Raw genomic sequence first — 218,277 nt, forward strand, 5'->3', positions numbered from 1 at the left:
CCCCAGCGCCAACTAGCGTTTTGGCGCACACCAACGAATGCTCGCTACGGCGTAGAGTGATGCAGAAGTGAAAATCAGGGCTACGGCATAGGCTACAGCTACAGTTCAGTGCTTAACACAACAATCCATACAGTTCTGATCAAAAAGCTCCAAAATCTAGGTTTCTGTACCTCCTTCTACAACTGGATCCTCGCATTCTTCACTGGAGGACCACAGTCTGTGCAGGTTGGAAAAAAGACTTCTACCTCACTGACAATCAACACGGGTGCACCTCAAGGTTGCGTGCTTAGCCCACTGTTCTAATCTCTCTACGCCCATGACTGTGGGGCTAGGCGCAGCTCAAATAGCATCTATAAATTTGCTGACGACACAACTATTGTTGGTAGAATTTCAGATGGTGACGAGAAGGCGTACAGGAGCGAGGTAGATCAGCTGGTAGAATGGTGTCACAGCAACAACCTTGCAGTCAGCATCGTTAAGACCAAGGAATTGATTGTGGAAATCAGGAAGGATAAGATGAATGAAAACACAACAGTCCTCTTCAAGGGATAAAAAGCAGAAAGAGAAAGCAATTTCAAGTTCGTGGGTGTCAACATCACTGAGGATCTGTCCTGGACCCAACATATTAATACAGTTACAAAGAAGGTATAACAGCAGCTATAACTGATAGGATTTGGTATGTGTAATGTATGCATCTATTTCTTTTAGAGCAGTGACCCCCCCCCCCCCCCCAGCACTACATACTGATCTGTTGTCTACACGTGTGCATTGTTTTCTCTCTCTCTCTCGCTGCAATGTGAATACACCAGTTTAAGCCATTACCTGCATGCATGCTTTTATTTAATATATATGTAGTTGGGTACAGGCACAACAAATTGGCACCGAGTACGAACCTGAATGTCAGAAAAATTCACCAACTGCACCAACAGTTTTGGGACAAAACTGCGAGAGTTAAACAGCATGAGAAGGCCTTCAGAGGTGCTAATAAATGCATATATACATGCATAGTAACAGTGAAAGACACACTGAAAATAAAATGGCAACGGCTTCAGTCAGGAAAGTTGTCAAATTTGATAGCACTATTGAAGGTGGGGAGTCATATATCAAGAGGGTTGAATAGTATTGTAACGCATATATCTTAGAGGAGCAAAAGAAAGCCCCTACACTTCTTAGCTTAATGGATGCAAGGACATTCTGGTACACAAGTTACACATTCTGGTAACCCCTGAAAAGCCAGCAAGCAAGACGTTCGACAAAGTTGTTACAATTTTAGAAAATCAGTTGAGCTCTAAACTGCTGGCAATAACAGAGATTTAGATTTTACAAAAAGAACCAGTCAAAAGATGAAAGCATTTCTGAATACATTGCAGAACTACGCAATCTTTCCTAGTACTGTGACTTTGGAGATGGATTTCCTGATGCATTAATGGATAGTCTTGAATGTAGCATGCGTTGTCAAAGCACTCAAAAGAGGCTATTATCAAAAAGAGACCTAACCTTAGAATGGGCATTGACTAGTGCAATATCATTGAGACTGCAGCAAAGGATGCAACAGAACTACAGAAAATGAGGTTAGAATGTAAAATGGACAATATGTCCCTGAATGGTGCATAAAGCATGTTATCGATGTGGCAAATCCTCCCATGATGCAAATGACTGTTCTTTCTTTTTAAATATTTCTATTAATTTTCAAATACATAAGCATAATAACAATAGTAGCAGAGAGATTGGGATTACATTGTTGGTAAACAGTATATACGAGTAAAAGCTATCGATAACACAAATGTACTAAGTCTCCCAAACTCTTAATGTAATTAAACATGGTAGAAAAAAAGAAAACATAGAAACATAGAAAATAGGTGCAGGAGTTGGCCATTTGGCCCTTCGAGCCTGCACCACCATTCAGTATGATCATGGCTGATCATCCAACTCAGAACCCTGTACCTGCTTTCTCTCCATACCCCCGATCCCTTTAGCCACAAGGGCCATATCTAACTCCCTCTTAAATATAGCCAATGAACTGGACTCAACTGTTTCCTGTGGCAGAGAATTCCACAGATTCACCACTTTCTGTGTGAAGAAGTTTTTCCTCATCTCGGTCCTAAAAGACTTCCCCTTTATCCTTAAAACTGTGATACCTCGTTCAGGACTTCCCCAACATCGGAAAAAATCTTCCTGCATCTAGCCTGTCCAATCCCTTTAGAATTTTATACGTTTCAATAAGATCCCCTCTCAATCTTCTAAATTCCAGCAAGTATAAGCCTAGTCGATCCAGTCTTTCTTCATATGAAAGTCCTGCCATCCCAGGAATCAATCTGGTGAACCTTCTTTGTACTCCCTCTATGGCAAGAATGTCTTTCCTCAGATTAGGGGACCAAAACTGCACACAATACTCCAGGTGTGGTCTCACAAAGGCCTTGTACAACTGCAGTAGAACCTCCCTGCTCCTATACTCGAATCCTTTTGCTATGAATGCCAACATACCATTTGCCTTTTTCACCACCTGCTGTACCTGCATGCCCACTTTCAATGACTGGTGTACAATGACACCCAGGTCTCGTTGCACCTCCCCTTTTCCTAATCGGCCACCGTTTAGATAATAATCTGTTTTCCTGTTCTTGCAACCAAAGTGGATAACCTCACATTTATCCACATTAAATTGCATCTGCCATGAATTTGCCCACTCACCTAACCTATCCAAGTCACCCTGCATCCTCTTAGCATCCTCCTCACAGCTAACCCCGCCGCCCAGCTTCGTGTCATCCCCAAACTTGGAGCTGCTGCATTTAATTCCCTCGTCTAAATCATTAATATATATTGTAAACAACTGGGGTCCCAACACTGAGCCTTGCGGTACCCCACTAGTCACTGCCTGCCATTCTGAAAAGGTCCTGTTTATTCCCACTCTTTACTTCCTGTTTGCCAACCAATTCTCTATCCACATCAATACCATACCCTCAATACTGTGTGCTTTAAGTTTGCACACTAATCTCCTGTGTGGGACCTTGTCAAAAGCCTTTTGAAAATCCAAATATACCACATCCACTGGCTCTCCCCTATCCATTCTACTAGTTACATCTTCAAAAATTCTATAAGATTGGTCAGACACGATTTTCCTTTCACAAATCCATGTTGACTTTGTCCGATGATTTCACCGCTTTCCTAATGTGCTGTTATCACATCTTTGATAACCGACTCTAGCATTTTCCCCACCACCGATGTCAGGCTAACCGGTCTATAATTCCCCGGTTTCTCTCTCCCTCCTTTTTTAAAAAGTGGGGTTACATTAGCCACCCTCCAATCCTCAGGAACTAATCCAGAATCTAAGGAGTTTTGAAAAATTATCACTAATGCATCCACTATTTCTTGGGCTACTTCCTTAAACACTCTGGGTTGCAGACCATCTGGTCCTGGGGATTTATCTGCCTTTAATCCCTTCAATTTACCTAACCCATTTCCCTACTAACATGTATTTCCCTCAGTTCCTCCATCTCACTAGACCCTCGGTCCCCTACTATTTCCGGAAGATTATTTATGTCCCCCTTAGTGAAGATAGAACCAAAGTAGTTATTCAATTGGTCTGCCATGTCCTTGTTCCCCATGATCAATTCACCTGTTTCTGACTGTAAGGGACCTACATTTGTCTTAACCAATCTTTTTCTTTTCACATATCTATAAAAGCTTTTACAGTCAGTTTTTATGTTCCCTGCCAGCTTTCTCTCATAATCTTTTTTCCCTTTCCTAATTAAGCCCTTTGTCCTCCTTTGCTGGACTCTGAATTTCTCCCAGTCCTCAGGTGTGCCGCTTTTTCTGGCTAATTTATATGTTTCTTATTTGGAATTGATACTATCCCTAATTTCCCTTGTCAGCCATGGGTGCACTACCTTCCCTGGTTTATTCTTTTGCCAAACTGGGTTGAACAATTGTTGTAGTTCATCCATGCAATCTTTAAATGCTTGGCATTTCATATCCACCGTCAACCCTTTAAGTATCATTTGCCAGTCTATCTTAGCTAATTCACGTCTCATACCTTCTTTAAGTTCAGAACCTTTGTTTCTGAATTAACTGTCACTCTCCATCTCAATGAAGAATTCCACCATATTATGGTCACTCTTACCCAAGAGGCCTCACACGACAAGATTGCTAACTAACCCTTCCTCATTGCTCAATACCCAATCTAGAATGGCCTGCTCTCTAGTTGGTTCCTCGATATGTTGGTTTAGAAAACCATCCTGCATACATTCCAAGAAATCCTTTTCCTCAGCACCCTTACCAATTTGGTTCACCCAATCTATATGTAGATTGAAATCACCCATTATAACTACCGTTCCTTTATTGCACACATTTCTAATTTCCTGTTTAATGCCATCCCCAACCTCACTACTACTGTTAGGTGGCCTGTACACAACTGCCACCAGCATTTTCTGCCCCTTAGTGTTATGCAGCTCTACCCATATCGATTCCACATCCTCCAGGCTAATGTCCTTCCTTTCCATTGCGTTAATCTCCTCTCTAACCAGCAATGCTACCCCACCTCCTTTTCTTTCCTGTCTATCCCTCCTGAATATTGAATATCCCTGGACGTTGAGCTCCCATCCTTGGTCACCTTGGAGCCATGTCTCTGTGATCCCAACTATATCATATTCATTAATAACTATCTGCACATTCAATTCATCCACCTTGTTATGAATGCTCCTCGCATTGACACACAAAGCCTTCAGGCTTGATTTTACAATACTCTTAGCCCTTATAAAAGTATGTTGAAAAGTGGCCCTTTTTGATTTTTGCCCTGGATTTGCCTGCCTGCAACTTTTACTTTTCACCTTACTACTTTTTGCTTCTACCCTCATTTTACACCCCTCTGTCTCTCTGCATTTGTTCCCATCCCCCTGCCACATTAGTTTAAATCCTCCTGAACAGCAGTAGCAAACGCTCCCCCTAGGACATTGGTTCCAGTCCAGCCCAGGTGCAGACCAACCTGTTTGTACCGTTCCCACCTCCCCCAGAACTGGTTCCAATGCCCCAGAAATTTGAATCCTCCCCCTTGCACCATTTTTCAAGCCACGTATTCATCTGAAATATCCTCCTATTTCTACTCTGACTAGCACATGGCACTGGTAGTAATCCAGAGATTATTACCTTTGTGGTCCTACTTTTTAGTTTATCTCCTAACTTCCTAAATTCACCTTGTAGGACCTCATCCCATTTTTTACCTACCGGTATATCGTTGGTACCTATGTGCACCACGACTACTGGCTGTTCACCCTCCCATTCCAGAATGTCCTGCAGCCGCTCAGAGATATCCTTGACCCTTGGAGGCAACATACCATCCTGGAGTCTCATTTGTGGCCGCAGAACCGCCTATATATTCCCTTTACAATCAAATCCCCTATCACTCTAGCTCTCCCACTCCTTTTCCTTCCCTCCTGTGCCGCAGAACCACCCATGGTGCCATGAACTCGGCTGCTGCTTCCTTCCCCTGATGAGACATCTCCCCCAACAGTACCCAAAACAGTATATCTGTTTAGGAGATATATCTGTTATATCTGTTTAAAACATGTCAAAAAAAAAACCCAAATTAGAAAACAAAAAAAAACTAAACTAAACAAAGCTGGGCTATTACATTACATCAGATACAATCAATAATGTCAATAACTCCACTCCTCTATCCATATATTTAAGGTTAATAAAAAGGATTCAGAAAAGGTCAAGTTACATCATATGAAAGTGTTGAATAAATGGTCTCCAAGTTTCTTCGAATTTAACCGAAGGGTCAAAAGTGACACTTCTGATTTTTTCTAGATTTAAACAAGATATAGTTTGGGAAAGCTATTGGAATGTAGTAGGAGGAGTAATCTCTTTCCAATTCAATAAAATGGATCTTCTAGCCACTAATATAACAACTGCAATCATCCGACAAGCTGAAGAGAATAAATAACTATGTTCCACTATTGGTAAGCCAAAAATTGCAGTAATAGGATGAGGATGTAGTCAATACACAAAACTGTTGAAATAATATCCAAAATGACTTTCCAATATTTCTCCAAAAGAGGGCAAGACCAGAACATATGAGTCAAAGAAGCTACCTCAGAATGACATCTATCACAGACAGGATTTATATGGGAGTAAAAACAAACTAGCTTGTCTTTAGACATGTGGGCCCCATGCACCAACTTAAATTGTGTCAATGCATGTTTAGCACATATAGAGGAGGAGTTAACTAATTTGAGAATTTTCTCCCATTTCTCTATAGGTGAAGAAAGTTGAATTTCCCTTTCCCATTCATTCTTAATTTTATCTAATATACCTGGCTGTATTTTCATAATCATATCATAAATAGTTGCTATTAAACCCTTCTGATAAGGGTTTAAACCTAAAATCTTTTCTGTGATATCAGTTGGATATTAATTCGGAAAAGTATGCAACATATTATTCAAAAAGTTTCTAATTTGTAAGTATCTAAAAAAATGGGACCTGGGCAGATTATATTTTTTAGACAACTGTTCAAATGACATGAAAAAGTTATCCAAGAATAAGTCACGAAAACATGTTATACCCTTCGTTTTCCATATCAGAAAGGCGTGATCCATAACAGAGGGTTGAAAAAAGAAATTAGATATAATAGGGCTTGATAGAATAAATTTGTTCAAGCCAAAAAATTTATGAAATGGAAACCATATTCATAGTGTATATTTAATTATTGGATTAACCATTTGTTTATTCAATTTAAAAAGAACAAAGGGAAGTGAGGTCCCTAAAATAGAAACCAATGAAAACCCTTGTATGGATTTACATTCAAGGTTTACCCATTGTGGACTTTGAATTACATCCAAATCCTGTGTCCAATATATTAAATATCGGATATTAATTGCCCGGTAATAAAATCTTAAATTCAGCAATGCCAAACCACCATCCTTTTTAGACTTCTGTAAATATTTTTACTTAACCTAGGATTTTTATTCTGTCGTATGTATGAAGAAATTTTAGAGTCAATGATATCAAAAAAGGATTTAGAAATAAAAATTGGTAGCGCTTGAAATAAATATAAAAATTTAGGTAAGATAATCATCTTAATAGCACTGATTCGATGATGCAAATGACTGTTGGCTCAAAGAAAAAGCCTGCAGAGAGTGTAACAGACAAGGTCACATAGAGAGAGCATGCAACACAGACAAAAAGCACAGCCGGGTAGTAAGTCTCAAACACAAAACTAAGCAAATGCATAATGTTACTGAATGTAAAACATAATCAGAAAACATAGAGTCTGACAAAGGTGAACTGTCATGCCTAGAAATGCATAGTATAGCTGAAACAGATCACAAAATCATCTGGATCACAACAGATGTGTGCAGTGTAAAACTGAAAATGGAGCTGGATGCAGGGTCAACTTTGTCCATAATTCCAGAGGCTGACTACAGCAGACTGCTTTCTAAGATACCATTAGAGAAGACCTCAGTAATGCTAAACACTTACACAGGTGAAAAGTGTCTTTCAAAGGCAAACTGAAAGTAAATGCAATGAATGGAGGCCAAGCACAACAGATAGAGCTTGAAAAGTGAAGGGCCAGTACTTTTCAGATGTGAGGGTTGAGAAAAATCCAACTAGACTCACACTCAATCAAAGCTCTCAGTGTGACATCAACAGGCAACAGCAGCCCAAATGATAGCACTAACCTTAGACTGGCATAACTGCTTAATCCTAGTGAGAAGGTGTTTGAAAAGGAGGTTGGTAAACTCAAAGACGTGAAGGTCAGAATTGAACTGGATTTAACAGCAACATCAAGACTCCATAAAGCAGTTACACACTATGTCCTAAAGTGGATGCTGAACTGCAGAGCTTGGAAGTGCCTGGAATTCTCTCCAAGACTAAGTGGAGCGATTGGGACATGCCCATGATCCCAGTGATCAAGAAAGGGAAGACCAAAGCCAATCGTATATGTGTGGATTTCAAGGTGAGCGTCAGCCCAGTGCTGTGTATTGTGTAGTATCTCCTGTCACAAATTGAGGTTTACAAAGATTGACTTGTCACAAGCCTATCTGTAAATGGGGATTGAGGAGTCAAGTAGGAAGTTCCTCACAATCAACACTCACAAGAGATTGTTCCAGTATAATTGTCTCATCTTTAATGTCAGCAATTTGGCACAGTGCAATGGACCAAGAGCTCCAAGATATCGCAGGAACACAACGTTACCTTGATGACATCATCGTGACTGACAAAAATGATGAAGAGCACCTCCAGATCCTTGGAAAAGTGCTTACCAGGCTGAGTGACTATGCTCTGCCATGCCAAGCGAGAAATATGAGTTTTTCAAGAATCAAATGGACAAGCATTGCTTACATAAGTCACAAGAGAAGACTAAACAGTATTACAGACACCTAAACTCGAAAATTTGTCACAGCTCAGGTCATACTTTGGCCTTATAAAATACTACCACCAGTTTTTCCCAAACATTGCTACAGTGCTGCATCCATTGAATGTACTGTTACAGACAGGAGGAAAATGGGAATGGTCAGAAAGATGTGAAAAGAAGGAAACATAAAAACATAGAAAATAGGTGCAGGAGTAGGCTATTCGGCCCTTTGAGCCTGCACCGCCATTCAGTATGATCTTGGCTGATCATCCAACTCAGAACCCTGTACCTGCTTTCTCTTCCACACCCCCTGATCCCTTTAGCCACAAGGGCCATATCTAACTTCCTTTTAAATATAGCCAATGAACCGGCCTCAACTGTTTCCTGTGGCAGAGAATTCCACAGATTCACTGATTCAAAGAGACTAATAATATCTGATGAAATGCTCACCAATTTTGAACCACCCCTGCCCATCAGGCTGGAGTGCAATGCATCCCCTTAAGACATTGGAGCCATTTTGTCACACACTATGAAAGATGGATCTGAAAATCCGATTGCATTTGCTTCAAGATCACTGATGAGCATAGAATGCAACTACAAACAGATCGACCAAGAGGCCCTTAGTCTACTATGGGGAATAAAGAAGTTCCACCACTACATCTACGGACAAAAGTTTACACTTGTGACAGGAAAACAAGAAATACAAAGAGAAAGCAAAGAAAAAAAGATACAGCTAGTGCCAGAAAAGGCCGAAGCTAGCAAAGACAAGGAGGAGAAAGATATGGCCATGATACTAGGTGAGTTGAAAGAGCTGAGAAAAGAAAATCAAGAGTCATTTTCAGACACCAAGGCATCCCTATCTAGACTGGAGACCTCGGTGATAGATCTGAAGGAATGACTGGACCTACTTGAGCAGAAATTTACTGAGTCGGAGTCCAGAATTAGTGCTAACGAGGACGCATGTTTCCGGCATAAGAGAGCATTTAAATACCTGTTGAAGCGAGAAGCCACTCTTACCACGGCTTGCGATGATCTCCAGAACTGCTTACGAAGAAACAACTTGAGAATCTATCAGATACCAGAGGGTAGTGAGAAAGGAGACATGGTGGGGTTTGTCAAACAGTGAATTAAAATGACGCTTTGGCTGCCAGAGGACTTAAATATATACAAGGTACATTGAGGGAGCCCACCGATCCCTGATCACAGAACTGGTGTCCTCTGCACCACCACGCTCAGTCATTGTGCGCTTCTTGGATTATACAGTAAAAGAGGCGGTACTGCGTCAAGCATGGGCTCAGAAACAAGTTACAAGGCAGAGTCATCTATTTTGAGCAGGACTACTCTCCTGAGGTCCAGAAAAGAAGAGCAAAAATCCGCGCCGTGATCAAACAGCTAAAGGAAAAAGGTGTGCAAGCAAGTTGTCACTTCCCGGCGCAGCTGAGAATAAACTTAGATGCTGGAGTGAAGGCCTTTCCTTCCTTGATTGAAGCTTTACCTACACTGAACAACCCGGGCATCTCCGTCCCAGTGAGTGGGAGGGAGAAGCTGGAGCAGCGGCTCATCAGCGAGGTATGGCAGGTGGAATGGAGGGGGAGAGGAGGAGGGAGTACTGCACTGTCGGAGGCAGACATGAGAGCTTTCCTGACATAAGAAGAGGATGGTTACAATTTTTCTTTCAAAGAAGGAGGTATTATGAATGGTGTCTTCTTTGGACTGATTAATAATTTCTGGGTGTGAGTAATATTTAACTGTCTTTGTCAACATGTACAGCTATTTACCAGTGTAACTGACGTACTTTGATATACAATGCAGTTTTGTGGGGGAGGGCAAGTTAAATTTTGTTAAACAGACAGAAAAGGAAAAGGAATCGCCAAGGGAGGGCAACAACTCAACCAGGGAGTATGTTTTCTCTTTTGTTTGTAGCTATGACAGTACTGTGTGCATGCTCCCCAGAGAGAAGCAGGTGTCATTACTCTCTGCCTAATTATTATCAGGGGCTGGACTTGATAAGAGAAAAAGCAGTTATAATAATTTGTTTTATCAGGAATTTTAAAAGACCAACTGGGTTTCTGGAAGTCTTGTTTGGTTTTGTTGTGTTTTGTGGGTTATATTCTTTTGTAAATAGCTCTCTAGGCATTGGCAGGTCATCACAAGTTATTCAGTTATTATACTATAAATTGCCAGGTTTGGTTGAAGGTGGGAGGGGGTGGTGATGTAGTGAGAGATATTGTATCATGGCCACTTTGAGCATAATTAGTTATAATATTAATGGAATCAATCACCCCATTAAAAGGAAAAAAGTATTGGCTCAGTTGAAAAAACTTAATTGCTCTATAGCTCTATTACAAGAGACACATTTTGGAGACATGGAACACAAAAAATTAAAAAGAGAATGGGTAGATCAAGTCTATTATTCATATTGTCCTAATAGTAGAAAGAGAGGAGTTGCAATATTAATTGACAGATCAATTTATTTTGTGGTGGGAAAAGTGGTTAAAGACAAGTAGGGTAGATATGTGTCAGCTTTGGGCTCGATGGGAGGTGAAGAGTTTACTAACATGAGCATCGATGCACCGAATGAAGATAACCCCACCTTTTTCAAATAAGTAGTTTTATTACTTGCCAGGGAAGCTAGAGGTACTGTTATAGTTGGAAGAGAATTTAATTATATTCTTAATAGGAGTTTGGGTAAATCACCTGGGAATGGGGAACCCCTGAGCAAGAAGTCTAAAGCAATAAAAAATTATGTTGGATGAGCTTGGGCTAGTTGATGGCTGGAGAGCATTGAATCCAGATGCCAGGGATTTTAGTCATATATCAAGAGCCCATGGCTCATATTCATGAATTGACCTTATTTGCATCCCAAAGAAGAATTTACATCAGGTGAAGGAATGTGTTATTGAACCCATTCCATTGTCAGATCGTGCTCCTGTTAGACTTGTACTGAAAGGAGGCTCTGAGCGGTACTTCAAATATTGGAGGCTCAATGTTTCCACGTTGATGGACCTCTCCTCCTATAATCAACTAGAACAATGCATTGACGAATATTTTGTGACAAATGACAATGGGGAGGTTTCCCGCTGCATACTGTGGGAAGGTGCAAAAGCTGTGATTGGGGAAAATGTATTGATTTGGCTGTTCAAATGAAAAAATACCAAAACGAAAAATATAATCAGTTACAAAGTGAAATAAAAAGATTAGAACAAAGGCACAAATTAACACTGAACAAGGATGATTGGAAAAACCTACAAAAGTGTAGGGATCCCTTGAATGAGTTGCTCACATGTAGAGCGGAAGGAGCACTTAGATACACAAATCAAAAATGTTATGAGATGGGGAACTGGGCCAACCGTCTGTTACCATTTCAGTTGAGAAAGGCACAATCTAACAGAGTTGTATCAAAACTTAGACATCCTTTAACTTTCTCCAAGGTATCGAACCCAAACGATGTAGCAGACGCATTTAGGGCCTTCTATAAAGATCTGTATGATTCTTCGGATCCACCACAAAATAAAGGCAAGCTGGACGAAATTTTCAGAGACATCTGTATAAACAAACTTTCAGAAAGTGAGATTGTTTCATTGACACAACCAATCTCAGAACTAGAAATAAAAGATGTTATTAAAACATTAAAAAATAATAAATCTCCAGGTACAGATGGATTTCCGGGTGAGTTCTATAAGATATTTACAACAGAACTTACTCCAGTTTTATGTAAAGTTTTTAATTATGCTCTGAATGAACATGCCCCCCCCCCCCCGGAGAGCTGGTCAGAGGCAATCATATCAGCAATCCACAAGGATGGAAAGGACCCTATAGCATGTAGTTCATATAGACCTATCAGCCTGCTTGGTACTGATGTGGAGATTCTTTGTTCTATTTTAGCAAAGGGACTGCAGAAATATATAGGAAAATTGATTAACCTAGATCAAACTGGATTTATTCCAGGCCGCCAGGGAACAAATAATAGATAGATAGATAGATAGATACTTTATTCATCCCCATGGGGAAATTCAACTTTTTTTCCAATGTCCCATACACTTGTTGTAGCAAACTAATTACATACAATACTTAATTCAGTAAAAAATATGATATGCATCTAAATCACTATCTCAAAAAGCATTAATAATAGCTTTTAAAAAGTTCTTAAGTCCTGGCGGTAGAATTGTAAAGCCTAATGGCATTGGGGAGTATTGACCTCTTCATCCTGTCTGAGGAGCATTGTATCGATAGTAACCTGTCGCTGAAACTGCTTCTCTGTCTCTGGATGGTGCTATGTAGAGGATGTTCAGAGTTATCCATAATTGACCGTAGCCTACTCAGCGCCCTTCGCTCAGCTACCAATGTTAAACTCTCCAGTACAAGAGCTTTAAATATCCAGTCTTTAGCACGGAGATCCATCCACCCTTCAATGTTTCTTAGCTTAGATGCCGAGAAGACATTTGATAAGGTGGATTGGATATACTTAGACTGTACCTTAGAAAAAGTGGGTTTTAATGCAACACTTCGAAGTTGGATGAAGACACTGAATAAAGATCCAATTTCCAGGGTTAGAGTAAATGGATACCGTTCCAATTTCTTCAGGCTCGAAAGGGGAACCAGACAAGGGAGTCCCCTATCCCTGATATTATTTGCCTTAAGCATTGAACCACTGGCTGAGTTAATAAGACAAAATGAACAAATTGAGGGCATAACAGATAAAGGAGGTATAACCCATAAGATAGCTTTATTTGCAGATGACATCCTTCTCTTTATAAAGAATCCTCTTTCATCAGTTCCCCCACTTATGCAATGTTTGAGAAGCTATGGAAAGGTCTCTGGATACAAAGTTAATGAAGCAAAATCTGAAGCTATGTTGATTACAGGGACCTGGCCAAGCCAGCTGGATGATGAAGTGACTTTTTGTTGGCCAAAACAGGGCTTTAGATATTTGGGGGTTAGTTTACCTCATAGTTCCTCCCAGGTCTTTGCAGCTAATTATGTTAAACTTATTAATCAAGTGAGGAGAGATCTTGAACATTGGGAGATGCTTTCTTTATCACTGATGGATAGAGTAGAAGTGATCAGGATGAATATTTTGCCCAGGTTCTTTTTCTTTTCAGTGCTCTACCCATAATAGTTCCTATACCTACATTTAAAATGTTGGATAAATGCATCAGTAGATTTATATGGCAGAAAAAGAGGCCCAGGTTGAGACTAAAAGTGTTATACTCAAATAAAAAAACAGGGAGGTTTAGCTTTACCTCATTTAAAGACCTATTATTGGGCTGCCCAATTAACAGCAATTGTGTCATGGATCAGAGAAGACGTGGATTCAAGATGGGTTCACATAGAGCAAAATTCAATTGGTGAGTTACCTTTAGCAGCTCTTCCCTTTTTAAATCCAAACATGCGGAAGAATGTTGAGACTCAGAATGAATGGGTTAACTATACATTGAAAGTATGGGATAGAATTAGGAAAAAAATTAGATCTTCCAAGGACTATATCAAGGGCAACCAGAATTGCATCCATTTCAGATTTAATTTCAGCAAGACTGGATTCTGGTTTTAACAGGTGGACGCAAAGAGGCCTGGTTCTTGTGGACCAAATGTTTGACGGTGAGGCACTCAAATCTTTCTCCCAACTCCAAACTGAATTTGACCTTGTATCAAATGACTTTTATAGATTCCTCCAAATTAGACATTATCTTACATCACACAAAGAATGGAACATCTTAAATTACAGTCAAATAACTTGGAAAAATTTTGGATAGAGATCATCATGGGTAGGACGCAATCCCAGAAAATTGTATCTTGTATATATAAAAAAATACACCAGGATACAATGGATAACACGTTAGATATTAAACATAAGTGGGAATTGAAAGTAAATACCACAGTAGAAGAGTAAGAGTGGGAGAGGTCTTGGGAGTCATGGCATAAATGCTTGAATAGTCCCAATTGGAGGGAATTTGCTTGGAAAATAAGGATGAGGTACTTTAAACCCCCATTAATAATATCATTATACGCAGAAAAAAACAGCAGACTTTGCCGGAGAGGCTGTGACCAAGTGGGAGATTTTACACATATGTTCTGGGACTGTCCCAAATTAAGGGGATTTTGGTACAAGGTCACTGAAGAAATAAGAAGGATTTTAGATATAAGTATACCCTTTGAACCTAGTCATTTAATTTTAGGCAACCTCCTGCAATCTGCATTAGAGAAGAATAAACTATACATGTTAAGAGTCTTGATTCTGATTGCTCATAAAATGATAACTGTCAACTGGCTTTAATCTCACCCACCCACTTTGGAACAATGGATACAGAGATTGATAGAAGTGAACTGTATGAAAAATATCAGTGCAAGTTTACAACAAAAAATGGACTCTTACTTGGAAAGATGGAACTCCGTTGTAGTGTACCTGGCACAGTGAAAGGCCCATACAGGGGCCTGGTAAAATGTAGGACTTGAGTTGATTTACTGAGGACTGTGATTTTATTTCAATTAGATGTATATCTACATTGAGGGGTGATGTAAAGTATGTCGATCATGTGTATGTTTGTGTTTGTATGTAATTGTATGTATGTGCTCTTTGTTTCTTCTTTCTCTTGCTCCTACTTTCTTCTACCCCTGGTATTGTTAATATAGGTATTTACCGTTGTGCAGTGAACTGTGGACTGATAGCCAATGCTTGTTTGTAGATATGTGTTTGTTCAATAAAGTTCAATATATATATATATATATATATATATATATATATATATATATATATTGACTTTGGTGGGCCATTCATGGACTCCATTTTTCTGAATGCTGTGGATGCTCATTCGAAGTGACCAGAGGTTATATCAATGAAGTCAACCACTTCAACAAAGCCTATCTCTGCTCTAAGGACTATCTTTGCCGGAAATGGCTTACCAGAACAAATTGTGAGTGCCAACGTACCACAATACACGTCAAAAGAATTCCGACTGTTCATGAAGAAAAATGGCATCAGACATTTCAAGTCAGCTCCTCACCACCCAGCAATGAATGGTTAGCTGAAAGGTCTATTCAAACATTCAGGAAATCCACTAAAGAGATGGACAAGGGGGACATTTCTCTACAGCACAAGGTGGACATCTTCCTTTTTGTGTATCTGAACTCCATTCATGCGATGACAAACTAAATACCTGCAATGCAGGGATCTGAGATCTCACAAAGACCTCCCGAAACGAGATATATGGAGAGAAGTGCAGAATAAACAGTTCAGCCAGTTGCCAAGTGAAACAGCAAGGAACTTCAAGATTGGACAGGAAATCCTAGTGCATGATTACCAAGAAGACAAGTGGACACCCGGGAGGATAGCTACAGGAATGGGACCACTGATGTACACAGTGGATGTTGGAGATTAGAAATGGAGACATCGTATGGACCAGATATTGGATGCTCAACTGAAGAACACACCTAAGTCAACTACATTCAACAAGACAGACATATTACAGTCACCGGACTTAGTGATGATGTCACTGACAGCAATGTGACACTGGAAAATGAGAACGTTGTCTTAGACAAGACATTTACCAAAACTGATGCCACTCCACAGGTCCAGAAGCGTGACAAGAACATTATCGTTGACAAGACATCCATCAAATCCGATGCCACTTGACAGGTCCAGAGGCGCTATCCTGAAAGAAACACAGTGCTGCCCAAAAGACTAAATCTTTGGAACTTTGAAGTTAGTTATGGACTGTTATTGTGAAAACATATTTATTTGGAACTTGGGTTCATGAAAGGGAAATTCAATGTTTTGTACATATACAGCTTTATGCTGCATTAATCTAAAGGGGGAGTTTAATGTATGGATCTATTTCTTTTAGAGCAATGACCCTCTAGCACTACATATTGATCTGTTGTCTATGCATGCACATTGTTTTCTCTCTCTCTTTCCTGCTGCAATGTGAATACACCAGTTGAACCCATCTCCCTTGTGCATGCTTTTATTTAATATATATGTAGTTGTGCACAGACACAACAGTATGTCACCAAGGACACTTGCAAATTCATACAGATGTACTGTGGAGAATATTCTAACTGGCTGCATTACCGTCTGGTGTTGAGGTCACCATAGCAAAGGTTCAAAATAAGCAGCAGAAAGTTATAAACTCAGTCAGCTCCATCATGGGCATCCAGGACACCTTCAAGGAGCGATGCCTCAGAAAGGTGGCATACATCATTAAGGAACCCAGTCACCCAGGACATGCCCTCTTCTCATTGCTACCATCAGTTTTTATTATTATGTATTGCAATCTATGCTGCCACATAACAACAAACTTCATGACATATGCCGGTGATATTAAGCCCAATTCAAAAAAAGAAAAGAAAAAGTTAAAGAAAAAGATAAAGAAAAAAAATGAAAAACAATAACAACCCTTCTTTGAAGTCTAAATATTATTTATCCCTCGAGGGAGAGCACCATTAATAACTTCCAGAGATAAGTCTTTTATCTCTAGACTTTTTCCTGTAGATTTTAATATAATTTTGTTTTATTCTGTCCTACTTTTAGTTTTTATGTACAGTTTACCACATCCATCATGAAAGTAACAAATTTTAGTTTATTAATAACCAATGAATCCTTTGTTATAAAATATGCACATTACACATTGACATCAATCTATCTGTATTTTGGATATTAATAGATCCCTTTGAAACTGCCTTCTGTAATTTCTGAAGAGCCTCTGCATATGAAATGTCAATTTCTACCCAAACACCCTGCACTTCTTTATATATATATATAGGACACCCTGCATAAGCAGAGCCATGTTCTCCGCAACAAATGCTAAATTTTGTCCTAATACCTTCTCCACAGTTACCATAATCATGTTCTCCACCACACCTACTATACCACTTTTTACCCTTATACACAGCTGCTACGTGACCAATCTTCTGGCACTGAAAATATCTCAGAGGGGCAACACATAGAATCAAACTGTGTAACTCATATAGCCTAAGTTAACCCCATCAGGCAACTTTTTTCCATCAAATTCAATCAACACCGATAAGCTACCTGTTCTTACTCCATCACAAAACTCTTTTAAACATTCAGTGTCTGCAGCTCTTCCCCCAACCAAATTATTTTTAACTTGGTCCATTGATGAATCTAGAGGCACTCCCATAATCCTAAAGCCTCTCATTCTTGCTCCTGTAAAGTGAAGCTCACTAGCAATGATACCTGCTGTTTTATGTCCCATGGTTATTCATAGAAGTTAACCAGATTTTTAAAAATCTCAGTTAAAGTAGGAGTTAATAACTTCTGACATTCCAGAGGAAACAATCCAATTTTGTCCAACCTCTGATCCAAGCAGTATCCTAGTAAAGCTCGCTGGAACCATCTCCAAAGCTTCCTCATCTTTCCTTACAATGGGATAAGTAGGACTCCATGCATTCTCCAAGTGCAGTTGACACAGTTTTATACAACTGTAACCTGACTTTCTGACCCGTACTCTATGCCTGTAGCAAGGAAGCATGGCTTCTTTACTGCTCTGTCCGCTTGTGCTGCCATTTTCAGGAAGGTTATAGACTTGGACATCAAGATCCCTATGTACATCAAAGAAGGTATTAACTGAATACTTTTCCCTTACTTTGACCTCCTGAACTGCAACACCCCACATGTGCCTGGATTCAACTCCATCTACTACTGCTTTGCCTGTAAATGTAACTGATCTATATCCTGGTGCATCTTTTGATTACCTTCGTCACTGTCCACAACTCCACCAATTTTTAGTGTTGTCTGCAAACTTACTAACTAATTCATCTGCATATTTGTCCAAGTCGTTATTATATATTACAAAGAATAGAGGTCCAAGCACCATTCTCTGTGGAACATCTCTGGTCACAGACCTTCAGCCTGAATAACACTTTTCCATCACTACCCTCAACCTCCTATGGGAAAGACAATCTGAATCCAAGCTACAAATTCACCATTTATCTTAATCTTCATGGTCAACTTACCATGAGAGACATTGTCAAATGCCTTATTGGAGTCCAACACTCACTGCCCTAGTCTCATCAAAAAAGGCAACAAAGTTTGTAAAATATGACCTGCCCCATACAAAGCCATGTTGACCATCCCTGATTAACCTATGTTCTTCCAAACCTGAGTTAATCCCATCCAGAAGAATTATCTCCACTGATATGAGCTTCACTTGCCTATAATTTCCTGAATATCCCTATTTACCTTCTTTGGTTACTTTTCAGTCCTCTGTGACTTCACCTGTGATTTTAGAGGATACAAATATTTTCATCAAAGCCCCTGCAATCTCCTGTCTAGCCTTTTTCAATAACCTGGAATAGATCCATTTAATCCCCAAAGATTTATCCATCTAAATGTTCTTCAAGAGATAAAATCCCGTCTCATTCTTGAGTGGTTTCAAGAGGTGGTTGAATGATAATCTAAATGGTACTCACAATTTTCTTGAAAGTGTAACTGTAAGATGAGGGAAAGACCGTTTGAGGAAAGTCCCATGTAGCTGAAGGCATAAATGCCAATGGTGGAGCAAAGGAAAAGTGGGAAATCTAAAACACTACAACTGGAAGATTGTAGAGAAATTGAAGGGTTGTGAATTTCTTGATATGTATGAAACCATGAACATTTAACGATTCTTGAGGTATCATTTGGAAAACTTTAGTAGCGGTCAATCCTAAGAAAAGAGTAACATAGTAGTTAATCATTTTATTTTGTCACCAAGAGACAGTGGACAGTATTTTAAAATTTGGATTTTTCCCCCTCATAGTCCATGGTCTTCAGTAATGTCATTGAACAAATGTCAAATAGTAGGCTGTATTTTAAAAATACATTTTAAAATATTTTAAAAATACAGCCTACTATTTGACATTTGTTCAATGACATTACTGAAGACCATGGACTAATATTTTTAAAATACAGCCTACTATTTGACATTTGTTCAATGACATTACTGAAGACCATGGACTATGAGGGGGAAAAAAATCCAAATTCTAAATTACTGTCCACTGACTCCTGGTGACAAAAGGGATGCATGCACAGAGATCCAATACTTAAGATATCAGGTTTGCTTGTGATGGATCCATAGATTTTTTAAAAAAGCTGCTGAGACGTTATCAGATTTGCTCCGGAAGGATGGCCACTTATGTGAAGCCAGATAGACTCACAGGACTTTTGCACTGCAACTACTTTTTCTATGTGTATGTAGGGTTAAATTAACCTTAGAGTAGGTTAAGAGGTTGGCACAACATTGTGGACCAAAGGGCTGTACTGTGCTGTAATATTCTATGTTCTATAGATTGATTGGAAGCTCTGTCACCTTTATAGACTATAAGTGTCATTCCGAACAGCCATACAACATTGAAGGTTTGGCAATGCCAACTAATATTTGTGGGGGCGACAGACACTAAATCATTAGCTGCAGTATGTCCTGAGATGAGATGACCAGCTTTGGCAAATGCAATTTTGCCTTTGTACTTTATTCATTGACAAGTCGTGAAAGGGTATTTTCTAATAAATTAGTCTGGTGCCAGGTTCAAGTACTCTTCCACAGTTTCTGCAGAACATTTATTTTCTAAATGGTAAGAAATTAGAATTGGTGAAGAGTAGAACAATTTAGGAATCAGGGCTCAGAAAGTAAACACCAGGATAGAAAGAAAAAATTAATTTCAAAGAGAAATAGACACAGATAGCAGAGCTACACGTACAAAATGCTGGAGGAACTCAGCAGGTCGGGCAGCATCCGTGGAAACGAGCAGTCAGCGTTTCGGGCCGAGACCCAAAAAATAGCAGAGACAGCAGAGCTGCTGTCTCATTGCTCCAATGACCTGGGTTCAGGTTCAATTCTGAACTCCTACGCTTTCATGCACATTCTTCTGTGACTGTGGATTTCCTTTGGGTGTTACATTTTCATCACACATCTCAAAAATATGCAAGTTGGTCTGCTAATTAGCCACTGTAATTTTCCTCTAGTGAGAAGGTAAATGGTAAGATCTGTGGGGAACTAATGAGAATGTGGAAAGAATAAAAAATGGGATTAGTATAGGACTCTAGCATATGTGTAAATTTCCTGCAGTGCACATGTGTAGGATCTGGGTAGGCGGAGAAAGTTGATAGGAATATGGGAAGAATAAAATGGGATAGGGTAGGATTAATATAAGAATGAATGTTTGATGGTTGTTTTGGATTTGATAGGCTGAAGGGCCTGTTTTCATGATGTATCTCTTCATGACTTGAAAAGAGCACTGGATTCTTTCACATTGAGATTAACTAACAGGTTTATTGCCTTGCCTTGAGAGCTTTTTAATATCTTCACTTGTATCCACTTCAGCAATATCATAAAGCTTTCTATCACAGAAGCTTTCTGTAGACGTGTGGCCTGAAGATTCCCCAGTATACAATCAGTCAGATGGAAGGGTGGAGCTCACATTGTGTGAGGATTTGAAAAAACCCTTTACATTTTGAAATGATCTGGAAATTACAGTGATGTTATATATTTAAGAAGGTAGGATAAGAAGAACCTCATAGGAAAAAATGCACATGGCTGTTCTGCAGCACTTTGTTCTTTCACAGTTCCCACTTTCTTAGTACAATAATGTGAGAGGTGGCAGGGAAGCATCACTCTCTTTGTAGATCTCAATTTTCTACAGAAGGCATTGCAAAGCACTATAGAAATGCTACAAGGTTATCTGCACAAAACCCTCCAAATCCACCATAAGGACAAACAAGGCAAGTTCAGCATCCTTTCCGGAATATCATCCCCAGCATTACTGTGTTTGCTACACTGAATCGCAAATAAGTCATCCTCAATTTCAAGGGAGTGCCTAAGGAGAAGAAAAGGGAGTCTAACAACATGATCTGCGTTTGTAGTTAGAACACAGTGTTCAGCTATGTATGACTTATTTTAGATCAAATTTACAATTTATGCTGTCATCAGAATTGGCTCCTTAGTTATTTTAAGCTGTGTTTTTAAAGAATGTCGGAAACTTTTATCACGATAAATGTTTAGCTATTGTATAAAATTTAATCGTTCATTTAAATTTGTTTTCATCAAAGGTTAAGCAGAGAACAGTGTTATGTTCTGTAACTCCAGAAACTAATCAAAACAAAAACATAGGCACTGGGAATACTCATGTACTTAGTTTTCTTTCAGTGAGACACATATGACATGGTGGCATAATGATGTATGCAATTCACATTATCTTACAGATAACCCATAATGAATAATGTAATAAACAAAGGATGTGTAATAAAACAATATATTTACAATATTACTCAAATATTTATGAAATATTAAATACACTACCAAGAGAAGTCAATAATTTGCATTTGTTCATGGTGCCTTTTATCATGCCTAGATATCTTAAAGCCCAAACTCAGCATTTATGTCATGCACAGAAAGATCAAAAAATTGCGACAATACATTGAAATGAAACGAAAACCTTTCTGATCGTAATGATATGATAAATATTGACCAGCACTCTGGGAACAAAACTGCCTTTCTCCTTTCGTAAAGGCAGTGTGACCCATTACACCCAAATGAGAGGGGAGCTGTAGCTGAAGCTCCATCCAACAGACAGCTGCTCAAGAAGTGCCTTTCCCAAAGATCTCTCATATATTGTAAATCAACAGACTGATAGAGTGTTCCTATACCTTTTGGGAAACCACAAAATCCCTTACCAACAACTTCCTGTTCTTTGCATGTAACAAGCACAAAATTTACACTTAGTTCTATTCAGGTAGCTCCTCCATATTCCTCCTGATCCTTTGCCCAGCAAGCCAAACTTTCCCCAAGTCACCCCCCACCCTTGTGCACATCTGCTGAGCCAGGAACTCACATCTTTGTTTCATATTTCACCCGCCTGCATTCAAATATTTTTATCCTGCCCATAAGATCAACTTCCAACTATCCTTATATGACTCTCACTAAACTATCAAGCACTTATCATCTCTTCCTGATCACTATGCAACTAATGTTATAAAATTTCCCTCCCATTGGACAGTAACCCTCTTTGTTATCAAATGTGCCTTCATCATCTCCTCTTCAAAAAAGCTTGTCTTGAATCGTCCCAGCAGCCTCCCCCCACCACTAGCCAAACTCTTTGAACATGTTGAAAACTAAGAATCTAGATGTTGGAAATCTAAAAGGAAAACAGAAAATGGTGGAACCATTCAGCAGATAGGGCAGCATTTGTGGAAGGAAAAACAGTTAACAGTTTCAGATCAAAGATCTATCAGCAAAATTGGAAATGGTTTGAAAAATTTGTTGGTTCCCAAACCAGTAATTAGGTTCCTTGCAGCTTTCCATCAGTCTGTCTAGTTAGGATTCCACCATTCCAAACTGCCGTGTATGGCATTATCACTCTGCAATCTCCAGCAATGTTATGCCCATCCTTTCTAAAATCATTGGGATTAGCCTCAATTAGGCTAAAAGAAAACTCAATTTCCAACCTAATGCAGGATTGGTCTGTATTTTTTTTAAACTTCATTTAATTTCCCATGACACTGAAACCAAATGTGCCTGTCACTTTAAGTATGTTGACTGGGTGGAAGATAATTCAGCAAGTGTCTGCAGATCTAAATTAAGTCATTGTTTCAGTGAAAGAAACAAGAAGAAACATAACAATAGGAAGTAGGCTTTATGGTCAAATAAATATAGCTTCAAGTGAACAGCCACTAAATGATAGCTATTCTAAAAATACTTATGCTAGTGTGCAATTTTGTTCCTAGTTTCCAAATAGCATGATTTAAATTGCTTGCAGGTGTCAAAGAAGATGCCTGAACTGTATAATATAATTTTTCTTGGATATCTAATCCCACCTAACCCCAGAGATCAGTGTAGTCCCTGAACCCTCACCTATGTTCTCCCACCTAATTCTGTAATTTTTCATCTTCCATTTCCCCTAGGCCTTTATCACCTAAGGGTCCATGCACCCTAACCTTGGATGCAGCAGATAGCTTCCCAAAAGCTGACGCATTATCTAACTCCAATAAACTAGGCTGACCTAATGCCCCCTGCCACCCCTCACAAGGACCCAACCCTGTCTCCCATAACATAAGACATTTGGGTGACACTGACATACACCCTCCCCAGCCCTTGATCTAGCCTCTGACAACTAGACCTGTTATGTTTTGTAACTCCAGAAACTAATCAAAAGAAAAACTCAGGAGCCAGCATATTTGTCTACTTAGCTTTTCTGTTTTTTAGTGAGGCGCTCATATACGACGTGGTGGCATAATGAATTATGCCATTCACGTACTTCTTACATATAACCCATAATTAATTATGTAAACAAACAAAGAATGCTTAATCAAACAATATAATTACAATATTACTCAAACATTACTGACATATTAAATACACTGCACTCCTCCCTGCTTAGCTATAAACATCAATCCAATATGGAATTCATCTCAAATCAAATCAAATATGTAATGTATTGCTCTGAGATGGTTGTAACAACCAACCAGCTGACTTTTTTATAAAACTGCATAATGATGTAGCTGAGATTTGATGCAGTTTAAAGGCAAAGGACAGTCACACCAAATATGGGTTTGATGGATTTGATTTAATTTTTTACTGTTTCCCACATCAGTTGCTCCAACAGCTGCCAGTTTATGCGCCCTCACTGTCAACTAGAATCGGACTGTATATATACATATGTATATACATACATATACACACACACACAATACTATATAATACAATTACTATACAGACATCCACATCATAATAAATTTTAAATTGCCCCTTCAGGCCTAAAGATTTAGTCGCTGTGCTGGATTTCCTACTCCTGTTGGTTAACATCATTTCTGACAAGGGATTCACTCTGCTTGGTAGGTGCGATTTGTGGGGATAAAACAATCTGGGCAACACCCACAAAATTCTGGGGGAACTCAGCAGGTCAGGCAGCATCTATCGAAATGAATAAAGAGTCGATGTTTTGAGTCGACACCCTTCTTTAGTTCTGGGGCCTCCTCCATGGTGGTTGTAGGAGTTGACGCTGGGACTGCAGGAAGTGGTTCTGACAGCTCTGGACACCTTTCTTCTCCAACAATTGACTCTGCTCTCCTCAACTGATCAATGTGTCAACTCCGGATGTCCACAGACAGAATTTCCACTGTTCAGGAGAGTGAATCTTTGCAAGTACCCTCTTTTGATCACTGCCGTCCAGGAGTGAAACCTCAAACATCCTGGTTTGAGGATCCCTCGATTTGACTCAGCTACTTGTCCTGCATACTCCTCCTGAAGAGGTTCAAACATGAGCGCAAGGGACAACTCAGGAACAGTTTAGCTTGAGATTTGTGGATTGTGGAGTGTGCCACATTGTAATATGCAAAGAAGAAATTAGTGAACTGATTCAGTGTAGAGTCTTCTGCTGGCAGTGCTTTCTTTAGACTCTGGACAAAAGCTATTTGTAGATGGGTTGTATGGTGCAGATGTAATATGTCTTATTCCATTCTTTTCCAAGACAGAAACTGTTCCACAACAAACTGTGGTTCATTGTCACTGACCAAGTGTTCTGGAACACCAGTCCTTGAGAAGAGGCTTCTCCACACATCAGAGTTTGCAAGACTGTAGTGGAAGCTATTGGGAACATTTCTAGCCACTTTGTAGCTGCATCTATTGCTACCAAGAAATTTGTGCTCATGAATGGTCTGGCAAAATCCACATGAATCCTCTGCCAGGGCAATCCAGGCCATTCACAAGGATGGAGAAGCACTGCTCTTGGCATCTTCTGTACGTGTTGGCATCCCAAACAGTGCATGGTAACCTGTTTCATCTGCTGATCTACTCCAGGCCACCAGATGAAGTCTCAGCACAACACTTTCACTTTAACCACACCTCGGTGACCAGTGTGTAGCTTCTCCAACACTTGGATGGTACAACTCTCAATCCCCACATAAGGCAACACCCCCCTTCCCAACTGTCAAGGGAAAGTTCATCACAGCACTGGTAAAAATGGGGGCACTGGAATTTCTGCTGCACATTCCAGCCATTTTGGGTTGCCATGTAGACCTGAGCCAGGGTGAGGTCTTTTCTGGTTTCCCAATGGATCATCTCTGCTGTAACAGGGAGATTTTCAATTTGCATTAGGAAGAATATGTCAAGAAGAGTGCCCCCTTTTGTAAATTTTTCAGATATTTCCTGTTCCAAAGGTAAATGGGACAACATCAGCATGATTAGTTGTCCGCTTGAATTTGATCTTTTAATTGTGTCCTCCAAAAGACAGAGTCCATCCCTGCATTCACACTGCTGCTGTTAGTGGAACACCCTTCCACGGATTGAAAATGGACACTGGAGGCTGATGATCAGTAATGAGTTTAAACTCTCTCCCATACAGGTACTGATTGAAATGTTTTGCACCTCAACCAGACTCAAGGCCTCTCTGTCAATTTATGCATAATTTTATTCTGCATTTTATTCAGTAAGGGAACTTGATACAAAGGCTATGGGTGTTACGAGACATTCCCAACCGCACCAGCTTCCGGGATTATGATGCTCTAACTCTCCAGAGTACAAATAGCTGATGTGGCCCCTTTAAGGGTTCAGGATGGTCCTGCTAATTGGCAATCATGTCTTGGACGCCAAGAACCGAGAATTTAAAGAGCACCTGAACTGAAGTTCGGGGCTTGATCGTAAGCCGAACTAGAGATATCGTCCAGCGTCTTGATTTTGATCAGTTTCCGGTCTAGCTTTATACCTTGCCTTGATTCCAGTCTTGGATACTCCAGCACTTGGGTCTAAATCATTCTCATCAAGGTCTCTCATCACAATAGGACATTCATTTTCATTATTCATAGTATGTAATATGACTGCAGCTGTAGCATAAGGCAAGGAGTCATAGGCAAGCTTCACTGGATGATATGGATCATAATGTCTGAGTACAGTGTCTGACATCACCATTTCCTTTGCCTCTTGGAAAGCCACCTCACACTGCTTTGTTCATTGCCAATCTATAGTAATGAGTTCAAGGGGTGGAGCATAGTAGCCAGATTTGGCAGGAACCTGTTTTAGCAATTTACAGATCCTAAGAAGGACCATAACTGTGATACATCCTTTGGCCTTGGGGCATCCACCACGGCTTGAATTTTCTTAGCACACATGTGTAATTCTTCAATGTTAATAGTCTGACCAGAGTAAGTGATAATTGGTTTAAAGAATTCACAACTATCAACTCATGCTTTGAGCCCGTAATCTTCTAATCTTTTTAACACTGTCTTAAGATTTTGGTAATGTTCCATGTCATTCTCACTGGTAAAAATGATGTCATCCAGGTAACACTGAGCACCTGGGCAGCCTTGTAACACATAATCCATAGCTTTCTGCCTGTGTGCAGGTGCAGATGCTACTCCAACAATAAGCCTATCATAATGATAAAACCTTTTGTGAGTGTTTATGGAAAGAAACACTTTGAACTCATCTTCCATCTCTATCTGTAGGTAGGCATTAACTCAGTCCACTTTGCTGATGTGTTCTCGTCCAGAAAGGTTTGCAATGATATCCTCTATCCTGGGCAGAGAGTACTGATGTACTTTCAGCACTGGGTTCATAGTGATCTTAAAATCATCACAAATCCTGACAGACCCATCCTTATTTGCTAATGAGACCAATGGCATTGACCATGGGCTCCACTCAACCTGCATGCAATCTAGCTCACTAGCTACTTTATCATGAATGGTACTGGATGAGCTTTGTAAAACCAGGTGTGCCATTTCATTTAACACTACTTGATATCGTTATGTTTTCCAATTCCATCCTTGTATACTGCTGTGGGATTATCCATTACCTGTCTTAATTTGCTTTCAGTTGATTCTATTGCAGGAGATGTGGCATCCAAGTGGTCCATGGATCTCCAATCAAGATGTAGTTGTCTCAGCCAATCATGGCCCCACAATGCTGGCCCTCCTGTTTTCACCACATTCAATGTGGCTTGTTGGTTGTATATTTCACTGTTATAACTGCCATTCCCACAGGAGTTATCGTTTCTCCAGTATAAGTTCTTAGTTGGACATCTGCAGGCTTCAGTTCGGTGTATTTGAAATGCCATTCAAAATAATTTTTGAAAGACTGAAACAATCAAGCAATTGTCCAATTAATTAATTTGCCATTCAGTTCTGTTGTAAGCCATGTTGCTTGTCTCTTGTTAGTTTTCACAATGTAACTCTCAAGGCTACACAGTCCTGTATCACTCTTATCATTATCAGACTATTCATCAACAGCGTGCAGATTAGTGCTCTTTTTGAAAATGCAACTTGACTTTTTATCTTTTTCTCTTCCCTGTGCAATCCATTTATTTTTGTTTGCCTGACATGCTCTTTGTATATGTCCTACTTTGTTCTATTTTCTGCAAGTTTCACCTTTAAATGTACATTGGCCTGGTGAATGTGAACCCCTGTCACAACGGTAACACAATTTATTCAGCCGGGTAGGTTTCTAGTTAGACGTTGAAATTTTTTTGTTCACGCTCACTTTCATTCCTGATTATTGTTTCCGTTGATTCAGCGACTTCAACAATGATTTTCACTGAGTTGTGCTTCAGTTAAGAGACAGTTTTGAATGCTTTCTTGTAAGATTCCACAAACTAAATGATATCTCGGTGCATCATTAAGCCCATCACTGAACTGACAACGCTCAGATAATTTCTTCTATTCACCAACATAGCTGAAATAGATGTCCCATTCCTTTTGATTCACTTATGCAACCTAAGGCGTTCAATGATTAACAATGATTTTGGTTCTAAATGTTCCTGCATTGCGTTCACGATATCAGTAAAGCTCATTTCAGCCGGCTTGGTTGGAGCAGTAAACTTCTAAGAAAACTGTATGCTTTTTCATGCATTGAACTCTCTAACACTGGCACTCATTTTCCATCAGCTATTTCATTTGCTTCAAAATGCTGCACAATTTGTTCATAAACATTATCCAGTTATCTGTTGTCCAATCAGAAGTGTCTATCTTTCCAATGTAACCAGTAATTTTTACTTTTTTATTTTATTATTATTATCACCTGGAACTCAATGGCCATACTCGTTGCTTTTAATTTCATCCATTTTCTGCCTTTTTTTAAACTCAAACATCTCTCTGCCCTTCTGAAGAAAAGCATGTTGTGCTGCAACAGGTAGGCAGTTGTCTCAGGTTCATTTTAAAACTTCCTCATCACCACTGTTATGTTTTGTAATTCCAAACACTCAGGAGCTGGGATATTGGTTTATTTCATTTGTCTTTTTTATTAGCTCACTTATAACTTTGTGGCATAATGACATATGCCGTTTATGTACTTCTTACATATAACCTGTAATGAATTATGTAAATAAACAAAGAATGCTTAATCAAATATCTAGAATATTAGTTAAGTATTACTGAAAAATTAAATACATTCCAGGCTGCTCTTCCCCAAAGATCTGGACTCAGTCCCAGGTATCAAGTTTCCAATCATAAGAATGTTCAATCACAACTGATGTTTGCATAGTGGGTCCACAATTGAATCAGTTCTCAGCTATTCTAAGGAGTAAAATTGTAAGAACATAAAACACTCAAGCAGGAATGGGCTGATTGATTTCTAAAGCCTACTTTGACATTCAACAAGATCATTGTTGATCTGCTACTTCAACACCAGTTCACTGCACAATCCCCAAATCTCTAGAATACCTCTAATACCTAGAAAACTATTCATCTCTATTTTAAATGAAATCAATGACTGAGCCCTCTGGTGGAAAATCACTGAGATTTTGAACTCTTTGTTGAAGAAATTTATCCTCATTTCAGTCCCAAATGGCCTATCTTTTTTTTTATTTTGTGGCTATCTCTGTTTGTTCCAGACTTCCAGCATCCAGTCTATCAATCTCTCTAACTATTAAATCTCAGTGAGGTCACCTCTCCTCTCTTTCTCACCACTAGAAGTTACAGCCCTAGCTTTCCCTATTTCTGCTTGAAGCTGTTGTTTAACCAGTTTGGTGACTTTTTGCTGCATTCTCTCCTTCTTTTGATAAGGGATCAAAATTTTGAACAATTCTCACCAAATTGCACCAAGCTCTATTTACTGTAAGTATAGTAAGACAGCTTTACTCTTATACTTAAAATCTTTAGCAATAAGGGCAAACATACCTGACTGTCTGCTGTATCCAAGCTTTCTTGCCTCTCTACGTCACTGAAGACCCTCATCCCAGTAGTACCACACTGCACACTGGCAAATTTCAGCAATTTCCCCAAAGCCTTAACATCCTTCTTTCAGGATATTACATGAAATTTATAATAAGTTATCAAGGAACTGACTTTTCATTAAGACTAACCAGTGGATGTGATTCTCTGTGTAAGTGATTACCCTGCACTTTGGGTGAACAAAGAAAACAAAATGAACAGAGGCTCAGGATCCCTACATAATTTCAGAAAGCGGAATTATGTCTTGACTTGATGACAAGAAGTTGTTAATGATCTCTCCTGCACAACCAGCAACTCGAAACATTTTCCTAGCAGAGTAATTGAATTTCTGACACTTCCATTTGTCTATGTCTCGTTGCTGCTGTGCTTGCACAAACACAGGTCATCTCCCAGCACAAAAGGCATATCTTAATTTTGTTCTATGTTTTCATCATAATTGTTAAACAAAAATCCTGATGTGCTTAAGGGCTCCAAGATGCAAATATTGCACAGTCACACTTCAATAAATTTCCAGACTGTGAACTTCCATTGTAACAAGTCACATATTGTTCTTTAGAATTATTTTCCCTCTCTGTCCTGATTGCATACACACAGACACATGTGCATGCTAGCGTGCACACAAAACATTCAATATAATTTAGTCTTGTAATCAAATAAAATTGACATATGTTAAATATATTGCACATTCATGTTTCTCAATTCAAAATATTGGTTATAATATGAGTTGCTTTAGCATATTATTTTCTTACGTGTTCTCAATAGCAAATCTGTAAACAGGCTATGCCTCTGCTGATTTTATTATTGTATCATCTTTTCAGCCTTTACTTGCAGATAATGTCACTGCTAGGATTACTTTTTCTGCTATGTAGAAATCTGTACACATGAAACAATATGATAGATAGATAGATAGATAGATAGATAGATAGATAGATAGATAGATAGATAGATAGATAGATAGATAGATAGATAGATAGATAGATAGATAGATACTTTATTCATCCCCATGGGGAAATTCAACTTTTTTTCCAATGTCCCATACACTTGTTGTAGCAAAACTAATTACATACAATACTTAACTCAGTAAAAAATATGATATACATCTAAATCACTATCTCAAAAAGCATTAATAATAGCTTTTAAAAAGTTCTTAAGTCCTGGCGGTAGAATTGTAAAGCCTAATGGCATTGGGGAGTATTGACCTCTTCATCCTGTCTGAGGAGCATTGCATCGATAGTAACCTGTCGCTGAAACTGCTTCTCTGTCTCTGGATGGTGCTATGTAGAGGATGTTCAGAGTTATCCATAATTGACCGTAGCCTACTCAGCGCCCTTCGCTCAGCTACCGATGTTAAACTCTCCAGTACTTTGCCCACGACAGAGCCCGCCTTCCTTACCAGCTTATTAAGATGTGAGGCGTCCCTCTTCTTAATGCTTCCTCCCCAACACGCCACCACAAAGAAGAGGGCGCTCTCCACAACTGACCTATAGAACATCTTCAGCATCTCACTACAGACATTGAATACTCAATGGTGACTGTTGAAACCTATGAACAAATTATTAAATAGAAGTAAATGAAGTGTGAGCAGCTTTTAGATGAAGTGTTAAACTAAGACTGGGAACACTCGGCAGATCAGGCAGCATCTGTGAAAAAGAGAAACATAATATTCTGATAGAAGGTCCCAAATGTGCAACACAGACCCTGTTTCTCTTTCCACGGATGCTGCTGACTTTCTGAGTATTTCCAGCATTTTTAAAGATGATATTTCTAACCTCCAGCATCTACAGTTGTTTGATTTATTTATCTATTGTTAAACCATGATATGCCTGCCTTCATGGCCCTATCTGCAATGTCCAAGTTATTGAAAGAATCTTTATGCTTAACCTTTACACTGATTGCTATAACTTACAATTTGGATTATTCCAAAATTTTGGCCTTCAAACTGCACATTTCGCCCTAGAACTCTGCAAGTTATAGAAACATAGAAAACCTACAGCACAATATAGGCCCTTCGGCCCACAAAGTTGTGCCGAACATGTCCCTACCTTAGAAATTATTAGGCTTACCTATAGCCCTCTATTTTACTAACCTCCATGTACCTATCCAAATGCCTCTTAAAAGATACTATTGTATCCGCCTCCACCACCGTTGCTGGCAGCACATTCCACACATTCACCACTCTCTGAGTAAAAACTTACCCCTGACATCTCCACTGTACTTACTCCCCAGCACCTTAAACCTGTGTCCTCTTGTGGCAACCATTTCAGCCCTGTGAAAAAGCCTCTGATTATCCACATGATCAATACCTCTCATCATCTTGTACACCTCTATCAGGTCACCTCTCATCCTCCATCGCTCCAAGGAGAAAAGGCCGAGTTCACTCAACCTGTTCTCATAAGGCATGCTCCCCAATCCAGGCAAATCCTTGTAAATCTCCTCTGCACCCTTTCTATGGTTTCCACGTCCTTCCTGTAGTGAGGCGACCAGAACTGAGCATAGTACTCCAAGTGAGGTCTGACCAGGGTCCTATATAGCTGAAATATTACCTCTCAGCTCCTAAACTCAATCCCACGATTGATGAAGACCAATACACCATACACCTTAAGCACAGAGTCAACTTGCGCAGCTGCTTTGAGCGTCCTATGGACTCAGACCTCAAGCAGTTTGTGACACACTGCTAAGAGTCTTACCATTAATACTATATTCTGCCATCATACTTCACCTACCAAAATGAACCACTTCACACTTACCTGGGTTGAAATCTACCTGCCACTTCTCAGACCAGTTTTTCATCCTATCAATGTCGCGCTGTAACCTCTGACAGCCCTCCACACTATCCACAACACCCCCAACCTTTGTGTCATCAGCAAATTTACTAACCCATCCTTTCACTTCCTCATCCAGGTCATTTATAAAAATCACTAAGAGTAGGGGTTCCAGAACAGATCCCTGAGGCACTCCGCTGGTCACCGACCTCCATGCAGAATATGCCCTGTCTACAACCACTCTTTGCCTTCTGTGGGCAAGCCAGTTCTTGATCCACAAAGCAATGTCCCCTTGGATCCCATCCCTCCTTACTTTCTCAGTAAGCCTTGCATGGGTAACTTATCAAATACCTTGCTGAAATCTACTGCTCATCCTTCATCAATATGTTTAGTCACATCCTCAAAAAGTTCAATTAGGCTCATAAGGCACGATCTGCCCTTTACAAAGCCATGCTGACTACTCCTGATCATATTATACCTCTCCAAATGATCATAAATCCTGTCTCTCGGGATCTTCTCCATCAACTTACCAACCACTGAGGTAAAACTCACTGGTCTAAAATTTCCTGGGCTATCTCTACTCCCTTTCTTGAATAAAGAAACAACATCCGCAATTCTCCAATCCTCCGGAACCTCTCCCGTCTCCATTGATGATGCAAAGATCATTGCCAGAGGCTCAGCAATCTCCTCCCTCACCTCTCACAGTAGCCTGGGGTACATTTCATCCGGTCCTGACGACTTATCTAATTTGATGCTTTCCAAAAGCTCCAGCACATCCTCTTTCTTAATATCTACATGCTCAAGCTTATCAGTCTGCTGCAAGTCATCACTACAATCACTAAGATCCTTTTCCATAGGTGAATACTGAAGTAAAGTATTCATTAAGCACCTCTGTTATTTCCTCTGGTTCCATACACACTTTTCCACTGTCACACTTGATAGGTCCTATTCTTTCACGTCTTATCCTCTTGCTCTTCACATACTTGTAGAATGCCTTGGGGTTTTCCTTAATCCTGTCAACAAGGCCTTCACAAGGCCCCTTCTGGCTGTCCTAATTTCCTTCTTAAGCTCCTTCCTAGTAGCCTTATAATCTTCTAGATCTCTAATATTACCTAGCTCTCTGAACCTTTTGTAAGATTTTCTTTTCTTCTTGACCAGATTTATTACAGCCTTTGTACACCACAGTTCCTGTACCCTTTCATAACTTCCCTGTCTCAATGGAACGTATCTATACAGAACGCTACACAAATATCCCCTGAATATTTGCCACATTTCTTCTGTAGTTTTCCCTGAGAACATCTGTTTCCAATTTAAGCCTACAATTTCCTGCCTGATAGCCTCATAATTCCTTTACTCCAATTAAATGCTTTTCTAACTTGTCTGTTCCTATCTCTCTCCAATGCTATTGTAAAGGAGATAGAATTATGGTCACTATTTCCAAAATGCTCTCCCACTGAGAGATCTGACACCTGACCAGGTTAATTTTCCAATACCAAATCAAGTACAACCTCTCCTCTTGTAGGCTTAACTACATATTGTGCCAAGAAACCTTCCTGAACACACCTAACAAACTCCACCCCATCTAAACCCCTCGCTCTAGGGGGATGCCAATCGATATTTGGGAAATTAAAATCTCCCATCACGACAACACTGTTATTATTACACCTTTCCAGGATCTGTTTCCCTATCTGCTCCTCAATATCCCTGTTACTATTGAGCAGCCTATAAAAAAAACCAGTAAAGTTATTGACCCCTTGATGTTCCTAACCTCCACCCACAGAGATTCCATAGACAATCCCTCCATGGCATCCACCTTTCCTGCAGCTGTGACACTATCTGTGATCAACAGTGCCACGCCCCCATCTCTTTTGCCTCCCTCCCTGTCCTTTCTGAAACATCTAAAACCCGGCACTTGAAGTAACCATTCCTGACCCTGAGCCATCCAAGTCTCTGTAATGGCCACCACATCATATCTCCAAGTACTGATCCATGCTCTAAGCTCATCCGCCTTGTTCACATTTGTCTGCATTCCATTTCTGAATCCTGCACATAAATCAATTTAATCACTCTACTGTAGACATCTCGCTGTCAAGATACCAATCTTTCTTATGTCTTTTCTATTACTTTTAAGATAGCCCTTAAAATATACCTCTTTTACCTTGAATTACCCGATAAATAAAAAGTCATTGAGAGTAGACGGTGTCCTTTATATTCTACAACTTTGTGAAAAGCGACATCGGCTTCAAATTGACATCCTTGAAGCCCACCAGAGGAGGGCATGCCAGGGGACCTCAGAGTTGCCTTTATAATAACTATTTTCAAGAAAGTTCAGAACATACTGTAACCACTCATTGTGATCATAGCTGATCTTCTGCCTCAGCGCCTCTTTTCAGTGCTAACCCCATACCACTTGATTTCCTTAATATCTAAAAAACTATCAGCAGAACTTCCACATTTTTCTTGTGTAGAGAATTCAAAAGATTCACACCCCAAGGTGAAGAAATTTCTTCTCATTTCTATCTTAAATGACTGACCTCTTATTTTGAGACGGTAACAACTGATTCATAAAACCCTAAGAAATAAGAGCAGGAGTCGGCCATCTGGCCCGTCGAGCCTGCTCCATCATTCAATAAGGTCATGGTTGATCTGGCCATGGACTTGTCTCCACCTACATGTCTTTTTTCCATAACCTTTGATTCCCCTACTATGCAAAAATCTATCCACCCTTGTCTTAAATATATTTACTGAAGTAGCCTCCACTGTTTCATTGGGTGGAGAATTCCACAGATTCACCACTCTCTGGGAAAAACAGTTCCTCCTCATCTCCGTCCTAAATCTACTCCCCCAGGATCTTGAGGCTATGTCCCCTCGTTCTAGTCTCACCTATTAGTGGAAACAACCTTCCTGCCTCTATCTTATCTATCCCTCTCATAATTTTATATGTTTCTATAAGGCTTCTCATTCTTCTGAATTCCAGCGAGTACAGTCCCAGGTGACTCAGTCTCTCCTCATAGTCTAACCCCCTCATCTCTGGAATCAACCTGGTGAACTTCCTCTGCACTGCCTCCAAAACCAGTATATTCTTCCTCAAGTAAGGAGACCAGAACTGCACGTAGTACTCCAGGTGCAGCCTCACTAGTACCCTATCCATTTGCAGCATAACCTCCCTGCTCTTAAATTCAATCCCTCTAGCAATTAAGGCCAACATCCCATTTGCCTTCTTAATAGCTTGCTGCACCTGCAAACCAGCCGTTTGTGATTCATGCACAAGCACTCCCAAGTTCCTCTGCACAGCAGCATGCTGCAATTTTTTTACTATTTAAATAATAATCTGCTCTACCATTTTTCCTTCCAAAGTGGATGACCTCGCATTTACCAACATTGTACTCCATCTCCCAGACTCTTGCCCACTCACTTAACCTATCTCTACCTTTCAGCAGACTCTCTATATCTTCTGCAGAATTTACTTTTCTACTCAATTTAGTATCATCAGCAAACTTAAATACATACATTATCTTAGATATAAACTTGATTCTGGACACTTCATCTAAGAGAAATGTCAACTCTTCATTTATACTATCAAGACACATACAAACTTTATTCATTTCAATGACATTGCCTATGTTTCTGCTAAATTCATAAGTTTAGAATGGGGCTATTCTGCTTAACATGACAAATCCACCACCCAAGGAATCAGATGACTGAACCTTCTCTACACTCCCTCAATCACATGCATTCTTCCTCAGATAAGGGAGATCAGGCCTGATAGTACAATAGTACAGATGTGGTCTCACTCCATAATATATCTCTACTTGTAATGCCCTAATTAAGATTTCTGCTGCTATGCTGTATGGTATTTTATTTTAGCAGTTTTTTGAAAAGCAGGGTGTCCTACTGGTAAGTATGTTTTGGCTTCGGCTAAAGATAAGGAGCCATGTTGTGTCAGCCAATCAGGAGTGGGATGGCATAGAACACTCTCGAGAACTTGGCAGGAAAAGTTTTCTGAGGGACAGTAGTCTAGTTTAGGGTCTTTTTGGTGGGAGGTGCGGAGAGAAGAGCACCAGGGAAGACACCTGGAGGATCCCATCCGAAGGGGAGACCCGATTGCAAGGAGGACTTCGCGAAGCAGAGGATTCCAAGAACGGAAGTTCTACCTGTGGTTGGTGAGGAAAATTCCATGCCATGAGTAAAGCTACTCCCAGCTACTACAGAAATGGGCTCCAATGTTTATGTGCACATTTAAACTGGTCTAACTGTAATGGGTTCTTTTATCTTTATTTTTCTCATTCTGTTAACTTTTTGATAAAGTTGAAAATTGGTAAACATACTTCCTTTATAATTTTATGCTAGTGTACGATCTGACATTTCTGGACTACTGATAACTGTGTATGGGCGGTATTCACACAGCTTTTGCTCAAATCGAGGTTCCTTTAATTGGAAAATCCCAGCATTCCTGTTTGGTTGAACCCCAAATCATACCGACCCTAGATGTGTATTGCTTATGAAAAGCTGGCCTTCTCACCATAGAGTTATGTGGTTGTTGGCAGAGTCAGCTAATGAGCCAAGTTGGTGTATGAGCCGTGGCGAGAGGGTTGCATACTCTTTTACTTTACTCAAATTCTCCTGAAATAAATGCAGTATCCTCTTTATTTTTCAAATTGCTTGCTGAACCTTGTTAACTTTTACTAATTTGTGTACAAGGATACCAAGTCCCTTTGAACACCTTTCAATCTCTCACTATTTAAAAAATACTCTGCCTTTCCAATTCTTCTACTAAAGTGGGCGATGCCACATTTTTTTTCACATTATACTGCATCCAGCACAGTCTATTTTATGTTGTAGGTGCCACAACCAAGAAAGCACACCTGTACTTCTGCTTTCTCAGGAAGATAAAGAAATTCTGCATGTTTCTGTTGACCCTAATGAACCACAGAAAGTTTCTTTCCGGAGGCCTCACAGCTTGTTATGGGGACTGCTCTGCCCCAGACCACAAGAAAGTGCAGAGAGTTATAGACTGAGCTCAACATATCATGAAAATCAGTCTCCTACCCTCCAGGGATTCTGTCTACACTTTTTGTTGCCTTGATAAAACAGCCAACACAATCAAAGACACCTCCCACCCCAGACATTCTATTTTCTCACCTGTCCCATCAGGCAGAAGATACAAAACCATGAAAGTACGTTACACCAGGCTCAGGGATAACTTTGATTCCGCAGTTATAATATCAATGAACGTCCCCTAGTACAATAAAATAGACCCTTGACCTCACGATTACCTTGTCTTGCACCTTACCATTTGCCTGTATTGCACTTCTCTGTATCTGTAACACTTCATGCTGCATTTGGTTATTGATTTTCTACCTCAATGTACTAATATGATGAAATGTTCTGTGTGGATGGGATGCAAAGCAAAGCTTTTCACTGTATCTCCATACATGTAACAATAATCAGACATTTACCCAAAACTGCAGTGATTTATGACAAAGTTTTCACTGTAGCTTGGTACATGTGACAACCCTAATAAACCAATTTACAATTTACTAAGACTGAAGTCTTCCTCTTTTATTCTTACAGCCAAAATTGCCACTCAGATTTGTAACTTTAGCAAACTTGAATATTTGATCCTCAATCATTTGTGGCACCCCCCAGGTCAAAGGTTCCCAGCTTAAAAATTATCCTTGCTGTTTATTGTTCATTGACTAATTCTCAATCCAGGCCAATCCAAGGCGTACAGGAGTGAGATATGTCAACTAGTGGAATAATGCCGCAGCAACAACCTGGCACTCAACATCAGTAAGACGAAAGAGCTGATTGTGGACTTCAGGAAGGGTAAGACGAAGGAACACATGTATACCAATCTTCATAGAGAGATCAGAAGTGGAGAGAGTAAGCAACTTCGAGTTCCTGGGTGTCAAGATCTCTGAGGATCTAACCTGGTCCCAACATATCAATATAGTTATAAAGAAAGCAAGACAGCAACTATACTTTATTAAGAGTTTGAAGAGATTTGGCAGGTCAACAAATACACTCAAAAACTTCTATAGTTGTACCATGGAGAGCATTCTGACAGGCTGCATCACTGTCTGGTATGGAGGGGCTACTGCACAGGACCGAAAGAAGCTACAGAAGGTTGTAAATCTAGTCAGTTCTATCTTGGGCACTAGCCTACAAAGTACCCGGGACATCTTTAGGGAGTGTTGTCTCAGAAAGGTAGTGTCCATTATTAAGCACCTCCAGCACCCAGGGCATGCCCTTTTCTCACTGTTACCATCAGGTAGGAGGTACAGAAGCCTGAAGGCACCCACTCAGCAATTCAGGAACAGCTTCTTCCCCTCTGCCATCTGATTCCTAAATGGATGTTGAAGCTTTGGATACTACCTCACTTTTTTAAAAATATACAGTATTTCTGTTTTTGCACTTAAAAAAAAATCTATTCAATATATTAATTTATTATTTAGTTTTATTTTACTTATTGTTTTTTTCTCTCTGCTAGATTATGTATTGCATTGAACTGCTGCTGCTAAGTTAACAAATTTCAAGTCACGTGCCGGTGTTAATAAACCTGATTCTGATTCTATTGTTTAATAATCCTGTGTGACATATAATTAAAGATCTTCTAAACATCTAAATACACCTCATCAATTCATTTGCTCTTGTCCTGGATAAAAAGAGATATTGTAAATTGAGTCAAAAGGGAAAAAGAAGCATATGCAAGGCCTCAGAAGTTGAAATCAAACAAAGCCCTTGAGAAATATAAAATAAATAGAAGTCAAACAAGGAATCAGAAGGGTTAAAAGTGGCCATGAAACATTATAGGTACAAGGTAGATTCAATCAAGGATGGAGGAAGGTACAATGCCTATAAAAAGTATTTATCCCCACCCCCCATTAGTTTTCATGTTTTATTGTTTTACAATAGTGAATCACAGTGGAGTTAATTTGGCTTTTTTTTACACTGATCAACAGAAAAAGAATCTTTTATGTCAATGTAAAAACAGATCTCTACAAAGTGATCTAAATTAATTACAAATATAAAACTCAAACTAATTGATTGCATAAGTATTCACCCTCTTCAAGTCGGTATTTAGTAAGTGCACCTTTGTCAGCAATTACAGCCTTGAGTCTGTGTGGATAGGTCTCTAACAGCTTTGCACGCCTGGACACTGCAATTTTTCCCCATTCTTCTTTACAAATCTGCTCAAGCTCCATCAGATTGCATGGGGATCGCGAGTGAACAGCCTTTTTCAAGTCCAGCCACAAATTCTTAATTGGGTTGAGGTCTGGACTCTGACATGGCCACTCCAGGACATTAACTTTGTTGTTTTTAAGCCATTCTTATGTAGCTTTAGCATTATGCTCAGGGACATTGTCTTGCTGGAAAACAAATCTTCGCCCAAGCTGCAGTTCCCTTGCACACTGCATCAGGTTTTCCTCCAGGATTTCCCAGTATTTTGCTGCATTCATTTTACCCTCTATCTTCACAAGCCTTCCAGGGCCTGTTACAGTGAAACATCCCCACAGCATGATGCAGCCACCAGCATACTTCACGGTAGGGATGGTGTGTCTTTGATGATAATCTTCATTGTTTCAAGCGCAGCTTCATTTTCTGTCTTACAAAGTGTGGAGTTCCACATTCATGAAAATAATTAGGAGTTCTAGGGAGAAGCGTGATTGATAATATTGACAGACAGAAAGCTGTGTTACATAAAGAGAGAGATAGATAGATAGATAGATAGATAGATAGATACTTTATTCATCCCCATGGGGAAATTCAACATTTTTTCCAATGTCCCATACACTTGTTGTAGCAAAAACTCATTACATACAATACTTAACTCAGTAATAATATGATATGCATCTAAATCACTAACTCAAAAAGCATTAATAATAGCTTTAAAAAAAGTTCTTAAGTCCTGGCAGTTGAATTGTAAAGCCTAATGGCATTGGGGAGTATTGACCGCTTCATCCTGTCTGAGGAGCATTGCAGCGACAGTAACCTGTCGCTGAAACTGCTTCTCTGTCTCTGGATGGTGCTATGTAGAGGATGTTCAGGGTTTTCCATAATTGACCGTAGCCTACTCAGCGCCCTTCGCTCAGCTACCGATGTTAAACTCTCCAGTACTTTGCCCACGACAGAGCCCGCCTTCCTTATCAGCTTATTAAGACGTGAGGCGTCCTTCTTCTTAATGCTTCCTCCCCAACACGCCACCACAAAGAAGAGGGCGCTCTCAACAACTGACCTATAGAACATCTTCAGCATCTCACTGCAGACATTGAATGACGCCAACCTTCTAAGGAAGTACAGTCGACTCTGTGCCTTCCTGCACAAGGCATCTGTGTTGGCAGTCCAGTCTAGCTTCTCGTCCAACTGTACTCCCAGATACTTGTAGGTCTTAACCTGCTCCACACATTCTCCATTAATGATCACTGGCTCCATATGAGGCCTAGATCTCCTAAAGTCCACCACCATCTCCTTGGTCTTGGTGACATTGAGACGCAGGTAGTTTGAGTTGCACCATATCACAAAGTCCTGTATCAGTTTCCTATACTCCTCCTCCTGTCCATTCCTGACACACCCCACTATGGCCGTGTCATCAGCGAACTTCTGCACATGGCAGGACTCCGAGTTATATTGGAAGTCAGATGTGTACAGGGTGAACAGGACCGGAGAGAGTACGGTTCCCTGTGGCGCTCCTGTGCTGCTGACCACTGTGTCAGACCTACAGTCTCCCAACCGCACATACTGAGGTCTATCTGTCAAGTAGTCCACTATCCAATCCACCATGTGAGAGTCTACTCCCATCTCCGTTAGTTTGTGCTTTAAGATCTTGGGCTGGATGGTGTTAAAGGCACTAGAGAAGTCACTAGAGGGGAATCCTGTTATGATCGATTCAGATAAGGGACAACTGTAATATTTAAAAGTGACTAAAGGGGCTGAGAAAGTTTTGCTGCTTCCAATGGTGTATTGAATGTGCTAAGAGTTCAGTGCTGCTTAGCTCTCACACGCACCCAAAGGAGTTGAATTAATAGTACTCAGTTCTAACTTTCTGATACACCATTCAGAAACATAGTGCATTTAGTATCTTCTTAAGGCATTGGAGACCACTCAGTTCATTGAGTCTATGCTACAGTTCAGAACAATTCAATCAATTAGATACCCGCATTTTTTTCTCTCACATTTCCCCATTCTCTAGATTACCTCATCTATTTTCTCTCACATCCCCATCAACGGCACACCAATTCTTCAACCAAACATCTGCAGCACAGGTAATTTACAAAAGTTAATTTATCTACTGATCAGCTCATCTTTGAGAGGTGAAAGAACTCTAGAGTATTTGGAGGAAACCATGCAGTTACAGAAAGAACGTGCACACTCCAAATAGATAGCAGCACAGACTTAGGATGCTGAAGCGATGAGGCAGCTGCACTGTCCATGGCAACATAGTGTACCTACCTTTTAAAAGATTCAATGCACATTTATTATCAAAGTATGTATATAGTATACAACCCTGCAGCCACGAAACAAAGAAACCCATAGAACCCATTCAAAGAAAAACATCAAACCCCACCCCATGCGCAAAAAAAGAACAAATTGTGCAAACAGCAAAAAAAGACCGAAAACACAGAATATAAAATATCAAAACACCAAGTCATCAAAACAGTCCAGAAATATTCAGTTTCAGCACAGTTCAATCCAGCGCTGTGTCGTTCATTGACTGCAGGCTGCAGAGCCAGTCCACTCCAATCAAAATCACACAAAATAGCAACCGAAAAAGGAGCAACCAGAAACACATCATCATATGAACTACAGAGTCCAATCCACAAACTGCTTCGATTAAACCTTGCCCGCGACCCAAGTCTCTGGCACCATCCTCTCACAGCAATGAGCAAGAGGGAGGGAGAGACCGATCAAACGCAGACACCTTCCTCGAGGAGCAGTCTGAGAGAGAGACTGGCCACTTACAGGCAGATGGTGCTGAACACCTGCCTGCCTTCCGTTCTCGCCTTCATTGAGTTAAATCTCCCTCAACACTTTAATCAGCAAGATGGATTAGAAATGGAGTTGATCATAGGCTTGCACCCCGACTTCAGGCTTCTTGGCCTCCTAGCTGCACAATTCACTCAAAACCTCACCCAACTCCCTTGGACAAAGCAAAGTGCTAGAATGGTCAATTGGCCTGAAAAGAATGCCAACAAAATGTAGATCACAGGTTTCAATAATAGCAGAATCATATTTGAAAGAAGTAAAGGAAGTAAAAGAATTGTTTTGTGATCTGTCTGAAGGACATCAGCTTTGGTCACCTTGTTCGCTGGCACCAAAAGGCTATCTTATTGTTTTCCAGACAAAACTAGAAATGTGAGTAAGAGACCACTTAGAATATTTTGCTGTTGCAGCCGTGACTACATTATTTGTAGTGTGGACCATGTTGTCCCAAATTGCATATGACACAACCGAGACAATTCTTTGATGATAGAAACTGTCAATAAGGTAACTATAACGTACAGAAGGTCAGAATCAGAATCAGGTTTATCATCACCAGCATGTGTCATGAAATTTATTAACTTAGCAGCAGCAGTTCATATGCAAGAAGAAGAAAAGTGAAATAAAATAATAATAAATAAATAAATAAATAGATTTACAGTATACATATATTGAATAGATTAAAATTGTGCAAAAAACTGAAATAATTATATATTAGAAAGAGGTAGTGTTCATGGGTTCAATGTCCATTTAGGAAACAGATGGCAGAGGGAAGAAGCTGTTCCTGAATTGCTGAGTGTGTGCCTTCAGGCTTCTGTACCTCCTACCTGATGGTAACAGTGAGAAAAGGGCTTGCCCTGAGTGCTGGAGGTACTTAATAATGGACGTTGCCTTTCTGAAACAACGCTCCTTGAAGATGTCCTGGGTACATTGTAGGTTAGTACCCAAGATAGAGCCAACTAAATTTATAACCCTCTGCAGCTTCTTTCAGTCCTGTGCAGTAGCAACCAGACAGAGACAGAGACTAGTCTGTCAGAATGCTCTCCACAGTACATCTATAGAAGTTTTTGAGTGTATTTGTTGACATACCAAATCTCTTCAAACTCCGAATGAAGTGTTTTGCCTTCTTTATAACTACATTTATATATTGGGACCAGGTTAGATCCTCAGAGATCTTGATACCCAAGAACTTGAAACTGCTCACTCTCTCCGCTTCTGAACTCTCTATGAGGATTGGTATGTGTTCCTTTGTCTTACTCTTCCTAAAAGCCACAATCACCTCTTTCATCTTACTGACTTTGAGTGCAAGTTTGTTACTGCGACACCACTCCACTAGTTGGCATATCTCACTCCTGTATGCCTTCTTGTCTCCATCTGAGATTCTACCAACAGTGGTTGTATCATCAGCAAATTTATAGATGGTATTTGAGCTATGCCTAGCCATAGAGTCATAGGTATAAAGAGAGTAGAGCAGTGGGCTAAGCACACACCCCTGAGGTGCACCAGTATTGAACGTCAGCAAGGAGGTGATATTATCACCAATCCTCACAGATTATGGGCTTCCAATTGCAGAGGGAGGTACAGAGGTTCTGTAACTTCTCAATCAGGATTGTGGGAATGATGGTGTTAAATACAGAGCTATAGTCGATGAATAGCATCCTGACGTAGGTGTTTGTATTTTCCAGGTGGTCTAAGGCTGTGTGATGAGCCATTGAGATTGCATCTGCTGGTGACCTATTGTAGTGATAGGCAAATTGCAATGGGTCCAGGTCCTTGCTGAGGCAGGAGTTCAATCTAGTCATGACCAACCTCTCAAAGTACTTCATCACTGTAGATGTGAGTGCTTCATAAGAACATAAGAAATAGGAGCAGGAGTAGGCCACCCAGCCCATTGAGCCTGCCCTGCCATTCAATAAGAAAATGGCTGATATGTTTGTAAACTCAGCTCCATCTACCTGCCTTTTCCCCATAACCCTAAATTCCCTTACTATGAAATAACCTATCTAATTGTACCTTAAATATATTTAGTGAGGCAGCCTCAACTGCTTCCCTGGGCAGAGAATTCCATAGATTCACCACTCTCTGGAAAAAACAGTTTCTCCTCATCTCTGTCCTTAATATTCTCCCCTGAATCTTGAGGCAATGTCACCTAGTTTTAGTCTCACCTACTAATGGAAACAACTTTCCTACTTCTATCTTATCCATCTCTTTCAAAATTTTGTATGTTTCTATAAGACCCCCTCACATTCTTCTGAACTCAAGAGAGTATAGTCCCCCGGTGATTCAATCTCTCCTCATAGATTAACCCCTTCATCTCTGGAATCAACCTGGTGAACCTCCTCTGCACTTGCTCCAAAGCCAGTTTTTCCTTCCTCAAGTATGGAGACCAGAACTGCACGCAGTACTCCAGGTGTGTCCTCACCAGTACCCTGTATAGTTGCAGCATGACCTCCTTGCTCTTGAATTCAATCCCTCTAGCAATGAAGGCCAACATTCCATTTGCCTTTTTTTAATTCAAATTTTTATTATTATTTATTCAAAGCAGCACAGCATATCATAGAGCAGATACAGTACAACATATTTACACAGCCATCCCATGACAGGAAAACAAATAAGACTTAGAAACAGAAAAAAGTTCTAATTTAAGTTTAAATTAACACACAACCAAAATTGATCCCACGCGTCTTGCACTTTTCCCTCACTGTTAATTCTTCCCAACATGTGTTCATATGATGAAATCTTAATCATTTCCTCAGTCCGTTCCTTCACAGTGGGACATCTGTTTTTTTTCCCAGTTTTGCAATATAATTCTTGCAACTGTGGTGAGACCCACCTTTAAAATAGTAAATTTATCATTGTTCACATTAGGTATCATTGTCCTATTACCCAAGAGACAAAGCCATAGGCACAAGGGCAGTGTGGAACACGACCTTCTTAATAACCTGTTGTACCTAGAAGCCAACTTTTTGCTACGGGGCAATAGTCATTAAAGCAGCTCACATCATTCTTCTTTGGCACTGGTGTAATTGTTGCCTTTTTGAAGCAAGTGGGAACTTCTGCCCATAGTAGTGAGAGGCTGAAAATGTCCTTGAATACTCCCACCAGTTGGTTGGCGTAAGTTTTCAGAGCCTTACCAGGTACTCCATTGGCACCTTCTGCCTTACCAGGGTTCACCCTCTTTAAAGACAGCCTAACATCCGCCTCTGAGACAGGTCTCTGATCATCCAGAATTTTTAGGACTTTTTTTCTGCGGGACTACCAGATAATTTGGACCTCTGGACCCTATTCCTATTTCTCCAACACATATTTCAACATACCAAAATGCTGGAGGAAGTCAGCAGCTCAGGCAGCATCTATGGAGAGGAGTATTCCAGATACTGCCTTACCTGCTGAGTTCCTCCAGCATTTTGTATGTTTTGCTCCGGATTTCCAGCATCTCTTGTGTTTCATTTGTTACATGTTACATAATAGCATCATACATTCTCCTGGGGATCCAGTGAGTTTAAGTGGAGCCGGAAATCAAACTTGATGAGTTTCCAGCTTGCAAGTCTCAGTTTGCACTTTGAACAGCTGCACACTAGCTGACACACACAGCTCATTCACCAGTCCTGCTGGTACAGGGATCTGCGGAGAGCCAGAACTTAATGTACTGATGAGTGAGCCAGACACTGAACAGCTGGGATTTCTGAACAATCAGGTGCTGGACAGTCAGTACATTTTATGATAAATGACCATCATAGCTATTTTGCAGGTTTTGGACAGCAGGTTTAAATTTTTGTAAGGGGTGTTCTACTCTTATCCGTTGCTATTTTTACTTGGGAGATAGGAGGGTACCAAAGTGATAAACTGTCAACTTGATGAGTTTTGAATCACACAAATGTTTCATCATTAGCATAATTTACTTCCATCTTTCTTAATTTACATTTTTTGCTGAACCTTCAATTGTACCTCTGGTACCTCTAGACCTTCTCCTTTATGAATTTCTAAATATTTTTAACAAATACTTATAAGCTGCAACTTATATTCAGAAGTCTATGTTTAACACATTGAGCATGGATTCATCCTTGATGCTGCAGGATCATACTGAGAGAGTGCTACAATAAATTTTGAGTGACACAGTAAATAAGCCACCTTCTATCCTTTCAAATGGAGATAAAAGTTTCTGTGGCAATATTTCGAGGATGTATAGGGAATATTTCTTGACTTTCTGGCCAACATTTGTCTCTCATTCACCATCAGTCCATAGCAACATTGCTTTTTTTAATGCCAGACTATATGTGATGCAGTTGCAACATTTTTAATATTATTATTCTGACTATGCAAGTGACAATTCAAAAATCATTATATTATCTTGGAATGCCCAGAGTTTCTGATAGGACATATAATCTCATAGTTTAGAACTCATAGTTGAGACTTCCTTTCAAAACTTCTATTTGATCCTTAAAAAAACTGCATTAAGAGCAGTAACATGTTCCTGTAAGCACAGGAACAGCCTTTCAGCACAAGCTTATGCCGAATTGAACTCATCCATTTCGCCTACACATGATCCATATCCTTCCATTCCCTGCATACCAATCTAAAAGCCTCCTGAATGTCACTATCATATCTATTTCTACTATCAACCCTGACACCAAATAAATCATTTCCCTCGCAAAGCTGAATACACTTTTATTCCTGTCATTTTTCTCACTCTGCAAGCATCATACTCCAATTCCCTTGCTGCTTAATACTTAACTACTCTTCCTTTAAAACTCTCATAACTTTTAAAACTGCATTTAAGTATTATATTACTATATTGAATGTTTGGTATTCTGAATCCAATGGACATGTGGCCATTCAGTGCAAAGAACTTTTTTATTTATATATGTTTCACATGTTACTTTACCTTCATACACAGATCCTCCCCTGATTCAGACAGTGTTCTGTTCCTAAGAAATGCCTGTAACCAGGACAATTCATAAGTTAGAAATAAAGTTCCTTAGCAATATAGTGAAATAAAATCATAGACTAGCCAACAGCGATGTGTGGTTAAACCAGGGCATTTAACTCAACCATTCCAATTTCTCTGCAAGATATTGTTGCAGGAAAACTATTATCCAAACTTTTTTTCTTGCACATTGCTTGCTTGTCAGTCTGTGTGTAATTTTTCATTGACTTTGTTGTATTTATTTGTTCTACTGTGAATGCCTGTGAGAAAATGAATTTCAGGGTAGTATATGGTGACATATACCGTACATAGAGTACTTTGATGATAAGTTTACTTTGAACCTTGGAACTGTACTCTGCATGAAATAAAGGACTGGTTTGTTTCATTCATGCCAGAAGCTTCCTGCAGCCCCACAGCAACCAACATATCTATCCCATTGGCTTCCAAAATGCTCGTTGACATGTACAAACTGTACACAGGTCAGGCACTTGTTACCTGTGGTGTGCACAAAATGGAATGTATCATTACACAATCATGCATTGCTTTGTAAATCTAGGTTGTGAATCTCATCTTAAGTGACTCAAGTCTCTTCTTCTGTCTGATTTATTACCCATGCTGTGCACTCTTCAGTTAGCAGTTAAAACACAGTTGAGAATGTCTCCAAATGTACAATTACAAAGAAAAAAAGCAGCAGGGGAATAATATCCAACCCTTTGAGGCTGTTCCACCTTCAATATCATCTAAATTTAATACCCTGTTTTGACTCTTCATCTCTTTAGCCCTAGATTCTTTTGAATAGATTTAATGTTTTAGCTTCAACTGTTCTGTGTAGTGCACCAGACATTCACCTTTTTCCTGATTTCAATATTAAATGGCTTACTCTTACCCTTACTCTTAGTTCTGGGCCCTCTTGCTCATGGGAACATCCTTACTGTTTCTATGTTACGCAGTATTGCTAGAATTTCGTAGGTTTCTATGCGATTGGAGTACAAATACTATATCAATAAGATTGTATGTTTATACATTTCATTTCTTGCATACTGAGCATGCTGATAAAAAGTTTAATATGTTAGACCTATATTGATAAAAAAGGTGTGCATCCTATTGCACCAAATAATCAATCGTTGAATTCAGAATATCAATTATTGGACTAATCACAATGGAGGTGGTGAAAGCTGTAGTAGTAAACAAGAGCATAAATGTTAGAGAGGATAGGTAATAGCCATGGACTAACAGAGCATAAGAGACACTGCTTACAAATGACTAAACACCACAGACTTTAATAAAATTTCACTGCTTGAAAGGTACAAGAAACTGCTGAACATGCACAACCAGATGTCTCTAAACTACTGTACCAATTTACAGCTAAACTGTGATACTGCAATTCATGTGACCACATTGCTTCTCGATTTATGTTAACAATTGTTCTTCAGACTGTAAGAAATTATTTTTCAGCTAAGAGTACAGACCAGCACATAATTTAAATCTCATCTCTTGCAAAGATTCCTTCAGCAGCTCAGACCTGAATTCATATCAAAATTAGTGGCTCAGGGCTGACACAAATCCCAAGGGATTGAGGGAAACTAAAAATTGCATCCACACACTTTGTAAAACTTGTAAACATAAATTAACTGCTCGTGAAAGATAGTTCAGAAGGATAGACGATAGAGATACAATGATATAGTGATTAATAAATTCCCGTAACTTTCATTTGCATCTGCTTCAAACTAAAATACAAGATTAATATACTCAGTCTCCGGCTGACAAATGAATCCAAGTCTTTTAGCATTGGGTCTTCAGCACAAAACTAGCATTAACCCACAAAAGACAATATCCCAAAAATGTTTTGTGTGAGAAATAAATGTTACTGCTCTTAATGCAGCTTTTCTAAGGATCAAATGGAAGTTTTGAGAGGAAGTCTCAGCTATGAGTTTCAATATACAGTAATTAGCTTGCTCTGTTAACTTGAGCAGTCTGAAAACAAAGTACAAAGCTGTTTACAACTGAATAGAACTGTAGACTGTAAATCAAGGAAAAAAATCAATTTAGCCCAGTGATCAACACTGATCCTTATGCTCAATGTTCAGTTCAGTTCAGTTCAGTTTCAGTTTATTGTCATTTAGAAACCACAAATGCAATGTAGTTAAAAATGAGACAACGTTCTCCAGAATGATATCACAAAAGCACATGACTAAACAGAATACAGCAGAAAATCCACATAATGTTTGGTAATCCCCAAGTCCAGAGTCTGGAAGGCTGCTGTGTATTAATATCGCGCTACCATCTTAGCGCGCTCCCCGGAAAGGAGCTCCAAATCCACGAGACAAAACAAGACTACCCAGACACACCAAGTCAAGAGACCAACTCTACCGCCCAACAAACCAAAAACTAAAGCTACAAGACCTACACAAAACCACATAGTTATAGTTAACATATAGTTACAACAGCGCAGATAATACCATAATTGATAAAAAAAACAGACCATGGGCGCAGGAAAAATAATTAAAAGATGTTAAAAGACTATAAGTTCGAAAGAAACCACCACACAGTTTCCACAAGTCCTCAGGGTCCGGATAGACTCATCATTCCGCACAGGCAGCAGAAGGGAATACCCCCACTATGGACTTCAATGGCGCCGGACTCAGCCTCGCAGACGCAGCACGAACCTCCGAGCCTCTGACCACCTCCTCCGGCACAGCCTCTCCGAGCACCATCCTCTGCTGAGCGCACTACAACGCCCCCCGCCGACCACCGGCGATGTGACCCCAAGGACTGGGGTCTGTTCTTCCCACCAGAGACCCAGATCTCACAACAGCAGCAACAATGAAGAAGGCCTTCCTGGGATTTCCAGATGTTCCTCCGTGCTCCCACATCTGTTTTTCATCAGATTAGGATTGTGCATGGCACCCTGCTTAACAAATAACAGATATCAGCTCCAGAATGGCCGCTGCAAACTGCGTTGCGCCGCCATCTTGGACCACTTTACACCACAATGTGACAAACCTCATCCTTAATTTAGTTATAGTCATAGAGCACTGCAGCACAGGCCCATCTAGTCTGTGCTAAACTATTATTTTACTTAGTTCCATTGGCTCACACCTGGACCATAGCTCTCCATACCCCTCCCATCGATATACTTATACAAACTTCTCTTAAACATTGCAAATAAAGCTGCATCCACCACTTCCACTAGCAGCTCATTCCACACTTCCACCATCCTGAGTGAAGAAGTTGTCCCTGGGGCTCTCCTTAAATATTTCAACTTTCACACTTAACCATAAACCTCTAGTTCACCCAACTTCTGTGGAAAAAGCCAGCTTGCTTTTAAACAATCTATACCCCTCATGATTTTGTACACCTCTATTAAATCTCCCCTCATTCTCCTGTGTTCCAGGGAATAAAGTCCTAACCTTGTCAACCTTAGGTCCTCAAGTCCCAGCAACATCCTTCCAAATGTTCTTTATACTTTTTCAATCCTATTGATATCTGTCCTGTAGGTAGGTGACCAGAAATGTACACAATACAACAAATCCGGCCTCACCAATGTCTTATACAACTTCAACATCCTAATTCCTGTACTCAAAATTTAATACCACAACAATGGGATCATAAAGAGAGCTTTTGGCAATTGGCCTTCATTAATCAAAATACTGAATACTACCAAATATTAACTGAAAGCCTGACCAATTCCAAGTGATACTTTAACTCTTTGTGAGTTCACAGCATCTAAGTTGTCTGTAAAAGTTCAACAGTGTAGGCTTGTTAAATGCTCATTAATAGTGGATATATTCTTACACTATAGATTTGTTAAATGTTTGCTAATAGCCTCTGGATTCTTTTTAGCCTCAGGCACTCATGGCATGAGAACAAAGGTCTGAAGAATTTATCTGTCTCTGTGTGTCTCTCAATGCTTGTAGATTGATCCCTTATTTATTGAGGCACCTTTCGCTCAGTTCTTGAGACTTTGCCTAGACCATATATGTCAAACTCAAGGCCCGCGGGCCAAATCCGGCCCACGGTGGAATTATCTTTGGCCCGCGAGATAATATCTACCGTAATTACTATTAAAGCTGGCCCCAGTAATCGAAGCGCCTATGGCGTATGATATGGCTAATGCTGAGTTTATTCAGGTACCAGGTTTTCAGGGTTTTTAGTGTTTATTCGGCAGTCTTCTTCATAAGAAACGGAATTTGTAAAGTGAAACACTATGTAGTTATAGCAGAGACTGAGACACACGAGAGCAGGCTGAAAAAACGGAGGCAACGAAAGCTGCGTTCGCACGCGTCCGACTGATCCGGCCCGCATGAAGCTGCATTTTGCTCAATCCGGCCCGTGACCTAAAATGAGTTTGACACCCCTGGCCTAGACCAACGATCCCTATTGATAGGTGCCTAGGACAGACCCAGAATGATTTCCCAAGTCAGAATTCAGAGTTCCCCACGACAAAGGTGACAATCAAGTGGCAGCTGAGAATCATGAGCTCGGAAATCTTTGTAACTTACTACATAGCATTTAGAGTGGTTTATTTGTGCTTTCTGTTTTATGATAATAAATTAAGCCTTAAGATATTTTGTTGTGCTTGTATGCTTATTACCACATTTCCTGGACACTTGATTTGGTTTGGGTCTGATCAACCAAGCTCATTACATCAATTTACCTCTGATGCCACTTTCAAGGAATTATGGATCTGTTTTTCTTTGTTCTACTGCACTTCTCAGTGTCTTACCATTCACTTTCTATGTCCTACCCTGGCTTGTCCTCCCAAAGCATACCTCACATTTATCCGCCTTAAATTCCATCTGCCATTTTTCAGCATATTTTTCCAGCTGGTCACAGTCCACTATGCCCCCAATCCTGGTGGTGTTGTTCTGTAAATTTGCTAATCCAGTTTACCATATTATCATCCAAATCATTAATATACTGTAGAATATAAACTGTAGTACTGTAGTACTGGTCCTTGTGACACACTTCTAGACATAGGTCTTCATTCAGAGAGGCAACCATCTATTACCACTCCCTGGCTTCTCACACTAAACCAATGTTGAATCCGATTGACTACTTCATCCTGAATGCCAAGCAACTGAACCTTCTGGAGCACCCTCCCTTGTCAAAATTCCTTGTCAAAAGCCTTGCTAAAGTCCATGAAGACAACATCCAAGATATTTCAGCCAAGTTCATTGATAGCACATGATTTTATGAATATTGATTACAGCATGGCTTAAAACCCTTACTGAAGTGCCATTGCCCAGGGGCACTCAGTACTAGTTTCATGAAAGGTCACAGGGCCATGACATTCAGTCATACACAAGGATCAAGTAGTCACATGCAGTAAAATGGGCATGGCACAAGGAAACTTGTACTAAATCTTTTCCACGGTGATTTCCTGTCATTATCAATTCTAGAGGAAGTGAGTATGAAGGCAGACTGGGGATAGAAGTTTTAACTGGTGGGATTTGGTGGGAAAGGTGACTGAGTGAACAGACCAGTGGGATGAGGGAGAGAATTGTGGCAGTTGGAGGCAGGGTAAGATTATGAGTATTGTTGTATGAGGAAGGTATTTGAAATGGGAGACAACCACAGGGTGGAGCTTGAGGACTCTGCTGTGGAGATAATTAGGGCGATAATCAATAATAGGCATCCGTTAGTCTCGTGAGACCATGGATTTGCGCATTGGAAGGTTTCCAGGGCGCAGGTCTGGGCAGGGTTGTATGGGAGACCGGCAGTTGCTCAAGCTGCAAGCCTTCCCCTCTCCACGCCACCAATGTTGTCTAGGGAAGGGCACTAGGACCCAAGCAGCTTGGCACCAGTGTCGTCGCAGAGCAATGTGTTGTTAAATGCCTTGCTCAAGGACACAATGTGTTTGCCTCAGCTGAGGCTCAAACCAGTGACCTTCAGATCACTAGACCAATGCCTTATCCACTAGGCCACGCGCCAACACTTGATGCGATGATCAGTGAGGTCCTAAGAACATGAATAGCAAGAACTGGGAGTTTTGGATTGATCATTAGCAAAGAAAACTTAAATAAGAACATCCAGAAGATGGATGTCTTAGGCTCCCAGCAATGGCCCAAGTAGGGCTAGGAAGTAAACCTCAAATTTCCAGTTCTACAGGCAGGGGTGTATCTCCGGAAAATAGCGCTTATGGCAAGCACTGAAATTGCGCCCCTGTCCAAACATCCGACACCCACCTTTTAGATAACTTTATCATAATATCAGCTCAAAAATACAAGTCAACCTTGTTAATCTTTAAATTAACAATTATGGCACTACATGAAATTTATAACTGCACCTTCCTTGCTTTCATTGATGCAAATTGGTCTATGATGTCATTTTTTTCAGTTTCTTCTCTTTCTACATTCAGCAGAGCAAGATCACAGAGTCTGCCTTGACCCATGGAGGCTCTCAAATACAAAAGTATTAGTTTTAACTTGCTAATGATCTCTCACAGCTGGCAATGGAAACTGCGATGGTTAGCACTATTTGAATAGCAATGCGAAGATTGGGGAAGATGCTCTCATCTCCATACTGAACAATAAATTCAAGAAGCTCTTCAGGTCTTAATATTTTCATGTTGACCCGCAATCTGCAATCCAAAATTTCTTCATATAGCTGCTGTCCATCAACATCAGAGCTGTACAATTCGCCCAAATTTTCACACTTCTTTTTTAGGTCGTTACTGTTGGCACTGTAACATAGTCCCTCAACATCGAGAAAGAACCTAAACTTGGCGTCAGTGTCATGCAAACGAGCGAACCTTCCATCCATTTCTCTGTGAAGACAGTCGAGTGTTCCCTTCATGACTCTTTCCATTTCCTCCCTAGCTGTTAACCCAGAGTCTCCCGGGTTCTCATTAGACTTTCATTTCTTTCGTTTCTGGCGTCTTTCAACTTCAATATGCCATTCTTGACAGAGACCAACTCCTTCTTCGAGTGACTCTCTGACCAACACTTCTCTTTCATCATAAAAATGATCTCGGAGGGCTTTCAAATCCAGGGCAGCATCATGGAAGTTCATGCTAGGATCCTGTAGCCTCTTTTGAATACGGTCAATGCGAATTAATACTTTGTTCCAAAATCCTAGCAAAATCAGTAAATCATAACTCAACATGCGTTGTACAGCTGCCTTGCATCACTTCTTGTTTCACTGGTCTCATTTTCATTGTCTATCATGTCCTGAAGAACTTGAAGTATCTCCTCAAGGTACTTGTTGACAGGCTTCACTGCTTCTGTCCTTGCACTTCACCTGGTTTTGAACTCTGACTTAACAACCACAGGAACGGCGTTTTTGAGTTTTTTCCAGTGCTGTGTTGAACGAGAAAAAACCTTCTATTGTCAGTCGTCAGGTTCAATCTCATTAAAAGAACCCTGAAAGGAAAAAATAAAGATATTAAAGATGGAAGTAGAGCTGTTTCCAAAGATACTACCAAAGGAGTTGCCATTTAGTGCTATCTTAACTCCACCTCCATTTCCAATAATATGCCTATTAGCCTATCGTATCCTGGATTTAAACTTTTTAAAAAAAATTACAACTGCCTGCCAACCCTCTGCAAAGTTCCCTTTTAAAATGATTTTTTTAATTAATATATAACATATTGAACAGAAAACAGTTACAACCACCCAAAAGTGTACACTGTACTCAACACACACAAAATGCTGGAGGAACTCTGCAGACCAGGCAGCATCATACGTCCATCCATGGCCTCCTCCACTGTCATGATAAGGCCACACTTAGGCTGGAGGAACAACACCTTATATTCCGTTTGGTTATCCACTAAAATGATGGCACGAACATCAATTTCTCAAACTTCCAGTAATGCCTCCCCCCCCATGACCCTCACCATTTCCAAATTTCTCATCCCCTTTTACCTCTCTTATGTTATCTCCTTGCCCACCCATCGCCTCCCTCTGGTGCTCCTCCCCACCCCTTTTTCTTTTTTCCATAGCCTTCTGTCTCTTTCACCAAGCAAATTCCTAGCTCTTTGCTTCATCCCTCTCCCTCCAAGTTTCACCTTTCGTTTGGTGTTTCTCTCTCCCCTCCCCCCATCTTTCAAATCTACTCCTTAGCTTTTTTTCTCAAGTCCTGCCGAGGGATCTCGGCCCAAAACATTGACTGTACTCTTTTCCATAGATGCTGCTTGACCTGCTGAGTTCCTCCAGCATTTTGTGTGTGTTGCTCAGATTTCCAGCATCTGCAGATTTTCTCTTGTTTATCACACTGTGTCTCAATGTGTGTTTTAAGTGTCAGCTGTGGGAGCTATCGTCCTGCTCACAAGATAGGACTCATGAGTTCAAGCATTATTTCATAGGTTCGGCATAAAATATAAACTGACATGGAATTGCTGAAATAAAACAGAAAATGCTGGGAAAAACAGCATGTTCATTGTAAGAGAAACAGATTTATATATGATGACCTTTCATAATAACTATAGTGCTCTTGCTTTAACAGGGCATTAAACTGAAAACTCACCTGCCCTTTTAGGAGGATGTAAAGGCGTGCATAACACTATTTGAAGGGCACAGTGTTCAGCCCATTGTAACTTTTCTTTTTACCTTTGTGATTTACTTACCTCAAGGGGAACGGTGAGGCCAGAATTACTGACCTTGAAGTAAAAGTCTTACTTGGGCATTTCAAAGGGTTATTTAAAAAATCCACCACATTGTTCTAGGACACATACTAGGTCTGTTTAGAATTAGTCCCGACACTGAACCTAACGGGGTTTTATCACAATTCAGAAAAGTTGCTGTCACCTTAAACTTGTCCTTAGTGTTAACTATAATATTTAATATCAATTGAAATTTCTGAAATTATAGAGACACAAAAAGCTGCAAAAGCTGAAATCTGGAGCAACACATTATATTTCCAATCCTAGAATCCAAATAGTTTATATAAATGTTGAAGCACATGGATCATTGTACTGAACAACAGACAATATGCGAGAGGAACTCAGCAGGTCAAGCAACATCTGTTGGGGGAGTGGGAAGTAAAGGAATTATTGATATTTTGGATAAAAATGCTGCATCATGACTGAAAGTGGAGAGGGGAAATGGTCAGCAAAGAGGGATGGGTGGGAAACCTGGTGAAAGAGGAGTCAAAGATGATTAGTAACTGAGAAAGAGTGGAAGATGACGGATGGAAAGGGAAGGGCAGTTTGCAACAATTGCAGAGGGATGATAGATGGCTTCTTGCACTGATGATGGCTTTTGATTGGAGCCGAAAAATCTGCAAACATTTTTCCAAGCTCGGCAATCAACCAAACTTCTAAATAGCCAACTCGAGCGAACAATATTCCGTAATAATTCACAGCTCACAATCATCATCTGCCTGAAGTGACTGGTTTTAAGGTGTCAATAACAGGTCCTTTGTGCCTTCTCTGTCAGTAGAAATGGTTCTGCCGGGCTTAATAGGTAGTGGGATATTATTCCCATTGCCTCCCACCACTCTAACAACCTTAAGAAATCAACAGTACTGAAATCTGATAAGTAAAAGGAAGTGATATTGGAGGGAGGTAAATGGCAGATGGAACCAGAACCAGATAGGAGAGAAAAGAGGTGGGGTGGGGTGGTGAAATGCCTGTGGGTGCACTGTATGTGTAGTCAGTGGATGGAACCAGAAAGGATAGGGGATGAAGATGAGTGATGGGGGAGGGATAGCAGGCAGGAGGGTTTGTGGAAAATGGACAACATTTGAAGGGCTGGATTTGGATCCAAAGCAGAGAGGGTGTGGGAAGAAAGGATAAAACAACCAGGGGGGAGGGTTACTGAAGCTGGAAAACTTTATAATCATTATACCGCTACTTCTCCCTTTTCATATTCTCCCGTTTACTAACTTCAGCAGCTTTTTATTCCAGATTTAATTTTAGTTAATTGAATTTCAGCCCTTGCTTATTAGTACTGCTCTCCAGATTAATAGTTTTCAAAACAACCACAATGCTGCTCTACTCCTCATTTAACACAGTGAAGTATTTTTGTAAAGTTTAAAATCTCACCCACATGAAATCTGACGAGGTCTTCTAGGCGTCCTCTGGATTCATGTTGCAAAACCTCAAAGCTGCTACTAATTTAAAAGAATCCTACATACAATTTGTTAAGCTTACTGCAAAACATCCTGATTGCAGTAAGAGCTCCCAGATTAGTTATCACATATGTGTTGGTATCAATGCTGCCCTTAGTTTGGCAGTATTCTTCTAAAAGTCTACAGAGTACAAATATTTTTCTTAAATTATCCAGAACTGTCCAGCTAATAACAGATAATAAACCTTTTAAGTATATTTAAAATGTCTCCGGTTTAGAAGATGGAAAGAGTAAGTTGTAAAACAAAACTCATTTTATGATGAACCCCTGAATTTCATCCAGCTTCTTCTTACATCACAAGAACCATGCTGGCAGGTTCATTAGCTACTGTATATTACATCGTAGTGTAGGCTAATAACAAAAGGAATCGAAAGGAACTTCATACACATATGTGAAAGAATAGGTTGTAGTCATGCAGAGTAAATAGGAGAGGGAATGAGACTACGTAATGAAATTGCTCCTTGGGAAGTAGCATGGACATGATGGTTAAATGGCTTCCTACTGTGCTATTGCTGGTGTAAAACAAATTTGAATGCAATCCAGATGTGATCCAAATAGCTATTTTTATTATATTTAGGTTTAATAAATAATATAATCTACAGTCAATTGTTTAGGAAATGGTACAAGATCAGTTGTACTGGAATGCACTTTCTGGAAACAGAGTTAATAGTAACTTTCCACAAAGAGAAATGGGCACACTCTTGAAAATAAGAAAAATCTCTAGTGAAAATGAATTGATCCTATAGCTTCACGAAGGACCCAAAAACATGATGGAGAAACTGGCCTCCTTCTATACTGCAATTTTCTATGAAATTTCAATCTGAAAGCAATTCAGCTGATTTCAAAAACAGTCATACATATTTCAGGAGAGTAAAGAAAGAACCTAGTGACGACATTCCCTTTGCCAGACATTAGTACCACATCACATTTCTTTCTAACTTAGCTTTTAACAAAGTCTTAAGAAAAAGTAGTAAGCCCATGGATCACAAAATGAAAAGCATATTAACACCAGAGGATCAAAACATTGATATTGAAAAGAAAAACAAAACACAAGAGCAGGCTAGTGAAAATGTGAATAAAGGCTGTGAGAATTTCTAAAGATATACAGTATACGTATGATTGACAAAGGTTAATATGAGTTTGCCTTGACTTTGACAAAAGAAATGTTATTGAGGAATAAAAAAATAACATAGGCATAAACATATATTTCGTTTCTGGCTTCAGGGAAGAAGATGGAAATACTGAAGAACAATTCTTTTATAGTAAATAAAAAGCTCAAAGAAAGTAGCATACATAAAAATTAGCATTTTATGAACATTATTAAACTGAAATTTGATAAATTCCCTACAACCAACATTTTGAAAAGTGTGTCCATGGAAAGTTTGAATATACTGGTTGTCATCTTTCAAAATTCTAGTAAAAATTCCCACAAAGATAGCAAATTTCATCCCATCATGTAAGAGAGGAGGCAGAGAGAAAAAGGAAATTAGAGTTTGTCTATATCAGAAATAAGTAAAATGCTGTAATAATAGATTATTGTAAATACTATAATAATAATAATAATAATAATAATAATAATAATAATAATAATAATAATAATAAATGGTGATAAGGCACTTGGATTGGACAGAATCATTAAAGGCTTATAAAGATAAAATAATGCTTGAAAAAAATTGCTGACATTTTTTTGAAGTTGTAACTTACGAAAGAGAAAATAGCAAACCAATTAATGTAGTATATTTGGAATTTCAGAGGCCTTTGATAAGATGCCACACAAAATTGTTAAACAAAATTGAAGTGTATGGTATTGGACGTAATTCACCAGTATGTACAGAGGATTAATTAAAACAAAGAGTAGGAATGAATGCGTCATTTTCTGGTTGGAAAGTTATGAATAGTGGGATACCACATACCGTGCTGGTGGCCTAGCTGCTCATCAATTGATCTACATCAATTATTTCAATGTAAGGACGATTGTAATATATCCATTTTTTGAGGATGTTGAGCTGGGTTGTGAACAGATGTAGAGGTGCTCTGGGCTAAGTGATTAGCAAGGACAATTCAGAATAAATAAAAATGCCAGATCATCTACTTTGGTGGTAAAAATGGGAAACTAATACACACAAAATGCTGGAGGAACTCATCAGGTCAGGCAGCATCTATGGAAATGAATAAACAGTTAACGTTTCAGACCAAGACCCTTCTTCGGGACTGGAAAGGAGGAGGATGCCAGAATAAAAAAGTGGTGGGGAGGGGAAGGAGGATGGCTGGAAGGTGATAGGTGAAGCCAGGTGGTAGGAAAAGTAAAGGGCTAGATTGGCAGGAATCTGATAGGAAAATGGACCATAGGGAAAAGGAAAGGAGGAGGGGACCCACGTGGAGGTGATAGGCAGGTGAGAAGAGGTAAGGAGCCAGAGTGAGGAACAGAAGAAGAAGGGAGGGCATATTTTTTACTGGAAGGAGACATTGATATTCATGCCTTTAGGTTGAAGTCTACCCAAATGGAATAGAAGGTGTTGCTCCTCCACCCTGAGGGTGCCTTCATCATGGCACAAGAAGAGGCCATGGACCGACATCTCAGAATGGGAATGGGAATTGGAACTAAAATGTTTGGCCACCAGGAAGTTCTACTTTTGGTGGATGGAGCAGAGGTACTCAACGAAGCAGTCTCCCAATTTACGATGGGTCTCACCAATGCAGTGAAGTGTTAACTCACCTAGAAGGACTGTTTGGGGCTCTCAATGGAGGTGAGGGCAGAGTGATCCCTGTGGAAAGCAGAGAGGGGGTAAAGATATACTTGGTGGTAGGATCCCTTTGGAGATGGAGGAAGCTGCAAAGAATGTTGGGTGCAGAGACTGATGGGGTGGAAGGTAAGGACAAAAGGGTTAGTGCAGATGTTCGGGAAATGGAAGAGATGCAGGTGAGGGCAATGGTAGAGGAAGGGAACCCCCATTCTTTGAAGAAGGTGGACAATTGTGATGTTTTGAAAAGGAAAGCCACATCTTGGGAACAGATGTGGCGGAGATGAAGGAACTGAGAAAAGAGAACAGCATTTTTACAGGAGACAGAGTGGGAAGAGGTATAGTCAAGATTACTGTATAAATTGGTAGGTTTATAATAGTCAGTTGACAGCTTGTCTCCAGAGATGGAGACAGAGATAGAGAAAAGGGAAGGAAGTGACGGAAATAAAACGGTGTGAATGCCTACATTCCAAAATGGCTGACAATTATGAGTCTGCTAGTAATCCACTCATCAGTAAACAAATTGGATACAACATCCTGTCCAGGTTTATACCATAATGAAGTCAGTGGACAGTATTGTTTGGGGAAAAGATTAATGGAAGAAGGTGAATGATTGCTAAAACCAGTGTTCCACCTGATCCTTTTAACTATGTCAATTTTTAGTGTGTTGGGGTGAAGCGGGGTAGGGTATGGGTCAAGCATTTATTGCCCAAATCTATTTGGCTCCATGACAGTGGTCATGAGCCACCTCCTTGAACTTCTGCATTTCTTCTGGTGAATAATGGAGTTGAATGGTTGGTGGGATTCCAGGAATTAGACATAGAAACAATGATAAATTTGGGTGGTATGTAATTTGATGATATAACGTGCAGGTAATGGTGTTCCTATGTTCTTGTGGCTCCTGTCCTAGGTCAAGAGATCATATAAAGTTTGTTTATTGTCATAGATATACATGCCTGAGGTATAAATGTCATTAAGATTTGCTTAATGCAGCAGCAGCATAGTTCATTACAAACTGTGACAAATATAAGTTAACATTAACTTAAACTAAGCTATACAAACCTCACATGACAAAATAAACAAATTAAACATAAAGCATTAGTGCAAGTTGAGAGAATAGAAAGAAAGGAAATACAGTCTTAAGTAATGTTTGAGTTTCTTAGGTTGTTTTCAGAGCCTGCTGGCAGCAGAGATGAAGCTGGTGTTGAACATTGAGGTGTTTGGCTTCAGGCTGCTATACCTCCCGTTTTGAGAAGATGACATGGCCAAAATTGTGTGGATCCTTAATGATGGATGTCACTTCCTGAAACATTGCCTCCTCAATGGTGGAGAGATCTGTACCTGCTATTTAATAGGCTGTGTCCACTAGAACTGAGTCATTGAAGTTGGTTACCTCAATATTTGATCATATGTTTAAATGTATATGTTCTATCTTTAGGAGATGCTGTCACAGGATTCCAGATGAGTAATTGCTGTGCAATTTGTTGATAGTGGGCACTGTAGGGACAGTACATTGACGGTGGGGGGAATGAATATTAAAAGTGGTGAACTGATGGACTGCTGTTGAAGTGTTATTATGAGTTGCACTCAGAGAATGTGAAGAACATTTCATCACATTTCTGACCAGTGTCCTATAAAAGATGGACAAGCTTTGGGTGTGCCATAAGTCATATATTGCAGGTTATGCAGCTTCTAATCTGTGTGTGTAGCTACAATATTTATGTGCCTGTTCCATTCAATTTACTTGGTTTAAGGTGATGCCTGGATTTTGATAGTGCATGATTCTGGCAATAGAAATGCCATTAAATATCAACAGTGGTGATTACTTTTCTTGATATTACTTTTTGGAGATGATTATTGCCCAACAGTTTGCAGCTTCAATGGTTACTTTCCACATCAACCCATTGCTGAGCACTGACCAGGACTTGCTGGATGCAGGCACCATTTGTTCAGAAATTGTAACCGGAATGAATGCTATGCAATCATGATTGAACATCCCATCTGAAGGTTAGCGATAGAACTGGAGACAATATTTAGGCCTTTGTTGTCCTGAGGAATTCCCACAGTGCCGTCCTGAAGCAGGCTTGACTGACATCCGATAATAGCAACCACCATCCTTTGGGAAACTTGAGTGCTTTTCCCTTTCTGCCCATTAATTTCTATTTTAGCAGGACTCTGATGGTGCATTCAGTTCAAAATTTGAAGTAAAATTTTATCAAAGTGCAAAGTCCTGAGATTCATTTTCTTGCAGGCATTCACAGGACAAAGAAATACAATAGTATCAATGAAAAACTACACACGTAGGAAGATTGACAAACATCCAAACAAGATTCAGCATTCAGTTAAATGTTGCCTTAATGACAAAAGGAATCATCTCACTTCTGAAATTCAGCCTTTTGGTCCATACCTCTGATGCGGTCTAAAGCAGAGGGGTTTTGGCAAAACCTAGATTATCGGAGGATTAAGTGCTGTTTGATTGCACTATCAACCAAACCTTCTATCACTTTCATAAGATATTCTGCAGATACTGTAAATCCAGAGTAACACACAAAATGCTGGAGGAACTCAGCAGGTCTGGCAGTATCTATGGAAAGAAATAAACAGTGGATGTTTTAGGCCGACGCCCTTCATCAGGACACAAGCTATCACTTTGCTTTTGTTTGAGAGGAGACTGAGTTGCAGCTGGCAGGAATAGTTTTGTTCTGCTTTCTGTGGATAGACTATATCCTGGGAAATTTCCACACTGTTGAAAAGCTGCCAGTATTCTGACTGTAGTGGAGCCGTTTAGTTTGAGACATAGCTAGTTCTAGAGCCAAGACTTCAGCCAGGAAGAATTTTGGTTCCATATCGCCCCATCCAATACCAATGAGAAATGATAGTGTTTTACTTCTTCAGTTTTCCATTTCTGCTTTTCCTACTCTTTCAATTTAAGTTCACCTAACTTATAGAATCTCAACATTAGTTTTGGTTCTGTCCTGTTACCTACAGTAGAACACGTCTTTACCATTTATTTATTTTCTTCAGCATTCCACTTAAACATTTCTTGTCAAAGAATATAGTCTCCCATTTCACTGACATGATCATATTTGCCTGCAAGCACCAGTCATTCCAAAGGCCTGTATAAATAAAAATTTGGGAATCACCAATGCTACAAAGCATTCTTGTTTATGCCTCCCATTTGAATGAAGCTAAAGAACAAGATAGTGGGAAAAAAGGCAATTTTTTGTTGATGTGATATTAAATTGATATAGTTTGATTTTAAATTTTAATGCAGTTAACGGGGTCTGACACTTACAGTAACTCCAGCTGACTCCATTTCAGTTCAGACACATACTTCAAGGATATAAGTTTTTAAAACAAGACCTGCATTTATTTAGTCTATGGGATTACATCAGCATCTCCAGAGCACATTACAGCTAACAAAGAACTTCTAAAGTATCATGACTATTGTAAGATGAAGCAAATATGTAAATCTGTGCACAACAGGCTCCCAGATATAGCATTACAATAGCATCTTAATTTTTTTTTGTTATTTTAAAATAGTTTTGAGGCATTGCTTGAGAGGTAAATACCAATGACAACATCAAAGAGCAGTGCCAAAAAGTAGGAATAGATATTTCTTAGATTTGACTGATGGGACCCTTGTTCTCATTATATGCATCAATATTTTGAGCTTGGAATCAGAAGTAACCAAATTTATAAGACTTCATGAAATTGTCAAGTTTAATTAATAAAACATAAGAAGTTTGGGGATCAGAAGGGTAAGTTTTCACACAGAGGGTGGTAGGTATGTGGAACGATCTGCCAGACAAAGTTGCTGAAGCAGGTACAGTTACAGCATTTAAGGCAAATAGCTACCCAATGATCCACGATCCACGTCCAAGATACTTAGGAGTCACACTAGATCAAACTCCCTCATACAAGATCCACCTTCAAAATGTTGCAAAGAAACTAAAATCCAGAACAGCCATGACCAGGAAGATAGCAGGAACCAAGTATGGTGCTAATCAGATAGTCCTGTGAACGTCTAGCCTAGCACCAAGTTTCTCAGTTGCTAAATATTACACACCCACCTGGGAGAGAAGCACTCACACAAATATCTTCAATACACAGCTCCCTACTTCTGTGAGAATAATCTCAGGATCCCTAAAATCCACACTGTCCAATGGCTCCCAACAATGATCACAATAGCACTCCCTGAGATCCGTAAGACAGCAGCCTCAGCAAAATCCTATAAGCATATCCAAAATACGCCCAACAACATTCCAGTTCATCAACTCATTGAAAATGCACCCCAACTTCCCAACTCAAATCCTGAAAACCTTTCTACAACTTGAAAAGCCTTGACTCCTATGACAAGCACAATGAATGGTGCTAATACTGGCACACCAAACCACACTCCCCCCCCCCCCCCGTGTCAATCCAATTGATGACCCACCTTGCTCCTCCTGGGCTTTACTACAGCTACCAGAAAAAGCTGGACAGCAAATAGACTAAGAAGTTGACATGCCAAAACAGCATAAACAGTACACTGACAGGAAGCCTGACAAACCTCAGTTTGCCCCTCTGGTGCCCCAACTCAGGACATCCTCCACTTGGTCCAAACATGCCCTGTCACCAAGATTCAAGACGGCTTTGCCGTGATGCATTGATGCGGCAATGAACTGGAAGAGTGGCTTGACAAAAACCAATTAGAAATGTGAAGAGAGAAACACCTGCCATACGATACAGCAAAGCACTTGTACATGTATGAGGATAGTTAAGGTTTAATTTTTAAAGATCTATTTAGTGATACAGCACAGAACACCCCAGCATCCCCTGACAAACCTGACTAATCCTAATCTAATCATGGACAATTTAAAATGTAAAATTGTAAATTAACCAATTAACCTAAGAAGTACAGCTTTGGACTGTGGGAGGGAACCAAAGGACCCGGAGGAAACCCATGCATTCCACAGAGTGTGCCTACAGAGACTCCTTACAGGACAGCGCTGGAATTTAACTCCAAAAACCCAAATTCCTGAGCTGTAATAGCATTGCACAAACTGCAATGCCATTGTGGTGCCCGAATGGAACTAACTTATTGGGCACTTTATGTATGGACACATTTGCCCAAAAAACCTATTTAGTATTGTACAATTATGACTCTAAAAGACAACAAAGTAACAACTTCAATAAGCTTGAGGAAAAAATGTGTATTGCCTACGATAATTTCAATACCTAAACTATGAGGATGTACGTACATTCTGCTAGGAATACTGTAAATAGGTCAACTGTTGTTTTGACAGTTTGAATGGAATGCCTAAAGAATTTAGGATTAGAATTGTACTATCATGATATGGCAACAATGAATATAGAATTGAGACAGGTTTTTTTATAAACAAATAAACATTTATTTAAACTCTGCTCAATAAAAATGAAAAGTAAACAAACGACTAACTTAACCGGAAGTTAACTGCTATACGGCAACTTGAACAGTCCTTATCCCTGCAAGAGTAAGTGCTACACCTGTCCCTACACCTCCTCTCTTACCACCATTCAGGGCCCCAAACAGTCCTTCCAGGTGAGGCAATACTTCACTTGTGAGTCTGTGGGGGTAATCTATTTCATCTGGTGCTCCCGGTGCGGCCTCCTCTACATCGGCAAGACCCGACGCAGATTGGGGGACCGCTTCATCGAGCACCTCCGCTCCGTCCGCCACAATAGACAGTTGCCACCTACTTCAACTCTGCTTCACATTCTCATTCGGATATGTCCATACATGGCCTCCTCTACTGACATGATGAGGCCATACTCAGGTTGGAGGAGCAACACCTCATATACTGTCTGGGTAGTCTCCAGCCCCTTGGTATGAACATTGAATTCTCCAGCTTCCAATAATTCCCTCTCCCTCCCTTCCCCCATCTCACTTTCACTCTGCCTCCCCTTCCAGCTGCCTATCACCTGTCTCATGATTCTGTCTTCTGTCTTCTTCTACTACCCATAGTGCTTTCCCCTTACATTCCTTCTTCACCTTTCCTGCCTATCCCCTCCCCCACCCTTTGATCTTTCCTCTGATTGGTTTTTTACCATCCTTCTCCTTCCCACCCTCCCCCCACCTTCTTTATGGGGCCCCTGCCCCCTGCTTCTTCAGTCCTGATGAAGGGTCTCGGCCCGAAACATTGACTGCTCTTTTCAACAGATGCTGCCCGACCTGCTGAGTTCCTCCAGCTTGTTTGTACGACTTAAAGCGATAAATGCGAACACAGTTCTTAAAGTGATAAATGCGAAAGTCCAAATGATTTATAGTCAATTAGGAGAGACTTTACTGAAGTAATGAATTCCTCGACAACGTGACGTTATTGCTGATCCCAGCCGAAATATGCCTTGCCCAAAGGATTCACAATGAAGGAAATAAAAACGGCTTGAAGGAACTGACCTTTTCCTTGGTGAATAACACTGCACCCAACCCTTTCTGCTCTTACAATGCAGGGGCTATCTCGGATGCAGGTTACTATTTCCGGAAGGAAGATCCAATAAGGTCGACCCTATATTACCACCAACAACACCAACTTTACTCGATCCTTCGGGTTTCCGTACTTCGGTAAATCTTCACTGTCCAATACTTAAGACTTTAAAATTAAATTGAAGATACATCAAACATAACTGGCAGTGATTTTCAAAACTGCCAGCACAATGACAATGTACCTTACAGTAAGAATTAAAACTCCACTTTAAAACAAAACTGTGTCATGAAACCAAATACGCAGCATAACGGAGTAATGTACAACTTAAACAGCGTCCCAACAAAACTCCTGCGTCACAGCAGGCTTTCCCCATTTTATACCTGTTGAAAACAGGCCATCACATGACCTCACACTGGCGGGAAAATTACATCATGTGACCTCATACTGGCAGTAAAATACATCACCCCACCATCACAAGGCCATTACATCATGCTCACCAGATACTCAATTACATCATGGTCATGAGACAGTCACAAGATACCCACAGGGTATGTAACAATACAAATAACATTAGCTAATGTTAAAGTGTGTAAAGGCTAATTACAAGACTGGCCTTAGATTATAAATGACTAAGATTCAGTTCTAGTCAAAAAGTACTAGAAAGTAGGTAAGTTACATCAAACTTATAAAGGATATAGATTCCAAGTGAATTGCTCTGATCAACATATTATGTAAGCACTGGAGTTGCTGAAAAGAAAAGCTTCATAAAGCAAATACAAAATTTAATAGATTGCAGGCTAAGATATTATGAGGGTTGTGTTCCTAGAAAATGATCTGTTTTGCGATTTTCCATAACATAAAGCAGGCATCAAGGAATGTGATATGAAAAAAATGTGCTTACTTATTTGCTTTTTCTCATATAAACTACCTAACAGTGAATTTAATTTCATATAACAAGGTATTGTATAGTGATTTATGAGCACTCAAAGGACAAATTTCCATTACCCGAATGGCTGAAACACAGGGATAACCTGTTTTGCCATCAAAAAGTTTGCGTAATGTGGTACTGTTTATCTCCAGGTGAAATGGCTAATAAAATCATCAGATTTAGTTTTAAGTACGGGAGTGGAAAAGAAGCTTCCATTGCCAGAGACCAAATCTGGAAGCTCTAAGTCTCGCAAACAATTCAGGGCAATTTTTCAAAGCATGGTTGGAAGTAAGAACTCAGTAAATGGAATAGCTTGTGACAAATGGCATGGATTCACTTCAGGAGAAGCTGGATATACTTAAGAAATAAAGGTACAGAACAGTATGCTAAGAGTTCAAAGTAAATTTATTATCAAAGTACATATGTCACCATATATAACTGAGATTCATTTTCTTGCAAGCATTCACAGTAAATAGATATATAATAATAATAAAAAATAAGCAATTAGGAGTCTCTTTGTCCTGCCATGGAATGTGAGGGTTTTCTCCAGGTGCTCTGGTTTCCACGCACAGTGCAAAGACATACCGGTTAGCAGGCTGATATGTCATTGTAAATTGTCCTCTGATTAGGCTGGGGTTAATCAAGGGTTGCTGGGCGGCACAACTTGAAGGGCCTGTTCAGTGTTGTATTTCAATCAATCAGTAAATAAATGCATATTGAGAACATGAGATGAAGAGGCATTGAACGTGAGTCCATAGGTTCTGGGAACAGTTCAGTGTTGTGGTGAGTGAAGTTATCCCCTCTGGTTTAAGAGTCTGATGATTGAGGGATAATATCTGTTCCTGAACCTGGTGCTGTGGGCCATGAGGCTCCAACTTCTTTCCTGATGGCCGTAGCAAGAAGAGAGAATGTCCTGGATGGTGGAAGTCTTTTATGACGGATGCTGCTTTCCTGCAAAATTGCTCCATGTAGATGTGCTCAAAGGTGGGGAGGACTTCATCCATGAAAGAATCGGCTTATCTACTACCGTAGATTCCGGACTACAGAGCGCACCTGATTAAAAGCCGCTGGCTCTAATTTTAGAAATAAAACCAATTTTTTAATTGTAAAGGCCGCATCGGATTTTAGGCCGCACCGGATTTTCGGCCGCAGGTGTCCCACGTTGTAATATGAGATATTTACACAGAAAGATATTACACGTGAGGATTTTTTTAACTTTTAATTAAATCCATATGGTAACAAAAACAAATACATATTGCAAATGCTTTTTTTCGAACCGTGCCCGTACGCGGCTACTTTTAAATATACGTTGCGTATACTTCTTTACTGAACAACATTCCAATATCTCCTAACGACTGGTAAAAAAATATATATATTGCAGCCTACCAGGAAAAGTTATTGATCACCTTTAACTTAAAAGCAGCGTTCACTCAGATCCAAAGCCGCTCGCGTAATGCGCTCCCCCCTCCTTTCCGTTTATCGCAAACCGGCATTTTCCCACAAGACACCGCGAAACCGGGTGTGATGTCATAGCATCCCGCGATGTAGTACAGAAAACAAATATAGTTAAAACTCTTCTAACTTTAACTAGAAAATGAATTACTAAGCGAAAATATTATAAACTAAGTAGGCAGCACAATGCTTCGAGTGTTTTCCATGTTGATGAGGGTGAGTACAAATGACTGATTTACAATAATTTAATTGTGAAAGTGCGCTTGATTTATCGTACAATTTCATTGGACCTCTGTGAACTACTCATCAATTTTATTGGTCTACTGTTATGAGGCAAAATGTTTACGAGGCGGCATGAAAAAAAACCATGCATTAGCCGCTTCGGATTATAGGCCGCAAAGTTCAAAGCTGTTCAAAATGTGGGAAAAAAGTAGCGGCTTAAAATCCGGAATCTACGGTACTTTTTTTGGCCAGAGAAGACTCATATGGACATTTTTTTTGTACTATAGTCTTAAAATAACTCCCCTTATTCCAATGAATTGCATCATGAACATCTACATCTGCCTGAAAGGGTACACAGGACAAATGGAATAAATTTGCACCATAATTTGCAGAACTGTAGAGATAAAGATCCCAGGTCCCTCTCTGCCTCTCTCCCCTTTCAACTTTCTGCTTCTTTATCTCTACAGTTCTTTCATGCTTATCCCCTCCCCCCTTTATCTTTCCTCTGATTGGTTTTCCACCTGGCGCCTCTTGGCCCTACCCCCTCCCCTATCTCTATTACTGGGCTTCGGCCCTCTCTTCCCCCCCATTCCTGATGAAGGGTCTCGGCCTGAAACGTTGGCTACTCTTTTCTCACGGATGCTGCCTGACCTGCTGAGTTCTTCCAGCGTTGTGTACGTATTCTTTGATCCACAGCATCTGCAGTTGTATTTTTGTGTTTTTTACTTCATACTGTTCCAAGGTGAGTAAAACACACTTATAACTATGATTATTTTGGATATGTGTAATTTATGTTAATTTAAAAGTATCTTAACTTATTCTTGTCCTCATCTGGTAATGTACTGTGCTGCTGTCTATATAGGCCTATAACAACAACAAACCTGAACTTGAACCTGCAGTCACCTCCGGCTCAAAGAAATATTTGCAATAATTGTGTTCAGAAATTGAAGTTTTCAACACAGAACATCCCTCGTAAAGTAAAAAAGCAAACAGTCTATAACCAACTGTATTTTCAAACATATCCACACTTCAAATGAAACTAAATTGCATAACCCTGGATTAGACTTTGCAGAGATACCAAACTGTTTTTATAGATATTGGTAACAAATATTTTCCTACATATGTATCATGCTGGGGATTATGCTTCTGAGCACTGTTATTCCATCATTTTTTTCAGCGATCCAATACCTTTCTTAACAAGTAAAAGTGCAATCCACAAGAGTTAACTTACGATTCATTCCTACATATACTATCCTTGCCTATTCATAAAAAAGGCAACTATTACAGATGAAGTCCTACAGAAATGAATACTGGGCACTCAACTAATTATGTAGTATTGAAAGAGATTAAAATAAGACTGTTATGGATCCAAATTTCCTTATAATACTAAACTAGGGGGGGAAAGAAGACTTTAACAATGCAGAAATTCTGTGCAAGGATTAAGTGAAATAGGCAAGAAGGCGGAGTATAATATGAGAACATGTGGTTATACATTTTAATAGAGATTAGAGGATACTTTTAAAATTGTGGTAAACTAGTAAATGGTTATCTACAAGGGGATCTTAATAAGGTCATGAGATGTGCACAGTAAATGTACGGCAAGTTATTAAATCTGTGTTGATATGTTGGTCTTTATTGCAAGGGGGTTAGAGTACAAAATTGAGAAAAGTAAGAGGTAAAATTATACAGGGCTTCAATAGGAAATCATTTGGATTACCTTGTACAATCTAGACACTTTACCTTAAGGAGTATGCCTTATTTGAGTTACTGCAATTCACATAATCAATTCTGGGAATGAGTCCAATAAAATGTTAAGATTGGGTTATTGTTCAGGGAGGAAGCACTGACACATTGTAATAGAATGTAATCACATGATTGGACAACGAACGTAGAAAAAGACATGTATTTCTTTATATTGTTATTTCCAATAACATTTTTAAACTAGACTTTAGTCACTGAAGTTTAGTAGAATGAAAGCTGATCTTGCCAAAAAATACAAGAATCTTTTTCCAACTTATGATCCCTTCAACTGCCAGAGCCACTAACTGAGATCTACCAAATATGTTGAACACGCCACTATCCCATCTGGAAACAAACCCAATCCATTTTAACTGCTGCTCAGAAGCACCCGTCAGGGAAGAGACTCGTGCATGTGCCTTCTTCTGGCTGATAAATGCAGAAGAATGAGATGAGAGATATTATGATATACAAACTCCTTAAAAACAACACAAAAAATGTTACAGGACCTAACGAGGTTAACCAACACCAATGGAGGGAAATGGCAGTCAGTGATTCATGTTGCAACTCTGGACTGGACTGAAAGACAGACAGGAGATAGCCAATATAAAAAGATGGATAATATGCTATATCTTTCAGTCCAGATGAAGGGATTTATAACCATCAACTGTCTATTTCCTCAATAGATGCTGCCTGGCCTGCTTTTCCTTCTGCCTTTTGTCTGTTGGTCCAAATTTCAAGCATATGCCTTCTTTGGTCTCCAGACTCCTTAAAAAGATTGAGTAGATAGTAACAGACTTTGCTCCTCAGCCTGAGATATTTAAAATAGTTAATAGACGGAGACACAAGAGACTACAGACATTGTGATCTGAAGCAAAAGCAATTTGCTGGAGGAACTCAGTGGTCAGGAAACATATATGGAGGCAAAGCACTGTTGGACACCAATTTGATCACTCAATAATAGCTTCAGATTCCGAAGCCAAGACGGAAGCGACAAATATTTTATTTTATCGAATGGAGTTGTATCTAGTGGAGTTCTCTACCTGTCAGAACTATGGATGGTGAGTATACACAAGGCTCAGAATGAGAGTTCTTTTAGCTACTGCAACAATCAGATGGTAGGGATCAGATGGAAAATTGAACATGCTATGATGATTGCTATGTTTTGACTTAACGGCAGACACAGCCAGAGGAGCTGCATGAATCAATCCTGATGTCAATTCTTCTAACTCATAAACATGAGAAGATCTGCAGATGCTGGAAATTCAAGCCACACACACAAAATGCTGGTGGAACGCAGCAGGCCAGGCAGCATCTATAGGAAGAAGTACAGTCAACATTTCCGGTCAAGGCCCTTCGTTAGGACTAACGGAAAAAGGAGATAGTAAGAGATTTTAAAGTGGGAGAGGGAGGGATAAAGCTAAGAGCTGGAAAGTTGATTGGCAAGGCTGGAGAGGGGGGAGATTCATGGGATGGAAGGCCTTGCAAGATAGAAAGGGGGAGGGGAGCACCAGAGGAAGACGGAGAACAGGCTTTTTTTTCTCTTTCCCTCTCACAATAACTTCTTGCCTGTTCTTTATCTTCTTCTGGTGCTCCCCCTTCTCCAGCCTTGTATCCCTTTTGTCAATCAACTTTCCAGCTCTTAACCATCCCTCCCCCTCCTGTCTTCTCCCATCATTTCGGGTCTCCCCTTCCCTCTCCCACTTTCAAATTTTTTTATTATCTCTTTTTTCCATTAGTCCTGACGAAGGGTCTCGGCCCGAAACATCGACAGCGCTTCTCCCTATAGATGCTGCCTGGCCCGCTGCGTTCCACCAGCATTTTGTGTGTGTTGCTTATAACTCATAATCATTTCACTCACGTTAGTTCTTTTGGATTAACATTATCTCAGTGAAGCTAGATTAAAGCCAACCTTTGCCACTGATCTCAGCGTTATAGAGAATTAAAGGCACCACACCTCAAAACAAAAAAAATACAAGGGTCGCGCATGCGCGACATGATGGCGGAACAGCACGCGGACAGAGAAGCATACGCATGTGCGGCATCTAGGCGGTTTCCCTCAGGCTGGGAGCGCGTTCTCGATTGCAAAGGTTACTCCCGCGAACAGTAAAAAAATACAAAAATCTTTTTCCAACTTAAGATCCCTTCAACTGCAACAGCCGCTAACTGAAACCTACCAAATACGTAAAAAAAAAACACGCCACTGTCTCTCGCCCAAGAACCAAACCCAGTCCACCTCAACCGCCGCTCAGAAGCCCCCCGCCAGGGGGAAAAGAGGCCAGTGCGCGTGACTGTGCCTTCGGCCGGCCGGGATGCGCAGGCGCGAGGCCGCAGGCGCAGTGGGTTCGTCCCCGCCCGCTCTCGACGGGCCGTTAGTTCCGCGGGCGGCCGTGCGCGCGCGCGCGAGAGGGCCGGGATCCGTGCGCTGGAGCGGCTGCGAGCCAGTGGCTGGTTCGTTCAGTCAGTGAGGGAGAGAGTGACGCGGTGGAGGTGTAAGGGACTGACGCGGTGTTTACGTCTCGGTGTGAGTGTCCAGTGGCAGCAGAGAGAGCCGGGCACTGAGGGAAATAAAGCCGGTAAGACACAGAGTGAGACAAACGAGGGCCCCGCAGGGTTGGAGGTAGCCGATAGAGCCTGGCCGGCTGCGAGGGAGGGTAGGTGTGGTGTGGATGAGTAACAGCAGTTTTCTCCTGGAACCGAACAATGGCGGCTGCGAGTGAACAAGGCTCCCAGACGAGTCTGGAGAGGGGGGAGAAAGGCTCTCTCAGTTTCTGCGGCAGTCTCTTGCAGTACTTACATTGAAAAGGAATTCCCCCCGCCCCCAACCTTTACAGGGATAAAAAAAACCGCCAAAAGTCCTAACCTAACCACCAGCCATTTTCTCACTTGCGATTTTTAGTTTAGCGTGAAATAGTTTTTTTAAAATATAAATGCAGCTAGCAAAAAACATTTCCCCGTCTTAAACTACTTTTTATAAGTGTTAAAGATACGGGTGCCAGGCCCTAACTTAACATACTGCGAGACCACGAGTGCAGATTTCCTGTGCTCCTGGTGTCCTAACTACAAAAAATCCTTTGTACAATTTTTTATTTCTTAAGGATTGAAAGTAGGATTTTGTTGTACATGTGCTCTCAGTTCAAAAGTACAGAAATACAAATTAAGTTACATGTAATTGCGTAGAATAAATTTTCTCGTATAGGAAACACGTTCATCGAGACCAATTTTTAATATAAGTTAAAAAAAATGCAGCTAAATTACTGTTTCTGATTCGTCATACTGTTCATGGGAGTTGTAGAGAATGTTAACTACACACAAAGTACAACTTCACCTGAGTGGGACATGAGGGTCCTTGGATTTGACAGTGTAAATGCTCAACGTGTTCAAAAAGTCTTCATCCGGTGATCATGGCATCAAACATAAGGGACAAGCCATTTAGGATTAAAGGAGCAATTTCTTCACGCAGAAAGGGTGGTGAATCTGGAATTCTGCATGCCAGAGTGCTGTGAGGGTTCAGTCATTTTTTTGGTATTTACAACAGATCAATAAATTTCTGGATGTTAGACAAAACAAGGGCTATGGCAGGGAAATAGTGTTGAAATGACAACCATGAGCTTGTCGAATGATGGAAGTAGGCTTATGGAACAGAATAGGCTGCTCATTCTCTGATTTCTTGTGTTCCTGATTATGTATTTAATAATGAGGAATTATGATGGCACACAGCCTAGCTTTTCTATGTTGAGGGTAATGTTACATATTTGCTGTTAACTATTTAAGTTGGATATCTCCAGATCTTCAAAAATAACATTTTTGTACTGGCAAATTGTCTTGCAGCATCCAGTACATTAAGCCATCCTGATAAAATGGCTGTTGAAATCAACGTGTCTGACTAGGAGGCCCTTTGTCTTTGGAAACTGTTATTCACATAAAATGTTTGATATATTTTTGTTTTAATGAAATATTGTTTCTATAATATGTCATTGTGCCTGTTTACTTAGTTGGATGTGAATATATTGGAGGCCTATTTATAGTTATTTCAGTTGCAAACTGGTTTAGAAGCCATTCACACTTTCATGATATCTGAAGAAAAGGAGCTGGAGTAAATTGCTATGAGTCAATTAACTGTAATTTTCTTAAATATAGACTTGGGAGTTTGCCTGGTCTTACTCACCTAGTGGCTGGAATCTGTTCTTCATCTGATTTAGCTGTCACCAGATCTAGTTGGATCAGAGCAAAACCTACTGAACCCCTCTGTCTGACATTTGTGTATCCACACAGGGGTTATTTTGATACTCCATCTATTAAATTTCCATCTGAGTTTCATTGGTACCATCACCTTGGATCCTATAACCCTGGCAATATGAGTGGTCATAGAGAAGTACAGCACAGAAACAGGCCCTTTGGCCCATCTAGTCCATGCCAAAACCATTTATTCCCATTGACCTGCATCAGGATCATAGCCCTTAATGCCCCTACTATCCATGTACCTATCCAAACTTCTCTTAAACATTGAAATCATACTTGCATGCAACACTTGTGCTGGCAGTTCATTCCACACTCTCATGACCCTCTGAGTGGAGAAGTTTTTCATTATGTTCCCCTTAAACTTCTCATCTTTCACCCTTAACCCATGACCTTTGGTTGTAGTCCCACCCAACCTCAGTGGGAAAAGCCTACTTGCATTTGCCCTATCTATACCCCTCATAATTTTGTATACCTTTATCAAATCTCATCTCAGTCTTTATGTTCTAAAGAATACAGTCCTAGCTTATTAAATCTTCTTTAGCTCAAGACCTCCAGCCCCAGCAACATCCTTGGAAATTTTTTCTGTTCTCTTTCAACCTTGTTTACATTTTTCCTGTAGGCAGGTGACCCAAAACTGCACACAATGCTCCGAATTAGGCCTCACCAACATCTTACACGCCTTTAACAAAACATCCCACCACCTGTAGTCAATACATTGATTTATGAAGGCTATTGTGCCAAAAGTTTTCGTTATGACATTGCCTACCTGTGACACCACTTTCAACAAATTATGGACCTGTATTCCCAGATCCTTTTGTTCTACCACACCCCTCAGTGTCTTAACGTTCACTGTGTAAGACCTACCTTGGTTGATCCTACCATCTGCCATATTTCAGCCCATTTTCCCAGTGATGCAGATCTTTCTGCAATCCATGTTAGCCTTTCTCGCTGTCCATTATACCCCCAATCTTGGTGTCATCTGCAAATCTGCTGGTCAAGTCAGCCACATTATCATCCAGACAATTGACACAGATGACAAACAACAAAGGACCCAGCACCGATCCCTGTGGCATACCACTAGTTACAGGCCTCCAATCAGAGAGGCAACCCTCTCCTACCACTCTTTGGCTTCTCCCACAAAGCTAATGGCTAATCCAATTTACTACTTCGTTTTGAATGCTGAGTGACTGAATTTTCTTGACCAACCTCCCATGCAGGACCTTATCAAGTACCTTACTAAAGTCCATGTAAACAACATTCAGTGCTTTGTCTCATCCACTTTCTTGGTAAATACTTAAATATCCAGTCCATTAGAATACTTTCCAATAACTTACAACAACTGATGTCAGACTCACCAGCCTATACTTTCTTGGTTTTTCGCTTAGAGCCTTTTTAAACAGCAGACCAATTTTTGCTATCCTCTGGTACCTTTTCTGTCACTAAGGATGATTTAAATACCTCTGCTAGGGCCCCAGCAATTTCTGCCCTTGCCTCTATAGGGTCTGAGGGAACACCTTGTCAGGCCATGGGGATTTATCCACCCTGATTTGCCTCAGAGTAGTAAACACCACCTCCTCTGTAATCTGTACAAGGTCCATGAAGTTGATGCCACTTTGCCTCACTTCTATAGACCTTGTGTTCGTCTCCTGATTAAATATACAGGTATTCCCCGCTTTTCGAAAGTTCGCTTTACGCCACTTCGCTTTTACGAAAGACCTACATTAGTAGCTGTTTTTGCTAACCGAAAGAAATCCAAAGAGGATTTTTGCTTTTATGAAAAAAGGCGAAAAGCGAAAATAGAGTTCAGCGTTTGCTTTGCAGTGAGCTGTTACAGAGGCAGCGCGCACCCTGAGCAGCGGGAGTGGCACTGCCAAGCTCCTTCCCTGGGAACTACCCTCAGCATCAAGCCGCCATAGCTTTGAACTGTGTCTGTGAGCATCTGTGCTTTATCTTGATTTATTTTGTGCATCCATTTGCAAGATGTGTCCTAAGGTATCAGAAAAGCCTAAGAGAGCTTGTAAGGGTGTTATGCTTAGCGTAAAACTGTACGTAATTAAGCGTTTCGATTGTGGTGAGCAAAATAAAGACATGGTGCGTGTGTTGAACTTGCCTGTGTCCACCATTCGTACTATTTACACGTAGAGAGAAAGAATCTTGAAAGCTGCGTATATTACTATTGGTTCTGCTAGTAGCAAAGTGGTCTGTTTTAGTTGGCATCCAGTAATGGATAAAATGGAAAGTCTATTGCTTGATTGGATTGATGGGTGTACAAAACAAAACCGTTAAGTTATCTCATACTTAAGGAGAAATCAGTCAAGCTGAAACAGAAAGCACTGGACGATGGTGATGAAAGTGTTGTGAAGTGAAACTACGCTGTAATACATTATTTCTCCTTTATATAGGCTGTGTATTTATCATATCATTCCTGCTTTTACTCTGTGTTAGTGTTATTTTATGTTTTATATGTTATTTGGTATGATTTGGTAGGTTATTTTTTGGGCCTGGGAACGCTCAAAAATTTTTCCCATATAAATTAATGGTAATTGCTTTTTTGCTTTACGCCATTTCGGCTTATGAAAGGTTTCATAGGAATGGTCTACTTTCAGATAGCGGGGGAAACCTGTAGATACAAACAATCCATTTAAGATCTCCCCTATCTGTTTTGGCTCCACACATGGATTGCTATTCTGGTCTTCCAGAGAACCAATTTTATCCCTTGCAATTCTTTTGCTGTTAACATACTTGTAGAATTCCTTAGGATTCTCCTTTGTCTTGTCTGCTAGAGCAACTTCATGCCTTCTTTTAGCCTTTCTGATTTATTTCTTGTGTTCTCTTGCATTTTTTTTAACTCCGTAAGCCCCTCATTTGCAATAAGCCCCTCCTTTTTTCTCTTAACTAGTGCCTCAATGTCTCTTGAAAACCAAGGCTCCCTGCACTTTACTGTTTATTCTGACAGGCACACATAAGGCCTCCCACTTATCAAGTACACCTTTGCCAGAAAACAGCCTGTCCCAATCCACATTTGCCAGATCATTTCTGAAAGCATCAAAATTGGCCTTTCTCCAATTTAGAATCTCAAACTGCCGATCGGATCAATCTTTATGCATATTTACTTTGAAACTAATGGCATGGCCACTGGATGGAAAATGTTCCCCTACATAAACTTCTGTCGCCTGCCCTGTCTAATTCCCTAATCACACACACTCTTCTTGGGACTTCTACGTACTGATGGAGGAAACTTCCCTGAACTTTTGTGAGAAACTCTGACCTATCTAGTGGTTTTACAGTGTGGGATTCCCAGTCAATATGTGGAACGTTTAAAATCATCTACTTTAACAACCTTCTGTTTCTTGCAACAGTCTATGATCTTTTTTTCAAATTTGTTACTCTGAATCCCTAGAACTATTGGCTAGTCTGTATTATAGCCCCATCAACATGGTCATACCTTTCTTATTTCTCAGTTTCACACATAATGCCTCACTAGTCGAGTTCTCCAGTCTGTCCTGACAGAGCACTGCTATGATATTTTCTGCTGTCCAGATTCTTTGAGTAAAGTATCACCTCCATTTGGTCTTCCAAAACCAAAACCATAATCTCAGGATTACTGCCTGTGCCATGTAAGAATGAGTATAGGAATAGAATGAGGTGGAGGATAAATGCGTGAGGGTTTGGAGCAGGGGGCAGGGATTCAGATTTCTGGATCATTGGGACCTCTTCTGGGGCAGGTGGGACTTGTACAAAAAGGACAGGTTGCACTTGAATCCGAGGGGGACCAATATCCTGGTGGGGAGGTTTGCTAAGGCTATTGGGGAGAGTTTAAACTAGAATGACTGGGGGTTGGGAACCAAACTGAAGTGATGGAGGAAAGGGAGGTTGGCTCACAAATAGAGAAAGCTTGGAGACAGTGCGAATGGGAGGATAGGCAGGTGATAGAGAAAGGACGCGCTCAGTCCGATGGTTTGAGATGTGTCTATTTTAATGTGAGGAGTATCATGAATAAAGCGGATGAGCTTAGAGCGTGGATCAGCACTATGGCTACTTCAAGTGCCAGGCTTTAGATGTTTCAGAAAGGATTGGGAGGAAAGCAAAAGAGGTGGGTGTGTGGCACTGTTGATCAGAGATAGTGTCACTGTTGCAGAAAAAGAGGAAGTCATGGAGGGGTTGTCTGCGGAGTCTGTGGGTGGAAGTGTGGAATAGGAAGGGGTCAATAACTCTACTGGGTGTTTTTTTTAAATATAGGCGACCCAATAGTAACAGGGACATTGAGGAGCAGATAGGGAGACAAATTCTGGAAAGGAGTAATAATAACAGGGTTGTTGTGGTGGGAGATTTTAATTTCTCAAATATTGATTGGCATCTCCCTAGAGTGAGGGGTTTAGATGGGGTGGAGTTTGTTAGGTGTGTTCAAGAAGGTTTCTTGACACAATATGTAGATAAGCCTACAAGAGAAGAGGCTGTACTTGATCTGGTATTGGGAAGTGAACCTGTTCAGGTGTCAGGTTTCTCAGTGGGAGAGCATTTTGGAGATAGTGATCACAATTTTATCTCCTTTACAATAGCATTGGAGAGGGATAGGAACAGACAAGTTAGGGAAATGTTTAATTGGAGTAAGGGGAAATATGAGGCTATCAGGCAGGAACTTGGAAGCATCAATTGGAAACATGTTCTCAGGGAAACGTACGGAAGAAATGTGGGAAATGTTCAGGGGATATTTGCATGGGGTTCTGAGTAGGTACGTTCCAATGAGACATGGAAAGGGTGGTAGGGTACAAGATCCATGGTGTACAAAGGCTGCTGTAAATCTAGTCAAGAAGAAAAGAGGAGTTTACAAAAGGTTCACAAAAACTAGGTAATGATAGGAATTGTGGAAGATTGTAAGGCTAGCAAGAAGCAGCTTAAGAATGAAATTAGGAGAGACAGAAGGGGCCATGAGAAGGCATTGGTGGACAGGATTAAGGGAAACCCCAAGGCATACTGCAACTATGTAAAGAGCAAAAGGATAAGACGGAGGTACTTAATGAACACTTTGCTTCAGTATTTACTACGGAAAAGGATCTTGTGATTGTAGGGATGACTTGCAGTGAACTGAAAAGCTTGGGAATGTAGATATTAAGGAAGAGGATGTGCTGGAGCTTTTGGAAAGTATCAAGTTGGATAAGTCACCGGGACCGGATGGGATGTACCCCAGGCTACTGTGGAAAGTGAGGAAGGAGATTGCTGAGCCTCTGGCAATGATCTTTGCATCATCAATGAGGACAGGAGAGGTTCCTGGGGATTGGAGGGTTGTGGATGTTGTTCCTTTATTCAAAAAAGGGAGTAGGGATAGCCCAGGAAATTATAGACCGGTGAGTCTTACTTCAGTGATTGGTAAGTTGATGGAGAAGATCCTGAGATGCAGGATTTATGAACATTTGTAGAGGTACAATATGATTAGGAATAGTCAGCATGACTTTGTTAAAGGCAGGTCATGCCTTACGAGCCTGATTGAATTTTTTGAGGATGTGATTAAACACATTGATGAAGGTAGAGCTGTAGATGTAGTGTATATGGATTTCAGCAAGGCATTTGATAAGTTACCCCATGCAAGACTTGTTGAGAAAGTAAGGAGGCATGGGATCCAAGGGGACATTGCTTTGTGGATCAATAACTGGCTTGCCCACAGAAGGCAAAGAGTGTTTGTAGATGGGTCATATTCTGCATGGAAGTTGGTCACCAGTGGAGTGACTCAGGGATCTGTTCTGGGACCCTTACTCTTAGTGATTTTTATAAATGACTTGGATGAGGAAGTGGAGGAATGGGTTAGTAAGTTCGCTGATGACACAAAGATTGGAGTTGTTGTGAATAGTGTGGAAAGCTGTCAGAGGATACAGTGGGACATTGATAGGATGCAAAACTGGGCTGAGAAGTGGCAGATGGAGTTCAACCCAGATAAGTGTGAAGTGGTTCATTTTGGTAGGTCAAATATGATGGCAGAATATAGCATTAATGGTAAGACTCCTAGCAGTGTGGAAGATCAGAGGGATCTTGGGGTCCGAGTCCATAGGACACTCAAAGCTGCTGCGCAGGTTGACTCTGAGGTTAAGAAGGCATATGGTGCATTGGCCTTCTTCAATCGTGGGATTGAGCTTAAGAGCCAAGAGGTAATGTTGCAGCTATATAGGGCCCTGGTCAGAGGAGTACTGTGCTCAATTCTGGTCGCCTTACTACAGGAAGAACGTGGAAACCATAGAAAGGGTGCAGAGCAGATTTACAAGGATGTTGCCTGGATTGGGGAGCATGCCTTATAAGAATAGGTTCCGTGAACTCAGCCTTTTCTCCTTGGAGCGACAGAGAATGAGAGGTGACCTGATAGAGCTGTACAAGAGGCATTGATCGTGTGGATAGTCAGAGGCTTTTCCCCAGGGCTGAAATGGCTAGCACGAGAGGGCTTAGTTTTAAGGTGCTTGGAAGTAGGTACAGAGGAGATGTCGGGTAAGTTTTTTACACAGAGAGTGGTGAGTGCATGGAATGGGCTGCCAGCGGTGGTGGTGGAGGCAGAAATGATAGGGTCTTATAAGAGTCTCTTGGATGGCTGCATGGAGCTTAGGAAAATAGAGGGCTATGGGTAAAGCCTAGGGAGTTCTAAGATGAGGACATGTTCGGCACAGCTTTGTGGGCCGAAGGACCTATATTGTGCTGTATGTTTTCTATGTTTCTATCTTTCTAAATGTCACTGGCCATATCATTCTTCTGTATCAATACTCCTTAATTTTGTTCTCTTTTATCAGATTGGAATGTGGATCACTTTCAGTTGGGAATACTATTATATTTGGTATTTGTATTGTGTGTTGCCTGTTCCTTTTTTTAATATGTCTGCAAGCGTTATGCCCCCCCCCCCACACAAATCTATTTTAATCTCTATTGAATAAAACCAGTCGAATCATTCTGTCACCAGCCTGTGGTCAAGTTCAAGTTTATTGTCATCTGACTGTACATATATACAACCTGCGGTTCACAGTGCACCTCTAAAACATCACATATAGAACATAAAATATGACCACAAATAAGTTGATAAAATATATAATTCAAAGTGCATGTAGCGCACCACTCTGGTAAACAGTAAACAGCTCACTATCCTAGTGATGAGACTCGGTGGTAGGGCATTCATTAGTCTCATAGCCTGAGGGAAGAAACTGTTACCCAGTCAGGCAGTCCTAGTCCTAATGCTGTTGTATCTCCTTCCCCACAGAGTTGGGACTTCTACCTGATTTATTAAATGGATAATTCATAATTTCTTTCAGTTAAGCATTGCTTCTGTGGAAACCCTAATAAACTTTTTCCTTTTCTCCATTTTCAGTCATTGTGTTTGCTTAAACCTGATTGCAGCTTCAGTAGCAACACGAGTGAATCTGCAGATGCTGGAAATAAATAAAAACACAAAATGTTGGCAGAACTCAGCAGGCCAGACAGCATCTATGGGAGGAGGTAGTGATGACGTTTTGGGCCGAAACCCTGGGTTTCAGCCCGAAACGTCGTCACTACCTCCTCCCATAGATGCTGTCTGGCCTGCTGAGTTCTGCCAGCATTTTGTGTTTTTATTTGCAGCTTCAATACTTTGTTTGACTTCAAAGTTCAGTGTGCAGTTGCATAGCTTACTTCCACTCCCAAAAGTACCTACCTCCATCACTTCCCATTCTTTGAAATGTGTAAAATTCTTCAGAGGCTTGACTACGAAAGCTTCCCATAGGCGAGTTATTTAGAATAAGGGGTCAGTTGGAGAGGAAGATAAATTTGAACACTCAAGTGCTGAAATCTCTGTCCAGGAGTGCTGTGGAGGATCCCTTGCTGAGATATCGTAGTCAATAATTGATTGATTTTCTTAACATCTAAAAAAACTATTAAAGTATTGCATGAAACTGGTGTTATGGAAAAGGTCGATCACAATCTTATTGAATGGTGAAGCAGTCATGGGATTTCAGTAGCGAGTTATTGCTTATAAAATGGCATTCGGCTTGGTTGTCATTTCTAGGATCAATCCTTTCAATGTTTTTGTGGTTGACTTTCCAATGTTGGGCATAAACCTGTGCTTTTTTTCTATATCTTTCTTAAGATCATCATTCTAGATACAGGATTCCCCCCGCTATCTGAAAGTAGAGCGTTCCTATGAAACCTTTCGTAAGCCAAAATGACGTAAAGTGAAGAAGCAATTACCATTAATTTATATGAGAAAAGTTTTTGAGCGTTCCCAGACCCAAAAAAACCTACCAAATCATACCAAATAGCACATAAAACCTAAAATAACACTAATATATAATAAAAGTAGGAATGATATGATAAATACACAGCCTATATAAAGTAGAAATAATGTATGTCCAGTGTAGTTTCACTTACCAGAGTCGGGAAGATGTAGGCAAAACCAATTTGTAAAAATCATCGGCATGTACACGCATGCGCATACACACCTGCCCGCACAAGTCTTCATGGTCATGGTAGTCTTTCTTGGGGTAAACACAAGTTTAAAGCGGGCGCCTTTTTTCAAAGTGAAAATCCTCTTCGGATTTCTTTTGGTTAGCGAAAACAAGTACTAATGTAAGTCTTTTGTAAAAGTGAAGTGGCATAAAGTGAACTTTTGTAAAGCGGGAGACACCTGTACTTTCTTTTCCTTGTGTGCATGTTTCTTTCTGTCTAAAGCTCACTAGGATGTTTACCTGTTTGGAGGAGGGTCATGCTAAATGCATCATGACGTATTGATGTTAATGAGAAATGGTTATCAAATAACAGTATTTCAGGAAATCAGGTTTGTGAATAGGAAGGCTTTTTTTGGTAGATGCCACCATCAGAAAAGTATATAATTAATTTGAACTACATTTACTTCTACTTATAAGTACGGTATGTTTGTAATTTTTGCTATGTCCTGAAATTTCCGGTTCCTTAAATGTTGTTTGTGAATTCAGTTATGATTAATACCAGTAGAAAATATTCTTTTCTAAAGATGCAAGTTATTTAAAAATATATATATAATGGTTCATCACAATTTTTGCATGTACAGGCAGTCCCCGGGTTACGTATGAGTTCCGTTCCTGAGTCCGTCTTTAAGTCGGATTTGTACGGAAGTCAGAACAAGTAAATCCGGTATTATTTAGCGTCAGTTAGTCAAATATTTGTCTTAGTATATAGTATATATTTTACCTTTCTATGCATATAAAACACTTAAGAAACGTATGTATTCCAATAATTAAACCACTGCATTGCTTAGTAATAATTGTAGCTTTAATCAGGGCAGCACCTTTCACATGCTCCATTATTCTCACTTTATCCGTTATCCTTTAAAATTGTTCTGATCGTTGACCGACTGTAACCTAACGCTTTTCCAATGACTGTGTTTCAGCTTTTTCCAAACGCTTTATTATTTCTATTTTCAATCGCGATCGCTTCCCATCAATGGAACAGAAACACTGCGGGCGGCGGCTCCGGAGTTTTACTGGCTCCCGAGGTCCACTGGGTCCTAAGGACCACCGCATTGAGACAGGCCAAATGGGACAAGTGGGGGCTGTGCTGGGTTTGGGTATTTGATCATCCACAATATTCCGTGTGGGAATTTAAACTGGAGGTGGCAGTGCTTTTTTTTATGAGGTCGAGTTGCGAGCTCGATGTCAACTTGGTACGGGAACAGTCTATCACTGGATCGAACTTGGGGGAAACTGCGTTCTCCAGCCTGGCGCTGATCTCACTGTGCCACCAGCCAACTGGAACGGGGGGGGGGGGGGGGGAGGCAGGGTCAGGGTGAATCTTACTAAGAAAAATTTAAACCAAATACAAAGTTAAACACTCAACACAGAGTCAACGGCAACGACTTAAAATGGCGGACGGCGTCGCGATCCGACTTAAAATGGCGGACGGCGTTCTCCTTCCTCGGTTCGTAAGTACGATTTGTCCATAAGTAACTCAGGGACTACCTGTACAGTGCATTTCAGTTAATTGTGACACATTGGGACCAATACATTTTCGCCTAATTAAGTGGCTGCCCCAATTAGCCGAAATTACATGGAAATGGTTTAAAAGACATAAAAAAAGACTGACTACCATTTGACTGAATAAGAAATTATATAGTTAAATGAAATACAGGAAAAAAATTGGAACACTAGCAATACTAATATACTATTGTACATTATAGCATCAGGGTTAGTGCGGGCTGTTGGAGTTCAGTCCCAGCATCATCTGTAAGGAATATGTATGTCCTCTCTGTGGATTGTGTGGGTTTTCCCTGATTGCTCTGGTTTCTTCCTACAGTCAAATGACGTATTGGGTAGGTTAATTGGTTATTGTAATTTGTCCTTTGATTGGGTTAGGTTTAAATTGGGGTTGTCGGGGGCTTTAAGAGCTGGAAGGGCCTATTTCACGCTTTAACTCCAAATAAATAAAGAATACATAAAACTGTATTAGTTCCTAATAGCTATCGATGAAAGAATTCATTCAGTGTATGCTGCCATGTTCTTTTGATTGAATATAAATTAACAAAGTTTGTGCAGACCTCTAGTGCAAATAATTGGTCTATTATGCGATTTATTGCTTTCTTTGAACCTGATGGTGTTGCGTGTTTGTAGCCAAGGGAACCATTTGGAGTAGCATGATAAAATAAAGGCTCGTTTCATCAACTTTGTAAATATCTGCACAGAATTTTTGAAACATTTCAGGGAGTTTTGTAAATTTCCATGTTTCTGCACCTTCAGCATTGCCTTTATCGCAGTGTACTTTCTTGAATTTAAGGCGATGCCAACATATCCATCAAGACAACAACCATCCAGGCTTTAAAATCTTTGTGACTGGCTTTGCAGCTAGGTCCCCGACTTGTTTATTATAACATTAGTCCACCAGCATGCACACCTCACCTAGTTCCAATGGAAAACCATTGACTGAGGTCCTCTAACAAATGGTTCCTTACCTTCACAATTTTGCTTTTGGGATGTTCCATGTTGACTCTTGTGTAATGCTCATTCTTCTTGGAACTTATCTTGCAGTTGTTTCAAATGTGCATTTGTAGATTTTGGTACTCTAGTTATCTCTGTCAGCTGATGATGAATGGTGTTAGGCAGATGGCTTTTAATTTGGTCCAGTAGGGTAATTTTTTTGTCTTGTGTCATATCTTTTTGTGGCATCTTGGCAAGGATCTGAACATTTTTTAAGTCAAAATAAAAACCACAAAGATCAAAAATCACTACTTTTTGAATCAGTATCCATTGGCCCAAATGGATAATGTAATACAAGCACACACAACTGATGCTCTTTAAAAACTGTTCGCCCTAAGTATGGTGTGGTGTCTAATGTACACACGACTGATGCTAGTTAGAAACGGTTCAGCAAGTTTCCTGTCCCAATTAAGTGGCTTGGTGTTCCAAATAAATTAAGGGAATCCCGGCTATTTTCTAGATTAGTTTTTGTTCTTTAAGAGTTTTCCCAAATAAGTAGCTGTCCCGATTAACCGATGGCCCAGTTAACTGGAATCCACTGTTTTTATTTTGGGAATCATTATACAAAGTATATAGATTTTTATGACATTTTGAGAGGAGGTGCAGCAAAAAGGATTACTTTTATGTGATGCCTTTTAATCTCCAAATGACAAACCAGCATAAAACAAACTTACAGTATCATTTTAGACACACAACCTTCTGGCACAGCTGACTCCTTGACTGATTTCCAATGTTGAATGAGCAGAAATTCCTTTGGATTAAATCTTTGGAAGGTCACTGATATTGTCTTTGACATTGTCACAAACTCCAGTTTTCCTTGCTTCCATCTACTATCCAATACCTCATACTGTCTCTGATCTGTCCATTCATTCTTTTTCAGCAAGTCTTGATCAGGACTACGACCTTGAATCTGGTCGTTCAAAACTCTCCCCATGTATAAAATGATACATTCATTTTACTTGCCCAAACAGACTCCCGTTTAACTTTAAATTTCCTTGTTTTCAGATCCCTGCACATTCCTTCCTGTCTCAGTAATCTCCAATTTAAGAATCTTCTGAGATATCAACACTTCTTGAATTCAAATTTTTTGATCATTCATAATTTTAATTTCCTTCAACCCTTCTGTTTTTCTTCCCCAGTTTCCACTTTTAAAATATGAAACCCTTCTCTTTCATCAAACTTTTTTGGTTGTCTCATAGAATCATACATATATAGCACTGAAGCAGCCCAAGTTGTCTATGCCGAAAAAGAACTATCTAACTCTAATGGTTTTATTTGCGTATGTTTGGCGCATATTCTAAATCTGTCCAAATTGATTTGAATGTTGTAATTTTACCCACCTCTACCATTTCCTCTATCAGATTATCCATATTTCCTCAAGTCTCTTAAGAAAAGATGACCCTCAGTCCCTTTTAAACCTTTCCCCTCACACTTTCAATCTATGTTCTCTAATTCAGGACTCCTCTTCCTTAGAAAAAGACTGTGGCTATTCACCTCATCTATACCCTTCATGATTTTATAAAACCTCCTCTAGTGTATGCACTGGTGTGTTCTATCTCTCTTTTAACTCAAGCCTTCCAGTCCTGATAATGTCCTCAAATTTTTTTTCATCCTTTTGTGTTTACTGACATCCTTCCTATAACAATGCAACCATAACTGTGCAGAATACTCAAGTTATGGTCCAATCAACATCTTTTACAACTATAAAATAACAACCTACTTCCTGTGCTCGTTATTTTGATCAATGTAAGCAATCATGTTAAATGTTGTCTTCACCACTGTCTGCCAGTGTCACCACTTTCAAGGAACTGTATATTTTCATCCCAAAATCTCTCTATTCTACAACACTCCTCAAGACCTGGACATAACACGTCACATTCGGAATAGGGTGGACAAACTCATGCAATTCGAGATTGGTCGGTGTGACGTTGTTGTCATCACTAAGTCATGACTGAAAGAAGGTCGTAGTTGGGCATTTAGCATCAAAGGATATACTTTATATTAGTGGTTGCCAACCCGTCAATCACGATCGACTGGTCAATCTTTGAGACTTTCCCAGTAGATCCCGAAAAAAAAAAGAAGAAGAATAAATACACAAATAGTGTTGAGAGATTGTTTCCGGGTTGCGGGGTTTTAGTTCTGTTCTTCCTGCCCAGTGCGCTTGCGCATAGCTCCCCCGCACTACACAATGTACTTCAGTGGTCCCCAACCACTGGGCCGCGAGGAAATAATATGAGTCAGTTGCACCTTTCCTCATTCCCTGTCATGCCCACTGTTGAACTTGAACGCACGCGAAGTCATCAGTCTCCTAAACGCAGTGATACCCTCGCGCGGCTGGCGGGAAGTGCTGTTGGTACTGGCCTGGAGCGCGGACAGATGGGCACCGCCTCTGAACCTGTTTAGCACACAGAATGTTCGTGGGGAACCTGGTGCTATTCGCAGACAACCTACTTTGGGCTCAAGATTTTGTAAGTATCAGAGCAGCTACCTTGCTGCGATCTTCTGAAACAAACTTTTGTCGGCCGATAGATCCTACTGGGGTGGGGGGTGGGGGGGCGGGCGTCCTGTCATTCTCTCTCTGGACTGCGACCGCCGTGGCCCTGGTACGGGGACCTTCGGCCTTGACCTTGTCCTTTCACCCCACCCACGACCAGCCGCACCTGGCCAGGGCAGCTGGCGGCGGGCGGGCAGAGGTTGGAGTTCGAGCCAGGAGGCTGTCTAATGAGACAATGAAGCCCTCAAAACTGCTTCAGCACCCTGAGTCCAAGCACCCTGCACTTAAAGACAAACACGTTGAGTTTTTTCAGCGGAAAGAATGTGAGCAGCACGGGACAGAAGCTAAGTGCCGAGAGCCGCAAAAACTAAATTGCGGAATAGACTGGACATAAGGAACCTGCTTCGAGTATCGCTGTATTCCGGTCGTGTTTAACACCCCCCCCCCCCCCCCCCCCCCCCCCGGTCAGCCGGTCCACAAGAATATTGTCAATATTAAATCGGTCCACGGTGCAAAAAAGGGTGAGCACCCCTAGTGTTTATGCATTATTTCTACTTCCGGGTTGCGGGGTTCTACTTTCGGTCTTTTCTGCCCCAGTGTGCATGCGTGTAACTAATCGATCTGGGGTCGATCTCGCCTTTCAGTAAGGCCGAGGTAGGGGATCTTGGGCTTAAAAAGGTTGGTGACCACTACTTTATATCAAAAGAACAGGCAGTAAAGCATAGGTGGTGGTGTGCCTCTTGGTAAGAGATGCAATTACACCTTTAGAAGGAGGTGACATGGGTCAGAGAATGTTGAATCTTTGTGGCTGGAGTTAAACTGCAAGAGTAAAAAAGTCATATAGGAATCATATATAGACCTCCAAGTAGTAGCCAGATGTAGGGTTGAAATCACAAAGGGAGCTGGAAAGGGCATATAATAAAAGTAATGTCACAATTGTAATGGGGGACTTCAGTATGCAAGGGGATTGAGAAAATCAGGTTTGTGTCGGATCACAAGTGAGGGTATTTGTTTAATGCCTATGAGATGGCTTTTTGGAGCAACTTGTGCCCGAGCCTACTCAGAGAAAGGCTATCTTAGATTGGGTATTATGCAATAACCCAGATTTTATTAGCTTAACATAAAGGAACCCTTAGGAAGCAGTTATAATATGATTGAATTCTTACTGCAATTTGAGAGGGAGAAGCGTAAGTCACACTTATCAGTATCGCAATGGAATAAAGGGAATTACAGAGGCATGAGAGAGGAACTTATCCAGGTGGATTGGAGGGGAATACTGGTGGGGATGATGGCAGAGCAGAGATGGCTGAAGGTCCTGGGAATAGTTCACAAGGCATAGGATAGATAAGTTCCACAGAAGAAGTTGTTCTCAAATGGCAGGGCTACACCACAGTTGCTGACAAGAGAAGTTAAGAACTGTATAAAAGCAAAGGAAAGGGCATATGAGGTAGCAAAAGTGAGTGTGAAGTTGAATGATTGGGAAGATTTTAAAATCAAATGAAAGGCAACTAAAAAAGCTGTAAAAAGGGAAAAGATGAAATATGAGGGCAAACTAGCTGATAATATAAAATCAGATGCTAAAAGTTTTTTCAGTTATATAAAGAATAAAAGGGAGGTGAGAGTTGATATTGGGTCAATGGAAAATGCTGCTGGTGAGGTAGCAATAGGGAACAAAGAAATGGTAGACGAACATAATTAAGTACTTCGCTTCAGTCTTTACTGTGGAAGACTCTAGCTGTATGCCAGAGGTCTGTGAGTATCAGGGAGCAGGAATGAGTGCCATTGCAATTAGAAAGGAAGAAATGTTAGGCAAACTGAAAGGTCTTCAGGTGGATAAGTCACCTTGACCGGGTGATGGACTACATCCCAGAGTCCTGAAAGAGACCGTTGAAGAGATAACTTTTCACACTTTTCACACATTTGTTGAACCCAAATGAATTGAAGAGACAAGTACAGTTTCACTGGAGTTGCCAGACAGCATTGAACTGAATGTAGGACTGCCTTAGGGACTTCAGCTCTGGATTTACTCCCGAAACCTTCCCCATGAGTGGGTATAGCCACAAGGCAGCAGAGATTTAAGATCAGAGTTTTCCTCCTTCTAGTTGAGCTGTCATCCACAGTTAGTGAGCCCTATCTGCCTGAAGCAACTGGTTTTAAGGCACCAATAACCTGTCTTTACCTCTTCTCCTGTCAATAGAAACAGTTCTGCCGGGCTTAGTAGCTAAGTCACATGTGGCCAGGAACTAATTGAGGTGCATGCCATTGAGAGCATTTAATAGGTAGTGGGAGCTTGTCCCCATTACAACCCCTGGCTATAACAACCTTAAGGAACCGACAATAAAAGGCTTGTTCTCATCAGTCAGGTGCTCATCATGAAAAGAAATGTTGTGATTAAAATAATAAAGGATGTATTGCATAGGGTAAGCTAATGTCATACATGTATTTTTTATAATTTATTTCACATCTAGATTCATATCAATATGCTCCCAAAGAGTGAATCAATGTTCTTCTGAAAGTAAATAAGTCAGGTAATTTATGAAATGTCCCGTAGGTAGACATAAAATGATCAGCTGGTCATTTGGTGGCTGTGATTGTTCTGGCTCTAAATTTTCTGGAGTTGACTTTAATATAAACCACAAATCAGCTGGATTTCAGCAGGGTGGCATTTTGACAAACTAGGAAGATCTAATAGTTTTAAAGTGCTTTTTTTGTTATTTCGGCATACATAGATTGTTACTTCAAAAAGAAAGCTTGCTCATAAGACATTAAGCAAAAGGTATCAATGTAAGCTTTCTTGAATGACGTGTAGACTGTCACAACATAACTTTATCTGGAATTCTTCAAATACTAGAGTTAAAACCGAGAAGTATGTTGGCAAATCTTTGATTATGGCTTGAGCCTGCACTTGCTCATGTGTTATATCCATCTTGTGTTGCAGAAATGATTTATGGAATTGATGAACGGAATCCCCATGTGTGTTTTTCCCAGTAAAATTTTCCTTGTTCTCTAAACCCTTAACTTCCAGCAGGCTTCAGGTACTCAGCACAGACCTCAGAGTGAATCTGGCAGTTTCCTAGTATGTATGACTCTTCTATAGTAGGTAATGGATTTCACTTCTACTGGACAAGGACTCTCCACCCCACAGCGATGACCCCTTCTCCTGCTTGTTCCTGCTCCACTGAACTCATATCTGCATACCTCGACTCTACATCTGTGACACTTCACATGCTTGGGATCTTTTCAATGATTTCAAGTTCCTTGGCCCCCATCATCTTATTTTTACTATGGATGGCCAGTCCTTATACACATCCATACCCACCAGGAAGGCCTCAAATCCGTCTGTTTCTTTCTGGACACCAGACCCAACCAGTTCCCCTCCACCGCCACTGTCATCAGACTAGCGGAACTTGTCCTCACTCTTAATAATTTTCTCCTTTGGCTCCACACACCACCTTCAAAGAAAAGTTGTAGCCACAGGCAGCCGCATTGGTCCCAGGTATGCCTGCCTTTTAGTCGGTAATGTGGAACAGTCTATGCTCAAGCTTACTTTGGTGGCTGTCCACTACTTTTCCTACATTACGTCAACAACTGCATTGGTGCTGCTTCCTGCACCCACGAGGAACTCGTTGATTTCATCCATTTTGCCTCCAACTTCCATCCTGCCTTCAAATTTACCTGGACCATTTCCGACACCTCCCCCTTCCCTCTCGATCTCCCCGTCTCTATCTCTGGAGACAGGTAATCTACTGATGTCTGTTATAAACTCACGGACTCTCAGAGCTACCTGGACTATACCTCTTATCATCCTGTTACTTTAAAAACCCTTCTCTCAATTCCTTCATCTCTGCTGTATCTGCTCTCAGGATGAAGCCTTTCATTCCAGATCAAAAGAGGTGTCCTCCTTTTTCAAAGAAAGAGGCTTCCCTTTTTCCATCATCAACAATGCCCGCAACTGCATCTCTTCCCTTTCACACATGTCTGCTCTCACCCCATCCTCTTGCCACTCTACCAGGGATAGAGTCCCTTTTTTCCTCACCTACCACCCCACCAGTCTCCATGTCCAGCACAGAATTTTCCACAACTTCTGCCATCTCCAATGAGATCGCACCACGGAACACGTCTTTCTCTTTCACCCACTTTCTGCTTTCTGCAGGGATCACTTCCAGTGCTACTGTCTTGTAAATTTGTCCCTCCCCACTGATCTCCCCTGGCACTTATGCTTGCAAGTGGAACAAGTGCTACACCTGCCCCTGTATCTCCTCCCTCACTACCAACATAGATTGGGAGACCGCTTCATCGAGTACTTACGCTCTATCCACCAGAAAAACAGGATTTCCCAGTGGCCACCCATTTTAATTCCACTTCCCATTCCCATTCCTATTCCGATATGTCTATCCATGCCCTCCTCTGCTGTTGTGATGAGACCACACTCAGAATGGAGGAACAACACCTTATATTCTGTCTGGGTTGATTCCACCCTGCTGTTGCTAAATACTGGTTTGTGTTGATTAGAATCAAAATTAGACAAGTATAATAGTAAGTGAGCATAGGTATATAATAGAAACATGCCATTTTGCACATTCAGTACATGTCCATTTCATTGCACTTCCTACTTTCTTCTGGTAGATCTGTCTTCCTGCTGCATGTATTTGTGTAATTTCCCCTAATATACATCTGTACTAATCAGTACATTCACTCCCTGTGGTATGAAGTTCCACATTTTTGACACTGTTTTGAACTGCCTAATTGGATTTTTTTGGGTGGCTTTTCTGAAATGGATAGCAAGTAGTCTTTTCTATTTTTCCTCGTAGATGGATATAATCCATCTGATACCATTCTATCTAAATATTTCATAATTACAAAGACTTGGTACATCACCAGTCATCCTTTCTCAACTTTGTTAATTTCCTAATTGGTTTATCCTGCTATCAAAATGGTCATCTGTACAAATTTTCTGTGCATTTTTATATGATTACTTGAACTGCATGCAGTACTCTGAAGTGAGTTCAAGGTTGATTCTAACTTCCCTTCTTTTTACTTCTGTTCCATTAGAAACAAACCGTAATGCATGCTTTGTTTTATGGCCTTTGTAATCTGTGACCCAACTGTTAGTGTTTCATATATTTGTAAGCTATTGTAGCGATGTGCTACACACAACGCTGAAATAACAACACGCAGTCGGTAAGTCGTTTCGAGACTAGTTTATTCAAACTTCGCGGCGCTAGCATTTAATCTCTAGCACCCGCCCTCTCCGGGCGGAAAAGACGTCAGAGGTGCATTACCAAAGTCTCCCCCCGCGCACTGGCTATTTGTGAGCCGGTTCGCCTGCACAGAAAGTGGGTCGCCACATAACCCCCCCCCCCCCCCCCCCCCAGAACCGGCGATACACCCCCCAATGTCCACAGTCTGGATCGGCCTCTGTTTGGGAGGTCTGCCTCTGCGCCGTGGTGCCTGAACCTCGACCGGCTGCGCCAAGTCCACATGGGCTGGTTTGAGTCGGTCCACCGTGAAAACCTCCTCTCTCCCCCCAATGTCCAGAATGTACGTGGACCCGTTGTTGTTGATCACCTTGAACGGCCCCTCGTATGGCTGCTGTAGCGGAGCCCGGTGTCCGCCCCTTCGTACAAACACAAACTTACAGTTCTGCAGGTCTTTGGGTACACGGGTCGGGGTCTGTCCGTGCTGTGAAGTCGGTACGGGGGCCAGGTTGCCGAGGCTTTCGCGTAGTCTGTCCAGGACTGCTGCGGGTTCTTCCTCTTGCCCCCTTGGGGCTGGTATGAATTCTCCCGGGACGGCCAGGGGTGCGCCATACACCAACTCGGCCGATGAGGCGTGCAGATCCCCTTTGGGCGCTGTGCGAATTCCAAGCAGGACCCAGGGAAGCTCGTCCATCTAGTTAGGTCCTCTCAGGTGGGCCATGAGAGCCGACTTCAAGTGACGGTGGAAGCGTTCCACCAGTCCGTTCGACTGTGGGTGGTAGGCAGTAGTGTGGTGTAGCTGCATTGCCAACAGGCTGGCCACAGCCGACCACAGGCTGGAGGTGAACTGGGCGCCTCTGTCGGAGGTAATGTGAGCCAATACCCCGAAGCGTGCTACCCAGGTTGCAATCAGTGCTCGGGCGCAGGAATCGGTAGATGTGTCGGTGAGCGGGACCGCCTCTGGCCACCTTGTGAACTGGTCTACCATAGCTAGTAGGTACCGCGCTCCTCAGGACACTGGTATGGAGCTCACGAAATCCACATGAATGTGGTCGAACCTCCGATGGGTGGGTTTGAACTGCTGTGGCGGGGCTTTAATGTGCCGCTGCACCTTGGCTGTTCGGCACTGCGCTCACGTTCTGACCCATTCACTGACCTGCTTGTGAAGTCCATGCCACACGAACTTGCTGGAGACCAGCCAGTCGGTTGTCCTGATAGATGGGTGCGCCAAACCGTGTTCGGAGTCGAAAACTCGCTGCCTTCAGGCTGCCGGGACGATGGGGTGAGGTTGGCCGGTAGCCACGTCGCACAGAAGGGTCCTCTCACCTGGGCCTACGAGAAAGTCCTGCAGCTGCAAACCCGAGACTGCGGTCCTGTAGCTGGGCATCTCGTTGTCTGCTTGCTGTGCCTCCGCCAGTGTTGCATAGTCTACCCCCAGGGACAGGGCCTGGACAGCTGGTCTGGAGAGTGAGTCCGCCACGACGTTGTCCTTTCCCGAGACATGCTGGATGTCCGTCGTGCAGGGGGGAGGCCCATGGGCTGTCGGACCTCCGTACGATCCCCAATTCCTCCATCCTCTTGAACTCCTCCTTCACCAGGCGGAGCTTTTCCGGGGGGAGCCTTCGTGCGCGGGCGTGGAGGGGTGGTCCCTTGGTCAGGATGTGGTACTGAACCCCGTGTCTGGGCATGGCTGCCGTGAACTACGGTGCCAGAATTGATGGAAAGTCTGCCAGGATTCTGGTGAATTCGTTGTCTGACAGCGTGATGGAGTCCAGGTGTGGGCCCGACAACTTGGCGTCACCCAGGGAGAACGTCTGGAAAGTCTTGGCATGTACTAGTCTTTTCCCTTGTAAGTGGACCAGCAGGCTGTGAGCTCACAAGAAGTCCGCCCCCAGGAGTGGTTGGGCCACGGCGGCCAGTGTGAAGTCCCATGTGAACCGGCTGGTGCCGAACTGCAGCTGCACTGTGCAGGTGTCGTAGGTTCGTATCGTGCTGCCGTTTGTGGCCCTCAGGGTGGGTCCTGGCTTCCTGTTGCGGGTGTCATACCCCGTCAGGGGCAAGACGCTGATTTCCGCTCCGGTGTCAACCAAGAAACGGCGTCCCGACTGTTTGTCCCAGATGTACAAGAGGCTGTCCTGGTGGCCAGCCGCCATAGTCATTAGCGGCAGCTAGCCCTGGCCCTTGCAGGGCGGGCGACAACGGCGGGCTTTTGTGCCCCACCACTGGTGGTAGAAACACCACTGTTCACTGGCCTCCTCACTCCTGCTTCTGTGTTGTGTGCGCCCCCCTGCTGGGCCTGGTCTGGTCCGCTGTTGGGCGCGTGGCCTGGTAATCTGACCGACGGACGCCACGCTCTCCCTCTTGGCTTTCCACAGCACGTCTGCCTGGGCCGCCACCTTCCGGGGGTTGCTGAAATCTGCGTCGGCCAGCAGCAGATGTATGTCCTCGGGCAGTTGCTCTAGGAACGCTTGCTTGAACATGAGGCAGGGCTTGTGTCTGTCAGCTAGGGACAGCATCTCGTTCATCAATGCTGACGGCAGTCTGTCTCCCAAACCATCCAGGTGAAGCAGGCGGGCACCCCGCTCGCGCTGTGAGAGGCCAAAGGTCCCAATGAGCAGCACCTTGAATGCTTCATATTTGCCTTCTTCCGGGGGCGACTGTATGAAATCTGCAACCTGGGCGGCCATATCCTGGTCAAGGGCGCTCACCATGTGATAGTAACGCGTGGAATCAGAAGATATCTGCCGAATCTGGAACTGGGCTTCTGCTTGGCTAAACCACACGCGTGGTCGCAGCGTCCAGAAAGTTGATAGTGTTAGCGAAACTGTGTGAACAGATGAAGAATCGGTCATCTTTGGTCCAAATCCTGTTTGGACCGTCAGGGTCACCACTGTAGCGATGTGCTACACACAGCGCTGAAATAACGACACGCAGTCGGTAAGTCGTTTCGAGACTAGTTTATTCAAACTTCGCGGCGCTAGCATTTAATCCCTAGCGCCCGCCCTCTCTGGGCGAAAATGACGTCAGAGGTGCATTACCAAAGTCTCCCCCCCGCGCGCTGGCTATTTGTGAGCTGGTTCGCCTGCGCAGAAAGTGGGTCACCACACTATGATCTTTCTTCCTCTAACCTACCTCAACTCCCATCTTCCAAGTAACAAGTGACTTCCCTATCATCATTTCAAAATGTACCAAATGTATAGTGAACTGTAGAAATGTATAATAGTGCCAAAGAAAATGTATTAAAGTCAAATCACAATGTCTTTACAAACTCTACCATGGTATATAAGATTGTGGAAGATAACGTGTGAATTTTGTGAAACAGGCATTGTTAAGCTATTGAATGAATTTGTATCTATTTTCATTGAAGTTCTAATACCACTGTAAATGTGGAGATTAAGAAATTGCATAGCAAAAGAAAAATGAAGAGAAGTTACTTAAAGGATTCAAAGAAACTTAAATAATTTAATGTCAGCTGGTTGCTAGATTATCTAAGAGAATTTGCCCAGCTTCTGGATGCAATCTTTCAGTTCTCTTTGACTACACACTTATATCCAAAGGACTGAAAGTTTGCATTCCCACAGGAAGATGTATGCAGTGATAAAATGAGCAGTCATAGGCCAAACAGGGTGTTCGTGGGAGTAGGGAAACATTTAGACAATGTGGTCTAAATTTATGATATTGCTGCATATGGTAATAAGATTTGATAATTTGTCTTAAATGCCATGGTATAATTTAAAAACATTGTTATGCATGCTATCCATACAGATCATTTCACAAATATATTGAGGTAGTACAAGAGAGGAGCAATAGTGGAATGCAGAATATAGTGTTACAGTTACAGTGAAAGTACAGACAGATAGTAAGATGCTAGACTCAGGTCAAGAAGCCATCTTATCACACCAGGAGACCTTTAAATAGTTATAAAAGGATAGTACCTGTTTTTGTGCGTGGTGGTATGTGCTTTCATTTCAGGCTTTTGTACCTTCTTAATTTAAAGGTGGGTGGGGGGAGGTGGAGAAGAGAGAATGTGTGGGGTGGGAGGGGTCATTGAGGCAGCAGAATCCGTGGGGGACTGGCTTCCATAGTAAGCTGAGTCTGTAGCTTCCTGCAGCTCCTTGTGCCATTGTTGCTGTGGTCTGTAACAATAGGATTTCTGTGTTGCATCAATAAAATTCAGTGAGGTCATTGGGCTCATGCATAATTTCCTTAGCTGCCTTATGAAGTTGCAGTGCTAGTGCACCTACTTGGCCAAGGTATCTACGTGGTTGGACCAGGACAACCTGCTGGTGATGTTACACTTAGAACTTGAAGCTGTCAGCTATCCTTGACAGATTGTTTGCTTGTCTGATTAGAGATTTTTATTCTTTGTTAGGATATGAGCATTGTTGGAAAGATCAATGGTTTTTTTTATTGCACCTGCTTGGTTCTTTAGCTGGTCACGAACTGCTTTCTTGAACAGCAGTGGCTCAAGGTAAAGATGCACTCCTTGGTGTTAGTTCTGTTGTCTCTACCTGGATAGCGTAAGACTTGCTGGGAAGTGAGCTTGGAACTTATCAGGGAAAGTTGCACAATTGAGACATTCTGTTGAAGTTACCAAGCAGCTACAGTCCGTCCTCTTGCACAACTTTCAGACACGATTTATAATGTAGAAGGAAAGCCAATCAAGTAGTCAGCTTTGACCTGTGGTCAAGCTTCTAGAGTGAGGGAACTTTTTAAAATGTTTTTCAGATTGATGTAGGAAAAATGAACTTGAACTAAAAGAAACTAGATGGAAGAGAAATTAATTCTTAGGTGATATACTTACTTAGTATCCATAAGAAACAAGTGATGATTTAGTCATTCAATGTTTACTTAATTCTTCCTTTTAGTTTAATAAACGTCCCTTCACTGGTGACTTAATGTAAAGCAGGTCATTTTAGGTCTTACTGTCCTTGGAGATGTTTTCATAGAGCAGCTGCCTACATCTTAGAGATTTCATTCATTTATTACAACATTGTCAGACAACTCCAGATAAGCTCCCAAACCATTCCAAAATTATGCCCAACAGTAAAATCAGTTACTTCCCTTTAGATTGCAAGTGGTTCTTGCTCATTCATCCTATCCTATTTTTGCCCACTCTCCAATCTGTTCCTTCAGATTTTACATATGCAAGGGGCGATTTTCAGTAGTCAGTCAATCCTGTTGACTCACATCTTTAGGAGTAGGTTGAAACTAGAGCACCCTGAGCAGTCATGGGGAAAATGTAGAAACTGCATTGATAGTACAGGTGGTCAAGATTGAACTCGATGGCTGGGGCTGCAACACAGCTATTCTTTGGGTAATGTACAGTGCACAGAAATGAAGCTGTATGAAATATTTACCCCCTCAACAGTATCATTGAGATTGGTGTTTTCTCTTGCTACAGTTAAACTCTCAGTAATACTTGAACTAAGATGCTTTCCTCTGTGTAGCCTTAACTGTATTTACTCCATCTTGTAATGCAGAAACTCCATTCTGAACATTGAAAATGTCAATAATTTTATAGAATTACAACCATCAGCCCTCCTGATGTGCTGCTTGACTTAGTTCATTGGTACTGTTTAACGTCACAAAGAGTGAAGGAAAAATCTGTATTTCAACCTCAGTATGCCCAAAAGTAGTTTTCAGTCATTGAAGTTTTTGAAGTATAGACTGTTTAAATTTGGAACAAGTGCTATGGATAGTTCTTACTCAGCTACCTCCCACAAACACGAGAGCTTGTCAGTCTTGTATTGACATAATTTGAGGGATAAATATTGCCCAGGACATTGCTTTCCAGTTTTCGGTGAGGCTGGGGATTTTTTTTAATATATGCTGTCTCAGTACTTTTCTATTTGTGTGCTGTAGCACTTACTTTTTATTCGCAGTTATTTTGTAAATAACACTATTCTTTGCATTTCTGGTTAGATGCTAAATGCATTTCATTTGGCTTTGTATCTGTACTCGGCACAATGCCAATAAAGTTGAATCTAATCTAATCTAATTGAAGCTTGGAGCATTGCATTGTACCAGAATGCTACTTTATGATATTACAGGCAACATGTCAACAAGTTCAAACCTACAACCACTTATCTCAGAATGCCTAGACATAAATTTCTAACATTTTTGCAGTTGCATTTTGGTTAAAGAAAATTATTTTTGCCTTACACAGATCCACAGCACTCCATTCATTTCTCCTTTTAGTGATCCAAACCACCGCTGTTGTTACCCTGGTGAAAATAACTTGGGGTTGTGGGGGGGAAGGAATCCCATTATTTTTCTTGTTGGAAGGTTCATGTTTATGGATATTGGTGCTAGCAGGGCTAACTTTTCTGATGCTTCCATGATCAATAAGCTGTTGATTTTGATGTCTTTATTTTCTCCTGTGATTTGTCACCCTACTGCTTCATCTCTTTCTAATGTTATTCACTTGGATGCAGTTCCACAGGTGATAGTAGCACTTGGACAATTTTTATTTATTCTGAACATTTTATATATGATCTCATGCTACTTCTGTGGCTAATGTGTAATTCTAATTAATAGACTGTCTGTAAAAACTAAAAAAATCTGGATAGATTTTGAGTACAGCAAAACTCAATAATTTGGCACCATTGAGGTTTAGCTGGTCCAACACATTTTCTAGGCTTTTTAGATGGACTCCTATTTTTTGTCACTCCTTTGTATTTAAATGTCATACAGTAGTAGAATAAATTTTCCAGTGAGTTTGAACAAAAGGAGAAATATATAACTACCCTCTACCCTCACTCCAGCTAAAAACTCACCCACATCAGTCAGATGCCAGATTATCAGGATTTCAGAGCAACTGAATGCAGGATTATCCAAGTTATACTGTAGCAGTAAAAGCAAAAAAAAATGCAGATATCCTTGTAGCCCAGGAAACACTTACACTCCCAAGGTGACCTATCATTAGTTAGAAAATGTTGCAGATTAAAGAATCACTTTTATTCATTTATCTATTATTTTAGTGATACAGCACGGAACAGGCCTTGTACCCCTTTGAGCTGTGCTGTCAAGAACCCCTGGTTTAACCCTAGCTTGATCACAGGACAATTTACAATGATCAATTAACCCACTAACTGGTGTATCTTTGGACTGTGGGAGGAAACCAGATCACCTGGAGGTAGCCCACACATACCATGGGGGAGGAAATACAAACTCCTTACAGAGGACGCTGGGGTTAAACTCTAAACACAGATGTCCTGGTCTTTAGTAGTGTTGAGCTAACTGCTACGCTACTGTGGCACCCAATCTGCATCATTTGCCAAAAAGAGTATAGTTGACGTTTCGGGCTGAGGCCCTTCATCAAGACCTCTCCAGTCCTGATGAAGGGTCTTGGCCAAAACATCGACTATACTCTTTTCCATAGATGCTGTCTGGCTGCTGAGTCCCTCCCACATTTTGTGTGTGTTGCTTGGATTTCCAGCATCTGCAGATTTTGCTCTCATCTGTGTCATTTTCCAGTTCTGACAATTGCTCACAGTCTTGAAACATCTACCCGTGTTTCCAACATTGTTTTGGGCTTCTGTCATTGATGCCATTTTGCCTTTCAAATTGTATTAAAATTCATTGCTTGAACTTGAATCTGTGAAATAAATGTGTTATTAAATCAGGAAAGTAATGCGGGAAGAATGAGAAGCAAAAGTCTTAAATGAAAACTTAGTTCTGTTGTTTTGAGTTCAAAAGCCAATTGGGTTACGTGGCAAATGAAGCTTCAGTTATTGTACATAGTTAGATAAACAGGTAAGAAAGGATTGACTGATCAAAATGTCAGAATGGGTATCAACTAACAATACTAGGTTGTTCTGAGGGTTGGAAGATGTCTGTTATATTGTTGCCAACTAAAACTTACACTCTATCCTCGTTATATGGGGGCGGGGATACGTTCCTCGCAGTCGACGCATAATGTGAAAACACGTAATGTGAATAATTATTCAAATAGAGAAAATAGGGATGCATTCCAGAGGGCTTTCTAAATATGTTTTATCTGTAATTTATTTACATTTTCATACCAGTATGACACAAAAGCAGTACCACAAGGCAACATTTATATTATATTTCATCAATTTAAGGTAATATTCAATGTAATAAATCATAGAAAGTTAACATACTAGGGTGTACAGTACTCACCAGCAGTGGCAGGTGTGTTTGCTCTGAGAGATAAGTGGTTGTTGTGGTGTCGGGCAGCTTTACATGGATAAGGTGGACATCAAGCACAGCAAGGGGTGAAGGAAGACTCACAGAACGGCAGCAGGAGATACCGGTTTGAAGAAAGTGGTGAGGGTTGCTTGCTTGGCAGCATTTTGTTTTTCAGCATAAATTTGCTTGTAGGGAAGAAGGGTTGACGGTGGGGAACGACTGAAATGCTGACTTCGTTGGGTCCATGTCCATCGCCATTTGTGCCAAGTGTTCCAACTTCCACCATTCCCTCACCGTTGGTAACCTCCTGGGATTTTCAAAATCACCTGTTGCTTGCAGCATCTGAGAGATAGTTTGCTGTAAAAAAAAGCCTTGAATGTGGATCACACCTTGGTCAAGTGGTTGAATCAGCGACGTTGTGTTAGGCGGCAGGAAACGCACTGTTATGTTATGATAAATGCTGCCCAAATATTTAGGATGGGCTGGCACATTGTCAAGCAACAGAAGAACTTCAAAGGCAAAATTCTGTTCCCGGCAGTAGTGTCCCAGAGCTGTGTTACCTTTACCTAATGCCACGCTGTTTATAATTTCCAACTTTTTTTCAAATGTTAAAGTGGTTCTCTGACGCTCGGCTGATGGCCCAGGACATGACATTGAATGCTTAGGAGGCATAGTTAAATATTTCAAGCACAAAATCACTGCACCATAGGTAGAACCAACAAAAGTTTAAGAGCGCAAGATCGCACATCCACACCTTGCCAAAACCAATGCGAGACTGGCGAGAGTGAGACTGTGAGGTGTGCACACATGACTTGTATTGGCGGGAAAGCGGTGCTTCTCATCCCAACAGTGAGACTGTGAGGCGTGCGCATGTGACTTATATTGGCAGGAAAGCAGAGCTCCTCGCATAACTGTGAGTTTTGGACGCATATAAGGAGACGCTGGTAGAAATTCGTTCATCGCATAACTGCGAATATGCATAGTCTGAAGACGCATATAACGAGAATATGGTGTAGTTAACAAATTAAGTCTAAACCCACACTTGCTACAATGATTGTTAGGGGATGTTAGCATATATGAGTAATGCTTGATTATATATCAATATTTTGATTTTATTTTCATATACAATTTTATAATTATCACTTAGAAATTTATTAGCGAACAGAATTTGTTTCCTAATTTGAGTGTTATTGAAAAACTTTTTCATTTGTGGGTGACTAAAATCATAAAACGCTAGAATATTCAGCAGGCCAGGCATTATCTGGAGATATAAACATGAATTGACTTTACTGCTGAGAGGTCATTGATTGTTTCTTCCTCCACGTATTTTGCCTTGACCCGAGTTCTGTACAGCACATGGGCTTTTTTTGCTTCTAGGTTTTAGCTCATGTTCATTTTCCATACTAACTACACATTATATGTGTGATATGGATATGATCCAGCTTTCTGCATTGGCAATGCAAGTTGGAATTGGAAAACTTGACTCAAGGGTGAATTAGAACAGACTGACTTTTCCTGAATTCTGGCTTCAGCTCTGGGTAAGTTGCAGTATTTTTACTACTATGGAGCCAGTAAGTTGCAAATATAATGTAAATGGAGAAGTTGATCCTGTCATTTGATGTTAGCTATGAACCATGAATATGTGCTTAGAAGACCATAAGACATAGGAGCAGAATTAGACCATCTGGCCCATTGAGTTTGCTCCGCCATTCAATCATAGCTGATCCTTTTTTTCTATCTCCTCCTCAACCCCAGTTCCCGGCCTTCTCCTGTAATCTTTGATGCCATGTCCAATCACGAACCTATCGATCTCTGCTTTAAATACATCCAATGACCTGGCCTCTACAGCTGCATGTTACCAGAAATTCACCACCCTTTGGCTAAAGAAAGTTTTCCGCATCTCTGTTTTGAAAGAGTGCCCCTATATCCTGAGGCTGTGCCCTCTTGTCCTAGACACTCTCACCATGGGAAACATCCTTCCCCATTTAATCTGTCTAAGCCTTTCAATGTTCGAAAGGTTTCAGTAAGATTCCCCCTCATCCTTCTGAATTCCGGTGAGTACAGACCCAGAGCCATCAAACATTCCTCATATGATAACCCTTTCATTCCTTGAATCATCCTTGTGAACCTCCTCTGGACCCTCTCCAGTGCCAGCACATCTTTTTTAAGATGAGGGTCCCAAAATTGTTCACAATACGCAAGGTGAGGCCTCACCAGTGCCTTATAAAGCCTCAGCATCACATCCTTGCTGTTGTATTCTAGACCTCTTGAAATAAATGCTAAAATAGCATTTGCTTTCCTCCCCACTGACTCATCCTCCAAGTTAACCCTAAGGGTGTTTTGCACAAGGACTCCCAAATCCCTATGCATCTCAGATTCCTGGATTTTCTTCCTGTTTAGAAAATAGACTGCACATTTATTTCTACTACCAAAGTGTATGACCATGCATTTTCCAACATTGTATTTTGTTTGCCACTTTCTTGCCCATTCTCCTAATCTGCCTGTCTTTCTGCATGCTATCTGCTTCCTCAACACTACCTGCCCCTCCACCAATCTTTGTATCATCTGCAAACTTGGCAACAAAACCATCTATTCCATCATTTAAATCATTGATATACAGCATAAAAAGAAGTGGTCCCAACACCGATCCCTGCGTCACTAGTCACTGGCAGCCAACCAGAAAAGGATCCTTTTATTCCCACTCGCTGCTTCCTACCAATGCTGTAACCATGTTAGCAACTTTCCTGTAATACCATAGGCTCTTAACTTGGTAAATTGCCTCACATATGGCACCTTGTCAAAGGCAATCTGAAAGTCCAAATACACAACATCCACTGCATCCCCTCTATCTATCCTACTTGTAATCTCTTCAAAGAATTCCAGCAAATTTGTCAGGCAGGATTTTCCATGAAGGAAACAATGCTGACGTTGTACTATCTTGTCCTGTGTCACCAAGTACTCCATCACCTCATCCTTAACAATTGACTCCAACATCTTCCCAACAGCTGAGGTCAGGCTAATTGGTTTATCATTTCCTTTCTGCTGCCTTCCTCCTTTCTTAAAGAGTGGAGTAAAGTTTGCAATTTTTCACTCCTCTGGCACAATGCCAGAGTTCAATGATTTCTGAAAAATTATTTTTAATGCCTCCACAATCTCTACCACTACCTCTTTCAGAACCCTAGGGTGCAGTTCATCTGGTCTGGGTGACTTGTGTACCTTTAGGTCTCTCAACTTTTTGAGCACCTTCTCTCTTGTAACAGTAACTGCACTCACTTCTCTTCCTTCACACACTACAACATCAGGCATACTTGCTGGTATCCTAAACAGTGAAGACTGACACAAAGTACTCATTTAGTTCAGCAGCCATCTGCTTGTCTCCTGTTATTATTTCCCCTGCCTCATTTTCTAGCGGTCCTATATCCACTCTCATTTTTTTTTTTAGCCTACTTGAAAAGACTTTTACTATCCATTTTGATACTACTTGCAAGCTTGCTTTCATATTTCGTCTTTTCCCTTCTAATGATTTTTTTTGTTGCTCTCTGTAGGTTTTTTAAAACTCTATCCTCTCTATCCAATCCTCTATCTACCCACTAATATTTGCTTTGTTGGATGCCTTTTCTTTGCTTTTACAATAGCTTTGACATCCCTTGTCAGCCACAGTTGTACTATTTTGGCATTTGAGTATTTCTTCATTTTTACAAGACACATGTCCTGCACCTTCCTCATTTTTCCCAGAAACACACGTCATTGCTGCTCAGCTGACATCCCTGCCAGCAGCTCCTTCCAATTTACTTTGGCCAACTCCTCTCTCCTACCACTGTAATTTCCCTTACTCCACTGTTACGTCAGACTTTACTTTCTCCCTGTCAAATTTTAAGTTGAACACAATCATTGTGATTACTGGTTCCTAAGGATTCTTTTCCCTTAAATTCCCTAATTGCCGCTGGTTCATTACACAACACCAAATCCAGTATAGCTGATCCCCTAGTAGGCTCAACAACAAACTGCTCTAAAAACCTATCTCTAGGCATTCAACAAACCTACTCTCTTGAGATCTATTACCAACTTGATTTTCCCAATCAAACTGCATGTTAAAATCTCCCATGACTACCATAACATTGCCCTTTTGACTCACCTTTTCTATTTCCTGCTGTAACCTGTGGTCCACCTCCCAGCCACTGTTGGGAGGCCTGCATATAACTGCCATCAACGTCCTTTTACCCTTGCAGTTTCTTAACTCAACCCACAAGGATTCAACATCTTCCAATCCTATGTCGCATCTTTCTACTGATTTAAATCCATTCTTTACCAGTAGAGCCACACCACCCCGTCTGCCTATCTTCCTATCCCTCCGATAACAGCGTGTAACCTTGGACATTCAGCTCCCAACTACAACCATCCTTCACCCATGATTCAGTGATGGCCACAACGTCATACTTGGCAATCTGTAATATTGCAGCAGGATCATCCACCTTATTTCTTATACTACACAAATTTAGGTACAACACCTTGAGTACCATATTCGCTGTCCTTTCTGACTCTGCATCCCAAATGATTTGATCCTCAGCCTGTTGACCGCAACTAAGCCCCATTACCTGCCTGCTCTTCCTGACAATCTGACCTTCCGTCCTTTCCTGACTCCCTTCGCTCCGGTTTGCAAACCCTGCCAAATTAGTTTAAACCCTCCCCAACAGCTCTAACAAACATGCCTGCAAGAATATTGGTATCCCTCCATTCAGGTGCAACCTGTCACTTTTGAATAGGTCATACCTCCCTCAGAAGAGATCCCAATTATTAAAGAACTTGAAGCCCTGTCCCCTGCACCAGCTTCTCATCCACGCATTTATCTGCCAGACCATCCTGTTTCTACCCTCACTGGCATGTGGCACGGGCAGCAATCCTGAAATTACTACCCTGACTGAGAATAAGGTGAGCCAACCCTAGTTCATGTAAGTCCTTTGCAGACAAAGGACCATTGATTTCATTCAATCAGTCTAATTTCAGATTCAGGCATAAAAAACTGCTGTTCCAACACACTGCAATATCCAGACTCCAAAGCATATACAGGTTTCCCCCGCTATCTGAAGGTAGAGCGTTCCTATGAATACGTTTGTAAGCTGAAATGTCGTAAAGCGAAGAAGCAATTACCGTTAATTTATATGGGAAAATTTTTTAGTGTTCCCAGACCCAAAAAATAACCTACCAAATCATACCAAATAACACATAAAACCTAAAATAGCACTAACATATAATAAAAGCAGGAATGATATGATAAATATACAGCCTATGTAAAGTAGAAATATTGTATGTACGGTGTAGTTTCACTTATCAAAATTGGGAAGACAGCAAGCCAAAATCGACTTGGAGAGGAAAAAGAAATCCAGCAAGTACATGCATGTGCATGTATACGCCTACACACATACACGTATGTGTACACAACTGCCCGCACAAGGCGTCACGGTCATGGTAGTCTTTCTCAGGGTAAACACACATATAAAGTGGGCATCTTTTTTTAATAAAAGCGAAAATCCTCTTTGGTTAGCGAAAACAGGTACTAATGTAGGTCTTTCGTAACAGCGAGCTGTTGTAAAGTGAACGTTCGAAAAACAAGGGCCACCTGTATTATTAATGGAGCATTTTCATTAATTCAAGAAGACTTGTTTGTGAGATTGAGGAAAATTCCACGTCCACTAAATAATTGACGTAGCAAGATAAATCAGCTTTTATTCCTTTGGAAGAGCATCCAATGGTTTTTTTTGTGCTAGCAGGATACCAGGAAGCATCAAACTAAAGTTCACCCAGTAACTTTTGTCTGATACATTTAAGCTTGTCCTTCGTTGATAAAGAAGATGTGACTTAACAGAATCCTGGTTCTTTCTTTTCAACTTTCATGAGTTTATGATGCTCAAAAACCCAGTAATTCTCAAGAAGAGAAGTGTTAGAATATATGTACCTCCAAAATTCTTTGCATTCAATATTAAAGGTTGTGATTTCATTCATCTGAATAGATGTGAGAAATCATGACAAACAATAATATTTTGATAGCATTTAAATAACAGATTGAAGATTCAGCTAGATCAGTTTTTATATAAGGAAGGTGTTAATTGTTAAAATTGGTGTGGGAGGGGAACATACAGCTTACTGTGCATTTATATACTTCCAGTTTTCTCATGACTTATTCCTGTCTCATATTTATCCTGAATGCTGTCTGTTAACTTGTCACATGGAAAGTAGACCTGTTTCCACTGGATGTGTTGCAAAAATTGCCAAGAGCTAATAAAAGTATAACAAATTGAAAAGACAAACTTTACGCTTGAGCTTAGACAAAGCACAAGCAAAAAAAAAACCAAGTCCTCAAATAAGTCGAAGGATTAATGCAAAATCTTGAGATACTCATAGTTAGTCAAAATCCCTTCTGGCCAATAAGTTCCATTGAAACAGTAGAACAGAGATCACTGCTTCCCTTCCAATCTGGGGCATGTTTATTGAGCAGAATACCCAGTGTAAGTGCCTAGAGTTTTCTGCAATCTCCTACTCCACGACTGGAGTCCTTTTTCCAGATGAAGATCAGAACTGGCAACCATCTCTTGGCAATTCACTCTTAGTAATCCCAGCTGAAAAGGCCTGAAACAGCTAACATTTTAATGGGGAAATGACAAATAACTTTTGCATGTTTGTCCAGTTCTTCTCCAACTAAACAGTTTGTCTTTAATTTCTTATGTAGTTTGCTGTTTCTGTTTCTCGTACTTCTCATGAGATCATTGGATATTATGCTTGTCTTTTCCTGATATTCTTTATATATGCTCGGATCATATCTTTCCCTTTTGTTGATTTTTGCATTCTCCTAATGCCTATAAACATGACTTTATTTTAATCTTTTTAGGGCTGGTTTTTTTCTTTGTGTTTCTATTTTACAGTTTTACTTCCTGCTTCCATGGAAATCTGGAAGCTAGTTTGGGCCTCTAAATTTCTGATAAGTAATGAAATGATCTTAATTTTATGGGAGCAGTAGGAAGATGATGCTATGGATGTTCTTTGATGTAAGGGTTAGGGCTGAGTGGGCCCATTGCAAAGTTGAAACGGATTGTGAGGCTGCATGGAAGCAGGGCGTGGAAAGCATAAATTTGTAGGGCCTATTAGAAAACTAAGGGCAAAGTCTTGCCAAATTAAGGAGAAAAAATGGGTACATTTTCATAAAATTACTCAGATCATTGGTTAGGATATTTAAATGAACATTAACATATCTGTTTAAGACAATGATATGAGTTAGTTGGGACCAAAAGGAAAGGGAGTCTTTAAGCTCTTCTTGCTCTAGGAAACCCATTCATGACTGAGTCTATGGCAAACTGTCCTCAGGAAAACTAGATTATTTCCCTGCTAAATTGTAAAGTGATGGATGATTGCATAACACAAGTTATGTACAAAATTGGTCCCACGTAAAGAAAGTGATTATCAGCGGGATTATCTAATCATCTCCATTCTGACTTAAAATTATTGTGGAATATGTGTAGAGATCCCTTTTAGTCCATGGTAAATTATAAGTGAACAGCTGGGCAAATCAAAACAGTTGGTTCTGAAAGCATGAGAAAGCTGCAAAACTTGGCTGCACTAGCTCATGACTTTGAGGTCTTTGAAAGCTTAAGCAGGATTTAATTGGTGAACTGAGATCTGTTCTGGAATTAACTATTTACTTCTTAAAGTCTGAGGAGTTTATCTTCCTTTAGGTGTGTGATGCACAACATGTAGACTATCCCTTTTCTTCTTGGCCTGTGTTTAGGTGCTCATCCTGCTTCAGACCCAGTTGTAATTTGCTGCTGAGCATGGGTTATTGTAGCAAAATAGTTATTGTATACAGGTCTGTTGAGATTAACACATTACAATACCATACTGGTGTAGCCAGGTCACTCCGTAGTGGGTGCAATATCTATGGGTAGAGGTTTATTATTTTGTACTTCTCGAGCATTGTGTTGGTGGACATGGGTCTCTCTGTAACAGTAAGTTAAGGTATCTGAGAGTAAAGTGGGAATATGTGGTGAGTGAACAGTGAATGAAGTAGCCTGGAGGTGTTGAAGGAACTGCAAGAAGAATAATGGTATTTCTTTGCTTAATAATATCAATAAAATCAATGTCTGGATGTGTACAGGTTTCCCCGCAATCCGAAGGTAGAGCGTTCCTATGAAACCATTTGTAATCTGAAATGTCGTAAATCGAAGAAGCAATTACCATTTAATTTATATGGGAAAATTTTTTGAGTGTTCCCAGATCCAAAAAAATAACCTACCAAATCAAAGCAAATAACACATAAAACCAAAAATAACACTAACATATAGTAAAAGAAGGAATGATATGATAAATTTACACCCTATATAAAGTAGAAATATTGTAGGTACGGTGTAGTTTCATTTATCAAACTCGGGAAGGCAGCGAGCCAAAATCGATTTGGAGAAAAAAATCAGCACATACACACATACATGCGTACGCATGTACACACATAGGCACGTACACCCATGCGCAAACAACTGCCCACACAAGGCTTCACGGTCATTGTAGTCTTTCTCGGGGTAAACACACGTATAAAGCAGGTGTCTTTTTTTCGTAAAAGCAAAAATCCTCTTTGGTTAGCGAAAACAGGTACTAATGTAAGTCTTTCGTAACAGCGAGTTGTCGTAAATCGAACGTTCGAAAAGCAGGGGCCACCTGTATTGTTAAGATGAAATGCTTTTTTGAGTTTGGTTTGGATTGTAAATTTGACTTCCCTTACAAGAATGCTGTGCACTACTACTTAAGAACCTTCTTTTATCTTGCCCTGATTGCTTTCATAACTAATATTAGTTGCTACCAGTGTCCTCAACCAAGCTCTTCAAATCACCTTCTTGCACCTTACCCACCCCACCTCTCTTCATAATTTGCTCAGTCACTGGCAGACACACCAAGTTATTATGTCATAATCACTCTGAGCCCAGCATGTGAATCTTGCTGCGTGAAATATCAAAACTTTTTACCTACGCTTTCAAATAGGGTTAGATACAGCTGTCTAGTGAGAGTTAGACAGAGGGAGCATCTGTTTTTTTGGCAAATCATTGTGCTAAATGAGCAAACTAATGAGGGCAACTTAAAAATGTGCTTTCTCCAGAATCTTGTAGAATGAATGGTTGCTGAGTTTAATTGCAACCTCAGCTCATAGTTTAAATGTAATATCTGCTAAATGTCATGACTATGTTAAGATTAAAATCTTAAAAGAAGGTGGAACTTGTAATAATTCATTTATTACTGCAAAAATAAAACTTGTGGCAATTCACTTGGACTAGCAAACTGAAGCACAAGAAATAGCTTTTATTTTGTCAAATATTTCTCGCTACCTGGATACTTCATTTTCTATATTTATATTTATTTATTTAAATAATGGTGCAAAAAGACAGGGGAAAAATAATACTGACTGATTGTCAGCAAGGTGAAGATGTTATTTCCGATTTGCACAAACTGGTGTCTCAGTGAGGAACTGAAGGATCCTGTTGTAGGAGGAGGTACAAAGGTTCAGGTTTTTTAGCTTGTTGATTAGTATTGCAACCTCAGCTCATAGTTTAATTTTAATATCCGCTAAACATCATGACCACGTTAAGATTAAATTCTTAGAGTAGGTGTTGAACACTGAGCTGTAATCTGACGTAGATACTGCCATTGTCAGGTGGTCCAAGGACTGACGAAGGGTCTCGGCCCAAAACGTTGACTGTACTTCTGCCTATAGATGCTGCCTGGCCTGCTGCGTTCCACCAGCATTTTGTGTGACAACTGTAGCATATTGTTTCATATTCAAAGATGAATCCCAGAATTTTGCCCAGTCAGCTGATTTAATGCAGTCCTGTAAGTGCTCCTCCACCACCCCTGACCATACCTGTGTGGTCCTCACCACTGGTACTGCGGTCCTCAGTCTCTGCCTGTATGACGGCAGTAGAAGCACAGCCAGGTGATTAGACTTTCCAATGTGAGGTAGTTGGAAGGAAAGGTAAGCATTTCTGATGGTGGTGTAACAGTGGTCAAGTGTGTTGGCTCATCTGGTTTTGCATGTTACACGTTAGTGATAGGTGGTCAGAGACTTTCTCAAGCTAGCTTGGTTGAAATACCTCGCAGTGATTGGGAAGGCATCAGGGTGTGCTGTTTTGTGACTGTTGATCATGGTGCTCAGCTCCTCCAGTGCCTGCCTGGCATTGGCTAGGGGTGGAATATGCACTGCTACCTGGATGATGGTAGAAAACACCCTCGCCAGATAAAATATTCCAGGTCGGGTGAGCTGGACTGAGACAGAACTGCCACGGCTGTGCAGCATGATGAGTTTACCACAAAGCCCTTGGGCTGCAACACTGCACCTGAAATTTATTTATTTGCTTAGCAATACAGCGCGGAGTAGGTCCTTCCGGCCCTTAGAGCCACACAACCCCAGCAACTTCATAAACCTTAATCACAGGACAATTTACGATGACCATTTAACCTATCCAGTACGTCTTTGGGTGCACCCGGGGAAGACCCATGCATTCCATGGGGAGGACATACTGAGACTCATTACAGAATGATGCTGGAATTTATCTCCAAATTGTGCTGTTGAGTATTTAGTCTTTGATCCTGCAGCTTTTGTTCTCAGTTTCCTTAATATACAGTACTATGTAAAAGTCTTAGGCACATGTAGGTAGAGCTAGGGTGTGTAAGAGTTTTATAAAACCATAAGATATAGGAGCAGACATTGACCCACCAAGACTGCTTCACTATTCAATCATGGCTGATCTTTTTTTTCTCCTCCTCTGCCGTACTCCCCGGCCTTCATCCCATAACTTTTGATGCAGTGTCCAGTCAAGAACCTTTCAAGCTCTGCCTTAAATACACCCAATGACCTGGCCTCCACAATTGCCTGTTGTAATAAATTCCACAAATTCTCCACACTCTGGCTAAAGGAATTCCTTGTTTTAAAAGGATGCCCCTCTATCCTGAGGCTGCACCCTCTTGTCCTTACTTCTCCCACCATGGGAAAGATCCTTTCCACATTTACTCTGTCTAGGCCTTTCAACATTCAAAAGGTTTCAGTGGGATTCCCCCCCCCCCCCCCCCCCATCCTTCTAAATTCCAACAAGTACAGACCCAGAGCTATCAAACATTGTTCGTATGACAACTCTTTCATTCCCGGAATCATCCTTGTGAACGTCCTTTGAACCCTCTAGATTGGTAGCGCATCTTTTCTTAAACGTAGAACCCACATCTGTTCACAATACTCAATGTGAAGCTTCACCAGTCCTTATAAAGCCTCCGTATCACATTCCTGCTCTTGTATTCTAGACCTTTTGAAATGAATGCTAACATTGCATTTACCTTCCTCACCACCGACTCTACCTGCAAGTTAACCTTTGGGGTGTTCTGCGCAGGGATTCCCACTTCCCTTTGCACCTCAGATTTCTGGATTTTCTACAATCAAAATGCATGACCATGCATTTTCCAGATTTGAGTTTCATTTGCCACTCTCTTGCACATTCTCCTGTTGCCCAGTTTTGCATTTGTCAATGTGGAGCGGAGAGCAAGTTTGTAAATCTGGTGGGAGCAAAGGATGTTGTGAATGGCGAGGGTGGAGCACACAGGAGGGGCGTGGGACAGCTGGCAGAAGGAGAGACAGGAGTGGGGGCGGGTGGTGCAGCTGCAGACAAACCCAACCCTGAGACACCAGGCAAGGAAATTTGATTCCAAACGAATGGTTTATTGATCATTACAGCTTGCCTCTCTGGCGCTTCCTGCTCCCTCCCCTCTCCCTTCCCCTTTTATCAATCATGATTCCCCATTCCTGACTCCTTACCACTCTCAGTTACAAGAGACCCATATCAGAATCAGGTTTATCATCACTCACATAAAAGTTTTATCAAAGAAGCAAATATAAAAGAGTACCATGGAGGAAATAAGCAGAAAGGTTTGGGGGAGATAATTCCAAATATTGTGTCTAAAACATCATGATACAACCTCCAGAGGTGGTCAAGAAATTTAGGGATACATAAGAGGACAGAATTAAAGAAGTGCAGGAATCTCGGGGCATTGTTAGCTATAAATGATTTTCCTTGAGAATTTTAAAATTAATCCCATTGGCATTCCAGATTGCACTGCAGCTAAATGGTTGAATATTTAATTTCTGATACTAGCCCAATTGTCTGTAGAAGATTGTCTGTGTTGAGGTGAGAAGGGGGGAATTAAACCAGCCCTACATTTTCTTTATTTATATAAAAACAGTTCAGAGAGCATGTTTGCAATGCTGGAATGTGAATACTTGCCTGTCTTTGTCAGGAAAGGACCAGTGAATTTTAAAGGAAGCAGTGTTGTTTTATCTCAGATGGAATCAGTTGAGGTTTTATAAAATGTTCTTGAACCATCTCCTATCCATTGTATTCTCAGTATTGAGTGGATTACCAGTGACAAGAAACTGAACCAGAAAAGCCATATACAAGAGTAGATCAGATGGAGAGGTTAAGAATCCTGCAGCCTTCTAACTCCCCATCACCCTTTAATGGCTACTATCTGCAAAGCTCAACTCAAAAGTGTAATTGAATATGCTCCACCTGCCTGAAAGTGTGCAGCTTAAGCATCACTTCAGAAGCTCCACATTTTACAGGTCATACACCTGATGTGCAAAAGCATGGGTTGTACCATCTACAAGATGTGCTGCAGTAATTGATCAAGACTTAGGACAGCACATTCCAAGCCCACAATTTATGCTAGTTAGTAGGACAAGGACTGGAGGTCATAGACCACTGATGTTCCACAGAGATCAATGCTAGGACCTCTTGTTTGTGATGTGATTTGCATGAAGATGCAAGAGGGTTGATTAGTTAGTTTCACAGAAATAGATTAGTTGAAAATATAAGTGGAGAAATGGACCTGTAAGAGGTATTGTACTGTGGGAGGTCAAATGTAAAAGGGAAGTATACAGGAAATGACAAGACCCTTAAGAACATTGAAGTACAGAGGAATCTTGGGGTGTGATTCCATCACTCTCTGAAAGTGGCAACACAAGTGGATAGAGTGGTAAAGAAAGCATGTGGTATATTTGCTTTTATTGGTCAGTGCATTGAGTATAAGAGTTGGTAAGCTGTGTTGCAATTGTATAGAACCATGGTTAGGCTGCAGTTCTGATCATCAGACCTCAGGAAGGATGTGGAGGTTTTGGAAAGTCTGCAGAAGAGGTTCACCCAGATGTTGCCTGGATTAGAGAGTTGCTGTAAAAAGAAGGTTATGTAGCGGTGTGCTACACACAGCGCTGCAATAACGACACGGAGTCGGTGAGCTGCAGTTACAAAAGCGGTTTATTCAAACTTTGCGGCCTCGCTTTAAAGCCTTCCTGATCCCGCCCTCCTCGGGCGGGAATGCTGTAGGGGGCGCGTATTCGCAGTCCCGTCCCGCGCACGGGCTTTTCCCCTTGCTGGTGAAGCAGGCTTGGCACCCTCTTTGGGACCTGCCTCAATGCCGGCGCGCACTGCTTTGTGAACTGGTTCGAGTGTGCTGGGAAGTGGGTCGCCACATAACCCCCCCCCTCAGAACTGGCAATACACCCCCCAATGTCCACAGTCTGGGTCGGACTCTGTTTGGGAGGTCTGCCTCTGCACCACGGTGCCTGAATCTCGACCGGCTGCGCCAAGTCCACATGGGCCAGTTTGAGTCGGTCCACCGTGAAAACCTCCTCTTTCCCCCCAATGTCCAGCACGAACGTGGACCCGTTGTTTCTGATCACTGTAAACGGCCCCTCATAGGGCTGCTGTAGCAGTGCCTGATGTCCGCCCCATCGTACAAAAACGAACTTACAGTTTTGCAGGTCTTTGGGTGCGCAGGTCGGTTTCTGCCCCTGCTGCGAAGTGGGTATGGGGGTCAGGTTACCGAGCCTCTTGCGTAGTCTGCCCAGGACTGCTGCGGGTTCTTCCTCTTGCCCCCTTGGGGCTGGTATGAACTCTCCTGGGACGACCAGGGGTGCGCTGTACACCAACTCGGCCGACGAGGTGTGCAGATCCCCTTTGGGCGCCATGTGGATTCCGAGCAGGACCCAGGGAAGCTCGTCCACCCAGTTAGGCCCTTTGAGGCGGGCCATGAGAGCCGACTTTAGGTGACGGTGGAAACGCTGCACCAGTCCATTCGACTGTGGGCGGTAGGCAGTTGTGTGGTGCAGCTGTGTCCCCAAAAGGCTGGCCATAGCTGACCACAGGCTGGAGGTGAACTGGGCGCCTCTGTCGGAGGTAATGTGGGCCGGTACACCAAAACGAGATACCCAGGTGGCAATCAGTGCCCGGGCGCAGGATTCGGAGGTGGTGTCGGTGAGCGGGACTGCCTCCGGCCATCTTGTGAACCGGTCCACAATAGTCAGTAGGTGCCGCACTCCTCGCGACACTGGCAGGGGGCCATGATATCCACATGAATGTGGTCGAAACGCTGGCGGGTGGGGTGGAACTGCTGCAGCAGAGCTTTGGTGTGCCGCTGCACCTTGGCTGTTTGGCAGTGTATGCACGTTCTGGCCCATTCACTGACCTGCTTGCGGAGTCCGTGCCAAACGAACCTGTTGGCTACCATCCAGACGGTTGTCCTGATGGAGGGGTGCGCTAAGTTGTGAATGAAGTTGAAAATGTGCCGCCGAAACGACGGGGCGGGGTTGGCCGGTGGTGACATCACAGAGCTGGGTCCTCTCACCTGGGCCTACGGGGAGGTCCTGGAGCCGCAAACCGGAGACTGCGGTTCTGTAACTAGGGATCTCCTCGTCTGCCTGCTGCGCCTCTGCCAGTGCTTCATAGTCTATCCCCTGGGACAGGGCTTGGATGTTAGGGCGGGAGAGGGTGTCCACCACGACATTGTCCTTTCCCGAGACATGCCGGACATCCGTCGTGTATTCGGAGATGTAGGACAGATGTTGCTGCTGGCGGGACGACCAGGGGTCGGATGCTTTCGTGAACACAAAGATAAGCGGTTTGTGGTCCGTGAACGCGGTGAAGGGCCTACCTTCTAAGAAGTTCCTGAAATGCCGGATCGCCAGGTATAGCGCCAACTGTTCCTGGTCGAAAGCACTGTATTTGAGCTCGGGTGGTCGCAGGTGTTTGCTGAAAAACGCCAGGGGTTGCCAGTGATCCTCGATGAGTTGTTCCAGCACCCCACCGACTGCCGTGTTAGATGCGTCCACTGTGAGGTCAGTAGGGACGTCCGTTCCGGGGTGTACCAGCATCGTGGCGTTTGCCAAGGCTTCTTTGGTTTTAATGAAAGCGGCGGCGAACTCCTCATCCCAGGTAATGTCCTTGCCCTTACCCGACATCAGGGCGAACATGATTTGGGCAGCTGAAGGGAGGAAGCGGTGGTAGAAATTCACCATACCCACGAATTCCTGAAGTCCTTTGATTGTGTTGGGTCGGGGGAAATGGCGGACCGCGTCTACCTTGGCGGGCAGAGGGGTTGCCCCGTCTTTAGTAATCCTGTGGCCCAGGAAGTCGATGGTGTTGACTTTTGGCCAGGTTGATTGTCAGGCCGTATTCACTCCGTATTTGGACGGAGGTGGGACAGATGCTCCTGACGACTGCTGTTGGCTATGAGGATGTCGTCCAAATAGATGAAAGCGAAGTCCAGGTTGCGTCCCACCGCGTCCATTAACTGCTGAAACGTCTGTGCGGCATTCTTTAGGCCGAACGGCATGCAGAGGAACTCGAAAAGGCCGAAAGGGGTGATGAGTGCCATTTTGGGGACATCGTCCGGATGCATCGGGATTTGATGGTATCCCTGGATGAGGTCTACCTTGGAGAAGATCCGTGCGCCGTGCAGGTTTGCTGCAAAGTCCTGAATGTGCGACACAGGGTAGTGGTCCGGTGTTGTAGCCTCATTCAGCCTGCGGTAGTCGCTGCATGGTCTCCAGCCCCCTGTTGCTTTGGGCACCATGTGCAGGGGGGAGGCCCATGGGCTGTCGGACCGCCGTATGATTCCCAATTCCTCCATCCTCTTGAACTCCTCCTTCGCCAGCCAGAGCTTGTCCAGGGGAAGCCTTCTGGCACGGGCGTGGAGGAGTGGTCCTTGTGTCGGGATGTGGTGCTGTATGCCGTGTCTGGGCATGGCTGCCGTGAACTGCGGTGCCAGAACCGATGGGAAATCTGCCAGGACTCTGGTGAAGTCGTTGTCGGACAGCGTGATGGAGTCTAGGTGTGGGGCCGGCAACTGGGCTTCACCCAGGGAGAACGTTTGAAAGGTCTCGACATGGACCAGTCTCTTCCTGGGCAGGTCGACCAGTAGGCTGTGAGCTCGCAAAAAATCCGCTCCCAGGAGCAGTTGGGCTACGGCGGCCAGTGTGAAGTCCCACGTGAACCGGCTGGAGCCAAACTGTAGCCGCACCGTATGGGTGCCATAGGTCCTTACTATGCTGCCGTTCGCGGCCCACAGGGTGGGACTGGGTTCTCTGTTGCGGGTGTTGTAGCTCGTCAGAGGTAAGACGCTGATCTCGGCTCTGGTGTCGACCAAGAAGCAGCGTCCAGACTGCTCGTCCCAGACATACAGGAGGCTATCCCGATGGCCAGCCTCCGTAGCCATCAGCGGCGGCTGGCCCTGGCGTTTCCCGGGAACTTGCAGGGCGGGCTACAGCGGCGGGCTTCTGCGCCCCACCGCTGGTGGTAGAAGCACCATTGTTCGTTGGTCTTCTCACCCCTGCCTCTGGGGTTAGCGGGCTCTGCAGCTGGGCCTGGTCTGGTTTGCTGCTGGGAGCATGGCCTGGTGATCTGTGCGACGGACGCCCCACTCTCCTTCTTGGCTTTCCACAGCACATCCGCCTGGGCTGCCACCTTCCGGGGGGTCACTGAAATCCGCATCGCACAGCAGCAGGCGAATGTGCTCGGGCAGCTGCTCCAGGAATGCCTGCTGAAACATGAGGCAGGGCTTGTGACCTCCGGCCAGGACAGCATCTCGTTCATCAAAGCCGACGGTGGCCTGTCCCCCAAACCATCCAGGTGCAGTAAGCGGGCAGCTTGCTCGCGCCGTGAGAGTCCAAAAGTCCTTATGAGCAAGGCTTTGAATTCTGTGTATTTGCCCTCTGCTGGGGGCGATTGTATGAACTCCTCAACCTGGGCGGCTGTCTCCTGGTCAAGGGAGCTCACCACGATGTAGTAATGTGTGGCATCCGAGATTATCTGCCGAATGTGGAATTGGGCTTCTGCTTGCTGGAACCATAGGTGAGGTTGCAGTGTCCAGAAGCTTGGCAGTTTTAACGAAACTGCATGAACAGATGTGGCGTCGTTCATCTCCAGCCCAAATATCGTTTGGGCCATCGGGGTCACCAATTGTAGCGGTGTGCTACACGCAGCACTGCAATAACGACACGGAGTCAGAGTTGAATAAAGAGATTTATTCAAACTTCACGGCCGCGCTTTAAAGCCTTCTTGATCCCGCCCTCCCCGGGCGGGAATGCGTATTCACAGTCCCGTCCTGCGCGCGGGCTTTTCCCCTTGCTGGTGAAGAAGGCCTGGCGCCCTCTTTGGGACCTGCCTCAATGCCGGCGCGGGCCGCTTTGTGAGCCGGTTCGAGTGCGCTGAGAATTGGGTCGCCACAGTTAGACAATTTGGCTTGTTTACTCTGGAGCATTGGAGATTGAGGGGCAACCTGATGGTGTATAAAATTAAGAGGCCTAGATTACGGTAGTTCCAATCTTTTTCCCAGGGTGAAAATGTCACATTCTAGGGTGTATTGTTTTGTGATGGGTTTTAAAGAACTGTGAGGCAAGTTTTTTTTCGACAAAGATTGTGGTAGGTGCATGGAACACTGCCAGAGGAGGTGCTGAAAACAGATACACGAGCAACTTGTAAGGAGACATTAAGACAAACACATGAAGAGATGTGATGGAGTGATGTAACTCAAGTGTGAACAGATGGATTTAGTTTAACTTGGCATGATCAGCTTAGTCGTCATGGCCGAAAGTGTGTGTTCCTTTGCTGTGCTGTTCTATGTTCTATTTAAAAGCATGGGAACACCTGGAAGTTGTTCTCTAAGGCACACCATTCTGACTTGGAAAAAGTATTGCTGTTCCTTCACAATTACATGCGCAAAATCTTGGAATTCCTTGTCTAACAGCATTGTGAGTTTATCCCAGCCCCACTACAGTGGTTCAACAAGGCAGCTGACTATCATTTCTCAAGGGCAGTTAGGGATGGCCAATTAAACACAAGCTCAGCCTGCAAAATCTGCATTCTTTAAATTAATAAAATGACTTTGTACAATATTACAAGTTATGATGACTTGTACATTAAAGGAATTGTAAATTCATAATTAAATTAGATGTCCATTTAAATGCCACTGGTAGAAGAGGCTTTAGGCCAAGCAAGTTTGAATTATTCAAATGAGAAATAATTGAACAATTGATACTACTTTTTAGTTGTAAGATTTTTACAAATAACTGAAGGGAGTTCCCAAGTACTGTATTAAGAAGTACAGTCGGCCCTCCTTATCCGCAGATTCCGTATGCGTGGATTCAACTAACCGTGGATCGGAAAAACCCGGAAGTTCTCTCTCCAGTACTCGTTGCTTGAGCACGTACAGACTATTTTTTCTTGTCATTATTCCCTAAACAATACAGTATAACAACTATTTACATAGCATTTACATTGTATTAGGTATTATAACTAGTCTAGAAATGACTTAAAAGTACAGGCAGTCCCCGGGTTATGAATGAGTTCCGTTCCTGAGTCCGTCTTTAAGTCAGATTTGAGGTCGGAACAGGTACATCTGGTATTATTTAGCGTCAGTCAAATGTTTTTCTTAGTATATAGTACATATTTTACCTTTCTATGTATATAAAACACTTAAACATTCATATTTCAATAATTTAACCACTACGTTGCTTAGTAATAATTGTAGCTTTCATCGGGGCAGGGCCTTTCACATGCTTCATTAAAATTGTTCCGATCGTTGACCGACTGTAGCCTAACACTTTTCCAATGACTGATGGTGTTCCACCTCTTTCCGATCGCTTTATTACTTCCACCTTATTTTCAATCGCGATCGTGATTATTTTCGTGAACAGAAACACTGCGGATTCAGAGCAACGCCACCAGGTCCTAATGTCCACCTCACAGAGACATTAAATAAAGTCCAGGGTTCTGCTGGGTCCTAAAGACCACCGCACTGATACATGTTAAATAAGGGACTTGAGCATCCGCAAATTTTGGTATCCGCGGGGGGTCCCGGAACCAATCCCCCTCAGATAAGGAGGACGACTGTATCTTTATACTTCCCAAAGCTGCTTCATTAAGATCTCTGCCATGTACTTCCATATTCTGGACAATGTTCCCTTGGCTGAACAGAAGAGCACTATTAAGAGGTCATTCTTACCCTTGGCCAATAGTCTCTATAATGAGTCAACCTATAGCTAGGGAAGTAATGACCCCCTCTTGTTAGATTGTTATTAACCTCTGCTTAGCAAAGCTCTATTTAAACTTTGTTTAGCTCTGCTTACCACACCCTACTATCGTGGACACCCTGTGCAATACTACCATCACTTTTTATCAGGATGGTGTGAATGTACACCTATTACTGTATAATATTGCGGTAATTCTTGCACTACAACCTTATCCATGTGAATTTGGAAATCTTGTCATCTTTGACTTAAATCTTGTGCATCTTATTTTTAAGGTAACTTTTATTCTTCTTCTCTACATTTCTACATCTGTGTACTTGTAATGCTACTGTGACACTGAATTTCCTTTGGGATCAATGAAGTATCTATCTATCCCCATCACTTAAAAGCATGCCGGCTGGTGGCTCAGTGACATCAGCCCTGGACTTCAGAAGCGAAGGCTCCCAAGTTCAAACCCAGTCTGCTTTCTCCCCCCCCCCGGGCACGCTTTCCATCTGTGCCAGGTTGAGTGCCGAGCTAGCCACTCAGCTTTGTTAAAAACAAGGGTCGAGTCAGGAATGGTCATACCGTGACCTGGTTAATCTGAAAGGAGACCAATCCTGACACTACGCGCCAGACAGGAATGACTGACTGGTGTGACAATCTATGAAATGATGACTTAAAAGCAGCAATTTGTATAAGCAAGGGCTCACAATGGAGTTCTTCTGGTTTGCTGACTGCCACAATGCTATTTTTTTTAAAAAATTAATAACCTTTTGAGAGCAGGATTTTCTGCATATCTATTAACATGTTATGCACGGAAAAGTTTCTTTTCTGTTTACACTCCGCTAATTTCTGTCAGTTCAAGGTGCTTTTTTGAGGTTTGACCAAACCGTTGGTCATTGGTCATCAAAGATTTGTTTCTGTCGCTAATTTTTTTTGTTTTAGTGGTCTCATTACTGGCCTTTGGGGGTGTTTCATTGTTGGGAATTTCACTTTATTTAAAACATCGAAGTATTTTTACATAAGATTGAGGAACTGGCTTACACACGGGTTGCCTACATATTTTAGTATGCTACTTTGTCTCACAGCATCTGTGCAATTAATATACTCACTGACCATTAAGTACAGGATTTTTCTGCAATATTTACCCTCACGTTGCAATTATCAGTTATTTGATAAATGTTCAGTATTTCCAGTTATCTGTCTCCTGTTTCGTTAAAATCTACTTCTTGCCAAACCTTTGGATTTCTGTCCTGATTTATTTTTCGAGTAGTTCAGTTTACGATCCTTTTACTTTCTTAGCATTTCGGGATGTTTAAGATGCAAGGGTTTTTGCTGCATTATCGAACCATTATCAGTAAACATATATGGTGGATGCATTAAAAGTTATTAATATGATCTGATGAAGGTTTGATGAATCATCTTGTTCCTGAAATGTGTCCCCATAAGTTGCTACTAGCGGAGTGTTCCGAACATTTCCTCTTAATTTCAGGCACTACATTTGTAAAATTGATTTTGTGTTCCACAAGTGACCAGTAAATCTGGTAGAAGACACCACTTAAATCATTTTTGGCCCATAGTGAACTCTGCACAAGCTTGGTTCCCCATTTCCCCTGTGTTACCTGTCCCGTGAGTTTCTCGTGATATTGGTATGATGTAATTGTCTGGTGATAGTAGGGTGATGTGATGTCACATGATGGCATGTTCCAGCTGGTATAAAAGGGGAGACCATAATTTGTTGAGTAGTTGTTTTGTTGGGGAGTCGTAGAAGGAGAAAGTGAAGAATTACCAGCTTTGTGCAAACCCGAAGAATTGGGTAGAAATCAGTGGCGTTCTGTGTGTCTCGAATGTGATTGATGTGAATTATGGCACACACTTTTGGTTAATCTCTGCATGGTCTTGGGTGTTGTGTGATGACCACATCCGGCGAATGGTCAGTTACTTTGAGAAATCTTGTTGTTCGTGATCCCTTCGGAAAAGGCATTTCTCGGCTTGGATCTGCATGAACAGTTTCGTCTTCAAGAATCGATTCATCGCTGGTTCGGGAAATCTCTCCTCTCATTTACTTTATAAATCATATGGACTTCTTAAACTGCCACTTTAAGACTGTGCTTGAGTAAGATCTCTTAAGAATTGTCTCTAAGTTTGACTGTTTGATAACTGTAGATGCATTACACTGTTAACTTCTGTTTAAGTTAGTCGTTTGTTTACTTTTCTATGTTTTTGAGTAGAGGTTAATAAATTTCATTGTTTATTTATAAAAACACGGCTCAATTTTCATATCTATTACTGTTGGTACGTAACACCTGGCTCAGGATTTCATCTTTACATTGTGTTCAATCTATATAATCTGTTGAGTTTGTGAATTATTCAACCTTGCAGGAATTCAGTAAAATTAGTACAAAGAAATTACTTAGACTGGCTATTCCATGTTAATAGGAATGCTAGAATGGATTCATCTAGTACACCCATTTGTGGTTGATTTATTTCAACTCTGTCAAGTATATTTTGCCCATATCATTTTATATTTTTGTTTTGTTAAGAAACTTTATTGTACTAATTGGTTGCTGCATAGAGTTATCAGGAAATCCGGCATGGAATCAGGCCCTATAGCTGACAAAGTCTGTGCTAGTATGAAGTCTGTTAAAACATGGAGGAACCATCATGAACTCCCCAGCCCCTGATGATCCTGTGATTTTTGTCTCAGACGCCAATGTGTGAGCAGCCTTCAGGAGAGTAAATCCATGAAAAGCATCCAGCCCAGGCAACCTGGCCTAAAGACCTGTGCTGATCAACTGGTGGAGTATTCACTGAGATCCTTAATCTCTCATTTCACCAGTCTGAGGTACTCACTTGTTTCAAGTAGGCCTCAATTATACTGATGCCCTAGGAAAATTTGCTAACCTGCCTCAGTGACTATTGTCCATAGCACTTACATCCACTGTGATGTGTTTTGAGAGGTTGGTAATAAAACATATCAACTCCTACCTGAGAAGTAATTTGGATCTGCTTCAATTTGCCTGCGGGAGCAACAGATCCACAATAGATGCCATCTCATTAGCTCTTTACTCATCCCTGGAACATCTGGACAGCCAAGATATATCAGAATGCTCTTTATTGATTACAGTTTGACACTCAATACCATCATCTCCTCGGAAGTAATCAGTAAACTTCAAGACCTTGGCCTCGATACCTCCTTATGCAATCGGATCCTTGATTTCCTCACTTGCAGACCCCAGTTCAGTTTGGATTGGCAACAACATCTCCTCTGCAATCTCCATCAGCACAGGTGCACCACAGAGCTGTGTGCTTAGCCCTCTGCTCTACTCACTTTACATTTATGACTGTACGACTGTAAGGACAGCTCCAATGCCAGATTTAAGTTTGCTGATGACACCACTGTCGTTGACTGAATCAAAGCTGGTGACAAATCAGCATACAGGAGGGAGACTGAAAATCTGGTTGAGTGGTGCCATAACAACAGCTCAATGTCAGCAAGACCTTGGAGCTGATTATTGGCTTCAGGTGGAGGAAACCAGAGTGCCATGAGCCAGTCCACATTGAAGTATCAGAAGTGGACAGGGTCAGCAACTTTAAATTTCTTTGTGTTATTATTTCCGAAGACCTTTCCTGGGCCTAGCACATAAGTCCAATTATAAAGAAATAATGCCAGTGCCTCTACTTCCTTAAGAGTTTGTGAAGATTCGGCGTGATATCTAAAACTTTAACTAACTTCTGTAGATGTATATTGGAGAGTATATTGACTGGCTGCATCACAGACTGGTATGGAATCACCAATGCCTTTCAATGGAAAATTCTACAAAAAGTAGTGGATACAGTCCAGTCCACAATGTGTAAAGTCCGCCCCACCAAGGAGCACATCTATATGAAGCATTGTTGCAGGAAAACAGCATCCATCTTTAGGGACCCCCCCCCCCCCCCCCCGGCCCAACTTCCTTCCTTGCACTCAAGACATGCTCTTTTCTTTGCTGCCATCAGGAAGAAGATACAGGAGCCATAGAACTCACAGCACTAGGTTCAGGAGCAGTTATTACCTCTTAACCATCAGACTCCTGAATCAAAGGGGGTAACTTCACTTGCCCCATTATTGAAATGTTCCTGCAACCTGTGAACTCACTTTCAAGGACTCATCTCATGTTCTCGATATTTGTTGCTTATTCATCTATTTTTGTATTTGCATATTTTGTTGTATTTTTGCACACTGTTTGAATGCCCAAGTTGATGCGGTCTTCTATCGTTTCTGTTATGGTTATTATTCTATAATGAGTTTATTGAGTAAGCCCACAAGAAAGCGAATCTCAGGGTTGTACTTGGTGATGTATATGTACTTAGATAATAGATTAACTTTGAACTAACCAACCAGCACTCTAGTATGTTAATCTTACATTAACCCACTTTATTTTTTAAACATTTCCATCAATTCCTCCAGATTTTTACTCCTGCCGACATACCAGGGTCAGTTAACAATTAATCTAACACCCCAGACATTTTTGGAATGTGGAAGAAAACCAGAGCACTTGGAGGAAGCCCACCTAATTGTACAAATTTCACTCAGGATTGAACCCAAGTTGTGGCGTGGAGGGCAGCTGCACTACTGTGCTGTCATTATTTAATGTCATAAGACAGAATTCATAACATAGGAATGCTGGAAAAACTGCTATTACTTTAAAATATCTTTGGGTGCTCTGAGATTGCATTATAGAAAAGCAAGTTTCCATGTATTTAAAGTTGGGCTCTTCTGTGATAACCATTTCCTAGTACCGTAGATGTCGGATTATAAGCCGCTGCTTTTTTCCCACATTTTGAACAGCTTTGAACACTGCGGCCTTTACTACGGTGTGGCTAATGCATGGTTTTTTTTCATGCCGCCAAAAACATTTTGCCTCATAACAGTAGACCAATAAAATTGATGAGTAGTTCACAGAGGTCCAATGAAATTGTACGATAAATCAAGCGCACTTTCACAATTAAATTATTGTAAATCAGTCATTTGTACTCACCCTCATCAACATGGAAAACACTCGAAGAAAAGCATTGTGCTGCCTTTATGGCAGTTATTTAGTTTATAATATTTTCGCTTAGTAATTCATTTGTTAGTATTTTCTAGTTAAAGTTAGAAGTGTTAAGTATATTTGTTTTCTGTACATCCCGGGATACTATGACGTCACATCCGGTTTCGCCGCGTCTTGTGGGAAATACCGGTTTGCGATAAACGGGAAGGTGGGGGCGAGCGCATTACGCGAGCGGCATTAGACCCGAGCGAAACGCTGCTTTTAAGTTAAAGGCGATCAATAACTTTTCCTGGTAGGCTGCAGTATATATTTTTTTTACCAGTCGTTAGGAGATATTGGAATGTTGTTCGTGCACTGTTCAGTAAAAAAGTATACGCAACGTAATTTGTGTGTTACCGATACGTATGTATATTTAAAAGTAGCCGTGTTAGAGGCACGGTTCGAAAAAAAGCATTTGCAATATGTATTTGTTTATGTTACCATATGGATTTAATTAAAAGTTAAAAAATCCTCACGTGTAGTATCTTTCTGTGTAAATATCTCATATTACAACATGGGACACCTGCGGCCTAAAATCTGGTGCGGCTTGTACAAGTACAAAATTGGTTTTCTTTCTAAAATTAGAGCTAGCGGCTTTTAATCAGGTGCGCTCTGTAGTGCGAAATCTACGGTAAGTCTTTTTACCAGCCACCAACAGTATATTCATTAAATATTTATCTCTTTTCAACCATTCTTGAGGTATATATCCAAAATATATGGTCTTACTCTCCAAAGGTATTTCACATTTAAAGATGTCTTGTAGGGCATTATGTATCCCCCTCCAATAGTTTTTGATAACAGGGCAGTCCCAAAAAATATGATAATGATTTGCATTTTGATTTCAATTTCAATTTTAATTTCATGGAAATTACAATGGACATTTACAAAATAGAGAAGATAACAGCATCTGTTAATCATAAGCTGGAACAATTTGATTCATACTGGGAAAAACGGTTTAACTACATAATGCCTCATAGGCCTGATTTTATTCTCACAAATCAATGAATCTGTTGTAAAAAAAAAGATCACTCCCTACTTGTACATAGTTCTTTTCTTTTGCTTGTTTTTTCTTTCCACTCTTTTCTATAAGTGTATACCCCAGATAAATACTTTGTGGAGATTTTGTGATATATGATGCATATGTACAATGTCTGAAATACATCTTATGGAAATGTTTGTTTGATGAACTTCAATAAAAAAATAAATTACAAAAAAAAAGAAAAGCAAGTTTCCTTCAAACATGAAGGTGGTTGTTCATCTTGGGGTTGCATATGCAATTATGTATGTTGAGCTCCATTCTTATAATTTTAAATGATCCATGCCCCCAGGAATTTCAGAACAAAGTTTTTTTTAATGATTTGCCACTGTTCTGGGAGAAAGTGATTTTGTTTAAAGATGAGATAAATATTCTTGAGATTGGCCTATTTAATTACCATGGGTTGACTATTTAAACACTGTACACAAGACAGTATCAGGAATGTAGTTATACTTGCAGCACAAAATGACATCCATGTAATATTTATAAAGCGCAAACACAAGGAAATCTGCAGATGCTGGAAATTCAAACAACAACACACACAAAATGCTGGTGGAACACAGCAGGCCAGGCAGCATCTATAGGGAGAAGCGCTATTGGCGTTTCGGGCCGAGACCCTTCGCCTCGGCCCGAAATGTCGACAGCGCTTCTCCCTATAGATGCTGCCTGGCCTGCTGTGTTCCATCAGCATTTTGTGTGTGTTGTTGTTTTAATATTTATAAACTTGTCTTTGTGGTATATAAAAATGTTACAGCCCTTGACTTATAAAAGAATAAATTTACTGAGCATATTATGTGAATTAAATGACCCAGTTAAACCTGGAAACAAAGAGGTCTTTATAATGCAGTGGTAATTGAGGTTGTATCAAAATATGTGGCACTTCTCCAATGGTTTGCAAAATCTTTTCAGAATTTTATAACTATTGACATGGTTATATTTAATCTTTTTTCATTAAATGGGTGCTTGCCAAAATCTTACTTTGTGTCTTCTGGGCTTGAAACATTCTACTTTTTACTTTTTTGTGGTTTATAATTTAATGATACAGCGTAGAGTAGGCCCTCCTGGCCCTTTAAGCAGTGCCACCCCAGGAGCCCCACAACCCCAATGAATCATAACCTAATCACAGGAAAATTTACCATGAGTAGTTAACCTATCCTGTCTATCTTGGGACTGTATGGTGAAGTGGAAAACCCAAGCATTCCATGGGGAGGACATACATGTTACAGAAAGGGACTGGAGTTGAATTCCGAACTCCAGTATGCCCTGAGCTGTGATAAAGTCACTTTGTGGTTCCGTGTAGATTTTTTGACTCCTATCCGGGAGTCTCTTAAAAGACCCTATTGTATCTACCTCCATCACCAACAGCCTATTCTATGCACTCACCACTCTGTGTTTAAAAAAAACTTACCCCTGACATCTCCTCTGTACCTGCTTCCAAGCACCTTAAAACTAAGCCCTCTCGTGCTAGCCATTTCAGCCCAGGGAAAAAGCCTCTGACTATCCACACGATCAGTACCTCTCATCTTTGATTAATTTCAAAAGTATTTGAACTCTATCAAATTGGTGGTAACATTTGTTTCACCTTGAATATTTATTAAAAAAGTATCTTATTTATTTGATAGTTCACCCTGATTTCTGCTCTGTTTTCCATTTCTGGCCCTTTTCACTTATCCCATAATACTGACTAGGGTCAGTACTCTGACAAGTAGGATTAATCAGTAGCTTGTATTTTAAAAGCCAGACACAGAATTTAAAAAGAATAATGAAAATAGTAATTCTGCATGGCTGACTTTTTTTTTACAGGCACAGTTATATTAGTAGAAATAAAACTGCATGACTTTACCCATAGGTGTCTGGTAATACTTTTACAATATTTATTGTTTAAAACTAGAACAATCAGACCCCGTTTGTTTTTTAATGGTGGAGTTGTTAGTCATAAAGTGACCTTTATGTTTGCTATGCTGAACAGTGCAGACAGAAAACGTATGATAAATTTGAAACTCTCCTACAAGATTCCAATAGGCTGGTCCTAGACTTATTTCCACTTGGCATAATTTACCTATTATTATTTAATTATTTATGATTTTATATTGCTATATTTCTACACTATTCTTGGTTGGTGCGACTGTAACGAAACCCAATTTTCCTCCGGATCAATAAAGTATGTCTGTTTGTTCCTATTTTCCTTTTGCTTGGCTCCATTCACACCTTGCAAGAATAAATAATTTCTTTGTGAAGCATGGTTTTAAAAATGATATTTGGTAAAAGTGACAGCAAATAAATGGACTGGGATAACTTTGCTTGTAAGATGTTTAAGACACTAAAATGGGTAAGTGGTCTTTATAAAAAGAGTCTTGATATACGAATTATTGGCAAGTCAGCTTTTGTTGACTTACGAGAAGATTTTAGAGTACAGCTAGGAGACAACCTCAAAAACATGTAGGTCAGGAATTGTATAAAGATTAGAGCTAGACGAAAGTGAACATTTTACTAGATCCAGTGTGCTTATTCAACTCAACGGGGTGTTTACATTGTCACCATTTCCAGTGGTATTTTTCTTGTAGATTAATGATTTAATTAGCTGAATATAATTTTGAATCTCTGAATGCGCAGCACTCTAAAGTAGCTGCCATAATGTTAGTTATGAAACAAAAATAAAGTTGCTCGCTAACAGTGGAGTATGTGAAAGGGTTGTTCGAGCTGGAGGACAGGGTGTCATAAAACAAAATGTGAATAGAACTTTGGTAATCCCACTGATTTTGTCATCTGTAGATTTTTGTTTTTTGATTTTTGAAAGCATTTGGTTTGTCAGATTGAGGAAGAGCCCCTGAGTCTCAAATAAGTATCCTCTAACTAACTGTGACAGAGTAGAAAGATCATGATTAGAATCCTGCTTTGTGCAGTATCAGCTGATCTTTGGTAGGCTTCAGAATAATCACAACTGATTAGCAATCATTATTAATTGAATTATCCCTTTTGATCATTTGTTAGTGTTTGATCAGTACAGAATTGGGTCAGGTGATGATTTTACGTCACCTCGTCGCTAACCTATGGGAGTTAGAGATCTGAATGTTTTATTTAAGGTACCATTGCAAGAAAAAGTTTGTGAACCCTTTGTGATTAGCTGTTTTTTTGCATTAATTATTCATAAATTGTGTCTGAACTTCATCTAAATCACAATAATAGACAAACATAATCTGCCTAAACTAACACAAACAAATGATACTTTTCATGACTTTATTGAAATCATTGTTTAATCGTTCACAGTACAGGCTGGTAAAAGTATCTGAACCCCTGTATTTAATAACTGGTAGAACTTCCTTTAGCAGCAATAACCTCCACCAAACATTTCTTGTAGCTGTTGATCAGACTTGGCCAACTACAAGGAGGAATTTTAGACCATTCCTCCATACCTTGCATGAACAGCCCCTTTTGGGTTATACCGCAGCATCTAAATTGGGTTAAGGTCTGGACTCTGACTTGGCCATCTCTAAAAATACATTTTCTTCTTTATAAACCATTCTGTTGCTGACTTGTGTTTCAGATATTGTCTTGTTGCATCATCCAACCTCTATTAAGCTTCACATGACAGACTGTTACCCTGACGTTCTCCTGAAAATGTCTTGATGCAATTTTGAATTCATTGTTTCCTCAATGATTGCAAGCTGTCCAGGCCCAGAGGCACTAAAGCAACCCCAAACCATGATGCTCCTTCCACCATGCTTCACAGTTGGGATGAAGTTTTGGTGTTGGTGTGCAGTGTTCCTTTTCTTCCAAACATAACATTTCTGCCATAATGTTCAACTTTTGTCTCATATGTCCACAGAGCATTGTCCCAGAAGTGTTGTGGAACATCCAGGCAGTCTTTTGCAAACTTGAGACATGCAGCAATGTGTTTTTTTTTGGAGAGCAGTGATTTCCTCTGCGGTGTCCTTCCAGGAACACCAATTTTGTTCAGTGTTTTTTTTAATAGAGGACACATGAACAGAAAGTTAAGCAAATTCTAGAGATTTCTGAGATCTTCTGCTGTTACCCATGGGTTCTTTTTCACCTCCTTTAGCATTTGCACATTGTGCTCTTTGTGTGATCTTTGCAAGATGCCCACTTCTAGGGAGAGTAGCAACTACTGAAATTCCTCCCTTTGGAGACAATTTCTCTTTCTGTGGATTGGTGAGCATTCAGGTCTTTAGAAATGCTTTTGTAGCATTTTCAGCTTTAATACATCTCTACAATTCTTCTTCTGAGGTTGTCTGCAAGTTGTTTTGATTGAGCCACGGTGCATATAAACAGATCTTTCTTGAGAAGAGCAGGTTCTGTCAGTGTTTTTTTTTGGGCAGGACACCTCTACAACCCACTCCTTCAATCTTATTTCATTCATTGGAACATCTGACTTCAGATAGCTTTTGTAGAAGGCATTACCCCAGAGATTCACATACTTTTCTGAACCTAGACTGTGATTGTTTAAATGGTGTACTCAGTATTGACGAGAAGTACAATTACTTGTGTGTTATTAGTTTAGGCAGATTGTGTTTGTTTATTATTGTGACTTAGGTGAAGATCAGACCACATATGATGAGTAATTAATGCAGAAAACTGGACATTTGCAAAGGATTCACAATCTTTTTCTTGCAACTGTATATTTAAGTCATTTTCATTACACTTGCTTGGATTGATGTAATATGATGTAAGATTTATAAATTACTTGCTTTGAGATTTGGAATCAACATGGGAATATTCAGAAAGCTGTGTGGTAATATTTCACCCTACCTCCATCACCTTACTCTGGTTCCTCATCTTTTTTTCTCCAGTCCTGATGAAGGGTTTGGGCCAGAAATGTCAACTATACTCTTTTCCATAGATGCTACCTGGCCTGCTGAGTTCCTCCAGCATTTTGTGTGTGTTGCTAGGCAATAATTCAGCTCAGCTTGAATTCTCATTGAAAAATTACCAAGCAACACACAAAAAATGCTGGAGGAACTCAGCAGGCCAGGCAGCATTTATGGAAAAGAGTACAGTTGGGCCTCAAACAGTCCCTCTGGATGAGGCAACACTTCACCTGTGAGTCTGCTGGCGTCATATACTGTGTCTGGTGTTCCCAGTGTGCCTTCCTGTATATTGATGAGTCCTGACATAGATTGGGAGATTGCTTCACCGAGCACCTATACTCCGTCAACCAGAAGGATGTTTAACAGTCCTTCCAGGTGAGGCAACACTTTACCTGTGCATCTGCTAAAAACATATACTGTGCCTGGTGCTTTTGGTGTGGCCTCCTTACATCAATGAGATCCAATGTAAATTGGGAGACTGTTTTGTCGAACATCTACACTCTGTCCACCAGAAAAATCTCCCAATGGCCTCCCATTTTAATTCCACTTCCCATTCCATTATGTCTATCCATGGCCTCCTCTACTGTCGTGATAAGGCCACACTCAATTTGGAGGAACAACAGCTTGTATTCCATCTAGGTAGCCTCCAACCTGATGGCATGAACATTGATTTCTCAAACTTCCAGTAACTTCCCCTTGCCATGAATAAAATTAGCACAGTTAATGAGGTGACAAAGTGGGCGTGGAAAGTGTGTTCTGTCTGGTAGCTGCAGATCTAATGTGGAAATCTGTTCTTTAATATCTTAGACAGCATAATGTGTTTTATATTGCCTTTGGGGATATTTGTTTTCCAAAATTTCAGTCCTTTTGATTTTAATAGGCATGATTAAATGTAAAGACTAGCAATTTTACTGATTTCATGCATTCAATGCAAACAAATGATGGTCCTAATTTATTGCTATTAATTCTCACTTCCCAATTCCTTGCTCAGAGTTCTGCGATTCTTTCTTCCCAACCCCAAATATATCTATATATTCCTTCTGAAAGCTAAGATTCTATCTAACACCATCATCCTTCTGGCTATTCTATTCTGGATTTTCTCCCCTCATGTTGTAAAAAGAATTATATTCTCACTTCTGGATCTTAATTGCCTGCAATCTTTGCCAGTGGAAGCAATTTCTGCTTTTACACACTGCTTAGATTCCACATAACCTTTGGTGTTGTAAACAAAAATCAATGTGTACACATTGAAAAGTGATCAAGTTTTGAAACAACTTGTCAAATAAGTAATTGCAGTCACTTCCTGCTTGACTCTGCATTGTATGCTGCCAACTTTGCCTTTCAACCTGATTTAATTCCACATTTTCTGGTATTGCAGGTAACTATGGATTCCAGTACAGAAACTCAGCATGGTGACACTGCAATTTCAGAAGCGGAAACTCACCAGCTAGCAGTGCAGACACAAGCACAGCTTGCCACTATAGCGCAGGTATATTTTCAGTGTTATTTACAAATAGTATTGTGTGATCAGTGTCTGATTAAGTATTCAGATCTTCAATGCAAAATCAGTTGAAATATTTCTCAAGTCTATTTATTTAAAAGAAAAGTGAGTCTTTACCCCCCCCCCCCCCCCCCAACGTATTGACAATACTTTTTCCCAACCCGCATCATTAAAACAGTTAATCTTACATTGTGTTTTTGGGAGGGGCATTACCAGTGCAAATTGGATGCCATGGTCCTTGCATGAATTTTAAAGTAATTTGTTAGGTATAATTAATTTGTTGCAAAGGCTGCATAGCTGTAACTTTCCCCATCAAAGTGATCTATTACCTGAAAATCTGTTTATTGCATTAACATCCAAGAGAGAATTGTGGGAACTTACTGGATACAAATTGATTATTGGCTGTAGCTGTCAGTGAAACCATGATTCCAGAGGAACAAGCAAGTGTTAGACAACTTGTGAATTGTGGAAAAAATTTCAAATTTCCTTCTAAGTATTTCCCCTCTCACCATAAAAAGATTGACCATCTCTGGTATCTATGCCACTCATAATTTTATAAGCAGCTGAGGTTAGTCTCTTAGCCTCCTGTGTTCCAGTGAAAATAATCCCAGCCTATCTAGTCTCTCCGTGTAACTAAAGCCCTCCATTCTTGACAAATTTCTAGTGCTACCACATCCTTTCTATACTATGGTGACCAGAACTGCATATAACATTGTAAGTGGCCTGACCAATGTCTTGTAAAACTGCAACATGATGTCCTAACTCTAATCATCAATACCCCTGTCCATGAAGGCAAGCAAGCTAAATGTCTTTATTACCCTATTCACCTGTGAAACTATTTTCAGAAAACTATGAATTTTCACTCAAGGATCCTGCTGTACATCAATGCTCCTAAGGTCCCTTCGATTTACTTTCTGGCCAGCATTAAACAATCCAGAATGCTTGCCTTACATTTGTCTGGATTAAGTTCCAGTCGTCATAGATGCATCCAATTTTCCAGCTAACCGATGGCTCTCCGTATCCTTAGACAGACATCCTTGCTATCTACAACTCCACTAATCTTTATGACACAAACAAACATGCCTATCATTTGTATAACAACAAAGTCTCATTTTTTAAAATAGTGGTAGTTGAACTTTTAGAAACTTCAATTCCATCATTTGTTCTTACGTAGTTTCTTATAAGTATTTAGAAGAAAAAATCATTTGGTTCTGGAGCACAAGAAGTTTTTTTTCACAGTATAGTTAGCAAACCAAGAAAGTTCAAGATGGTTTATTTAGGAAGATGATATGCATTGTCCCTCCTTGTCTTCCTCAATGGCTCAATAACATATTCTACCTCTATTGCCAAGAACAGTGCTTTCGTTCCTGTCTTTCGTAGTGATTTTCTGATGACTTTGCAGTTTATGAAGAATTCACACTTATCTATCATATAAAATTTTGCAGTAATAAGCTTGTGCTGATATTGTTGTTACTCACTTAACATTTTGAGGTTACTTTTCCCCAAGTGTTTAACCAAATCATTTCAAAATATTTGAGCTAGCACTGCAAAACAAAGCAAGTTACGTTGACAGAGCTACTGCTGATCTCTGAATTGTTATCCCACATCCTCCCATTTTAAGCACCAAGTTTCAACTGTGTGTGAATGTCTGTTTTCAAAAATTTAGAGTTGCTGGAATTGCTGTTTAGTTTTGACCGCCCCATTTGAAAACAAAATGTGTTGGTATTTTACAAAGCAGCCAGCTTCGCTCTTTTCAAAAACACCTCAGCTAAAACTCCCTTTCCCAAAGCCTTGAGTCTGTCAGCTGAAGTGTGAGCCCATCTCTCCTGCAGTCTCAGTTTAGATGAGTTACCCCTTCCATTTGCATCAAAACAACTATAAAATACTCACTCCCTTCCTTTTCCACCTTTGAATCAATTTAACCATGTTGTCCTCCACCAATGCCATTCCTTCAATGGAGTGCTTGGTTATCCTATTCCATGATTGCCTGCTCATTTGTAGTATTAGCATCTCTATCTAAGTATCACTTCAAAGACACCAATCTGTTCACCATTTAACCATATAACAATTACAGCACGGAAACAGGCCATCTCAGCCCCTCTAGTCCATGCCGAATGCTTACTCTCACCTCGTCCCACTGACTCACACTCAGCCCATAACCCTCCATTCCTTTCCTGTCCATATACCTATCCAATTTTACTTTAAATGACAATACCGAACCTGCCTCTACCACTTCTACTGGAAGCTCATTCCTTCCACACAGCTACCTCTCTCTGAGTAAAGAAATTCCCTCTCGTGTTACCCTTAAACTTTTGCCCCCTAACTCTCAACTCATGTCCTCTTGTTTGAATCTCCCCTACTCTCAATGAAAAAAGCCTATCCACGCCAACTCTATCTATCCTCCTCATAACTTTAAATACCTCTATCAAGTCCCCCCTCAACCTTCTGCGCTCCAAAGAATAAAGGCCTAACTTGTTCAACCTTTCCCTGTAACTTAGGTGCTGAAACCCAGGTAACATTCTAGTAAATCTTCTCTGTACTCTCTCTATTTTGTTGACATCTTTCCTATAATTCGGTGACCAGAACTGTTCACAATACTCCAGATTTGGCCGTACCAATGCCTTGTACAATTTTAACATTACATCCCAACTCCTATACTCAATGCTCTGATTTATAAAGGCCAACATACCAAAAGCTTTCTTCGCCACCCTATCCACATGTGATTCCACCTTCAGGGAACTATGCCCCATTATTCCTAGATCACTCTGTTCTGCTGCATTCTTCAATGCCCTACCATTTACCATGTATGTCCTTTTTGGATTATTCCTACCAAAATGTAGCACCTCACACTTATCAGCATTAAACTCCATCTGCCATTGTTCAGCCCACTCTTCTAACTGGCCTAAATCTCTCTGCAAGCTTTGAAAACCTACTTCATTATCCACATTGCCACCTACCTTAGTATCATCTGCATACTTACTAATCCAATTTACCACCCCATCATCCAGATCATTAATGTATATGACAAACAACATTGGACCCAGTACAGATCCCTGAGGCACACCACTAGTCACCGGCCTCCAACCTGACAAACAGTTATCCACCACTACTCTCTGACATCTCCCATCCAGCCACTGTTGAATCAGTTTTACTACTTCAATATTAATACCTAACGATTGAACCTTCCTAACTAACCTTCCGTGTGGAACCTTGTCAAAGGCCTTACTGAAGTCCATATAGACAACATCCACTGCTTTACCCTCGTCAACTTTCATAGTAACCTCTTCAAAAAATTCAATAAGATTTGTCAAACATGACCTTTCACGCACAAATCCATGTTGACTGTTCCATGGATTCATCTGTGGCCATAATACTTGTTAATTCTGCTCCTACTCTCCCCCCTACACCCACACACACACTCATTCTCTTTACTGTCAGACACAGAAATTAGGGGTGTGAACAGAAGATTAATTTAGAAAAATTAAAATTTTAAGAAGACAAAGAAGGAAAATGAAGCTGATTTTCAAAAAAGATTCCAGAGCTTATGATCCAGACTGATGAGGAAACATCCTCCAATTGTGGGTGAAAGTAAGTTAGAATACGTGATGTAGAATGAATACCAGACAGGAATCCAGAAACCTGGATTAATGGCTATCCTCCCTCAGCAGACAAATCAGAGCTCCTCTATGTTGAGCAATACTTGGCAAAAGCCCTGAAAGAAGACAATCACAAGAGTGGCTTTGCAGCACCACCTCAGACCAAGCTAGCCAAGTCTCGAAGTACATGATGCCAGACCAGATTTGTGGCTGGTAATGAGTTGATCAGTACAAGGAATATCCCTACTTAACCTTGCTTATTTACCTGTTGCAGGCTGCATCTCCCAATGATAGCCTTGGTGGAAGTAACCACTGATTGGTCTCGTGGAAACAAAGTCCTATATTCACATGAAGGATGCTCTTCAGTGTCTTATGAAATAATGAATATGCTAATTGTGAAAGTATTAAAAAAAATGCGAACTCAAAATGCAGGACAAATCAAATTTAATCTGGCTACCCATATTGCGGAGTATAAGCTGACCCGGAGTATAAACTGACCCCCCCATTTTCAAGGTTAAAAAAGTGACATTTTCATGTTGCCTTTGCATAAGCCAACCCCTTTTGTAGAGGTTTTTGATTTAACCAGAAAAGATCACAAGATCTCACATGTCGGTACTCAGCTTTGCCGGATCCGGAACCAGGAAACTTTGTGAACCAGTACCTGTTTTAAAAAAAAAGGCCTACACATTGTAGAGCATTATAAGCAAATTCTTAATAAATAAATCAGGGAGGGAAATTTTGGATTAGATCTCCAATGGTAAAGAATCCTCAGAATTGTAACCCCTGTGAAACCATTTAGAGCCCATCGTAATCTCGTTAAAACATAACACGGAGTGGCGGGATCAGTACGTCTACTCAATATTGAGTTTGCGACCACCATGTACAAAAGACTAAAACAAATGCGATATGATGCTGGCTTCAAGCTGAAGGTTGTTGATTTTGCTAAAGGAACGAATAATCCTGAAGCTGCTAAGAAGTTTAGTGTAAACGAGAAACAAGTGAGAGAGTGGAGAAAGGCAGAGGACACGCTGAGGGAAATGCCAAAGATGAAATGTGCAAACCGTGGGAAAACATGCCAGTGGCCAGAACTGGAAGAAAAAGTTTAGAGTGGGTGAATCACCAGCGATCGTCCAGATACATTGTTAACAGAAAAATGATTCGAGTTCAAGCATTGAAATGGGCCGAAAAACACCGTAAGATCAGCGAAAATTTCAAAGCTACGCGAAGTTGGTACACCCGATTTATGAATAGGCGTGATCTTGTGTTGAGAAAAAAAACAAAGATTGCTCAGAAAATTCCCGCGGGGTGTTGTTTACGTTCAAGAATGCTACTAGATGGACAAAGCCGGTTGCTTGAAGTGGGTTAAAGAGGTGTGGCGTTGACGTCCCGAAGGTTTCGGGAAAGAAAAGTCGCTACTTGTCTGGGACGTCTTCAAAGCGCACTTGTCAGGTGAGACAAAAGCAGCATTGAAAGCTGAAAATACGGACGTTGCAGTCATCCCCGGTGGTTTGATCTCCGTGCTCCAGCCACTAGATGTGAGTTTAAACAAATCATTCAAAGAATTCATGCGACAACAGTGGAACGAAATTGACTCAAAAACAGCCAATAAATACGACTTGTCTTCGGTGTATTCGTTTTTACAAAGTTGGCACCCTCTGTATAAGCCGACCCCCTAATTTTAGGACCAAAATTTAGGGCCAGGTTCTCGGTTTATACACTGGAATTTACGGTAATTGTTAAACAATGTGTCTACACTATATCAGCAAAGTGGTAGAAGTCATTGTCAGAAGGTGCTTTCTCACTGGTAACCCAAGTTGGCATTGGTGAGTAGGTTTAGTCAGAAAGACCAGCTCCATAGCTTCAGCTGTTTCAAATTGGATTTAAGAATTGAACTCCAGAGAATGAGGTAAGAATAACTTTACTTGAGATTGAGGCAACATTTAACTTAATGTAGCATCAAAATACCCTGGTAAAGCTAAAGTCAAGGGGAAAGCATTTTAATGGATCAGTTTGTAGTTCATTCAAAGGTTGTTTGAAATCGATCAGTTCCAGGACGTTACTACAAGAGTTCCATAAGATGGTGCCCTCCAAGCTATGATCAGTTGTTTTATCACGAGGTGGGAAGTCGCAATGTTTTCTATTGTTGCAATGTTCAATTCCATTACCAACTCATTGGAAAATAATATAACCCATATCCACATGCATATAACAAGATGCATAGCCTGAAATCTTGTAGATAAAATTAATTCCACAAAAATATCAGGTTATCACCATCTTCAACAAAACAAAATCTGACTACCCACCCTTAATATTCAGATGCTGAATTCCTCGCCGTTGTTATTCTGTGGTTCACTATTATTTAGAAACTCAACTGGGCTAGACACAGTAACACCCAAAAAACTGATGACAGGCTTGGTATCCTACCATTGTTTGACTTGCCTCTTGATGCTCCACTGTCATTTTACCACCAACAGGACACATATCAGAAGTGTGATTGAAATATTCTCCACTTGCTTGGATGGGTGTGGCGCCAAAAACTTTGAAGAGAGTGAAAACAGCCAACTTGTTTGGCACCTCATTAATCAACCTAAATAATAATTCTATCCACTAAGCTGCAGTGTATGTCCTCTACTAAAGGCACTGTAGTTGCTCATTCAAATTGTTGTGATAGCACCTCCCAAAAAGAACAAGGGCAATAGGCTTGAGGGAACACCACTATCTTTCCATTCTCAGAAGTACAGTATATCACTGCTTCCTAATTGTCACTGGGTCTAAGTCTGCAATCTCCTCTTCAACAGCACTGAATGGAGTTTTTTCACAAAAGGGATAGCAGCAATTCAAAAAGGTAATTAAGGCTAACTTCTCAAGGGCAATTAGGGATGAGCAATAGAAGTTACCCTTGTTGGCACCAAGATTTCAAAATAAATAAGTCAAGAGAGGAAGAGCATAGCATTTGAGATGTGTGTGGTTGTGTAATTTACAAAGCTAGAGTACATGAAGGCATTTTTACACAGATGAGCAATTTAAGGCATTGATGGGGTGAGCTGAAGAGATTGTAAGTTGAAAAGCAGAATTGCTCTGAGGTTGATGAGTGTATCTTTTTTGAAGAAGGTGTCCCCTAGCTGCTTTTGCACTTCATTGTACTGAGCCTGTTTCTTTACAAAGGTGTGCAGAATATTTAAATTGATTGAACAGATCACAGTAATCAAGTTTTTCCCCTCATCTTTTCAGGTAACTATGCCTGGGATCCAATCAACAACCAGTCCAACAGTAACTTTAGTGCAATTGCCTAATGGCCAGACTGTTCAAGTCCAAGGAGTCATCCAAGCAGCTCAGTCATCAGTTATACAATCACCTCATGTTCAGACTGTTCATGTAAGTACTGTGAAAATAATGTAAGGTAATGTAATTGAGAGAAATGTACATAATTCACAACCACCGACAACAAATTGGGGTTTCACTTTAAGAGGCTGGTCTGACGTGTTGGCGTTACGCAAGGATTTTTCACGTGTTTTTGTGTTTAGGTTTTGGAGTTCAATAAAACGCTATGGGTTTCATTATGCATAAAATGCCTCATTTCATTTGTGAAAACTTTCAGTAGCAATATTCTCTATGGTGTAAGCATAGATATATGGTGTAAACCAGCGTATACACCAATTAGTTTATGTTCTCGGGTTTGTTATATATATTACCGTAGATTCCGGACTACAGAGCGCACCTGATTAAAAGCCGCTGGCTCTAATTTTAGAAAGAAAATCAATTTTGTACTTGTACAGGCCGCACCGGATTTTCGGCCGCAGGTGTCCCACGTTGTAATATGAGATATTTACACAGAAAGATATTACACGTGAGGATTTTTTAACTTTTAATTAAATCCATATGGTAACATAAACAAATACATATTGCAAATGCTTTTTTTCGAACCGTGCCTGTAACGCGGCTACTTTTAAATATACGTTGCGTATACTTTTTTACTGAACAACATTCCAATATCTCCTAACGACTGGTAAAAAATATATATACTGCAGCCTACCAGGAAAAGTTATTGATCGCCTTTAACTTAAAAGCAGCGTTTTCGCTCCGCCGCTCGCCTTCCCGTTTATCGCAAACCGGCATTTTTCCCACAAGACGCGGCGAAACCGGGTGTGACGTCATAGCATCCCGGGATGTAGTACAGAAAACAAATATAGTTAAAACAGTTCTAACTTTAACTAACAAATGAATTACTAAGCGAAAATATTATAAACTAAATAACTGCCATAAAGGCAGCACAATGCTTTTCTTCGAGTGTTTTCCATGTTGATGAGGGTGAGTACAAATGACTGATTTACAATAATTTAATTGTGAAAGTGCGCTTGATTTATCGTACAATTTCATTGGACCTCTGTGAACTACTCATCAATTTTATTGGTCTACTGTTACGAGGCAAAATGTTTTTGGCGGCATGAAAAAAAACCATGCATTAGCCACACCGTATTAAAGGCCGCAGAATTCAAAGCTGTTCAAAATGTGGGAAAAAAGTAGCGGCTTATAATCCGACATCTACGGTACATATAAAACGTGTGGCATATATAACATGAAATACATATAACAGGAATTATTTTCCTGGGATAATTTTTAGATCAGGAGCAGGTCAGGGAAATTGGTTTAATATAGAACATAGAAAGAGCATAGAAAACCTATAGCACAATTCAGGCCCTTCAGCCCACAATGCTCTGCCTAACATGTACTTTAGAAATTACCTACGGTTACCTACAGTCCTCTGTTTTATTAAGCTCCATGTACCTATCCAGGAGTCTCTTAAAAGACCCTATCGTATCTGACTCCACCACCTTTGCCAGCAGCCTATTCCACGCACTCGCCACTCTACGTTTAAAAAAAACTTACCCCTGACGTCTCCTCTGTATCTACTTCCAAACACCTTAAAACTGTGCCCTCTCGTGTTAGCCATTTCAGCCCTGGGAAAAAGCCTCTGACTATCCACACAATCAATACCTCTCATCATCTTATACACCTCTATCAGGTCCCTTCTCATCCTCCACCGCTCCGAGGAGAAAAGGCCGAGTTTACTTCAATAATGGCAAGTATGTATTTACAGATTGATTAAGTTCCTAGTCCCTCTTTATTAAGCTTATTTTTGCTTACTTTAGTGAGGTTTCTGGTAGTGCTTTATACATTTTCAACAGTTGATTTCCACTTATTTCAGAGAAATCTTTGTTGTAATTACAACACAGATCAGCAGTGATTTATTATCATACTCCCTTTGTTTTCCTGATTTTTTTGGTGGTACTGAAATGAGCAGTAGCATTGATGTTATTGTAGGCAGTTTTGAGGTAAGTTCCAAGAGGCTAGGGCAGTTTAAATGATACTTGAGTTAACGTAAAACTTCACTTCTATGATTTTATTTACTGAGCATGTATTTGAATTTGTTGTAATTGGATTCCATTTCTCATTAAGTGTCTCAATTGGCAACTTTTTCTTATCTTCAGGAATGTCTTGTCACAGTTTTCTCTTTAATGAAATTACTATGGGAGAGGAAGTTGCCACTTGGCCCATTGAGTCTGTGCCAGTTTGTTAAAGGACACTTGTATCTGTTTCATTTTTCCCACACCCCTATAAAGTTATTTTTTCACAAGTGATTTTCATTTACTTGCTGAAAGCACTTTTTTTTTTAACCACACTTTTTTTTACCAGTACGTCATGACCCTGATGTGTACCGCTACACGATTTCCAGAGGATGTGCCTCTGGGAAATATTAGGACCCCTGTGGTGGTAAAGGCCCTCATTAAATTCTTTACCACAGTGGGGCTGCCTAAGGAGATACAGTCGGATCAGGGGAGTACATTTACATCCAGAGCATTTCAGCAGATGATGACCCAACTGGGGGTCAAACAAATTTTAGCTTCTGCATACCATCCGGAATCCCAAGGAGCATTGGAAAGATCCCACGCTACACTAAAGACCATGATTAAAACTTATTGTCAGGAAAACGTTCGAGACTGGGATGATGCTTTACCCCTTCTGTTATTTGCAGTAAGGGATACAGTTCAGGGATCTCTGGGGTTCAGTCCGTTTGAGCTCGTTTTTGGTCACAGGCCCAGGGGACCTCTAACCCTACTTAAAGAGAAGTGGTCTAGTCCGACCGTTCAAGTCAGTGTGATTGACTATGTTTTAAAATTCCGGGAAAGGCTGCATAAGGTATGCGCCTTGGCAAGAGAAAACCTTAAAGACTCCCAGATCAAAATGAGCCAATGGTATAACAAACGAACGAGAGAGCAAGAGTTTCAGGTGGGCGATAAGGTTTTGGTCCTATTTCCTGTAGTTACCCACCCCCTACAGGCAAGGTTTCAAGAACCGTATAAAGTGTGTAAGAAAATAGACTCGCTGCATTACGTGATTGAAACACCTGATAGGCGAAAGCCGAACCAGTTAGTTCACGTGAACATGATGAAAGGTTACCATGAAACGACCCCGCGGTGGTCGGTGCGGTCCTGAAAACTGATGAGGCAGCGGGGGGTGGTAAGGAGGAACCAGAGCGGTTTGTAAAGATAAGTATAGTACCCACCAGATTAGAGAACTCTGTTATTTTAGCAAGCCTTGCGGATAAAGTTAGTCACTTAGAGCCTGAACAGCGGGAGCAGGTAACACAGCTCATTAACCAGCATACAGACTTATGTCCAGATGTCCCAAGAAGGTGTAGTGGGACAAAACATGATGTGATAGTTACCTCGACACCGCCTATTAAACAAGCCCCTTATCGGATGAATTCATAAAAGAGCCAGCTAGTAGGAAAGGAGATTGAACATATGCTAGCTGCTGGGATAATCCGCGAATCCTCTTCTGCGTGGGCTTCTCCTTGCGTGGTTGTCCCAAAACCGGACGGTACCATAAGATTCTGTACCGATTACAGAAAGGTAAACGCTGTCACTCAGCAGACACTTACCCTATCCCCAGGGTGGATGATTGCATTGATAAAATGGGGAAGGCAAGGTACATCACTAAAATTGACTTGTTAAAGGGGTACTGGTGCGTTCCTTTAACGGACAGGGCTCGGGAAATTTCAGCCTTTGTCACCCCATCCGGGTTGTACGAGTACAATGTTATGCCATTCGGAATGAAAAATGCACCAGGGACATTCCAGAGGATGATAGACACAGTGATAAAGGGGTTAACCCACACCAAGGCTTATCTTGACGATGTGGTAGTTTGGAGTGACACCTGGGAGGAGCACATGGAGGCTGTAGAAAATCTGTTTAAGAGGATGTCGGCAGCCCAACTTATAGTAAACCTCGCAAAGAGTGAATTTGGTCATGCCACGATCACATACTTGGGGTATGTGGTAGGAGAGGGGCAGTTGACTCCTGTGCAAGCAAAGGTACAGGCTATTTCTGAGGTCCCTGTACCTTCCAATAAAAGGGCACTGAGGAGGTTTTTGGGCATGGTGGGATACTATCGGAAATTCTGTAAAAATTTTGCGAATATTGCTCTCCCACTTACAAAATTCCTACGGAAGGAGGAAAAATTTGAATGGAGCCATTCTTGTCAGAATGCTTTTGAAAAGTTAAAAGCCATATTGTGCCATCACCCTGTGTTAAAAGCACCTGATTTGTTAGCACCCTTCTCCCTGGCGACGGATGCAAGTGATGAGGCTGCAGGAGCAGTCCTATTACAGCAAGCAGGGGATGGAGTGGAGCACCCGGTAGCATATTTCTCTCAGAAGTTCAATGTGCACCAGAGGAAATACTCTACCGTGGAAAAAGAATTGTTGGCCCTTGTTTTGGCGATACAACATTTTGAAGTGTACATTTGTCCAGCGCAAAAACCTGTAATTGTTTATACAGACCACAACCCATTGGTATTCCTGGCCAATATGAAAAATAAAAACAGGAGGTTATTGAGTTGGAGTCTGATGCTGCAAGAGTTCGATATTAAGATACAGCATATTAAAGGAAGTGATAATGTGCTCGCGGACTGCTTATCTAGATGCTGAAGTGAATGTATAACTGTATTACTCTGTAGAAAAAAAAACTTTTGTATTGTGTTAGATTCTAAAATCCTGTAAGACTTTGTATTACTTCGTTTTCACCGATGGTAAAACGCTTTGAAGAAAGAGGGTGTTACGAACGTGCCACAACTCTGAGGGTCTGAAGGGTACAAAGTAGCCCCCTCCTTTTTGAGAATCGCAAGATCGCTATTAATGCGGGTCTGGGACCCAGGAAATGAGAGAGAGACACGCAGAATCCACAAGGGGTTTGGAATGTCCTGGCCCCTCAGCGATACAAAGCCACGGAAAACGACCATTGTCTCTTGGAGACGGAATTGTGTATTGAGTACTGTACTATTCATTGAAGCCCTCAGGGAATGACCAGTAGTGGGCTGGTTGAGGGATGGCCTCATCCCAAATGAAAAAAAAGTTTGGGTAAAAACATTTTTTTTTAACAAAAGCTTCTCTCCCTGCCACCCTCCTCATATCTTACGTCCATATTTTAAATCTCTACTCCTTGGTCCTTGAGATATTCATTAATTCAGACAGCTTCCTATTATTTACTCTGTCCAGACAAGTCATAATCTTGTAAACTTTTCTCCTTTGCTTTGAAGGAGAAGATCCCTAAATACTGCAAACTGGTATCAGTAAAGCAAAAACAAAATGCAGATACTGAATATCATGAAGTAGATTTATTGTCAAAGGACATATATGTTACCGTATACTACCTTCAGATTAATTTTCTTGCTGGCACTTACAGGAAAAAAGAAACCCTATACAATTTCACGAAAAGCTATGCATAAACAAAGACTAACAGCCAATGTGCAAAAGAAGACAAATTATGCAAAAAAAATCAAGAGCAAGGGTTTCAATGAGTTCTTGAAAGTGAGTCTGTAGAACATACAATTGGTTCAGAAACCTGATGGTAGTAGGATAATAAATGTTCCTGAACCTGGTGGTGTGGGACCAGGTGTAAAGTGAATAAAGCAGGAGACTAATCACACAACCTTGTGGTGCATTTGTACTGATGGAGTTCGTGGAGATATTGCTAATCCAAGTTGACTGGAGTCTGCAAGTGAGGAAATTGAGGATCCAGTTGCACAAGTAGACATTGAGGCCAAGGTCTTGAAGCTTATTGACTAGTTTTGAGGGGATGATTGTATTGAATGCTGAGCTGTAGTCAATATAGAGCATCCTGATGTATGCATGTTTGCTGTCTACATGTTCTGTGGTTGAGTGAAGAGCCAATGAGATGGCATCTGCTATGGACCTGTTGCTCCAGTAGGCAAATTGGAACGGATTCAAGCTACTTCTCAGGCACAATTGATATGTTCCATCACCAACCTCTCAAAACACTTCATCACTATGGATGCTAGTGCTGCTGGATGATGGTCACTCAGGCAGGTCACCACACTCTTCTTGGGCACTGGTATAATTAAAGCCTGTTTGAAGAACATGGGTACCTCAGACTACTGAAGTGAAGGTTATAGATCTCAGTGAACATTCCAGCCAGTTGATCAGTACAGGTCTTCAGTACTTCACCAGGTATCCCATCTGGGCTGGTTGCTTTTGATGGGTTCACCCTCCTGAAGGCTGCTTGCACATCAGCCTCAAAGATGGGAATCACTGGATCATTGGTGGCTGTGGGAGTTTGTGATGGTTCCTCCATATTTTGATGGTCAAAGGGAGCATAGAAACCATTGAGCTGATCTGGAAGTGAAGCCCTGTTGTCGTCTATGTTGCTTGATTTAATTTTATAAATAGTGATAATACTTAAGCCCTGCCGCAGCTATTGAGCATCCTTCTTTGATTTGACTTTAGTTTGGAATTGCTACTTTGCCCGTGAGATGGCTTTCTGGAGATCATACCTGGACCTCTTATAACTTTTTTGGTTACCAGACTTGAAAACCTCAGATCTGGCCCTCAGCAGATTGTGGATGTGATGGTTCATCCATGGCTTCTGGTTGGACAAGACTGAAAGATTTTGTGGGGACACACTCATCTACAACCGGTTTAATAAAGTCAGTGACAACCTTGGTGCATGTATTCAGATCCATGGATGACTCTTTGAACACAGCCCAGTGCACCGACTCGAAGCAATCCCATGGCCACTCCTCTGCCTCCCACGAACACCACTTTGTTGTCCAGGTTTTTGGAGTTACCTTCTTTAGACTCTGCAGGTTGGAGAAGGACAGCCAAGTGATCAGATTTACCAAAATACAGTCTGGGCATGGAACTGCAGGCATTCCTTATCTTAGTGTAATACTAAGTTGAAGCTCCTGGTACTACAGATTGTATGCTGGTGGTAATTGGGCAGGGTTTTTTCCAAGCATTCCTGGTTGCAGTCCTCAACTATGATTTGAAATATGTCAGGGTGGACTGTTTCTTGTTTGGATATAGCATCATGTGGTATCTCAAGCATTTGATTATCATCAGCCACTGATAGTATGTAAACTGCGGTCAGGATTATGGAGAAGAATCCCCTGGTAGGTAAATAGAATGGATGGCATTTGACCATTAGGTGTTCAAATTCGGGGGAATAAGAGCTTGACAAAGCCAGCACATCGGAGCACCACCAAAAAGTTTATTATGAAACACACAACTCCACCTTTTGCTATTTCTGAATCAGCAGCTTGGTCCATTCTATGAATCGAGAAGACTTTGGGTCTGTTCACTCTATCTGGCGTGCTTGGGAGTAAGCCACACCTCGTTAAAACATAAAACACAACAATCTTATTTCCTGCTGATACAGCAATCTTGCCCTCAGCCTCAATTTTGTTCTCCATTTGACTGCACATTTGCTAACAAAATACTGGGTAGATGGGGTTTCATCCCTCTGTGATTCAGCCTGGCTTGTAGTCCCTCCCCCAACTTCACTTCCAGCCATGGTGATGAGCTTTTGTCCACTTAGAGAAGCCATACCTGCTTGCTTAAGAGTTAAGTCCGCCAAGTCCTTTATAAGATCATGAAATCGGTAAATAAAGTAAATAAAACAGATGAACAAACAACCAATGTATAAAAGAAGACAAACTACGCAAGAACAAATAAAAAAATAATTAATTTGGGGACATGAACTGTAGCACCTGGAAACTGAGTCCATAGGTTTGAAATTCTTTCATTGCTGAGATGAGTGAAGTTATCCACACTTGTTCTGGAGCCTGATGGTTGAACTGTTTTTAAATTTGGTGGTGTGAGGCTCCTGTACCTCCTTCCCTATGACAGCAGCGAGAAGACAGCATGGTCTGGATGGTGAGGGTACTTAGTGATGGATGCTGATTTTTGTGGCAGCACTCTTTGTAGATGTGCTCACTCTTTTCCTGTGATGAACTGGGCTGTATCCACTACTTTCTATAGACATTTCTATTCCATTAATGTTCCTGTATCAGGCTTGTGATACTCTCCACTGTAGGTCCATGGACATTTGTCAACATTTTAGATGACTAGCTGAATCTGCGCAGACTTCTAAGAGAGTAGAGGTGCTACATTACCTCCTTTGTAAAGACCCTTACAAATGACAGATCCTCGGAAATGATAATGCAAGGAGCCAAGGAATTTAAAGTTGCTGATCCTCCCTACCTCCAATCCCATGATGAGGACCAGCTCAGGTACAGATGTGTCTCTCTCTTCCCCCCCCAACCCTTTACAAAGGTAGAGGGTTCCTATGAAACTTTTCTTAAGCCGAAATGGCGTAAAGCAAAGAACCATTAATTTATATGGGAAAAAATTTCTTAAAAGCGAAAATCCTCTTTGTAATGCGAAAACAGGTTACTAATGTAGTAGGTCTTTTGTAAAAGCGAAGTGGTGTAAAGCGAACATTTGTAAAGCGGGGGACACCTGTACATCTTATTTCTTCCTTTTGAGGCCAATAATTAGCTCTTTAGTTTGCTGATGTTGAGCGAAATATTGTTGTTGCAGAAGTTGCAAAATGCAGAACAAGAGGACAAGCCCAGCAGAGAAGAAACAAGGAGGAAAATAAGTACATTTATAACATTATAGTTTGATTACAGATAAACTGAGGAATCAAGTTGAAGGTGCGTGGAAGTGTAGTTGCTGTAAACTGGAGCAAAACATAACTGTTGGAAGAACTCTGCAAGTTAAGTCTCATCCGAGAAGGTACAGGAATAATCAGTGTTTTCCATCAAGAGCCTTATTCAGGGGTTGCTGAGGATACCCCTGCTCAGAGGCGAGCAAGTTTCTCATCTTCCATAATCCAGTGGAGATCAAAGAAAAAATGTGGACCATACATATTTGAGAAAGCCAGGTTTGGAACTCAGATAAAGACAGGGACAGAAGGTACTGAAGCATGGCAGAGATGTTGGAGCATAGGATATGGAACAAAACCTGTTGTAGAGAAATGGTAAATTGATTGCATGATCCTGGAGGTCTTGAGAGGTGATGACAACAAAGCCTAGTGCTGGGAAGGACTTGTAAATGTGCTAACAAGAAGCAAAATCAGCTGTAGAAACCACACAAGAGGAGCAGTGACAGAGGGACTTGCAGAACTTCTATCAAGGGAAGAAAAACTTCTTCAGACTTCTTCAGTTCAGTTCAGTTTCAGTTTATTGTCATTTAGAAACCACAAATGCAATGCAGTTAAAAAATGAGACAATGTTCCTCCAGAATGATACCACAAAAGCACACGACAAAACAGATAACACCAGAAAATCCACATAATGTTTGGTAATCCCCAAATCCAGAGTCTGGAGAGGCTGCTGCATATTAATATCGCGCTACCATCTTAGTGCGTTCCCCAGAAAGGAGCTCCAAATCTACCAGACAAAACAAGACTACCCAGACACACCAAGTCAGGAGACCAACTCTACCACCCAACAAGCCAAAAACTAAAGCTACAAGACCTACACAAAATCACATAGTTACATATAGTTACAGTTAACATATAGTTACAACAGTGCAGACAATACCATAATTGATTAAACAAAACAGACCATGGGCACAGTAAAAATAGTCCAAAGATGTTAAAAGACTGTAAGTTCGAAAGAAACCACCACACAGTTTCCACAAGTCCTCAGGGTCCTGATAGACTCATCATCCTACGCAGGCGGCAGAAGGGAATGCCCCCCATGGACTTCCAAGGCGCCGCCGGACCCAGCCTTGCAGACGCAGCACACAGTGAAAGCGCCCTGACCGCAGCAGACTCTGAGTCTGTCGAGCCTCCGACCATCCCCTCTGGCACAGCCTCTCTGAGCACCATCCTCTGCCGAGCGCACTACGACACCCCTGCCAATGGCCACTGGCAATGGGACCCCGAGGACTGGGGGCCTGTTCTTCTCAGCAGAGACCCGGACCTCACAACAGAGCAGCAACGAAGAAGACCTTCCTGGAGATTTCCAGATGTTCCTCTGTGCTCCCACATCTGTTTTTCATCAGATTAGAATTGTGCAAACTGCGTCGTGCCGCCATCTTGGTTGGGTTCAATGAAGAAGTAAAATGAAAAAGACACAAGAAACTGCAGATGCTGTAATCTAGAACCAAAAAAGCCTGCTGATGGAACTGAGCAGGTCAAGCAACATCTATTGCAGCAAAGAGATGGCCATGTTTCAGGTTGAACCCCTGAACCAATCCTGATGCAGGATCTCAACCTGAAACATTGGCCATGAATAGCAACCATCTCTTTGTTTACAACAAATCAAGTTATCTGAAGTTGTATAATTCAATATTGAGCCCAGAAGGCAGAAACGTGCCCAGGCAGAAAGAGGTGTTGCTCCTCAGGCTCATGTTAGCCCTCACTATCACAATACAGAAGGCTACAGACCAATAGGTCAGAGTTAAATGGGAAATTAAAGTGGCAGGCAGCACAGGTCCGCCCCACTGACTGAATGCAGATGTTCCATAAAATAATCAGCCAGTCTCAGTTTGGTTTCTCCAGTGCAGAGACCACATTGAGAACACTGAATGTAGTACACAAGATTGGAAGAAGCACAACTGAATTAGTGCCTCACCTGGAAATTTTATGTGGGTCCATGGACAGTGGGAAGGGAAGAGGTGGAATCACCTGTAATTGCAAGGGAAAGTGCTATCAGAAAGGGGATGGTTGATGAAACACATTTTAAATAGCATAGTACTTATAAAAAGGCTTGGTTGTGGCAACCCACTTTCTGCACAGGCGAACCGGCTCACAAATAGTCAGTGCGCGGGGGGAGACTTTGGTAATGCACCCCTGACGTCATTTCCACCCAGAGAGGGCGGGCGCTAGGGATTAAATGCCAGCGCCGCGAAGTTTGAATGAACTAGTCTCGACTGCGTGTCGTTATTTCAGCGCTGTGTGCAGCACATTGCTACATTGGTGACCCCAACGGTCCAAACGGGATTTGGACCAAAGATGACCGACTCTTCATCTGTTCACGCAGTTTGGCTAAAACTGCCGACTTTCTGGATGCTGCGACCACGCGTGTGGTTTAGCCTAGCAGAAGCCCAGTTCCAGATTTGGCAGATATCTTCTGATTCCACGCGTTACTATCACATGGTGAGCGCCATTGACCAGGAGACGGCAGCCTAGGTTGCGGATTTCATACAGTCGCCCCCGGAAGAAGGCGAATATGAAATATTCAAAGCGCTGCTCATTGGGACCTTTGGCCTCTCACGGCATGAGCGGGTGTCGTGGTTTCTCGTGCCCCACAAACGACCAGGAGACACAGAAGATTCTTCAAAAAGGGTTAAACTTCAATTTGCAAATCAAAGCTGAGACAGTCATTGAGCTAGTTGCTGATTGCCCACCAATCCTTGTACATAGCATTTTTTATAGCAATCTCCTGGTTTAATTGCATTAGCATATCCAATCTGTCTATAGGTGCGTATCACAAGTACATCCGCCACTATTGTTTCTACCCATTGACTTAATCCTGTTCTAATCTACATCTCTTAGCTACCTCTCATTAACACACCATTGTCATCTACATTCTTAAGATTTCATTCTCCTACTAAATTGGATACATGCATAGCAAATAGCAAGTTCAAAGCTGACTACATAGTTTTGGTTACACAGCAAACAATGCAACTTTTATACTCCAATATATCCCCCCCTTAGAGAAAGGAGACTAAGAGTCCGCGCACAAAAGCCCCAATAAACTCAAGCACTTATTCCCAAATCTCGGGTTAAACTATAATTTTCTGCGCCAAGACCTCAAAGTATTCTCTCCCTGTTACCCTGGGCCGCTGAGCCAAAAACCTGTCCCTTTGTACCTGAGACAGGGCAAAAAAACTCAGAAGCCCTTACAATCTACTCCCACACTGTCGTTTTGCTCTTGTTCATCCTGCAGGAGTTGTAGGCTGTAACGATACATTTTCGGTGTTTCTTTCTCCACTAAGCTTGCTTCAGTAATTGCCACGAGCATCGGAAATTGTTTGGTTGCGGCACGCACTACAAGAGTCTTGAGACAAGGAAGAAAACAGCACAGCACAAGCGCACAGCTCAACAATACAATACTGACAATTACAGGATGTGACCTATTGGGGTTGTAATTCCCTTCCGAACATTATTCTGTGTGCATACCTCGCACTGTGACAAGACAAAGTCCACTGAAGCCTGTAAATAAGGTGACCAAAAACCATCCTTCTTTATTTTCTTTATCACTTCCCCCCTTGCGCAATGCGCTTCTGAAATCAGAATCGTCAGTAGAGGGGTGGGCGCTACCAACAAACCGTCTTCCATGCTCCACAAGCCTTCCGGGTTCTGCTTGGCCCCCCCTTCGTCTCCACATTGCCTATTCTGCCAAAGTTGCCTTACCTTGTAATTCAATTAGGTCCTCTGCCACAGGTTCTGGAGCTAGGCTTACCTGGGGGGCAATGACAGCTGATGTACATCCAGACGCTTTTCTGGCTGCCTCGTCCGCAGCTTGATTTCCCTTTGTTATTACATCATTTCCCTTTTTATGTGCCTGGCATTTTACTATAGCCAATGCTTTAGGTTTCATCATGGCTTTTATTAAGTCTAGAATTCACTGACAATGTTGTATGGGATCTCCACTACTTTTTTTTAAAAACCTCTCTGCTTCCACACTGCCCCGAACAAATGGCATACTCCATAAGCATATGCCGAATCAGTATAGATGTCTACTTTCTCATCTTCCATCATTTCACACGCAGCTGTCAGGGCTTTGATTTCTGCTAGTTGGGTGGAACACGGTTGGGGACAGGACTCCATCCTAATAATCTTATAGCTTGACTGATCCTGCTGCACTACTGAGAACCCTGCATGATTTCCATCATAATCCCTGTAACAAGAGCCATCTACGAACAGAACCTTTTTATCTGCATCCTCTAGTGGTTCTGACCGTAAATCTGCTCTCAATTTGGCAAATGTCATCGTCTTCCCTACACAATCATGGGGTTCTCCTTCATAGCCCAAAGGGACAAAATCGGCTCTATTACTGGTAGTGCATCTCTGTACAGTTATGTCTGGAAATGTCAGTAGCATCTGATACGCTGCTATCCTGGCTGGTGTCAGCACAAATTTCCCTCTTTCCAGCAATTCTGCTACTTAGTGGTGTGTGTACAGAGTCACAGGATAGCCCAGGGTTACAGATGATGCCTTTTCATATGCATAGTACAGCGCCGCCAATCCCTGATAACAGGGTGGATACCCCTGAGCCACCTCATCTAGTCTCGTACTGTAGTATGCTATCGGCTGCTTTGCTTTTCCTGTGCCTGTCTCTTGTGTTAGAACCACTGTGACATAACCCTCCTGTTGGTTGGATACATACAACTGAAAAACCTTCTCGTAGTCAGGCAAAGCTAATGCTGGTGCTGACTGCAATTCCTGCTTAATAGTATTGAAAGCTATCTCCGCCTCTTCATTCCCCTGTAAACCGTTCTTCAAATTTGTATGTCCTGCTTCTTTCATTATCTTTCTCAAAGGTGCCACAATCTCAGCATATTCTCCTATCCAATCTGAGCTGTACCCTGCCATTCCCAAAAACGTCATCATCTGCCCTACAGTCTGGAGTTTTGGGGCCTTAGTTATTGCCTCAATCTGATCTGGTGCTATCGTCTTCACTCCCTTGGATATTACCCTGCCTAAGTATTCCACTTGCTGCGTGCAAAATTGCAGTTTCTTTTTGGATACTTTATGTCCTCCGTGCGCCAGCTTCTCTAACAGAGTTATAGTGTCCTGCTCACACTGTTCCTTACTGTGGGAGCAAATCAACAGGTCATCCACATACTGTAACAATGTACTTTCCAATGGCATGCCCTCTAGGTCTGCCTTCAACACCTGATTAAAAACATGTGGTGAATGTTTAAACCCTTGCGGCATTCTGGTATAGGTTTACTGAGCACCTCTAAGTAAATGCAAACAGATACTGACACTGGTCGGCCAGAGGAATGCTGAAGAAAGCCGAACACAAATCAATCACTGAAAAGTAACTTGCTTCTGTTGGAACATTAGTCAAAAGCGTGTGTGGGTTGGGGACTACCACTGGCCAGTCCTCTACCACGTCATTTACTGCTCGCAAATCATGCACCAATCTCCACTTAGATTTCTCTGCTTTTAAGACCGGTAGCAATGGGGTATTGCATGGACTGTTTGTTCTTTTAAGCACTCCTATTTAAGCACTGTCGATGCTATTCCCTCTTCTGCTTCTGGTCTTAGAGGGTATTGTGGTCTCCTGGGTGGAATTGCTCCCCTTTTCAGCCTTATTTCCACCGGACTAGCTATTTTTATTTTCCCTGCATCTGTGTCATGCTGTGACCACAGAATAGATGGCAACTCATCTAACCTTCTATCTTTCTGCTGGCCTCTTTCCTTTCCCAGCAATGGCATGTGTGGTTGGGGAGTTATTTCGACCTCTCTCACTGTCCCTACCATATCCACACTTACCATTATTTTAATGCAATTGTTGTCTTCTAATATCCACACCTCTGGCGTGATTTTCCTCCACACTGTTACGGTTTCAGCACTCTTAACTAAGTCTTTAGACTGATATCCCTTGTTTACCAACAATGTTACGTGGGGCGCAGCCTCAGGTATCCTGTACCATTTTTCTAAAAAGGTGTTCCACTTAACTTGTAAAGCTGCCCCTTGCTTTCCAATTATCACAGCCTCCCCTTCCAGGTGCTGTTGGGTATATGCCTCCAGGTGCCATCTCTCCTCTAACTCCCTGTTCTGAGTCTCGTCAAAAATCACTGTACAATGTAGCTCAGATTTGGGCATTACAGCCCTGGGTAATATAGCCTGCACGCCCTTTTTCCATTTTTCCCAGGTTTCCTGAATCTGATCTGCGATGTCTCCTATCCAAAAGACATTAGCCTTCTTGTCTTCTCGCACTATCAATTGTTAGCCCCTGCTCTTTCCACACTCAGCCCATTTCTGGTGCATTCTAATTTTAATTCCAGTTTCAATAAGGCATCTCTGCCTAACAAATTAATCGGAGTTCCTTTAAATACTAGCACCGGCAAAACAATTACTTTATTTCCCATTCTCAACTGCACTGGAGCCGTGCACTGTGTCAACTGTGTTTTCCCCGAGAACCCTACTGTCTTAATAAACTTTCTTGACATGGGAAGGTGAAGGGCATACTGTGGCTGTACACAAGTGTACGTGGCTCCAGTATCTATCATCATTGGTGTCAGTTGCCCTTCTAACATAACCTGAACAATGGGTTCCTCGTCTGCCTCCCTTGTTATCATTGGGTAATGTCCCTTCCCACTCGAGTTCTCGGGGCATCCCTAATACCTCGCATAGGGGTTCACAGGTCCGTTTGGGCCTGAGGGGGCTGGTCCTTGGCTAAACTTTAGTTCCCTTCTTATCGGTTCCTGCTGGTGTGTGACAGGCCATGGTGTAAATGGACAATCTCTTCTCATGTGACCTGGCTGATTACATCCCCAGTGTCAGAAATGAGCCACGCTCCCGAATAATGGCTTCAAGACAAATTCAAGGAAACAAAGTTTATTAACAGTTCTGCAGAGCTGGGTGCCTTCAGAGAAGGGAACCCCGAACCTTACAGGGCAGCAGGTTTTATCCTTCTTCCTTACCCCTCCCCTCCCCGACTCGGGAGGTACACAGTCTTAGATTCAGTGTTTTCCCATTCCATATTTGGAGTTGTTTTTTACACATTTCTGTAAAACAATAGTCCATACCTCAGGACTTCAATGATTACAATCTTCGCATATCTGCTTATCAGACATAATTAAATCACATTTGTTTACTGACTTTTAACCTTGCACATCTTAATTTACTTCAACTCTCACACCCAGCACAGTCTCTACCTCTCTTTCCCCCTGTATCCTCACTGGTCCCTTCTGCCCATAGCTCCTCTGTCCCCCTCCTTGGGACTTCCAGTCCTGTCTGGGCTGTTTGAATTTAGTCTGTTCCTGATAGGGCATTTGTGGGAATGCTCCTCCAAAGACGTTGATTATTGGCATGGGGTTTTCCGGCCCTTGTCTTACAGTATGATCGGTTCCTCCATATAATGGTGCTTCATCCAGTTTGATGGCTGTACTCGGACCGGTGGTTGCTGGCAGCATCTTTTTGCTTTTCCCTTTTTCCTTCTTTTTGAGTTCTTCGAACTGCATTTGTATTAACTGTCTTTGCACCTCTTCCTGCTGCTCAGCCAACCTTCGTTTGTCTTTCCGGTATTTCTCAACCGCATGGACTATGTGGTCTCTAAATTCTTGTGGGGTCATTGACGTCAGCCCAACCACTTCCTTCAGTTTGGATTTTACTTGCGGAGGCATTGCATCCAAAATGCTATGTCAGAACAGTGTGGTGATAAATAAGCTATTTTCCACCTCTTGCTCAGTCTCCAGTCTCCACCTTTTCAACTGGTTTTCTACGTAGGCTGCTGGGTTTTCAGTGTCTCCCAGTGGATCCCCCTTTAAGGCTTTGGGGTCCACTTTGGGTGGATAAAGCTTCCTGAGGGCCTGCCATGCCCTCTGCCTCACTCTGTCAAACCTGTCTCCATCAGTTCTCGGGTCGTTCGAGTTTACTATGCCAGCCATTTCCATTAGTTTGTTAAATTTGGAGGTTCCCATCAACCTTATCAATAGTGCCTTCAAATCTCCCATAGCCAATAATCGTCCCGCCGTTTCTTCTTCAAAGGCTCTAATCCATTTCCCTGCTCCTTCATGTAGATTGGGCAGAGTGTTTTTCAGTCCTTCTAGGTCCTGGGATCCCCAAGGGATATACTGCACTTGTCCTGATCCTTTAACTAACAACGGCATCATTCTTCCTCCTTCCCACCTGCCCTGGCTCTCCTCCTCGCCTGACTCCCCATCTGTCTCAGGGTATGTCTTTACTGCCTCCCACACAAATTTCTCTGGGGTCCTCCTCTTCCCTCGGTCTCCCTGTGGAGTCCTTCCTTTCTGTCCTGATTCAATACTTGGTTGGCCCCTGGAGTATATTTCGCATCTCCTCTAGCAATCCCCTCTCAGTAACTTATCTAGCTCTCTCTCTACTTCCGCAAGTTGCTTCCCTACCGCCTCCTTCTGCTCTTCTAGGCTTCTGCCTCCTACCTCTTCCCCACAAATTCTCGCATCCTCTCTCTCTCCACTTAACTCTTGTTCCTCCAATGAGTCACCTTCTCTTTCTTCCTGTCCGTGTCTGTACACCTGTGGCAGGGACTCCTCGTGATCCTTACTCGTGCTTGATTCCCTTCTCTCTTGTGTTTCTCCAGGACTCTCATCTCCTATCTTTTTCCACTTCCTCTTGAATGCCTCATCTCTTCCTGCCCTGATGAGCCACTTTCTTTTCTAGTCTGTTTATTTCTGTGGTATAACCGATACTCCTTTTCCTCTCTCAAGTATTTCATCCGTTCAATCTCTTCTTTCATTTCTCTCTTTGCCTGTATCTCCTTCCATATCGCCGCTTTTTCCTTCTCGTATTGTCTTTTTTCCTCCTCATTATCCCAAACTTGTACTTCTCCCTGCATGTTTACTGTTCCCGTCAGCAAGGGGCACTGCTTAGGGGTTCCTTCCTCATTATAGGGAGGGGGCTTTTCTGTTTCTTTCACATCCAGGTACGGAGCTGAAGCCAGCTTCTCACTGTACCTTCCTCTCTCTCTAACAGGCTGTTTCTCCAGCACCTTAGTGTCTTCCTTGCTTGTAATCAATATTCTACCTGTTCTCCTCAGCCTTTCTCCCTCCGTTCTGAAGAGTTTTAGCACTTCCATTTCTCGTTCTCTTTTTTGCCCTCTTCTTAGATTTATCTTTTGGTTTGTAATTTTTAATTAGTGCCTCCATTTCTTCGCACAAGCTTACATCAAACGTTCCTTCTCTTGGCCATTTTGTGACCAGGTTTTTGGTTCTTTTTTCCCATTTTTCTGAAGTTTTTGTGATCTCATATTTATTTACCGGGATTTTTTGCTCAGAATCTCTACTGCCATTCCTTTACCTGTCATGTTGTTCTCTCTTTTTAAGGTATTTCAGAGATTCACAGTTCATTTACTGGATAATATTATTTACTCTAATTCTATGCCTAGTCTATCGTCTATCTACCAGTGCTTTAAATTATATATTGGACTGTCCTTGTTTCCTATTCTGTTCTGCCCGTACAGACCTCTATTCAGAGCGGTATCCACAGAACTTTCTCTTTGCACCTCGTCTATTCAGACCCTTATCTCTTAAGGCGGTATCCACGAGGATTTTCTCTATTTTCCCTTTCCCTGCCCGTTCAGACCTTCGTTTTATACAAAGCGGTATCCACAGGGACTTACCAACACCACGTGGAATTTTTCTTCACTTAACTTCTTATTAGCTTATTTGTACTTACCCTCACTGCAGTGTTCTTGATCAATCCTCTGAGCCTCCTGTTAACCCCCAATTCTGCCAGATTCTTTGGACCGGAGAGACCCTTTGGCAGTGGTTCCACACTTCTGAGACTCCAAGACCTCCCCAAAACCAACAGAATTCTTAGTCCAAATTGTCGCAAAAAGCGCTTACCTTTTGTTTGGGTGCACCCTTAATTCTGTTAGCCTTGTGGGGGTCCTTAGAGGACTGGGAAGCGTCCCCAATTTGCCGTTTCCTTTCCGCGTGTCTCTTTCTGGTCCTGTCACGGTCGCCAATTTTGTCGTGGTTTCTCGTGCCCCACAAACGACCAGGAGACACAGAAGATTCTTCAAGAAGGGTTAAACTTTAATTTGCAAATCAAAGCTGAGACAGTCATTGAGCTAGTTGCTGATTGCCCACCAATCCTTGTACATAGCATTTTTTATAGCAATCTCCTGGTTTAATGCATTAGCATATCCAATCGGTCTGTAGGTGCGTATCACAAGTACATCCGCCACTATTGTTTCTACCCATTGACTTAATCCTGTTCTAATCTACATCTCTTAGCTACCTCTCATTAACACACCATTGTCTTCTACATTCTTAAGATTTCATTCTCCTACTAAATTGGATACATGCATAGCAAATAGCAAGTTCAAAGCTGACTACATAGTTTTGGTTACACAGCAAACAGTAAAACTTTTATACTCCAATACGGGGTGCCCGCCTGCTTCACCTGGACAGTTTGGGAGACAGACTGCCGTCAGCATTGATGAACAAGATGCTGTCCCTGGCTGACGGACACAAGCCCTGCCTCATGTTTGAGCAAGTGTTCCAAGAGCAACTGCCCGGGGACATATATCTGCTGCTGGCCGATGCAGATTTCAGCGACCCCTGGAAGGTGGCGGCCTGTGTAGACGTGCTGTGGAAAGCCAAGAGGGAGAGCGTGGCGTCCGTTGGTCAGATTACCAGGCCACGCTCCCAACAGTGGACCAGACTAGGCCCGGCAGGGGGGCACACACAACACAGAGGCAGGAGTGAGGAGGCCAGTGAACAGTGGTGTTTCTACCACCAACGGTGGGGCACAAAAGCCCGCCATTGTCACCCGCCCTGCAAGGGCCAGGGCCAGCTGCCGCTAATGACTATGGCGGCTGGCCACCAGGACAGCCTCTTGTACGGCTGGGACAAACAGTCGGGACGCCGCTTCTTGGTTGACACCGGAGCGGAAATCAGCGTCTTGCCCCCAACGGGGTACGACACCCGCAACAGGAAGCCAGGACCCACCCTGAGGGCCGCAAATGGCAGCACGATACGGACCTACGGCACCCGCACAGTGCAGCTGCAGTTCGGCGCCAGTCAGTTCACGTGGGACTTCACACTGGCCGCCATGGCCCAACCACTCCTGGGGGCAGACTTCTTACGAGCTCACAGCCTGCTGGTCAACTTGCAAGGGAAAAGACTGGTACATGCCGAGACTTTCCAGACGTTCTCCCTGGGTGAAGCCAAGTTACCGGCCCCACACCTGGACTCCATCACGCTGTCGGACAACAAATTCACCAGAATCCTGGCAGACTTTCCATCGATTCTGGCACCGCAGTTCATGGCAGCCATCCCCAGACATAGGGTTCAGCACCACATCCTGACCAAGGGACCACCCCTTCACGCCCGCACACGAAGGCTCCCCCTGGAAAAGCTCCGCCTGGCGAAGGAGGAGTTCAAGAGGATGGAGGAATTGGGGATCGTACGGAGGTCCGACAGCCCATGGGCCTCCCCCCTGCACATGGTGCCCAAAGCAGCTAGGGGTTGGAGACCATGCGGCGACTGCCGCAGACTGAACGAGGCTACGACTCCAGACCGCTACCCCGTGCCGCACATACAGAACTTTGCAGCAAACCTGCACGGGGCAAGAATATTTTCCAAAGTAGACCTCATCCGGGGATACCATCAAATCCCGGTGCACCCTGAAGACATCCCCAAAACAGCACTTATCACCCTGTTCGGCCTGTTCGAGTTCCTCCGAATGCCGTTCGGCCTGAAGAATGCCGCACAGACGTTCCAGCGGCTAATGGATGCGGTGGGACGTGACCTGGACTTTGCTTTCATCTATTTGGACCTTATAGCCAGCAGTAGTCGCCAGGAGCATCTGTCCCACCTCCGCCAGCTCTACTCCCGCCTAAGTGATTTCGGCCTCACGATCAACCCGGCCAAATGCCAGTTAGGTCTCGATACCATCGACTTCCTGGGCCACAGGATTACCAAAGACGGGGCAACACCTCTGCCCGCCAAGGTAGACACGATCCGCCACTTTGCCCGGCCCAACACGGTCAAAGGCCTACAGGAGTTCGTTGGTATGGTGAACTTCTACCACCGTTTCCTCCCCTCAGCAGCCCGTATCATGCGCCCTTTGTACACCCTGATGTCGAGTAAAGGCAAGGACATTACTTGGGACGAGGAGGCCGCGGCCGCTTTCGTCAAAGCCAGGCCAGGGAAGCCTTGGCAGATGCCGCGATGCTGGTGCACCCAGAATGGATGTTCCGACCGCACTCACGTTGGATGCACCCGACACAGCAGTCGGTGGGGTACTGAAGCAGCTCATCGAGGGGCGCTGGCAACCCTTGGTGTTCTTCAGCAAGCACCTACGACCGCCCGAACTCAAGTACACTGCTTTCAACCGGGAGCTGTTGGCACTGTATCTGGCAATCCGGCATTTCAGGTACTTCTTAGAAGGCAGGCCGTTCACCACGTTCACGGACCACAAACCATTGACCTTCGAGTTCACGAAGGTGTCCGATCCCTGGTCGACTCGCCAGCAGCGACATCAGTCCTTCATCTCTGAGTACTCGACGGACATCCAGCATGTCTCGGGAAAGGACAACGTCGTGGCAGACACACTCTCCAGACCAGCTGTCCAGGCCCTGTCCCTGGGGGTGGACTATGCAACACTGGCGGAGGCGCAGCAGGCAGACGACGAGATGCCCAGCTACAGGACCGCAATCTCAGGTTTGCAGCTGCAGGATTTTCTCGTAGGCCCAGATGAGAGGACCCTCCTGTGCGACGTGGCTACCGGCCAACCTCGCCCCATCGTCCTGGCAGCCTGGAGGCGGCGAGTTTTCGACTCCATACACGGTTTGGCACACCCATCTATCAGGACAACCGTCTGGCTGGTCTCCAGCAAGTTCGTGTGGCACGAACTTCGCAAGCAGGTCAGTGAATGGGCCAGAATGTACGCACAGTGCCAAACAGCCAAGGTGCAGCGGCACACTAAAGCCCCGCCGCAGCAGTTCGAACCCACCCACCGGAGGTTCGACCACATTCATGTGGATATCTTGGGCTCCCTACCAGTGTCCCGAGGAGCGCGGTACCTCCTAACTATGGTAGACCGGTTCACGAGGTGGCCATAGGCGGTCCCGCTCACTGACACATCTGCCGATTCCTGCACCCGAGCACTGATTGCAACCTGGGTAGCACGCTTCGGGGTACCGGCCCACATTACCTCCGACAGAGGCGCCCAGTTCACCTCCAGCCTCTTGGGAACGCAGCTACACCACACAACTGGCTACCACCCACAGTCGAACGGACTAGTGGAACGCTTCCACCGTCACTTGAAGTCTGCTCTCATGGCCCGTCTGACACGACCTAACTGGGTGGACAAGCTTCCCTGGGTCCTGCTTGGAATTCGCAGAGTGCCCAAAGAGGATCTGCATGCCTCATCAGCCAAGTTGGTGTATGGCGCACCCCTGGCCGTCCCAGGAGAGTTCATACCAGCCCCAAGGGGGCAAGAGGAGGAACCTGCAGCAGTCCTGGACAGACTACGCAAAAGGCTCGGCAACCTGGCCCCCATATCGACTTCACAGCACGGACGGACCCCGACCCATGTACCCAAAGACCTGCAGAACTGTTAGTTTGTGTTTGTACGAAGGGGCGGACACCGGGCACCACTTGCAGCCATACGAGGGGCCGTTCAAGGTGATCAACAACAATGGGTCCACGTACGTTCTGGACATTGGGGGGAAAGAGGAGGTTTTCACGGTGGATCGACTCAAACCAGCCCATGTGGACTTGGCACAGCTGGTCGAGGTTCAGGCACCACAGAGCAGAGGCAGACCTCCCAAACAGAGGCTGATCCAGACTGTGGACATAGGGGGGTGTATCGCCGGTTCGGGGGGGGGGGGGGGGTTATGAGGTGACCCACTTTCTGCGCAGGCGAACCGGCTCACAAATAGCCAGCGCGCGGGGGGAGACTTTGGTAATGCACCCCTGACGTCATTTCCGCCCGGAGAGGGCGGGCGTTAGGGATTAAATGCCAGCGCCGCGAAGTTTGAATAAACTAGTCTCAAAATGACTTACCGACTGCGTGTCGTTATTTCAGCGCTGTGTGTAGCACATCGCTACATGGTGGGAATTTATATCTCTGGCCTTCACCTCAAGGCATATTGTATATGTACCTAACAACATATTCTGTATTCATAAGCAACCCTATTTCACAGAATTGAAAATAACTATGCTGTATCACTTTGTCAGTAATTTATAGTTTGAATAATACCATCTGTTAGTTAAACTATTTACAACAGCGCCAGCATTGGAGAACAAACACAGCTTTGGGTGTAATATTTATAACACTCAACAGTACAGAAACGACCAATTTCACTAAAGTGGTACATAGCTTATACACCATATGAATCGCCTTCCAGCATACTGTATTTGAGTGCATCACTAATATTCTATTGGCTTCCCCTTATGCAAGTGAAGAATATATATGATGAAATGCTATTGCAATTCACACTTGAAATGTAAATGCTTTCTCCTAAGATAACGCCGATAAGTAGTGATGCTTTGTGTACAGCTCCGATGGGAATCAACAGATTTTCTCGTTTAGGACTACTGCAGCTGAAATCCAGTTACAGTAAGCAGCATTGCTTTAAGACATTTTAAAAATCTATAGATACTCATATTCAATGAATTGCAGACTGCAGACTCAGGTTGCGAATGCATTTCCCATTTAAGAAAACAAAAGTGCAGAATCTGAGCCAGCCAAGAGGTACGATTGAAACACCAAGGCCTTAGACCTCCCCCCCCCCCCCCCCCCCCATAGCTCCCGACTATCCTGCTGGCGAGTGTACAGTCCTTGGAAAATAAAATTGAAGACCTCAAAGCAAGATTGCTGTACCAGAGGGATATCAGAGACTGCTATATAATTAGCTTCATGGAAACATGGCTCTCCCTTACCATTTTGGATGCAGTGCTGTAGGCCAATGTCTTCACAATTTTCTGCTTAGACAGGACGGTTCAATCTTTTAAAGGTCGAGGAGGTGGGATATGCTTTATGATGAACATTGTGGTGCACAGATGTGGCAGTTCTGTCTCAGTCCTACTCACCTGAGTGCTCAAATGTCATACATTTTATTTGCTGGGTGACTTTTCTGCCATCATCTAGGTGGCGGTGTACATTCCTCAGGCCAGTGCCACTGGAGGAGCTGAGCATCATAATCAGCAGGCACAAAACAGCGCACCCAGATGCCTTCCCTATCATTGTGGGGATTTCAACCAGGCCAGCTTGAAGAAGCTTCTGAACAACTACCATCAGCACATCATCTGTGGAACCAGGGGAGCCAACAAAATTGACCACTGTTAAACCACTATCAAGAACACTTATGCCCACACTTTGGAAAGTCTAATCACCTATACTTGTACTCCCAATGTATAGGAGAGACTAAAGATTGCAGCACCAGTGGTGAGAACCAAGAAGGTATGGTCGGTGGAGGAAAGGTGGGGCGGGAGTGTTGGAGGAGTGTTTACAGGACTGCTTTGAATTGGTGGACTGAACAATATTCAGGGATTCATCTTTGAGTCTGAATGGATAAGCCACAGTTGTCACCAACTTCATCCAGACCTATGTGGATGAGTGTGTGCTTTTGAGAATCTACTGAACGTTCCCAAACTAGAAACCATGGATAAGCCAACAGATACATAATCTGCTGAGGACTAGATCTATGGCATTCAAGACCAGTGTTCCAAGGCTATACAACAAGTCCAGGTAAGACCTTTGGAAGATTGTTTTAACAGCAAAGAAACAATTCAGATTAAAATTAGACATAGAATCGGCTGCATGTCAGCTCCAGCAGGGTTTGCAGGTCATTACGTCCTACAAGGCGAAACCTAACATCATGAATGGTTGTGATGTTTCACTCCAAGATTAGCTCAATCCCTTTATGTATGCTTTGAAATGGAGAATAAACTACACCTGTGTAAATCTCTGCAGTATCCAGTGACCATGTGATCTTTGTTTCTAAGGCCGATATCAGAATATCTTTCAAGAGGATGAGCTTTCTTAAAACATTAGATCCTGATGGTGTACCTGGTAGGGCTCTGAAAATATGGGCCAACCAACTGGCTGGAATGTTCAAGGACATCTTCAATCTCTCACTGCTGCAGAGGTTCCCACCTGCTTCAAAAGTGCGACAATCATATGCCCATCTTCTGCCCAAGAAGAGCAGAGTGAGCTGCCTCAACAACAATTGCCCAGTGATAGCTACTGTGATGAAGTACTTTGAGAAGTTCGTCATGTCTAGAATCAAATCCTGCCTTAGCAAGGACCTGTCCTGCTGCAATTTGCCTATCACCCAACCTGTTTACAACAGATGCAATCCCACTGGCAATTCACTCAGCCTTGGATCACCTGGGCAACGGCAATTGCTATGTCTGGCTGCTGTTTATTGAATATAGCTTGGTGTTCAACATAATCGTGCCTTCATTTTTAATCATTAAACTCAAAAACCTGGGCTCTACACTTCCCTTGGTGTTCCAGTCCATGCAGATTGGAAATAACATCTCATTGCTGACAGTCAATACTGGCATATGACTGTGTGGCTAGGCACAGGTCAGACACCATTTATAAATCTGCAGATGATGCAACTGCTGTTGACAGTATATCAGATGGTTAAGAAGAGGCATACAAGAGCATAATAGATCAGCTCGTTGTGTGGTATCACAATAACCTTGCACTCAGCGTCAGACTAAGGAACTGATTATGGTCTTCAGGAAGAGGAACTTGAGGGAACACACACCAGTTCTCATTGATGGATCATCAGTGGAAAGGGTGAACAGTTTCAAGTGCTGGGTGTCAACATCTCTGAAGATCTATCCCAGGCCCAATGTATTGATGCAATACAAAGAAGGCATGGCAGTGGCTATATTTCATTAGGAATTTGAGGAGAGTTTATGTGTCACCAAAGACACTCGCAAATTGCTACAGATGTACCGTGGAGAGCATTCTAACTGGTTGCAACACTATCTGGTATGGAGGGGCCACTGCACAGAATTGGAAAGAGTTACAGAAAGTTGTAAACTAAGCCAGCTCCGACATGAGCACCAGCTTCCCCAGCGTCGAGGATACCTTCAAAAGGCAATGCTTCAAAAAGGTGGCATCCATCATTAAGGATCCCTATCACCCAGGACATGTCCTCTTCTCATTACTAACATCAAGGAGGAAGTACAGGAGCCTGAAGGCACATACTCAACATTTCAGGAACAGCTTCTTTTCTCCCACTCCCACCCCTACCCCCACCATCAGATTTTTGAATGGACAATGAATCCATAACCACCATCTCACCATTTTCCCTCTTTTTGCACTGCTTATTTAAGTTAAACATATATTGCAAAGTACTGCTGCCGCAAGCAACAAATTTTCCAACATTGCCTGAGATATTAAACCTGATTCTGTGATCCTGATTCTGATTCTTAAAAACAATCATTTTATCATTAACACTTCAGAATTTTATAAATGTGTCATGAGAAAGGAGTTACAGGTATGAATAGAGGAATGCTGTGGGAAATTGTTGAATGTGACAAGTTTGAGCAATGGGCAGTTTGAAGACGGAAAGCTATTGTAGAGGTGGTATACTGTTTGTTCCAGCTGGAACATCTTTCTTTCATCTTGGTTCCAGAAAATATTGCATTAGAACTGGCCCCCTTCCAATTGGCACACTCTTATCTCACCGTTTTTCTTCTGCCTCCTCCAGTTGCCCTGTTATCGAAAATATTGCCTAACCTAATTCATTAGCACAATGCAAGTACTGAGGTGCAAGCATTAATCCTTGTAGCACTCAGTTTCTCCTGACCTTCCAAAAGTGACCTACTTATTGTGTTTCTTTTCATTGCCTAAACTCCAATACCATGAGCTCAAAATCACGTATATAATGCTGCAGCTGCAGGAAATCAGAAATAATGTTTAAATGATGTAGATATTCTCAACATGTTAGGTAGTTTTTGTAAATAGAGACTCACATTTGGATTGCTTTTCATCGGACCCCTAATGCCCCTAATTTTGTGCACTATCCTCCATTTCGACCTTCATCATTTGCCACCAGAAAAATTCACTTTTAGTGTAGATTGGCCTTCACTTTTGAAAGCAATAACTTTTTTTTTGTTTCAATCTGTCTCAATCATTAAAGTGAAGAATGTGGTGTACTTAAACCAGAGCTGGACTTAGCTCCTTTGTTTTCTTACATTGTTCTCCTTAGAAAATAATTATTCTTGGTGTGTTAATTTAGCCTTCTGATTGATGATGATATTCTTGGCTGCCAATTTGACAGAAGGAGGTGGGGGTCAGGGTGAAAGGAAATTGGAGATTAGTAGGAAAGAGGCTGAACTTGCAAAAAATATAGAAAGTCTATTGAAGGTGGATGTTGTAGCGAAAGGACCATGGTGGGATTTGAACACATTTCTATATGTTTTTCAATGTTGTTAATCATTCAGATTTTAAGGCAAGGCATTCCCATTTTAGAATTCAAAGTTTTGGCACTCACAATTAAAGCTGCAGTTAGTAACTTGTATTTTATAAAAATGCTGGAACAACCACCTCCTTCAGCATACACACAGACATGTTGGACGAACGTCATTGGTCAAACTGAGTTTTAAAAACTTGTATGTGTGGTCTGAAGTTTATAGTTTGTGTTGATCTTTTATTACTAGACTATTTGTCTTGTAGCTAAATTGTAAACTGAAAGTAAACAAGGTTTGGAAAAACAATTGATTCTTTTTATTTCAGATTTCCACTATACCAGAAAGTGAGGACTCCCAGGAATCTGTGGATAGCATGACGGACTCACAAAAACGTAGAGAAATTCTGTCTAGACGGCCTTCGTATAGGTAACAGAACTACACAGTTGTACTTTGTGGCTGATTTGATTTAAGTTTGAGCCATGGCCCCATGATGATGATGTCCTCTATGGTGATTTTTTTTATTTTAAGCATAGGATTTAATTACTATTAGATAAACACTATCCACTTTTTTCCTCCTATTTTGAAAATGCATCTAAACAGGCTAAAGGAAAAGTAGGCTTCCTGTTGGCGTATGCTAGTGTCTAAAATTACTGAACCTGGCAGATGCTGTTGGAAGTGCATTCCAAGCCTGATCTCAACCAGAGCAGGGGATATTGCTGAATAATTAATCTAGTGAGTTGTCTGGAAGATGTATACCATCTGTAAATCATGATTTTCTATCTCATAACATCTGAATGTGGACATTTGGTAATGATACTGTGCTTTCTTGTCACCTTTTATACTGGCTGTACGTATTCCAATATGTAAACTATTTGTTTCACTTAAATTGGAAGCTTGACGGATAGGTATAGCCACTAGTGCCATAGAATCTATTGCAACATGCTACATAGTAGCCAGCTGTATAAATTATTTATCTATGTGAGTCATATTGGCCATTAGTAAAAGTCAGGAACTTTCCCAGTTATACGTAACAGTCTGTGTGGAAGTTAATCATTGGAGACTCCACTCACGCCTTTTATATTCTGCCTCGAAATTGCTTTGAAGTTTTTACATGGCATTTGGTAGTTCATGGAATGTATTATTCATAATCTGTTAATGGAGAACTTAGAATGTCAATGTGCTTAGACGATATGATTTATGAAAGGGAGATTGTGTTTGAGCAAATTGCTAGAGATTTTCTTTGAGATTGTAACTAGCAGAATAAACAAGGGTGAATAAATTGATAAGCAATGTATGAACTTTCAAGGAGCATTTCATAAAGCTGTCATGTTCAGTTTACATGTTTTGGTTACATGGACTGAAGATGATTTAAAGCATAAAAACAATGGTCGGAACAGTTGGGTCATTTTTAGGATGGCAGACTGTAGATAGGATCTGCATAGATTAGTGCCTGATGAGACTGAACTATCCAAAATGAGTAATGAATGATATTTTCACTCAGAGGGTGATGCAAGTGTGGAATGAGCTGCCAGTGGGAGTGGTGGGTGCAGGTTCAATTGCAACAGTGAAGAGAAGTTTGAATAGGTAAATGGATGAGAGGGGAATGGAGGTCTATGGAACAGGTGGGGGTAGATGGGACTAGGCAAAAAACCAGGTTGGCATAGACTAGATGGGTTGAAGAACTTAAGATGTGTCTATTTTAATGCAAGGAGTGTTGTGGACACAAGGGATGAACTTAGAGCTTGGATCAGTACTTGGAGATATGATGTGGTGGCCATTACAGAGACCTGGATAGCTCAGGGACAGGATTGGTTACTTCAAGTGCCGGGTTTTAGATGCTTCAGAAAGGACAAGGAGGGAGGCAAAAGAGGTGGGGGCGTGGCACTGTTGATCAGAGATAGTGTCACAACTGCAGAAAAGGTGGATGCCATGGAATGAGATTGTCTATGGAATCTCTGTGGGTGGAGGTTAGGAACAGGAAGGGGTCGATAACTTTAGTGGGTGTTTTTTATAGGCAGTCTAATAGTAACAAGGATATCGAGGAGCAAATAGGGAAACAGATCCTGGAAAGGTGTAATAATAACCGTTGTCATGATGGGAGATGTTAATTTCCCAAATATTGATTAGCATCTCCCTAGAGCGAGGGGTTTAGATGGGGTAGAGTTTGTTAGGTGTGTTCAGGAAGGTTTCTTGACACAGTATGTAGATAAGCCTACAAGAGGAGAGGCTGTACTTGATTTGGTATTAGGAAATTAACCTCGTCAGGTGTCAGATCTCTCAGTGGGAGAGCAGTTTGGAGATAGTGATCATAATTCTATCTCCTTTACAATAGCATTGGAGAGAGATAGGAACAGACAAGTTAGAAAAGCGTTTAATTGGAGTAAGGGGAATTATGAGGCTATCAGGCAGGAAATTGGAAGCTTAATTGGAAACAGATGTTCTTAGGGAAAAGTACAGAAGAAATGTGGCCAATATTCAGGGGATATTTGTGTAGAGTTCTGTGTAGGTACTTTCCAATGAGACAGGGAAGTTATGGTAGGGTACAGGAACCATGGTGCACAAAGGCTGTAATAAATCTAGTCAAGAAGAAGTGTGGAGGGCTGTCAGAGGTTACAGCGGGGCATTAATAGGATGCAAAACTGGGCTGAGAAGTGACAGATGGAGTTCAACCCAGATAAGTGTGAAGTGGTTCATTTTGGTAGGTGAAATATGATGGCAGAATATAGTATTAATGGTAAGAGTCTTGGCAGCGTGGAGGAATCAGAGGGATCTTGAGGTCCAAGTCCATAGGACGCTCAAAGCACCTGCGCGAGTTGACTCTGTGGTTAAGAAGGCATATGGTGTATTGGCCTTCATCAATCATGGAATTGAATTTAGGAGCCGAGAGGTAATTTTGCAGCAATATAGGACCCTGGTCAGACCCCGCTTGGAGTACTGTGCTCAGTTCTGGTTGCCTCACTACAGGAAGGATGTGGAAACCGTAGAAAGGGTGCAGAGGAGATTTACAAGGATGTTGCCTGGATTGGGGAGCATGGCTTATGAGAATAGGTTGAGTGAACTCGGCCTTTTCTCCTTGGAGCGAAGGAGGATGAGGGGTGACCTGATAGACAGGCAGACAGGCATACTTTATTGATCCCGAGGAAAATTGGGTTTCGTTACAGTCGCACCAACCAAGAATAGTGTAGAAATATAGAGGTGTACAAGATGATGAGAGCCATTGATCGTGTGGATTATCAGAGGCTTTTTCCCAGGGCTGAAATGGTTGCCGCAAGAGGACACAGGTTTAAGGTGCAGGGGAGTAGGTACAGAGGAGATGTCAGGGGTAAGTTTTTTACTTAGAGAGTGGTGAGTGCATGGAATGGGCTGCCGGCAATGGTGGTGGAGGTACGATAATGTCTTTTAAGAGGTTTTTGGATAGGTACATGGAGCTTAGTAAAATAGAGGGCTATAGGTAAGCCTAGTAATTTCTAAGGTGGGGTCATTTTCGGCACAACTTTATGGGCCGAAGGGCCTGTATTGTGCTGTAGGTTTTCTGTGTTTCTATGTTTAACCTGTGTTAAACACTGTGTTTACACTGGAAAATTATATGGGAAAGTGAGCTATGTGGAGGATTTGGAGAGACTGTAACAGACTAGAGATAGGTTAGACAAATGGACAAAAATGTGAGAGATAAAATATAATATGGAGGAATGTGAAATTACCACTATGGAAAAATAGAAAATATGTTTTTTCATGTAGGGTCAGATACAGGAATCCTGGCAAGGATTTTCCCAGTGGTGGACAGCAGGGTAACACCTCTGTAGTTTGAGCAATCTGATTTCTTCCCTTTGTTCTTGTACAGGGAGACAGTTACAGTGTGACGTTGGTCATTTGGTACTGACCCTTTCTCCCAGCAGAGTGTGAACAGATTTATGAGCTTGCTCAATGTCTCCGCCCATTTTGTACACTTCTGCTAGGATCCCATCAATCCCTGGGGCTTTATGGTGTTTCAGCTTGGAAATAGTGGTCTTGACCTCGTCCAGAGTTGGCAGATCATCAAAGCTTAAGCCTGACCTCATGCTGGGTGACCATTTCAATGGATTTTTCTTGTACTTGATGATTATCCCCAAAAAGGCTCTCATAGTGCTCTGTCCATCACCTCCTGATAGCTTCCTTGTCTGTCTGCAGGCTGAAGCAGTCAAGATGAGCTTAGAGGGGCTTGATAAGTCGGGCCATGCACTACATGCAGCAATTCGTAGAAGGCCCGAGTGTTGCAGATGTCTGTGTAGTACTGTGTTCATTCTGCTAGGGCAGTCCACCAATCTATTTCAGTTTGGCTTGGTGGGTGCTGCATGCAGTTCTGTATTCTGCTTTGGCTGCTTGGTCATTGGGTCTAGACAGCACCACTTGATGGGAGGAGCATTTCTCCTGGAGCAGGTTCCAGATTTCAACATTGTTTTCATTAAACCAGAATTCATCAATCCTCGCCAGACTTCTCTTGGACAGAATCATCCCTACCATTGCCAAAGGCAACCTCACAAAGAGTCAGTGCAGATTCAGAGCGAACTGGGGCACATTCGACATGATCTTCATCCTGCGCCAGATACAGGAGAAGTGTTGTGAACAGAACATGGGACCATATGTGGCATTCATTAACCTGACCAAGGCTTTTGATACAGCCAACCATGATGGTCTCTGTTAGATTCTGTCCAAGTTCGGCTATCTCCCAAAATTCCTCATGATCCTGCAGCAGCTCCATGAAGGCCAAAGCAGCCAGGTTAAACACAGCTGCAACCTATCCGACCCATTCCCCATCAGTACAAGCGTGAAACGAGGCTGTTTCCTGGCACCAACGCTGTTTGCCATTTTTTTCAGCATGATGCTACGGGAAACAAAAGAAACCACCTCAGAGAGCATCTACATTCAGTTCCGCACTGACAGAAGTATCTTCAACCTCTGAAAATCATGCAACAGCTCATTCTCAAGCTACTGTATGTTGACATCTGTGCTCTTCTCACGCACACAGAGGAAGTGCTACAGGCTGCAGTCACTCAGTTCACCAAGGCTGTGAGGACTTTCAAGTTAATGGTCAGTCTGGAGAAAACTATGATCTCCATCAGAAGCCCTCTTGTGGCATTTGCAACCCACCTCGGATCACCACTGACAACCGCCATCTCACCATGGTTGAGCAGTTCACCTACCTGGGTAGCGTCTTCTCCAACGATACTACAGTAGCAAGGGATGTTGACAGTTGACTTGCCAGAGCTAGCATTGCCTTTGGGTGCCTCCAGAAACGTGTGGAAGAAACACCAGCTGTATCTGTCCACAAAAATCCAAGTGTACAGGGCTGCCATCATCACAACACTGCTATACAGACTGAAGCCTGGATCTTGTACCGCAAGCAAATCTGATTGATCACTATTCCATTAGTGCTGCCTCCACTCCTTCGTGGGTGTCAGCTGGCAGGATTGTGTCTCCAACAACGAGGTCCTGGAGGAGGCTCAACTTTCAAGCACTGAAGCTACTTCGCTGCTCAGGCAGCCCCGCTGGTCAGTCCACATGTCTTGCATGGACAACTCCAGGCTACCGAAAGCAGTACTCTATCAAGAACTCTTTGAGGGCAAGAGAGATTGTGGTGCCCCACGCAAGAGGTACAAAGACCAACTTAAGCAGCAGCTCTCTCAGGACAATATTGGGTCAGTGAGTGGCAGCAGGCAGCTTGTAACAGAAACTGCTGGAGAACGCTGATTCATGGAGCAGCCAAGAATTTTGAGGCATCCAGAAGAGTAACTGCTGAAAAGAAGAGGGGACACAGGAAAGATCCTGCTACCCAAGCACCTACATCCCAGCTATTCCCATGTCCCTACTGATTTGGAATCTGCAGATCCAGAATTGGCCTCTATAGTCACCAACAATCGTGCCATCGCTCATAGGACTCTTCTCCTTCGCAAACAAAGAACCAGCCATCATCATCAGATATGGGAATATTTGTTATTATCATAAATTTAACATGGAGATACAACAAGCAATCAGAAAGCAACTCATTTATTACAAGGAAGATTGGAGTAACAGAATAAAGAGGTCTTATGACTATTAAATATGATCTTGATGAGACAAAGTTTGAGCACTATGTACTCTTTCAACCTTACCTATAACCATATAACAATTACAGCACGGAAACAGGCCCTCTTGGCCCTTCTAGCCCATGCCGAACACTTACTCTCACCTAGTCCCACTGACCCGCACTCAGCCCATAACCCTCCATTCCTTTCCTGTCCATATACCTATCCAATTTTACTATAAATGACAATACCGAACCAGCCTCTACCACTTCTACTGGAAGCTCAATCCACACAGCTACCACTCTCTGAGTAAAGAAATTCCCCCTCGTGTTACCCCTAAACTTTTGCCCCCTAACTCTCAACTCATGTCCTCTTGTTTGAATCTCCCCTACTCTCAATGGAAAAAGCTTATCCACGTCAGCTCTATCTATCCCCCTCGTAATTTTAAATACCTCTATCAAGTCCCCCCTCAACCTTCTGCGCTCCAAAGAATAAAGGCCTAACTTGTTCAACCTTTCCCTGTAACTTAGGTGCTGAAACCCAGGTAACATTCTAGTAAATCTTCTCTGTACTCTCTCTATTTTGTTGACATCTTTCCTATAATTTGGTGACCAGAACTGTACACAGTACTCCAAATTTGGCCTTACCAATGCCTCATACAATTTTAACATTACATCCCAACTCCTATATTCAATGCTCTGATTTATAAAGGCCAGCATACCAAAAGCTTTCTGCACCACACTATCCACACGAGATTCCACTTTCAGGGAACTATGCCCCATTATTCCTAGATCACTCTGTTCTGCTGCATTCTTCACTGTCCTACCATTTACCATGTATGTCCTATTTGGATTATTCCTACCAAAATGTAGCACCTCACACTTATCAGCATTAAACTCCATCTGCCATCTTTCAGCCCACTCTTCTAACTGGTCTAAATCTCTCTGCAAACTTTGAAAACCTACTTCATTATCCACAATGCCACCTACCTTAGTATCATCTGATACTTACTAATCCAATTTACCACCCCATCATCCAGATCATTAGTGTATATGACAAACAACATTGGACCCAGTACAGATCCCTGAGGCACACCACTAGTCACCGACCTCCAACCTGGCAAACAGGTATCCACCACTGCTCTCTGGCATCTCCCATCCAGCCACTGTTGAATCCATACCTGAGAAATGATGCTTCTGCGTTAGGCAAAGAAATGGCAGAAGTGTATGGTCATGCACTTTAGTAGAAGAAATGAAAGAGTTGACTATTTTCTAATGAGAAAATACAAAAAAACTTGGGTGCAAAGGGACTTGGGAGTTCTTGTGCAGGATTCCCTAAAGGTTAGTTTCCAGCTTGAGTCTGTAGGGAGGAAGGTAAATGTAATGTTAGCATTCATTTCAAAAGGACTAGAATATAAAAGCAAGGATGTAATGTTAAAACTTTATAAAGCACTTGGAGTATTGTGAGCAGTTTTGGGCCCCTTATCTTAGAAAGGATGTGCTGAAACTGGAGAGGGTTCAAAGGAGGTTCATGAAAAAGATTCCCGGATTGAATGGCTTGTCATATGAAGAGGTTCTGGGCCTGTATTCACTAGAATTCATAAAAATTAGGGGTGCCCTCATTAAAACTTGTTGAATGGTGAAAGGCCTTGATACAGTGGATGTGGAGAGGATGTTTCCTATGGTGGGAGAGTCTGAGACCAGAGAGGACAGCTTCAGAACAGAGGGGTGTCCTTATAGAACGGAGATGAGGAATTCCTTTAGCCAGAGAGTGGTGACTCTGGAATTCTTTGCCATAGGCCAAGTCTTTATGTATATTTAAGGCAGAGGTTGATAGATTCTTGATTGGTCAGGGCATGAGTGGATACAGGGAGAAGGCAGAAGATTGGGACTAAGAGGAAAACAGAATTAGCAATGATGAAATGGTGGAGCAGTTTTGATGAGCCAAATGGCCCAATTGTGATCCTATATCTTATGGTCTTGTGGTCTAACACAGATTTACAGGACTACTGCTGTTGATGAAAAGACTTGCCCTCTGAGGTGGGATTGAGTGGAGAAGATTTTTCTCTTACATTCAGAGTTAGAGTCATAGGATACTGAAACAGGCCCTCCAGATCACCTGCCATGAACTTCTGTGTCTTAAAGTTTCAAGTAATTGCTTAAATCCTATTTAAATGTTGTGAGAGTATTTCCTGCTCTACTTTCGTCAACTCATGTCTGGATTCCAACTATCCTCTGAATGGAAAAATACCTGCTTGGATCCTTTCTAAACTTCCTAACTCAAATTAAATGTATACCCCTTTAAGTACAAACCACTCCAGGGAAAGCAAACCTTGCCGAGCAGGACTCTTCAGTACAGCTGTAATGTTCCAATCCAGGCAACATCTCCTCTGTACCCTCCAACACAATCATATCCTTCCTAGTGTTGAACCACGGAATACTCCAACTGTGTCCCAACCAAACTTCCCTTTCATGTTCTGTTCCACAGCCAATGAAGGCAAGCACTGGAGAATCAATGAACTTGTATCCAAGTTCCTTCCATTCATCAAGACTCTAAAGTCCTATTATTTCCTTTGTATGTCTTTATCCTTGTGTTGCCTTTTGGAAAGACAAAGCTTACATTCTTCTAGATTAAATTCCATTTGCCATTATTCTTTTAATTTTTAAGCTAATCAATCTTGTGCTACAGTCTTAACTGACCTTCCTTGCTATCTATATCACCAATATAGATCAGTTTCAATTGAGCATGTTTAAGTCAAAAGCAGTTTTGTTCAATTATAGGGAAATTTAGGGGATATGGTTGCAGTGAGAAGGTGGAGCTAAGTTGAAAGATCAGATGCGATCTTAGTTGAATAGTGGAGTAATTTTCAAGAGCCAAATGTGCTTCACCCCATTCATAATTCTTTGATTTGCCATTTAAGAGATAATTATGATTACTAATGCAGATCCATTAAGAGTTGCAGCAAACATAAGACTGAGACCAGATTTATTTTCAGGTTTAGCCAGAGTTGGCTTATTCCAGAATGGCTTTTAGCTTGTTCTGACATAATTATTTTTTGGTTTTAGAGCAGATGATTGGAAGTGACATCACTGGAATGGGCAGCCTTGAAACAAGCATTTATCTATCACCATTGGAAAATTGATTGCACAGACTGTTAATTTTTAATTGGATTCAGACTTCCGTATTTAATATGATAAATGGTTCCATGCATTTATGGAAGCATTAGCATAATATTTTGACAGCAAACTGATAAGATATTTGGACAATAGCCTGAAAGTTTGGTTAAAGAACTAAGATTTGCAAATTTATCACTGAGAAAATTGAAGAGGAAGATTTAGGGGAGAAAAATTCAAATGCCAGGGCTAAGGTGAATCAAAGCACATTCCTAATGTTGAATGAAGGAAATTGGATAGAAAGCTAGTAGTCTGGGAATGCCAACATTTTGGAAGGTTGGGACAGAGCAATTCACAACATGGATGTTTGAAAGAACTAAAATTATAAATAATACCTTTGGTCACCTAAATGTTCTCTAACTTAATATTTGTTTGAATGGGTTCAAAGGAATTGATAATTAAGCTTTAAATTACTAACCAAGATAACTGGAAAAATAAGTTCTGTCCCTAGTTAATTTTTATACTTGCATAATGGCATAAATGTTGGAGAAGAGCATGACAAGTGGCCTGCTGATTGCTTACTGATGGAAAACGCAGATCATTTCCCCAGGCTGCAGTAATACATATAATTTTAAATGTTAGATTTAACATAGATTACGGTAATTTTTCTTTTGACGCTCTGTGTAACAGATTTGAATATTTTCAGGGCTACCTAAAATATTCCACCAAATTAATAGTCAATCATGATTTAGGCAGAAGTGCCAGTTCTTCCTCGCATGGAGATTTCACAGCAGCAAAAAAATAAATAAGTAGTGAACATTAGGTACATGAAAAATATTAGATATATGGGAATACAAATCACAGGTTGCATGCAATAAGTTATAATTAATATTGTTAATGGTTGGTTTTAATTTCATGAATCTTCTCTATCTAATGAGAAATTTGGTTACACTGTTCTGAATGTGGTATTCTGAATAATTATAATGTTTTTTTAAATATTTTGTACTCGGTATCTTTCAGGAGAAATTTAGATTGTGGAGCTGCTCATAATTTTTTTTCTGTTCTTTTACACTAAATACTAAGAGATGTGCAAAAATCCATTTGACCTTTATAATTTCCCAATTACCTCTCTGGGGAACCCTGGCTAACTCTTGGATTGTTTTCTCAATTTTACTTTCTAATTATTTATAATGCCTTGAGTAAATAAATTGTTCCTATACAGCAATTCTATTTTTTACAAGCAAATTGAGCAATGTATGGAGGTATTGGGACAGATGACCAAAGGCTTCGTTTTCATAATGAATTCTCTTGAAGTAGGTGAAGAGAGATTCAGAGACTTAAATCTGAACTTCAAGCTAGATAGCTGAAGGCATGCTTAGCAGTGACCTTTAGGCCAGAATTGGAGACATGCAAATTTGTAGAGCTGGAAATCACAAAGATGGGGAGGAGGTCAGAGGCCATGGAGAGACCTCAAAAACAAGATTTCTAAATATGAGGTAATGAATAAAATGAAATATTATGCAATCCATTTTGAAGATTTGGCAAGGTAGTTTTAACCAATGGCATGCTTTAGCTTTGTGTTGTGGAATGTTTTCTGAAGGAAGTTAAATATAACGGAATGTTCAATCACTTTGATTTCCTTGTTCAACTTAAGAGGTTTTATTACAACTTTCCAACTAAATTGCCTTGTTGCATTCCTTTTCAAGGAAAATCCTGAATGAACTTTCATCTGATACCCCTGGTGTGCCAAGAATCGAAGAGGAAAAATCAGAAGAAGAGTCTGCTCCGACTGTTACTACAATGACGATGCCAGCACCCATCTATCAAACCAGCAGTGGACAATACAGTATGTACACATACAATATCCAGGCCATAGAAAAAATTCTATCATTTCACTCTAACTCAATTTACAGCACTGGGAACTCTCCAGTTTTATGAATGGAAATTGTACATCATCAACGTGCATTGCAAAAATGACTACACTTCAAATGTCTGAAGTTGTCCTGGTATGTCCTGTTTACAAAAAGCAGGACAAATCTGGACCTCATTCCAGCATATTAGACTCAAAAGCATAACTTTAGAGGAGAGGTGTGAGTGAATGCCTTTGACATGAAGCCAGCATCTGATTAAGTGTGGCATCAAGGAGCCCTGGTAAAACTTAATTCAGTGGGCATTAAGGGGAAAATACTCTAATTATGGTAGTCATGACTAAGGAAGTTAGTTAAGGTTGTCAATCATCCAAGCCTCAGGGCATCACTGCAAGAGTTCTTCAGGACAGTACCTTGGGGTCAGCTATCTCTGGCAGCTTCAGCAAAGCAATTCTTGTATAGTACGTTGGGTGTTTGAATATAATTGCACAATGTTCATTTTCATTTATAACTCTTCAGTAAATGAGTCAATTTATACCTGCATGTAGCAAAATCCAGAAAGCATTTGGCATGGGCTGATATACAAAAATAAGCAGTATTCACATATGTATAGGCTATTGACCGTTTCCAGCAAGAGAAAGTAATCAACTGATGTTCAAAGGCATTACCCAAAGGATTTACCTTTGATCAGGAACTCAGCCAGACCAACCACATAAATACTGTGGGTGTAACAGCAAGTTACAGGCTGAATATCTTCTAGTAAGTGACCTAGTAAGTGGGAGTTCTAGTAAGTAAATAAGATGATGAGAGGTGTTGATCATGTGGATAGTCAGAGGCTAATTCCCAGGCCCTGTTGACCTATTATCTTCATGCTGACCACTCTGTGCATTGAACCCAGATTGCTGATGCTTTATAAAGCATCACTATCATACTGCCCTATTCCTGGCTCTACTTTATTTACTATCACTTGGTTCAGAGCCTTTTGTGCCATGGCAATTCAAGTGCTTGTCCAAAAACAAAAATTCCTGCAGTACCTCTGAGAAGTGTATTTGATTCCAACCATTCCTGGGTTCTTCCTCTGATCTCCTGTAAATTCCTAGCTCTTACCTTAAATAAATGCACTTCAGTTTATGTATCAGATATCCGCTTCACAGTAATGGGAAAGTACTTTGTGTATTTTGCCTTTTCATTATTCAGCCATAAAAACACGAGTATGGTGACGTTTTCAGCCACAGACTCTCCTCCAAAATTGAAAGCAACCACTAACCCTATGCAAAAGGATATTCACAAGATAAATGACTGGTCAAAAAATGGTGGCCATTTTTATATTATTTATGATGGATAACCATGTGATAATACACTCACATTCAGTTTTAGGTTTTCTTGAGTCCTTCTGTCTCAATTCTGCAGCATAAGGAGATCATTGGGTCTATCTTTCAGGTGCCAGCTATTCAAAAGAGCTATCCATTCACAATGAAAGACGTACTTCTTCCCACAGCTATGCAATTATTTTAAGCTGGCCTAACAAAAAATATCACTGAATCTCTATGTCTATATCTTTTTGTAGCATTTTTATTCAGAATGAAACAATTTTTTCTCTTTTACCATCTGGTTCTTCTCATTATTTTAAGGATGTATCATTAGAACCAGGAGCAGGGGTAATCTAATCAATCTCGTAAGCCTATTATGCATTGTCAGGATCAATCAATCAGAACTTCAGCACAACATCTCTACTCTCTTTTCTATGCTACTTCTTTGTAGTTCAAATGTATGTCAGTCTCCTCTAGAACATATTCATTGACTCTGCCTCCACAATTCTCAGAGTAGAAAAAAATCAAATTTCCAAAACTTTGTCTAAAATGGTTGAAGCTTATTCTGAAGCTATGCTCCCTAGTTCTCATTCTTCTACATTATGCGTATAGGCACATTCTTCATGTGTCAAACTCTTTCATACCAGAAATCAACCTGGTAAAACTTCAATGCAAGTATATCCTTTCTTGAACATGGAGACTAAAACTATACAATTCTCATTTCTCCCATACCAATTCTGATAGTGGAAGTAGTTTCTTTGTGTTTACATTATTAAAGCCAATAATAATTTTAAAGGTTATCATATTTCTTCTTAAATTTCTCTTCTCAACTACTCCCCTACCTTGAATGATCAAAAGGCCACAGGCCTTAATTATTCTGAAAGGTTTGGACTCATGCTTGATGGATACTAATGCCAACCTTTAAGTAAAACCCAGTTACTTCTGTTTTGTCACACTGCTTTTACATTCATTCTGCTGGTGAAGGATATTCAGATTAAGCAATGAACATTAATATTAGTGCCTTCTGCAAGCATAGCAGTCACATTTATCATGTTAAAGTACCAGTAATGAGACAAGGTTGAGGAAAAGAGGAAGTCTTTTCTCAGCTTTCTTTTAATCTCTTTATTGCAGAATGCAACCCTTTAAAGAAATAAATGCAACCTTCCATTCTAGAAACCAAAGTCCCCAAACTTCCTGGGTCTTTAATTTCAGCAAGAATTCAAAAGTAAGTTTTCAGTAACAGCACTGTTAATTTATGTACATGAGCTCTCACACTTACTGTAGTAACATGCATCAAGAAATGCAAGTGGAAAAGAAATGTTTATTTCTTCCCCCCCCCCCCCCACCACACACACACACATTTCGTAAGTTAATTTTTAATTTGTACCGGAGGTTTTTGGTATGATTTATGAATTCAAATTTCTGTGACCCAACAGCCATAATTATCAAGGGGGCATTAGCTTGCATGAACAATACAAAATTATATTCCAATTTTGGCCTCTTCTACGTTCCCATTTTTCATTAGTTCCATCAACTACAGTTGTGTCTCATGTTGCCTTAGGTGTGGAATTCCTTCACTAAATTTTCCTCAGCTTTGAGTCCCTCTCATATCTCCTTAAAATCTACCTCTTTCATTAGACACCTGCATTATAATACAGGTCGACCTTCACTAATCGGGCACCACTGGGACCTGAGGAGTGCTCAATTAGTGAAAATGCCGAATTACAGAAGGATCACATTAAGCAATAGCTAACCGCCTCATACCTTTAAAATATCATGTATATCAGTACAAGTTAGATGATAATGAAACAGAAATATTAAATGAGTAGCAAGTGAAATTTCAATAAAGTAATGTACTGCACAGGCACAGATAAAATAAAGGGTACAGGTAAATGTACAGGAATTTAACTTGTACAGAAAAGTTGAGCACTTCCGCTTTTAAAGTGAGACGTTTAATATACCTTCAGACAAAGTTACATGTCTGCAAGTGTTGGGGTTGTCAGGATCATCAACATCTTCATCTTGAAAAATGAGTGAAGCATCAGGAACTGGTGCTGAAACTGGCACAACATTGTACACCTGCTCAGTGCTTAATATTTCATCAAAGACTAACTGGCGAACTTGTCAACAAACTCTGCTGCTGCTTCCTTGTCTGCTGAACGTTTTTCACTACACACCACACAGTGCACAAAACTGTAAGCCATGACGCTGCTTGAACCAATGAAGCCAGCCTTCACTATAGTCACACTCATAATCTAGTCCTAGTTCTTCATGAAACATTTTTTCTTGTTTCTTCACCATATCTCCAGATAGTTCAACACCTTCACTTACATGAAGATTAAACCACGTTACCAGCACTTTAGTTCTGAACTTCTTCTGTCTTTCATTGTTTTTCTTAATGCACATCTGTTTCTTTGAGCCACTTGGTTTCTTTGAACCATTCTTGGTTGGTGCGGCTGTAACAAAATCCAATTTCCCTCGGATCAATAAAGTATGTCTGTCTGTCTGTATCACAATAAGCAGGAATTGCCTGTCTGCTTACAAGAGTGCGCCAACACGTGAACAGATCTTGCGCAACCAAAACAATGCGCAGCAGATTGGTACGGTAATAGTTCGACTGTAATATGAACTATATTATGTTAGTTTGATAATTCTCATTTAGAGTGTCTTGGGACATACAAATATTGATTAGATATTTTCATAGCAAATTTTCAAATATTTAATTTTTACATTTGTAATGGCAAGTCCTTTCCCAAATTACTTCTCTGCTGTTATTTGGAAAGAGCAGAAATGAAATGTCTCCTTATGTCTCAGCCTATCACTAAAGAATAACTGCTTATAGCTATCTCAGTCACAACTGAAGAGAATTTGATGAACCTTTCTGAACGTGTGGCTCTTGAATTGCAAGTTTCCATTTTTCTTTTCATTCTTTGCTATTGGCAGTTGCCATCACACAGGGAGGTGCGATTCAGCTACCCAACAACGGCACAGATGGGGTTCAAGGACTCCAGACGCTAACAATGGGTAACACAGCAACAAGCCAGGGTGGAGCAACCATTGTACAGTATACCCAGAGTCCTGATGGGCAGCAGATTTTCGTGCCGAGCAGCCAGGTTGTTGTACAAGGTGAGTCTGGGACTTCGCAAAAATAATGTGGTTCACTATCTTGGTGGCAGCTTTCACTAAACATTAACACAATGTAAAACAAGCCGATTCACTGAAGCTCAATTGTCAAGTCACTTTTGCTGTTGCCATTGCTGATGTGGCTCGTCATCTGAGCTAATCAGAACTGATCAGTAGGAATGAGGGTGTGAAATGCTATGTGATGTTTAATGATGCCAGTGCACATTAACTATCTGAGAGCAAGAATTATGAAAGATATTTTTCTGTTTTGTGCTCCACTAGCAGAGCCAATCGATAAAACTGTTGCAACAGGGTTATTTGAAATTTCTATGTTTTTGATTTTCTTTTGTGACTGTTTCCCTCTACCTGTAGTGGATTCTGTTTTGTTTTTGTTGGTGTGGTCTGGATCATTTGGCCTCCTATATTGTAAGGAAGTAAAATGATTTGCTGAATTGTGAATATAGTTTGCCAAAAATGGGAGATGATGTTAAATTTTACACCAGCAGTTCATAGAGGAACAGTGCATTGGATTGCTCATGCCAGTTCTTCAAAAGCATTGTCCAATTGATTCCATTTCTTCCCCTTTCTCTATTGCTTTTCTCCCCTCCCCCTTTTAGTTGCTGTAGTACCTTCTAGATCAAGACAAATCATTAAAGCTTCCTTGTACCAAATGTTTAGTCAGAATGACAAATATGTCTACACAGCATCATAGGCAGATGGGTCTGTACTGTACTGTGCTTTTCTATGTTCTGTCACAAGTTGCTTGAAAGACTGCTTTTAAGCTACCAAGTTTAGAGTGCTCAGTATTTAGAACAGGGACAGGGTATTCTCAGGAGCAGAAAATGCAAGTTTTCCTTAATCTATTTATTAATTTCCTTCCCTACTCCATGCATGAGTTTAAAACTTGCCTTCTAGGTTTAAGAGATTTTCAGACATTGGCCCAGAACATGCTCCACTTTAACCAACAGGTCCAGGGAGAGCTTGTAGGCTGACAGCATCGTACAGACCTAATTTCTGGGAGCATCTCATCTCCTGTGTAACCAATGGACTGGCATGCTGGACTCTTGGCCAGATACTTGTATATCAAGCTCTTGCCTGAAGAATGGAGTTTCCAACGTTAGTGGAAATGGGAAGTTTTTTCCCCTTTTGTTTTTGAATATTAAAAATAATGATTGTTTAAATAGATTTAGGTTTTTTAAATGATATAAATGTACTCAATCTGCTTTTTAATGTGTCAGCTCATCAGAGACCTTGAGAAACTTTAAAAAAGGGCTCTTTAAGCCTGAGCTGCTGAAAGACCATCAGCACAGTATGGGAGCAGGGCCTCAGGATCATCCTCCTGGATAGATCCACAATTCTACAAAATGTTTAGCATCATGAAGGATCATGCCCACCCATGGACTGTTTGTCCCACTTTCATCAGGGAGGAAGTTACATAGCATCCTCACCAGGACCACCAGACTCAAAAGCAGTTATTTTCCCCAAGGAGTAAGGCTGATCAACACCTCCACCAACTAACCCACCACTCCATACCCTCAATCACCACACCCCAATCATTATTTCCTGTCATTCACCTTATGTACAGGCACTCCTGTGCCAAGTGTCACTTTTTGGACATGTAATCAATCTATGTGTATAAGCTATCTTATGTACAGTTGCAAGAAAAAGTTTGAACCCTTTGCAATTACCTGTTTTTCTGCATTGATTACTCATAAAATGTGGTCTGATCTTCATCTAAGTTGCAATAATAGACAACCCCAATCTGCCTAAACTAATAATGCACAAAAATTGTACTGCTTCTCATCAATACTGAATACATCAATTAAACAATCACAGTCGAGGTTCAAAACAGTATGTGAACCCTTGTATTTAATAATTGGTAGAAACTTGTTTAGCAGCAGTAAACTCTATCAAACATTTCTTTTAGCTGCTGATCAGACTTGCACAATGGTGAGGAGGAATTTTAGACTATCCCTCCATGCAAAACTTTCAGTTCATCAATATTTCTAGGATACCTCACCTGAGTAGCACTCTTGAGGATCCCACAGCATCTTAATTGGGTTAAGGTCTGGACTCTGTCTTGGCCATTCCAAACCACAAACTTTTTTTCTTTTTAAACTACTGTGTTATTGATTTACTCTTGTGTTTCAGATCATTGTCTTGTTGCAACATCCAACTGCTATGAAGCTTCAGGTGATGGACTGCTACCTTAACATTCTCCTGTAAAATGTCTTAGTACAATTTTGAATGCATTGTTCCCTCAATGACTGCAAGCTGTTCAAATCCTGAGGCAGCAAAGCAGCCCCAGACTATGATGCTCCTTCCGCCATGCTCACAGTTGGGATAAGGTTTTGGTGTTGGTGTGCAGTGCACTTTTTCCTCCAAACATAGCGGTTTGCATTTCTGCCAAAAAGTTTAACTTCTCTCTCTTAAGTCCATAGAACATTGTCCCAGAAGTGTTGTGGAACATCCAGGCAGTCTTTTGCAAACCTGAGTCACGCAGCAATGGGTTTTTTTTTTTTAGAGCAGTGGTTTCCTTTGTGGTGTCCTTCCACGAACACCATTCTTGTTCAGTGTTTTTCCTATGGTGAACACATGAACAGAGACTTGAGCAAGTTCTAGAGAGATTTCTGAGATCTTTTGCTGTTACCCTTGGTTCTTTTTCACCTTCTTCAGCATTGCATATTGTCCTCTTGGTGTGATCTTTACAGGACGCCCACTCCTAGGTAAAGTAGCAACTACTGAATTTCCACTATTTGTAGACAATTTCTCTTACTGTGGACTGATGAACACTCAAGTCTTGTCAAAGTCAAATGCTTTTGTAGCATTTTTCAGCTTCATGAATCTCTACAGTTCTTCTTCTGAGGTCCTCTGAAAGTTGTTTTGATCAAGGCATGGTGCACATTAACAATTCTTTTTTGAGAAGAACAGGCTCTGTCAGCAACCTGACTTTGTGCCTGTGTGTTTTTTTATAGGGCAGGGCACTTCTACAACCTTATCTCATTGATTGGAGCACCTGATAAATAGCTTCAGTAGAAGCCATTACCCTCAGGGGTTCTCATATTTTTTTGAACCTAGACTATGATTAAGTGGCATACTCATTATTGACAAAAAGAAGTACAATTGTTTGTGTGTTATTAGTTTAGGCAGATAGTGTTTGTATTTGACAGATGAAGATCAGACTACATTTTATGAGTAATTAATTCAGAAAACCAGGTAATTACAAAAGGTTCACAAATTTTTTCTTGCAACTGTATTTATATTTATTATGTATTTTTTTTATTAATATGTTCTTTATCTTGCTGTGTTTTTTGTGCTGCATCAGATCTGGAGTTACAATTATTTCGTTCTCCTTTACACTTGTGTACTGGAAATGACAAGCAATCTTGAATCTTCACAGGTGAAAGATAAGATTAATGCAGTCCATGCTTCTAATTACATAATGGATTCAGCTGAAGTTTAAAAAGTGTAATTCTCCATATTCATAAATAAGATCATTTGAAAATATAAATGGATTAGCATACGGGCAAAGTTCTGCCATTTGTGAAATCCCTGATAAGTGTTTTCAGGGTGTTTTATGAGAGGGCAGTAATAGTGGGGAGGGCTTCCCCAGGAGGTGTATCATGGGGAAGAAATTAACTTTGTGTAAGATATCAATGGGAACATTGTCTCTAGATGGGTTAGTGATAGCAGTATTTTGTTGCTAGCTGTATAACAACTGTTCATGCTAAAGCTGGTTAAAAGTACAAGAAAATCTATCTTACATTGCAAAATTAATTAATGATGCATTAACATGAAAGTGCTGTTAATTAATGGGATTAATATTTAGTCTCAGGACCAAGATTACTGTTCTTGTCTTTAGTACTGCATGCAACTTATGCCACATAAACAAGTCCATTACAGACTTCATTGTCAAGTAAAATTAATGAAGATGAAGTGCTCAGTATTCCAAGGAAAATTTCGCCTTTCATCACTTGGCACGTATTTGTAGCTTTGCAGTGTTTAATTTTAAAATCTAAAGAAATCTGCTTACAATTAGTAAGTGGCATGAAAAGGCTATCGGGCTTAATTATTTGCAGAATTACAATTTTCTGGTTAAGCAAAGTTGAGGATATTAAAACAAATTTAAAACATTTAATTAAGCAAGTACATTTTGTTTTAAGTTAATTTCTGCAGAACATTTATATAGACAAAGATAATTCCTTAATATGTTCAAATGGCAAAATTGATATTTTATTTCTTGCCTTTTTTCCATATTTTCTCTCAGGTGCCGCTGGAGATGTCCAGACCTATCAAATCCGTGCCACTCCAAACTCCACTACTGGTCCAGGAATGGTAATGGCATCATCCCCCATACTTCAGAGTCAGCCACAGAATGCTGAGGAAACCACTCGCAAACGAGAAATCCGCCTCATGAAAAACAGGTAGTTTTAGAACATAGAACAGTATAGATCCTTTGACCCATGACGTTGTGCTGACCTTTTAACCTACTCCAAGATCAGTCTATTGCTTCCCTCCCATATAGTCCTCCATTTTTCTTTTTATCAATGTGCCTATCTAAGTGTCTCTTAAATTACCCTAATATATCTGCCTCTTTCACAACCACTGGCAACATGTTCCACTCACCCACCACTGTGAAAAAACACATACCTCTGACATCCCCATTCCAGTACCCAAGTTCAGTCCTGATCTCCTGGTGTGTCCGTTGAGCTTGTATTTTCTGAGATTGATATTTATGTATTTACTACGTGTGCAGTGAAATGCTCATTTGCATGAACAACAACAGAAACTGAGGGCAGTTCACAAGTGTCACAACACATTCTGGCGCCAACATAGCATGTCCACAATCTGCAGGGTGTTGGACCGCTACACCCTCCAGAATATAGTAAAAACCAATAAGAGGAACACCAAAGTCTCCTCCCTCCACCCCCCCCCCCCCAATTTGTGACATTTACCTGGACTGTTGCAGACAAAGTGCCCGAAGCATTGTTGAGGATCCCTACCACCCAACCCGCAATCTCTTTCACCCACTGCCATCAGGAAGGAGATACAGAAGCATCAGGACTAGGACTGCCAGACTGGGTAAAGCTTCTTCCCTCAGGCTGTGAGACAAATGAATACTTTACCACCACCAAAGCCTCATCACTAGGACAATGAGATGTTTACTGTACTGCTTACCTGTGCTACATACTTCACATGCATTTTGTATCAGAATCAGGTTTATTATCACCAGCATGTGTCGTGAAATTTGTTAACTTAGCAGCAGCAGTTCAATACAATACACAATATAGAAAAAGAAAAAAAATTGCAGTATACGCAAAATCGTGCAAAAACAAATAATATATATTTAAAAAGTGAGGTAGAGTCCAAGGGTTAGGAATCAGATGGCAGAGGGGAAGAAGCTGTTCCTGAATCACTGAGTGTGTGCCTTCAGGCTTCTGTACCTCCTACCTGATGGTAACAGTGAGGAAAGGGTATGCCCTGGGTGCTGGAGGTCCTTAATAATGGAAGCTGCCTTTCTGAGACACTGCTCCTTGAAGATGTACTGGGTACTCCGTAGGCTAGTACCCAAGATGGAGCTGACTAAATTTACAACCCTCTGCAGCTTCTTTCGGTCCTGTGCAGTAGCCCCTCCATACCAGACAGTGATGCAGCCTGTCAGAATGCTCTCCATGGTACAACTATAGAAGTTTTTCAGAATCAAGTTTATTACCACCAGCATGTGATGTGAAATTTGTTAACTTAGCAGCAGTAGTTCAATGCAATACATAATCTAGCAGAGAGAAAAAAAAAAGAAAAATAAGTAAATCAATTACGCTATATGTATATTGAATAGATAAAAAAGTGCAAAAACAGAAATACTGCTTATTTTAAAAAAGTGAGGTAGTGTCCAAAGATTCAATGTCCATTTAGGAATCAGATGGCAGAGGGGAAGAAACTGTTCCTGAATCGCTGAGTGTGTGCCTTCAGGCTTCTGTACCTCCTACCTTATGGTAACAGTGAGAAAAGGGCATGCCCTGGGTGCTGCAGTCCTTAATAATGGAAACTACATTTCTGAGGCACCACTCCCTGAAGATATCGTGGGTACTCTGTAGGTTAGTACCCAAGATGGAGCTTCTTTCAGTCCTGTGCAGTAGCTTCTCCATACCAGACAGTGAGTCTATTTGAGTGTATTTGTTGACATACCAAATCTCTTCAAACTCCTAATTAAGTATAGTTGTTGTCTTGCCTTCTTTATAACTGCATCAATGTGTTGGGACAAAGTTAGATCCTTGGAGATCTTGACACCCAGGAACTTGAAACTGCTCACTCTCTCCACTTCTGATCCCTCTATGAGGATTGGTATGTGTTCTTTCATCTTGCCATTCCTGAAGTCCACAATGGGCTCTTCTGTTTTACTGAAGTTGGGTGCCAGGTTGTTGCTGCAACACCACTCTACTAGTTAGCTCCTGTACACCCTCTCCTGTCACCACCTGAGATTCTAACAACAATGGTTGTATCATCAGCAAATTCATAGATGGCATTTGAGTTATGCCTAGCCACACAGTCATGGGTATATAGAGAGTAGAGCAGTGGGCTAAGCACACACCCCTACACTGCACCAGTGTTGATCATCAGCGAGGAGGAGATGTTATCACCAATCTGCACAGATTGTAGTCTTCTGGTTAGGAAGTTGAGGAATAATTTTGTTTATGTGCAGTGTGAGATACATGTTTTGTTGGGTGTAACATGGTCCAGAGGGACATAGTTTCATTTGTTTCTACAGTATATATGTACAATCAGATGAGAATAAACCTGAACCTGATCCCTCACTCCCTGCAGTGTTCCGAAAACCATCTCTAAAAAATAATGAAATTTGAGCCTCTACCTCAATAAATGTTGCATCTGGGCACCATCTTGACCAGAAGTCTTTGCAACCATTTGGGCTTTACCCCATGTGGTCTGATTTCTTTCTACATTTGAAAGATGTGCTGATTGATAATTGACCAGTGTAAATTGCCCCAAATGTAGGTGGCTAGTGTATTTGATAGGAATGTGGAGAGAATATAGATTATGGGATCAATTTATAGGTAATGGGATATGCTCTGTGAGCTGCTATTGACTTGATGGGGTGAACATCTTATTATATTTTAAGGAAATATTTCAATATGGAAGGGTCCTTGCTGTTTAATCTATCTTGACCACAAATAATTGTATATACCCCAATTAAATTTCCCCATTGTAAATAAAACAGCCTTGCCTAGACAAGTTCTTCTAACTCAAATGCTCCAGCCAGTTAATACTCTTGTAGATCTCCTCTGATTCATTTAGAGATACAGCACAGTAATGGGCCCTTCTAACCCCATGAGCCCACGGTGCCCAGTTACACCCATGTGACTAATTAACCTACTAATCTATACTTCTTTGGGATGTGGGAGGAAACCGGAGCACCCAGAGGAAACCCACTTGGAGAACATACAGACTCTTTACTGACAGTGGTGGGAATTGAACCCAGGATGCTGAAGCTGTAACAGTGTTATGTTTGCTAAGATGTACTGGTTGGTAGGTTAATTGGTCATTGTAAATTGTCCATAAATTGTCCTGTGGGATAAATCAAGGTGTTGCTGGATAGCAATGCCTATCCACATTGTATCTCAATAAATAAATAAACAAACAAACACACAATCCTTTAGATATAGTCTGTTTAATGTTGTCTGAAGTTCCTTCATCACTTCCACTTTTACATTCCATTCTTCAGCCAGAAAGAAAGCAAAAAAAAGACTCCATGTCTCTGTAATTACCGTATTCACCTGTCTTTCTGCCCACACAAATCTGTAAACATGCAGTCCAAGATCTCTTTCTCCTTTTTCACTCAGTATCCTCTTTGTTATATTCCATTTCATCCTTTTGTTCTCTCCAAATACATTATTATACTTCTGGGTTGAATTCCATTAAGTGTTTTTTGTTTAAAGCTTCTAACCAGTCAGTAGATAGCTGCATGCAGACTAATTTTCTTCTTCAAAGCCACAACACCATCAATTTTATATCATATTCAGAACAGCATGGAAATGGATCCTTCAGTCACTGAATCTGCAACCATTGTCACGTACCCATTTGTACAAATCCTGCAGTAATCTTGCTTTTATTCTGTCCAGATTCCCACCAACTCCCTGTAGATTCTTCCCTCAGCTATGCAGTGAGAGCAATTAACACTGGCCAATTAACAAGTCCCTGAAATATGGGAGGAAACCAGGACAACCGGAGAAAGTCTGTGCTATCACAGGGAGAACATGCAGATCCCAGACAGTCAGCCCCTTAGGTCATGATTGAATCCAGGTAGATGATGAAGAAAAACATCATCCTTGTTAGGTGTGCCACTCCATCTTCAAATATAAATGCAATTTTTCTATGTCCAGATCATCAGTGATCTGGAAAGTGAAATAAAAGATCTAGTATTGCATACACACAAAATGCTGGTGAAACACAGCAGGCCAGGCAGCATCAATAGGAAGAAGTACAGTCGATGTTTTGGGCCGAAACCCTTCATCGACTGTACTTCCTATAGATGCTGCCTGGCCTGCTGTGTTCCACCAGCATTTTGTGTGTGTTGCTTGAATTTCCGGCATCTGCAGATTTCCTCATGTTTACATAGTATTGTATACCTTTTAATCAATGCAACTACTGTTGACCACATGACTTTCTGGCATTAAGTCAGTGTTGTATCTGTCTTGCTACTCTTGGATTTCATTCACATTTACTTTTCTGATCATTTTAGCTTTTGGATAATTAAAAAGTTCCTTTTGTAATCCACGTGCAGTAACATCAAATACATTGCACTTAATGATTCGTTTTATCCCTTATCAAAGCCATGCTAGTCATCCTTGCTGAAACTTTGCCTTTCTAAATGATTTTATGCTGTCACTCAGAATGTTTTTTCAATAATGCTGATCATATACATGATGCCAACAATTTGCCATTGATGTTAAGTTTATTCATCAGGGTTTGCTGCTTTCTTTAAACATTGAGAAGAAAAAGAATGATGCAGAAGTAGCTTCCCCCTCCCCCACCACCAATTCTCTGTATAGCCTTCGATTTGCCAAGTGGTAAATCTTCATTTCTTGGGTTAAAAGGGTGTTTCATTCAGCTATGGATAAAAATATAGCTGGCCATTAGAGGAGTTTGATGCCAATGAGAACATGTTCTAATTAAGCAGCCATGTGGTTCAAGATTTCCCAAGACATTTCACAGGAAAGGTATTTTAACAATATTCCATATTAGCCACACAAGGTTATGAGCAATTTGGGTGAAAATTATAGATTTTGCGGAGGAGTTGAGAGGAAATGATGAGGTAGATAATTAAGGAGTGAAATTAGAGCTGAAGGCCCGGCAGTAATGGTTGGTTGAAATGTGCAAGAAACCAGAGTTGAAAGAAGATACAGAACTTCAGGATAGAGGTGTTGGGAGAGAGTATTGGATGCAGCAGTTGCGACAGCATCCATCTTTGCTTTAAGGTGGGATAAAGAAAGAGTTTGAGAAAGTTGCTTGTGAGGACTGATGGCATCTTCATTCCATTTCAGGGAAGCAGCAAGGGAGTGTCGTCGTAAGAAAAAGGAGTATGTGAAATGTTTGGAAAACCGGGTTGCTGTGCTGGAAAATCAGAACAAGACGCTTATTGAAGAACTCAAGGCACTCAAGGACTTGTACTGCCATAAATCTGACTAGCACGCCCCTGTCATTCTTGTAACTGAGAAACAGACTTGCCCCAAAAGACTATCGGCATGAGCTGGGCGACTCTGCTACCTTTTCTAATTTCTCTCCTGCACAGGAGAAAAAAAAGCAAAACTGCATGGATGCAGTTCAGGCAGCTGCATGCCCATGCACCAGGAATCGCGTATTGGATCGCAGGATCAACCTGGTCTCATCTATCTTGTTTGGAACTCAAAACAACCTGGAGCCTGGTTTGGACAATTGGTTTTTTTTCCACATGAACGATTTTATATAAAGACTAACTTATTGGTACAAAAAATTATTGTCTAGTGTGACCAGGAAAAATCACAAGCAAAATTTTAGTTTAGTGTGATAATTTACCCGACCATACCACTTCATATTTTCCTTCTCCTCGTTGATCAGAGCACAGTGTTTTGCAATCATACCTTCAGGCAAAGTATTATCTTGCATCTTCAGCCATGGCCTTGTCTTTGAAGCACCTACAGGCCAATGTTATTCAAGGTGCACACTTTTGAGGCAGAACAGATGACTATACTGTCCCTTACTCAACTGTGCCACTTGTAGAATACTTGATTGCAGCCCAGCAACAGTATAAAACCACACCAAGCAATTTGGTAAGCCCACACTGAGGCTGAAACTCCTTTTTAACCAGAGAGTAGTGAATGTCAAGCGCCTTAACTGCTTTGCTTACCGGCCGTTTCAATTAGTCTACTTTTATTTTTAAAACTTAGTATGAATTTTAAGAGTTGTTGGTTTGCATTATGTATCTATTATAGATCTTTCTCTTCCTTTCTCTTTCTCTTTAAATGGTGGTGTGATCAAGCCAGACTTTTCTGTCAATGAAATTGAACTGACTGAACTTAATGGCCAAAGGAAGGTGAGGCTAGAAGGAATGCTAGTTTTGTATTTATCATTCAGTGAAGAAGTATGTGATGGATCGAACCATAAAACCAATTAATACTGTAAAGCAATACCCATGGTGATGTGGGTGGAACGAGCTGTTTATTTTGAGCAGGGTGGGAAAGAATAATTATGTAAAACTGGTCACCTTGTTGAATGCCTTTGCACTGTATTAGTAACACTTTACATTTTTATACTGTATATATATTTCTATAAGCAGTGTGAACTCTGCAAGGGAAAAGGAAACTAAAATAAGACCAAGGACTTATGCAAATCCGTGGATGCACTCTGTATGGAGAGCAATGCTGTTCTGTTAATCTAAGATTCAGCATCTTTTCCCCACTCCGTAAAATAAATTAGTCCAGTGCAAGTTTTAAAAGAGCGATGTGCTTCTTCAAATATTTCTTTTTAAAGGTTCAAAGTAGAATTTTATTATCAAAATACTGTACTTATATGTCACCATATACGACCCTGAGATTCATTTTCCTGTGGACATAGTCAGCAAATCTATAGAATAGTAACTGTAACAGGATCAATGAAAGATCAACCAGAGTGCAGAAGACAACGAACTGTGCAAACGCAACTATAAATAAATAGCAATAAATAAAGAGAACATATGATAAAGAGTCCTTAAGGTGAGATCATTGGTTGTAGGAACATTTCAAGGAGGGGCAAGTGATTGTAGTTATCCCTGTCTATTCAAGAGCCTGATGGTTGAGGGGTAGTAACTGTTCTTGAATGTGATGGTGTGAGCCGTGAGGCTCTAGTACCTTTTACCTAATGACAGCAGTGAGAAGAGAGTATGAGGTTGGGGGGGGGGGTGGAATTTCTGATGATGGATGCTGCTTTCTGATGACAGTGTTTCATGTGAATGTGTTCAGCAGTTGGGAGGGCTTTACCCATGATGTACTGGGCCAAATCAACGATCTTTTGGAGGATTTTCCGTTCAAAGGCATTGGTATTTCCATACTAGACTGTTGTGCAGCCAGTCAATATACTCTCTACTACACATCTATAGAACTTTGTCAACATTTTAGATGTCGTGCCGAATCTCTGTAGATTCCTAAGGAAGTCAAGGTGCTGCCATGCCTTCTTCGCAATTACACTTCCATGCTGGGTCCAGGACAGGTCCTCTAAAATCGTAACACCTGGGAATTTAAAGTTACTATCCCTCTCCACTTTTGACCCTCTGATGAGGACTGGCTCATGGACCTCAGGTTTCCTCCTGAAGGTGATGTACAAATGGGATAAACCATGTAATGCAAGGTATTGAATGAAAAGACTTGTGCAATAGTCCATACAAACTTAAGTGTTCTGATCAGGCATGCGTTTTTGTCATAAACAGTTCATCAATGTCTTGCTACTGGACATGACGTTAGCATGTTCTAATTATGCAATTCTGCTATGTAAAGAGGAGTAGCTTTGACTAAGGACGAAGTCTACCATAAACTTAACACCAAGCAGTCAGTCTTGGTATAGTTAGGTTTATTGTTGGCCACTACATGACTTGAAAATGTTCAAACTACTTTAGTGTAGAATATTTAAACTGTTCTATGAGAAAATTGCAAAGGGAAAAAAATAAAAGATTAAGCATGCATTATATAATATCATGTCCTTGGGGCAATGACCTAAGTGCTTTATGCAGTCAATGAAGTACTGTGCTGAAGTATAATCATTGTTTTACATGAAAAATCTTGCAGCCAACCTGCTGAAATATGATAATGACCAGATAAATTATATTAGTACTATAGATAAAGGGATGAGTTCCTTAGTGAGAAGGCATTTTCAAATAATGCCATGGGATTTTTTGTTTGCTATCCTGATTGAACCTCTGTTTAATACATTAGTTGAAAGAAATTATATCTGGCAACAAAGTATTATAACAGTATGGCAATGCAGTGTCAGTTTAGTGTGTGTGTTATGTAGTGGGATGTGAGCACATGACCTTAAGATTCAAGAATAAAGATGGAACCATGAAGCTAAAGAAGTCCCTTGTGACTGACTTCTGCAAAACATTTAAGTTTGGGCACTAATCTTGATGGGTGTATATTGACAGGATATTGGGAATACATCTGATTTAGTTAATGGTAACGGTATAGGATTGTTTGCACATCTTTAAGAGGGTAACAAATGTATTGATTTAATTTATCTTTTGAAAGTGGCACTGCTATGTACTATTTTTCATTCTATCATTTTCCCTGGGATCTCCTGAATTCACAGCATTCTGAAAATATTAGTTGCTGAAATACAGCTGATACATTTTGGAGCAATTCAGTGATGGAGAAGTGAGAAGGAGACAGAGTAATGTCAAGAAGACATGGTTGGGGGTTATCTTCTTAACAGGTTTGGAATAGTGCATATTAAGCTCAATACCTCACACAAGGAACTCCTTAATCTCTTCTCAGAAGCCAGTCCATGTGTGAGCAATTACCTTTGCCTTCTTTAACACTAGCTGGTGGGAAGTGTTGAACATTCTTTAAAATTCATTGGTGCAGATCTGCATTTTAGAAATCCATGACTCAGTGGTTTCATTGAACCTATTTTCTGCATCATAACAACCTGCCGCCGCTGCCCCCTTTTCCTCCCTTTCTCCCATACACATACCAAGAGTCAAAGTTTACAACAGTGTATTTTAGTTAACATACTAATCACTCCAACAAAGCCAAGCACAAAAATTAATCTTCATCTTGTATCAGCCACTTATTTAAAATGGAATAAGAGACTGTCATCTCAGGCCAAGTCACTTAAGTGTTAATCAACTACTTTTAAAATACAGTCATTTTGTAGTTTAGGCAATTTAATCTCACTAAATGGTGGTGTCAGCATTGCATTTAAATGTGATGGTTTATTTTTTAACAGTACAGTATTAACTTATGAATAGAATTCAGAGACTAAGTGGAATAATGCCGACAGTTAGTAGATTGTAGATAGGTGTACAAAAGCATAAACAGAAAAACATTGTAAGGTGAATCTTATAAGAGAGAAAATGATATAGGAATGGAATATCAGGGCTTACGATCCTGGTAAAGCCATCAAAAAGGAACCATTCAAACTGGGGATGTATAAGAGGCTATCCGTGGAGAAAAGCTATGACCACTTATGGTTTATAGGGCTGGAGAAGTTGGAGGTGGAATTGAGTTTACCCCGTAAGAATCTGTAACCAAAAATCAGAATCTTAAAATAGAGTTGTTGAAGTGGTAGTCAGTGAGCCCAAAAGTTTGAAAAGAAGACCGCCATATCCAGCGGGCAGTGGAGTGAGAGGTAGCAGAGTGCTAGGGCATTGGCTCAACGTGCTTAGGTGGTAACGGGATGAGGCGAGGTAGGCTTACCTATGTTAAGTGAGGAAAGGTATGTGTGTGAGGCCGGTTTTCTGTGCTCAGTGTCAGATGTGGGAGGTCCTGGAGACTCCCAGCCTCCCAGATGGCCAAATCTGCACCTGGTGTGTCGAGCTGCAGCTCCAAAGGGACTGAATTAGGGAACTGGAGATGCAGCTCAATGACCTTCGTATGGTCAGGGAGGGCAAGGTGATAAAAGGAATTACAAGCAGGTAGTCACACCGGGGCCATGGGAGACAGACAGGTGGGTCACAGTCGGGAAGGGGAAGAGTCAGGTACCAGAGAGTACCCCTGTGGCTATACCTCTTGACAATAAGTACTCCTGTTTGAGAGGGGGACAGCCTAACTGGGGGAAGCAACAGTGGTCATGCTTCTGGCACAGAGTCCGGCCCTGTGGCTCAGAAGGGTAGGGAAAGGAAGAGAAGGCAGTAGTGATAAGGGACTTTATAGTTAGGAGGTTAGACAGGCGATTCTGTGGACGCAAGAAAGCAACTCGGTAATTTGCCTCCCAGGTGCCAGGGTCCAGGAGGTTTCAAATCGCATCGAAGATGTCCTGCAGTGGAAGGAGAACAGCCAGAGGTCGTGGTCCATATTGGTACCGATGACATAGGTAGGAAAAGGGAAGAGGTACTGAAAAAAGACTACAGGGAGTTAGGAAGGAAGTTGAGAAGCAGGACACAAAGGTAGTAATCTCGGGATTACTGCCTGTGCCACACGACAGTGAGAATAGGATGAGGTGGAGGATAAATGTGTGGCTGAGGGATTAGAGTAGGGGGCAGGGATTCAGATTTCTGGAACATTGGGACCACTTTTGGGGTAGGTGTGACCTGTACAAAAAGGATGGGTTGCACTTGAATCCCAGAGAAACCACTATTCTGGCGGAGAGGTTGGTCACCAGTGGAGTGCCTCAGGGATCTGTTCTGGGACCCTTACTCTTCGTGATTTTTATAAATGACCTGGATGAGGAAGTGGAAGAATGGGTTAGTAAATTTGCTGATGACACAAAGGTTGGGGGTGTTGTGGATAGTGTGGAGGACTGTCAGAGGGTACAGTGGGACATTGTTAGGATGCAAAACTGGTCTGAGAAGTGGCAGGTGGAGTTCAACCCAGGTAAGTGTGAAGTGGTTCAGTTTGGTAGGTGAATTTTGATGGCAGAATATAGTATTAATGGTAAGAGTCTTGGCAGGGTGGAGGATCCGAGGGATCTTGGGGTCCGAGTCCATAGGACACTCAAAGCAGCTGCGCAAGTTGACTCTATGGTTAAGGAGGTGTATGGTGTATTGGCCTTCATCAATTGTGGAATTGAATTTAGGAACCAAGAGGTAGTGTTGCAGCTATATAGGACCCTGGTCAGACCCCACTTGGGTACTGTGCTCAGTTCTGGTCGCCTCACTACAGGAAGGATGTGGAAACCATAGAAAGGGTGCAGAGGAGATTTACAAGGATGTTGCCTGGATTGGGGAGCATGCCTTATGAAAACAGGGTGAGTGAACTCGGCCTTTTCTCCTTGGAGTGACAGAGGATGAGAGGGGACCTGATAGAGGTGTACAAGATGATGAGAGGCATTGATCGTGTAGATAGTCAGAGGCTTTTTCCCAAGGCTGAAGTGGTTGCCACAAGAGGACACAGGTTTAAGGTGCTGGGGAGTAGGTGCAGAGGAGATGTCAGGGGTAAGGTTTTTACTCAGAGAGTGGTGAGTGCGTGGAATGGGCTGCCGGCAATGGTGGTAGAGGTGGATATGATAGGGTCTTTTAAGAGACTTTTGGATAGGTACATGGAGCTCAGGAAAAATAGAAGCCTAGTAATCTCTAAGGTGGGGACATGTTCAGCACAACTTCGTGGGCTGAAGGGCCTGTATTGTACTGTAGGTTTTTTATGTTTCTAAAATTAAACAAAAGAAACTTTGGACACACTGCAGCTAAAAAGTAAACTGTTACTTATCAGAAGGGTAACAGTTAATCTTACGCAAGAGTAGAAGTCTGCATGGACAGGAAATTAAAATAAAACAAAGGTTTGGAAATACTGAATGGCTCTAGCAATATTATCTCACTTTACCGCAACATTGGGTATTTAGAAGTCTAACACAATTAGCTTGCTTAATCAGGGACTTGAGAGACAAAAGATCAGTAGTGGCGGTGGGGGATGAGTAAAATCAGAATAAATAATGAGTTTGGTGAACAATTATTAGCTTTTCCTTGGAGGAGGATTATCATCTTATTACATAGCACAGAGGGTGGCTATATCACCCATACCTGTGTCACCACTGAAACCTATCCTGTTGGTTTCACTTCTCAGCTTTTTGCCTGTAGTCCAGACGGATTATTTTTATTGCAAGTACTATTAAACTCTCTTGCACTGTAGATTTTCATAATTTCAGATTGTATATATTTTTTAAAAACTCATCTCCCCTCTAGTTTGAACACGAGATAATCTGCAGATACTGGAGATCCAAGCAACACACTCAAAATGCTGGTTGAACTCAGCAGGTCGGGGACATCTATGGAAAAGAGTAAACAGTTGACGTTTGGGCCAAAATGTTTCATCAGGACTGCTGAAGAGTCTCTGCTTGAAACATCGACTGTTTACTCTTTTCCATAGATGCTACCTGGCCTGCTAAGTTCCTCCAGAATTTTGTGTGTGTTCCCCTCTAGTCTGATTACTTGGTTACTGACTTCAAGGAAGTCTTCGTGTGCTTTCCAACACTGCATTTTATTCAGCTATCTTTGCCTCGTTTATCATCACTGTCCCTTATTACTCCAGAAGGGATTATAGTCCCTTACATTTGAAGTTTTCAGGTTCTCCAGCATTCCTTTGAGTTTATTGGTAATGTTTGGAATTTAAGTTACACCAGTGTTGATTGTAGTGATAGGGAGGAGGAGTTTGTGAAATATATTTAGAAGGATTCTTTGATCAGGTTGCTTTCAACATTGTACAGAGGACACTTTGGTCCAGTGCTGGGTAAGAAGTGGGTCAATTAAGATAATATATGGGAAATAATAAGCATTGGATAACAGTTGGATTAATAATGGAGAAACAGGGAGCCACTTTAAATTGAAGGAGGGCGAACTAATGGATCGACAAGGAAACATGCAGGGTAAAGTGGAATAAATTTCGATGGTAAAATTATGAAGAAATAATTACTTCCGGGGAGCTTTTCTGGGCATATTTACACAAGGGAGAAAGGCAGGGGAGCAGTAACCAAGATTCATGGTTGATATGAGAGAGAGAAGATAGATAAAAAGTTATGAAGCATGTTAGGTGGACAACTCTAATGGAAAACAGTCTAAATAGTAATATTTATCATTTTGAAAATTCACTGTTTATTATTGACCACAGCTTACATTGATATACCATCTTTAACCAAGTAAAAACATCCAAAGACACTTCACAGAGAAGCTGTCAGAGATGCTTGGTTAAAAGTGTTAAAATCTGGAGTGTTTTGAAGGAAGGTAGAAATGTAGCAAAGAAGGAATCCGTGGCTTAGAGACTTGGCGGCCAATTACTAGTCAGCCAATGATGTTGCAATTAAATCCAGGAGTGTTTGAGAGTCCAAAATTGGAAGACTAAGAAAGACAAGATGAAAGAGTCCTTCACCTTCCACCTACCAGGTGGGACTAGAATTAAATATGAAAGCTTTGAATAATTGCCTCTTCTGTGACCAGTAATATTCTTTCTGTTATGAATGTGAAGCAACTCTGAGGGGCCGAAGGGTACAAAGTCGCCCCCTCCTTTTTGAGAATCGCAAGATCGCTATTAATTCGGGTCTGAGACCCAGGAAATGACAGAGAGACGTCCAGAATACACAAGGTTTGGAATGTGGCCTGACATCAGTGAAACGGAACCACTGATAATGGCTTTTGTCTCTTGGAGACGGAATTGTGTATTGAGTACTGTACTATTCATTGAAACCCCTCAGGGGACAACCAGAGTGGTCTGGTTGAGGGATTGCATCATCCCAACCTGATTGACATCTGAGACCCCGTGAGTAAGGATAAAAGAGGGTCTGGAGAACAACCCCTTTAGACGCACCAGGAGAAACGCTAGAAATCCCGTGATAGCGTTTTATAGCGAACGCCGGTGAGAGCTCGTGTGCGTCCTCCCTTGCCGGGGTGGCGGGCTCATCACGGAAGAACGGTGTAGCTAACGGAGAGGCCACAAGTGAACGGCCACGACAACGAGACTCCTGACAGATCGAAATCATAAAAGGAAAGCCGGCAAGTTTTTCTCAAAATCTCTCTCTCTCTCCAACCATTGCAACACAGCGGTCCCCAAAGGCTGAGCCTGCATGAACTGAGTGAACTTTATATTTCCATCGGACAATACATTATCCCCTAGACAACGATAGAGCTTATTTCTTATTGATTATTATGATTAGTATTGACGACGTATATTATCTGTATATTTGCATTGATATTATTTTTGTGTATTTTTACTAATAAATACTGTTAAAAATAGTATCATCAGACTTCAACGGATGTCTCCATCTTTGCTGGTAAGTGACCCAGTTATGGGGTTCGTAACATTTCAAATACACTGCAGGCAGATACAACTGTTCCTAAATAAAAGTTATTTCAAGGCCAAATCATGAATGGTGATGCTCAACAGGTGACAATTTGAGACATGACTGCATGAAATTTATTTCACTTAAGATCAATAAGATGCTCAGAGGCAGCTATGGTAGCATCTCAATATGAAGGTGCAGAAATTTAATTTAATCATGTTTTAGTTCAGTTTACTCTCGAAACAGCAAATGAGTATTATCCCAAGAATTCTCAAAAGGTTCTCAAAGGATATTGTGAAGAGATTGACATTTTAAAGACATGAATTCTTTCAAAAAACAACTTTTCAGTAACCAAACAGCTGAACTTTATTTTGGCATCAATAAACTACAAGGAGCTTGGTTTTGGCTGTAGCGATGTACTACATACAGAGCTAGAGACAATGACACGCAGTTGGTAAGTCGTTTCGAGACTAGTTTATTCAAACTTTGCGGCGCTGGCTTTTAATCCCTCGTTCCCGCCCTCTCCGGGCGGGAATGACATCAGAGGTGCATTACCAAAGTCTCTCCCCGCGCGCGGGCTATTTGTGAGCCAGTTCGCCTGCGCAGAAAGTGGGTCGCCACATGGCAAGAATTTAGTTTTCTGGGAATTCTTGCTTATTTTAAGTTTTACACTTCTGCTACTATTGAGGTACCTACGCTGCTTTAAAACTTCCATGGTATTTTTACAGTTGGCTGTACAATACCAAAGCCCGTCCACCACAGGATGAGGGGAAACAGAGCCTGGAACAAGATTAATTCCCAAATACTTACTGTATTTTATTTAGTGATATAGTGTGGAGCAGGCCCTTCCAGACCAATGAAACACACCACCCAGAAACCCAACTATTCAACCCTAGTCTAATCTTGTATATATCATTGTAATATTTACAATGATCAGTTAACCTACTAACAAATTAACACTTTCGGAATGTGAGAGGAACAGAGACCACCCAAAGGAAAGCCACATGCTCACAAGAAGGATGTATAAACTTCTTACAGATGGTGTCCAAGTTGAACTTTGAACTCTAATGTCGAGCTGTAACAGTGTTGCACTAACTGTTACACTACCATGGCCCCTCATATCTGAGAACAGTGAAAATACTTGAGAACAGTAACAGTAAAAATTCTTGACTTTAGAATGGATTTACTTAAATGTCACTTGGTACTATTTTTTTCAATAAATTACTCTTATTTATAAGTAAATGCTGCTGTCAATTGACTTTTAATGTGAAAGCAGTACTGAAATCTCTCAGAAGAGGAAACTGGCAATGTAAGTTGTTTCCTGTTTTAAAAAAATGTTTTGTCTTCCGTTTCTAATATTAGCTAAAGTGCCAGATCTGAAAGCTTCTCAACATTCTACTCACTTTAAGCACCTTTAAAATAAAACACCTCGATTATTTCACAAGTGCTTAACCAAACGTAATTTCACAACTTCGCATGAAAAGATTTAGTGTACATAAAGAAGAGTTATATCAAGCAGTGGTAAATCAAGGCACTGGACTTGCTGTGTTGTCTAGAAGAAGACTCTATCGCTATACCTTTAAACAACTCACAGAGTTTATAAACTGGAAGACTAACCACTGTGTATCAGAGCCTCTCGGATGAGTGACAAAACATCTAGACAACATGCCAGTTGCCTTGACTTACTACTGCTTGATATACAATGACCTGGATGACTGAGAACCTTAATAAACATATAAAGAAAAGTTATGATTTTGCCAAGAGGGACTCAGGAACTGAGGTGTTTCAGGCCTACGTAACCAAATGTGCAGCTATCAGTTGATGGTGGGTTAAGGGAAATATACAAGGCTAGGCTAGGATTTTAAGAACCCTGTGTATAAGAATATTAGAGTAGGAAGTCATTGTAGAGTTGAAGAGGAGTTTCACGACGAGCTTTGCATCAAAAATGAAAACAGCAGAACTTCATCATTTTGGAAAGCAGTTCCACATGACGATCTGCAATGTGTCATGGAGGGGCTCCAGTGTTTTCAAGGGCAGGTGGCAGATAAATTCTCCCACCACCTACAAGGTGGTAGCTATAATACAATTAGCAGGCTGTATCATTCTAGTATTGTCTCTAATTTTTTTTATGGTTCAGTCAACAGAGATTTGTCATATATAACTGAAAGGGCAGCATAGAGGCAACAGCTTGCAGAACTTGATCTAGATTCACTCTTGACCTCCATTCTTATCTCTGTGAAGTTTGTACGTTTCCATGTGATCACATGGGCTCTGCCCTAAAACTATCAGAATCAGGTTTAATATCACCAGCATATGTCATGAAATATGTTAACTTTGCGGCAGCAGTACAGTGCAATACATGATAATAGTAAAAGAAAACTGAATTACAGTAATATATAATTCAGGCTTCTGTACCTCCTTCCTTCATGGTAGCAATGAGAAGAGGGCATGTCCTGTGATGGAGGTCCTTAATGATGGACACCGCCTTTCTGAGGCACTGCTCTTTGAAGATGAATACTATGTAGGCTAGTGTCCATGATGGAGCTGGCTAATTTTACAGCTCTGCGGCTTACATCGATCCTGGGCAGTAGCCCCATCCCATACCAAACACTAATGCAGCCAGTTAGAATGCTTTCCACCATACATCTGTTGAAATTTGTGAGTATTTTTGGTGACATATCAAATCTCCTCAAGAAATATAGTTGCTGTTTTGTCTTCTTTATAGCTGCATCAATATGTTGGGTCCAGGTTAGGTCCTCAGAGGTACTGACACCCAGAAACGTGAAATTGTTCACTCTCCATTTCTGAACCCTCTGTGAGGACTGGTGTCTGTTCCCTCACCTTACCCTTTCTGAAGTCCACAATATCTGAGACCATGTAAGAGTTTTTGATCAACCCCTTCTGCTGGAGGGAGGGCTCTGCACAGTTTGGAATCTTGACCAGATTATGACCTTAGCATTGAACTTGAGAATGGAAAGATCCATGACTATGGTGGGTGGACAAGTCCTGCAACTTTCAGGAATCTGAAAGTGCTTGAATCTCATGTTCCTCATCATTCTTAGATTACTATAATTTATTGCATGTTCATTTTTCCCTCGACCCCATGGGAAAACCATTAACTTTTACCTCTCCATTTAGAGTTCTATCTGCCATAAAGGAAGCTGTGAGGCTGGAATGGAAAGACTTTTCATTCAAGATGCAATACAGGGAAATGGTCATTATTATATGTATTGCTGTTCGAGGGAGTTGGCTATGGTACAGCATTGATTACTCTTCTTGATACAGGCCACCCCTGGTTTATGAATGCCCTAGATATGAATGAGCTCTCATAATTAAATTTGAAAGTCCAACATGTATACTTACATACAATATGTTCCAACAAATGGCAAAATTAGTTTCCTCTCTCCACTTCTAGTATTTTTTAATCAGTCTTGTGTGCTTTTGAATTCTTTTGTTGCATTACTATGGGGGTTACCATTTTGAGTGGTTTTAATGTATTTTCTAACTAATGGGCAAAATTGACTTACAAGCATCTGTGAAATAGAACTCACTCATTAACAGGGGACAGCCTCTAGTGCTTGGCTAACAGTAAGTCCATTGTGGTTTCTGAATGCTTTCGCTGCTGTTATAATTCAGATTATTTTTATTAACATAGTATACTTGTAAAGTTTGTTACTGTCATACTTTTGTTACTTGCACACTTTTGAAGAGACTACTGAGGCCAAAACAAATACTCATTTGTTAGTCTTGGATATCACTTTCTACAACCATATCAGATTTAGTTTTCCAGAAGTACAAAGTCATTCCCAGTTGCATAGGCAAACTGCTTGTGAGACCAGTCACAGAAAAATGCATTCTTATCAACAAATAGAAGTTCCATTCGCAATTCCCTCGTATTAAATGAAGAAGAGGATTAAACTGAAATAAAGCTATACAGATAATCAACAGTTGTGCACTTGGCCTGGCGTACTGCAGAACCATTAGTTCAACTGTTGGCCTGTTCTAACTTAACTGACTTCCCACTGGTTATGTGCTCATGGTACTGTTCCTCATTTTAAAATGCAGTTACCCAAAATGTGTTCCCAATGGAGTGCAACCCACAATGATGGCATATAACGCAGTGGAGTATATTGTACTTGGAAAAAGTGCAAATGAACTACTACTTTACTTGCAATGACATTCTGGATGCCTGGTCAGTTGGAGGGTATGAGGTAAAAGTCAAGACAGTGCATCAGCTTTTGCATGAGAACAAGCTCCAAAAAGGGGGTGGTTGGTGGAGATGGAAAATCAGAGGAAATGGTCCCTTTGCAATTCAAAAAGGGGAGGAGAAGTTGTGTTTGGCTGTGAAGCTCTTCTGAAGGTATCAGTAATTATGGAGTCTGGTAGTGTGGAAAGTGAGAATAAGGAGAATCACATCCATTTTTAGGTAGGAGGAGAAGGGAGTGAGCTCAGAAGTTTGGAAATTAGAGATGTGATTAAGAGCTCCATCCATTGTAGTAGAATGGAAGCCATCTGTAAGAATAAGGGAGGAATTTCAAAAGTGCTGTTGTGGAATGTTCAATTATCAGAACTAATGCAACAGCGGAAGAAATTAGAAGAATGGCATCAAGACCTTGCAGAAGGAGGGTGGAAGCAAGCATAGTCAAGTAAGTTATTGGAATGAATCAGAATCAGGTTTATTATCACCGGCATGTGTCGTGAAATTTGTTAACAGCAGAAGTTCAATGCAAGACATAATATAGAAAAAGAAAAAAATTAAAATATAAATAAATTACAGTATACGTATAATGAATAGATTAAAAATTGTGCAAAAACAGAAATAATATATATTTAAAAAGTGAGGTTGTGTTCACAGGATCAATATCCATTTAGGAATCAGATGGCAGAGGGGAAGAAGCTGTTCCTGAATTGCTGAGTGTGTGCCTTCAGGCTTCTGTACTTCCTGCTTGATGGTAACAGTGAGAAAAGGGCATGCCCTGGGTGCTGGAGGTCTTTAATAATGGACGCTACCTTTCTGAGCCACCGTTCCCCGAAGATGGCCTAGGTTCTTTATAGGCTAGTACCCAAGATACAGCCACTAAATTTGTGATCCTCTCTAGCTTTTTTCAGTCCTGTGCAGTAGCCCCCCCCCCCCATACCAGACAGTGATGCAGCCTGTCAGAATGCTCTCCATGGTACATCTACAGAAAATTTTGAATGTTTTGTTGACATACCAAATCTCTTCAAACTCCTAATTAAGTATAGATGCTGTCTTGCCTTCTTTGTAGCTGCATCGATAGGTTGGGACCAGGTTAGGTCCTCAGAAATCTTGACACCCAGGAACTTGAAACTACTCACTCTCTCCACTTCTGGTCCCTCTCTGAGGATTGGGTTGTGTTTCTTCGTCTTACCCTTCCTGAAGTCCACGATCAGCTCTTTCATCTTACTGACATTGAGTGCAAGGTTGTTACTGCAACACCACTCTACTAGTTGGCATATCTTGCTCCTGCATGCTGTCTCATCTCCATCTGAGATTCTACCAACAATGGTTGTATCATCAGCAAATTTATAAATGGCATTTGAGCAATGCCTAGCCCCACTGTCATGGATATATAAAGAGTAGAGCAGTGGGCTAAGCACACACCCCTGAGGTGCACCAGTGTTGATCGTCAGTGATGAGGAGATATCACCAATCTGCACAGATTGTGGTCTTCCAGTTAGGAAGTTGAGGATCCAATTGCAGAGGAAGGTTGTTACGTACACACAACCCTGTAAAAGTATCAGCAACAATAGAACACACCTGGAGTCTGGTTTTGCTGTTAACCAAACACTAGACCTCCCAGCTCCCATATCTTCCTCTCAATTGCCTCTGTCTTTCTGCCTCTTCTCTCTGTTTTTCTGCCTCGTCAGCCTCATACTTCCTCTGCCTTTCTGCTTCATCAGCCTCAAGCTGTTTTAGTTGCAACTCATGTTGTCTTCGCCTATCCTCAGCCTCCATCTTGAATTTTTCTAACTGGAGCTGAAGCTCAACCTCAGCAGGTTTACCTTCAGCAAACATTTCCAACACATCCTCATTAAACTTTCCTTTGGTTATAAAATGCAGAGCTATTAACGTCTGCATCTGAGCCTTCCTCATTTTAGTGTTCACCTTAAGCTTTAACTTTTGAGCAATTTCCTACAGCACAACCCTCTTAGCATCCTCCAATGCTTCAAGGGTTCGTTCTGCCAGAAACCTATCAACTTCAACCTCCACTGCTGCTGATTCCCTACTCAAGCAAATTAAAAGGGATTTTCCCCAATCAGATCAACCATTAATCAATCAATTGAGCCCCCAACAATTTTAAAATGGCTCCAAACAATTTGTTCATATCCTGGATGCGCCCCCAATTTATGTCACGTACATACAACCCTGTAAAAGTATCAGCAACAATAGAACAGTCCTGGAGTCTGGTTTTGCTGTTAACAAAACACTATTTTATTAGAAACTAAGTCATACAATAACTTAAACCAGGTAAATCAAGAGTTAATGGTGTTATGCATAAATAGGTGTAAATATACAAATCCCCAAACTTCTTCGAGCTTAGGTGGTAAGTGATACAGTCTTAAAATGGTATATAAGAAAATTCAGTTCAGATGCACAGGTTACTTAATGCGAGATGTTTGTAATCCAGAAGTGAATGTTGTGAGAAGGCAATTACATCGATATTCCACGGCAGCAATACAAAATAACAATAGCAGTAGGTTTTATCTCTGAAGTTGTTCCACCCTACACACAAAATATCACTGACAGTGATCTTCAATGAATTATCTTTCAACACAAGTGGTACCACACCCGAATTGAGCTATGGGACATCCCAGAGTGGTGGCCACAGGATATTCAAACAGAATCCACGTATGGATTATCATCAACTGTAGCTTATCACAAGGGGGACCATTTTCAAGGGAACTACCACCCAGGCAAGGGTCAACATACCAGCAGATTCCACAAGGTTACCCCAATCACACACAACGTGATAGCCACTTATCCAGTTCCACGACATACGAAATAACTCCAACAGTGATTTGCCACAGGGGTGCCTTTCTTCAGTGAACTACCACACCCAGACAAAAGGGTAAACACACACTTGGTATTTAGAAGGGTTTTCCCCTCACCAGAGAACCCACTCCTGTGGACAATCACACTTTCATATCCGAATGGAAACAGACTCACCCCTTACGGACTACTTGGAGAGAGAGTGCAAACAGTGATCTCTTCATCACTAGGTTTCTTCTGTTTCAAACCTTCCTCTCCTCTCTACAAATTTTTTCTTGTGAGAGTCATTTATCAATACTCGATTTCAACTCACCCCTTTTGGGCTACTGGAAGTTTAAACCAGTGACCAACTCACTGGTGTCTTCCATTGACTGAATCCGTCTTGACTCTGAGCATATGTGTCTGTGTGTCCCTGTATATTCAAAACAAGCCACAGGAAAAATGTGAACATTCATTGTCCATCAAATAACTGCTACTCTCTCTCCCCTCTTTCTTTCTTCTTTTCTTTCTCCCCCCCCCCCCCCCTCAAACAGTGTCCAAAAGTCAGTCTCATTCTCCTGATGTTTTAAAATGACAGTCCACAGAATAAATGAACCCAAGGGGTATATAACAAGGTACAGAGGCCCAGGTTCCGTAACTTATCAATCAGGTTTGTGGGAATGATGGTATTAAATGCTGAGCTATAGTCAATGAACAGCATCCTGACGTAGGTGTTTGTGTTGTCCAGGTGGTCTAAAGCTGTGTGGAGAGTCATTGAGATTGTGTCGCCCATTGACCAATTGTGGCAATAGGCAAAATGCAATAGGTCCAGGTTCTTACTCTTATCATTTCAGCTAATATCTTAGTGCATTTTCCCAGCTGCCTGGACTAAGGATGGGGCTCAAAAGACTCACTGAAGTCTGTAATAAAATACAGAAAGAACTCTGGATGGATTTGCTCATCTTTGCCATTCACTTCCATTTCTCTGTATTTGCAATAATTTACTGTTTCATCATTACTATTAACAGCAGCGTTTTAGGAATGGATTTTGGATCACAGGAAAACATAGTGAGTAAAAGAACTTCCTTGTGTCTTTCTGCCTATTACCTGAAATCTGGGTAATCTGGTTGCCAACCCTTGTGACACTGGAAACATTTTCTTCTTATTTACCTTCTCAGCTCCATTTTTAATCTCTTTAAGGAGAGCAGCCCCAATGTTCTCCAGTGTCTTCAATTAATTGCATACAATAACTAAACTGGAAGAATAAATAATTATTCGCTAGGAGACTGGAGCAAAACCATCAAATGCCTGGCCTATAGTAGACTAATAGATATCGAATTGAATTGAAGTTACTTCTTACATCTTTCACATACATGAGGAGTAAAAATTGTTACATTACATCTCCATCGAAATGTGCAATCATAGTAATTTATAATAATTTGTAATAAATAGAACAGTCAATGTAATATAGAGTACACTCAAGTCAGCGTGAGTTAATCAGTATGATGGCCTGGTGGAAGAAGCTGTGTCGGAGCCTGTTAGTCCTGGCTTTTATGCTGTGGTATCGCTTCCCGGATGGTAGCAGCTGGAATAGATTGTGGTTGGGTTGGCTTGGGTCCCCAGTGATCCTACAGGCCCTTTTTACACATCTGTCCTTGGAAGTGTCCTGAATCATAGGAAGTTCACAACCACAGATGCTCTGGGCTGTCCACACCACTCTCTGCAGAGTCCAGCGTTTAAGGGAGGTACAGTTCCCATACCAGGCAGTGATGCAGCCAGTCAGGATATTCTCAATTGTGCCGCTGTAGAAAGTTCTTAGGATGTGGAGGCCCATACCAAACTTCATCAACCATCTGAGGCGAAAGAGGCATTGTTGTGCCTTTTTCACCACACAGCCATATGTACAGACCACGTGAGATCCTTGGTGATGTGGATGCTGAGAAACTTAAAGCTGTTCATTGTTTCAACCCCAGATCATTGATGTCAATAGGGCTTAGCCCGTCTCCATTCCTCCTGTAATCCACAACCAGCTGCTTCGTTTTTGCAACATTTAGAGAGAGATTGTTTTCTTGACACCACTGTGTAAGAGAGATTACTTCTTCCCTGTAGTTCACCTCATTATTGTTTGAGATAAGGCTAATCAATGTAGTATCATCAACAAATTTAATTAGCAGATTGAAGCTGTGGGTGGCGATACAGTCATGGGTATACAGGGAGAAAAGGAGAGGACTCAGTACGCAGCCCTGAGGGGCTCCTGTATTGAGAGTCAGAGGGTTGGAGGTGAGGGAGCCCACTCTTACAACCTGCTGGCGATCTGACAGGAAGTCCAGGATCCAGCTGCACAAGGCAGAGTCAAGGTTTCTTGTCGAGCCTAGATGGAACTAAGGTGTTGAATCCTGAACTGCAGTCCAAGAACAGCATTCTCACATAAGCATCCTTCTTCTCTAGATGTATAAGGACAGTATGTAGAGCAGTGGCTATTGTGTCGTCTGTCGACCATTTGTGTCAGTGGGTGGATTGTAGGGGGTCCAGTCTGGGTGGTAACAAGCTGCAGATGTAAAGAGGGATGTTGGGATTTGAAAATGGTAATGCTTTGCACAAATTAGTGAAACAGTAAAGAACAGCTTTCTCTGCGAGACCTTATGATAACAAAGTCTATCCACAAATAAAAGTAACATAACTCAAGCCATTCCAGGTCTTTGGAGAATACCCCCAAATCTCTTCTGAGATTGCTGTTTTAAGTGGTATGACCATACTGGTAAGGTCAGCATTTAATTGACATTGAAAATGTGGTAAATTGCCTTAGCTCTCTCTTTTAGTTTTTGACATGCATTCTTCAGAGCAGTATTCTGACATTAACATGATTCTCAAAATAGAGGCTTAACCAGTGTTTAAATTTATCATAACTTCCCTGCAGTATTAAGCTAAAAATGTCATTTACTTTTTCAAAACCTTTCAGTTTGCCTCAACACCTTCAGCTATTTGTTTACAAATACCCCAGGTCTCTCTGTTCCTAAAACCTCTTTAAAATGTACTGTACAATCTTATTTTCATTGCCTCTAATTCTTCTTACCTAAGTGTATAGTTCCTCATTTTCTTTGGTGTCATCTCCATGTTCAGCTTGAGTTTTTATGATGCCTCACTAGACAACAATTTTTTTCAATACTGGTCCTTCCTCAGAATTTATTTTTGTTTATGATAGACCGCTTGAAGCTGAATGCTAATATAATTTCAGACTACTTGTATCACATAGGAATTTGGAGAAACAAGAAATTAACTTTTATTAAATATGATGTGTTTAATTGCATACATTCAACTGCACTAAAAATAGTCAACTGAGTCCTGATGAAGGGTCTCGGCCCGAAGCGTCGACTGTTTACTTTTTTCCCTAGATGCTGCCTGGCCTGCTAAGTTCCTCCATGATTTTGTGTGTGTTGCTTGGATTTCCAACATTTGCATGTTTTTAACGTGTTTGTGCCATAGAGGGGAAGCTGGTTTTGTAAAGGACTACAAAGTACACAATTCTCTTTCTATGGTGTATCTGTTCAGGGTCAATGGGAACATGTAGATTTTCAAAGTCATTCCTTAGCCTTAGAAAGTAGATGCACTGACGCTCTTTCTTTGCCATAGCCTCTATGTGGTTGGACCAGGATAAGCCATTGGTTATGTTTACACTTAAAGTTCTTAACTCTCTCCATCTCAGCACCTTTGATACAGACAGGGGCATGAGTTCCACCCCACTTCCTGAGGTCAGTGACCAGCTCTTTTATTTTGACATTGACTGAAAGGTTATTATCTTTGACACCTTGCTATTAGCCACTAAGCTCACTATCTCCTTCCTGTACTCCATCTTATTGTTATTTAAGATACGGCTCAGTACATGGTGTCATCTTCAAATGTAGACAGAGTTACAAAGAATCTGGCCATGCAGTTGTGAGTGTATAGGGAGTAGAGTAGGGAACTGAAGATGCAGTTCCAACAGACTCTCACAGCTACCTGGACTATCCCTCATCCCACCCTGCTATTTGTAAAAATGCCATCCCCTTCTCTCATTTTCTCCGTCTCCGCGACATCTGCTCTCAGGGTGAGGCTTGTTACTCTAGAACGAAGGAGATGTCCTCCTTTTTCGAAGAAAGGGGCTTCCCTTCGTCAACCATCAATGCTGCCCTCAACCGCAACTCTTCCATTTCACGCACGTTTGTTCTTACCCCATCCTCTTGCCCTGCTACCAGGGATAGGGTTCCTCTTGTCCACACCTACCACCCCACCAGTCTCTGTGTCCAGCACATAATTCCCCAGAACTTCTGCCATCTCCAACTGGATCCCATCACCAAACACATCTTTCCTCCCCACCCCACCCCTTTCTGCTTTCTGCAGGGATCATTCCCTACACAACTCCCTTGTCCATTCATCCCTCCCCACCCATCTCCCTCCTGGCACTTATCCTTGCATGCAGAACAAGTGCTTCACTTGCCCCTGCACCTCCTCCCTCACTACCATTCAGGGCCCCAAACAATCCTTTCAGGTGAGGCAACACTTCACCTGTGAGTCTGCTGGGGTCATGTAGTGTTCAGTGCTTCCGATGTGACCTCTTCTATATTGGTGAGACCTGACATAAATTAGGAGACCGCTTCGCCGAGCATCTATGCTTCATCTGCCAGAACAAGCAGGATCTCCCAGTAGCCACCCATTTTAATATCACTTCCCAATCCCATTCCAATATGTTCATCCATGGCCTCCTCCACTTTTGGGATAAGGATGAACTTAGGTTGGAGGAACAACACCTCATATTCCATTTGGATAGATTCCAACCTGATGGCATGAACATCGATTTCTCAAACCTGATGCCTCCACCTCCCCACCCCCTTCACCAATTCCCACCCCTTTGTCCCCCTCTGATGTTATCTCCTTGCCCTTCCTTCGCCTCCCCATGGTGCGCCTCCCCCCTCCCTTTCTTCTTTCTTCCATGGGCTTCTGTCTCTTTCACCCATCAACTTCCTAGCTCTTTGCTTCATCCCTCCCCCTGCAAGTTCCACCTATCACCTGGCGCATCTCTTTTCCTTCCCCCACCTTTCAAATCTGCTCCTTGGCTTTCTTTTTCCAGTTCCACCGAAGGGTTTCTGCCCGAAACGTCGACTGTACTTTTTTCCCAGGACGCTGCCTGACCTGCTGCGTTCCACCAGCATTTTGTGTGTGTTGTTCAGATTTCCAGCATCTGCAGATTTCCTCCTGTTTGTGAACTGAACGTGCAGCTTTGCAGGACGGTAGTGTTGAGGATAATCATGGCAGAGGTGTTGCTGTCAGTCCTTGCTGATTGTGGTCTGTTAGTCAGGAAACCAGTTGCAAAGGGGAGTGCTGAGTCCTAGATCTAGGAGTCTGGAGCTGAATCTGTTTGGAGTCACGGTACTGAAAGCAGAGCTGTGGGTCAATAAATCTAGGTGCCATTGTTATCCAGTCGTCTAGAGATGATGGCTGGGCCAGGGAAATAGCTTTCACCACGGATCTGTTTTGGCAGTAAGTGAATTGTAGTGGGTCAAGTTGCTGGGAGCTGAAGCTGACAAATGCTATGACCAGCCTTTCAAAGCACTTTGTGATTGCCAGAACCACCTGGCAAGTCATCAAGGCAGGTTTCCTTACTTTACTTCGACGTTGGGATAATAATAGTCTTCTTAGAGCAGGTAGGAACCTCACTGGAGTTGGGAGAGGTTAAAAGTCCTGCCAGCTGATCCACGCAGGATCGGATGTGGACGTGACTGCATAACGGCCAGACGCTTGCTGCAGGTTGTGGTGAACTAGATATACCTGTCTGACTGCTCCTGTGGCTCCTCCCACAGACCCTGCTGACTGCTCCTGTGGCTCCTCCCACAGACCCCTGTATAAAGGCGACTGTCGGCTGCTGCTCTCCCTCATTTTCCCCAGGATGTAGTGCTGTTTATTCTTCCAGTCAATAAAAGCCGATATCTCACTTCCTAAGTCTCAGCGTGAGTTATTGATGGTGCATCACAGGTTCACTCTCAGAAAGACTGATCTGACAGCAGCAACAGTGGCTCTGGGCCCTGATGCATTGGAGTAAGAGCTGGTGGCATCATTTCACTTTTCAAAATGTGCATCGGATGCTCTGAGTTCATCAGGCAGGGATGCATTGTTGCCAACCCTACATCGTTCTGTAGCCCATCTTAGCATTTAAGCCTTGCTGATTGGACTAGGACTCTATCTTGGACTGGGATTGTTTCTTGGATCTCTGATAGCTTTACGAATGTAGTACCTACATAGGTCAGTGTCACCCAGTTTGAATGCTACAGACCTGGACTTCATGAGGGAATGGATTTTATTCATTTATTTATGTATTCAGAGATACAGTGTGGAACAGGCCCTGACAAGCTCCGTCACCCAGCAACCTGCCTATTTAACCCTAGCCTAATCACAGGAGAATATACAATGACCAGTAAAGTCCTGATAAGTGTCCCAGCCTGAAACATCGACTGTTGATTCGTTTCCATAGATGCTTCCTGACCTGCTGAGTTCTTCCAGCATTTTGTGTGTGTTGCTCTGGATTTCAAGCATCTGCAGAATCTCTTGAATTTATAACCTTACATTTCTGAAATGAGGCAGGAAACCAAGGCACCTGGAAGAGTTTATGGGGAGGAATGTGCAAGCTCCTTCCAGGATGGCACTGGAATTGAACTCTAAACTCTGTGCTGTAAAAGCCTTATGCTAACTCCTATACCACTGTGGTGCCCTCTCAGTGCTCTTGTGAATTTCTCGGTTATTCCCTGATTTCCAGTTGGAGAACACCCAGATTTATCTCTTTGCTATACTGTCTTCTACGCACTTGATGATATACTCTGTGATGGCATACTCATGAAAGTTGGCCGCTGAGTCCTTGAATATGGGCCAGTCTACTCATTCAAAACAGTTGCGAAGAAATCCATCTGTTTCCTCAGACCAGCACTTACATTCCTGTTTGTACAAAAGGAGGAGCAGAAGAGCCAGAAGGACTGATTTTCAAAAAGGGGGGGGGGTGGAGTGGATTTGTAGTTGTCTTTAATGGTTGTGTAACAATTGTCAGGGGTATTTGGGCCCCTGGTGGGACAAGATTCATTCTGATACTATTTTGGTTTGACACTCATGAAGCTGGCCTGGTTGATGAAACCAGCTTTGATGAAGAGGACTTCAGGGTTACACCCTTTCAAGGCTATTGATCATAGAAAAGGTCATCGAGTACAATCTTCAGAACCACTTGGTAAAATGTAAGCTCTCATCAGGACAGCTGAAGTGAATACCTGTGCAGGTAGTACAGATGGCACTTCACCATTAGATATTCCAAGCAGGAACGCATTGAGACAATCGTGTTCAAGTATCATAGGTCCATGGGGCCGAGGACAGACCATTTTAATATATTATGCAGAGCAGTGCTCTAGATACTGATAAATAATGCAATGAAAAGGAATCATTATTTTCTGTGCCTTGAGACAGTTTTGTCTCTTGTCACTGTCCCTTTAATCCAATTGTTTTAATATTCGAAGTGATTTTCAAATGAGAATTGTTACTGTCAGTGTTCACATAGGAATGATGAGCAGTACTACTGGAGTAACCCAACGATAGGTCATTAATTGGAAACATTGACCCTGTTTCTCTTTCCATAGATGCTGCCTGACCCGCTGTTTTCCGGCATGTTCCAAAGCTTCAGTTTTCCAGTTTTGCTTTTAGCAGTGGACTTTTTATTGTGCAGTGCCATTTTGTCACAGAGGATGGCGCTGTTGCATTTGTTCATGGCAGCAATAACCACACTGAATTGAAATATCAAAAATGATTTGTTTATAACATACTTCACAATGCAAAACTTTCCCATAAGACTTAGCAAAAAGTGAAGTACTTTTGCAATGCAGTCACTCACAAATGGTAATGGGAGAAAAAACATAGCATTTTGGATGTAGACCATAAGACATACGAGCAGAATTAGGCCATCTGGCTCATCAAGTCTGCTCCACCATTCAATCATGGCTGATCCTTTTTATTGTTGGTGGAAATTATTATTAGCCAGGATTCTGGGGGAGTCTTGATTTTCATTGATTGCTGTTAAAATGATTCTTGCAGCACCTGTTAAGGTCAGCATTAAATTTGCCTTGAGAAGGTGATAATGGGCGAAGCTTCATCGTGAAAGTGCTTCCAGGGTGCTGTTTGATAGAGAGTTCCTGGGTTTTGACGTAGTGGAAAATATAGGAACAGCAGTATACTTCTACAAGAGGCTGGCAGTGAATAGGAATTTCAGGGTATTTCCATCTGCATATCGCCCTCGTCCTCCTCAGTGGTGGCGGTTGGGAAGTTTCGAAGGGTTTTCAAATAAGCTTTGGCAAGTTATTGCAGTGAATCTTGTTTTATTTTTGTGCTGCTCTGGATCTGGAGTAACAATTATTTCATCCTCCTTTACGCTTGTGTACTGGAAATGACGATTAACAATCTTGAATGGTTAGCGTAGTTTAAAGGACCAGAACATCAAGTTTATTTGATACCCTAAAAAGAGAATAACCATTATCCAATAAGAGTCTGTTAGTAATCTTGGATTTTCTCTTTGATTTCCGCCCTGTTTGAGACCCAGATTCCAACTCTAAACTGTTTCTTAATCATGATTAGTTAATAGCACATAGCTAAGAGCTGAAGGTCAGGATCATAAACACTGACAGTGACTCAGTACTGATATTCAAACATCAGAAGCAGCTGTAAGTTCTAACCGTACTTAAGAAATTTCAGGTTCACTCCCGATTTCAGTATTGAGTGCTGAGCTATGAAAGTTGTACTCTTTCAAAATAGAAGCCAAAGTCTGGTACTGCTTTCCTGCACAAAAGGTCTTGCAGCAGGGCAGAGTTGGAGATCTCTCCGATGTGTTCTGGCCAATACCTAACCGCTCATCAACATCTCTTATGCAGATTACCCAGCTAGCTGATTAATGAATTGCTGTTTGTGATGAGCAATCAACAGCTCCTGCATTTTCTTCTTTGCACCTATGGCTGCACTTTAAGATGTACTTCAGCTGTGAAGAACATTTAAATGTTTTAATATCATGAAGATGTGAGTTTTATCTTTGGAGTCTTTCTGTTAGCAGACTGTGTCAATATGTTATTAATAAGCATACACTAAAATATGGGATGCATGATTAAGAGCTGTGCTTGAAATCAAACCCGCTTCAAACTAATAGGTTAAAATCTGCTCCAAGAATAAAGGATCAGGAATTGACAAAATTATGGTTGGTTTCTAACCTAGTTCTATATTTTCACTTTTCTCCTATCACTTCATCCTGTTGACAAAATCCTCGCAAGGCTTTGATTTTAAATTAACAATTGACCTGCTGCCTGTGAAACAGCATTCCAGATTTCTATCATTCTCTATGTTTAGAAATGTTCCTTAACTTCACCCTTGAAAGGCCTGTCTATAATTTATAGACTTTTCCCTCCAATCTTGCACTCCTCATCCAGTAGAGATAATTTCTGTCTACCTGATCAGTTGTATTCATTATCTTAAAAAGAAAATAAAACAATTTTTTTTCAGCCTTTCAAATTCCATGTAATGCAACCCTTGTTTCATTAGTTCCTCTTCATAATTGAACCTCAGGTTTTTTTTCAGGATGTTTCAGGACATCAAGCTGCAATTGCGCTAATATTAATAGACCTTCCTTGCAGTATGTTCTACAGAACTGCTCATAGTGCTTGGTTTGTAGTTAAACCATAGCTTTGTAGACCTGCACTAAAATTGAGCCTACCTATTCCATTTTAATATAAAGAC

The 218,277-nt window shown here is 41.5% G+C and overlaps 1 protein-coding gene across 5 annotated transcripts; it reads left to right on the forward strand.

Moving 5' to 3' along the window:
• Positions 1-73,151: 73,151 nt before the first annotated feature.
• creb1b (cAMP responsive element binding protein 1b) lies at positions 73,152-195,644 on the forward strand. 5 transcript variants are annotated; one of them, XM_073046534.1, is made up of 9 exons: positions 73,152-73,337; positions 133,465-133,575; positions 140,415-140,558; positions 167,933-168,033; positions 178,468-178,607; positions 182,883-183,065; positions 185,214-185,255; positions 187,330-187,486; positions 192,620-195,644. In XM_073046534.1, the coding sequence occupies exons 2-9, from the start codon at positions 133,471-133,473 to the stop codon at positions 192,762-192,764; spliced, it is 1,017 nt and encodes a 338-aa protein (XP_072902635.1). In that variant the 5' UTR covers positions 73,152-73,337; positions 133,465-133,470; the 3' UTR covers positions 192,765-195,644. The 5 variants fall into 5 exon arrangements, with proteins under 5 accessions (XP_072902635.1, XP_072902640.1, XP_072902636.1 ...); XM_073046538.1 differs by lacking the exon at positions 73,152-73,337 and adding an exon at positions 137,458-138,718 and having other exon boundaries at positions 133,462-133,575; XM_073046537.1 differs by lacking the exon at positions 73,152-73,337 and adding an exon at positions 137,458-138,632 and having other exon boundaries at positions 133,462-133,575.
• Positions 195,645-218,277: the final 22,633 nt, after the last annotated feature.

This window comes from Hemitrygon akajei, chromosome 5 (genome assembly GCF_048418815.1).
Source record: "Hemitrygon akajei chromosome 5, sHemAka1.3, whole genome shotgun sequence".
Classification (NCBI taxonomy): domain Eukaryota; kingdom Metazoa; phylum Chordata; class Chondrichthyes; order Myliobatiformes; family Dasyatidae; genus Hemitrygon; species Hemitrygon akajei.

What these genes read in the sequence shown, in the direction of transcription:
- creb1b (XM_073046534.1), top strand. Translation starts at nt 133,471, where the DNA reads ATGGATTCCAGTACAGAAACTCAGCATGGTGACACTGCAATTTCAGAA. An exon ending in AACCAGCAGTGGACAATACA is followed by an intron (nt 178,608 to 182,882) that starts GTATGTACACAT and finishes TGCTATTGGCAG; the next exon opens with TTGCCATCACACAGGGAGGT. An exon ending in ATCCGCCTCATGAAAAACAG is followed by an intron (nt 187,487 to 192,619) that starts GTAGTTTTAGAA and finishes ATTCCATTTCAG; the next exon opens with GGAAGCAGCAAGGGAGTGTC.